Consider the following 244,911-nt stretch of genomic DNA (forward strand, 5'->3'; position numbering starts at 1 on the left):
GTTTAAACAGGAAAAAAAACTGCAAATACATGTTTTCTTAATTTGATTTACAGCACACACAACGAGAAATTGCGATAACCTCAATTGTTTAAAAAAATAAACTGACGCTGATGAGATTAACTCCTTAGGTATTGAAATTTTGGTATTTCTGGTACTTCGAGGCAATGCGGTCGGTGCCATAAAAGCGTCAATGTTCGATGCCCATGTGCAACCTTTAAAAATGTTTTGTTACAATTGACAGATTTTTGGGTGCATGTTCGATCCAAAATAATCGCACTGTGGTGCTTTAATTCTTCTGGTCATTGCAGTCATTTTCAAAAGAACGCTCGGTAGTAAAAACAGTCCAGGCACAATGTAAAACATTGTTTACAACTGAGGCCTTAAAAGTAAGAAGTCGCTCTATTGTCAAAGCAGTCGGGCAGTCCAACAGCATAATTGTCCTAAATAACTTAATTTACATTCACTAATTAATTGCAAAGTTCTAATGATCAGAAATCATCTGTTTTGACTCAGAACATTTGATCACGCCTGCAGCCTTTTTGTTTAGTTTAGAGAAAACCTGAATGATAAACTTAAGTTAAACATAACTTTTTCGTGACATCTCTGGCTGGATTAAAAAGCAGATTTTCAGCACTTGTCGTGGCCGATGATGACTCAGGGAACGTCCTCGAGTGCTGGATGTGAAATCAACCACCGTCAGTACATTCCCGTCAAAACCAGCACAGGGTTTCTCACCATTTTACTTCTTTTTGTTGTCGGGGAGTTACATAATTTTGTCTGCGATGCACTGATGTTCAAAGGTACCATGTGTAAATATTTGAACTAATAATTTATGTTGTACGAATAAGTTATTTCATTTTTATCGTCCGCTTTGTTCTGTTACAACTTCCAGACGGCGTGAGTCACACATCTGGACGTCTAGGGTTCAAATAAACACATGTGGGTAATGTTTTGGTAATGAAAGGTGACAGCCGTGTTCTGGACTGTGAAGTACTGTACTCTCATCAGTGTTTTTGTTGTGTATATAAATAGTCAAATAATTATTCACCAAAGAGAAAACATTGTTTCTGTTCGGTGAACTCTACTGTTAGCACATTTTAGCCTCTTATATTTTGTATTTTGCATTATTTACAGGAATGTGAAAATAATATATTATACTGACTTTCATGGATCACCCTCTCTCTGCTCTCCTGTATCCCATCATGTGACACATTGTTACTGCAGAAAATGAATCGATGATGTATTTTTACAGAGTGAAATAATCAGTTAAATTGTTTAACCAAATGAATCTATTCTTATAAACTGTGTGAACTGTAAGATATGTAGAGTCACAGGCAAATTAAAATGTCTTGAACTTCAAATCCTTTCTTGTTGAAGTGTGTAATTTAATAATACTTCTACTTTCATTATCATTTCACTGCAAAATACTACTGATGATACTACTTTTAGCTATGTTGCTTCTTAATTTGACCTTTTCTGGGCAAGTATTTTGTATTTTTTATAATGTCATGCTAATTATTTCACTCTTTCTCATCTTAACTGCAGTCATTTATCAATCAAATCAGGCATTAACAGCTTCTAACAGGTCCATTTAGTCAGAATATTTGGTGAACTGTGCCTTAAAATAATCTGTTAATCTGTTTGTCCATTAAATACGAAGATACAGCGAGTAGCCAGCTATCCTAGCTCAGCCCAATGACTGGAAACTGGAACAGTTTAGCAGAAATATGTCAACGTTTTGTTTTTCCACTGTTTTGGTCAAAGTGTGGATTTAATAAACAAGATACAACATGTGCATTAGTGAGCTTTACAGGTGCTGGTGGGTGGATTTTATTACCGCTGGGCCGAGCCAGGCTGTCAGATTCCCCGTGTCTTCAGTCTGTGCGCTAGGTTAAGCTAAGCTAACCAGCTGCTGGCCTCATATTTATTGTGCAGACGTGAGAGTGGTGTTGATCTTCTTGTATAATCCTCAGCAAGCACATATTTCCTAAAATATCAAAATATTCCTGCAAGTGGTGGAAAGTATCAGTGATGCCAGACATCTAAAAATGTCTGAAAGTGTGGACAGCTGCTCACTAAAGCCTCTCTCACACGTAATTCCTCTCTGGCACGAGAAGAAGTGTTCATATAAACGTCGGGAAACGCCTTTTATTATTTACATGGCGGGCGAGGAGCCGTTTTTGTCCAGTGCTAGTGTTCTTGTGATGTATTTTATATTCAACAAGTTTTCAGCCCATTCTCACCAGAAAAACAACCATACAGCTCGACTGTGAAAGCAGGTTATTACCACCCATTTCTACATTTCCTGATAGGCGGTGACCTCTAGCGGCCATAGTTACCATCACGTCAGTAAAGGAGGAGGTCAGGGATGGATGGTTGGGTCAAACAAGCACAGGACTTTCACCCAGGACACCGCAGTCATTTTTCCTGAAATGTTCCTAGGTCTTGAGGTTGGATAGTGGTGGTACAGATTTCACTAAATATCAATCCCTGGTCCCATTCACACTTGTTCCTTAACAATTTAGGGACAGACTGCATGTGTGACAGCCAGTGAACACAGTTCGAGACAACATTTCAACATTTGTGATCAGTGTGAAATGAGTGGATACTTTTAAGGAGAGCTCAGGACACTTTCTAACCATGTTTGTGACGACAAAAGCTGGTATTTTCGGCCAAAACACGATGTTTTCCTCACCCTAACCGAGTGGATTGTGTGCAACCAGACCATCAAATTGAAAACTGAGCCTAAAAAAATGTAAAGTTTGAACAGATCCATGTTTTGCTTGGGTTTTTATTGGGTTGTTACTTTTCCTCTGTGGTGTAAAAGTTGACGAGCGGGGTGAGTGACAGTTTGCAGGGTGAAAACAGGGTCAGCAGACAAGTGGAAAGAGCGCCATCTTCTCTGGGTGGGCTGTGTTTCTGTGTGTGTTGGAGGTCGTGGGGAGGCAATATGTGACAAACAAATTGGTGGGCAGATGTAGTGACTGCCCCCCCCCCTTCTCCCTTTAGTCTAGAGCCACATTGGATCCCCTGGCCCTCAGACAATGGCAGTGGAGGATCTCAACATCAGATTAAGCCTGGCTTTTCCTCAAAGGTCAAAGGTCAAGTGGGGCATTGTCTCCGGGGGCTGTGGACATTAAACAACGTACACGTCCCCTTAGAAAAGGGCGGCAATCAAGAGGGGAGGGAGGAGGGCGAGGGGAAGGAATGTGTGTGATGCTCTGTGAGGGCCTCGCTGTCGCTCCCCAAACAACAAGGTGAGATATAAAAAAGGGGCGTTTTGAAGCAGCTGCTCTGAACAGCCAGCCGGGGACAAAAGACTGGAATGTACCGTCTCTATAGTGGCGTACGGAGGCGTTTCTGCACTGTGTCTCGCTGTGGCAGATTTGCAGTGAGATGGAGAAAAAAATATTTGCCGGGGAAACAAAGCCGGGTGTAAATCGAGAGCAGGATTCAACAGTTGTTATCAGAGCTGGGGGGGGAATAACGAGGAGCTCGTGTTTTTTCTGTGTCCTTGCTGTGATGTTAAATGTTTCACACATGTCCGGAGTGCAGTCAAGAGGAAGAGAAAGCTAAGAAGGGATAAGGAATGAGCACAGAGATCTGGAACGAGATATCTGCTGAAGCACAGAAACATGTGTCCAAGAAGTCTCAGACAGTCGCAGCAAGAAGACAAATACAGTGAAGTATTCAGACGACATAATTCCAGCGCTTGCCTTCTTTGTTTGCGTTTAGTTGAGGGCAAAAGTGATGCGTTGCCATCTTGACCTCTGTGTTTGCTCTGGTAAACGCAGCCTGTCAGAGGCTTTAAAGGTGGAAATCCTCTGTGTGGAGTCAGATGGCAGCTAAAGTCCTCAGACTGACACACAGGGGAAGTGACCTGTTACTCCTTCTGTTTGTTCAGCAAACTGTAGTGACTTTGTATTTGAAGTGTTCGCTGCAGGGTTTTGCTCTTTACAGGTTTTCCCCTGATTCTCAGTAAACTTTGATTTGAGTCAAGATTTCAAAAATTTAAGTCTTTATCGTCATCAAAACAGTGGTTTTATAGTCAGATAGACAAAAATGTTATCACAAATCACTAAATCAGCGCTTGTTAAGGTGAAACTTATTAACCACGCTACCATCCTTGTTAGGATCCTTTTAAGATTTGTACTCAATAAAAGTGAATAATACACCAAGCTAAAAACCAGTGCAATCTCATACAATGTCATTTAATGAATCCTTCGTGAAGGTTTTAATCTTTTACTCCCCTATTTATCTGCATTTATTTCCCCTCTGGAGATCAAGTCAAGTTTATTTATGTAGCACATTTCATACGACAGGTGTAGACTCGATAAGCTTAGAAATAAGAATAAAAACTAGACACCATACATGACAAAATCATACACCTATATATAGTTACTGAGCTCCTCTTTAATCTGTTACTTTAATTTTTCTCAACATTTGCACTCAGACATGAATGAAGTTTAGGAGAAGCTCTGTGATCTTCCTGCAGACTCAGAGGAGAGGGATTACACAGCTGAGTGAGAAGCAGAGAGGCAGAGTGATGGAGGAGGAGGAGGAGAACGAGGAGGAGGAGGAGGTCAGCGCCGCTCTCAGTGTGTCTGTCCTCTGAGGGTCATCGCTGCTGACAAACAGCGTCCTCTCTCATGTCACTGCGAACACAGAAACCCTCTCAGGGTTTGGATTTATGACTTTGTTGTGGTGATATTATATAAACACACATCACAGGTAAGTAATGTGTTTCTTTAACCCTTCACCCCATTATATACTCACACTTTATATAAACACTGACCACTACAGGGAAATAAAAACTGTGCTGTTCCAGTGGACATGAGTTGAACTGTGATCCTGGAAAGCCCCCGGTCATTCTCCAAAAGTGTTTTGCAAGATTTCCCTGCAGCTGGATGCACCGCTGCTCATCATTTATTCTAATGTGAATCAGCTGTGAGGAGTTTCCCTCACGTCTGATTTTGCTCTGCAGCAATTTTTAGGACGATGTGGTCCATCAACACATCATCAAGCATCTTATCCATGGATTTCAGTATTCTGCACGTGTCAGTGAATTTAATTTTTGTCGTTTTTACAGAGTGAACTCGCTACGAACTGAATCCACAGTTGGAGACGCCTCAATCAGTAGAAGCTACAGCCCTCTGCTTCTTCTCCATCAGCAGGATGACTGACACCTGTGCCGGCTGCTCCTCAGTTATGTAAGCGGGTGACGTCAATCAGTCCCTTCCTTCGTGTTTGGTTGATTGTTTGATTCAGAGTTGTTGTTTCTTTTGCTTCTCATCCAGGCATTGCACGTCAATGATGTTACTGCTTCGCTTGATTTTGTAATTTTCCGTTTTGTTAAATGATTCTTCAGTTGAAAGCCACGGGTTGTCCGACCACTTGCCCTTCCCTTGAACCAAGGAACTTAAAGAAAAGAAGGAAGGGTCAGTACGTCACTGAGTCTTGCTTTGGTTCCAGACTGTGGTGTCAGCTGTATTGAAGTCAATGGGAGATGCATGGAGAAAACACACTAAAACCCAACATATCTACGCCGTATGACTTCTGACGAGCACACTTCAGAGAGCAGGTTAACAGACACATTTTTATCAACACAAAGTTCCTTTCCTCAAATTTGTGCAGGAAAGGCTCCTTGTTCTTATTTTCCAAATAAGAACAAACAAGCAAACATGAGAAATAGCAAACACAAACAAAACAATAACATAATGATGACAATAACAACCCAGAAGCAGACACTTCTGCTTTTTGTTTCTTTTATTTTTTTTATTTCTTTGTCTTGTGCAAGATCCTTATCCTTTTGTCACAGAAACATGTTGAGCAGTATTGTAATATTTTATTGGTATTTATACAGTATCGTGTTTACACTTATTGTCTTCGCACAAACAACAATACACCCTTGTTGCCTTTTACATTCTGTCATTAGATTTGTGTCTCACGTGTAAATGTATAGATAGATATATATATACGTATGCACTTTATCCCTGCTGTCCATATTTTATTTTGTATAATACTATATTATTATTATTATTTATTTTATTGTTTGTGATGTACATGTGTACTGTGTCGAAGTCTTTAAGCATAACAGTTTCAGACGAGTGTGACAGTAAACATCTTGAATCTTGTCCATCGCTGAACACCTGAATATAATCATGTAAGTCAGAAATGTCTTTATATTTTAGTAGAGCTCTCTGTATCTCTGTCCGGTGGTTTTCCCGTTGAAACACACCGCTCACTGTTGTCCAGCTTCACTATATTTGTCACTCCGGCTCATTTGCACAAATTAAAAACCCTGTTGGAGGAATATGGCAAAGTAGCTCTGATACTTTGTAGTTTAATACGTTTTACAGTGGTCCTCAGATAGTTTTTGCATTAATTGTTCTCTCGCTGTCGAGTTCATCAGAAGATTTATCAGCCTCGTCAGTGAGTTAAAGGTATTTGTGTGTTTTCAGTGTCCGGCCCGTGGTACCTGCACTTTTTCTATTCAAATTGAAAGAAAGGAATTAGATTTCACTGAAACAACATGGACTCCTTCTCCCTCACTGTAACCTCTCTCTGTCTGAGCACACGCACTCTGGATACAGATGTTATGTTTCTGCACTTTGAACAAGAGCCTCTGGTTTCTTTCCCATACTTGATCTTCCTGGTGTCTTACAGATTGTGGCCTCAGGTGAAGGTTTCATGAGAGGGCAGCGGGGAAGATCCACATTTTTTTGACATCTTAAAGACTCACATTAACCACAACACTTCATAAGGGCAAAGTTTTATAGAGATTGGAAAAGTCCTGATACCACTCCTTCTTCTTTGATGCACTTTGGGGGAAGAGGAGGGGAGTGTGTGTTTGTGTGTGTGTTCATGAAGGACAAACAAACAGAAGGAGAGGAGGAGAGAGAATGAAAGGAAGAAAAATGAGAAAAATAAGGAGGGCGTGTTGGAGAGCAAGACGGAAAGTAGGAAAGAGATAAGAGGGGAAGTGAACAGAGATAACATGAAGGATGCAGAAAGACAAGTCAGTGGAAAAAAAGGCAGAAAAATCAGAAATCTCACATGTTCATGTTTACCATAATCACCGTCTTAGTTTGGTGTGTTTGCATGCTAACGTTTGCTAATTAGCACTAAAGAGAAAGTACAGGTGTCACTAGTTTTGCAGGTATTTAGATTATAAACTACAGCAATGGAAAATCTGACCTGATGACGGCGTGAGATGAGAAAAGTTAAGAGAGAGAAGCCTGTATACGTTTGGCCTCTGTGTAGAAGATATACTCAAAAAGAGACACCATCAGGACTGCTGATATACAAAGCCTCGCTATGATAAGGCAGAGGTTTTTTTACTCAACTCTCGCTAATATAGCCACTTCTAGATGAGAATGTGTCTGATAAATTGTTGCAAATGGTGCTGGTGAAGAGGTGGAGCTGAAAAATAAGTCATGGATACCACAGTGGCAGGCTCGAGGTGCTTTAGCTTTCTTTTTCCATTACTCTTCTTGTGCACTATTTTGCTTGGCTGGACAACCATCAGAATGATTTTTCTCAACGACAGGTTCCACCACTGATTCAAGATGCCCAGTTGGCCAAAAGCAACGAGACAAGTGCTAAAAGTGCGGGACACACCAGGAAAACTAGAACCACAGACGCTCACAGGCTGCCCATCGGCCAATGTCAGGGTCCTTAAAGGTGCAGTTTGTATGAATAAGGGGGTTTTTAGGGGCAGATATGAAAATTCATATTCATAATTATGTTTTCAGCAGTCCACCATGTTTCTACAGTAGCTCAGAATGGACAAAATAAACACTGGCTCTAGAGGGGATCTTTCAAGGCCACGCCGCTAGATGTCACTAAATCTCACAAACTGGACCTTTACGTTTTCACAGTCTGGGCAAACATAAAGAATAAATATGTGTAAAAGTCAGTGTAGCACTTCTTTAACGGGGCCGATGCCAATGGTGAAAATTTGAAAATGAATTTAGGAGAGAGAGAAAGTGAGAGGAAGGCCTTCAAATGGGGAGAAAACCATGTTGTAGAGGTATGTGTGTGTGTGTGCATGTGTGTGTGCTCCTGCAGCAGAGCCCCATCAGTCAGGCCTTTTGGCAACAGAACAAACCGGGCAGAGTTACTTTTTTAGCGGGTGTTCCCCTCTCCTGCTCTCCGCAGCCTTTTACTGTCACACAGGGATCTAAATGATGAGGACACGCAGAACATGCAGATGTTTGCAATATCTCTCTAATATGAACTCTCTCATGCGGACGCACCTGGCTCTGATTTGCCGGAGATAGAGCATGTAGCGTGTGCACTTGACATCAGTTTTTATGTGTGCAGAAAGATACTTAAAGGAAAGAGAGGGGAGGAGGAGGAAGAGGAGGGAGGGGGTGTAAGTAAAAACAGAGCAACTGTCGCTCACATGCCCGACACAGAATGATAATCAGGGCCCGGGCTGCTTTTGTACATGAGCAGCTTTGGTTTTGGGTGACAGCGCTGGTAGTGTTGTTTTACAGTCAGTCTGCAGTTGGAAATAAAAACCAGACGAGGTGGGCTCGCCGGCCCAAATCAGTCCCCCCGGTAATTAAAAGTGCCTGCTGAGAGCTCTTTACTACACGCAGCCAGATCAGTGATCATCACTGGCCGATCACATCAAAAGGAAATGACACAGGACACAGGGCGGGCCATTAGTGAGTCGATTTCCCCAAAAAGATCACAGGCAGTCATTGGGCGGTTGATTACCTACAGATTGTCTGTTCTTTCTCCACCTCTCCACCCGCGGGGAGACAAACTGAAACACGCTTTTGTTTTAAAATCCTCATCTGTGGTAAAACTCCACAGAGGTGAACTATTTAATGCCACAATGATTTGATTTGATGCATCATCAAATCTCACATTCTGCTCATATTTTATATTTTTTTCATAACTTTTACCAAATAGCGCCACTGTGGCCACACGTGGTAATTACAGGTTAAAGGCACAGTGACTTATTTCCAAAGATTCTCTCGAAGAAAAAGTTTGATATTCTGGAAAGTATGATCATTCGCTTTCTGGTGGAAAGTTTGATAAGAAGTTTGACCACCCTGTGTCTGTTTAGTAAAAATGAAACTACCGCTAGTTAGCTTAGCATAGCATTAAGACAGGAAGCAAAGAGGAAAAGCAACTCAGTCACCAGAATAAATGTAATGTACGTTTCTGCAAACCCCAGATATGTTGAAACTCTACATTTCTTTGTGTTGACTTTTTAAATTTATGTTGTGGCAATGTGCTTATGGTCTGGTTTCATTTCAACCCAGATGGTTAGGGTTAGGGAAAGATCTTGTTTTGTCTTAAAATATATGTTTTTGCTGCACAAACACTGTTGGAGATTTTCTCTTAAAGTCTCTTGAACAACTGACACCACATGATAAAAATACTCAATTACAAGTAAAAATCCAGAAGTATGAGCATCGAAATTTGCTTTATACATCAAAAGTAAAAGTTCTCCTCTTGCAAAAAGATAAAACTTGGAATATGTTATTGATGCATTAGAATAAGTCACATTTTATTGTTGTCATTGTAGAAATAATTGAAACTACTTAAAGACACAGTTTACCCAAAAATGAAAATTCAGTCATTATCTCCTCACCCTCATGCTGATGGAAAGTCTCATAAACAACTGAAGCGTTGGCTCGATACAGCCCGTTCAGCGTAATCCAATGTAGCTGCTCTAAGCTTAGCAGCTACAGTGAAGCTTTTGGTTTTAAAGAGGGTTTAAATAATGTTTTCTCAAACCAATTTGGGATCTCTGGGCTTCTGGAGACTTGGATAAGAATGCTGCTACGCTGTTTTGCTGTGAAGCTCCAGAAATGTTTCGCGGACCACAAACCAATCTTGACCTGCAAACTAACAACACCATCGAATAAATGTAGAATATTTGCCTTTGAGATGTAGTAAAATATCTCAAAATTGTACTTAAGTACACTACCTTTAAATGTGAGTAAACGTACTTAGTTACTGAACTGAGAAACCTTTGTCCATTGATGAAGGCCATGAGATGTGGCTGACGGTTCTTAAAGAAACAGATAAGTGGATGTTGCTTTGCTTTTTGTTTTGTTTTGTTTTGTTTTGTTGTTTATATATTTGTTCATTTATCTGTTTTGTCAAACTCTGATTTCCAAGGTCAAGAATGAACCTTTCAGGTAACAGGAGAATGTTTCCCTCCAAAATATAGTGTAGTAGAGGAATCCTAAAGTGTAAATGTCCTCGGTTGCTTCCTAACGTTTTTAACTTACTCAATAAACTTACAAACCATGAAACCTATAATGTTTTTGATTGGTTTCACTCTCTCAGTCTCGTTCATGGATCCTCTGAGGTGCTGAAGGCTGGACATTTTTCGAACACCTTGTTAAATGAGTTGCAGGTGCAATCAGCGAGACAACACCACTTTCAAAACCTCGGCACAATCGCCCTCCTTACTGTAATTTATTCCCCTTAAAGAAATGTGGGGGCGAGCGGCGTTTGGGCAGAAAGAGAGAGAGAGAGGAGGGAGTCGAGTCTTTGGGTCAATAAAAATCAAAAAAGCAGTTATTGACTTTGAAGCCCTTTGCCGTTTGGGGGAAACCCAAAACCGGGCCGATTGTGGCGAGTCGCTCTGGTTGAGGCCGGAGAGGAAATGCAGTGTGACACTAACAGGCTGAAGGAGGAAGTGTTGATGGACTGAATTAAACAAGGGGGTGGATGGAGGGGGCCGAGGGGGTGCTGGGTGGGTTTGTGGGGGCATGACACTAATGTTTTCCATTGACGAGACGGAAAAGCCCCGCTGCTATGCCACACACACACACACAGAGTCATAAATTCATGCATTTATTCACAGGGAAGCCGGAGCAGGGGCACTTTCCCATGCATACTTTAAGGAAAACATACACAAACATTTGGTTTAAACTGAAGCTTGAAGTCTGATTGAAAGCTGAAAGATCCGTCAAATCAACATTTACCACAAAGTTTCCCAGAGCAGTTTGATTAAAGTCTAAAAATGACCATCATTCACCCGGATTGAGAGAAAATAATAAAGATTTAAACATATTTCAGGCTACTGTGACTCATAGGTACACAAGCTGTCTGTTTCCAATTATGGCTTTTAAGCAGTTTGAGGAAATGTGTGGTAACTTCAAGAGGAAATATTTTACATGTCATGGATGTAATAGAGGAGCATTGTACTTTGTATAAAACTGCAGGATCTGGGTTTTATCTGCACGCAGAAAAAAGGCAGCAGGGAAAACAAAGAAGTAGTAAACGTGGAGGGCGTGTTGACGGGAAAACAGAACAGACACACAAACATGTTGAAAACGAGGATTTTCAAATTAAAGGACCTTGTTTTGGTGCATTTTTTTACTGATTTGTTGTATTTAACAAAAAAATAAGTGATGGAGAAGATGAAATATGCAGTACAATGATCATGTTAAGCACATATTACTTAGTATGTTAAGCATGTTAAGGACTTCCCAGCATGCATTGTTAAATGAGAGTAAAAACTCTCCCGAGACCTTTCTTTTTCAAAGGTCATTTTATACTCGTACTGTACTAAGGTACAATTTTGAGGTACTTTACTTGAGTATTTCCGTTTGTTGCTGCTTTATACTTCCACTTAACTACATTTTTGAGACACATAATCTGCTTTTTACTCCACTACATTTGCTTATAAACACATACATGTTTACACAAAAAAGAAATAAATGAATGTATAACATATGCCACATTTAAAAGGAGTAAATAATTAAGAATTTGCCATAGTCAGTGTGATTGAAATTGTGTAGAGCTGGTGGACTTGTGGTTATGAAGAAGATGCACAGGAGACCCTGATGTCTTAAGCTGAGCTAAGAGACACAGAATAGGAAAAAGGTCACTAACTGAGAAGCAATCTGGGGAATTTGGTGTTAAAGTTTGACATCTGCTGTAGTGAAAAACTTCTTAAATTGTTGTAAATTGTTAATAACTATTTGCTCTAAGTAATCCTGGCCATTCAAATTAATACAGAAAAGCACCCCCAACTGTGACTGACCTCCAGCGTCCCTGGATGCATGTTGTGCAAAGATATATTCATGTAATAAAGGTACAGGTACTGAAGGAACAAAGTAAATGCGATCGCTGTCACTACACTTTAATATCCGTGTCTTAAAATGAAAGAAAGACAAAAACCCAAATCCAGGCCAAACATTGTTTTAATTAAAACAATTTGCAGTCCTTGAGCGGAGGTTAATCTTTGTAAATGTTGAGGCTTAAATGGTTTAACCGGTCTCTGCACCTCAATTAGTCAAAGTGTCCTGTCTTATAGGATTATTCAGATTCTTAGATCTACCACATTGAATTAATTTGACTTTTTCACAGAAGCCTGTGATATTCAAGACAAAACTGATTTGATCTTGTTTTACAAGTGAACAGATCACATGTTACCTCTACGTGGAGTTTTTATCGGCCATTTTTAACACGTGTTACCTACATTTGAACACTGAACATATGATATGTGATCCTGCCGATCACTGAAGGTATAGCTGCCGCTCAGCTGATCAGAGCCGACTCTCTTAAAACAGTATTCAGACTGGAAGGCAGACGAAGAATCTCAAAGGTTTTAAACTGCACATGACAATAAACGCTCTGACGTGAATGAATGAGGGTTAACTGTCGAGCCACTCTACATTAGTTATTGTCATCAGCTTGATTCTCTTGTGATATTTCTGAACAGGCGGTAGTTAACTGATTTTTTTCTTCTTTGTCTCTCTCAGTCTTTATCAGTGTGAGCGCTGCGATTAAAGCATGTTTTGATCTGTAAGCCACCTTTCATATGTGGATTTGGGAGCCACATGGCATGGGAGAGGTCAGCATTTATGGGCATTAACAACAAGTCAGACAGACCTCCCACCACGCGTGCATTCATCTAATAAAGCAGGTTTACTTGAGGTCCGTCACTCTTCAGGCCTTGATAAGGTTGTCAATCAGCTTCACTTCATTTCTGGAAGTCTGGTTGGGAGCAGCAGCAGCAACAGCAGCAGCAGCAGCAGCGTTTCTGAGGCCACATCAGACAATCAGAAACTAAAGCATTAACAGAGACCTACAAGGTCAAATTGTTAAATCTTTTTCTCCAGCCTCTCTTTTATGTTGTGGATTTGTTCACTGTTATTCTTTGCTTTAATTAACAGGATTAAAGTGAACTTTGATCAATATCATTAGACACAATGTCTTGTTGTCAAACCCCCGTTAATCCCTCCAAACTGTCAGATTGGATCACATCTGCTGTTAAAACTTGACCGAAGTGGATTTCAGAAGTGGCCCAGAGTCACACGCTGAGGCTCTGCGGCCAAAAATGCAACGTGTCGAGGTGTTCTGAGATATTCTCGTTGCGGTGCCACCGTGAAGAATGAACATTTGTCCTTTTACAAACAAGAGTTGTTGTTTCTTGCGTTTGATAATGAATTCAGATGTTGTTGTTATTTATTTATTTTCACTGGATTTTAAATGTTCCCATCTGGGGGGGCTCTCGCTTATTAACGTAACATTTGAGTCACAAAGCTAATCATCAGATTTTTACAAAAAACTGATGATCTATCCAGAACAAACCCAGAGCAACATTTAAGATCACTTAACACTGCTCTGAAAGTACGTAAGCAACACTTATCTTACCATTTAGAGGACAAAATATTCTGTTTGCGGCACAATAAAAGCCATTTTTAAGATATTTCTCAAATTGTGTCTCCATTTCCAAATCCAAACAAAACATGTACCCAGAAATTACATCTTTGTCCACGTTGAATTGGTCATCTACATTACTGTCACATGGTATTATGTTAGATTTTAAACAAAATAACTTGTTTACATGCCTCCATGTGTTGTTCTAGAGGGTATGGACAAACGTCAAATTCAATATTGAAGATTGAAGGTTCAAGTTAATTCATCATCATCATACAACTGGGATTGTAATGAAAGTTGTAGTCCCTTTTTTTAAAAAAAAAACATTTAAAAAATGTATGAATAAATAATTAAACCTGAAAATAAGAGCTATTTGGATGATTGAATGATATTTAGTGAGTCTTTTTGCGGATCATGAAAATACCATTAAAGGTAAGTTTTGTTAAGCAGGGTTGTTCATAAAAATATTGACAGGACACAAATGTAATGTTAATACAGAGGCACAAACAAAAAATGGACTTGGTGTGGGGTCGGTATAGCACTGACACAATACTGGGCTAACTTGACCCAGTACCAGAGGGGTGCAATGACCCAGTGTTGGTGTTATTTTTACATTATTGTTGGGTTACTGGATCAAAACCCTTCTGTTAGGTGTTTCCTACCCAGTAAAATGAATATTGCAATACTGGTCAATTTTTAATCCAGTGTGTAGAAGTACCTGTACCTGTATTTTGATTTTTTGATTTTGTTCTGATGTTCATCTTTACTTAAAAAAAGCCAGGAGACCAATCACAATTTAGCTGTAATGTACGGCAAGTGAACTTAAAGGTGCTATTCGTAAGAAAAGTTGATTTTTGAGTGTCATTCCCAACCTCGTCAAACAATGATGCTGTGGGATTGAAGGACGGGTCGGGAATAAGACGCAAAAATCAACTTTTCTTACAAATAGCACCTTTAACTTGTTATTTCCAAGTGTAAGTTACAAAATTAGGCACCAAATATTAGAAGAAATGACGCCCTTTTCCATATTAAAATCCTACACTCAAATCAAATATTTATGGCACTTTTAAACAGAAAATGTGCATCTTTAATCCTTGTTCACACTTTTACAGTAATTATTGTCTAGAGGATAACAACAGCTGGTAATGACTTAGATTTTTTAATATAAAAAGGGACATGGAGCACGATGGAAGGGAAGCCCGGTGTTGTTTTTGTGATAATAAAGTGTATTTGTGCGGCTCGGTGACTCTGAACAAAATGATCATCGTCACCCCCCGACTGGATCAGAGCGATCTGCTGGCAGTGACCTCGGCTCCCCTCTTTCACCTTTAGGTGTTGATTGCTTTTAGAGCCCTAAGTCTAGATTGAGGGCTTTTCCCATGGAGATTAGACGCTCTGGTTTAAAGCTGTTTCAACAGGTCGCTTGTGAGGGGTCAAAGGTCAATTACATAGTAGTGCCTAATGGTAGCAAATAACGTCAATCACCTTAAATGGACCAGCGGCGAGACTTGTGCCTGACTTTGGGCTGGAATGTGGAGAATCCAGAGGTTAAGCCGGTGGCATGGAGCGGCTGACTGGACACAGACACACACACACACACTAACACACACTAACACACGCACACACACTTACACACACTGTTCCTCGACTGCTGGCCGAGCTCACTCACCATCACCTACCATACCGGGCTATCAATCTTGTAGTGACCTCATTCAATCTGAAAAACAACACACAGCCTGTAACTGTGGAGATCATGTGATCAAGAAAAGAAGTGATCGACTCTACGGAAGCAAGGAAAGGCCAAAATTAAATGAATTTTTTTTAAAAAATACTCATAGTAACACCAGAGTGTAGAAATACACTGTTACGAGTCCTTTATTGAAACTTTTACTGTGGTAATAATCTTTGGAAAAATCTATATTGGGATAGTGAATTAAAATTGTCAATGCAGTTATATTTACAGTACTTTAATGTTGCGGCTGGTAAAAATTAGGCTATTTTTTTTCGTATACACTCAAAAAATAATTATGCCTAAAACGATGACTACGTATTTTAATTAAATGTAGATTATCCATCTATTTTTATTACGTAAAATAAAGTTTATTATGTTTCTTAAATGTTGAGTCAGTGTGAATAGATTGAATAATTAAATCAGATTAAATTAGATTAATGCAAACACATACATAAATATTTCTGTTCATCCAATTAGTATCTAAGATAAAGGGGAACGTCCACACAAAGAGTTTATTACTCAAGTATTATATACAAACATAATGTTATTCTGTCTCCTTTGTTAAATCACATTTAGTTATTCAGTTTATACACATTTACAGAGGTAGACACAAAAAATAGCTGGAAAATATACATATAAAAATACTTAAAGTCAGTGTTTGAGGCATAATTCTTTTTTATGTACTTCCAAGTACTTTGTCAATTTCACTAAGGGATCAAACAAGTTTATCCATGTATTTGTTTATTATACTTGTGTTTTTAATCTGATGGAAAGTAAAAGTACAAAATATGCCTCCAAAATGCAGCAGAGTACTAAGATAGAAGCAGAAAAAATGGTAGTACATGTAGCTCTACCTCAGAATTGCACAGTACTTGAATAAATGTACATGATTACATTCCACCTCTGGCAACTTAATATGAGAGCAGATGTGATTTATTAATTAGTCGATAGAAAATAAATCAATCAGCAGCTTTTTTGATAATCGATTCAAGCAAACTGTCAAATATCCTTGCTCCCCTTCTTTGCCTCCACACGTCCTCGCTGAGGTGAAATCTTCATCCCCCTGCAAGAAGAGCTTGTGAATGAGAACTCTGTTGGCACAAACGTCTGCGTTCACATTTACGTGCATGATTTGCTGTCCCAGATTGACTCTCTAATTAATGGCCTCGCCCGGGGCGCACAAACAAATGACGATGCTGTGTAACCGTGACAACAGAGATGACTCATACCCACAGCGAGCGCTCACCTGGCCTGATGTGCTGTCTGGGCCAAATGTAGCTTTTCCTGTGCATTCATTAATGTTACAGTGGCAGTAAGTCACACTGACACAGAGCGATGTGTTCATGAGGTTTTTGTTTTCACGTAGAACTGATGAGGAATTCTAACTGGGTTTTAATTAAGTGTTAAATAATAATATTATTTTAATCCTAGAAGATTACCCATTGATCAACACTGAACTGTAATTAAGCCTGATTATACCTAATATCAATCAAGTATAATTTTTACCATGGCCAACATCTCAGTTTAGCATGTTAGCGTGCTAACAGCTGCTAATGATGCCTTCAATTGCAATGGAACTCTGGAAAAATCGACTCCGACGTGGAAAAGTATGATGGAACGGTCATCAAAGTCAGAAATTAAGGCAAGATCCACCAAAACACAACATCACTGCAGCATGGCAGCGCACACAGTGAACAATATCCTTTTCATCCCTTTTTACTTTATGTAGTGTTTGTTTTGTGAATGTTGTAGAAGTCTCTGCGACCATCTGGTGCGAGTCTACTCCTCCCGTCTGTTTTTATGTGTGCTAATCTGTTAAATCAGCTGCTGTAGATGCTTGTGAAGTCCACATACTTTAAAACAGTGCTTGCTGCGGGTGTCCAAGCATAATCAGCAGCTGTTGTAACACAAAGTACAGCTGAGGCTGATGGGAATGCTTTAGTTTTGGAAAAAATACAGTTATGACTGGCTGGTTCACTAAGCTATTGGTGAAGTTGTTGAATTTTCTTGGGACTTTGATTATTTTTTTGCACATTTTTTTTGGGTAATCCAACTTTTAACAAATAACTGCTCTTCTTTTGTTTCCTCTTCATCACAGTTTGCTTCTAGAGAACATCTGAAAACAACAAACATTGACCAAAATGCTTCACCAGGAGATTACATAAAATAGGAATTTCCAAATAAAAACACAATAATTTTAGTAAAAGACAAGAACAGATCAAAACTTAACACAAACAGCATTATACAAAATAGCAGAAAGAGAAAGAAAGAGTAGAACAATCTACAACTAATGATGTTCAGATCTCACCAGTCACCTGACCACCTGCCAGCACACCTGCACCTCATTTACCTTAATCAGCCTCTCTCTATATACATACCTGCCCTCGAACACAAGTCCTCTGTCAGGCTTCTTGTTGTGTTAATGTAGTTGTAGTGGTCAGACCTCGGTTCGGGTTTGTCAGTCTGTTGCTGATGTTTTCTCGACCTGTTCGGCCTACATGTTCTGCTTTGGGTCCACACAACATTATCTTAAATCTCTGACCTGGAACCACAGGAGGTTAAAAACTCAAATGAAAGTCTCACTTCTTCACCGTGATCCAACCTGAAGTCTAAACTGAAGTCTGCACAGCTCGGCCAGCTGCTCTCGGTAAACTTGACTTGACAGTTTTCTGGTTCAGGTTGGACGCTGGAGGGATTTTGACTGATGTCATGATTTCACCCGGCAACAACTGACATCAGCTCTTTGTTTTTGTGCAATGTATCGAACCGCTCACTGGCATTGCTTACCGGGACACATGAATGGAACTGGGCCATCATTAATGTTATGAGTAACACCTGTGCTTTTCCTGCACGGACAGGTCAAAATGTCTGCCGGGGAAAAGATGCTTTGTCAGAGTTCATGTTCAGAGCAGTTTGTTTAGCTGTTAACTTTATTTGTTTATATTTGTTCATCTCTTTTATTTGTTTGCAGTAAACCCTTCCTCTTTTTTTTTTCTTGAATCTGTCTTTTTTATGTATATTTCTGTTTTGGTAATTATTTTTGTTGGATCTTTTTTGTGACAAACAAAATAATCTTTTCAGATTCTATTTATTCAGTTAGATGTGCAGTTTCATTGTAACTTTTTATTTCAAACAATCAAGACCAAAAGCATTAACATTTAGTTTTAAAGTCAGGAAAGGCTGAATCTTTACATTTTTAAACAATACTGGAATCTGCTCAAAGGTTTCTAAAAGACAGGAAAAAATAGAGTAGGTGACATTAGTGTCCTAAATCCAAGACTGGATTATCAAATGAGCAGCAGGTAACTAAAAAAACTCAAGGGACCTCATTTATAAAAATGCTCTCAGATCTATACTTGTTGAATCTTGTCTTAAGATCATTTCTGATTGTGTGTGCTTCATTAAAGAATAAAATTCTTCAATCACATTTGTAATTTACGCACCTGTAACCTATAAATCTTAAATCAACTTAAATTGACACACCTGCCTTGCAAAATGCAAAATCCCCTCATATAATTCCAGCACAAATGGCCGTGAATGGCCTTGGACCAAAAGAGAAAATTCAAATTTTGGGAGATGAGATCGAAGCCAGGCAACACATTAGGTGGACTCAATAGTGGGTTGACAAACACAAAGTTTAAAATTGAGTTGCTGCTGCAATTGTTCATAGAGCTAAAAGTTGACCACAGGCTTGGATACATACAGTATGCATCCCAAACTGCAATACTGGAAGTCTTATAAAGTTTTATAAATGAGGCCCCAGAATTATTGTGTGTCGCAACCGATAATTAGTTTTGTGCAGAATCAACAAAAGTGGGCCCTGCATTATGACCTGATGGCATCAAAATCGATAGATCTTAATTTTGATCAATGGTTGTATTTAATCAAATGACCATAAATACATTTAAACATAAAACTCCTGCAGGATGATTCAACAAGGGGACCTACAGCAGATATCTTGTCATCAAATGCTTCAGAAATAGCCACAGGATCACTTTGATTGACCGGGATAATAAATGAATGAATCATTCCTGTGCAACACTGCTGCAAACATGTACAGTAAACCATCCTACAGTGTGGCCCGGGTCACAGTGTCCCACACACATTGTTTGTATCTGCAGGGTTTTGTTTCCATGCCTCCCCTGAAAGCTCTGCCGCAGGGAACAGCACACTGCAATCAGGCCTGGTTTATGGCAGCCAATCTGCCATTCACCAGAGACTAAGATTGATGACGCCTGTCCTGACTGACTGGTACTGAGAGCGAGATACCGCTGTCCGACATGCACCGCACACTCATAAACCTCCTTCCATCTGGTCGCAGACAAACAAGGAAATGTGTCCATAAATTCTTACTTTACTTGAGAAATTTTAAAGTTGGACAAGCAAAGAAGAAGAAAAACACGCAGTACTCTGAACCACCTCAGACTGGTGGTGTTTATCCCAGACAGCTGGAAACTCCTGCACATCCTCGTATGCTTCAGTCATGTTGCCCTTTTGACCCGCTGACCAGACTACTTACATTAACTGGACACAATGTATTCTCCCATGAAGGCAGCGTTAACCACCCTAGGCTCCCATTGACACTCAAACGGAAGTATTTTTACGGCCTCCAAGCACCACTGAACAAGTTTAAAGCAGCTTAATTGCAGCGTTGACCTGATTGGCAGCTACATGAATGTGTCTTGGTGGGGAAGAGGCCACAGACTGTTAACTGCAGCGAGGTGCTAAGAAGAAAAAAAGGTTAATGAGCTGAACGCTGCACAGCCAGGCCAGCTTTCAAGTTGGGATTCATTTCTTTATACAGACTTGTAAATGTGACTTATGAGAAATGTACGGCGGCCCTGAGGTGCACAAAACACAACAGCAATTCAGAAAACACACAAAAATGTTATCTGATTTTCTGAGACAGTAAAAGTCGCTGGTTCAAAGTTCACTGAATTTAGGTCATTAATGTCCAGTGAAATTTTATAACTTCCTTTACAGCAGCAGCTGAGCTGAGCACAAATCCATCAAAAACTTTCAAATCAGTCGAAGTATTTTATTTAGAATGAAGTATTGTTCTTAAATAAAGTTCTCAACTAATAATCAAATGAATCTTAAAGGTCCTATTTGGACAAGTTGGCTGCTAATTGCTCAAAAATCTATTTTTCTTACAAATAGGACCTTGAACTCAACTTGTGTTTTTTAAATTTTAAAAGAAAACACAGTTTGTCTGAGGTGTGACTAATATTTGAAATAAAAAAATATGTACCTCTGACTTGATAATTTCCAACAACAGAAAAAATAATCAGGGTTTTCTTTGACATAAAAATACTAGTTTGTCATCAATTTTACTCTATACACATACAATAATATGTTATGGTTGTGAACTTCTGTAAACTACTGTAACTAGTTGTTTGTGGTTGTTAATAACATTTATCTCCTTTGGATTTTGGATGTCATATGCTTATAATTTTATACAACTAACAATGCATGTTCCAACAGTTTTAAAGGTCCAGTGTGTAGGATTTAGGAGAATCTGTTGGCAGAAATAAAATATAATATTCATAATTATGTTTTTACTCATGTATAATCAGATGAAACGGTTTCGTTTTTGTTGTCATAGAACATCAAGGTTTGGTCAGCAGTACTTTATGGAGAAAGTTTTAATTTGACTTTGGTTTTATCCTTCACAAACAACAAAGACCTTTTCTGTTGCTTGTTATTTATTTTCTTTGTATTTATTTAGTTATTTTTTATTCAGTGAATGTGTTTTCTAAAACGTTGCTGCATTTTCTGGTTTGTTTTTGTTGTTTTCCCCCCAAAAAAATTGCGTTTTCAAATGTATTAATGTGTTTTGTAAAATAATGTGTTTTCATAAATGTCACGTTTTCTAAAATGTTGGCTTTTCTAATTCATTAATGTGTTGTCAGAAATGTTTTGTCTGTTACGTGTTTCATTTGGTGTTGTGTTTTGAACCTCAGGGCCACCGTACGCTGCTAATTAAGACTGATTATCACGTTCATTCTTCTCCAAAGACGTCAATTTAACAAGTGTTTTCTTCCAGAGTTTAAATATACCATCTGTGACTAACACTGCAAACTTCACACAACCAAACCATGAGATTCAAGCTCTTGTCTGGTACAGTAGTAACAGGAAATGAGGTAATGAGGGCCTCTCTGGGAGTGCACAGCATGGAGAGCGATGCACTGACCCGTGGCAACCCAGACAGGTCCACTGAACTTTAAAGGTGAATTGGATCAGGGCCCCTGCCCGGCCGCTCAGCCAAAAAGCTCCTGATGAGGGCTTAGCGGCGGCAGTGAAAGCAACCTAATGAGTGAGGAGTAATCAACACTATTACTGGGCCTCGCAAGTGCACCCAATCTTCAGCCTGTAAGGTCGTTTACAACCAAACTACAGGCTGATTCACTGTGAGAGTGACTAATCAGGAGAGGGGAATATTAGTGAATTAGTATAAATCTTAGCCATCGCACGGCCAAAGGAAAAAAGGCTTTGATTAATAAGCTGAGGGGGATTTTTCGCCCGGGTCTTTTACCATCTGGGGCTCTACCTAAACTGATGACCTCACTGCATTTCACTGGCTGCAGTCCATCCTGCAACATGTCCCTGGTAATCAAAGAGCAGTGCCAATACAAAGGCCAAGTCAAGAGCAAAACCTACAAGGTCACAGTGAAGCGAGACACTAATTAGACATGTTAGAGCATGTGGTTTTGCTTTTTCTTCTTATTGTTGTAATAGAACTTAAAGCCTAGTTTGAAGTATTTCTAATAGTCTTGTTAATAAACTGTATTTCAGCAATAGGTTATTCAATAATGTGATGTTTTATTCCTCAAATGATACATTATACATACAAACTGTACACACATACTTCAAGAAGAGAGTTTCTGAACAGAATCACAGTTGCTTTATTGAGGTGAAAGTGCATTTCTATTCACAAAATTAACAGCAAGTTCACAAAAAGAAAATAACAAATGTGGTCTTCGCTTCATATAACAGTAAAGCCAAAAAACTACCTCTTGATATTCTCAGAAAAACTGCAGGAATCAGGGCTTTTCTGACCACTAGAGGGCAGACGCAAGAAAACTCTTTGACATTTGTTACAACGCTGATACTTAGAAGTTGCGTTGGGTTACACAAAGGGTTCTATGTTCCCAGTGTCCTAGTTCTGCAAGGTCTTATGTTCCCAGGGTCCAATGTTCCCAGTGTCCTATGTCCCCATATTCCTATGTTCCTGAGGTGCTATGTTTTCCGGTTCCTATGTTTCTAGGGCCCTATGTTACCCAGATTTATATGGTACAGAAATGGGAACATGACAAAGGGTTCTATGTTCCTCACATCCTGTGGTCCCACCGACTTAATTAAGAATATGTTATTACTGTAAAACAATAGACATAAGAACTTTAAATGAAACACGTCTAGTCAACAGATTCCCCATTTACAGGTAAAAAAAGACCTGACCACACTCCTGTTGTTGCAATATTGTTCACATAAAGTTATACAGGAGGATGACAAACCCAAGCATAGTGCAGCAGCTGTAATTTCAGGTTCTAGTATGCGCTATATAATGTTTGCAGGCACGTACTGTCATCTCCAGGCATCTTTCAACAAACAGAGTTCAAAAGTTTAAACTCTGCCCGGATCAGTTGTCGGGACACTTTAAGCAACTTAGGGACTTAAGGAGCTGTAATCCTTTGTGTGTAACTGATTTAATGAACAAAGTAAAAACAGAGGGTTGATCTTCTAATCCCTCAAATACTGCGAGCTACTTGAAATACTGGTGCACCACATTTCTCCCCCTTGATGTTAATCAGGACTGTAAATCCACAGATTTTAAGATTCCGATTTATCAATCTTTGAGAGCAGAATGAAACAAAAGCAAACTGTTCGAGGAGGATCTGCAATATATCAAACTGCATACTTTTAGATGGAATCTCTGTTAAGTGTGTGTGTGTGTGTGTGTGTGTGTGTGTGTGTGTGTGTGTGTGTGTGTGTGTGTGTGTGTGTGTGTGTGTGTGTGTGTGTGTGTGTGTGCTGGACTCTCTGGCATGTGAAAGAGATTGAGTTTCATAAGGAGATCTGGTCGTTAATTCGCCTGTTTATCTCGATGCAGAGCTCTGGACTAAATTTGACTGTAATATATGATTCCCTCGGACACGTTTTATCTTCGCCGACTTCTCCGTCCACCTCCTCCTTTTTTCTACTCCGCTTCGCCCCCCCTTCCTCTCGCCTCCACACACACTTAACCTCCTACTCTTCCTTGCCAAATACCTTCCAGTCAAAAAACACCCTATTCTGCTGGTTATCAGTCTCATGCATCATCACTCCCACTTCTCACGCTGAAGCTAATCCATGTTCATCTGTGCATTCACCACTGCTATTAAAAGTTTTACAGGTGCTTTGAGGCAGTTTGTCATATTTACCTCCACAAAACAAGACATCACTTTGATTCAAGGCATCAGGAGGAAGCGTTGATGCTCTGCAGCTGCTGCAGATGTAATGGACCGAGAAGCGCCGTGCCAGGTCTGGCTTCAAACTGCTCTTTTGGTTTATGTTGATCAGGATCCAGAGTCCCCCTCAGTGCATTGTTTTGACTTCTCCCTCACTCAGTGTGTATGGGTGTTTGTCACAAAGCTTTACAGCCTGGAAAAGATGCCTTGGCAAACATTTTATGGCACTGCGAGTTTTTTTTTCTCTGTCAGGCACATAAACCTTTAGTTAATTACAAGCCTGTAGTGCCACCCTGTGGTGCAACTCAATAGTTTGATTACACAGGATGATTTGTTGCAAATATGAGCACATTGAATGCACTATATGGTCAAAAGTATGAGGACACATATGTTCATGTGTTTATATGGTTTGAACTGTGCACATTAGTTCCAATTAAGGAGAAAAATTATATTTTGGACCAGAGGTTTTCAAAGTCTAAAACTCGGACATATAATTATCTTGCCTTAATTTATTTATCATATCAGATTTAAAAAAGAAAAAAACAACACTGAGTCCAATAATTAGAAAAATGGGTTGTCTGAATCTGATTCTGAATCAATTCTGGATGCCTGGGGGATCATAATTAAGTTATGCGATGGCCTAATACTACTATTTGACAGAATTTCAGATTACAGATTTCAGATAATACATTTTTAAAAAGGTATTTATTAACATCTGACTTTAGGAAAGTAGGAAAAACTGTAAAATTCCCCAAAACTACTGTATCTTTGAAGTATCCTTATAACCAAAACACACACAGTTATGCTGTTAAAATTCCCTTTTGATAACTAATGTTATATTTTTCTAACTGAAGACTTTTATATCTTCACTGACTACTTACTGTATGTTTTGTGTCTCTTTGCCTGTCTCGTTTGAATATTTAATTTCAGGCACATTTAGTTTACTTGTGATAAAATGTGATAAAATTGCCCTGCCTTCGCTCGCCTTACAGCAGTGTACGACCTCACCAGTGTTCTTGTGGCTGAATGGGAGCCGATCAGGTCCCGAAAATTGTGGAAAGCCTTACTTAAAGGTGCACTATGTAATTTAAATATAAACAAAGTAAAACAGTATGAAATTGTGTCGTCCTTTAAGGTCAGTTTGTTTATTCAGTCATGAAAACAAAGAGAGTTTGTTTATTTAGCTTGTTTAGGCATCAAAAAAAAAAAATCAGTCAGTGAAGATCTTTCTCTTCTGATTAAAAATGTCTTTCCCAAAACTACACAGTGCATCTTTAACGAGTGGAGGCTGTTAAAGTAGCAGATGGTTTAAGAATAACCAACAATCAGTTTATGTGTCTTCATATTTTCAGCCATGCAGTGCACATCACAGCTAACGATACATAACTCAGTAGTTTGATTGTACTTAAATCCAAACATTAGCACAATATTTACAATACATACTTGTTATTGAAAACTGCTATGAGAACATCTTAGTTAAATATAACAAAATCTAAAACGGCGCACAGTACAACTGTTACAGCTTCTACTACATTCAGAGAACGCCAACACATACCGTAACTTCTAGGTTTGATGTTGAGGCTCCCGTTAGAGCCTATAAACCACCCAACGATGCTTCTCAGGTTTCCTCAGTCTAAACACGTCTTAAAGTTTCCTTTCAGTGCAGTTTTGCAACATTCTCTTCAGTCTGATTCTCTTTGTTCGTCTCTCTGTGGTGCTGAAGTTAAATCCTCTGTTCACCGTTAGGTGCCGATGTCATCGTAGTCATCATCAGATGAAGAATGCTGGTCGGGGCTCACAGGGGAGTAGATGTCATCTTCATTCCCTGATGATCGGACAGTAACAAAGATCAGCAAATGTTGTCGATCTTACTTTTCTTCATGTGTTACATCTGTTGCTGTAACATCTGTACCTGGATTGTGCATGTTTGTTGTTTGTCCAAAGAAAAATTGATCGTTGTCCCTTACAGGATCAAAAGCATCGTTGACAGCAGATGACTGGCTCGGTCCTGGCTCTGTAGATAGTGAGAGCAGAGGTCAGGTATTAATCTATCCCGTGAGAGCTTTTTGACACGTCAGTTTTCACATCTTTCTACGTAAAAAGAAGTGAAACGCAGAGCTTTAAGTCATAAGTGTGGGACTCTGAGCTACAACCAGCAATACACATGTTAGAATTGATATTCAAAATTGCCAAATTTATGGGAAATCACATGAATGGTGTGAATATTCCTGTCACTGTCTCTTTGAAGTAAAGAGCTGCTCATTGATCTTCATACAATTCATTTAAAAATTGTTGCACAGTCCCATCATTAATTTATGGTGAAGGTGAAGCAGGTGAGTGAAGTCAACTGACCGGGGTCGACCTTGACGTAGCCGTTTGTGTTTTCGTAGCATTCCCCAGAGGAGGTGCTGGAGCTGTCGAAGGAGTCCACTGAGATCTTTGACACTCGGGCATATTGAGCTTCCCCGTTGTAACTCGTGAAGGCTCCCATCAGATCATTTTTGGGTTCATTCCCTGAAAAATAAAATCAAAATAAGACATTAAAGACAAAGTATAATTTAACAAGCACAAATAAAGTGGACCTCTTGTAAAAGGTATAATATAATTTTATGGCTCAAAAAGTTTAACGCTTGAATAACGCCATCAATTTAAACCTTAAAGTAAACCCCTGCCACCTTTCTACCTTCAAACAGTGTTCTGGGGACTTTGTGTTCCTCTGAAAACAGCTTGTTGATTCAGTTATAAAAATAAATAATTCTGAGTTTTCTATCATTACCTCATTGATATTGTAAATATTAAAATTCGGACTTTGCATTTCTTCTCCAAAACGACACAGTGCCCCTTTAAGCATTTTGTGGCTTGGTGACTCAGTGGCTAAGATGCATTGTGGGTAATCTAGGAGCCACATTTTGAAAAGCAGTCCACTGGTCTAGCATTCAACTCCTATAACACTGCTGGACTCATCAAAATCGATACAGCAGAACCAGAGATCACCTTTCTCTCTCCATGCATTCATCTTCCTCGCTCCAACATTACCCACATGCAGCTCAGCACGAGGTAATTTATGAGACTACATGCGGCTTCTACTGGAGCCACAAAAGGCTTTACACGACTATATGCAGTAGTAATCCAATGAAACTCAAAAGAAGACATTTATACACCCCCAACACTCCTACACGTTGAAGCATTCAGAAAGTCCCAGCCATGATTAAAACTCCCTCTGATGGTTCCTGGAACATCATCTTGATCTGCAGGGTGTAAACCTCTTTCTCTTTGTAACATCTCTGCAAACTAACAGTGACTCACCTTCCTCACAGAGGGTGTCGAGACCTGAGGGCTGCATCAAAGGGTTCACATCTGTTCTGTACCTCTGAGAATCTGGATACAAAATGATGCACACGAAGCCTCGATTTAATCATCCTGCAAACATTCAGTGCATTGATCTGCACAGACTGCACACGCATACACACGACGTACAGTACAGCATCCTCAACCGCAAAATGCAGCAACACATCGAGAAAAACATCTCAAGAGGCAAAGATTGAGAAACACACAGGATTAAACAAAAATGGAGAGGAAATAAAAGAAGGTAGCTCACTCCGAAAGGTTGATAAAGGGACAGACGGCTCATTGCTTGGGTCAAACTGCTCATAGTCTGTATCTACTGACGTGCTGTCAACACTACTAAGCTGGGTCCAAAGATACCTGGGGTCGGAGGGGGCTTTTTGAGACAAACACACAAAAAGGACTTGGTGAGATGACTATATATTCTGTAGATGCTGCACAAGCGTGAAACTTTCTCATCACTGAATTCAAATACATATATTTGCAGGGTATAAAGAAAGAAAAGAGTTGTGTTAGTATTAAATTCTGCTCACACATCCAGTTTTTTATCTATAATATTCTTCAGGCACTGACCGTCCGTCTGCGGTGTCGTAGTCTTGACACTGATGAGGTTGACATTGTCCGGGTGGCTGTTGTGGTGATGTTCAGAGGACTGTCGTGGGGTGGAGCGCGTCTGATGGAGCAAGAGCGCTGTGGACATAATTACCAAGATGTAGATTATTATTATGTGTCTGGAGTGTCTGCTGTCTAATAAAGACATCTGCTGAAGGATTTTTTTTTATCTTAACAAAGATTGACTATCTAGATGAAAGGAGTGAGACTGAAGTGAGGAGAAAACCAACCGTGTCTTCTTCTGTAATGGCAGCAGAGCACCGTGTTTGTGATGAGAAACACGAGGAGCAGCAGACAAACAGTGATGGTGCCGAGAAGCTCTACAGACGGTAAGGAGAAGCCTTCAGGCGGGCCGAGTGCGGGTGCATCTTCAGAAGAAAGAATACACATCGTCATCTGGTAGTTGTTTCAAGACTAGATCTAGTTACATCATATTCAAGAGAAGGCCGACATCTCTACGGCCGATATCTCCAAAACTTTTTAACTCACACCAAAGCAACCTAGGATAAATAGCAGGGTAGAGGAAAAATATGTATTTTTGATTTGGGGGTGAACTGTACGGAAGCACATTGCTGCCAAACCAGAAAAAGTAATCACTATAAGACAAAAATGTTATTGTTATAACACGACATTTTCACGTCATATGAAGGTATTATATATATTATAACAGTATAAGTTATCATGTTAAGTATTATATTGTTATATAAGAAAAGTTTCTTGTCATAACTTGTTTGTACATCGTAATAACGTAAAAATATCTTGTTATACAAATAACATTTCAATGTTTTAACATGACAGTTTGAGCCAAAGAATATTTAAAGTAATGTGTATAAATATAATGTAATATGTGTCTGTTTTTGTCAGAAAACAAAATTAAAATATTTACCAGTCGTCCAGCTGATCGGCACAGTTGCGTTAGCTGTGGTGGCTGTGGTGACTTCAGGAAACCCGAGGGAACCTGCAGGACAAAAATAACTTGATTTTTTTTTCAGTTTAACAGTTAAAGGAATTAAAGAATCAAATGTTCACCTGGTTTATCTATATGAGCAAAATGAGCTCAGAATTAACTGAATATTTCTAGAATGATATGATTTTGTAAATACTGAACAGCAACCCAGAAAATACAGAAAGATTGAGGTTGGGAATTAAATGTTGTAAGTTTTTTTCTGTGACATTATATCACTGTGATTAAAAGGCATCTGGAAATTATCAGATATTTGTGTTAAGCATGTAAAATGTGTCACTTGTATTGAAAGGATATTATTTTATAGCATTAGCTGGAAACAAGGTAATTATATCTTTTGAATTAACAAAAAAAGAGCTTCTTTTCCCTAATTTTGCACATAAAAGTATAATAGTAAAAAAGGATTTATTTAATATTTCAGTCAAACCATTTTCACATGTCCACATGTGCATAAAAACTGTGTCACTCACCATTACAGATGACACCAGATGCTTTGGATGACGCGCACAGATGTGTTTTATTGGCTCTCTCAGCGCACTGCCACAGACTCTGCTCGTTTTGATAGCACATATAGAACCACAGTGTGCCGTTGTTGTGAAGGAGAGGAGGAACAAACTGGGAATATTGTATCGGCTCGCCACACTGCAGCATGGAGCACGCTCTGGAGGCCATGTCTTTGTTCCAGCAGTTATCACACACCGTCCCCCAGCTGCCATTACGGTGGACTTCCACTTTACCAGCGCAGCGGTCCAGACCTCCAGTCAGTCTCATTGCTCTCATCTCTGCATAGAGACACAAGAGAAATACGAACTGTGAAACTAGAGGAACAACAATGCATTTTCTGTTGCAGATGCTGCGGTTTGACTGATTATCAGATTCAGTGGGGTTTTTTTTGGTTTTTTATCTGATGCTGATGAAATAAATTAATTTATAAATCTGCTTCTTTCGCTCTGATGCAGCATGTAATCTGGCTAAATAGCTCCAGAAAGCTAGTTAGTGGATTTAAGATTTATTTGTCAAACTTTTGTTTTCAAGGTCAATGAATTAACTTTCTTGCCCAGATTTTGTCATTTTATTATTTTATATATCTATTAGGGACGCATGTTATGGATTTTTTCAGCCAATACCGATAACTGATAATTACCTGCTTTAATTACACTTTTTTTGTTTTTTATAAAGTTACTAAATTGTAGTATACGCACACCTGAGGGTAACAAAGGCTAAGATGTAGTGAGCAAAGAGGATGATTTAATAATAATGAAATAATGCCAATATCGGGCCGATAATTTCATCATGCATCCCTAATGTCTACTCATGTTTCTGTTAAGTATGAATATGTTTGTTGAACTGGACTGTGACCTGAACAGACGACACCAGCATCCTCTTTGTGTCCGCAGTCGGACTCGTCCTCTGCCGCCGGACAGGCCCACAGGTTCTTCTCCTTGCCCGTACAGTTCAGCTCGTCCAGGTGGACCGGTCCTCTGCCCGGAGGGAAGGAGCCATCCTGTCCCGACACACTGAGGGCGTAACCACAGCCGAGCTGGGCGCACACCACGTCAGCATCCCGCAGGTCCCACTGGTCGTCACACACCGTGCCCCATCTCCCATTTCCCCACAGCTCCACCCGTCCGGCACAGCGGTCCGAACCTCCTGCCAGCCGCACAACCTGGTGATCTGAGGACATCATCATGGTGTCAGTTTATCTGCTTATGATGACAGGCAGGGGTAGCCTTAAAAATAGTTTTATGGGAGGTTATTCAATAATATTTACAGTAATAGCACACCAAATTTGAAAACAATATCAATATCTTCTTTCCAGTAAAAAGTCCAAAATAATGGACAAAATTACCAATTTGCAAGGTTTGATATGAATGTCTCTCTTCTGTTGACCAATGTCTAGGAACATCCAAAATCAGGCATTATCTACTTATTTCCTTCTTTTGTATGAGGAACTGAGACTGCCATGTTATAAAGTTTAAAATGTGAGGTTAACTCCAGACTAGTTTTTTTGTTGTTTATTAAAAAAGGGGGGAAAAAATGGTATGTAGGCCTAATATGTTGGCAACAGGATGGTTTTGTTTGCCCCAAAAATGATTAACTTCAAAAGGCCTGAAACACAGAAGACAGTCCCACTTTACACTTTAAATTAAAATACTAAAATTAATTGTTCAATGGATATTAAATAATTTTAACTGTAACTATAATTTTGGGAGTTAATTGTGGCACTTGGTATTTATATGAAGGGTTTATGTGTGCTGTCACATTTGCCACCATAGACATGTGAAAGCAGAAATGGTGCCAGGCTGCCAACCTGATCGGTACAGTTTTTACTGGGAAATGTTAATGTTAAAAAAAACAGCTTCTATGGAACCTGTCTCCACACTCATAGTTTCATTATGACGTAGCCATTACATTGTGAAATCAACATTTGATTCACAATGATACGTTGATAAAGCTGTAATCTAGCTCTTCTCTCTACATCCTGTAGGTTCTCCTCTTTTACCAATATTATATTGTCTTGTTATGCTCACTTAATGTGATAAATTAGGGAGAAATAAAAGCTGTTATTTAAAGATTAATGCTTGTGTTGAACAAAATAAAATACCTTACAGTTTCTTCTCAAAGCCATCTGTGCAAAGTTCTCAAGTTCAGCTTTAATACTTTAAAAAACAAACAGATTTAACAATGATTATAAGACATACGAGAGTAAAAACCTTACCACAAACTGCTTCAGCAACCACTGTGCAGCCATCTCCCGCGCTCTGTGAACAGTTCTGCAAACGACCATCTTGGTACAAGCAGTCGTGGAAGCAGGTGGTATTCGAAAGTGGGCTGGCTTTCTTCAGATTATAGACGCTGCCGCAGTCAAGATCCTGACAGATCTGTTCAACCAGCGCATCTGCAGAGTCTGCTGCTAATGGCACCACTTCACTGCTCCTGTTTCCAGGCATCCTGAGCGTGAAGCTGCATTTACCGCCTTGTCTGTGAACGTAAGGGTCACCTGAGGACGAGCAGAGGCAGAAACACAAAATGATTTATGTGATGATTACGCCAGCAAAACTCAAGGGCAGGTGTCAATTCTTGCTCCCTGGAAACCTTAAAGGGACACACAGTAGTTTTGGAGAAGAAATTTAAAATAACAGTCCGCCAAACATAAACAAAGTTAATCAACCATGAAAAGACCACATACTTTCTCACTTCCCTCTCCTGTCTGTCTGTGGCACTCAAAGTCTACTGTGTTCTACTGAAGACATAAATCTTTAAAAACAGGTCACAAATCACGGTTTTATTTTTTATTTTTTTAATAAAGCTCAGCTATTTCCCATACAGCTTCTTAAGCTATTGTTATTCAAACAAGTGAAAATAGCGCATTTGTTGGGGACTATTTTCAGCTGCGAATTAATACACATTTGGGGCTTAGTGAGTTCTTACACACAAAGACAGATGTTTGTCTTTGTGGTTAGGGTTACTAACAGTAGGGTTAGGGCTACTAATGGTAGTAACACCCTCAAGTCTATAAAAGCTAGCCAACACACTGCGTCAAACACATCTAACCATGTACTGAACAAGTTTCTCATTTAAAGAGTAACCACTGACCACACGTCTGATTTTGATGTTTAAGCACGTGAATCCGGGCAGTGTGGTGAAATGTGAAAAGAGAAAAAAACACCACATCACAAATAAATGACTCACTCACAGATACCAGACAGCTAAGTCGACCTGATTCACATCAAGATCCATGCATTATTCTGAAAATGTTCGAAAAAGGCCCGATCTCACAAGGTTAAAGAGAGTTAGGAAAACATCTTGTATTTGTCCCTTTATCTGGATCCACACCAAAAGTTATTGAGGTCTGTTCTGAGCCGAGACACATCATTTACCCAAGTTTAGTTTAGTAGTTTTTGTGTAATCCTGCTGACAAACCAACAGACAAACAGACACGGGTGAAAACATAACCTCCTTGGAGTACTAAGAGCTAAAACTGGATCAAAGGCCACTTTAAAGTAACATAAAGTTTTTCCTTTTAAATACTTTGTCAACACTACTTATTATTACTATGTACTATGCTTCTTTCAGGGTTTTGAATAGAAAATAATTCTACAGTATGCTTCAGGTAAAAATGTGTTTCTTTATCCATGTAAATTATATGACGTGAAATACTTAAAAAAAAAAAAAATACATATATATATATATATATATATATATATATATATATATATATATATAGCATTAAGTACACTGTAATTTTTAAAAGTTGACTTTACTTGTAAGAGCTAAAAAGTTTTAAAATTATTAGTCTACTTTAATTGGTAACTTTGAGATAATCGGTTTCCCTGATTTTTTTTAAGTACGATCACTTTGTCAGATTTTACAATGATTCTACCACAACGATAATTAAACATCTACATTTACAATTCAATAACTACTTATTTTTTATTTAAATAAAATACATTTAAAACATGGAGGAAGACTTGTGACCAAAAGAAAAAATGGCATTAATAATTTTATTTATTTAACGGGCTAGAAACATCAAAAAAATAAAATTACAGCAATGTGTCACCTTGCTTCGACCTGGATCATTTATTTATTTTTATTTTGTTCATTAGTCTTCCTCTTTTTTTATGACACATATACCAGTAGCGCTCCTGTTACCTCTTTCTCTCACATAATATAACTTTATTTTTTATATGTTGTTGTACTGATTATCTGCTGCAGACATTCTCGGGTATTTGGGTTGTTGTAATGAGCGACTGAACCTGATTAGTTCAGCAACATTAAGCACTTTCTGTATGTATAAATGGGGCAGCAAGTGTTTGTGGTGGTGGTGCTGCGGTTAATACGTACATCACACAATCATCTTTCTCTCTTCACCCATATTTCATGTTTAAACTATACAATAAATGTGAAACAATTTACTGTATTTTTCCTCTGTTTGTGTAAGTGTAAACTCCCAGAGAAATACAGTATATTTGATTATTACCGTTGGCATTATTATACTTAAGATTAGACTACAAGATTTCAATGATTCTGAATGTAAATGTATGTTTCTGTGATAACATTTTGCTGGTGAGGCTGCAGATGAGTACAAAGCCACACCGAACTAGCAGCACAGGGTCGCTTGCAGAGCAAACCAGAGTCTGTGTGGGAGAACGCTTCTTCACTGTCTCAATGTTTGGTTTGCACCTGCAAATTTTCACCAAGATGTGTTTCACAAGCAGGTCACCCCACATCCTGTGACAGTGAGAGGAGGAAATTTATACATCGTCTGCATAAAGTGTTTATCCTGGTTCTGGACAAGAAGTAAAGTACAAAACTCTGCTTTAACTGTGTGTTTGGGTACGTGTGTGAGAGAATAAGAGAGACAGATTATCTTCCTGAATAATTTGCACTGCAGAAAAACATTTAACTTACTGTTGAATTCCTCCTCCTCTGCTGTCACCGGGGCATCAGTTGGAGTGGATGTGTTTTGCCAGGCTGAAATGAAGATGGAAAAGACAGTGTGAACGTAAAACCTACACAGGCCAGCACAAACACAAAACACACGCCACATCAAACACAGCAGGACTTTTGAAGAGTAACCACTTGACCAAGTATTGTGTATTGTGTTGAATATTGTGTTTCAGCACGTGGATGTTGTGCAGTGTGGGTGTGACACCACCAATAAATTCATTTACTGTGTTTAATCTTCCAAATTATATCTTACACGACATTTATCTTCTCCGTATAGAACTCAGTTGTGAGTCTGTCGATACACCAACTTCATGTTTTCTACTTTTAAGCACCCAAACAATATATTGTATTGTACTTTTTTTTTTCTAAAATACACTGAATTAGGTAAATCAAACTTCACAATACTTTTGCCAGAAGTTAAAAATATTTCTGCCCCTCAAATAGCAGTGTGTTCTTTAATCATGTTAAATTTACGGTGTGGCTTAATTTTCGAGTGGCAAAAATTGGGGGCATGCCCTTATTTCTAATGATGCACAAAAAACAAAATACTGAATATATACACACAAAAAGGATTATCAAGAAAACAGTTAAAGACAGTTACATTCAGGAATGGATTATTTTCTAGTAATGGTTTTAAACTGACCTTGTGTTAAGTTTTAAATATGTTCTTTGAAATGTTGCGAGTGTGTGCAGCACAAAGACTAAAAGCAGTTTACCCAAATTAATTGTCTGCACTTGGAGCATTTGCCAAGTCAATATTGACAACGGGACTAGTTTAATAAGGACGTTATGGCTGTATGATGGCAAGTTTCCATTAAAAACAGAAGCCTGTCTTACAGGTAAAGACGCCCACACAACCTTTTCATACAAGATGAAAAGATTAAACTAGAAAGACAACACCTACAGGATAATAAATCAGAAGAAAATACCAGCTTCTATAATTTCTCTTCACTGACAACAATGACCTTCTTTCATTGTTTTATGGTTTCATTTAAAAATAATAATAACGTGTATTAGAGGCTGTCTTTAAGCTACAGTTTAGGATAAACTGGATCCAGTTTAAGTGAGAGTCACTAATTTTGTTAACAAATTTGGAAAAATTGCACTAAATATAGTTATTAATTTATATAGCAAAAAAAATCTATTATTGTCTCAGCTACAGCCTGTTTCAATAAAGATAATAATAATGAACTCACAGCAGAACAGACAGTTTCTGAATATCTTTTAAATAACTTTCATAAAGTTTATAAATGTATACATCTGTTCACCTTACCTTGACAAAGACAGCTAAGTTGGACAATCAAAATGCATTTCATCAGCTTCATGTTGTAGACGGTAAAGGGAAACAGCTTCTGTTGTCTCTGCTCAAATAGAAACTCTCACTGTGTCGTTTAGGACATCTATCTGCTGCAGAGCCCGTCTGCAGAAATGAGCTGCTTCCTCTTTTGTTCCCTCGATATGAGATTGACAGAACTTCCCATTTACGCATCATGACAGGAAGTGAAGTCCATGGCTTTGTCGCTCTGACACATTCATATGAGGACTAAAAACACACACATGATGCTGAACCCTTCCCCTGACTTAGGCCACTAAATTGCCAAAGTAGCTTAATCCATAATCAATTAGCAGGAGCACCAATCAATTATTTCATTGCATCCAGTGATGGAATGTAACTAAGTACATTTACTCAAGTACTGTACTTCAGTAAAATTTTGAGGTTCTTGTACTTTACTTTTCCATTTTCTGCCACTTTATACTTCAGCTCCACTACATTTTGGAGGCAAATACTGTACTTTCTACTCCACTACATTTATTAGGTAACTTAAGTCACATGTGTTTTTAAGGACGACTGCAACTCCCCTCCAGTTACTGAAGAAGAATGAGTGAAACGTCTTCAAGAAACTGAAACACATCCAGTTGTCTACCATAAAGCACCTATAAGAAATGCTTTCTTTAAGGGTACTTTAATTCATACATGTGTTTAACTATACTACTTAAAAACAGTGCACTTTAATGTTCGTTCATTTTAAACTGCACGTACTTTTTAAAACATACGTCTACCGTCTTTTCTATGTAAGAAATAATTTTAAAAAATGAATGATTTGACAGTAATGTGGAAGTATTCAAACAAAGTGCATTAGCCTTCCTGAGACCAGCTGGGGGCGACATTAGCCTGTTTCAAGTGTGTGGCGTTGCATCTTCTGTCCAACGCTTTCTGAGGAGGGTATCGTAAAAACACATTTAGCTGTTTCATTTGCATTTAGGGAACACGTAAAGTGTTTCACGTGAACATGAACGCACTTTATTCCCTTTAATGCCTGAGGAGAGCAGGCTGGTGCGACCCCTCCGGCGGTGACAGCTGACAGCTCCCTGCTTTGTTTACACCCTGGTCCGGGAGCACGCGCTCAACTCAACTCTCCCTCCTATTGGCTGTCCCGCTCTGTAGCTCCGCCCACCACAGGCAAACCCGGAAAATACAACTGACAGGAACAGAGAAGAAAGAGGACGAGGTGAAAATAACGTGATAACTGTGTTAATGAACGCCTGTTTTTAAACAAGAGAGGCTTTATAATACTTAAATCACGCGCGTTATTTAAGTAAACCGCGCTCGCTCTCTCAAACAACGCCAGTTAAAGAACAAACTCAAGTTAAATCGAGTTGAAGGTAAGAAATAAAATAAGTAATAACACAATAAACACATAATAAACACAATTAAGCAGAAGTCTCTTCACCTCCTTTGACCCCGGGTTGAACGGTTGCGGGTTGGGGGTGCGTGTATTTACACATGCGCAATGTGCCGCAAACTCATTTGTTGGCGCGAGCGCCAACTGCAAACCAGTTTGATTTGGGCTCAGAACCGAGGAGGGTGCGAAGCGGACATCGGTGATCCTGTAAGGTTAGCACGTCTCTTCAGCTTCGTAGCTTTACATTTACAGCTGTGGACCACTTCTAAGTAGCTCGTGTGCAGGTGTGTGATGTTGTGGGTCGATGAAAGCAGCAGTTTTGTTGTTATTTTGGTGTTTGTAAACTAGTCCGAGTACCGGTAGCTGCGTTTAGCAAGCTAGCATCATGTTAGCTAACACTAGCCTGATAAACATTGACTTTCTGACTGTGAGTGATGTTTTATAAGCGTCTGTTTGTGGTGAGGAAGCTGTGTTTGACTCATCTGAGCTTGAATTAGTCAACAAAAACTTCAGAGTCCATCTGTTCCTGGTTCGGTCATGAGTTAAGATATAAGACAATGCATCTAACTCGTGATTTAACTAACAAATCATGTCACACGACATATATAATAAATCATTATATATGGGTTGTTGATAGTGCGGTCTGATGTTAGTGTTGTGTTAAAACCATTTCATCAGTGGTGCTTGGCACAAAATGTCCTCCCCGGGCCTTTGTGTTGCTGCATTAAGGCAGCAGTTGTAGCTGCATGTCTCTTTGTCCCGTCCACGGTCGTTTTGTCTCATGAAACTTTAAGACCTTCAGCACAGAAACGTCCACAGATGTAATATAAAGCATCTCAGACTGAAGTTTTCAGCAGCAGCGTTTTGTTTCCCGGGTTGGTGGTAGTGGTCATTTACGCGCTCATGAATATTGTTGGCGCGTATGATATGGTCTAATAGTTGGCACGATGCATATTCCGGAAACAATGCGGGTTTATGTCTTTTCATCGGGCTTGGTTTTTGCATGAAAGTATGTTCAGTGCGAGCCAAGATAGTTGCAGGTGTTGTTACAGTTTCTGTCTGAGGGCCAACTTCCTGGTGTTGTTGTTAAGAAACTTTAACTTTGCTTTTAAATTGTTCCCTTTTTTTTACAGACAGAAGCAGCCAGAACCATGACTAGACGAAGGTGACGACCTCTTGTGTTGCCTTTATGAATTATTATTGTATTATGTTATTGTCTTTATTTGCTGTTGGGCTGTTATTGAATTCATTTTTGATGTCTTTGTAGTGGTCGCCTGCAGAAAAGATCTGAAAATGCTTCTGGGCAGAAAGGCAAAGTAACTAAGGTAAGAGTCCTAAAAAGCCATTAATTTAAGACTAAACTGCATAGCCATTAGATAACCAGATATTTTCTAGATGGTCTGACATCCAACTTAAAACAACTTTTCTTTCCAGCAATGCAGTAGGAAAAAGCTTCAGCCCCTGTCAAAACTGCAGTGTGAGAAGGTATGTATTTTAATTTACTATATATATTTTTGGGGGGGGGGTTAAAGGCGTGGCCATTCAGTTTAAGGGCACAAAATAGATGAATAAAAGAAAACTGCACTGTTTGTAAAGTAAGAGTTTCAGAGACTTTGCTTCCTTTCTGTCGACTGAGTCTGTTGACCTTTTAGAGAATGAAAATAACAAAATAATGAGAGCGCTGCAACAGAATATTGCTCTTCCGCTCATGTGTGAACATGAATCTGAATCTCTGGCACTAATATTCGTCACTTTTCATTCATTAATAATTTACCCCTGACCCTTAGAGAGTCTGTGCATGCCACTGCCCTGTGCTTGTCAACCTTCTGATGGTGACTGCTGTCATTGCAACCCTGTGACCCACACCAAAATCGATGTGTCACGTTTTACAAAAAGCATGTCCCATTCCTTTCTGTGACAAAGTTGAATCTTTCTACTCAGGACGTTGGAAAATTCGCTAGTATTTCTTTCTTTTCTCCATTTTTCTGCCCATCTCTCACTAACTGAGGTGGGCAAGGCGCAACAGCACAGTAGACTATACACTGTACAGTGCAAGAGATGAGTTGTGATGGCTAAAAGAGGGCTGGGGACGTGTGAAAATTTCATAAAACCGTGAGAATTACAGGAGATGTGTGACCTCAGGAGAAACTGGGCAATAAAAAATGTGAGAAACCTGGGAAAATAATCCTGGAGTGTTTGGCATGTATGCCCTACCCTCTCTACCTGCTAAAGTTTCAACTTGTTTTGTGTTAGCACCTTGAGGCCAAATGACAAAACAATAGCAGAAATATCCGGTCCGTGCAGTTTAACGCAACATGTTGCATTCAATTGTCTCCTTTCCATGTCAGAACCAGTTGGTGCTTGACGGTGTCACCAACCCTTGTATTGTCATCGAGACTTCTGAGAAAGGATTTGACTCTGAGCCCGCCTATGCAGTTCTACCTTCAGCGGATTCTTTGATTCGGCCATCACCTCTTCCTCATCTTGGGTGATTATCATTACTGAACATTATTCAGTTATGGTTCAACTCACAATTATATCTTGCTGATATCCTCTGCCAGATAGTGTAATATGTGTGTTTCTCTGTATGGCTGCAACCTCACAATTATTTCTATTAGCAATTAATTTCCCAATTATTGTCTCAAGCATATATGTCAGAAAGCTGAAAAATATGCACCACAATGTCCCTAAGGTGACATCATCAAATGTGTTATTTTGTCTGACCAACAGTCCACAACACAAAGATATTCGGTTTAGAGCAGATTAATTTTCTTTCAATAAATTCATTGACTGATTGTTGCAGCTCTGTTTTCTGCATGTTACAGATGGGGATCTTCTGATGACGTGTGGTTGAAAATGGTCATCAGGGAGCAGAATTACAGACACAGCAAGAGTTTCATACAGAAACACCCCAGCATACAACCCAAAATGAGATCAATCCTCCTCGACTGGTTAATTGAGGTGCGTCTTTCACCTGCATCTCAGATTTATATTGCAAAAGCTTACAGTACAACACATATTTAATTTAAACATTCATCCTGGCTTTTTTAAGTTGTTTTTTTAAATTGTAATTCTTTGTTTTCAGACAACAGTTTATATTACAAAGTATGGTTGCAGGATCTTTGTACATTTAGTGAGAGGTCAAGTGTGCAGTTAAAAGCAATGCAAAGGATGTCTGAGGGAGATTTGAAAGGAAATTAAATAAAAATCAATAAGGCTTGCTGGAGAGAGAAAAAAGGAACGAAAAAAACATTACAGGGTCATTCAATTATCACCTCCACAAAATCTGGCGGTAAGGGCGTTGCATATTTGATCCGCTTGGCTGAGAATTTTTCTGAAGACAGAAAGAAGAAGTATGACATAAATATAATTTACTATATCTAACCAAACTTGTATTGTGGTAGGTTCAGGAAACAACCACCATCTTGTGAGTGTTTTTTTTACTAGCAGATATCAAAATAACGTATATTCATCAGGACACCTTGCCTGAAAATCAACATTTCCTTTAAAAAAAAGTGGAAACTGTGTCAAGTATGCTTTTAAACGTTTAACATTTGTCTTTCAGATGTGTTTGTTTTTTTCATAATATAAAAACTTTAACCTGTAAAATATGTTGACTTGATTTCATCCATCATGATTAAATATTTAGAACAAGCCTTGTTTATTATCATAAGACTAAACATAAAAAAACATGACTGTGTTGTTTGCTCAGCTTTTCCGCTAATTACTCTTGACAAATTTTAAAATGAAGTTGCGATAAATGTAGATCCCTCATCAAACACTCACCAGCATTTTGTTTGTCATTGGTTTTCCCAGGTCAGTGAGGCCTACACTCTTCACCGGCAGACGTTCTACCTGGCACAGGACTACTTTGACCGGTTCATGTTGACCCAGAACGGGGTCGAAAAGAGCATGCTGCAGCTCATTGGGATTACCTGTCTGTTTATAGCGTCAAAGATGGAGGTGAGGAAGAACTGGGAAAGATTGGGCCTCACTTTTTATTTTCCTTTTTTTTTGCTGTCAACCAGAGAACCCAAATTGAAACGGAACTTAAAAGACAGAGTTTGTATGAAGTCTGGAACAAGCCAGTTCAAAAGCCTTTTTCCTACAGGGTTGTTTAACAGGCGCATTGATCCTGAGGTATTATATTTTTGTCTGTGCCTGTTTTGAGGTTTTTGATTTTATTCTCCTTCCTTGTAGGAAGCCTGTCCTCCAAAGCTCTCACAGATGGCCTACGTGACTGCTGGGACTTACTACGAAGACGAGATTCTTCAAATGGAGTTAATCATTTTAAAGGTAATACTGTTAAAAGTGTGGCCCTATTCTGACTCATTATTTGATATAAATAAACAACGAGGCTTTAATTTTTGCATTATTCTCCTTTGTGTGTGTTTTTCAGGCACTGAAATGGAACCTTTGTCCTGAAACAGCCGTGTCTTGGCTGAAGCTTTACTTCCAGATGGCATCGATGAACACCAACTCTGACCTGCTGGAGCCGCAGATTCCACAGGACGTTTATGTGCAAATGACACGAGTAAGTGTTTGGATTAAACCTTTTTAAGCATTCATACTGACACAAACCTCTGTATCAGAGTTGAGTCAAAAATCTTCGGACATGGTCTCAACAAAAATTTTACATTTAACTCAAATATGTCAACAAAATGAAACAAGACTTTAAACCTGAAGTGTCTCCCCTTGAGTCGGGCTCACGCTTAATGCTGTGGTTTCTCTTTTTGCCTTCTGCTTGACTTCTCCAGCTGTTAGACCTGTGTATCCTCCACATAAACTCTCTGGACTTCCAGTATCGAGTGTTGGCCGCCTCAGTTCTGTCACATTTCATGAAACAGGAAGCCGTTGAAAAAGTTACAGGTAAGAGTTGGGACTATCATCTTTATAGAAATGTAAATATGAATTGGAAAAGTGCGTTTAATATTTGATTTCATGGCCTGAACCACATTGAGGTTACTCGGGTTACTTCATGTAAACATGTTTGTTTGTTTTTTTTTCATCTGTGTTCAGGTCTGCCGAAAGACGCGATCCAGCTGTGCGTCAACTGGATGGCTCCTTTTGTGGAGTCGGTGGGCTGGGTCGGCAGAGTGACGCTGAAGGATTTTGTCAAAGTGAAGACGGAAGACAGACACAACATCCAGACGCACACAGACTACATGACCATGCTGGTAAGTGTTTTCTTGTTGAAACTTTACTGTACATTGATCTGACTGATGCTTCTGGTTAAGAGACTTGCACCCTAAGTGCCTTCAACCTCCTGAGGAAAACCCAAAATACCAGAGAATATCTCTCTTGCTCTGCAGAGCATGTGCAAATGTCCACCTATTTTAGGTTTCTGACTTTCAACCTCTTTTTATTTTAGGAGTACGCCAGTAAAAAGGAGGTGAACAGCCAGTTTCCAACTCCTCCCAACAGCACAGAGAAACCCTGCACACACTGAACTACAAGAGAGACTCTGAAGTGGGTGTGGACAGAGAGGACACACAGGGTTAATGTCCCGCAAAGACTTGAGTTCTGATTACTGGAGACAGTTCCTGACCAGTGGAGGAAAAAAGCTGATAACTGGAATACTGAGTGTTGATGGGAGCTTACTAGCATTAAGCATTATCCAGGATAATGTGCTTATATTTTAAAGACTCTTAATCTTTGGCCAAAGCTCTTTTTTTTTTCTTGATTTTTAGCTGTTTTAGCGACTGGGTGCTTAAATTTAGAAAAGAAAAAAGTTTTTTTTTAAAGTGTCAATGTTTGCTAAAGTTATGTCATTTCTAGGAAATGAGATTCTATTACTGAAAGTGATGTGCAATTGTTTACTTTTGTAGCATATTAAATATGTACAGTCAGATGAAATCGTTTAAAAAACTGATTCAGGGTCATTCAAAATGTTAAATAGCTTTTTAAAATTGATGTTGTTGAAACAAGCTGAGTGTACTGCCGCTGCTTCACCGGTCAGCATGTTTCTCAGTTATCTTCACCATACTGTTGTAACCAAGCCATTGTTTGTGTAACTCAGGGTAATGGATAGTCAGTGATTTATTTTTTTTAAAGAATTCATTTCAAATGATTACAAGTGTACAAAAAATGACCAACTGTATTTATTTAGAAGTTTATTTTCTACCACAAAATAAAAATGTACATTCCCACCCCCCTCCACGTCTGACAGTGGTTCACAAGTCTCTCCTAGAAATACAGTTTGGCCATCGCCTGCAGGAACCTCTTCTTTCTCTTCTGTGCAGCCAGCTGCAGCACTTCCTCTGGGTTACTGGTGTTCAGCTCAGCCTGTCCGATCGCTTTTATCTGAAGAAAAGCGAAGAGAAACTGATGTAGCCTCGAAACAAACAGACCAGATGAGATGCAGGATTTGGTTGAAAAGATTTAAAACAAACAGGATTTAAATAAAGTTTCAGACCATCAGACAACCTGATGAAGGTCTGAAACGTTAAAATTCATTTTTGAGGTGAGATGACCAAAAAAACCTCACGCACTGAGTTTTTTTTTTTGGTTCCGGTTTTTTTTTTTAAAAAAAGGAAAAAATTATCCTATGTTGTGCTGAGGACTTTTAGTCTAGTTTAAAATTCTGCTCTTGTGACAACCTTGGTGCAAAAACACTTAACTTACCGCTATTTGTCTCTTCTCAGTCTCTCCTCGTTTGTGGTGAATATCTGAACACAGTCAAGGAACAGTTTTTAAATAAAAGACACTGACGTTTGTATGTTTCTTAAAAGAGTTCTAGTATAAGTGGCCTAATAGAGACAAGGTGACAATTGTGAACAGACAGATTTAAACAAAAAGTCCTAAGCATGAAGGTCTGTTTTGGCCCTCATGAATCAATAACAAAAGGATACGTGTGAGGTACTCCAGGATGGTGACGTCCCAGATGTAGTCGTAGAACGAGTCCATGGCGTCATGACTGTAGGGTCAGAAGACGATGGTAGTAAGAAATACAGAAAAAAGGGGCTGTTTACTGCTGCAATGATTAGTCGATTAATCGCATCAGTCATTTCTTAAAGCCAAAATGTCAAACATTGGTTGGTTCCAGCTTCTTAAATGTGAGAAGGATTAATTAATAATGAAAATAATTATCAGTTGCATCCCTAGTGCTGTTAGTCAGTCCTGTTCAGTGTGTCGTTTCGTACCTGTTCTGTTCCTGAAGAGCTTTAAATGCAGTCATGTAGTCCACCTCTCGAAGAAACTGACAGAGAACAGCAACCTAGACAAACCAACAAAAAACAGATGCTAAAATTGCAATTGTACGGTGTGCAGTAGTGAACAGTATGTGAAAATAAACCTTTAACAGGTGTTTGTTCAGTCAGACCCTTACATCCATCTCATATGTTGATATTATTAGAACACTATCACAAAAAACTGCTCACTTATTTAACAATTTAACTGTCAGGACACGGAGTCAGACTTGTGATCAGCAAGTGAAATTATTTTCAGAAACGGGGGGGTTGACCTCTGACCTGTGTGTGGCAGTTCATCATTGAGCAGCACTTGATCATCCTCTTCAGGACCTGCAAACAACAGTCATTAGAGTTATTAGATGATTGATTCACTTTAGTGTCACTTAGGAGTACAAATAAATACATACATACAAAATAAATGGACTGAAACTGCGATTCACGGTGACTTAAGTGTGTTTAGCTTCCTAATTTTTTTTAATTTTTTTTGATTAGCTCATAGAATATGTCGTTTATTGTAAAAAAAGATTTTAAATTGCTTTGGATTTGATCAAAAATTATATAAAATTGTCAGCAAGAGTTTATACTACTACTACTACTTTATACTTCTTGCTGCTGAGGAGTTGTTCATTCATCCATCTTTCATCAGTGTACCTGGTCAGTGTAGACATCAGGGGGGACAGCTTTGGTGAAGAAGTCGGAGCTCACAGCTCCAGCCTGGAGGTAAAGGTTCAGTGCAGCAGAGTATTGATTGGTCACTAAAAACAAAGAGAGAGAGATGAAGAAAGGCTTTAAGCATGTAAAGTTAATACTTTTTTGTAGCCGATTTTGTTTGTTTTTTCCCCACAGAGAGACTGTTGAAACAACCAAAGAAAACTTCTATCTAACCCTAGCATTTTAGAAACTAGAACCTGAACTGAATTCACTGATGAAATACTTTCTGACCGCAATACGCAAAGCTAAAAAATCTACCCTTCTGACATTTTCTTACCAAAGTAGATATCGGCCTGCGTGATGAGCCACGACTGGTTATTAGGATTCAGGGTGAGAGCGTAGGACACCAGCTCTTTGACCGTCACTGCCACAGCTTCCACATCTACTGCCTGGATGCTGTTCCACAAACACACACATCATCATCATGATTGTCACGTTTAGTGGCTTTGTTTAAGAAATCTTTATCATTTCATTGTGAAAATAAAGTGTTCTTACTTTGCAAGAGTCGAAGGCCAGATGGTGAGGTGTTCTGCTGTCACTTCATTCACAATATCATCCTAAAGACAGAGAAAACAGCTGGTTAACCATGGGATTTTTTTCCATTTTATTTTTGTTTTGCTGTCAGATTATCCTACTACCACACAGCCTACAATATGTCAGACATGTAGAGACTTACCCTCACTATGCTGTGTAGCCTCACAAACAGTGAGATGAGGGTTGTCAGCACCAACGGCTCCTGTGGGAAATAAGAAACTTGTTAGTTTTGCATCAACAGCACCTCATCCAATAAAAATTGAATACATCCACAGTGAGTTAAAGGTTGGCTTCTGGGATACTTACTCTAAGTTTCTTGATGAAAGTGATGAATTTGCTCCTAAATGGATCAGACAATGAAAACATATCAGAACGAGCATGACTCTTTCACCTGTGTACTCTTAAATAACTGTAAATAGCATAACACCCTAAGTGTTTGCAGCTTACCGGTGCAGGATGCCCATAGAGGACTCTCTGTGTTTGATGAGGCCCACTCTGCCGTCGTTGTTCCTCTTGTGTTGGATGGACACGCTGCAGATCTGCACCACCACTTCCCACAGCTCCTTCGCTGTGCGCCGACTCTCTTTAGGACCTGGGAGCTCTTTGCATGTCGAAGCCAGGAGCTGACCGATCTATCAGGGGGAAACAGACGGGACGAGTTCAACGAGAAAACCACAGCGGACCTTTTCAATTATCCCATCATCACAAACTGTTGTGATTTTTACCTTGATGTATGGGTTGTTCATGACCAGAGACGGTGGCACCTGTAGAGTCAGGTAATCGTTCTCCCTCCAGTTCAACATGAAGGCGACACACTCCTCTCCAACCACCTGACGCAGAGGCAGATCTGGAGACAAAAACAAGGACATCCCGTAATTTAGAGCACATGAAATGGGTTGTTGAAGACCAGGTAACGACTCCACAGTTTCCATCCACTCACCATGAATCCTCATCTCCAGGTATCCTCTGACCCTGCTGACCAAGTCGGGGGGCGGTCGCTCCTTGCTGCCCTCGGCCGCCATCGTCTCGTGTGCGCGGACCTCCAGCAGCAGCATCTCGTTCAGCATCACCTGCCTCAGCTTTGGGGAGAACTCGGTAACGAGCTCCAGGCAGGCTGAGAAAAGCTGCCGTGCGTGGGCAAAGTCCTGAGAGGGAAGGAAAAAAAACTGATTCTCACTGCTTGGAACTGTTGATCTTACACTATTTAATGTACTTGTTTATTAATTTAGTTTATTCTACATTTTCTATCCTATGAAATAAAGTAGTCCACACAAAAATCAGTCTTCATTTATCATTTACTTTTTTTCATTTTTATGCATCATTATGATTATCATTTATTTTTAAGTAAGTTTAATTTCCGTGCACACCTTTATTGAAATGCAGTGGAGTCCTTTGGCCATGAGGATGTAAACCAGGTCCTTTGTGAGGTTGTCTTTAATGCCAAGGATCACGTTAATGTAGTCTGGAGGAACTTCCCACTGTGCACAAACAGAAAGTGTGTGTAGTCATTTTCAACCCATTAATGACTATATTCAGTATGTTAAGGAAAAGCCTGACTGATAGTTTTTTGTTGTTACAGGTGGAAACATAAAAAAGAAAAAGTAGTAAAGCAGTAAACTGTCAAGAAACATGGCACACATGACAAAATCTAATTTTTTCATTTCACACATGTTGTACTCTGACCTTACTGTTGACCCTCCAGAAGGGTCGTTCAGCCATGCCGTGGAGTTCGATGAGGATCTGTCTGATCCTGCGTGGCTCCAGTAGAAGGATAAGCTGCTGCTCCAGCTGCCCGATGTTCACACTCGCTGAAGCTGCGGAGAGATGAAAGTCACAAGTTTTAAGAGACTGGAACGTACCAGTGAGCAGCAACAGATCACATGCTGGAGAGAGATTTCCTGTTTGACAGACAACATTACATTACAAGAATCTTATCTAGTACCTGGAATGTCGTAGAAAGAAGGCAGAGGCTTGGCGCTGAGGTTGATGGTGGCCGATCTCTTCCTCATCTGCTCCACCAGGACCTTCCTCTCCTCCTCCTTCAGCAGCTCCATGAAGAGCTTATGAGATGACACCACAAACAGCAGAGGCAGCTCCTCCAAGCTTTCACACAGAGTCCTGCAAGATAAGAACAGTCTCATTTAAAAGATGATTCAAAGATACAGTTTTATGTCGAATCTGTGCCGTAATGGATGCAGAAGATCAGTGATGGATGCACAGTGATGTTGTGGCCAGCTATTGGTTCTGATATTTAGACGAAATAAATGTTTAAATGTTAGTTTAGCTAACACATCAGCGTGTAATAAAATATCAAGATATTTAATAACCTCCTCTACATTTGCTGTGCTGGACAAGTAAAGCGACACGAACTCACTTCATGAAAATGGCCATATTTTTTCTGGATGTCTCAGATGGACGTTCCTTTTCCAAAGAAAGTGTGCAAACCTGCAGGACAGAGAAAGCAGTAGCTTTAAATTTTACCAGCATGAGAAAAATTCAGGTCACACTGAACTCCGCAAACCTCGGCAAATTTACTGCTTGAGAAAATGAATTCCTACAAATCATGTCCATTTGTTTTGAATCTGAAAACAAATCTAATAAAATCCCCACAAACTTCTTTCCATAACCAGAAGGCTCTAAGCCTATCGAGCTTTAGTTCATAGCAGTGATCAGAGAGAGAAGGAAAAACTGAAGCATCAGTTGCAAGTCAGCATTTTGTGTGTGCCGAGGTTTGTGCTTTTATAACTAAGCCTCTGTGATGTCCCAAGCATTTACTACTCCTGCAAAAATAATGACATAAGAAGGTGAGTACCTCTAAAATGAAGTCCACCATCCTTTTACTCGGCTTTAGGAGGAGCTGCTGGAAACGCACGCTGAGGATTTCTCCTTCCAAAGCATCTCGGACGGCGTTGCAAACGCACAGCTTGTGGCAAACCTCATCCAGGCCCGACTCCCTGCAGAGTGGTAGAAATGTTTTTGTTTTTTTGATTCTTTGTGGATATGAAGATTTAAAAAAAGCCCAAATGGAACTGGTATTTTCGGGGCTGATAACGATTTCAGGAAGTAAAAAAATATCTGTTTATCAGTTGATATCCATGCAATTTTTGCAGAAATCCCTCAAATGTGGTGATCAAACATTTGTGACAGAGGCAGGATAATTTTGTGTCTCACCCTTGTTGGGCTTTGTACAGAAACTCCCTGAGAACAGATCGTCTGAAGTTGTTTGGCAAACTGCGTGACACGTTGTCTTTGATGAAGTATTCAATGACAGCCTGTCAGAGAGAGGAAGTGCAATCTATTAACAACCAATGTAAAGTACTACACATGATTTACAGTGTTCTTTACAGCTGGAGTCATACTAATTACTACATTATTTATTATTTAGTGTCGTGTATTTCTACAAAACAAATCTTAAGCTTGACTGTCACTGAAGCGTCTGCTCTGACCTGGTAGCTGTGCGCCCGGATCAGACTGTTGATCTGATCGTAGGATGTGGTCTGAGAGTCTGAGTCACAGTCTTCAGTTAAAGCTTTGCAGGCATTCCAGTAGCCAGCCAGACGTTTCTCATCCAGGTGAACATGAACGGTCGAGTCCAGCTAAAAAAACATACAGAAGATATGACCAAGATCAACAAACTTTGCTGGAGGCAAACTGTAACTTAATGTCGGCAGTAGAAGGTAGAAATACCTTCTTTAACAGTTCCTTTGTCTGTCTGAAGTGATCCCGGGCTTTCTGATAGGCTGACTGGTCTGTGCAGCCTTGCTGGAAGAAAATACCTCCCACATCATAATGCACCTGAAACACAAAATACAAATGCATTTTTTACAGCAAAATGTTATTCCCAAGCACACATTATTTGTTGGCTTCTGCATTCAGAAGCCAACAGTGTGTTTTCCCACTAACCTGACAGTGCAGCTCATCTGCACTGATGCGAAGCCCTGCAGTCGAGGACTCCGTCTCTCCGTTGGCAGCAGCATCAGCAGCCAGCAGATCCAGAGTCCTCAGGGTGTGAACGTAGAAGTCTTTCTTCAGCTGCAGAGCTCCTTCCAGGACACTGATGGAGTCGGTTGCCTGCTCCTTCAGCTGAGGGCATGATGTTATATTAGAAGAAAGTACATTTCATTTAATCTACTAGACATTTTCTTAGATGGCTGACAGACACCAAAGGGAATACAGGAAAAGGTGAAATAACAAAATCGAAACTATACTTAATAAATCTAGCATGAAGAAATGTGTCTGACATGTGGATGACATATTTATTAATTATCAGCAACAGTCTAAGAAAGTATATTTCATGACAGTGTTTTAAGGTTATCACTAAATACATCAAAAAACTTGTGAACTCACCACAGTGAGGATGTTGTCAGTCATCTCCTTCTCCTGCTGCACAATACTTAACCTGAAAGAGTCCATAAGACACAAACTCACTATCGTCTTGTTACCATTCAAAGTGAGCACTTTATTTTATGCCATACGTAATTTTCAGATAAGCAACTTAAACTTGTTGTGATTACAGGAAGGAAGGAGCAGAATTTACATGTTCATCTGGTGAGGTCCTGGTTTGGTCTGTTTCTCTGGAAAGCTGCTCAGCACGATGGTTCGGATGGCCCTGTGAAGAATTAGACAGTAAAAATCTTTAGTAGTTTCCTCCTTTCATCTACATTTATTCTTTGGAACTAAAGTGAATTAAGTCCATTTTAAAGTTGTAGTAGTTTTCTGACATTGGACGGTAATTAAACAATTTGATGCGTCTGACCCTGATGAGATTTCCTCGTGCATCTTACTCACCAGCGGTTGTATATGACGACAGCCATGGCTGTGGTAGGAGGCAGAGTGGACAGATCTAGGTCGACATGTTTCACCCCCGGTGGCACTTTGCTCACACACAGGAGCTCGTTCAGTAACATATTTAATACAGGAATGGTCAAGCTGGCAGGAAAGGAGGATAAATCATTACGTGATGAATCAGCTGTGTGATTTTACAGAATGCACAACAACTAGAAACATATAAGACATGTTTTTAACATTTTCAACTTTGCCGAGATGGGCACAAATACATCGAAAAGTATCTAGTTACAAATTACAAATACCTGCTCCAAAGTATATCAAAATAAAATGCAAAATAGTGGTTAAGTAAATGTATTTAATTAAAATACAAAAAACATTGACTTCCTCCACATTATTATGAGTCTCTTACCCTTTCTCCAGAACATCCAGATCCCACTTCAGGTGTGCAGCTACTTTCAGTGCCAGTAGCTTCAGAGTGCGGTTCCTCCGGTTGTCTGCTGGAGGCTGAACTTGATTCTGCTCATTCACTGAGGGTTTGGACGCCTGCTCCAGGAACTGGATGATCAGCTGCACTCCTGTCGGGTCTGTGGAAAACATACACAGGAACACATTAATAAACACAAAGTCCTGTCATTTGAGCTGTCCTCTAAAAACAAGTACATCCAACTCCAAATGTTTTCAGGCTTCTCTATATCACAAATGAATTATAAGACAGAATAAGCTGTATTTCACTTGATACTCTCCAGATATTTAAGAAAAATTAGAAAAATCAGCATGAGCTACAACAAGGTGTGTAATAAATCTAAGGCTCAAGTAACGTAGAGCTGACCTGGATATGGCTTCAGCAGGTGATTCTCCAGCAGGCTGCCGTCCAGGAGGAACTCAAACCAGGAGGTCTGAAGAGGTGTGCCGGGCCGACTGCTGGTCACAGCAGCCACCCGGTCAGCCGCCTCCGCACTCATCCTCCCCTGGTGAACAACAAGAATGATTATAAAGCATGTTTTATCTTTTAAGACATCTCAGTGACCCACAGTAAGGGTGATAGGGAATTATGCCCTGGAAGAAAGCTGTGTGTGAATCAAGGATGTATACAGATCATATTTACACTCTAAATGCAGGTGACAATAATGTCAATTTTTGTGGCCTTGAAGAAGCTTTGTCAGGTCTGAGAATGTAATGTTGTAGTGAAACTTATATATAAACTTTATATTTATATTTATTTAAAAGAAGGGACAAAAATCATGTTTGTTGCTCATAGTTCCTTGTTGAAAACATATGCTCAGATTTTGTTTATTATCTGTACATGTATTAGCTAATGGTCTTTTAATGACTGTTAGCTATAAAGTTATAAAGCTAAAACGACTTAGCTATAAAGAAGTTATATACAACCTCACATGCTATCTTCATAAGTAGCTGCATATTTTCACATCATGAAAGAAGCTAGCCAGTTAGCTTCTCATCTGTAACAGTTTTATTTTCTGTAGTGGTCAAGGGAGCTTTAATATCAGTAACGCGTAGTCCCGACTGGGCGGAGTTTTCAACCTCTCCACCAAGAAGAGTCGACATAAGGTTGAACCGCGGTGCCTCGGGGCTCTGCCAGTGTATAAAATCAAGCGCACCCCTTCCACCCATTCTCTGTTGTGTTCAGAGCAAATGTTGTGTTTAGCTAACATTCTAGCTAACGCGCTAACCTCTAAACCCGGATATAAAGGGACGTATTATCTTACCTTAACGGGCCAAAGTGCACAAACAGAGGATATCTCAGCTAAATATACATAAAAATATATTTAAAAAATTAAGTGCTGGAGGAGCAACACGGACTGATTCTCACATAATTCATTCTGCGCTTCGCCATCGCTCAGCGCACTTCCGGTTCCGGTTCGTCGCCAGGGAAACACACAGTTGCGCCATGTTTGCGCATATTTATGCTCCGTGCGGGAAAAACGAAGGAAGCGCGCGTTCACAAAAAGCTCGCCCCCGAGCTGTCGTGCTCGTGTTGTAGTAGTGAAATCCAAATTTCATGACTGTCTAGTTATGTTTTTAAACTGGGACAACAGCGCATATGTTTGTGTTTTTATGTGTTTATTAACACAACCAACTACTGTTACTTCTATCAATAAAAAATATTATATTTCTGAGAGACTTTTCATTTTGAATATTATGGACTTTTGGAAGAAAGTATACTCATTAATTTATAGGCTAAATATAAATCTGACAGTAATACTCCAAGCTGTCAGGATGCGTTCCCCCTGTTGTAAATGGTCAAATTTAATGATTTAATTTAAATCACAGGACTTATCTGTTGTCCTCCCATAAAGATATGGGGGGAAACATGTTATTTCAGACTGTCAACCTGTCTGCCAGAATTTGTATCCCCCCTCAAAATGGACATATGAAGCCTGACCTTTGAATGATTTATTTTATGTGTACTTCAGATACTACTCTATAACCTCTGTGATTGTGAAAAAGTTTGCACCCTGTAACTCTGGATTGGGAGGGGTTACATTCTCTGTCTTTTCAGCATTAATAGTAGAGGAAACCAGGTGCATGTACAGTGAATTTGGTCAAAGACAGAGAATGTAACCCCTCCCAATCCAGAGTTACAGGGTGCAGTCACTTTTCGGCAGGGCCTGCCGAAAAGTGACTGCACCCTGTAAGTCCTTATTGCAAGGAGTGATATTGACCAAATTCACTGTACATGCACCTGGTTTCCTCTACTATTAATGCTGAAAAGACAGAGAATGTAACCCCTCCCAATCCAGAGTTACAGGGTGCAGTCACTTTTCGGCAGGCCCTGCCGAAAAGTGACTGCACCCTGTAAGTCCTTATTGCAAGGAGCGATATTGACCAAATTCACTGTACATGCACCTGGTTTCCTCTACTATTAATGCTGAAAAGACAGAGAATGTAACCCCTCCCAATCCAGAGTTACAGGGTGCAGTCACTTTTCGGCAGGGCCTACCGAAAAGTGACTGCACCCTGTAACTCTGGATTGCAAGGAGTAATATTGACCAAATTCACTGTACATGCACTGGGTTTCCTCTACTATTAATGCTGAAAAGACAGAGAATGTAACCCCTCCCAATCCAGAGTTACAGGGTGCAGTCACTTTTCGGCAGGGCCTGCCGAAAAGTGACTGCACCCTGTAAGTCCTTATTGCAAGGAGTGATATTGACCAAATTCACTGTACATGCACCTGGTTTCCTCTACTATTAATGCTGAAAAGACAGAGAATGTAACCCCTCCCAATCCAGAGTTATAGGGTGCAGTCACTTTTCGGCAGGCCCTGCCGAAAAGTGACTGCACCCTGTAAGTCCTTATTGCAAGGAGTGATATTGACCAAATTCACTGTACATGCACCTGGTTTCCTCTACTATTAATGCTGAAAAGACAGAGAATGTAACCCCTCCCAATCCAGAGTTACAGGGTGCAGTCACTTTTCGGCAGGGCACCCTGTAAGTCCTTATTGCAAGGAGTGATATTGACCAAATTCACTGTACATGCACCTGGTTTCCTCTACTATTAACGCTGAAAACACAGAGAATGTTATGCAGAATGCAAAGGCAATCCGTTACAGTTCTATATATACTGCATTATTGTATTCATAATTATGCTCTTAAAAGTACAAGTGATCCAAAAAGTTACTTAAGTAAATGTAATGAAGTAAATGTAAATCGTTATTACCCACCTCTGATAGCACTTACTAATTTCTCAGTATGTGTTATATGATTGCTATCTAATGTGACGTGGAAACAATCCTGCATTCTTTTCTGCATTGATTTCCTAATCCTCCTTATAAAATCACTGAAACAGGGATATTGAATTATGACTTTATTTATAGATCAAAGCGGTGTAAAATCACATTGCAACAACGATAACAACAACAACAACAACAATAAAAGTGGCAAGGTAAAGCATCTACCCTCATCAATTGTTGACAACTAGCCTACATTATGGAAACATCAGGTTACTTTGTTTATCTGCGCCGTTCTTGTTCCGTAGCCTCTTCACTTGGGCTACAGGACTGCACAGTAAAAAAACATTTCTCTCGGTGCTGCGTCTGCCAGCTGACCCGTAGTAGACCTACGCCCACTTCCTCTGAACTGATGCGCGAACACAGGTGCATTTTATTGATGGCATGTTGAATGCACAGAGGTACCGTGACGAGATCCTGAGGCCCATTGTCGTGCCATTCATCCACGACCATCACCTCATGTTGCAGCGTGGTAATGCACCCCCCCCCAATAAAGCAAAACTGCACATTTCAGAGTGGCCTTTTATTGTGGCCAGCCTAAGGCACACCTGTGCAATATTCATGCTGTCTAATCAGCATTTTGATATGCCACACCTGTGAGGTGGGATGGATTATCTCGGCAAAGGAGAAGTGCTCACTAACACAGATTTAGACAGATTTGTGAACAATGTTTGAGAGGAATGGTCTTTTGTGTGTATAGAAAATGTTTTAGATCTTTGAGTTCAGCTCATGAAAAATGGGAGCAAAAAGTGTTGCGTTTATACTTTTGTTCAGTGTATAAGTAATATTGAATTTACAAGAGTGAAGTTCACTAACAATGTTGGACCCGCCTCACTTTGACTTGAGGCTCATGAGATAAGAGATTAATTCTGCGGAGGATAATTTTACCCATGAACGAGATTAAAAATTAGGTGTAAAATTAAACTGAAATCAGTAATCACCAGGTTATTAGATAGTAAAAGCAAATAGGAAACTATGTGAGGAGGGGAAGTAACAAATTTACTGATAAAAATGGAGGTGATGAAAATGCTTATAAATTGATAATGAAAGTGATAAAAATGTGTGTGAATTATTCACATAATATGAATTTTTTTTCACTTCAATTCATTTTTATCAATTAACTTTTGCTACTTCCACCCCTTATAATTATGTAGCTCCCAAAGTCCCTAAAAATGTTGTTTTTCTTGTCCTTTAAGGACTCTGAGGGCTCCAATGTCAACTGAAAGAAGAAACTGGATGTTATTTGAATATGGATAAAGAAATTGCTCCTTCAAATTCTATATTGGTAGTAAAAATTGAAAAAACAACTCTTAAATTAAAGACCCTGCACACATACATGGGCATTCACACTTAGTCTAGCTGATTAGGCTTCCGTAAAAAATTTAATTTAAAATGAGCAAAGTCCTTAAATTGTCTTTTTGTTTCCACTGTTCCCTCTCATTTTCGTTTGTCCATGAGATGTGGAGAGACGGCCAACAATCGATTAAGAAGCAGAGGCGAAAGGAAATATCTGAGCACATAATAAGAACGACACAAAATATCAACTCATACATACTTTTAATTTACGCAGTAATTCAATAAAACCTAATATTCTCTACATGGCCTTTGTCGAAGGAGTTATTGGTGAGATTTGCATAATAGCACCGGAGAGAATTCACCACCAAATACTTTAAGGTAACAACAAGGCGACAGGACGTCTAGCTAAAGGTCTGATTGATGAAGAGATGACAGTCAGTCAGTTCCCACATCTCAAACAAAGGTTTCCAGATGAAGAGGATGAAGACAATGCAACAGAAACGAGCAGCTTCAGAACAAGCCTCCACTACAGTTTACAGCTGAGAAAGACAAAGTTCTCAAGAGAGTCTCAAAATTCACAGAGGTTGTTTTCTACTGTCCAGTGTAGTTCAGTCAATATTTTGGTATAAAACCACTACATTATTATGTGCAATATACAGAACTGCTCCATAACAAAATGGTGATTAAAATGGGAAAACATTTTTAGGTCTCATTTACTTTTAATTATCAAATTTTCTTCAGATAAAATGTGTTCAAATGTTGTGGTGGAGTATCATTTAACTGCTCATAACTTGGATCATTATTCCAACATAAAACCTAATCATACTGTATGTCCAAATATCTAATTATTTTCTCCTAATCAAGACATAATTATCCAAATTTTACGAGGAAAATAAATTATACTCACTGAACCCTTTTCCCTTTAGTCAGGCAAGACTAGGGTTGCAGCGATATACAGGTTTCAATTTGCTTATCTACGATTTTGAATTCTACCATATTAGGGATATTAAAAACATATTTTACATAGTTTGCATCAAGTTTCATGTCTGTCAGGAAATATTTTGTGAATTTATCGTTTATTCAACCAAAAGAATATTTTGTTTTCGTTCCCTTGAAGGTCATTGTAACTGAGAATAACACTAATAATTGTGTAATACCATGAAGCCATGATATTTTCTGAGATGATTATTATACTGTGAAAACCTCATGCAGTTTGCAACCCAAGGCAAGACAGACTGGTCAAAATCCAAAGAAATTAATGTTTGTTTGAGATAACAGCATTAATATTCATCACAGAATAACAGGCTTGAGCATGATTGTAGAATAACAGTCTACAGTCTAGAGCTGCGACAATTAGTTGATTAGTTGATCGAAAGAACAATTAATTACAAGCTATTCTGAGCCTCGGAATAGTTTCAGTCATTTTACAAGTAAAAATGTCAAAAATGTGCTTACGTTTCGATTCATTTATGACACTAAATGACTATGCTTTTGGGTTAGGACTGTTTAGAGACGTCACTTTAGGCTCTGGAAAACTGTAATAAGCATTTTTTGAATTTTTTAAAAAACACTATTAACTAAAACAATTACTAAACGTCAGCACCTTGATATTAGCACTGTCATTATCAGATAATGTTAAGTTGCAGATGTTGACCATCTTAGTTTAGCCTGTTAGCAATGCTAACATTTACTAATTAGCACAAAAAGTACAACTGAGGCTGAATGTCATCAGTCGTTCAGATATCTGGTCATAAGCCAGAGTGGTGCACAAAATAGAAATTTGACCCAATGATGGCACTAGATGTGACGTTAAAGAATCACACCAAAGTCATTATAAATTAACCCTGAATGAGACATGAACGTGTGTCCAAGATTTAGTGGCGGTCCCTCCTAAAGCTGCAGAGACATTTCACTCTGAACCAAAAACCTCATGGTGGCGCTAGAGTAACAGTCAGGGCAGCACAAAAGTTACTGTGCTTCATCCTCTGGGAACCATGACTGTCTGTACCATATTTTTGCCAAACTGTCTGGTAGTCTGTTGAGATATTTCACCAAGTGAGTGAGAACTTTGACCTGCTGGGGGGGCAACAGTACAAGTCAGGGGAACACCAGGATCATTACGATGAAAACCTCTGGGCACCATTCATATCTGTGCAAAAGACAGCGACAATACATCCAACAGTTGTTAAGATATTTTAGTTTGGACCAAAGTAGTGGAACTACAGAGCCATCTCTGCAAGCACAACCAAAAATATGACAACTATTTGTTGTCTGAAAATAGAGCTGTAACGAGTAACTGATTTATATTAATCGCCAACTATTTCAATTATTAATTTTGAGTAATTTAAAGTCAAAACTCGCCAGCTTTATACATGTGAATATTTTGCGGTTTCTCGATTAATCAGGAAATATCAACAGACTCATCGTTAGTTGCAGCCCTATCCTAAAATAATGAAGCTAAGTAAATCTCAGCTGTTCTTGGCTTCTGTACAAAGTGACACACAGACCTCACACATCAACCTCTCCATTCATTAAATGCATCACAGTAAGGGTAACGCATGGCTTATAAAACTACAGTACAGTGATCAATATGGCATATTGCAACTCCGGCATGGTCCTTTTATGTTTATCGCCAACCTGTCGGACAAAACAAGGACAATGTGCAGCTCAGTTGATCCCAGTTGGTTTGAATTTGCATTGACACCGGGTGTGAGGAGACGTTTCTCTGAGCACTAACTGCAGAAACATACAGTAGTCCTCTGCGTTACATTTCAGATATGATGTGAAACGCTGGAGTTAAGTCTCGGCAGAAGCTGCTGTCAGTACTGAAAAGAGATGACGGAGTTCACTTTGTAGACGTGATACGAGCGGTTCCAGAAAACTCGAGTGAAGTAGTTTGTGTATGGCGAGTAGTTCAACTTAATCTCCTGGCAGAATCTTCCGTGCTTGGAGAAAGAGTAAATCTCTCCTTTGTCATAAACAACCTGAATGGGACAGAAGGAAACGGAAAAATTAAGAGAATAGTATTTTCTTCTGTAAAAATCATGTCATAATCAATAAAAGAAGGCAAAAAAGAAGAGTTTGACATATTGTAAAATACACAAACTCATATTTTTCCTGAAGTTAGATGAGAAGATTATTACTCAGCAGCAAATATAACCCAACAGCTGGTTCCCTTAGCTTAGCACAAAGACTGGAAATAGGGTGAAAACCGATTTTGACCTACATTAAATCATAATGTTCACCTCATGGCAACAACATGCGCGATTTTAAATGTACAATATCACTCATAGTGACAGACAGTATGTACGGTTGCAGACAGATGGGAATCTGCAGCTTGGCAGCTCAAGGTGAAGTAATTACTCACATGTCCATTGGCGATGTCTAGCAGGTCTTTGATCCGACAGCCTTTATTGAGAGAAAGCTCGTTACAAATTGACTCCTCGATGATCACATAGTTTGTCTTCTGAGAGGTCAGAATCTTATAGATGTCCTCCGCAGATCTCATTGCATACACCTGGTAAGTCTACAAGAAGAGAGGGAAAAACGGACATTTATTAAAAAAAAAGTTTAATTGTAAACATTAAGGAAATTCTAAATTATATGCACCACGCTAAAATTCCTCTAATTTGTCTTTTTCTTATGTTTGTTGGACATTTTTATGCCTTTATTAGAATCAGCAGAACATAAGGGGAGAAACGGCGGCCATGCAACAACATTCAGTGAGTTGTTAATGGTCATTTTTACATAAGACCTCTTTTATAACCCATGTGCTTCACTTCCTAGCAAAAATCTGTTTTATTTTTTGGAAAGAATCAATCATCTCACTCACATCTTCAGTCCTCCTCAGCAGGTTGATGTCTGAGTAAAGCGGTAAACTGGTCACTGCTGAACCTGAACACAACTTAACCATTCCTAACAGCTGAGGGCTGCCGGCAAAGACAGCTGCCACTGGAGCCTGTGACCTGGAAGACAACAAGAAAACATTACATGCAGCCATTATAAGGACTTTATAGGTATCTTTGAACATATAAAAAGATCTGATGACCCACCTGATCCAACTGATCAGCTCGACTGTATCTGGGTCGTAGAACTCCGGCAGATCCGACAACTCAGCTAAGACACGAGGGCAGTACTGCAACACAGAAGAAAGCGGCGTAGGAAGATATTATGTACTTTTAAATGTCGGACATGAGGAGCTTCAAAAGATAAAGAGCTGAAAATCTTACCTCTCTCCACAAACTGAAACCAATGATGGTAGGAACCGCAGTGCTCAGGATCAGAGACTGGAGAGTGACCAAATAACAGTTCAAATTAACAGATTGAGCCAGAACCAGGAGGGTTAGATTCTTCTTTAACTGTATGTTAACTGTTGTCAATATGTCTGTGTGAGTCACACTTCTCTATAATTGTAAGCTGTTAACAGTGAATATAAGAGGCGACTCACCAGAACTACAGGATGGATGGACTTCAGTTTAAGCCACTTAAACACAGTCATCCAGAGGTCCGGAGAACACACACCGAACGCTGTGAACATGCAGACGTATGGGGTCCATAAATACTTCATCCTGATGAGAAAAAGAACACAGTCGATGTTGAGCTGTGAGTTATGAAACATGTTAGAAATCCAAATTCTTAAACACACATGTACGCTGATGTACGTACCCATCGAACAGCAGAGCCAGGCCTCCAAACAGCAACGTGTGAAAAACATGATAGATGACCTCCGGCTGCTCTCCTATTCGTCCATCTTCAAGTCTGAGGTTGGTTGTCATTGGTTGACCACTGCAGGAAAGTAGAAAACCGTGATAAATGTTTACTACAGCCTCGAACAGACGCACATTAAACCGTAGCTCCGACCCACAGCTGGTTGATGTCCAGTATCATTTTTAAAAGACACATCTTGTGAGTGTCTAACCTGAGTCTTCTGTAAATTGTCTGCAGGGTGGACAACAGGCAGACAGAGAGCACCAGGCAATAGAAAGGAAGGACTGATGCCTGCGTCAGTCGTAGAAATAAGTCCTGACCGGGTGCCTGGAAACTCTCTTGGCACAGGAGGAAATTGGTGACAAAGTCGCTAAAAAGGAAGGAGATAAAACATTCCTATTAAATTACATTAAATTAGACTGTAAAGGACAGAAAGCCTAATTTTATAGCTGAAACTCACGTTGTTGTGTTGAGCCCGAATTTTACTTCAAGGAACTTCAATATGAAGTCACTTTCACTCACAGGTATCAGTTTCTGTAAATGAGAAACAGTGCTGATTAACCAACAACTTAATAAGGACAAATGGATCAGTGGAGGCAGCCAATGAGCCAATGTGATCTCACCTTGACCAAATAACTGAAGGTGATCCCTGTGGTAAAGACCAGGTGGAAATGTAGGAAGAGCTTCAGAACTCTGGCCACAAGAGGTCCCATCTTCATCTTTTGCTGCAATAGAAATAAAGAAAACAGCATAAGATTGTTTTCTCTGCATTTAAACCCCTTTTCATTCATTCATTCATTCATTCAAAGATAAAAAAGCAAAAATCTTGAATTTGAACAGGTGCAACTAGGAAATATTTCTTTCTTAATACATTTGTTAAATTATTATTCAGTTATCAAAATTCAGTGATCATCATCTGTCTGAGCTCTGACATGAGGGAGCAGCTAACTCTACCTGGAAGTACCTCGCGAGCACTGAGCCAATCATGAGGCTGAGCAGAGGCGAGCTGAGCAGCGTCGGGTTCTGAAACTGGAACAGGTAGGCGAGGAACAAGGAGCTGAGGTACACCTTGTGAATGTCAGCCATCTTAACATCGAAGATGGAGAGAGACAGACAGACGGACGGAAATGGGAAAAATATCTGAGTTGAGGACAATTCTTGGCAGAATCGATGTACAAACAGGTATTTTTGGGAATGCAAGGACAGTATTTTGCTTTAACATTGCTTATATTTATACATAATTGGCCAAAGCTTTGTGTTTAATTCATTTTTAGGTGTCAAAAGGTTGAATAAGAACATTTTTCAGCCTAACAGAACCTCTAAAGCTCATTTATTAACACGTTATTATTCGTCTGTTTATCCCCACAAAAAACAAAATGTAAAAATTAGTTTGGTTTTTATGTGTGAAAATATTTCTTTGTCAGGTGACTCCCTGCAGCTTGAGGTGTGCTACCAGGCAGATTTTTCCCCTCAACACTGATGGACTACATTACCTTACGTGGCGGCACCAGGTCAAAAGAGTCAAGCAGGAAAAGACAGAGGCCTTGGATGAAGAGCACATAGTGGCTGTGTTCCCACACCAGGAGGAAGGTGACGGTGGTGGCACTCATGGTAAGATAGCAAAACATCTACAGAGAACCACAGTTAAACAGCGAGTGTAAATGACTTGAGTATGGTAGAGGATTATTTAAAAAATAAATCGGAGGCTCACCTCAGTGGCAGAACTGATTTTATTACTCAGGAATCCAGTCAAAGCTGCAACCTGGCAAGAGAAGTAAGGCAGAGCCCAGTTGTCCCGCAGAGGGATAGCATGGTCCACTTTGGTTGTATCTGGTCTGAGGAGGAAATGACCCACATGAGAGTTATCGCAATATAACAGAAAGAAACACGACGGTATTATCACACATCACCATTGATTTTTATTTGTCTTAACAGCAGCAACATGTGCCCATTTTTCTGTTTTAAAGTATTTGTTTTCAGAAAGCTGAAGTGGAGCAACAGAGAGAAAGGATAAAAGAAAGGATGTATGATGAAGTTGGTAGGATGAAGGCAACTTTACCGCGCTGATCGACTTCAAAAGGAGGAAGAAACATGATGGGGAATAAGCGTGAAGATCAGGGCGGCCGAATTCCTCTCACCTGTTTATCACATACCAGGCCACCGCCAACATGCCAGCCACCCAGGTGCCGCTCATCACCCAGCTACACACAAACAGAGCAGTGACGTAGACAGCCTGCAGGCCGAAAACAGCGCCAACGTAGAAGTAGATTGGCTCCACAACATCCTGAAGGAAGAGACAGAAACATCAGGGTTTGATCAAAACTGACAAATCTAAAACTGTGTATTGTTTGTCTTCATTTTGTTTTTGTCAAACTTGATTTGCTTTAATAATCTACTGTAGGGGTAAAGCAATGCAAAAGCTTGATTTTTGGACAATCCATGATGATTTACTTCTACTGAAAAACATCTTTACAGTTTCTTGGCCCGTAAACTCCCACAGGTCCTCATGTCTGATGGTTTTTCAGCAGCAGGAGAGAATCTTAACTACATGGAGAATTTGTTTTCTGCATTTGTTGTGTTAACTCGGGGCTTTCATTGTGAGATTTGCTATCTGCTATGCTACTTGTCGTGCCATATGTGAAGTTTCTTATTTTGACACTGAACAGACAGAGAAGTACAAATTCTCTCTCCACCTACAGCTCAAGGTCTCTCTGAGTACTGAGTTGCATTTTTTTGTTGTACTGCTAAGCAACAAATCCTTCCTTTCCGGAGGAGGCTCAGACTGAAAGGCCCCCAGGTCATCTAAGACAGGAATTATGTTACTATTTCCAGTCTGTTTGCCAGAGTTTGTTTGCTCCAAGACAGGGCGCTGTCCTAGTTTGCTACCTTTGTTCTTTGGAAAATACACATGCACCCTACATCTCATATTATCACTGATCATAATATGACACAAAGGTATTGAAGGCTGGTCAAAACTAACATAATAATGAATGCATCTTGATGAAAAAACTGGGCGTATTTAGGGGCCTGTTATCTATGAGTGAGTACAATGATGTGGATAAAGGGGACTGTTGAGTCTTGGCGGAGGTACAGTGTGTGCTCAGCTGAATTTCGTTCTAATTGCACTTGATTTAACTCAAAGCAAGCTGATCACAAAGCGAAAGAGAAACCTTTACCTGGCTGCTTGTGATTCTGTATACGAAGCTTGTGATGAGCTCTGGATACAGAGACAAACGCTCCACTATGTTGATGGTCTGACCTGAAATAGTCTTGTTATCTATCGTCAGCTCATACAACCCTGGAGAGCAAACAAAAAAGCACATGAGAACATTGTCATTGTTTTTATTAGTACATATATTTTGCTACTATTAGTTAATCAGCACTTTTATGTCGTCATATTTTTTCCTGTATACTCATTTTCGGTTTGCTGGAGGCACTGGGTCTTCTGCCTCTTTCTGCACTGTGTATTATTTGTCATCCTTCTTACTTTTTTGTATATATTTTAAAGTGTACATGTATGTACCTCTTTCAAACGATGGCGCCGTCAGCATGTGCTTGTAGTAGTAATAGTAGAGTCCGCTGCCTTCTTGGAAAGTGATTTCACGCTCCAACTCCTGAAACACACACCAAAGTGTATTTAAAAAACCGATATAATATGGCAGTGCAGTGAAAATACAAAAGGAGGCAGCCAGTCACCCACCTGCCTAGTCGAAAACCAGAACTTCCTGTCATGATACGTTGACAGATAAACGGCGTAAAGCATGCCACAGGCGACCGCTGCCAAACATCCGAAGAACACCCTCACCAGGCACTGCAGAAAACCTGCTGAGGAGCGGAAATGTAAAAACAAACATCGCATATCAGAACAAGTGGTGTTGTTTTCCTGGATTTAAAAACTGCATTACAATAAGGTGATGTCATTTTCTGAACTTTACAGACTGTTCTACTCAAAGTGATTATATCCACACTACTGATGATCAGATGATCAATCAAGCTACAGGAGTGAAGTGACAGTGAACAGACTGATGCTGCTTTGTAAAGTTGATAAATAAGACATAAACTTACATGTAGACATCTTGGACCTTCTGACAGAGGACTCAGGTGTGTTTGATTCTCCCTGTTTACGTTGAGCATCCTCTTCTTTAACTTCACCCTCATCTGTCTGCTGCTTGTCCACACTCCCCTCATCCTCTGCGTTCACCGGCCCATTAGCATCTGTGTTAAAAAACAGACTGAAACTGAAACAATCACAGTCTTTGAGACAATCTTTACAAGCATCCCACTCAGTCAGTCGTGGTGGAAAAAGTTAGCTGAAGTTACCAGATGCTTTTATTGGCACAGGAAGCTAACTGGCTGTTCAGGTAGCAAACTGCTAAGTTAGCTTAACTTACGCGTAGTGTGCAGCTCGGGCTCATTCTGGTGCTGATCCTCTTCTTTACCTCCCTCTGAAGTAGTCGTCCCAGTTTTCCGGCATCTTAACTCGGTCATGACGATATCAAATTAATCCGAGAGTCGTCTGATGCGTTGAGACAGCAGCATGCTAGCTAACAAGCAGTTAGCTAACCCAAGAGACCTTAAAATCAATACCCGGCTTTGCGTTAAGCTCGGCAGGTGACAAGCTAACACCTGCAAACTTCCTTTTTCGAGATAAACTTTTCTGGCACGACGTGGTGAAGCAGCAGCAGCTGTGCAGTAGTGGTGTTGTGATGTTCAGTGTGTGTGTGGAGGACTGGGCTGAGCACTGCTGCTGGGAAGGGCAGAGCGGAAGTAGCGGATGCCGACAGAGAGCAACGAAGAAGAAGAGTGAGTGAGGACCAAACTTCACTTGGAATTTGTGTAATTTAAGAAAACAGAAAAAAGTCAAATTAAAAATTCCTTTTTGGGTATTTTACCAACATAACATCATTATTTGCTTTAACTTCGAAGGTTTTGTTTGCTCGCATCATCTCATCCTGCCCACGTCTTTAATTGTTTTAGAAATATGAGTTTTAAGCGCTCAAACAACAGTGAATTAACAGAAAATTATGATATTGAAAAGTCAAGAAATTAAACAAGTTGTTTGTGATGGGAAAACGCTGAAACATTTTATTTTTTCAACTTCTCAGTTGTAAAGATTGGCGACCTTTCTTGGTTTTATATTATCTGGAGCTAAAACAATAATCGATTAATCGGACAATGGACACATTTGAGCAATTCAAAAGTCATCTTAAAGGTGCAATATGTAAGAATTGGTCATCTGTCAAATTCGTACTCAAAACAAACATGGGGCAACATTCCACCAAAGTAACTGCTAACTGCTGTTAGCTGCTCTAAGCTAGTAAGCCCAGTTAGCCGTGCAGTTAGAGGTTCAGACTGTGAGCCCTGGGACCACGGAAGTGTTTAACACTGCTAGCATGGGAGATTTGAACCAAGATGGGCTAGCTGGTTAGCATGCTAACTTTAAGTTTTCAACAAAATTTCTTACATGTTGCCCCTTTAAAAGTTCAGCATGTAATCATTTAAGATGAAAGCATTTTTTAAAAATGAACTTAAAGTTTCAACACAATGTGAAAAAATAACAGTTTTAACATCATTACATGTATGTATGATAGCATGCTAACCAGCTAGCCCATCCAAAGCCTCTGTGCTAACTTTGCGATTTTGGGAAGCATTATTACAAACGACTTTCAATCCCACTGGAATGAAAATGACAGACGAGATAAAGAAGAAGAACGTTATGTATGTTAGGTATGTTTCAAGTGAACCTCATTGTGATTTGAATATTTAATCCAACACAATACATTTTAACTTCTGCATGCTGTGCGTACAGTTAATATATAAAAGCAGAACAGTAACTTACATCAATGAGTGTTCAATAATTCCCTTTAAAAAAATAAAACCAGAGCAGACAGCCAGTGCAAACAATAGGCACAAGTAGTAACATAACAACTGTGCATAGAATCTTTCAGGAACCTACAAAAATTTATCCCAAACTTAAAAACAAGAGTAAAAATATTAATACCTTAAATTAACATGTATGTACTGTATATAAAACACCAGTTGAACTTTACATGAACACTAACTGTAATTTTTAGGTGTCTCCCAAAGGATTAATGACACTTTATAAAGTCCTTCAAACTTGGAGCCAACTTCGCCGTCCAGAAGGTGAAAGGTAACAAAAAGCTGTTTCTTCAACCTGTTTCAGCTTTATTTAATCTTCTTATTCTTCTTCTGATGATTCCTCTGAGCCTTTTGACTCCTCACTCAAGTGCTTTTCAGCAATCGGTGTGTCTGTTTGGGAGAGTAAGAATCATGTTACGCTTTATGCCCTATGAGGTTTTTAAACAGCGTCAGTAATAACTTGATATGTAATCAGTACCTGTAGTGGTTTGGTTCGAGCTTTGTGTGGCCCCCGTCTCTTCACCATCACACCTCTCCAGTATTATCCTCAGGATTTTGGTCACTTGTGGGTGTTTTGCTGCCTTGATTAAGGGTTCATCATCTGAACTGTTGCTTTCTGACCCTAAACATTTTAATGAAACATAAATACATGACAGATTTAGAGAGCTTCTTCAGAATATTATGTTTTCTTGTGCATTTCTCTACCCAGTAAAGGGTTTGCCAGGGACTTTAGCCACATCATGTAGCCCCTAGAAACAGTCTATCACTGTTGGTGTTACATACATTTTCTGTCACCTCTACTAGCCCAAGACTGGCTGGCTCATAGTCTTTACCTGACACAAGCTTCTTTCTTGGCTTTTTGGGAGTTGTGCCCCTTTTCTTCGGCGACGAAGCCTTCCTTTTCTTTTTTGTTTGTTTGTTTGTGCAGTTCTTTTTCACAAGATTAATCAAAGGTTCATCTTCCGAGCTTTCATCAGAAGGTTCTGCCAAACAACAGTCACAGCAACAAGGAATTAAATCATAAATCATTATATAACATATAACGTTTTGTTCATGTAGTCATTACTGATACAGCACCTCGTCTCTTTCTTGACACACTGACTTGCGATCCAGCTGTCTTCTTTGTGTTTTTCTTCATTGGTTTCTTCTTGGCAGTGAGGTTCGACAACGGCACATCATCATCACTTGAGCTGCTGTCTGAGGGTGAAAGGTTTTTTAAAAATCCAAGAGATTAGCACTTGATTTACTTGTAATAAAACTGCTTTAAATTCATTCCAGTCTCATGAAAGTGATGCCTACCTTTCAGGGATTTGTCTTTCACTTTTGGTTTGGTTTTCTTGCTGTTCTTTTGCTCTTTAGGAGCCTTTGTCTGCTTCCTCTTCGTTACTGCCAGTGGTTCATCATCTGAGCTGTCACTGGAAGACTCTGCGTATGTGACTGGAACAAATATTTATTTTTAGGACAAGTGCGATGAAGTTGAAATAAAATGATGAGTTGATTTCCACATTTTAAACTGACAGTTCATCTCCAAATCAAAAATACATTTCTCCTCTTACCTGTAGAGCTGTTGATCCATCTATATCATTCTGGTGTGAGAGATACTGGCCATAGAGATGTCTGCCTTCTCTTAATGATAACGGATCTAGATGGCTATCGGCTTGTGGTGTTAAAGATGCCATAAAATACATTTGGGGTGAACTGTACCTTTACCAATTACCTGTTTTTCTTGCTGCATTCCGTTTGGATTTCGTGACTGGGGTTGCTTTTGGCGTGACAGCTCCTTTTCTCTGACGTTTGGAGTCAGTTTTCTTGGCAAATTCACTTAAAGGCTCATCATCCGAACTATCGTCCTCATCCAGTGACACTGTATAGGACAGGAAGACAATAAGTATCTGCTACACATAACAGCATCTTCCTGTTGATGCAGGGAGATACAATTATCTTACCTTTCTTCTTTGTATCAACAGATTTTCTCGGAGACAGTGAGGAAGGTTTCTTCGCAGCTTTGGCAATCTTTATGAGAGGCTCATTGTCGGAGCTTTCATCTGTATTCAAATCTGTAACCGTTACATACAGAAACATTAAGCCATCCATTCCACACAGAAATCAGAAAATACAGATGAAATATAGATTATGACATTGACACTGTAACCACCGGCTTTCTTGTTGTTTGTGCCATTAGCTCTGGATGGCGTGTCGTCTATTTTCTCTGGTTTCTTAGTCGATGCAGAGATTTTCAGGTTTATCAAAGGTTCATCATCTGAGGAGACATCCGAAGCTACAAAAGGAGAAGATATAAGCAAATACAATTTGTACCTTTTGCTCTCAAAGCTTACAATGTGTTGAGTTGAAAATAATTGACTTCAATGGACAGTATTTTTAATTTATTAGACGTTAGCAACTCATATAATAACCAATCTATAACGAAAGCTCATCTGCTATTTTGTTTTTTTATCATTATGACTGTTTAAATCAGTAGAGGAAGAAGTATTCAAATACATATATTTGGGCAAAAGTAATATTCAGCAGTAAGTCCTGCAGTCAAAGTTATACTGTAGTACAAATACAGGAGTATTACAAGCAAAAATACTCCGAATTGAGAATTGTACCTTGCAAATAATTGTACTAAATGTAATATATTATTAGATTACTACTTAATCATTAACAATGGAGAAGCTTTTTTTACTGTTGTATCTGGTTGAGCTAACTTTAATCACTATATGGATCATATTTTACAAGTTGTTTGTAATACAATATGCAAAGTCTTATGTAACTATACATGTCAGATAAATGAAGTGGAGTTAAAAAGTACAAATATTCCTTTGAGGTAGCGGAAATGGAAATACTCAAGTATAAAAAAACTCGTTAGTTACAGTAACGTTACAGTACTCGAGTAACAAGCACAGTACTTATGGTAGTGAAACTACTTTTTAATAACCAGCACACCCACTACTGTTTTTATTTATTAAGCTAATGTTGCTGCAGTATAATCTCTCCTATCTTCACCGTTTTATAAAGACGCGAGCAGCAGCAGTGATGTTTATGACGAAGTTGTAAGCTAACTTAGCTTTTAGCTAGCTACAACTCCCAATGTCTCCTCCTCAGCTGAAAATTTAAAATGCCATTATATATCTGACTACCTGGACAGTCTTGGACCACATTAGTGGGCATGTCAGCAGTGCTGCAGTCCATTTTGTTGCTTAATATTTATTGTAATCTTCATCCAAAACGCGCCAAGTTGCTCTATTTCCTCTTCATGTTAGCTTCTTCTTCTGGTGATGATATCGGGAGCAGACTAGACGCAGCGGCGGCGCGTTGCTGCCCCCGCAGGTCATTTGTAGAACTGCATACAGTTGTCCCACCTTCAGTCAAACATATGTTGAGCTCATTGTTTGAGCTTTACTCTGCAGAGTTTGACACTAGAGGGCTGTTTTCACAATCACTGCTGAAAATGTAAAGTTCCTCTGTGCTCATTTAAAATCCAACTCTCAAGATGTGGGACTACGAACGTCATTTGTGACATCACAAACAGTTTCGAATCCAATCACGGTCCATGGCGTTTTGACCCTTTAGGGCCACCGTAACAAACACTGATTGAAGGAAAAAAGGAGCTAAAATATTCATTCACAAGCCATGAGTATGGCAGTTGAAAGCTCAGTTTATTACACACACACACACACACACACAAGATAAATATTCAAACACTGTAATGTTGGACAAACAGGACATGATCATGTAGATGTACTGATCCAGACAGTGATATGAGGACCGACATGTAAAGCTTACTTAGTCAACATTAATCAACAGAGTGAGGACATTGTTGTGCTGTTCCCCAACCCCGAACATCAGGAACTTAACTGTTATACAAGAGGTTGGTTGTGTTGTTTTATTTTTTTCCAACCGTCTTCAGAATTGTTCAATCATTATTTTCTTGGATCATTTTCTGCTTGGTGATGTTGGTGATGTCTTGATCATATCCCTGAGACAGTAAGGGGAGAATTGAATTTATCATACACGTGAACTATTCATTTCTTTTTAAATCAAACAGTGATTTTAAATCAAAAGTGCTATCACAGAATTACTCTTACTATATATCTAACCTTTTATCTCTTTACCGTTTATACCAACACATGAATCACATATAATACAAAGCAAATTCATTAGGGCTGTATGAAATATTGGTGAATGACTCTCAAAGAAAATATTTATAATCCTTGGAGATTAAATCTTACGCAGTTGAATTCATGATTAGACGACTGAGAGTTTACCAATGTTTCATGCACCCTAATCTGAAAATCAAAAGTGAAATTTTCTGACCTTTTCATCGAAGAAGTGCTACATACACCATTCATTAAACTCAAATTTAAGATAACACCACCCTGCTCTCGGACCGAGGCCTTGCTAATAATTATTTTGCATCTTGTAACCAACAATTTTCCAGCTTGATTTCTGATATAAATAAAAGCACTTTAGCTTCTTTTGTGTTAAATGTGTAGAGCCAGGCACTGCAGAGCGCTACTTGACCCCATCAAAATGGTGTCATGTTGATCAGACGAATCACAGTACAACGTATTATCATTTTAACTGGAGCAGTTTGGGTCACGCAGTCCAAGTTGTTTAACGGTCTGTTGCTCAGTGCAGTCCGTGTGTCCATGCTGGTGTTTTTAAGTGCTCTGGAACCGTTAGAGTTTACATAGCAGCCATCTTGCTGGCCTCTCTGACCCCGCTCAGGTAGGCTCCTGTCACAGTTTGAGGGAAGTGTCTGTTGGTGGCCTGGTAACAAAAAACAATGACAAAAAAAATCCATGAAAAAACAGCAAGAAGCAGTTAAAAAATCTGCAACATTTCTTTCTGAGAGTGTGGAAAAAGCTAGTGGACAGCTAAGTGGACCTTGAGTTAAAGGGACAGTTCACGCCAAAAACACAGATTTTTCCTCTCAACTGTTGTGTGTTTTTGTCTGAGTTACTGATTTTTGGAGATATCGGCCGTGGAGATGTCTACCTTCTCTCTAAAATAACGGAACTAGATGCACTCGGCTTGTGGTGCTCAAATCACCAAAAAACATTACATTTGAAAAACTCAACAGCAATGTCTCTTTCAAGAAATCATGGCCTGGTTACTCAAGATGATCCACAGACTTTGTTGTGAGCAGTTTCATGTAGGAACTATTTTCTTTCTACCGATCTACACCCAGCAAATGTGTCAACACGCAGAAGGAAACATGCATCTATGGATGAGAGGACCGTGCTTGTGACAGCACGGGATGAGCTAGCTTAGTTAGCTTTGTTAGCTAGCCTCTCGTCCAAGAGTAGATGCATGCTTCCATCTTTGCAGTGATAAAACACATTTGATAAAAATGGTAAAAGCCACTGTTACCTCTCCTGCAAAGAACACTTTTCCCTGCACGTCTTCAGCGAGGATGTCATAGGCCTCTCCACTTCCTCCTGTCTTCACAAAGCTGTAGGACATCTGGGACCACATGTCTTTGCTCCAATGTGTCACAAAGAAATCCACTGGTTCTGGGACCTCCTGTAAAGGATGACCAACAGTAAATAACAACTAATGGTAATGACGAACAAAAACAAAAATTCATCTGAAATAAAATTGTATAAAAGGTTTATTTGTTGTTAATAGAAAACATACAGGGTGTATTTTACAAGTTTCTACATGCATTATCATAAATTATTAGCCCAGGCATGGTGACTTTCTGTTTAATTCACTTCTCCACTGCAAAAACCTTTTTAGGAACTCAGGGGCTTCACCTCACTGGAGGAATTTGGGTCTAATTTTAGTTCAAGGCCCACACATAGTGGCTGTTCTGGGAGAGAGTACGTTGTGCTGGTGCAGGAAGTATCAACTATCAAATGAATGTGAAAATTTACTTTTAGCTCCTCATTTAGTTTAGTTCCTGGGCTTTATTGGTCTTACTGTCCCCTGTTCATCAGTTACCCTGAGTAAATGTGTAAGTTACACTCAAAAAAATGTCAGTCCGAAGCGTCACAAAAGTGTGACAGGTTTACCTGTTCTTTGAAAAGCTCTCGCAGGACCTTCATGCACTCCTCCACCACCTCCTTGTCCTCCATGTCCCGGACAGAAGGTACAGCTTCACCAGTGATAACAGACATGAGGACAGCCTGCTTCCCCTACACACACACACACACACACACACACACACACACACACACACACACACACACACACACACACAGATGTGAGGTCAAATGTAATCTATCCTCCTCTTCTTCTTTTCACATTTATTTTATTGTATCTTCTGGTTTCTTGTTAAACTGCAGATGGCATTCAAATGTTCTTCTGTTGATCAAAACATAAAAGCATTGTTCCTGTAAACAGTCCAGCAGCGTAACACCGGTAGATGTAGGATTTAAGGAGATCTATTGGCTTAAATGGAGAATTACACTCATTATTATTAAGTGTATTATTACCTGAAACTAAGCACCGTTGTGTCTGTTTCCTTACAATCAGTAATTTTCTCTAGTAGGAATCACGTAGGAAGTTCCTTCCTTAACTGTAGTTTCTGATTTATATCATGATTTTAAGATGTGTTGAGCTGAAAGACATTGTGTTACTGCACGGATACAAATGAGAAAAATAAAAAACAAACCTGTGGCTCCATGTCATAGAAGACACCGAACATGCCTCTCTTGTCGGGACTTGGTGGTATGTGACCAAAGTAGTCTGCCCCTTGGATTTTGTTGTCCCAGAATCTGTACGGGAACTGAAGAGCGATCTGAAAGAAGTTTTGAGATCATATTAATCATATAAATATCTGATAGAGTAGTGAAACTCAGATCTTAATCTTACCAATTACTCAACATTCACTTGGTTGCCTGTAGTTATTTACAACCATGAGTTACACATTAACAGTTAACACCTTCTCTATGATACCAGCTCCCAGACTGTGGATTGCTTTCAGTTTCCGTTCAGGAAGCGGCGGGTTGAACTGGATGAAGTTCTTCTGGAGTAAAGTCAATGGGACTGTAACAAGAACCTGAAAAGAGGGAAGGATGTTAAAACTCAACCATATTAAACCATTAAAATCAGCACTGAATACATTCAACATTCTCTGAAAATTATAGTTTTGGAATAATAATAAAGTTTAACAATGTTTTTACCTTCTGTGCCGTCCACTGGGACCCATTGGAAGAGGTAACTTTGACAACATCACCTGAGTAATCAATGGACTGTGCCTAGAATAAAAGAATGTACACCTGATTTTTAAAAACATGGTTTATTTATGTAGTATACAACGTAGTGTAACAAAGGTTAAGGAAGCTAAACAATAAAAAGATTGGGTTACAAACCGAGCACTTTGTGCGGATGTCGAGGCCCTCGGCCAGTTTGTGGAGTAACACAGAGTAGCCCTTTGTGAGTAAAGTGTGGTCTCCTGAGAACTGAGCAAAAAATTCATTGTGGTCCCAGGATCTTGCCGATACCTGCAAACAAACAAAACAAACAAACCAATATACTTGAGAATAATTATTAACTACAATATCTCCAGAAACCCTTGGAAAAAAAGAAATCGCACAATTTTGTGATTTGTTGATTTAGGAGAAACTTTGTGAAACACTGTCTCTGTCTCTGTTATACATTTAATTTCTTTCTGTGTGTAAAAACATTTTGTACGTTTGTTCCAGTGATGCACGTGTGTCCAGTGTGTTTGCTTCTATGGTGAATGTTTTCCTGATTCTACAGGGACAGACAGAAATGTAGGATGCATTCACAACGATAAACCAGCCTGAATTTTCCCAAAACACCCAAAATCAAATATACAAGCGCTCAGTGAAAACTAGTCGAAATAGACACGGACCTGGTCTAACGTGCTTCCACAGGCGTACTCCAGGTTGCTGAGATGAAACTGAAGCACTTTCTCCTCCAAATCACTAAACTGGATTCCAGACTCCTGAAGAAAGTTCTTCTTCACCTCCTGGACTTTTTCTGTAGGGATAAAATGCAAAAACCTAAAAGGTCAAGTATCTCTAAAATACTAAATACTGACCAAATCCTGTTTTTTATATACTGTTTTATTGTTTATTTAGTGTCCCTGAGTAGCACACTTTTTTCTCAGCACTACTTCCATTTTACTTTTAATACTTTACCCTGTACCTATTCACACTTGTGACCTACTTGTAATAATAATGTGCAGGTATGGCTGAACATGAAAATAGCTTTTATAGCTGCAGAAGAAGGCGAAGTTGTCAGAGGGTCATGCAAGGAAAAGTGAAGATAAACTGAATGTTTCTCACCAAAAGAACTAAATGTGAACACAAAAAACAAAATCTTAGTCTAATAATGAAAGTTATCATGCTGTTGGATCCATTTGATAAAGGAGCTTCACTGAACTTCAGTGAACATCAGTGAACATCACACTTTAGATAAAAACAATAATGTTGTTCAGCACCTCTCAGCGGTGTGTCCTGGTTCTGAGACTTGTCCTTCCTCCATTCCGACACCACGTCCAGGATGGCGTTGAAGTGGAAGTCCATGCGCTTGTCGATGGCCGGGTCAGTGACCTGCCCGCCCTCCTGAAAGAGGTCACATCGCTCTCCAAGCTTGTGCATCTTGATGCCCATCTACAACAGAAGAGTGAGGAGTCAAATTAGAAGAACAAGGGTCTTTGGTCTTAAAGCTCCAGAAATGCAGTGTGGACTATAAAACTTCGCATTGAGTAAACTGAGTAAATAATGACTGAATTTTCATTTTTGGATGAACTGCTCCATTAAGACATTGCGTGTGTTTCCATTAAGCAGATGAAAAAGAAAAACACAGACTAAAGATCACTTTAATGCAGACTTTAAAAAAATTCTTACCTGTTCACACATTAGGGCGATGGGGTTGTTTACACAGCCGTTGACGATTTGAGCTCCTCGCCCTACAGTGACACCTAGAGAAGGATCATCCCACACACGACCTCCAATTCTCTCCCTCGCCTCAAGCACCACCACCTGTAAACCAATGAAAATGTAGAGTGTACAGCAGCAGCACTGTGACCGGCAAACGATATCAAACAGGAGGTGCCAAAGTTTACCTGAGTGCCAAAGTTTTGCAGCTGTCGTGCAGCAGCCAGACCTGAAGCTCCGGCACCGATGATGATGACATTCTTCTGTAAAAATGATGAAATGGAGGAGGAAGCTGTAATGCTTAGCCAAAGAAATGTGATGTGCACTGTTGTGTCACGATGAAGTAAAGATGAAGAAACTCACAGAGCAGTATCTCTCAGGGAGCAGAGGCCGTTTCACTGCCAGCACACCAGTGTTGATGAGACCCTTCCTGGTCATGAATTGGAGCACGCGGTCCATCTCCTGCACGCAGCGCACACGCACCAAACCCCGGACGATGATGTTCAGAGCACACTTCTGGGAAGTCAGCACCTCCTTTAGAAAAACAAGAAAAACTGCTCATTGTTTTGAATTTTGCTCTTTTTTGGAGTCCTATATTCCCTTTTTTTGTCATGAGGAGAAGATGTGATATTGAAAGATCTGCAGTGTACCTTGCAATTCTTGTTCCAGGAGGCCAGAATAAGGTTACGCAGAGCTAAATACATGGTGGGATCGCGGGAGAATTCTGGAAACTCGTAAAGCTCATCCAGCTCCATCATATCCGGCCGCACACACAGAGCCTTACCACACTCATTGGGCTGGTAGAAGGGCTGGAAGTACGGACACAGGCCTGGAACTGAGGGATAAAATCATGATTGAAACACCACATTACTACACAGTTTAGACGCATATCTCTACAGGGGAGGTTGAACAATAATCTCTCTGGTGCATTATTCCCACATAGTCCCATATCTCTCTGTACACAGACTTACTCTGTGGCTGGACGGCTCTGCAGTGATCGGCCCTCAGCTCAGTCAGAGACACGTTGCTGGGAGGGCCTGATGGACTCATCCCCACACAGTCAGGGTAGTATGCAGCGAGGAAGGGGCTGGCTGGACTCTCTTTGAACAATGGTGGCAAAATCAACATTGAATGCCACCAGCTGTCAGTCACCTCGGCCACTCTCTGTGAGAAATTAAACGACATGAGATTGAAGAGGATGCAAATCACTGTTGTGTCTTTCATGCACTTACTGTATACTGAAGGTTTATTTTTGAAATTGCTTATTATACAGATTTTAACAAGTTAATTAAGAATCAGTTTCCTGCTCGGATTCAAAACCAGATTACACAGACACACATCACCATCTTACCAGGTCCTCTGGTTGGGAGCACTGGTCTGGACCCTCAGTCTGTGGGAAAAATTCATTACAAAGATAAAATCAGAAATTTCACTAGTGACTGGCTGATTATGTTTGATTTTTTGCTTCCTGTTTACTTTGATGTTGTTGAACTTCATTCCGCAGCGGTACGATGCAGCGAGGGAGGCAGTGAGTTGGATCTCTTTAGTCAGCTGACGCCACTTCCTGCAGTCCGGTTTAGTACATTGAACCTGAAAGGAACCATGTCACAATCAACATGACTGTTTGTGACATGGCAAACTTATAGTAACCACATTCAGCTGTTTAACAGGAACCAGGAAGGCTGCCTGCGCTCACCCAGAACGGTAGCTGCTGATCTGCCATGAAAGCTTTTAGACTGGGCTCACTTTTCCCGTTACTAGTCCACGTCTTCTTCCACGCAGCAAAGGTCTCGTAGCCGTCTTTGTGACTGCCAGTGGAAAAAGAAGAATGTGATCTTACAGCTTTGAATATAGTGAAACAAACCGTTCTTTATTAATGTTATGCGAGTGGTTGTTCTGTCAACATTACCTTCTGTAGTAGTGATCAAAGCATTCGTTGCAAAAATGCTCACCACATGAGAGGTGGTACCAGCGAGATGTGTATCCATTTTTAGCACACCTGAGAAGGGACAATCAGGTCCATCAAAACAATCTGTATCTGACAAAAGAGTGACCGAGTTGCGATCTGGTTCCTATTACACAGAGAAGCATGCTACCTTTCAGATGCACTTGCGAAACAAACTGGGTATGTCGCAGAGCATCCAGCCTTCTCACACTTTCTGTACTTTTTCTCGGACTGGTCGTCCTCCTCCTCTGTGTCTGTGGCCTTTCTCTTGCTCTACAGGAGAAGAGTTTGGAAAATGGTGCCACTGAGTTCATCTTTATATAGAGAGCAGATTTAAAATGGGGATGCACAGATCCATTAAGCTAAATCCGTATCCACAGCCATACTGACAATATTAAGAAGAGCACATTTTGGTTAAAAGTTATGTTGTCGCTCATACTGATTCTACTTGTGTTACACTGATGGACTTCTATGTATTGTGCCATATAAAAGAATAAACAATGGGACCAAATACAGAACCATGGAGGACCCTGCAGAAGATGAGGGCTGTGGATGAAGACTGTGTCCAGCTCGCAAGCAGAGGTTGAATGGTCATGCATGCTGCAGTTTACCTGTCCAGGTGGAGGGTTGTTGGTGCGCTTCACCCGGACGTTGATCTGTCTTCCAGAGGAGCGCAGGGTCTGGCCATCCCCCGGTGACTCCCCGGAGCTCCTCTTCTTGGCTCGCCGAGCACCGGAGGCATTCCCTGAATAGTCTAAAACAGCCATAACAGCAGACAATACAACACAGCTCAGTTGAAATGGGGCCTTTGTTGAGGCTGGTGAGGCTCTTTATGACAGATAACGTGACGTTCAGGTGTATCCTATTAACAGAACCAATTCAAAATGGAGCAAAGCGAATGAAACACGGGATTAATTATGTAGAAACAGCAATGGTGGGGCAGTTGTACACATTAGCAGGCTCTTTAAACAGCCAAACCATGTCCGCCTGTCACATTTAGCATGTAGCAAGCACTAGCAGCGCGTTATGAACACTGACCTGCATCCGACAACATGACGGACTGCGATGTTTCCTCAAAACCAGAGATTTTACTGACGTTCAGTGACTTTCAGAGGCGGTTTGTCAATGTTGTGCTCGTCTCCCTCTTATTGTTGTGGGGGAAATCAATGCGATGTTGTTGCCAGAATACCACTTCCTGTTTTAAAGAGGAAATGGGCGTTTCGTTCGAGACGCGATTTGAACCCTGCCGCTCGCCGTACTACACGGTAGCCATAGCAACTGCAGTACGCTGTCAGACTCGGACGGGCAACACAAGAGAGGGAAAGAGGGAGACGATGCACGACTGACGCTAAAAAGAGGATTTTATCGGAGTTTTGTTAGTAGAAAACAACTCTGGTTCAGGTTAAGGTTCCGTCAGAGTTAACACAACGATTTTAGAAAGTAAACTCGGACCTAAAAACATCTACAAGTGACTTCTTTTGACCTTAACTAACGTAAAAAAACAACCGGAACCACAAAATATTTTTCGTGAGGCAAAAATCCAGTGAGGCGACGATGTTTGTCTTTGCGGCCAAAGTAAGAAGGTGAAGCAAGAAGTTTAATCACGTTTTGCAAATGGATTCAGGCAAAGTTGTGCACAGAAGAAAACCGGACATTCCTGTGAGCAGACCGAGAGCATCAGATGAGAACCAGCAGGTAAACAGTCACTGTCCTTACTACACTCTCTTAAAACTACAATGTCTCCTCCAGTTCTCAGTTCATAACCATTTTTTTAATTAATTAATTTATATTTTTTATGATGATAATAATCCCTGATCATTAAAAAACGGAATATAAAACAGTTATTAATGTTTATCAATGTTGTAAGTGCTCAAATGGTTTGTAATTATAATAATAACTGTACATTTATATTTCATTTTCTGAAATGTATTATTCTGGGTTTTATTAAATATGCACACATACAATTCAGTATCCATTGAATAGAGAAATAAGATTTTATTGTTTTGGTTGGTTTATCGTATGGAGGAACTTTATGTAAACATCTGATTTTGATACCTTAATTATTTCAGTTTCTTTCTTTTTTACATTAATAAAAAGCAGAACAACTTTGTTGATGGGCTTTCAACAGGCAGTAATTAGTGGCAGCAATGAGTGTACACACAGATTGTGACAATTAAAAAAACATGGTACGCTCATAGTGCATTGAGAAATGAAAGATTATTTTTGACTAATGGCCCAACAGTCCCCTTTTGTAGTCACTCACAGATACTAGCCACCTAAATATGCCGGATTTCTTTCATCACGATCCATGCATTATTCCCCGATAAATTAACAAAAATGTGGAAAAACATCTTATCTCACAGTGTTAAAGAAAGTGGGAAAAAGAATCCTCCGTCTCTTTATTACGATCCGCACCAAAAGTTAACCGGGTCTATTCTGGGCTTAGACTCATCCTCCCTCCAAGTTTTGTGAAAATGGTGATTATCTTTAATTGCCAGATGGAGCAAATACATTATCCCAGAAACTACCAACAAACTTTTAAGGATTTTAGGCAATTTTGGATATGGATTATTTATTCAGGCTCCACAATGAATAAAAAAATGTTCGGTAAAGGTAAAACATGTGACAAAACAGCATTATAGTGAAGTAATGTAGTGCTGTAGAGATGCCTCTACCTACAAATCTTGTTCTCCAGATGTAAGAAAACCCAACAAACTCAGCCATAATATTTACGTATTACAGTGCATTGACATCAACTAAATATTATTAAATAAGCTACTGCCAGAAAACCTTTGAAGCTTGAAAATGCTTCTCAAAAAGGAGTCAATGACCCAAAAAAGGCTCGGAGACATGCAACTAAATATTACATGTGATGTTTGCATACTTAATACATTCTGCCCCAAAAGAGGAGTTGTTATAATCCTGCTAATGTCCAACAGGTCAGCGCTAAAAGTCTCGAACTCGGTATGGTGATTCGTCTTCTGGAGGATCCACTGACAGTAAGTTAAACTTTAACATCATCAGACTTTTTTTCTGTTTTAAGTTCTGTTATATGTAATCGTAATGTACAATCTGTTTTTATTAAAGGCTAACTTGAAGGAGAGGCACCTTTTCGTACTGAAGAAACTCCTGAAGAGAAACCAAATTGGCTTTGTATCCTTTGTTCTACATTTAGTCTTATGACATACATGTCTGGTGACGGAGTGTCGAAGTTTTCCAAATAAATCTCTCTCAGGTGACACTGTCAAATTTTCCTCATTACCGTCCCCTGGTACAGAGATAGAAATAGATTTGCTCTCATGCAACTTGAACACAGAGCCAAATGTCATTCCCAAGGCTCTAATTTACCGCTGCGCCGCTGTGTCTGTCAGCATTTTCCCTTTTCAGAAATAACCTCCGTCATGATAACTCTTTGCCCCATCACTTCCCCACCCTCACTGGGATTTCTCTCTGCTCAAGCAAACACTCTGCCAAAATGTCAAAACTTCTTAAATTATTTCAAGCTTTTGAAGGAGCTGAAAGGCATCGCCAAGATACTGAATATCTGTGCTGAGAAAGTGAAGGATCACCCTGAATATGTGCCCATATTGTGTGAGGCACTTAACATTTGTAGGTAAGAAACTCAAATATTTCAAACCTACATGAAAAAGTTTCATGTTTTTTTTCTTGTGAACATCAACATGTTGCTTTGTTTTAATCGCAGCCTCCCCTTCCTGAAGGAGAAAGCATCTGATGAGCTGAACTACGCCCAGGACGTCGTAGAGTTCCTCTCTCACATGGGTACACAGATCAGTTATTAAAGGAGACATTTTGATAATTTTTTCTTTATACTCCTTCACCTGACTTCCTCCTTCACTGCTGTAATAATTACTATGGCCATTAGAGGTCGCCACTTAACAAAAAAAAAAACATAAATATGGGGCAATAACCTGCTTGCACTACCAATCTGTATGGTTGTTTTCCTGATGAGGACAGGCTGTATAATTAACATCATTTTACTTTATTTTTGCTTTACATTGCTCCAAACTGATTTGGTAATTTTTGGTGCGTTACTGAAGAAGGCAGTTTCTTCAGACAAGCGCGACAATGGCGAGTGACTTGACAGATGTGTTTCTGTTGACAGGATGTCTGATGAGGGTGTCAGATGCTGAAGTGAGACAGCAGATAGTTGCATCTGTGCAATCGTTCTACAGCTGTGTGGCTCCTAAACAGCTGCTCGATGGTACGGACCCTCTCTTCAAGACAAAGCCACGGACTTTCTCCTCTGACAACCGATTTTCTAGACTTTCACTAAGTGAGGCTCTCTGTCATGGCTTCTGTGGTGGCATGCTTGTGCTTTGGTTTCTTTTCTTTTTTCCTTTTCTTTCTTTCTTTCTTTTTTTCTTCTAATAACAAGGTTGATTTTATGAACTTCAATCGGCTCATCAATCTGGGCGAATATAATAATGTTAATATAATTTTTGTCAACGTTTTTGTTAAGCACCAAGGGAGATTTCTTTGTAACACTAGTCCTTTTTGGAAATTCAACGTATCAATAAAACGTTTCCAATTGTATGAGTAACACACCTACTAAAACGACATCATATGGCTTCAGTTAAGGATTAGTTTTGGGAAATATGCTCTTTCTTGATGAGAGTTTGAGGAGAAAGCAATTTAGCAATTGTTGTTACAGTATTCATGCTAAGCTAAGCTAACTGGCTCCTGGCATTAGCTGAATATTTAGCGTAAAGGCATGACAGTTGTAGGCTATGGATCTTATTATCTAACCATCAGGAAGTAAGCAGAATTAACATACTTTCTTTAATGTACTGTATATGTAATGTTTTCAAGTAGAATAAGTTTTTTTTTTTTCATAACTTATGCTACTTGAGAAGGAATCAGGGTTTAGGAGTTTAATGTTGTCTAACTTTTTGTTTTCTTTCTGTTTCTGTGTTTGTAATCTTTTTCTCTTTAGTTTGTGTCTTGCAGTTTATACCTTACATCCACAAATGTAGTTTATTTTATTATTATGGTCCTTTTTTAATATCTGTTTCTACAGGGCTCCAGCCAACCTCTCCAGGCTACAGGCTGCAGCTGCTGGAGCGCAGCGACCTGCCTCAGACGTTGCTCCTCTCCATGGCAGCTCTGGAGAACCAGCCCGCCATCAAGCTGCAGCTCCTGCAGACACTTCAGATCCTCTCTAGCTCCTCTGGTCAGTAACTCCTCTGGTGGAGGAGGGCATCTGTCAGACATGTCAATCCAACAGATGACCTCCTTCATTAAATAAAGGAGCCAGCTCTCAAGAGCATAAATCAGCTCATTGCAAAATAACAATCAGACAGTAAATCAAAACATGGATTTTAAGTGTCCTTGTGTCAATGTCAGCAGGTCAATGGGCTGTTTTTATCACTAATCACGCCTCTTTAATCACATTTCTGTTTCATTTAACCACAGATTTGAACTGTGTGTTAATACTGAATGCACGAGGAGCAGAGACGATCTGTCTCCACATGAACGAACCCGACCCGTCCGGTCAGGTCCTGTTCCGCTCCTCCGAGATCCTCTGGAACCTGCTGGAGAGAGGCAACAAGGAGGAGGTGACGGCTCAGCTCAGCAGCATGGAGTGTGTCCTGTACGTGTCTCCTGTGGGCTCACGATGTTTTCATGTGTGGCTGATGAGGAGAGTGCGTGAGGGAAAAGCAACCTGCTTGTAGAGTGCATTTCATTGATTTATCATTTAGAGACAAGCGTTTCTGAAATATATAAACTTAAAAATCTAGAAAAAGTTTTATGAGTCAAGACTATATCACCTTCCATACTCTGAAAAATGTTCCAAGTTTGAATACTTTTGTGCTCTCATTATGTACAGATAGATAATAGAGATCTTACCTTTTTGTTTATTTGTATTTTAGATCTCTAAAAGAAGCATTTTTCACCGGTTTTGGACGCTCAGACCACCAACTCACAAATGAGCTGCTTATCATCGTAGCTCTCATCGCTGAAAATCCCAACTCTCTGCTTATTGTGAGTACAGGTTCATTGATGTCATGATGGAAACACATTGCAACTGATATTTTTTCTCAGCATATTTAGAAAGCGTGTGAAACTACAACTTTCTTGACATCATGTTTTTAATTTTCAGGAGAGTTCGTTTGCCAAAGATCTAGTTGTTCTCGCCACATTTCCAGAGTGTGAGGCCACTTTTTTACTCAAAAGTTTTAGTTTCACTCTTACATTTGAATTATTTCAAATATGGCAGCACCTTCTATGATAACAAAATTGCCTTACTTATATTTTAGTGAAAACTCTGAACCCTTTGGTACGAAACCTCAAGTTCAACTTCAGTAATGAAGACTTGAAAACGAAGAAGCTGCTGTTGAATCTGTTGGTTTTACTGTCGAGGGACTTTGCTGCACTGCAGGTCAGTCACACACTCAGTTTCTCTGAAACTGTTCTGGGTCTAAACATCACATTTCTAACACCCTGAATGTTTTCCTCTCTCAGCTTTTTAAAGAGGAAAGACTTATGCCGGCTCTGCTGACGCTCATGAAGCCGTCTACAGCCTCGTCTGAGCGTCGGTCAGGTTCACGTCACTGGTCCTCCACCCAGCAGGAGGAGCTGCAGCTGCAGGCACTGACCATCCTGGCCACTATCGCTCCGCTCATGTTGGAAGAATACGTATCCTGTCAGGGAATCGCATGTCTGCTGCTCCTGCTGGACTGGTGCGTCAGGAAAGGTGAGGATGCAGTAAAACATTATGAGGGACAAATAAGAGACTGAAGAGACTCAGATACAGATACACGAAGGTCAGAGGTCAAACACCAACATTCATGTGTCCTGTCCGAGTGCCCTTGAGCAAAACACAGACTCCTGGTTCACTCACTTCACAAATGCTGGTTATATTCCCTCCTTTTGTGCAGATGCTCTCTTTGGTCACAGCTCCCATGGTACAGGAGGAAGAGGCAGTAAAACAGCTCAGATGTTTCATTGCATCAGAGTGCTGAGATCTGTGACGTCTTTATGTGAAGACTCAGTCAACCAGGACCTTTGTGATCAAGGAATCATCAACCAGCTCTTGGGTAAGTTAAAATGAAACTTGACTTCCACATCACAAGGAGCGAAATATCAGCAGAAACATTTTACCTAATGAACATGTTCATTTACAGACAGACCTGTTGTTTCTTCTCAGGGATTTTGATGCAGATGGAAGCAAGTCCTGATGAGGAGGATGTCGTCACCCTGGAGATAAAGTTAGATATTCAACTGATACTTTCACTGCTGTGTGAGAGTGACATGCACAGAAAGGTGAAGCTGAGGTCATGACCCTGATAAAAGCACTTTGTAATCTGTTTACTGTCCCCGTAAAACAGCTAAACTTTAGTTTAATTGAAAGCTATTATGTCGATTGGAGAAAATTTTAGTTTAATAATAAAAACAACAATTCCCATGATCCCACACTACTTCATGACATCATTAAACTACATCTTTTGTTGTTGTTGTGTTGTTTTGATTGAGAGACCCCTCGTAACATTGTTTTGCTTATTAATCAATACTGTTACTTTAAATACTAATTACCTTTTAAATCTCTTATGTTTGTATTTGTTTGTCAGTCAGGTTTCATCTCATCATGCTCAGATCAGAACCCGAAGTTTTCAGTTAGAGTTACAGTAACATACATAACAACACGTCTGTAGTGACAGTCCTGTTATGTTCGACCACAGGAGCTGTTTGGATCCGAGGGAGTTGAGATGGTGCTTCACTTCCTGAGGAAAGGTTCCGACAGGTTCTACAGCGGTCTGGGACACAACAAGCTCATCCTCTCCACAGTCGACTGTGTGTGGTCAGTTCAGCTCAACGTCAGCTCACTTTGAAACTCGCTTACTTAATTTATTGTTATTTATTATAATGAAACATCCCAACAATTGGTACATTTTACACATGCCATATCCAAAATCCACATGCCAGTTCCAATATGGTTTCAGAAATCAAATTTGAATCTGCTTGATATGTCTTGGCTGCATTCAGGCATTTAACTGTTGTTGAGGACACATTGAGGTCATATATTTGGTGTGTTTTTTCTTATTTTTGAGAATTTGGAGAATTTTGATTGACAAAATTAAGGACGCACTCACTGATTTCCCACAGTTGAGAGAGTTTGTCCGTGTCCCTTCAGGTCCTGTATTGTGGGCTGCTACACCACAGAGGATTACTTCCTGGCTAAAGAGGGAGTGTCTCTTCTGCTGGACTTACTCATTGTAAGTATCAGCCTGATTCTCAGAGCTTAACTGAAGTGACTGTGTCAATAAGCATCTAAACATAAAGTACTGATATGAAACTTTATCTCTCTCCAACAGTCAAGCCCTAGATGCGTACACTGCAACATCCTCGCCACCCTGCTGGAGTTATGTGACAACCCCAACGCTCTGCCTCACGTCCTGAGCTGGAGGGGCGATGGAGGTCAGACGGCTCCTGGACTCCTGCTGCAGCTGTGGAGGGAGGAGGAGGAGGAGCTGCAAGTCAGCCGAAACCAACACGGAGGGATTGCAGGTCAATGGCATTATTATTTTTTATTTTGGCACTTTCAGTCGTCCATAGACTTCCTCCATCTTATCATCACTGATTAACCCTCTTTGATAAAACCCTTTTATTGAAGCTGCAGAGCTGCTCCATTTTTTTTTCCACAAAGTGTCTCATATGAAACATCTTTCTGTCTTATTTTCTGCTGTTCCACTTTTGACTTTAAGATCCCCAGAGGCCCCTCCTCAGTCTTCACCAACAGGACGACACCAAGCTGTCGTTTCCTGCTGACGCACAGAGTCCAGCAGTGCTGGAGTTATCAGAGAACCTGCGGTCAAAGATTTACTCCATCTTCTGCAAAATTGGTAAAGCAGTTATTAAAGAATTGGACCAGTTTCTAAATTGCAGTAAATATATTGTTTATATAAACAATAACATCAACGTGTGTGAATATGTAGATAGTGCTATTTTTATTATGTAACCTAGATGCTGTAAACAGATCATGAACTGTTAAAACTATAAGCTTTAAAAAACAATCATTTGGTACTTTTGCAGGTTTTCATGACCTTCCTGGATTGTCAACAAAACATTATGTGACCTTGAGCATTGTGAGGAGATATTTGGACTTTAAGGTAAAAATTCTGTTTGTTAAGAAAAGAAAAGTACTGAATATAAAAATAGTATCTGCACCAAATTCCATCAGGATTTTTGTCATTTTTACACCATCAGAATTATTTGATAGATGTTGAAATAACGAGCAAGTTAAAATTCGAGCTCAAAATGTTTGTTGAAGGAGCTAAAAAGCCGTCTATGTGTTACTTTAAGCGTTACCAGGAATGAAGTACAGATAATGTCCCTGTAAGTGTAATTTAAGCAGCAAGCAAAGACTTTTGTTTCAGATAACACAAAGAAACAGAGACAGTATAAACACTGAGGTGTCTGTAGGTCGGTGAGGCGTGGGAAGAGATCAGCAGGGAGCTGAGTTTGGACGGCGTGAGACCGATCTCACCTGATGATGAGGCTCTGAGCACCATCTGTAAGATCACAGAGGACACAGCGAGCAGAGTTGTAGCAGAACAAAACAGCATCCTGGAACAACGGGCGAAAGAGGAACTCAGCGAGGAGGAGCTCATGTACACAGAGGTGCCGAGAGTTTCATTCACAGAGCAGAGTCAGCTGAAGATATTGTCTTTGATTTACAACACGCAAAATTAGCCTCTATAGTTCGGCTGTGGCCTACGGAAACCCTGAGAGGCAAGTGAAGAAAAAAACCTCTGGTGATCAATTTTTCTTTCTTTTTTTGTTTTGCCAATCCTGACAAAAACAAAACATTTTTCACCTGCCAAAACTTTTTTCTCCTCAGTTTTCACAGATGAAAAAATGAATAATCAAAAATGGATCACCAGGTTTTTTTCTTTTATTTATTCTTCTCTAAGGGAATCCATGGCTGGCAGTGAAAAGTGATAAATCTCCTTTCTCATTAACTACCACAGAAACTTGAAAGAAAAGGAAAATCTGGCATGTGTCCCAGAATTGTCTGTCAGTTGCATATTTTCAGGCAGATCCAGACTCAGAAACAGATCGACACTTTCAAAGCCTTTTAATGATTAAAATAAATATTGTAGAGCTTTGATGGTGTGTAAATTTAATGAGATGTAAATCTGTGACTTGGCATCTTGTTCAGCATAATGTGGACTCTTTGTATTGCAGATGAAGTCTCATTGGAAGCAGCGGGAGCTCACTGCAAAGTCATGGGACAGATACGTTTCCAAGACTTCAAACTATGAGATCCTGAAGGTTGTGTCTTTATCATCTGCAGATGTAAACGATTACAAACAAGCGGTTTGAATAATGTGTTTTTCATTTTAGTCTCAACAACTGACTTTTTTTTGTGCAGGAAGTGAGAGCACAGAGGGAATCATCCAGACCCAAACCAAAGCATGAAGGTGCTGCTGTTCATCCTACAGAGGTCTCTCACTAACACGCAACATTTATACGACTTCAGAGGTTTTTAGTATCAAATATTGTACTGCTCACTTCTAATAAACTGGCTACAGGAGGTAAAACGTGTAGTGTGTTCAGCAAGATGGTTGAAACAGCTGAATCAGGGAAATGTCTGTTTCACAAAATACCAAAATGAGGAAGCAGTTTTTATCCAGGAAGTGATTAATGCCAAGTTAATCCCCTTGAAGCTACAAGAGAAACCACTGTAAATGTGTCTGCTAAGTGCTCTGACATTAACACTGTGCAGAACAACAAGCAGACGTACTCACTGCTGACGACACCTGCTGTGTTTTCCTCTGTGTTTCAGCATTTCATCGGGCAGGTCATGGCTGTGGAGAGCACAGATGCTCAGGGCCCTGCAGGAGTGAAACTGATGCTGACCAGAGCTCCCATCAAGACTGCAGGTCAGGACGCAGTGGGAGCCACAACTCAGGACCCAGAATACTTCAGCACTGTATCTGTTAAAGACTGATGTCGGCACAGATTCTGGTTTAAGACATTATTATTTTATCTTGTAGATTTTAATGTACACGCAACACAAAACACACGTTTATCATGAACAGTTGCTCTTTCTTGAAGCCAATTCATTTGCAGCGTCTGTAGAGATTATTGTGTGTTTTATTTGACTTTGGCAGCGAATGCAGACATGATGTCACTCGATGTCCACAATCAGCATCTTGTAGTCTAGTCCACCTCCTCATATAGACAAACACGTACACTGTAGTAAACTGACCGGCCTCACATGTCTTCTTTCAGCAACTGTTAAAATTCCTACATTAAATAAACAAAACAACATATAACCATAGTTTTTATTTCTGATGGAAGGTTTTAGTTCACATAAAAAGTAATTAAAGAATTTGATTTGGTAAGTTTTTGTCCACAACATTCTCTCATAGATCATCAAAACAAGGATCCGAACACAGACACAAAGGCAGAATAACAAAATTAACAAAAAGACAAGAGAAGTGAGTTGTATGATTAGCTGATGCTCAACGTCCAAAATCCAAGAAACATAAGGCAGGCAAAGGAAAGTAAAGAGAAAAACAACCGAAATCGACAAACCACAGGCCACAGAGAAGAAAGCAAGGACAAAAACAGGAAATGGAAAGTAAAACCTGACAAACAAGGATATAATCTACAAAAAACGGGAAACAACTGACCAAAAACCCAAACCATGACATTCATCCAGATCATTAAACCCATAAATACAAGTCAAGTCAGTTTATTTATACAGCCACAAATCACAAATCGCATTGTTAACTTGCCTGGGTCTGTTTATTGGTTTGCTGGTTTGTTGGTCTGTCTGCAGGATTACATAAAAACTACTGAACACATTTCCATACTTTCTTACTTCCCACTTTCTTAAACTTTGCAATGTTTTTCTGTATTTTCATTAATTTCTCAGGAAATAATGCGCGGACTTTGATGAAAAAAAGCAGGTGTATTTAGGTGGCTGGTATCTATGAATGAAATTGAAGCAGATCCAAATAAAAATCAGAATCTTTCGGATTTAAATATGTTGCATTGATAAATTAAAGCAGACTGACCTTGGTGGAGGTACGTGCTCTACTGCGTGCAATTCTAGTTTAAGATAATCTTAAATACCCTGTTTAAATTATGTTTCTATGCATTAATACTTGATTGGTTTATGTAACCAACAGAGCCACATGAACAGTGAGACCCTGAACGATCAATGTGGCATCATGGAAACTGAGGCCTTATGTAACATCATAATGACAACCGTTAAATTACTTAAAACATTAAATGTAGTCTGGCTATGTCCAGTAAAAGTGAGTCCTCGTTTCTCATTGTGTTCTGCAGCTGCAGCCTCCAAACGGTCCATTCAGGATAGTTTTTAAAAAGTGTTTTCTCTTTTGTGTTTTCGGGTTACATAAGTCGCTGCAGCGCGTTAACACACATGTTCCCTCAAGCGTGCAACATGCTGCACAGAGCCACTTCTTCTTCTTCCCTCCCTGCTCTCACCCATTTCACTGGCTGGATGACCAAATCATCTCTGACAGGCCGAGGCTTTTCATGCAGCTCTGTGAGTGTGTGTTGAGCCCGTTGAGCCCGTCGGACGGGGATGTTCACAGTGCACAAAAGAGCAGGGACACACAGGAGCCTCTTCAGTACGACAGGCTGCCACTGTTTGTTCAGGCTTCACATGCTGTCCGTCTGTCTGAGCTGCTGCAGCCGTCGATGAAGGTGGAGGTCAGGTTGGGTGCCGCTTTTTGGATCAACTCCCCGAGGACCTGTCAACTTCAAACTGTGAGACAGACTTTGTTTTACCCAAAAACTGATATTTGATTATTTGGTACAAGAAATTGATAGTTAATTGTTGTTTTATACAATTTAAATCAAATAAATTAATATAATTGATAAATTAAAAGTTCTGGAAATGTCTGGTTTGGACACAGATATTTTTTCAACAACTTTTGCTTGAGTGAAGCTGTAACAACTTTGTCGTGTGTAAGAATAGTGTTACAAATAACTCTTTTGGCCAGATACAGAGGGATAAAAATTTATCTAATGGTTTTTTACTCTTGATAGTAGATCCAAAATGCAACATTCAGGTGTGGAAAAGTGGAAAATATTTGAGATGTACTGATTAAAATATATATATGATAAATTCTGGAAAGAAAGTTTCCTTTAATGTTGATAAATTAAATCCAAAATTATCTGCAGATAAACTAAACAAGAATATGTTCAAAATTGAGTCATTACATCCTCTGACAAACAGGCAGTGTGGTAAAAAGTACCTAAAAGTCATACTTGAGTAAAAGTAAAGTTATCATGTTAAATTATTACTTTGGTAAAAGTGAAAGTCACTCATGCAAACAGTACTTGAGTAAAAGTCTTAAAGTATCTGATATTAAATGTATTTAAGTATAAAAAGTACAAGTAAAAGTAAATTATACATATATTTACTTTTCACACTATGAGTAGATCACTTATCATCCTGTCTGATTATTAGATCCAGTATTCAGCATTTTTCTGATCATCTGCATCAGTGATTTTTCTTTTGTTTTATCCGATTCGGATATTAAAGTGCACTCATTTGGCTCTAATGCAGAATATAATCTGATTGGTAATTAGTATCTAAAGTTATTAATTTAATGTAGTGAGTTAAAGGTACAATATTTGCCTCCAAAGTGTAGTGGAGTGGCAGTATAAAGTAGCAGAAAAAGGAAATACTGAAGTAAAGTACCTCAAAATTTTACTTAAGTACAGTACTTGAATAAATGTACTTACATTCCATCACTGCAAACAGAGTCAGGTTTTTTAAAAACCAGTTCCAACATGATAAATTGTTTGACTTTACCTCAACTAAGTACTGAGCAGTTTTACCTCCCCTCAAATAAATTGAAACATCACAGAAAGTGTAGAAAAAGTGTAACTATTGGTGCATCACAAATTTCAGAATCTACATCTTCCTGCGTAGTAAACCTGAGCTGGGGTGTTGACAGTCTTTCCTCTCCTACAGGAAGTTTGTTGGCTCGTCTGAGAAGCTCCAGCAGCAGAGATGATCATCAGACTGGGAAGACTGACACCAGGATACTTCCGTCTCCTCCAGGTGGGTCTCGACCACTGAGAGTTCAGATTTATTACCTCTGTCTTTATGTTTTAACTGACTGGTCTCCACGCTTCAAACATTTTCCCCCAAATGCATAGTATCACATATTTTGTCCCTCTGCAGTTGAGACAGATGCATCATAATAACTCATTCTGATCTAGAGAGCACAGATAAATCAATCCACTGAGTGAAAGTTAATGTTTGGATCACTATTTGTCTTTTTATGTAATTGCTTTAAATTGAGGGAGGACAGCGATCGACGACAGGTTAATAAATATTTCACAGAGAGCTGATGCAGCTCGTCTCAGGAGGTCACATTATATAACCTGTTCAGACTCCACCTCACAGCTCGTGTTGCGTGCAAAAGGGTGATGATGCAGGATGTGAAATGTTCGTGGGGGAGTGAAGAGTTGACATGGACTGCTGTCTGATGCTACTATCTGGGGGTTAATTCTACTTATCATAGCGCTAAACGCCACTGAAATAACAGGATGTGATAAGTCTGTGAGTCAATGAATGTATGTATGAATGTAGGATACGTTCATACATACAGAATGGATGTGTCAATTTCATTCCGAACAATTAAAAAAAAAAAAAAAAAAAAAAAAAAGATACCAGCCACCTAAATACGCCAGATTTGTTTCATGCATGCATTATTCCCTGAGAAGTTAACAAAAACGTTACACAGGTGAAAACAAAACCTCCTTGGTGGAGGTAAAAAACAAGACCAAACCTACACATTCACAACTCCATGACCTCCATGACCACATACTGTACATCTCCACCCCCGTTACCAGGATTGTCACACTTAACAAAGAAAATCTGCCCTCAGAATACTTTGAAAGCTCCCATAATCACATAAAACGTCTACACACTGGCTTTAACTTCCCTCTCATCAGACTGTTGGCTAACTGCGTCTGTCTGTCTGTCTGTCCTGTGTGCAGAGGCAGGTCTCAGGTGAGGTCCGCATGCAGCCCCAGAGCAGTCTCATCGACCCCATCGCCATGACGATGGCCACAGTGGGGATGGGAGTGTCTCTGTACAGCGCCAGGCAGATGGCAGAGAGAGTCCATCTGAAACATCTGAACGCCTGAGACCAGCGAGGAGTACTCAAACCAGAGCAGCTCTGTGGGCTGTTGGCTTGTTTGTTTATTTGTTTGTGTACGTCGGAGAAGGTCTGTGATGGAGGAGGTGGAGAGTGTTAATGTGTTTGTGGTGTCGTTGAAGGAAAATCTAAGTGTCCCAGGAGGAAAATGTGAGTCATTGTTCAGTCCCAGCAGGATGATTTGTCATCATTCACAACAATTTACATATTTTTTTTTCCAATCACATAATTTATAAGCAAAAATAAGCCTGTGATTTGACAACTCTGTATATTTTGTGCTCGTTGCCTGTAAGAGGACTGCACATTTCATTATTTTAATGCAATAAATCTGCATATCATCTGTCAACAAGGATCTCAGGATTATAGTTCAACCTGCAACCACTATTATTTCCTGCATTTTATAGTGCAGCAAAACATAAAAAAACACAGAAAATCTAATAAAAGTTAAATAAAATGATGTGGGAATTTATCTCAGCGTAGCTCCTTGTTGTATTTCTGATATTAGTCACAAACTTGACCTTTACTTTCAAATATTCCAGTTCAGCAAATAGTTTGTTTGACTGTTGCACCTTAATGTTTTGAATTTAGATTGTAAATCCCAAAGCAGCATCACTCCCGTCAGTATTTATTATTTATGAAGCAGACTATAACCTGCTGTTTTCATCAGGGCATCCACAGTTTGTTTCATTAAAATGTCATGTTTGTACTAAAATGTTATAAACAAAACGTCTGTGAAAGATGAAAATGAATGATTTGTTTTGTATAGTCACACATTTAATAGATGTGATTCTTAAATAAAAATGTTCACAGTTCTGACGTCTATATTCTGATGTTTTTAAGTTGTTTTCTGTGACATTAAAACATCTTGTGGCTCTCAGGTTTCATCCATGTGGAAAAGTTTTGTGGGAAATTGTCGGGCGGCTGCACAATCTGTACGGAGCGACTCATGTGGATCAAACTCAGACAGAGGAAGTGATTCTGTGACATGAGCGAGATGTTGCGATGGGAGTCAACATGTTCTTTAACGTCAAGTATTTTCAGATGAGATCAAGGACCGTGTTCTTCTTTTCTAATTCAACAACCTCTCAAATGTGCACGGTAACAATTAACTACAATTTATTATGAACATTAATGATAATTATTTATGTAGCACCTTTAAAAACAGAGTTACAAAGTTCTGTACATGCTTAACACATAGTAAACAATGAAAGAGTCACAAGGAAAAGCAAGTATTACAGTGTTAATTACAAATATAAATATAAAGACAACAGGAAGAATAACTCAAGGAGGTAAAAATTAATAAAACCTGAGTAAAACAAAGATAAAGCATCGTAAATCAAGAGCTTTATATGCATGTGTTTTTAGGAGTGGTTTATATGGGGCACGCTGGATCTCTTCAGACAGGGCATTTCAAAGTCTGCACCAATCAGATTTTTTATTTTAAGAAGGGAGAAAGATCATGTATTTAATGTAAAAATCTACAGTTCATCTCATCAGAGTGTTTTAGCTTCTTTCAGCTCATTGTTTTGGTTCGAGGGTTCGCATCTTTACTGTTTTAGTTCACTCTCACCGCTCTCACAGCGTTGCTTTCGGCTGCAGCAGGCAGCTGTTTTCAGCAAAAAAGCTCTTAAACCGAGAAAGACGCAGTTAGCGACTGGCTGGTGAACAAAGTGGAGCACTTAGCAGCCAAAGAGCCAGATGTTTCCATCTGTAACGGCTGGATGTGTAGGCTAAATAAACAACTGTTTGCTAGTTCAACTTATGAACTTAAAGGGTGATGGTACAGTATGTCTCTGTGTTTGCAGCTTGTTCTGCTGCCCTCAAGTGGCCAAAAGATTCACTAATGCAAGTTTAAACAATAACCTTTGGCTAGAAAAATGCAACATTGATTGTACATAAAGTCATGGAAGGATGAAGTCACTTCATCATCGTACTTTGCTGTTTTTTATAGCATCCCCAAATCATAATGTTTAAAGCAGCTGAGAGGCTAAAACAGAATAAGTGAACAGAGAAACTTTTCCGTGCATATCCAGCGTGTCTAATCTCATAATGTCCCATATCAGCTTCCTCGTACATATTTTCAAGTTTTTACAACCTTGTCAAAAACAAACAGCCTCTAGATTTATGTTTCCATTGAGCAGACATCACCCAGAGGAGGAGGAGGTCTGACTCTGTGGGAACCAGCCACAGTTGTTGGTTTTACTAATTCCTCTCTGCTGGGGGCTGACAGAGATGAAGGGGAGCTTTGAATCATTTGTTTATTCTGAGTTCATCTAAAACTGGAAGCTATTTTAAATCATTTATTCTTCTTCACTTTACTTGAGAAGTTCAAATGTCAGGTCAACACACTGGTTGTTTAGGGGCCAGTATATCAAAAAGGAATTCCCCAATCATTAAACTGTCCACATCAGAGACACAGATTTCCAGTAAAAGCTAATAATGGTCTCTGATTCCATTCAGGAAATGTTTGAGAGGCTGCTCCCATGAAAATAATCAAATGATCTGTGACTGAAGAGCAGATTGACACGGATCCTCCCTGAATAACAGGCATTAGGCCCCTCTTGTCATGATTCATCAATGTATTTTCCCCCTGAGAAACCTTCAGTACTTCACAGTGTAAATTATAACCATTGACAGGAATACAGACATTAAACATTAAGAGAAAGAGGATAAACCATAATGATTTACCCCCTCTTCCTTTCTCTGTTTATATATAGGCCATATTGTTTCATATGTGCTGGTGTAACTGTATGTTACTGAACTGAATACTAACATTTATTTGATAACTTTAGTTACTAGTTACTTTTAATAACTAAGTGCACTGAATATCAGATACTTTAAGACTTTTAAGACTCAAGTACTCTTCGAATAGGTGACTTTCACTTTTACACAGTGTTGTAAAAAGTACCCATAAGTCATTCTTGAGTAAAAGTAAAGATATCGTGTTAAAATATTACTTTGGTAAAAAAAAAAAGAAAAAAAAGGAAAATCACCCATATGAACAGTAGTTAAAGTATCTGGCATTAATTGTCCTAAAGTATCAAAAGTAATTTTCAGGCAATAAATGTAATTAAGTATAAAGAGTAGAAGTAAAATGCCACATATATTTACATGTATATGGGTCGACTGATATGACTCCATTTATCATAATTCCTTTTTTATCCGATTCTCAATAAATTACTTTAAATAATGATGCAGCATGCAATCTGCAAAGTAACTAGTGACTAAAATTACTGAATATACGGAGTGGGGTAAAAAAATACATGTAGTGAAGAGGAAGTATAAAGTAGCGTCAAAGACTGCAAATAATCAAGTAAAGTACAAGTACCTTAGTAGCCTACTAGAGTAAAGTAGTACTTAGTTACATTCCATCACTGCTTTTACTAAGTAATATTTTAACACAATATCTTTACTTTACTCAAGTCTGACTTCAGGTCACCATTTCATGTAAAATCCTGAACTTAGCCGAGAAATGTCCTAAAACCCGGAAATCATTTAGCATTTCTGGACATCCGGTTCCCTCGTCTCAAAGTCTATTAAGTTTTTTGAATTGATTTTCGGTTAAATTCCTGAAATAAAGTCTGTGGTTACCACATGCTTAAAATATTTACACGTTTTGTTCTACGACATAAAATACATCATTAAATGTCCCAGAATTTCATCATAAAGCGTTTACGCATCTTAAAAACAGCGGTTGCTAACAAGTGGCTAAATGAAACCACAGAAGTTGTCGCAGATATTAAACGTCATCACAGCGAACACGGACGCTCATCTACTCACTAGTCCGTATTTAGTTACAAACTATTCTAACTCTGACTTTTACAACTTGTAGATTTATTAATTTACAAAAAACGTGTACAGTAATTCTGTAGTAAGACGCTTAGTGGTGGTGACGTTTAAGTCATGCGACTGCAGTGTAGTCTGTTGATAGCCTAGCATTAGCTTTTTACTTCTAACGACTTAATTTGCGCTTCGAAAATCACACAAGTGGTGTTCATCTGTGAGGATTATCTTGCTGAACAAAACGTATCATAAACTTTATTATTTTCGTTGATATTCAAAACAATCTCAGGCTTTTTGCTAACTTCCGGTACAGTAGGTGGCGGTATGCCCCTTTCAAAATCACGGTTGCGAGCCGCCATTAAACGCGCAGAAGAAGAAAAAGAAGCGTGACGGACGTGTGTCTGATGGATGAGGCTCCACTTGATGCGAGTTGTCAGGAGTTTCATCTGAGGGGAGAAACGCAACAGCCCATCGGACTTTAACTCACCTGAGCAGACGAGTGAGAGCCGCGATGTCAATGTGAAACCATCACCCACCGATGACAGCGGCGACAACTATGCGTAATTTTAAGATTCCTGTGAAGTTTGTGCGTAAAAGTGCGCGCTTCTCCGCGGCGCACCTCGCTCGCTTCCCGTCCTATCCTCATCTTCATCTTCATCGGGTCTAGAGCTGAGCAGCACCAGTACCAGCAGCACCGGCACCAGCAGCAGCAGCAGCTCAGGCGTCAAAGCGTCTGAAAATGGCTGTGCTCCGTCCCGCCCGGAGGAGCTCCGGCAGTCCACCTCCTCTGACGGGCTTGTTAGCGTGCGTTTTGTTGCTGCTCGTGTTCGTCTCCGCCGCCTCCGCCAGTCGTGATGCCGTTGCGGGAAACAACAACGAGACGCGGGGAGATCCGGCCGTGGTGACGGACGAGGACTCCCATCATCAGAGCAACTCCACCGCTCACAAGAAGGCTTTCCCCGTCCTCTCCTTCAACTACGACCACGTCAGGAAGCCCTTCGAGATCTCTCTGTGGATCCTCCTGGCCCTGCTGATGAAACTTGGTGAGTGACGCATGATGAGTCAAATTATTGGACGGTTTCCTGCAGCCGAAATGATTAATACTCCCACCTCCAACAGCAGCGAGGGGCTGGGTTATCAGAAACTGAAGGGTGTTCATTATCCAGACTGTTGACTCTATTTTTAATTGGTTCTTCTAGTGGGCTTCATGTTTTCTGGTTCTGAAATTCGTTTTTTTAAGTGGTAAAATGTCATCCAGCTCAACAGAGAACAGAAGAGGCACAAAGGTGGATGCCAAACCCAGCAGCTGTGATTGAGATATAAATATATTATGACTCGGTCTGAAGATGTTCATCTAAATATAGAAACAAACAGCTGCTGAGTTTTGAAAGCATTTAATAAAGCTGGATTTTTCTCTGCAAGCAAGAAACTCTATTAATATCGCACGCTTCATATACATACACACACATAGGCAGGCATATACAGTACGTAGTATTCTGTACGTACATAAACATACTTGAAAAAAAATAGCCAAACAGCTCCAGTAAAGTAGTAACTTTATTTCCATGTCATGCAAAACATTTGATCCGTCTCTCCAGTCGATTAGAAGATGCGCCATTTATCAAAATTCCCCCAAAATATAACATGGATCTTCCAACAATCAAAAGGTAAGGTGAATCTATATATTTGTATTAATAATTTCACACAGGTTACAAGACCACAGTTTATCTAGATAAAGGGCTTTTTTTCTGTCACCAAAATTGAAGAGAAAACGCCATCAAAATATTAAAATTGGGTCTTTAAGAAGAATTGAGTATTCTGGAAGGATAAATAAGTTGTTGTTTAATTAGCCAGGGGATGCACGACAATATCGGCACACCATTGGTAACGGCAGATAAAGGCTTGAAAGGAGATTTCCAGTATTTTTTTAAACCTAGATTCAGATTTTTGGTGTGTAAATGATTCATACTTACTGAAAGTTTTTGTATCCGTCCCCCAGATCACCTTAGCACGTGAGAAATGGCTGCAGTATAATTCCTTATAATTGCGTGCTTCTCTGCTCTCAAGAGGAGTGTCGTTGTGTCAAAGCTAAAGGTCAAATTCAAGAGATGACACATTATAAATATCCACATGTTTAACCTCTTTAATAGAGACTGCTGCTTTGCCAAGACTGGACTTAAACTCTAAGCCTTTAACATTTGCTTCGACTACAGATGGACGGACAGACGGTCACATCATCAGATCGGTTTGTGGATCATTACTGAATCTGTCTGTGGAAACACTATTAGTGTTCTGTTACAGTTGCCGAGGGAAAATCTGAAGCAGCGGTGAAGCTGGAAAACATCAACCATCTCCGTCTCCATTAATGTTCTCATTAATGATTAATGTTTACTGAACATTTAGGTGTTTCGACTCGATACCAAAACTGAATTTTTATTAAATGTTGCCATAAAAAAAGACTTGCCACCATATCAAATGTCAGAACAGCGTGCAGACATGATTCTGATTCCAGGAGTGTGTCCTACAGTTTGTCGTTGGCTGACTAAGCAGAACGAAGCAGCTCTCTGGCTTCTTATCTGTCCGTCCAGCTGTTGTCTCCGAGGGCCGGTCCAACTTCCTGTCCTAATGCACTGCTCGATAACAAAGATCCCAGTGTAACGGAGTCAGAGGGGAGAGGAGGGGGCGAGGACGACTGCACACAAGACCACTGACTGCATAAAACATCGCAGGAAAACGTTTGTTGCAGCAGCCTGAACCCCCAGTCACATGACTGAGAGGCTGAATGTCAAGGCCTCATTCAGCTGAGAGACAATCAGGACGAATGTGAAACTAAGAGTTGTTCAGCGTGGATCTACTGTGTCAGGGTTACAGACCGCAACTTTTACATCATATTGATTTATTTCACCCTGACAGACTGTTTACACTTCGCCTCAACATCTGTCCTGAGTGTTCCGATCACATATGGCCACACATCCCCAGACTCCCTTAACAAATCACATGTTTTTAAGATTTAATGATTGAGAAGAAGCTTAACAAACTTTGCAACACTTTGCTGTGAAAAATTCTAAATCAGTGGTCTCTTCTTGTGAATTCGGCATTAAATGCAATACATTAAGTTGTTTCTTTACTTATAAAAAGCGTCAGTTTGTACCCTAAATCTATGAGAGAAGACAACATTTTATTGATGGTAAACATGCCACATTTTACAAATACAGTAAACAGTAAGCAATATAGGCTACTCCTTTGTTGCCCATGGAGAAAGTCCCCAGACTCCCTTAAAAAATCACTAAATTTTGTGAGTTATTGAGCCAGGAGAAACGCTATAAATATTGTGAAATGCTGTCTACCACAAATTCTTAATTATTTGGGCCTTCTTGTAAATTCGGCAAATGTTTACATGAAGATATTTCTTTAGTTGTGAAAAAAAATCATATTTCATTTGTTTATTTGATTGTTACAGAGCAAGTTAGTAAACATCAGTATAAAAATACACAGTGTGAACATGTTGGATTTAGCAAGACCACCGATTTACATCTGTCCATCATGTCCATTAAAATAGATCACAGCTCTGGTTTTCCTTTAAGCCATTGTTTTGTTGAGTTTGATGAGTACACGCCCTGATTTAAGTTTTCATGAGCATGAAATTAAAACATTTGAACCCTCTCTCTCGCCGCAGGTTTTCACATTATCCCCAGAGTGTCAAACGTCGTCCCAGAGAGCTGTCTGCTGATCTTCGTTGGTCTGCTGGTCGGCGGCGTCATCAAAGCCATCGAAGAGGATGCCCCCATCCTCGACTCGAAGCTCTTCTTCCTCTACCTGCTGCCTCCCATCATCCTCGATGCTGGCTACTTCCTGCCCATCCGGGCCTTCACAGAGAACCTGGGCACCATCCTGATGTTCGCGGTGGTGGGGACTCTGTGGAACGCCTTCTTCGTCGGAGGGATGATGTACGGCGTGTGTCAGATTGAAGGAGCCAACTTGGGGAACGTTGACCTGCTGTCCTGTCTGCTGTTCGGCTCCATCATCTCAGCCGTCGACCCCGTGGCTGTCCTCGCTGTGTTCGAGGAGATCCACATCAACGAGCTGCTGCACATCCTCGTGTTCGGGGAGTCGCTGCTCAACGACGCCGTCACTGTGGTGAGTCAAGTGAAGGCTGAAGGTGCCGTGTACTGAATTTAAGTACAATTTTCATGTACTGTGCTTGAGCGTTTTCAACTTCTGCTACTTAACACCGTTGTACTTTTTACTCCACGACACTTAACTAACAGCTGGAGTTGCTTATCAAATGTAAAATTAAGAATTTTACAAAAAACGATAATCTTGTAAAAAACAACACTCGTTGGGACAACTTGTCAGATGGTTTTATGTAGATACGGTTATGGCCACAAGTTCAGTGTAAAATTCATCTCTGTCTTTGTTCGGATCTGTCTATTTAAAGTTCTGTTTATATTCCCGATGGGCCCATTATAAGATAAAAATGGCTTGCTGAAATCTGCTGTGCATGTGGCAGCTGTTACCACTACATCCACTACTATGATTGGTAATTATAATAATGGTGCATTTTATATTGTAATGGCGGCGGTCTAATGCAACTGTCCTGCAATAAACCCTCCATTCATAAATGTTATAATGTTTAGTTTCAGTTCAGTTGTTTTCAGTGGTGCTGTTGAACTGTATTGTGTTGAACTGACAGTTTTTTCTATTAGTTTGTTCACAAAAATCTCCAAAATAATCCTGGATTTGCATCTTGATCCAGATGTCCTGTAAATAAACAAACATAGAACATAACCTCCCTCACAAAGCCATACATTCATGACATTTTTACCTTGAATAAAACACAAGACAGGCGATAAAAGTCTCGAAATGTGTTTCTCTCTGTGCAGGTTCTGTATCACCTCTTCGAGGAGTTTTCCCACGCTGGGACTGTGACTGTGGTCGACGCCCTCCTCGGTGTGGTCTGTTTCTTTGTGGTCTCATTGGGAGGCATCCTGGTGGGAGCCATCTACGGCCTCCTTGGCGCCTTCACTTCCCGTTTCACCTCGCACACCCGAGTCATCGAGCCCCTGTTTGTTTTCCTCTACAGCTACATGGCTTACCTCTCTGCCGAGGTTTTCCATCTGTCAGGGATCATGTCGTAAGTCCAGGTCTCGATGTTTGGGATTGTTTTTCTTCTCCAGTAGGAAATATACCGGCTTGTCTCCATTTTTAGCTTGTTGTTAAACAAATCTTGAACAAATCTACACAGGACAAGAGAAAAATGCTTCAATCATGAATGATTCACTGCAGGCTAAAAAAAGACTCTGGGAAATGGTTCAGACGGCTTTTCTTTGCTTCTTCTTTGAGGAGGAAATAGAAACAGGGAGTCTTTATTTATTTCTATTGAATAAAATATCAGCATTTTATGATTGTTGAAAGTTTTTCTCTTAAAAATTGTAGTTTGATATGTTTGGGAAATATACTTATTCACCATGTGAGATGAGGAAAACAGCACCGTGTTTACATCTGTGTATTTAAGCTACAGCCACTAAAACTCACTATTCATGTCATTATATCTGCAACCTCGCAGTGCTGACAAGGCTCTGAGAAGTCACTGCACCCCGCCAAGAAATAGTCAGCGCAAAACCCTCATAAACCCAAAACTTGTCTATTTTATACTTTATTAATTGTTTAGATTTTAAAAAAACATGATTTAACATGTTAATCTGTGAACTTTAGGAGTGCTAATAGGCAGATTTTGTCACTTTCGGACTGAGCCAGGCTAGCTGTTTCCCCGTTTCCAGTCTTTATGCTAAGATAAGATAACTGCCTCCAGCTTGTCTGTGGTGTCAGTTTTCTCATCCAACTGTCAGCAAGGAAGCGGAAAAGCTTCCCAAAATGTAAAACTACTCTGTCATCTCCAAAATCTAGGGGAAAAAAATGGCTTAGTCATGCCAAACCTTTCTGATTTTCTCCTCGATTCCTTCCTGTCTCGAACAGATTAATAGCATGTGGGGTGATGATGCGGCCCTACGTGGAGGCCAACATCTCCCACAAGTCGTACACCACAATGAAATATTTCCTGAAGATGTGGAGCAGCGTGAGCGAGACGCTCATCTTCATCTTCCTGGGTGTTTCCACGGTGGCCGGTCCTCACGCCTGGAACTGGACTTTCGTCATTTTCACTGTGATCCTCTGTCTGATATCGAGAGTGCTGGGTCAGTACGCCAGAACATGGTGAAATAATGACTTTAGTATTTAGTATTTAGTCTCATCTCTTCCTTCCTCTTCTTTTAAACTCTGTTATGTTGTTTTCTGCGTGTTTCAGGCGTCGTCGGCCTCACGTTCATCATCAATAAATTCCGTATTGTGAAGTTGACCAAAAAGGACCAGTTCATCGTCGCCTACGGTGGCCTGCGAGGCGCCATCGCCTTCTCACTGGGGTTCCTGCTGACCAACAGTGAGATGAAGCACATGTTCCTCACCGCCATCATCACCGTCATCTTCTTCACTGTCTTTGTGCAGGTGAGAGATGTCGAGTTCCTCTTTTGACTAACATTTGCATTTCTGTGTTTTATGTGTGTCATAACAAACAATTCATGCAAAATCTACATGTCCTCACTTCTGTTTTCGTCTTCAGGGAATGACAATCAGGCCTCTGGTGGAGCTTCTGGCAGTGAAGAAGAAGAAGGAGAACAAGGGATCAATTAATGAGGAGATTCACACACAGGTTTGTTCTGTAATTATTTATTTCACAACTTTAGCTTGACTTGACTTGACTTTAACTTGAGCTTTATGTGGATTTTAGACCGTTGGAGTCACATATTTTGTTTATTATTCATCATTCAGATACGTTTTGCAGCAAAATCAACAAACAAAAACTCTTTCTTGTCCTCAGTTCCTGGATCATCTCCTCACAGGGATTGAATGCATCTGTGGTCATTACGGACATCATCACTGGAAAGACAAGTATGACTTTCTTGACTTCTGTCTCCTCCCTGTTACTGTCTTTTATGAGGAAAATCACAAAGAAAAAAGAAAAAAAATCGAGAAAAACCATAATAAATATAATATATGTTGTAAATAAATTATTGTAATTGAGGGGAATTCGTTACAAGGAAGAACAATCTGTATCTTCTTTAATTGTCTCTAAGCTGAAGGAGACTGAATATGATCCTGCACAAATGTTTCGATGTTCAAAGTGGCAGGAAGTCATTTTGCCAAATTAAGATTCCTGCTGTTGCTGTGGTTACAAACCCATTTTCTTGACTTACATTAAACCCCAGTAAGACTGAATCCTCCTCTGCATTCACTCATCTGATGTAAGAATTTAGTTTAATCAATCAATCAATCAACCTTTATTTATATGGGAGAAATCATTGAGGAGTGTCTCTCATTTATTCATTCATGTTTATTACAAAACAAGTTGATACATTTGATAAAAATAGGAATAAAGTAAAATACCATTCAGTTACAATAAACCCCAACATTTGGCAGTTATGCCAGATAAATAAAATGCAGACAGTCACGTAATTTTTTTTTTTGATTAAAACAAAAATGTGAATGTTTAAGATTACATTTCTGAAATGGCTCAAGGGTATAAGACTATTGATTTTAATTTGGAGCTGTACTTTGTTCCAGGAGTCGGGGCACTGAAATGAAATCGGTCTTTCAGCACTAACTTGTGGGATGTGAATCATGAGCCAGTCAGTAGAACGGGCCTGATAATGTGGTTTTGAGGGACGACCACCCAACCGTATATAAAATACAATGATGTGTTTAATGGTAGTAACAGTGAGTGCACGGCTCCAGGACCAAACGTAAAGAATTACGTAAATTCTTTACGTAAAGTAAAGAAAGTTGTGTGTACAGTATATACATAGAAGCATACACCAAAAGTCCGTATAAAGTCAGTAGGTAGCTTGTAAACTAATGAACTAATGATTGTTTTCTCTGCTGCACTCAGGCTGAACCGCTTCAACAAGGCCTACGTGAAGCGGTGGCTGATCGCAGGCGAGCGCTCCACGGAGCCTCAGCTCATCTCCTTCTACAACAAGATGGAGATGAAACAGGCCATGATGATGGTGGAGAGCGGGAGCGCCCCCAAGCTGCCCACCGTCGTGTCCTCCGTCTCCATGTCGTAAGTATCAGTCACAAGTCACGAGGACGATTCACGATGTCACGTAGTTAAATAACTCATTACATTAAATTAAATTAATTAAATGTATCTCCACAGAAACATCCAGCCAAGAGGAGCAGCCAGACGACGGGCGATCCCGAGCATCTCGAAGAGTCGCGAGGAGGAGATCAGAAAGATTCTGAGGAACAACCTGCAGATGACCAGACAGAGGGTCGGTAACACAGGGAAGATTTTCATGTTTTACTAATATGCACTTTGTTTCTGACGCCGTCCTTCATGTCTTTCCTCCTCAGCTTCGATCCTACAGCAGACACGACCTGCTGATCGACCCGTTCGAGGACACCCTGAGTGAAGTTCGCTTCAGGAAGCAGAGGGTGGAGATGGAGAGGAGGGTGAGTCTGACTGTGATTCTGATTGTCGGTGTTAAAGCTGTGGAAGTAAATAACCTCACGTAGAGATGTAGGTGTTTGTGCTGATTCATTCTTTTAATCTTATTTTTGGTTGTTTTTAATGAATGAAGTGAATCTAAAGTGCAGTTTAACTTAATAGTTGACAACTAATCGTCTTTCCTGACAAACTTTTGTGTCTCTTTCACAGATGAGTCACTACCTCACAGTTCCTGCAAACCGCCAGGAAACACCGTCAGTGAGAAAAGTCTGCTTTGAATCAGGTCAGTAAAACACACAATACCAACTATAACTACGTTTATGGTGAAATAGGCTTTCTGACATTGCTTTAGATTCAAAGTGAAGTAATATTTTTTTCAGAGCGCTTTCTGGACTCAAACTATTTGTTTGATGTGCTCTTTGGATGAGGATACATTCAGACATGAAAATAAATCATAAACAAACTCGGATTTCAGCAACAAACGTTCGTCAGGGCCTCAAAAACAAGTACATGTTTGTTGAGAAGTAACAAAACGGTGTCCATCACACAGTTTGTCCACCAGAGAGCGCTGGTTTAAAATGTTAAATGTCAGGACCTCATTGGTATCATCATCATGATTTTTACAAAAACAACTTTAAGGGATCTGGAATATTTCATATGCTCCTCTATTTTATTTGTTTATGTAAACAAACAGATTGTAACTTTCATATATCAATATCCAGTGATGGAGGAAGTTTTCAGATCTTTTACCAAAAGACCCGAAATGTTCTGAATACTACACTTGTATTAACAAAGGTTAAGAAATAAAAATAGGAAAATTAAAGCAGAAATATCAATTTTAAAAATGAATGAATGCCAATTTCTATTTTCAATGTTTATCATTAAAGTTCAGATTAATTAATGTATTGAGCCGTTTTCATATTTCTTTATTTATTTCTGTTTGTGGCAGCTTCAGGCCTCCATACGGTGATGCACAAACTGCTGTTTGTCCAAAAAACAGTTTGTTTATGATTCAGCCGCAGCTTGTAGACACTATTTAAGCACTAATTTGTCTCTCAACTGTATCTGTGTCCCAGAACACCAGGTTTACACTTACGACGACAGTGAGAGCCCCAGAGGGCCGACCGTTCAGCTGAGTCCCAGCCCTCCCGATGCTGTCAGCCTGCTGAGAGAGTCGCCCCAGAGGCCCAATCAGAGCAGCTCGCAGAGAGACAGAGGCGACGGCGAGCCGAGGGAGAGGGCGCCAGACGAGCAGGAGGAGCAACTGAAGCTAACACGCTGCCTTAGTGACCCCGGTCCCAACAAGGAGGAGGAGGGAGACGGCTCCTTCCACTCGTGATGAAGCACATTATTAAGTTCTTGAAAGCAGAGGATGATTCATGATCTCCTCGTGTCGTCTGCTGTACTCAATGAGTCGTAGCAAAGCTTGATATTTATTAATTTAAATTAAAAGTATTATTCTTTTCAATGTTTTTGTGATATGAGATTATGCAAAATGTCGTTGTTTTTTTCATTCATCAGGATTTTTATCATGTAACACATTACCAAAGCATGCACCACTGGATGTTTGCTATTTCAGGATCTTATCAGAGCCTGAAGTCTCAGCATTTTGTGTCTTAACAAGCAGACCAAAAAAAAAAAAAAAGACAGAGCACTTGTTTTAACATGCTTGAAGCCCCAGATGGTTGGAGTTTACCCCATCAAAGCACAGAAACTTATAGAGTAGAGCTCAACTGATCTCATCGTCACGGCTGATATTATTGCCGATAATCAGCCTGTCGAAGATCAGCAAAGACATCAACTGTTAAGAAATTGCAGCCGCAGGAAATACCAAAGAAATGTTTGAGGTGATTTAAAAACAGTGTAACTAATGAAAGTTAGTGTGACTTAAAATTCACTAATCGATTAGTTGTTGATCTAGAAAATGTCAGAAAATGTTGAAAAATGTCAATCAGTGCCCAAGACGACGTCCTCGAACGTCTTGTTTTGTCCACAACCCAAATATCTTCAGTTTACTGTCAGAGGAGGAAAAAAAACTAAAAAAAAATCACATTAAAGAAGCCAGAATCAGAGAATTTAAACTTCTTTTCTTGAAAATTACTCAAACTGATTAAAGGCACAGTACGTAAGAATTGGCCTCCTAACAGGGGAAGTATATCACCAGAGTAACCGCTAACTGTTCAGCTAAACATTAAAGAGCATGTTAGCAATGTCATTTTCATTGTGAGCGTATTAGCGTACTGATGTTATCATTCAGTTTGAAGCTCCTCTGCGCCTCCGAGAGCACCAACATGGTTTTGGACTCTTAAGGCTGTGTCATGCTAAAAAAGAACGACTTCGTATGTCGTAAAAACTCCTGTCCGTCGTACAAAAAGACGATCCAGTATTGTTAAATTATGGGAATAAAAGTGCACATTTTCAGACGGTATCTCCTGGAAGATACTCATAGCGTTGCACATAAGAAATTCAAACCCAGGTTACAGTCTAGCCTCAGCCTCTGCACAGCGACCATAACAGTGTGGAGTTTGTGTGAATGCGGATCAACTGTTTCAGAAACAGAAATTGTCGGACACAGCTCCTCTACACTGGTGCCTATCTTGGTCAAACTTCTTTTAAAAAACATAATGAGACGACTCCCTGATTAAAAATGTTTGTTTCTATATCATAATCAAAGTATTATCAGCCTCAAAAATGTGTGTGTGTGTGTTCCAGATGACACAGAAAGCACAAATCTGGTGATCCAAGGATGTTAAAATAACTCGACTCGCAAATATCGTTACTAGACCGAGGCCTGTGAAGAAGCTTAGCGCTGTATTTAACATCGTTGCATGACTGACATGTTTTCTCAGGGACTGCAACATGGCACAGTATTAACCGATGCCCTCTGCAGAAAGAAAATAAGTGTTTCTGTCCAGATTGTGCTCCACATGTGCTCCATTTCTAACTGTTTTGTAAGCTTAAGTGTTTCTACTTGTAAGAGCTTCAGTAACATTCCAGCAGTGATCGAGTTTGTCGACTTCTTGTGTGACGAAGCTTTACAAAAATCTGTGTTCCTGGTAGCTGAGCATGCTCTGAGACTTTTATCGGGAGGTTAAAGAGGTGAATCACTGTTTCATATCACAGCACTGAACTGCCTGAGCTTCTGCTGCCTGCACATGTTTGCCTTAAAATGTTTTGCTTTCTTTGTGTTCGCCAGTTGAAGTATTTTTATATTTTGAAAAAAGAAGTCATATTTGTGAAATGAAGGAAAGCTTTAATAAAGGTGTCACTGCCTAAATTCAGTGCTAATGTGCTGTGATTTTGCTTCACATGCTCCCTCCTGGTATCCGGTGCCACATTTCATCCACACATTACTTCACACCTGTTGTTCTGGTGTATAAAGATGTTACATGACAGCCTGATCGTGATGCTCTCACTGGAAATTCCAGTCCAAATAACAGGGAGTTTGAAGTCCCCAACCTGCCAACCAGCAGCGTGCGTGATGCGATTATGACAACAAGAACCACAAACATCCTCCAGCAGTCGACACGAGCAGCAGGCATGGACTTCAACGGCACCTGGCAAGTTTATCATGAGGAAAACCTGGAGGATTTCTTAAAAGTAGTAGGTAAGGATGTCTTCGTAAAGGATTTATTCACCTGTGCATGCATAAATAACACATTTTCCTTTAAATATGCCTTCAAGGTGCTCCTGAAATGATTGTGAAAATGAGAAAGGACGCCAAGCCGGTGATAGTGATCGAGCAGAACGGCAAAGACTTCAAATTGACAATGAAGACTGCCGTCTGCACCAAATCCAACTCCTTCAGCATCGGGAAGGAGTCAGAGATAACAGCTGTGGATGGAAGGAAGTTTAAGGTAATTCAAGCCTCAAACTATTGAAAGTTGATAGTTGTGTGTGAGCTGATCATGCGAAGATCTCAAAATTGTATATAAATGACAGGAAAGAAAGTTTACTTGGGTTTACTCATCAGTACAGTAGGAGGGATTTGTGTCTTCTGTGTCTTAAACTTCTGGCAGTTTGGGGCAGTTTAACTTGATTTTTTTTATTTGTATTAAAAATAATTTAATGTTTGCAAATAGGTGTAAACATTTTGTTTGTTTGAGAACCACTGGCCCATTCGGTGTTATTTTGTTTTGACCAGTGCACCGTCAGAGAGGAGGACGGGAAGCTGATTACTGAGACTGGAAAGTTCACCTCTGTCAGAGAGATCCAAGGGGAGGAAATGGTTGAGGTCAGTTGCTGTAATTTTTTTGAAGCGAGAGGTTCAATATTAGAGAGATTTCTATGTAAATAAGCTTTCTAACTGTCTCTGCTTCCTCACTTTTCCAGACCATCACTGCCGGCTCTGTAACTTTCATTTGCAGAAGCAAACGAGTCTGATCAACACATGGCAGCTCGTGGATCCCTCTCAGACCTTCTCAGCTTTATGCAGCAGCCGTCTGGAAATAAAACATTTATGAATACAATTAAACGATTAAATAAAAAACGTGTTTGTTTTTATTCGGTCTAGTGTTGATGACAAAAATCCCAACAGACAATTAAAATCAAACAAGATCACATATCGACACTCAATAGCCATAATTTCAATTATTGTTTTAATAACAAAAAAGGTGCAATAAGACATTTCTGATACTACATGCCCTGGTTTGTCGAGGAAGACACTCAAACTACAAAACTATGAAAAATCTGAAATATTGGCTTGAAAAACAAAATTCCTCAAATTTCCAGTTCCCGCTAAACATAACAAAATCTATCCTTTAAATCAATTCATTAGAACAAGATTTGAATAAAGATTTAAAAATGACAGAGCACTTGTTTTATACCTGTGACACAATCCAGAAGTTATGCAAATCCTTACATCGTTGGACAAACAATGATGCAAGGGAACCAAATCCATGAATACAGATTTATTCTCTGCTAAAAAAGAAGAAACAAAAATATTGAATTTCAAATCAATAATATCCTCATTGTAACAAAATACAATATACAAAAACATCACTTTGCCAAATCGTGGAATCAACTTAAGAATTAATTTTATTTACTTTGTCTAAAAAGATGAAAAACACCAATGCCAGAAAACTTTGAACACTTATTTCAAAATATAATTTACTCTAGCCCCTTGCCTGTTTTTCATATCTGTGTTATTATTTATCTTTCTCTGCTCATTAAGTTATTTTATGTTAGTCAGTCTGCAGCCTGTTGTCTTGTCGCCGGTGCTGCGGTGTCTGTGTCTGGCCGCTGGGGGCGCTGCGCGGTTTCAACTGCCTCACTTCCGTTTGCGAAGAAGAACGAAAGAGGCGCCTTGTCAGTGCGCATGCGCCGCACATATTTTTCTCTGCAGATTTTCCTTTGCTTAAAAAACAAACAAACATTTCTTCTACAGAGTGAGTGTTAGTGTATGGCCAGATACATGAGGCCCCCAAACACGTCTTTGTTTGTCAGAAACATCTCCGATGAATCCAGGTGAGTCCACTTTCAGACGCCATCAGAACCAAACATCTTCTACTAACGCTAACAGCTCACAATAACGGCAGCTAGCTGGGGCTAGCTTAGCAGCTAAGTTTAGCCTCTTCGTCGGAGTTACGTGACGTTAAAGCTCGCAGAGGCGATTTATGTGAGAAATGTGTATTTGCACAATCACATTTGACGGTCAAAATAAAACAGCAACTGTGATATTGGCATGTTTTGTTGAGACTCAATCTGCCTCGGGGGCGTTTCTTTGTTAGCATCGCGTTTCTGCTGCACGTCGAACGTGCACCGTTTCTTGTTTATAAATTAGCTCACGTTAGCTAAAGCTAACAACGCAACGTTAACTCAAACAGTGTTTCAGTGAATATCTTTGTTTATTTGCAGATGAAAGACTTCTAACCCATGTTTAAAAACCGGCTTTCATTTGGCTGGACTTTATCTTTAATAAGCCTAGATAACAGTAGCTCAGCGTTGACATGTATGACGTTTGTTCAGGTAGCTATTATATCTTTAAATTAACTTTATCTGTTGTTTATTAATGTTAGCTGTCCCTAATAGCACTAATAAACGAACATATAGTCAAAGATCACAAACTTGGTGACATAAAAGTGTATTTACTGTTTGTACAGGGGTCTAAAAGGGAACCAACTTCCCAAACAAAATATATTTTGTATTAATAACTTGGTATATACAGTAAGGTTGTCATAATAATCAGATTGCATACTATCTATCCATTTGTTTAACGCTGTGTGTTTGTTAGAAAAAGCATGTTGGTGCTGATCTAAATCTGCATTGCTCTCTTCATTGTCGTGACACATTGATCTAGATATTATTTGCTGAAAGGTTGTTTAAACTCAAAACATTTGGCATGAATCTAACCTGACTGTGGCAACAGTGCTGCATCTGCTTATGTCAATTATAGACTTGTTAACGTTAGCAGGTTTTAGGTTTAATTGCATGCTGAGCAAAATGGTGTACGTATTTTAAAGGAGCAATTTGGAAGATATGGCCAGAAATTGACTAACATTATCAACAGTGTGTAAAAAAACAAAGATGTCTAGGACTGTTTTGCATAGATGTCTACTGAAGTAAGCATGCTAACCAGCTAGCCCCTGCCCGTCCTGTCTCCTATTGCCTCTTTGTACCACAAGAGGCTAGAGTTTGTTAGCATTCATAATTTCAGCTGTTAAAATGTCAAGAAATGAAATACTTACTTTTATTTTCCTTACTGAACAGAAAAAATACAACCGTACACCATCTGAATTCAAACTCAACAGAAACTAAATAAAACTGACCAAAATAGTCCAGGTTTGTCTTTCCAAAGCACATCTAGTTAGGTCAAAATAAACACTAAATTCACGGAGTAAGAAGTGTAAATATTCTAGCTCTACACGCCATTTTCGCTGCCTGTCGTGTCCTCTCGTCCCCAAAGTCATAGTCCTGGACAGAGTGGCTGTAAATCACCTCGGTACTGTATCCCCTGACCTTAGTCAACATTGAAGGCTGTGTTCAGTCCCAGTTCGGTGTCCAGCCGTGTTTAATTTCAGATGGCCAAATCCAGTTGAACTGGGCCCCATCGCCCGTGGTGACACCCTCAGTGATCCAAGTTCCCTGTACAGCCAGACTGTAGGACCACTGGCTCCGCGGCTAACTGAGCCATGAGCTAATTTGCTAACGGTAGCTCGCTACAGCAGAGGATAGCTAGCAAAGAGCACCTTTTAAATTCTGGCCATATTTTACAAATTACTCCTGTTTAAAGGGCCAGTTTACACCCAAAACACAACAGAAACGGTGCAAAGCAAAATACAATACTGTAAAATAAATAATGTTCTTGAGAAACAGCTAAATTTAAGCAAAGAAAACACAAACTCTGTGGACAGGTGGTTGGTCAGATCGCTAGGTAAGAAGTCAGAAAATTGTGTTTTGGGGTGAAGTGTCCCTTTAGTCCTCTCACTAGCTGCTCTCCCAGCTGTTACTAGTTGATGATGAAGGTAGAGTTGGCCATGATGGTCAGTTGAGTTATACTTGTATTTACGGTGTTCAGGCCTGAGGATTTGCGACGTGAGTTTGGCCGCTATGGGCCGATAGTAGATGTCTACATCCCACTTGACTTCTATACACGTCAACCAAGAGGATTTGCATACATTCAATATCCTTTCCCAATGAGTTTTAACTGTGTTTGTTCTCCTGCTAACACATTTTAATTTCTTTTCAGCAGAGAAGATGTGCTTTTATGACTTTTTCTTTGCAAATAATTTGACTGAATATCTAACACACATATTTCTCTGTTATTGCTTCAGAAAATGTAAAAGCATCCAGTTGTGGAACCGGCCACAAAGAGTAACAAAGACCCATATAGAGTAGCTGTAAAGACAAGTCACACAGACCTTCAGGATCAGAGGGAGGGAAAAGGTTGAAAAGAGAAAAGTAAAGCATGAAGAGGAAAAGGGAACGGAGACAAAGCTTGGATATGGCGGCAAAGAATTGGGAAAAGAAAAAAGGTTTAAGAGGAAAAGGCAAGCAGGAAACCCAAGTCTCTGTGGGAGTCGATTAAAGAGTGTAAAGATCAAGATGAAGTTCAAAGTCAAGCATGGGCAAAGGTAACAAGTCTGAATTATTTTGTATCCTCCCAAGACAATTCCTCAAATTTGACATGGCAACAAAATCAGCTTTCCCTGTGATATCGATGACATTTTAATTTTAATTGAAGCAATTTAATTAATAATCAATGTATTTGATCTGTTTATATATTTGTAGTCGTGATCCCTCAGACAATTGTTTGATGTATTTGCAAAGCTTGCTTCATCTTTTATCTCTACAAAGATCTACTGAATGTGTATTTGTCTGTTGCTTCCCCCCCTTGTTATACCATATTAAGTCATTTACAATTTGTAATTTTAACTGTTTTCCTTAAAAATCAGGCCACACAAATTAAAGAAATGTTTGATGAACTAAGCACTTAAAAATGTGGATTTCATAAAAGTACATTGGCATTGATATTTCAGTATTTTACTCAAGAAGAAACTTTTCTCCTATGCTCATTTTACCTTCCTGAAAGGGAAAAAAAACCCTTTTTATTTGAATTTGTGTGGCCTTTCCAAAAATGAGAGCAAACCAAACCCTTAACCACCCAGCATATTTGAGGATGTGCGTGATGCAGAAGATGCTCTTCACAGCCTGGACAGGAAGTGGGTGTGTGGCCGGCAGATTGAAATCCAGTTCGCCCAGGGTGACCGGAAGAGTGAGTGTTGAACTTTAGTTTATTTTTTTACAAACAAATACTTGGAGTCTGTCAGCAAGTATTTTTGCTGTAGACTGAAATGTAAGAAAGCACATTGCATTTCAATATTTGTTGCACATACCAGTAATGAAGTCCAGCTCTTACAGTGGTCCTCCTTAGTACTAAAAAATGTAAACAGTAATGACTTTAATCACTGTTTGTCCCATCAGCACCAAACCAGATGAAGTCGAAGGAGAGGCGTTCTCCGGGCAGATCCTCTCGATACGACGATTACGACCGAGACGGCCGGCGCCGACGTTCACGCAGCCGCAGCTACGACCGATACAGATCGCGCAGCCCGTCTTATGATCGCCATCGCAGACGATCAGAGAGTCCCCGAGAGTGAGTTTTTCTTGTCAGTGTAGACTTACTCCTCCTCACAGTTGTTGTACTGTAATGTTTCCTTACAAGGGAAAAGGAAAATAACCTTTCATTTCTTTCTGCAGATCTCGTGGACGGATGTATGGAAGAGGAAGAAGCAGGAGCCGTGAGGACGACAGGTACAACTTGTCTTTGACACCTGTTTAGAGGAGGTGGTTTGTTACTCTCACTCTGTCTTAGTCGTGGTAATGTCTGACCTGAGTTGAATCATATTTCTGAACAAAAACATTTAATATTTGACACGTGGACAGTTATGGTCAGTGCTGAGAAGTTTAGATCATCACAGAAGCGTCCAAATGATCAACAGGTATCTACGGCTGTCTGTCTCATTGTCAGATACAGGCAGAGGCCTCGGAGAGAGTCCAGAGGAAGATCTCGATCACGCTCGAAATCTGCATCCCCACGAGAAAACGCCAACCCAGCATCAACCTCCCATTACACTGAGGAAGAGGTGCGACGGACACACTCCCCATCCCACTCCAGGTCCCGGTCCGCATCAAGATCGCGCTCCCGTTCACGTTCTCGGTCACGATCCTGGGCTGGACGCAAGTCAGGAGGACGCTAGAAAAGTATCTGCTCCCCTTCTTATCCGTCATTGCGTCAGATGGACCGGAGTTGTTCATCTGTCAAGAAAAGAGTTGTTTGTTTTGACATGAATGTAACGTCCCCTGAAGCATTTGTAGAAAGCTTGTTTCTTGCAGCTCCATTTTAAGAACAATGCTGGTCCTTTGCTTGATTTTTTATAAAAATTGTTTGGGTAAGATTTCCTGATAGGAATATGAAACAGTCAACGGTTTCTGTGTTCAGTGGTAGTAGGCCAGGAATAATCGTCTTTTTTATATACAGTTACTGACTTTTGTTCTCGAAACCCTATGCACCTGTTTTTGCAAAAAAAAAGTTCAGTATTTTGAATCAAATCTGTTGTTGAACCAAACCAGCGTTTCTGTGTGTTTTATCACATTTACAATAAATTACATACTTAATACTTTACTGACCCTTTACATTAACCGAAGTGTAGATTTTTCTTGTTTTTCTTCCCTTTTTACAGCCACATGTTCTTTTTCTTCACTTGCAGGAAGATTCATTTTCAGAAACTTGAGATAATCCGTCAAAATGAACATTATCGAGATGATAATCAACGTATATTATAAAGTTGCCGACTGAATTGAAAAGTACTCTGTGCTACCCTGCAACGATAACATGAAGAAACATTTAAGCAGACTTGATATTCAAGTTTTAAGTCAGTATATGTAAAAGATTATTTAACTAAACAAATGTGTCAGTGGCTGCCTGGAGGAAAAACATGAAAATCCCAAGTATGAGTATTGGAGATGAAATGCACAGAAACGCTGCTGTGGTCCTTACAAGTGTTAAACTTTTTGTCAGCCAGTGACTTTAATCACAAACTGCTTAAACTGTTCATTAATCTGTTTTCTGTACGATTTAACCTTCTGAAGAGGTATTTTATTTTTTAAACATGTTTTCATTCTGAGAGGAGGAACAAAAGTTTCTCGTTGATGTTTCCACGACTGTGTTGATGGTTTTTCAGAATGAATCTTGTCACTGCATGTTTTATTCTCCTGATCTTCTATCTTTAGTAGGAAGAAACTGTTATTTTGAGTAATAAATGGATAACATTCAGTATAAGGAAATGTGTGTGTGTGTGACTTCAGTATGTCAACGCTGCTTGTAAATACAACTCCAGATGTTAAGCAGACAAAATGGAGCAAACGTCAGGAGAAGTAATTCAGAGAGTGCCCCTTCTGATGGTCCAGCAGGTGTTTGATAAGTGGTGGTTCCTCTGCTGGTCTGTTTTCCATGCAGAGGACTGCAGACTGAGTCTGTCGCCCGAGCCGTGCTCATTGATTTCCTTTTAATGGATCAGTAGCTGCGAGGAATAACTTAAATTAGATTCACAGAAGCAACCATGTATGAAATCGGACGTGCCCCATTGATCACCGTACTGAAAAAATAACATCGATTCAACAAGTACAGTGGCAGCACCGAGGTGAGGTAACAGGGCTGGTTACAGAACAGGCTGAACCAAGAAAACCCTTATACACTGAAAAAAATGACTAAACTATGATCTGTAAAGTCACAGATGAAGTGAACTAAAAGGGTTGGATTCCCACTGGGGGTGCAGATGACTGACAGGAAATATATCTGGAACATTCACCTGTTCTGACCGTTCATATGCAGAGCTCCTAAAACTCTTGAAATTTAAGAAAATGCTTATATGTTTTGCAATATGCTTGAATTTGAATATAGATTACTTCTATATGTTCTCTTCTGGCGTCTCACACCAGACTAAACCTAACCGTGCATTTATTAATTATGAAGTTAATATGAACCGCTGGTAAAACACACAAAGTGATAACATACATGGACTGTTTTTGTTAGTTCTCCATGAAAGGTCCTCAGAATCCACTATGAGAACCACTGACTCCCTTAAGAATGTGAATAGTATTTCAATGTCAATTGTTTTCTCAATTTACTAATCAATTAGTCTGTCTCAGTTTCCTTAAGTCCAGTGGATGTCCTCAGTTTGTCAGATAAACAGTCTTAAATCCAAAACCGTCTACTTACTATTTTTATTTGACAAAGAAAAGCATCAAATCTTCTAAATTGAGACGCTGAAATCAATGACATGTTTAAAAAGAGTCTAATTGATTCATTGCTGAAAAATTACATATGATAACCAGATGCTGCTGAAGTTACTGTCAGATCACTGGTGCCAACCCAGTGCACCACTTCTGCCCTGCGTGAGGATCAAACAAGTTCAGGGTCCTTTAGGTTCAACCTGAACTAGGCGTCGAATGAAACGATGGAATATTTTGCAACACATCTCACCCCTAATGACTCCAGTCGGTCCATCACGCTGCTGCGAGGTACATGGCAGCAGCACAACACTGCTGCAGTATTGATTGTTTTTGCCTTTCACGGGCTATAACTTGTGAACAGCCAGAGCCGACAGGGGTCATTTGTTTTTGCTCGGTTTTCACCAACAGTGGAGACTCTGCTGAAACTTCTGCCAGTGTGACATTTAACCTTTGACAAAGAGGATACCGAGGATTCAAGATGTGCTTGTAGGGTTGTGATCAACAGCATCAGCAGCATTCTGGCAAAAGGCCTTTGTTACATTTCATACCTGGGATGAACGGTAAGTTACTCATTTTAAAATAAATATCACATTTTTTTTAGAAATTCATGTCATTTCGTCTGATTAGTGAGCCAAATATATCAGCTTCATAGAGAGGAATATTTTACTGCCCTTTGTTGTAGGAAGACACTCAGTTTTGAGTAAGTTTCTTATTAATAACATCATAGATTAGAATAATTGATCTCTATTTGATTGTTTAACTTGATTCGTGATGTCTAATGATTAACAATCGCCAATTTTTCCAATATATCTGAAGGTGTTGGGGGCTAATTTTAACTACTTTAGATGCTTTTGGGTCTTTTGATCCTTGAAAAAGGAGCTGCTGACAAAAAGATGTAGTGCAGTAAAAAGTGGCATAATTACTTTTTATTAAGTGGCATTAAATGGAAATACTCAAAGTACAAGTCGCTCGAAGCTGTCATCAAGGACATGTTTGATGCACAGATTAACAGCAGGACAAACTTTCATGTTCATACCTGACATTAAACTTGCATTATTTTATATCTCCAAGACTATGTTGTACTATTTTGTTCTTTAAAAAAATAACTGTATTCCTATTTTTAGAAATGTAATCTTAGGATCTAGGTGTAAATCATGATTTTTTTTTCACGATACGATATAATATCAATTCTTTGGACAATGATACGATGTTTGCGGATATCACAAAATCTGCTAAAATATGATTTTGATTTGATTCAATTCAGGGGCCTTCGATAAAAAAACAATCCATAAATAATTGCAAATAATTGGTAATTGGTGAAGTCCAGTAAAGTTTACTTCAAATTGACTCCAGTAACACAAAAAAAATGACTTACCAACCACAACAACTTTTAACAAAAGTATAAAATGAATAATAAAATGATCTTTAAAATGATGATATGGATCGATGTTTTCACTTTGCATCGATCACATTGGAATTATTAATCATTCAGTCCATGTATCGATCTGGATCAGGGGATCGTTTCACCCCTGCTATAAGCCAATATATAATCTTTGGATTTTTAAACTCAGTATCTGCCTCAAACATCCAGGATCAGTCTGCTATGGCGACAATCATAAGTTAGATTTCTTTCTCCTTCATTACAGCACAGCTCTAGAAAAAAATGGGAGACTGGAACTTCCTTGGAGGGATTCTGGAGGAGGTGCACATCCACTCCACCATGGTGGGCAAGATCTGGCTCACCATCCTGTTCATATTCCGGATGTTGGTGCTGGGCGTAGCGGCAGAGGACGTGTGGAACGACGAGCAGTCGGACTTCATCTGCAACACCGAGCAACCCGGCTGCCGCAATGTCTGCTACGACCAGGCCTTCCCCATCTCCCTTATCCGCTACTGGGTGCTGCAGGTGATCTTTGTGTCCTCGCCCTCCCTTGTGTACATGGGCCACGCCATCTACCAGCTGCGAGCTCTGGAGAAGGAGCGCCACTGCAAGAAGGTGGCTCTCCGTCGGGAGATTGAGGCGGTGGATGCGGAGCTGGTGGAAGTGCGGAGGAGGATTGAGAAGGAGATGAGGCAGCTGGAGCAGGGGAAGCTCAACAAAGCACCTCTAAGGGGGTCTCTGTTGTGCACTTATGTGGCCCACATTGTCACCCGCTCCGTGGTGGAGGTGAGCTTCATGATGGGCCAGTACATGATCTACGGGCACCGCCTGAGACCTCTTTACAAGTGTGAGAGGGAGCCATGTCCAAACGTGGTGGACTGCTTCGTCTCCAGGCCCACTGAGAAAACTGTTTTCATGATGTTCATGCAGCTGATCGCCTGCCTCTCCCTCTTCCTCAGCGTTCTTGAGATCATACACCTGGGATTCAAGAAGATTAAGAAGGGCATCCTGGACTTCTACCCACACCTGAAGGACGATCTTGATGATTATTACGTCAACAAGTCAAAAAAGAACTCAGTTGTTCATCAGGTTTCCATGGGCACGTCTGTGGGTCGCAAGACTACCATTCCTACAGCACCATGTGGATACACATTACTGCTGGAGAAGCAGGGTAATGGTCCTACATACCCTCTTCTTAATGCCTCCTCTGCCTTCGTCCCAATACAAGGGGACCCTGGTGCAAAGCCAGACAGCCACAAAGACAGCAAGGAGGGAGTGCCGAGCCCAACAGAGCAAAACAGCAACTCCAACAACACAAGCAGCGAGACCCGCTCTCCTCCTGCAGACAAACAGGAAGAGCCAGAGGAATCTTCACCCCATCATGAGGACATGGAGTGTGCCAACTCAGAGTATCCCACTCTCCCTGTGGCAGACACCTCCTCCTGCACGACACTGTCAGGCATTGGGAGGAAGCCACGGAGGGTCAGTCCACCGTGGAACTGCTCCACTCTGGTGGAGGGGAACGGCTCAGACAGTGGAGACTCCTACCACGGGGGCAACAGCATCAAGCTACGCAGCAGCTGTGTCGGCCCCCGAGCGAGGATGCTCTCTAAATCAGACATTAAGAGACCGAGCAGGTCCCAGAGTCCCGACTCTGCCGGGGAGCTGAGCTCTGTGTCTCGACATAGTCGTGAGAGCAACAGCCCCACCGCCTCATCTCCAAACCGACGGGTGTCAGCAGCGAGCAGTGGCAGCAGCAGACGAGCTCCGACTGATCTGCAGATTTAAACAACAGACTGTGTGCTCAAAGACAGAAACTCTGAATAAGACGTTTGGCTGCAAGTTATGTGAACACTATATTACTGCACTGTAACACATTAAAACAAGCACAAACCCACTGCTATGAAGATTATACTCTTGAAAAGCTTTTTTTTCCAATTGCATTTAAAACGAACTTATGAACATAATGACATTCTGTGGACTGTTTTGTCTTCACATCTACAGGTCTGTGGCAGAGACTCAGAGGGACATTTAATGATTTGGCTGTATGCAACAGTTCTGTCTAAATGATTAGAGGGGAATGGAAAAATGAACCACGGATCTATAATGTTGTTTGAGGTTGCATAGTGCTGTTACGCAACCGGATACTTTTAAATCAGCAGCACTGTCTGACTAAATCCAACCCGTTCCAACATGTCTGAGAGCTCTTCAGCAAAAACATAAAAGATAAAAATAGTTCAGTTCTCGATGCATCTGTCACAGTGGAAAATTAGTGCTAAAAATCTTTGCGTTGGTAAATAATTGTTCTCACCGATCACTTTAATTTGCCATCAAGCACATGAGCATCAAACTTAGAATTATTGCTTTTATATAAAAAAAATACTTTTTTACTTGATTGTCAGTCATGCTTTTGATATCAATTAAAATATCTTTGTGAAAATTGAAGAAAATTTAAAAAAAAAAGTATGTAGTAATTCTTTTTTTTTAAAAAAAAGAAGAAAAAAAACATTTAGTGTTTTCCCTGAGTTTGTGGAAAGTTATAAAAATTATGTTTTTCAATAAAATAATAGGGAATATCACAGCATTTTAGACCATTATTATTATCATATCCATGTACAAAGGTTTTCGAAAAGCTAGAGCACATTATAATAATAATAATAATAATAATAACCAACAAATAAGATTAATGATATGAGTCCTAACTACAACTACAAGATCTGTAATTTTGTAAGTTTTGATGCTCTCCACATTGATTTTGCATTCATTCGGCCTTATATTGGCGGGGAAACCCTTTATTTATTTCAGATAAGTGGCTGAGAATGTAAGCAGGAGCTTCCGGCTGAAAACAAGGATAGTGAGAGAATGACTAATGCCAAATGCTGAGAAAAACATTTTTATTTGTGACAAAGCAAAAAGTTGCTTTTTGTTATATAACAAAAATAACAGTGGTTGTTTGTGTTCACTGTACATCCACTATTATGTAATAAACATTTATATATTCTTCAAAATGCTATTGTTTCAACTTTTTCTTCTTCTTCTTTTTTCTGAACCAAGAAAGCCACCACAAAACTCCACCTTTCACTCTGCTGCTCCATTTTCAGGTGATGGTTCATACTGCATCAGCTGGAAATTGATATTAAGGCAGAGGTTAAAGGTTACAGTAGGAGGTTATGTGTAAATTCAGACACATTTTACCAGCGTCTCACCCTGTTTCTCAGCTCTTTGTTCTCCTCCATGAGCAGGTTGCATTTCTGTTGTAGATCAGCCAGCTCCATGCGAAGGGACTCAGCGTCTGTTGGCTCTGGACCAGTCACGCCGAGGTGAAGCTTAATGAAACTGAGCAGGTGGTTAAAGTCAACATGGCCTCTCAACATTCAGTCTACAGAAATGTTTAATTTTAACCATGCTGAAGATGGCCCAAGCTTGGTAAAGACAATATCAAACAACATGATTTCTTTCTGGGGCCAAGCATGTAAATATATATGATTAGTTTGTTGCTCACGGACATTTTAAGCTCCCTTTAACTATATTAATATGCTGCCTACTCTATAATGGGGTATTCAAGGTGTTGAGACAGACAGCAACGCACCAAAGTGCAATACACTCAAGCCTGGTTTGCTGGATTCAATTATCTAGCAGGAGATTCAACAGTCACACTTTAAAATCAATGTCCAATCTGTTTCCACATGGCACTTTTGTTCTCTAGATGAAGGCAACACAGACAACAGTGTACTCACACACAGGCCACCTAAATAACAGCTGGATGGCTAAACATACCAGAAATACATCCACAGGGAAAAATACTGTGCTTCACAACCACTGGCGGATATCCCCTCCGGTGGTTGTCCATGTCCCGAAGTACAATCTTATCTCCAGTGAGTGTAACACTCGAGCTAGGATTGTCTCTGGCTATTGAATAAGTCTGCAACGACACTCAACTGTTCAATGAATTATGTCATGAGAATTGCCTTAGCATTTACTGGTTAAAGTGCATAAAGAAACAAGTAATGACAATGGTTGAGTCTTTCCCATATCGGAAGCCAGGTTAGCACAGCTTTCATGTAAACAGTATCCTTGAAGAAACCTTGGACAAAAAATTCTGGCATTTCAAGGTAAATTAATAGGCTATATACTATTTTGTCAATGTATTTTATCAGATTCACCATGCACTCAGCTGACCAAACTAAAAAGCTGTTTATCCTCATAAAAAAACACATAGCATCCCCTTACTTCATAGTCCAGAATGATCACTTCAGGCACGCAACACCTTTTAATTGCCACAAAAAAGTTGCATAAATCTGCATACATAAGAAAAGGATACTCCAGTGCATTGTTGGGTTTGTCAGTCTCTTCATAAAGTGCCACTAAAACTGCAAACCAGAAATAAAATGGTGATAAAGCAGCAGAGCAGATGGGTTTCACAGCATGCAGTGGATTCATATTTACATGCTAAATAATGCCTCTGCGTTGCATGTGTACCTACCGCTTGTTATGGTGTCAAGGACCCCAGATTTCTCCAGATATCTTCTGAACTGTTCTCGCTTCGATTCTGAGGCCTGAAACAGAAGACAAACATATGGGTTAAATAAGTTAGCAACACGTTTCTGACAGGTTAATAATAATGTGGGTTTGTAATACACAAAAGTAACAAGATGACAAAGACGAAAACCCCTGAAGTGAGGTGCGTTCACTGCCTTGAGTTCATCGCTATGATGCTAGCTAGCTAGCTAGCTACCCCACGCCTCACACGAACAACTATAAACTAACTTTACCGTGTAAAACATAATATACAACGACGGCACCAAATACTTACTCTGTAATGGGCCATGGATATGACAACAGCTGTACAATTTACAGGCGACAAGAAAGGTTTATTAGGCAGCGCTAACTAACTCCCGGCAGCTGGTCTGTGTGTTTTTGGTTCAGCCCACAACACACGGGCGGTCCACTGGTTGCCATAACAACGCATTTAAACGGCAGTAGCAGTGCGGAAGTGCGTTTCATGCTAGCTCGAGGAGCTTTAAACTGTTCAAATGAACACGTTTGAGTGTTTGCAGCATTTAAAAGCAGATTTTTAGCTTTTTCGAGTATTTTTAATCATATCTACTAGAGGTTAACTTGTCGGGACTTCACAGAGTGAGCAGTGACTGAAAGCCGACATGAGAGGAGGGCGGACCGAGAAGAGACGTCACTTCCGCTTTCCAGACTTATAAAACATCAGGAGCTAGCTTAAGTTGTTGTGTAGCTTCTGCGATGATTTGTAGATCGACGTTTCCCCAAAGGCGCTGTGCTCATGTGACCATTTTCCTCCTTTAGTGAAAAACAGAAACACAACAGCAACACAACAGCGCAGCTCATTCGCTGTCTCGCCGGCAGAGATATGACACAATACCAGTTTATTGTTTAATTTTCCTTAACATTCAGTACAACGGACCAGGCTGCCCATAACCAAGTGTTTTTGACACAACACCCGTCATAAGGTAAGCTGTGTTTGACGAAACATCCATTAAAGTGCTCGTTAAGTAGTAATAGCTTGTTAACTAACTAGCTAGGCTGCACTATAACCTAGCAAGTTCAGGTCAACTAAAGTCTTGTGTGCTGACATTCATTGATCTGGTTAAGAAAGTAGCTGGTCTGTTTTTTCTTTATGTCATAGTTTTGTCTGTACATGTCTCATGCTAAAATGAAGACATCCACAGATAGTTTCTTCTTATTTTAAACCAGCTTGAAAATGTTAGCTCTGTAGACAGTAAAGGTGGCTGTTATTGGTATTTCTTGGCACTAGTCTGTCATCTATAATAACAGACACTACACTTTCCACTTGTTTTGTTAGCTGTTAAAGGGGCACTATGTAGTTTTAGAGAATACATTAATATTTACAATATTAATGATGTAATAATACAAACTCAAGGATATTTATCTTTTCCATAACTGAATGAACAAGCTGTTCTTGAGGAAAATAAGGTCTGCATAACACTGTTTGAAGCTAGACGGGTGGCAGGGTCCGCCAAATATAAAGTAAAACAGTATGAAATTGTGTCATCCTTTAAGGTCAGTTTGTTTATTCTGTTTATTCAGTCATGAAAATGAAGATAGTTTGTTTATTTAGGCACAAATTAATCAGTCAATGAAGATATTTCTCTTCTGATTACAATTCTTTCCCCCAAATTACATAGTGCACCTTTAAATTGCCATTACTTTTATATTATTTAGCCATATTTTATAATGCTGTGGTAAACCAGTGAGTTAGTTGCCAGTGAATGATGATAATCTAGGTAAAACTATCAAATTACACAGCCATTACACTGTCATCTATAATAATAGACAGATTGCTCTTTAATCACCTTAATGTACTTAAATGTAACAGAAGGTAGAGAGTTTTTATTTGTTTGTGTTTTATTTCATTATAAATGGAATACTATGTTTTTTATGGTGTTAGTTTGACAATATAATCTATTTAAAAACATTACTTTTGGCTTTGGTAACTTGTTGTGGGCACTTTTAATAATCTTGTACCTTCAATTAAAAAAAACCTGAACAGTTAATTGACAAAGATATAAAATAATTGTAATAGGAAGTAGGTTTCAGCCTGAATTTTTTAATAGATGTCAGTTTAAAACAAACACTCACTTTGGAGAAACTGCAGAAAATGTAAAAACTGACCTTTTCATCTCTAGTTCACCCCAAACTAGGAAGCAGAAAAAAGCAATGCAATGATATATAATACATGAATTGTTTCAGAAAAGAAGAGGTGAATTGGGCAATTTTTCTGAGGATCTCATGATGGTCTCACACACACATAGTTGCACAGACATTCACTTGCAGACATGGTTCACGTGGTAATGGCACATAGTAAATGCTTTGTCATGCTGACGGATACAAAGTGCTTTCAATCACTCAAATTGCGTAGAATTAAAGAAAAACTTGAGTAAGTCTGGGTGTGTCTGTGCCTCAGGCAGACAATACCACAGCCCTGACAACAAGGAGTTGATTACCAAAAGTCTCTGTGGCCATCAGAAGTTCTCTGCTTGAGGAATGCACATGCTCATGATGAGTTAAAAGGTCAGAAGTATATTGAGGTGACAGGATCAAACATGCTGTAAAAGTGTTAGCCAGTGAAATCTTAAAATCAATGAAAGCAGATACGAAAACAGTATATTCTTCAGTTATCAATCCAATACAAACATGTTTTGCAGGTAGCTTCATCTGCAACACATACCTAACAAATAAACTCCAGAGAGTTTACACGTACATGTTCAGGGAGCGCAGTCTCTAACTCATCTCACTCATCCCACACAGCCAGTTTTTCTAGTTTATTTTCCTCTTGTACACAAACTAACGCTCAAAGGTATTTGTAAGATTTGCCTGGAATTTTAACATATTTTTTAACATATTTTTTTTAAAAGTGAGATCATAGAAACAAAAGTGTTGACATTATGTCGGAGATGACTATATATTTATATTTTGTTTTGCAGAGATGTCTGCTGGAGTTAGCATGCTAACCAGCATGGTGCCTGCCAGGCATACTCCCCTCAGCTAATAGGGCCACTTACCTCCATGGCTAACTGAGGTACATTTACATTTAGCAGACGCTTGTCCAAAGTGACTGTACGGACCCTGTGACAAGCATCGGCCACTGTGTATCTAACATACAAACAAAATGAATAATCACTCGATTGATCAAAAGATCCAGTGTTAGTCTGGTATGTGCTGACAAACACATTTTTGTACAGACGCTTCAAAGCTGTGATTGCTTTTAGCCGAATCAACATTTGTGCATTAAGCATCAGAGCGTTGGGTAGTTTCCTTCAGTCAATACGTATTGACTTTAAATGTAAAACCTGCTGAGATTTACTGGAAAGATGAACGTGTGAATGCTGTACAGTGCTAATTTAAGGGTCATTCACCATAACTGTTTATTGATGTGATAACCAGAGACAAGCAGCTTCAGGAGATCGCCGACTTTCTTGTCCTGTTACGTACTGTGATGTGATAAGACTATAGCTCTGCTGTCGTAAGAAACTCTCAACTTTTTAGTGCTATAAATCTCAGCTAGGCCCCAAAAACGTTATTGGATGATGGAAAAAAAATGCATTCTCATCCAAGTTGCAAACAAAAATAGTTTTCTCAGTTCCTGATTAGCAGTCTTTAGAAAAGGGTTTCACCAGCTGCTGTCACGTTTCTGCTCTGAAACAATAAACAGCAGCGAGTTTAAGAAATGAAACTCAGAATACTTTTACAGACAAATCCACTCTGTTTCATTTAATAGCATAAATATGTAGATTAATATTGGTCAGCGCCATTCTATAAGAGCTGCAACTAATGATTATGGTCATCATCGATTAATCTGTCCATTATTCTCTGGATTGTTTTGTCTATAAAATGCCAGAAAGTAGTAAATATATCCATTATGATTTCTCATTGTCCAAAGTGAGTCGTCAAATGACTTGTTTTGTCTGATCAGTTTGAAAGTTTGAAGATGTTCCCAGACAACAGCAAAACCAGTGTTTTTTTAGTTTTTTAGTTTGACCTTTGTATTTCATGCCACAGGTTCCAGTTCAGTGAAGTACAACAAGAGATGAAGACCCTCTAAACTTCATCATCTTCATCATTTCACGTCCTGGTTCTGAAGTGGAGCCGCTCTGACAACAGTTATTCCTGTAAGCACAGCTTTGATTAAACTTTTCCAACATCCTGTCAAATCAGGAAGTATTTGTGTGTGTGTGTGTCCTCATTGTGTGTTTTGTAGAAACCTGCTGGCGAACAGGGTTTATAATCATAAGTGCTGATGTGTTGTGTCACTTGACTTCTTGTATGTACTTGCCTGTCATGGGTTTATCTCACATCCCCTTTGTGGTCGTGTGACTGTGTACCTCTGTGTTTTTCTTATTAATACCATCGTCTGTCCCGCAGGTTTCCAGCGCACCATGATTCAGTGACATCATTTAACAGACTTGATATTTCCTGGGTCAGCTGAGTACTATGACGACACCAAATGGCTACTCCATCAACGCAACCCGGTCTGACGAGAGCGAGGATGAGGAACCCCTCATCGAGAATGATGCAGGTGAGTTCATCTGTGTAGCAGGTGTTCAGAGTATTCAGTTCAGATGTAATAAGTAATATTACACTCGAGAGTGAGGTTTACCATCAGAAGCGGCATGACAGTGACGCAGTCAGGACCGAAGTGCTGTCATTAAAGCTCAACCTCAAGTGCGATTATAAAATTGTTGCTAACAAAATATAAGACATAATCAAATGCTAGTTTACGAGGTGTCATTACTGACCTTACCCTTAGTAACGACCTAGCAACGGAGACAATTTCTAATCATAATAATAGTAATAATAATGTTAAACAACTTTATTTATATAGCACAATTCATGCATAAAATGCAACACAAATTGCTTAACATAGAAGCAATTTTTTTAAATAATATAATAAACAAGTGAATTATAACAGCAGGAGAGGACAAGAAACCAAATATTGCGATTTGCAATTAAGTTATGAAGAAGCTAAGCTATCTCTGCTTATCTGTCTTAATTGAAACTATCTCGGCTTCTGTTCACAACATGGAGAAGGTGTTTACAGTAATGACTGCTGCACAATAATCTGCTTTTTACCTTCTCTTTCTGTAGTTGACAGGCCATTCTGGTTAGTCAGCAAGTTTCCAGGTCACACATCAGCACATCACTGGTTAGAGATTACCTGTTGGTACTCTGAATCACATGCTTCTGACATAAAGACAAAGAAAGGCAGTAGAGTTAGCTCTTACTCTGCTGGGATTCAGACACAATTAAGACAGAAGAAAATGTTTGCTCATATCCAGAGTCATTCGAAAGAGAACATTTGAAAGCTACTATTACTTACAAGTTGATTGACAGCTCTTAATACATGGATGAACACAAGGCAACAACATGGTATATGTTATTAAACATTTTCACACATAGAGAGAAATAACATACATTATATAGATACAATACAATACAGAAATGAGTGATAAAATGTACAAGAAGAGAAGCTTTAAAATCTAATACGCAAAGAAACCAGACTGTTAATATTGTTGTTTTCTATATAAACAGCCCATCCAAAGTGCTGCTCGGTCCGCCTCAACCTGGCCATCCTGATGAGCCTCGGCTTCTCCGTGGTCTACGCTCTCCGGGTCAACCTCAGTGTTGCCATGGTCGTCATGGTGAATACAACTGACCCTGAACCAGCCAAGAACAGCACCGTCTTCCACGCTTGTCCACTGCCACCAGGGACGGAAAACAGTAGCGATACTTTCTCACAACCTGCCGGGGTAACAAACATTTATATTATCAAGATATCATGTTGTCGGTCAGTTTGTGTCTTTAAAATTAAGGAGGTTATGTCAAAGTTAGAGACCTGAGAGGGGGAAAGTGCAGGCGCTGCATTATTGATAACTGTCAGCCTTTCTTCATATACTATGAATGTGGCCCAAAATAGATCTCAATACAATCTTCTTTGACCCTATTTGCACATTTATAATAAAGACATACTGCATACAACCTCTATGACAAGATTAGAACTGGGTCTTTGTTGAAAACTCAACTTAAATCAGATGTGAAATACTCCCTCTCTCCGTCCTCTACTCCCAGGTCCCTCAGTATCCGTGGGACTCTGAGACTCAGGGCTGGCTGCTGGGAGCCTTCTTCTTCGGCTATCTGTGCACACAGATCCCGGGCGGCTACCTGTCTGGTCACTATGGCGGGTCTATCTTTCTGGGTTTGGGTGTTCTGGGCACTGCTGCCCTCACCCTGCTCACCCCTGTGGCTGCCCAGATGGGGTCATACTGGCTGTTTACACTACGAGCTTTGGAGGGCTTTGGGGAGGTGAGAGTGTGTTGAAGCATAATATGTGACCTTTAACAAACTAAATATTGAAATATTAAACTAAATATATCTTATCGTAGAGGAAATCTTTAAAATATTACTGCTATCACCTTCCTCCTATCTGACTTCCTGCCTCCATGTTTCCTCTCTAGGGTGTGACGTTTCCGGCCATGATGGCAATGTGGGCTCGGTGGGCTCCTCCGATGGAGCGCTCTCGCCTGATGGCCTTGTCGGGATCTGGGTCCAACTTCGGAGCCTTTTTGGCTCTGCCGCTCACTGGCTACATCTGCCAGACGTTAGGCTGGCCCGCTGTCTTCTACATCTGTGGTGAGGGAGGGAAACACAAACCCAAATAGAGTCAACACACTCTCGTACATCATGACACGCTTTAGTCTCTCAGTACTAAGGCTACACAACAGTAATGTTTTGCCAATCTCATTAGCAGTAATTCTCTATGGGATTTTAATGATGTGCACCTCTTTGCACCACACATTTACAGCAGCATGATGTTCTGATAACCTCAAGCTTTTACTGAATACTAGCACCGTTCCTTTAATTATTCACCAGCTTATTGCAATAAAAGGTTTCTCTATCTCTGTGTCTCTCATTCAGGAGGTGCCGGCTGCATCTGGTCGATCTTCTGGTTCGCTTTAGTATCCGATGACCCTCGCACCCATCGTCGAATCAGCGAAGAGGAGAGAGATTACATCATAAACTCCATCGGACCTCAGGTACATATGAAACATTAACAGCCAAGCACGTTTCTTGCTCTACGTTTTCTATTGTGTAGCTGAAAACAAGGAACATACAGGATAAACCACAAAACAACACGAAACATCTAAACCATAAACCCAAACCATGAAGCTGCCAAGAGGGTTTTATCTAATCATTTGGAAGGTTTTTGTAGCTGCTAAACTGATTCAATTAATAATTGAGTCTAGCTATGAGTCAGAAAGTGAGAACGAGAGTTTTAGATCTAATGAAACTGAGTTTTTCCTCACACTTCTGCTCGACATTGACAAGTTTTACCACCCTCTGTGTTATTTTGAAGTTCCCTATCAAACTTCCTTTTTCCATTTCCCTCACTCTTCTTTCTTTTTATTACTTTCTCTCCCCGCAGCTGTTATTTTGCATTTAGCTGTGAAGTGTTAGCTGGGATTTTCCTGTCATTTATGTGTAGTGTTTTCTAAAGATGTTGTCATTAATCTGAACTGAACCTGCAGGGCACAGGTCACGGCTGGTCCGTGCCCCTGGCATCCATGATGCTGTCGGGCCCTCTGTGGGCCGTCATCATTGCCCAGATGTGTTCAAACTGGTCCTACTACACCCTGCTCACCTCCCTGCCCACCTACATGGATCTCATCTTGCACTTTGACCTACAATCTGTGAGGATTCAATTTATTTGTTTCTCTGTTTCATAAAAATAATATAAAAATAATAAAAAAAATAAACTGTAGGAATATCGACGGTGGCTCAGTTTCTTTTCAACATCTCTGTCTTTCTCTCTCTTTCCAGAATGGTTTCCTCTCCGCTCTGCCGTACCTGGGTGCCTGGATAGTCTCAAACCTGTCAGGTGTCGCAGCAGACTACCTCATTGAGAGGAGGGTGTTCAGCGTCACCGTCGTCCGTAAGCTCTTTACTTTCCTGGGTAAGGAAACCTTTCTTATACCAATATTTAAAGACACATTTATTTATTAATTACAGACTAAAAACCTTTGACCGCATTTGATGTCCCACACGTCGTTAAATGGAGTAATGCTGCCCTCTTGTGGTGTAGATCCAGTTTGTTGAAATGAACACAAACGAGTAAACAGACCACATTAAATGTCATTCAGGTCAAGTGTTACAACTAAATACTGAAAGACAAAGAGAACCAGTGGTATTAGAGATATTTACTGGTGTCTCCTCTCCTCTCTGCAGGTCTGTTGCCGGCTGCCGGTTGCCTCGTGGCTGTGAGTTACGTCGGCTGCGACCACATCCTCACCATCACCTTCCTCACACTCTCCACGACCATAGGAGGGATCACCGCCGCTGGAATCTATATGAACCAAATAGACATCGCTCCTCGGTGGGTGTTACCGTCCAAATATAGTTTATAAAAATCTAAAATATAGTTTTAGAATGATAAAACAGACAGAAGCAGCAAATTGTGACATTTATAGTACGAACCTGAAACCAGAGCATGTTCTCTATTTCTAATAGTACTATGATGATGTGGATAAGTTTCAATAAAATCATCCAGTTTTGGTCCTTCTGACTCATAAATTAAGACTGTGACACATAAAGTAAGTGTGACACACTAAATTAAATCTAGCAACAGTGATATAACTCCTTATCTGATGCAAAGTCGTACATTTCAAGCTGATAACTTACTCGCTCTCACTTTCTTCGTATTTTAAATAAATTCTGAAGAATATTATTTCCTCTTTCCTGCAGGTATGCTGGATTCCTTCTGGGACTCACCAACACATTTGGGACCATTCCTGGAGTCTTGGCACCGATTGTTACAGGATACTTTACTGAAGATGTAAGTCTCTAAAAAGTACAGACTTTAATTACCTGCAGATGTGTTAAGACATCAATAGGAGGTGACAGACTGAGAAACAGAGTTTCACACATAATTGATTTACCCGGTTTAGATATTAGGGACATTCTTTTGCTGAAGTGTTACATGGCTGATCTTTAATATTTTATATATATATATATGCAAGATAAAAGGTTAGTTTTGATATCCGGAAATTAAGTACGTGTCAGAGTCGAAAAGCCAGTGAAACAAGACTAAAGTCTAAAGATAAGTTTAGTTTATTATGAGAAGGAGCACATTAAATTGAAGGCGATATTATCTTGTCTTCTAATACAATATATACTTATATATACTATATAAGCACTCAACAAAACAATCAAGGTTCAATGTTCTGCTTGATTGTCATTAGACAGTACAGGATTGTGCAATGAAATGCAGTTGAAGCTTCACCGCTACATACACAGAAACAGATATTCAAATAAATTAGACCTTTTTTTTAATAATAAATGGTCAATAAAATAGAACAAGGTGTATAAAAGAAGCACTGAAGGAATAAACACTGTACATAACAGGTCACTGAGGTAGTGCACCACTGATGTCTCTTCTTCTTCTGTGGTTGTCAGCACACCCTGGCAGGCTGGAGGAAGGTGTTCTGGTTGGCAGGCGGGATCAACATCGGCGGTGCTCTCGTCTACACCATATTCGGCAGCGGGAAGGTCCAGCCGTGGGCCATCACAGAGGAGGAGAGAGAAGAAGCTGAGAAAAAGAGGAGCAGGTCTATCTCCACATAAAACAGGAAAACAACACAAACTGAAGTGGCAGACGTTGCACAGTTTTAAAAGACATTTTAACCCAGTGTACAGAAAAGCTGATTTAGAGGACTACCTACCGAGATATTTGCAGTATTCACACTTAAGGAATATGAAGAGCACGAGAGTCGTACCTACATTTAAATAACTGGACCAGGATCGTTTGATCGAGATTCATTTACAAGTGGTTTCGACAGTGTTTGAAGAGTTTGTATCAAAAATATGCACCTATGTTTCTACAGTAATTCCAGCAAAGACATAAAGGATTTTAAAGCAGTTTTACACATCAGAATTTTATTTACGGCACATTTTTAAAGTTAGTGTGAGACAGCAGACAGATGGAAACACTACATCAACACCTGCTGGATATTCACTGCCTTTACCAATCAGGAAGCTGTGATTGCTTTTACTCTAGTTCTGTTTCCTGTTGTTGAATGTCACATACTTTAACTATTACATTCTGATGTGATATTTGCATTATATAATACATGGACTTTACGGTACCTCAGGTTAGACCAAAACAAATCAAATCATGTGATTTCTTTTTAGTATGTTTGAAACTTTTTTACAGAGAAGGATTTTAAGGTGCTGCTCTGTTTTCTGACCACTTCTGGGCTGTCTAGTAGGACCAAGAGAAGCACTTTTCACATATCAAAATACACCAAAAGCCTTATATTTCATAACAGTGGCAACATTTCTAGGAGATGGTTTTCATTCAGTCTTCAGAAAGCCACTGTTCTTTCGTTTCTTCCGTAAACCAAAGCAACTCCTACTGCCAAGACTGGAATATTTGTAGTAAAAGTGCCACAAGTTCTGACCTACTTTTCGCGTGAATTTGCAGTGTTTTTAATTGTTTTTCCGAGTTTACTGCCTGTTTTTCATAATTCCTTCAACTACAAGAATCATTCTTTTTTATGGAAAATGTATGTTTGCAATTTCATCACACTGTGATTGTAAAAGATATGTTTTTTTAAATGGATGCAATAATTTATTTACCTTGTCAGTGCTTTGACGATGTGTGATATTGTACAAATGTGTTGAATATGTTTATGTATTACAACTTGTTTATTGAACAAACAGAACTTGATTCCTCATCAAGTTTGTTTTACAAAGCAAAACTAAAATTTGTGGAATCTAGGTTGAGTCATTTGTCACATTTTTTGTGTCCGTCGACACTATTGTGTTTGTAACAGATTGTTGTTATCTTATTGTCAACTACAGGAAGCAAAGTTAGACAAAGAGGTAAAAACCTTCATGTAATTGTTGCCAGGTACAAGACATTTCCTGTGTTACTGAACCAATCATGTTGAGGTGATGTCTATCTGCTGCAGCCTCCTGAGGTGACACAAACGTAGTTTTTTGTGTTGTGTCTTTATTCTAATGTTGCAGATTCAAGTGTCCCATCATGGCTAAAGATATGCAAAAGTGTTAAGGAGATCAGCATAATCCTGAGTTCAAATTCCTCCAGCACAACCACACATACCCTAAAATAACACATACCCCTTCAGGTTTCATATCACTGTTTAACAGTTTGTCTTCTTAATCTTATGATGAAGAAATTTGGTACGTTTTTGACCTAAAAACAACCAAATTGACCAAAACATAAGAATCTGCTTCAGACATCACTAGGAAAACACTTCTCAGCGATAATACTGAAGACAAGTGCTGAGTGTCGATGTCTGTTTTGGTTTTGCTTACAGTCACAACATTGTATTTCCTCCTGGAGGGCAGCTCTGTTTACTCTGTCTGCAGAGGTTGTGTAAATCGCTGAGGAAACACTGTCTTGTTTGAGTCGATACCACAGGACCTGGATTTTTCACTGGATTTTGAACACAGTCAGCAATAAATACCCGGTCAAAGAGCAACTTTATATACTTCATTCAATCAGGAAGTTACATTGAGATCAAGATAGGTATAAAAAGAATAAATAATACAGCCATGTTATGTAAAACAGTCACACCTGAAGTCAATAAAACCTCACACCGAAGTTTTTGAAATGCCACATTGATACCAGTGTGTCAAGTAGGGGTCGACCCTGTAAATTACTCCAGATAAATGGGCCAAAATACTGGAAAGCTGTCCTTCCACCAGGTCTTTGGCTGTTTAAAGGCACTAAATTCCTCTCTGCAGCCACTAGATGGCGCAAGAAACTAAATACGAGCAGTGACCTCAGGGCTGTCAGAATGGAAAAAGCAAAATAACAAAAAAAGTAGAAAACAAAGAAACAAAACTTTTTTAATTAACAGTTGAACATAGTCGTGCATGTTAGTAAGGGATACTTTCAGGATGTTTTTTTATTTCAGTCAAGCTTTTCAACACTTTTTAGATGATTCATCTATAATTAGTCTAAAGAATTAACAATATTAGCATGTTTAGCATTGGTATTTAAAATATATCCCTATAAGCTTTATATATAAATGAACCACAGAGAAATATATCAGACAGCAAGTTGGGTAGTCCTTAATCCACAGAAACAAAAAGTGGGTATAGACTTGTGTTTATATTTATGTGTAGCCTTAATTATTGATTAGTTTTCCCCCCATGGAAGTACCTAAGTGGAACAGAGACGTGTGTCCTGTTTGAAATGATCCATCTCAATACTGACACATGGATCATAGTTTGCTAACAGGGTGCAGCTCTTGTTGCCAGGTTGGTGTTGAAGCTTGCATCAGACTTTTTGATGAATGACCCGGAAGTCCACTATGAATTCCGAGCGGTGTAACGGGATTTATCTTCCCCCCCTTTTTGCTACTCACATGTCCTCCTACTATTTGATTCCACTCACTGGTTCTTAATCCACGGAAAATTCACTCTGTCTTCTTTAAATGACTTCTCTTAATATTGTTTAATTTGAAATTTAGCTGGCTCAATTTGACTTTTTTTCCCCTTTTTTTATCGGCGGGTTTATTAGGGTATTTACAGTCAAACCAACGGATTTGTGCAGCAGCCAGCTAGCCAACATTAGCGCTTTAATTAGCATGTGAATCTTTAGCTGCTCCACCAGCTAAATGTCACGTTTATTGTGTAAATATTGGCCTCATACTCGGCCTTTCGCGACTATAAAACAACAGACCTCAATGTGTTTTTAAAACTCAAACAAGCCTTATTTAAAAGTTAAATCAGTGTTACTGTTGAAGCTAGCTAGCATGAGGTCATGTTGGCATTGTGTGACTCACTCTTGCCAATGAATGTTTGATGACAGTGCTGTTATGTGGCTGTCCTGTAAGAGCAAATATACACTGCATTCGTGTAGAATACATTATTAAAGCCAAGAAAAGCCATTTATTCTGCACATAGAAAATTCATTCACCCCCTGCAGTATGTCACACTTCATAAAACAGCAGTTTGTCTCACTATTTTTACATTTATGTCCTTTTCAGTTTCTTTTAAATTCCATACTTGAGTCCCTTACGCACCTCTAACGTCAGAAATGTTGTTAGAAATCATTTCAAAGCTATGAGCAATATTCTCAAGAGACCACTGCTGAGCCAGGATTATTGATTATTTGGCTTCCTGTGAAGTATTTATAATAAACTGATCACGAAAAACACCCTCTAAGTATTTATTGAAAGGAAGTCCTGTTCATTTTATAGTGGCAGTACTTTATCCCTTTCCCTCAATTTCCTATTATATTTTTTGCTTTACCACAAACCTGTAAAAGTGAGAAATAGCTGAGAACAGAGCTGGTTTATAATATATCACACATTACTTGACCAGACACCTCACTACCTTTATTTGAAGCAGGATGCACATTTGTTCAAAAATAAAAGATAATTGTAGAATCTAAAAATCAATAAATACATTTTTTGATGACATTTTAAACATGCAGTCAGGACTAACCGGTGTTAATGCTCAGAGGTTCATCAAATACACTCCATATATCAGTGACCAAGCATTTGGAGCAGAAAAAACATACACTAAATCACAGGGAAAAAAGTAAAGTCACGTTTATTTGTATTTATGCTTTACAGATCCACAACAGCTACTTTATAAATCCAGCTCAAGCATATGGTTGAAAAAAAATGGAATAAGTCTTGAAAGAAGAAGAGACCTCCCCTTGTATACTAGCCAGAGGGTGCAATCAGTGCCAGATGTGTGTGAAATCTCCTGCAGCCACTAAAGTAGAAGCCAAACCTTTAACCAAGCCGCTCGGTAGCCTGGAGGCTCTGATATGCATGAGACAAACACTTCTCCTCAACACTGCAGGTGTGAAACAAATGCAGACGATAGCCCGGACACCAAAAGGCTGTTTGCAAGTGTTAGCTGGACACGGCTGTGTGTTGCAAATGCACCTTATTTGCATGAACTGTTCCCCTGGGTTGTGATTTTAATTGCATACAGTGTGCTGTGCTGACATTGCTATTTAGATTGACTTACCCTAAACTCTGCTTGCATGCACATGAATGCCAGTGCTGTGGGATTTTGTGAATGTTGGCACCGATCAGAACCAGTCAGTGCCTTTTTTTTTCTGCACCCACACAAACATCAAGTCACGTTTCTTACAGTTGGCAAATTAAGACAACTCTGAAGTACCAGGACTAAAATGATGATGCTGCCCACCACCATCTATCTATCTATCTATCTATCTATCTGTCTATCTATCTATCTATCTATCTGTCTGTCTGTCTGTCTGTCTGTCAATGAGAAGTTCACCAGTAGTTTCAGCAAAAACTGATTCAAGTAATAATTTTTAAATGCTGACGGGTTGAAATATACGTTTTTTTTGACAAAACAAGCAAGCTAGCTGTGGTTTTAAGATAACATAAAACTTTATTGATCCAGCACCTGGGAAATTCAATTGTTACAGTAGTTCAAGAAACAGATAAAGCGAGACAATGAAATAGAAGGAAAAAAAAGATAGTAAGGACAATAAATTCTCTATACACCTTTCACATATACACACGTGATGGATGATTGTACCCCACTGCACGATAGGACATTTCCCTGACCTCGACCCCATCCGACGCCCTTGGGATGAACTGGAACCTCAGGCCTCACCATCCAACATCAGTGGCCGACCTCAGTCCCCTCGTGCCTGAAGAGGAGCAAACTGTAAACAAAATGTATCGTCTGCAGGATAAGCCTCTTTAGATGCATCGTGTTCTCAAGACATTTTATCAATTATTGGGTGGTTCATACAGAAAAGGCACAAACAAAATGACAAATAATGAAACGTAACAAAATTACTGTCATTACAGTAAAGGCTACTTTGAATAATCCTAAAGATTTGACGGATTTAATGTTAAAAGGTGAATCAAAGAGTTTTAACATGCTCCTGTCTGAGAGAGCAGTGCACGAGGCGGATCCTCAGAGGAACATGGCTATTATGACTGCAATCAATAAACTGGGTGGTTAAAAATTAATTGATAATGAATCAATGAAAGTGTCTCCTGGCATTTAAAGACAGGAAATCAAAATGTCTCTGTCTGCACTAACAAACAGCAGGTTCTTCTCAGTCCATGGTTAAAATGTTCAGATCTCTCCTGTTGCTATAACCACCACACATACCAGATGACTCATCACTGACGTGCTGCCAGTCGGGCTGTTGAATCACACTCTCCCTTTCACACACATACACACACATTGGCACTGACACACACACTCATACGTCCCCCTCTCTCCTCGAATTTAGTGCCTGAAATAAGAGCACAGCTGTTGTACTTTGCTCTGTTCAGCCATCAGATCATTAGCAGATATTTCTTTATGAGTCGAGCTGTGACTGAGACACTGCATGGGCATACAGGCGTGCACAGACTTTAAATGTGCACATATAATAATATTGTGGCAATAATGCACCTTAACGTTAGGTTGCCAACCGCTGTAAAACGTGAAAATAGGAATGAAGAAAATGCAGACACTAGCTAACTAAGCGACTCCCAGTTAGTGGCTTCTACGGTCGCGCAAAATCATGTTGGAGGAGATGATGGACGAGAGCGACACTCGATCTGTAGTGCAGGTAGAGATCCAAATAAGGTTTTTTCACCACTGGCACCTATGGTGTTCGGCGCTTTACGATAAACAACTACGACAATACAAGAATGGAAAGACACTGACAGTGATGAAACATTCACCTCCCCTGACATGCTGGTAAAACAGGTCAAGTAGTCAGTGTCCGTCTCTGTCATGTTTTTAGCGCCTTATCTTAACCCTAATTAGTCATCACACTTCAGCTGCCTTTTAGTGAAAGTAATTTACTTTAAACAAGGTGTTTAGACTCAGGGGATGTTTTACAACTGCCACTTAACTCAGGCATTGAGGCTATGGTTAAGACCTCCTTTCAGGAGACGTATGGCTTTCAGGGGAAGAGGCCTGTCCACATTTTTGGCCCCTCAGGTGGAGAGAGAGCTGTCACTGTTGAAACTCGCACAACCAGCCAACTCCTGTGAGAATTTTGTTTGAGAATTTTTCTTTTCAACATTTACCATCATGTTTTTTTATATATATCTTTGTACACATGTATACAGACATGTGCCTAGACCACAAAGTAACGAGTCAAGATAAAAATCTGCTATGTTTTTGTCCAACATTACTTTACAACGGCGACAAAACAGACAACAACCTGTTTTCTTTCTTTGCTTTTTTACTCATAAATCTATTTTATATTTCTTCATATATCCTTTCTCAATCGAGATAGATTTATTGAGTGTTAAAATTAGTATTTTACAACAGAAAAAGTACAGAATTCAGGCCCAAATTGGCTTTTAGTCAAGTAATGTCATTGCATTAATAGTCTTCACTTTTATCTCCAAAGTCTTTTTATGAAACAACACACCTGAGTCACCTGAGAGCCAATTTGGGCCCTAAATGTTGCACTTCTTATGATGTAAAAACATAGAAATCTAAAAGAACATCTAAATTATGATTTATGTCACTTATTGATGGACGATACATAAAGAAACCAGACACAATGTCAGAGACGACCCGATGAAGACAAGATAGCCAAAAATGTAATTTAAATGTCAACACAGTAGTTCAGACAAAGAGCTGTTTAAAAGGGCTCTGCTGTTGCTAATCTATAACACACCATGTCGTACTTGAGCTAATTTAAACTTGCTCAGGCCACATTTTTAAGGCTGTGGTTATGAATGGATGTTGCTCAACACTGTGCCAAGCTGTGGAGTGAGAAGATATTTAAAGGTACATTATGCTTCGTGATGCACGTTCAGAACTAAAGGCGTAGTTCTTGACATACAGCCTTGACATACAGGTTATGAAGGGGAATTAAAACACCGAAAAGCCAGTTTCAAATCAAGCATGAACTTAGTGAGTTATATATGCCTGCAGAAGACGTCTGTGTGTCTGATTTTAGGAGGGATTTCTCTTCAGTAATTAAACAATAAATAAATACTTTTAACAAGATGTCTGCCTGTAAGTGCTTTTTAATAACTTAAATGTTCCCTTAAGACTCCAGCAGAGATAATCACCCTTCTGCTCATTTTACCCTCACTTTTAATGACTCTTAAAGCAAGTTGTTGCCCTCTTCCTGAGCCCCCAGTTGTCTTATCGCCTGCCTCCCTCGTTGCCCTCGTCTCGGCCAGTCGCTCCACTTCCCCCCTCGTGGTCGCTCAGCTCTCCGCTGAGTGAAGCCGGCAGCTGCCAAGTCCAAGTAGCTGTTACCTGAACTGGAGTGAAAGCAGAGCGAGTCGTTAGTGTGTGTGTGTGTGTGTGTGTGTATATATATATATAATTGTGTGTGAGGATGCCGGCTGCCTCTATACTGGGCAGCGGGCCACAGTGATGGTGGAAGAGACAGAATCTGACCTCCTGACCTGCAAGTAGCATCCCAGTGACAACACAGGCCTTTTTCTTAACTATTATATGCTGATTTTTTAGCTTTTTGATCAGTCAAATTAATGATACACTTCACCCTGACGACATCATGCTTAACTCGCCTGTTCTCATGTAAACGACCAGCTGATAAGGTGTCTCCAACACAGCATGAGTCTGAGCTCCCTGTTTGAATGCAAATCTCTCTCAGATTTAGATAATCTTGTGAAGATGATGAGTCGTCCCAGTATTACCAGCGGGTGGGAGACCGGGAGGAGGTCCGAGGGGGCTTTGTGCTGAGCTGTCTTGACTGTATGTAAATAACATGATTTAAATGGTGATTTTTTTTTAAACTAAAGGGGCACCATGTAGTTTTGGAGAAGAAATTCAAACTTTAGAAATGCAGTTTTAATATTTACAACAATAATGAGCTCATAGTACAAACTGAGGAATGTTTATCTCTTCCATAAGTGAATAAACAAGCTGTTCTCAGAGGAAAACAAAGTTTAAAGCTGGAAAGGTGGCAGGGCCCGCCACGTATAAACAAAGGAAAACAGTTTGTTTATTTCGTTTGTTTAGACATAAACTTCTCCACGACTACATAGTGCACCTTTTATGAGAAAATGTGCAGAGAATAATCATTGCCAAGCATAAATAAAGTGAATAATAAATAAACAAACCCTAAATTATAGGGAAAAAAACAATTTTAATCATATTTTTTTTCACTTAATGGTGTTTTATCATCATTTCCAGCCTGACACGGTGTATTTACAGTTGACCAGCTGAAAAAAATGTGACACCAGGAAGTCAAAACAACTCCCAAAGACAACAGTGAGTTCCTATCAAGCAGCTGATCGCCGAGGAAGTCGTGTGAGAAATATTTAATTAAACTATCCACCGCACAGCCCTGCGCCTCGCACCGCGTTGTTCTGGCTCATTCTTATTGTCTTCACTACGGTGCCTCTTTTGTCGATGAGTTTGAGCGCACAAAAATCCCAACAAATCCCCGGTGCGACAACATACATGTTTCAGGCGGTTCATCCGGTGGCGTGCTGACGTTTTTCGCAGGAATGTGTGTGATTTGCGGGTCCGCACCGGGGAGGGCGACGGGAAGTCAGGCCGCCTCCCATTCAGTATAAAACCTCCCGGTCCACCCATACTCTTCCTCTTTCTGTTACCTGGCTAGGGGCAGCAGCTTTGGCCGTGAAAAACCCAGAAACACCGGTAAGTTCCAGCTTTGATTTCATATGGTAGGAAAGGCGAGCGGGACCGCGGGCCTGGTACCTCCTTTTGTGGCGCTTAAGAAGATTTAAGTGAGAAGTTCTGGTCCGATTATTAGACTCGTTTTTCATCCTGAACTTTGCCTTTTCCCCGTTATGTAACTTCACACAAACCTGTGGCTTTTTTTTAAAAGGGGAAAAAAAACACGAATAAGCATTAAAGGTTAACATTAGCTTTCACGTGTCGTTTGCTAACTCACATTTTGATTGTGCTGCTGTGGTTGACTTGAACTTTTTAACAAAAAAAAAAGACGATAACGAGGGAGGGAAAAGGAACAAAGAGGACACGGGAGTAAGCGGAGATCCGAGGATGCTTGGAAAGGCATTTCTTCTCCCCCCTCCTCCCGTGAAACAACTGCACATATCCCCCCCCGGCGACAGGTGTGGGGGAGTCCGGACGAAATGGCTTCTGAATATTCGGCGATCTTTGTAACTTTATCCGACGTGGCCCACTGGAGTAACACGTGTCTCGCCTGGCCTGTGGCCGAGTGGAGGCCTAAAGCAGCCGCCGCCTGTCCGCGGCTCAAATCCCGTAAACCGTTATCCAGCAACGAACGGAGGCTTTATAACTAACTTCGACATTTTTGAAAATTGAAGTTTTCATCGCCATTTTAAGCACTTACAAAAACATTACCTCCGTGGCGTTGCTGCTTAGTTTGGTTTTCAAGTTGAGGCCGGCCCCGAAACAACATGGCTGAATCTAACGGTTTATTTCCTCCCTTGTAAGCACACTTGAGTACAATTATAAACAAGGCTGACACAAAATGGCGAACTGAAGAATGGAAGCTAACCGATGTGTGGGGTTTCTTTTTTTTTTTTCCTTTTATTTGAAACAGAAACTACAACAATGGGAAAGGAAAAGATCCACATCAACATCGTGGTCATTGGCCATGTCGACTCCGGCAAGTCCACCTCCACCGGTCATCTGATCTACAAATGCGGAGGAATCGACAAGAGAACCATCGAGAAGTTCGAGAAGGAGGCCGCCGAGGTGAGCCGCTATTTTATCTCCTCTTTACAACCGTTACATTCAAGAACCAAGATGGCGGCGTCAGCGTGCCAAACTCTGAGCCCCGCTGCCCGGCGCCTGTGTGCGCGCACGCGGGGTGGGGCTTAAACGTGGGCAGCGCTTATAGTGACTGTGCACTAAACTGAGCAGAGGCCTCAGGCTGTGTTGTAAAGAAATGTTACATAAACTTTTCATACTTATAAGGTGTCATAATGTTAAAAAAAAGCTACTGGCATGGCTTTTTGTTTTTGTGTTCAAAGTTATTAAAATGATGTAATGGAAGTGGGCTTTAGTGTATGTGTTGGCTCTTTACCGTGATTTGTGTAATCCAAACCATGGCTGCTAAACAAATACAACAAATGTGCTTTGAAACATATTGGTTGTATTCTCTACTGGGGAAAAATCTTTAATAACGGATGTCTAGAAGCAAATATGAATAAAAACATTTCTAATTTATCCCTCGACAGATGGGCAAGGGCTCCTTCAAGTACGCCTGGGTGCTGGACAAACTGAAGGCCGAGCGTGAGCGTGGTATCACCATTGACATCGCTCTGTGGAAGTTCGAGACCGCAAAGTACTACGTGACCATCATTGATGCCCCTGGACACAGGGACTTCATCAAGAACATGATCACTGGTACCTCTCAGGTAAATGATCTTGCCAAGAAAATGCAAGCTCGAGGTTAAACCACATTTTCATCTTGCTTCAGTCGACCTAAATATGAACTCTCGATTGTGATCTTCATTTTAGGCTGACTGCGCTGTGTTGATCGTTGCTGCTGGTGTTGGTGAGTTCGAGGCTGGTATCTCCAAGAACGGCCAGACCCGTGAGCACGCCCTGCTGGCCTTCACCCTTGGTGTGAAGCAGCTCATCGTTGGAGTCAACAAGATGGACTCCACCGAACCCCCTTACAGCCAGGCCCGTTTTGAGGAAATCACCAAGGAAGTGAGCACCTACATCAAGAAGATCGGCTACAACCCCGCCTCTGTTGCCTTTGTCCCCATCTCTGGATGGCACGGAGACAACATGCTGGAGACCAGTGAAAAGGTGAGTTATATTTACTATGAGGTGTTTGAAATTGTTAGCCTGATGACTTGGACATGGACTGATTTTTCTCCCCACTTCTTTGCAGATGGGCTGGTTCAAGGGATGGAAGGTTGAGCGTAAGGAGGGCAATGGTAGCGGAACCACACTGCTGGAGGCTCTTGATGCCATCCTGCCACCTGCCCGTCCCACCGACAAGCCCCTCCGTCTGCCCCTGCAGGATGTCTACAAAATCGGCGGTAAGAATTAAGTAACGCTTGATTACAAGACAATGGTATGAATTAAAACTTTTCAAAAGCACTCGTTTCCTTATTACTTACACCAATTATTATTCTCAGGTATTGGAACAGTACCCGTCGGTCGTGTTGAGACTGGTGTCCTGAAGCCCGGTATGGTTGTCACCTTCGCTCCCCCCCAGCTGACCACTGAGGTCAAGTCTGTTGAGATGCACCACGAGTCTCTGCCCGAGGCTGTCCCTGGTGACAACGTCGGCTTCAACATCAAGAACGTGTCCGTCAAGGAAATCCGTCGTGGATACGTCGCTGGTGACAGCAAGAACGACCCACCCAAGGGAGCTGACAACTTCAACGCTCAGGTGTGTATTGTGAATTTGACTGGCTTGAAAAAGGGTTACAAGAATTGGTTTCCAGGTTTGGGTCAAGTTGCACAAGGTCTAACTTTAAAAAAAATTGTCCACAGGTCATCATCCTGAACCACCCCGGCCAGATCAATGCCGGCTACGCCCCAGTGCTGGATTGCCACACCGCTCACATTGCCTGCAAGTTCACCGAGCTCATCGAGAAGATCGACCGTCGTTCTGGCAAGAAGCTTGAGGATGCTCCCAAGTTCGTCAAGTCTGGTGATGCCGCCATTGTCAAACTGCACCCACAGAAGCCCATGGTTGTGGAGCCCTTCTCCAGCTACCCTCCCCTTGGTATGTTTAGTCATTAAACTCCTGTATACACGCTTAAGAAATGCTTTCCATTTGTGCAATGACATGAAGTGCACTCACTAACTGCTCCCCTGTTCTATTCCCAGGTCGTTTCGCTGTGCGTGACATGAGGCAGACAGTGGCTGTCGGTGTCATCAAGGCTGTTGAGACCAAGGAAGTGTCTGGAAAGACAACCAAGGCTGCAGAGAAGGCCCAGAAGAAGAAATGAATGGTCGTGCAGGACATCCAGCAACAAGAAGTGTGCCGGCAGCAGCGGGCCACCCCTTACCCCCATCCTGGATCATCTTCTCTGAGGCAGAGTTCTGTACTCAAGGACTGGCTTATGCTGATTAAAACCCATCGCAAAAGTTTTCGCAGGAAAAAAGAACTACGTGGCATTGTCACTTACCTGAATCACATGACAGTGCTTCTTCTCAGTTAAGTTTTAAGTTGGAAATGGTTTAGAACTGTATCTTGATGTTAAAATGCCACATTAATTGGAAAGAAAGCTGCTGGTAACTAATAAAATAAATGTCTTTGAAAAAATTGAAATTGGCTTGTCTTTATCCTTTTTAGTGCTGCAGTTGCTTTAGTTCTTGGCCGTCACAGGCGAGCTTCTGCTGTGATGCAGCTGTTTTTGACCATGCTATCTGTGTGCCGTGATACACTTTTCAGCCAATCGCCTCGATAGGAGTTATGCCACCCCAGCCAATAGCACCCTTTTATTTTAGTCTGACAGCAACAAGAGCATGCACAGCCCTCCCTCTCCTCTGGTTCAGTATAAAAACTCTGGACACATCACATTCTGTCCTTTTTTCCCTTCGCTCTAATCAGGGACGTCTTGTTTATTGCTGGGCACAGGTACGTGAAATGTCATCCTTTTTTAAAATCTCTAGCTCATCTTTCCAGCTAAAAATGCACAGCTTTAAAAAAAGAGGCTGCGGTATTATTCAGGGCAGGGAATAGAAACTGCATATAATGGCTGCAGTCAGAAAAAATCACTGCCTGGATCTAGACTACAGAAAACAGATGCTGCATGGCTGTCTTTCTTAGAATAAGGTATTGTTAAATATAATTGGTAAACATGCTGGCTCACCTCAATGTCTTATCCAGATTTTTTTTGTATGGGATGTCGTGATCTGTTCTGCTGATTCACCGAGGCTTTAACATACTGATGATCTTAAAAAAAGGAAACACAAATTCAAGAGCCGGGCTGTGATCTTTAAACTACATATGAGGAGTCAGATTTGTCTTTTGCCAGTCATGGTAGTCCTTTTCTTTATCCACGTGAACGCGCATGCTTCCACCCCAGTGCTGGGGTGTACGGTGTCTGTATGTGTGCGCGCGCTTGCATCAGTAGGTAACATGGCGGCTCTGCGCACACGGCGCAACATGGAGGCCCGGCATCCAGCACATGGCGCGTGACTCACCAGCGCCAGTGTCGCCTTTCCGGTGGCGTGAACGAGCACCGAAAATGACTTTGAGGGAAAAGAGAGAGAGTCGTTTCTGTTTCGTTATTTTTTTTTTAACACGTTTGTTTTCCTAACGCGTCTAAATGTGACGCCTTTGCACCAACACGGCGACATTTTGAACGCGACGTTGTCTTGGTTACGGTTTATGCCGCAGTTGCGACAAGGTTGAGAAACGGGCAAAGATGTTCACGGTGAAACATGTCCGCCTGTTGTCCATTAAGGTTGTTCAGAGACAAACATGTCTGCTTTTATTTTAAGTGCGTATAACTCCCCCGTATTGTGTTTATAATCTGATAAAGCTACTCAACGTTAGCTATCGAGTATATACAGCTGAGTCATATGAACCCAAATGGTGGTTCCGCTGCGCTTCACCTCGCAACGGAGACATTTTTTTTATTTATTATTAACCAGAACTATTAATGTATACAGTCAACATGACTCCCCATGTTGTTTATAACCAGTAACTCGCAATGGGAAAGGAAAAGGTCCACATCAACATCGTGGTCATCGGCCATGTCGACTCCGGCAAGTCCACCACCACCGGCCACCTGATCTACAAGTGCGGAGGAATCGACAAGAGGACCATCGAGAAGTTCGAGAAGGAGGCAGCTGAGGTTGGTTCCGGAGACGCCGCAGAACTTTTCAATAAAAGAAAAACCACCCACGGGGCACAAAGTGTGGATCCAGACACAAGTGTGTCATCTTTAGACGTGTGGGGAAACGGGTGTGGTGGATGTGACTGCTCAGATATAACTTGTTTAAATCTGCCATCTGCTGTTAAAAAACGTGTACTGCCCTTCTTACTTCAACATATATCTTCAGATGCTACACATATTTAACATTTAAATTCAAGGCTAACTATAGATACTAAAAGACTGGAAAATCAGCATTACATACATATGAAAACAAATACTTTCATATGCTCTCTAATGGGTTTTTCATTTAGTAGAATAGGTAGAAATCCATATGAGAGATTAAAAAAAAATATTCAGGCATACTGAAATATGGCAAATTATTTATGAATATTGTTTTTTTTTTTAAATATGCTGCAAACAAATCATTTGGAAAGGGAATAGATCAGTAGTATTAAAAAAAGATATTCATGAATGTGCTTCTTAAAGTAACAGCTGAGTAATTAACTTGAAATGTGTTTAAACTGGCGTTAAATACTTGGTCAAATTCTTAAGTGTGTTCACCTCCTTTAATTTTAATGTTTCATGATCTAAATCAGTAAACTTCTCTTACTTTACATTATATTTTATTCCAGCAGAGGCTTTTTATTTAACACCAATGCGCTGAGCAATCCGGCATATTTTGTAAAATGACTAAAGGGGCTAAAATTTATGAGTGCTCACAATTAATTTTGGTATCTAAGATAAAAAATATTGTTATGCACTGAAAGTCAGCTTAGATGATTAACTTAAGGTTGTATTCCCACTGAGCCAGCTGATGAACTACTTCAGGAAATGTGATGTAACTGTGGCCGTGGCATTTAGAGAGAGCACCTACTTAGGAACTGCTTGAATGACGAGGTGGTGGGTGACACTTAACATTTCTGGTGTTAACATACTGAGAAGTCTCATCAGTTTCATTAAATTAGCTCCAAGTTTTCTCCAGCCTTGTTTAAGTAAGAATTTTTCGTTTTTTTCTTTATCAAGAGGCATAATTTTATCTCTAAAATCTGCAGTTAAACTGGCTGATTCATACTTTTTTCTCATTTCATTTCCTGCTTCATTTCTGTTGTCTTGACCTCCACAGATGGGCAAAGGCTCCTTCAAGTACGCCTGGGTGCTGGACAAACTGAAGGCCGAGCGTGAGCGTGGTATCACCATTGACATCGCTCTGTGGAAGTTCGAGACCGCAAAGTACTACGTGACCATCATTGATGCCCCTGGACACAGGGACTTCATCAAGAACATGATCACTGGTACTTCTCAGGTAAATGATCTTGCCAAGAAAATGCAAGCTCAAGGTTAAACCACATTTACATCTTGCTTTAATGTATTTAAATATGAACTCTCGATCGTGATCTTCATTTTAGGCTGACTGCGCTGTGCTTATCGTTGCTGCTGGTGTTGGTGAGTTCGAGGCTGGTATCTCCAAGAATGGCCAGACCCGTGAGCACGCTCTGCTGGCCTACACTCTGGGTGTGAAGCAGCTCATCGTTGGAGTCAACAAAATGGACTCCACTGAGCCCCCTTACAGTCAGAAGCGTTTCGAGGAGATCACCAAGGAAGTGAGCACCTACATCAAGAAGATCGGCTACAACCCCGCCACTGTTGCCTTTGTCCCCATCTCTGGATGGCACGGAGACAACATGCTGGAGGCCAGCGACAAGGTGAGGGACTTGTTAAAAAGTCGAAGTGTGGTCAGGTTTAATTAAATGGATTTCTTGGACGATCACATTTAATAATCCTCTCGAACCAATCATTCATCTTTTGCTAACCCCTTTAATTTTTCCTCTTTTCCTGTCCTCTCTTTGTCTGCATTCTCAATGTTAGATGGGCTGGTTCAAGGGCTGGAAGATCGAGCGCAAAGAGGGCGGTGCCACCGGCGTTACCCTGCTGGAGGCTCTGGACTCCATCATGCCACCCAGCCGCCCCACTGACAAGCCCCTGCGTCTGCCCCTGCAGGATGTCTACAAGATTGGCGGTAAGGAGTGTCAGGTCGTATCATAATACGTCACCTCAAAGAGGAGGAAGCAACATAATGACAGCAGAAACGGGCACTACTTCCTACAAACAGACATTTAACTGCCCACCAAGAAAAAATAAAAATAAACCTACCGTCCTTTCATGTTCTTTATGTAAAACTCACCATGGCAAAGTTACCAAGCTGGACCGAGAAACGCTTCCGTATCACTTCCAACACAAGTGAATTAAATCCCATCAGCTGAACGTAAAAGTCGCAGCAGCATAAAGTAAAGGACATCAGTTTGATAAACCAAGAAACTGAGAATAAGGCCATTTTGATTTTACGCACATGTCAGATCAGTCTATCAGTCTAACAGATTTCTCTCCCCTCACAGTGCAAGGAAAAAGAGCGCTCCCTTTCTAGCTTATGAATTTTCCACCCAAACTTTTTACATAGAGCATGTCATCAAACATTGAACCCAAGTGTGAGACTGTATAAAATAGGCAGCATAACTCTCAATGTAATGAATGAAATTGATGAGAAATCTTACCGTACAATGCTGGATGAGCCGCCCTCATGCTCGTCGTGATCACAAAAAAGGGAAAAGTTCTTTTTAAAACATCGTGGACACAGTCGCTGACAGAACAGATAGCACTCCTCTTCCTTCGTCTCACAAGTTTCCAGCGTACTTCAGCTCTCCACCCACGCACCGAAGTTGCCACATATCATGCAGGCAGTGAGGCCATAAGGAAAATTTATGTACAGTAAAAAAAAAATGGGTACCACTCCGCAGTAGTTCACCTGGCATATTAAGGCTGAGTCCTTACTGCAGTTGTCCGAGTTTGAATCAAGCCTACACCCTTTGATGCACGTCACTCCCCCTCTCTCCTCTATCTCTCACTATCTCAGATGAAGTCAGAATTTGCCTATCAAAACAGAACATTTGGCTGGCTACCATCCCTTTTACTTATGAGTTTATAGGCAAATAAAGCAAAAACATAGACCACAACACAGTCACAAAATGTCAAAATCAAACAAAGAGGCACAGAGTCGAATTGCCTACCTGAAATTTTGAGAGTTACACCAATACCAGTAACAGCAGCATGTAGTGAAATTGGACACTCCTTAATGATGCGTCATACTGTAAACTTGGGCTCTGACATTTGCGTAAGGACACAGACTGACAGTGGATCCAGACCGCTCTTCAGAGCGCTAATCAAAAACAGGTCAGACAGTATTTGAAAATCTCTGTACCACACCTTAACGCCCACACCTGACATGTATGAACGCATTTATGTTCTGCTCATTCGCAGCAGGACTCTCTTTAACATTTCACTGTGAGATCAGAGATGATCAAATTCAAAAAAATGGCTGCAGACAAAACCTGACAACATGTGTTTTAAGCCCTGTGAGCTTCATTAAGGCCTTTGTTTAAAAGGACAGTTCACCCCAAAAATCAAAAATACACATTTTTCCTCTTACCTGTGGTGCTATCTATCAGTGTGGATTGTTTTGATGTGAGTTGCTGAGTTTTGGAGATATCGGCTCGTAGAGATGTCTGCCTTCTCTTCAGTATAATGGATCTAGATGGGACTCGGCTTGTGGTGCTCAAAGTGGCAAAAAATACATTTTGGGCTGATATCTCCCAAACTCTGCAGCTCACACCAGACCACTCCTGTATCCATCAAACGTCTCCTAATTTACAGATTATTGTATTTTTATTACTATTGAAGGACGTACTAGAAACATTTGGCCTCCTGTTCTCTCTCAGGTATTGGAACTGTCCCCGTTGGCCGTGTTGAGACCGGTATCCTGAAGCCTGGCATGGTCGTCACCTTTGCTCCCCCCAACCTGACCACTGAGGTGAAGTCTGTTGAGATGCACCACGAGTCTCTGACTGAAGCTCTCCCTGGTGACAACGTTGGCTTCAACATCAAGAACGTGTCCGTGAAGGAGATTCGCCGTGGAAACGTGACTGGCGACAGCAAGAACGACCCTCCCATGGCAGCTGACAACTTCACCGCCCAGGTGAGTCTGAGCAAAGGAGAAAGAATAAGGAAAAACACGTTTCTTTATCCCCTCATGATTTTACATGAAGTCGATACAGAAAACACCGGACATAATGGGTTTTCTGGAGCCTCACAAGACCCTCACAGTCTTTGACCATTTATACATATTATTGCATCCATGCAATAACTCTGTACAGCTGATTTGAGTGGGTATGTTTGCTCAAAACATATTCTGTGCTTTGTCTAGTAGTGGCGGGTCAGATAGCCACTATGGTCTAAGATATGACTCATACTAATTTTGAACAATTTTGAGGGATGGCAGGTTAACAAGGGGGACCCATTTTGTTCATTTTGCTAACAAGGTGGATGGTATCCCCCCACAAATCACCTACTGCTCATAATGGAAGTTTTTCATGTTTCATATAAGCGCTGCTTGACATGACACATTCGGTGTCAGATTGATAGAAAGTCAGGTGAAGTTTCGTAGCCCACAGAACATTTGTGAAACTCTACGGCAAAACAGCATTGCATCATTCTCTTAAACAACTAAAGTAGATGGGGACTTGATTTAAGACTTTAAAATGGGGAAAATAATAAAAAATGGCTCCGTGCAGCTCGTCCGGTATAATCCCAAGTCTTTGGAAGCACTGAGATCCCAAATTGATTTGAAAAGACGTTATTTACATCCTTACTGCGCAGTCAAGCTACTGCATCCACTTCAGACCAGTGTAACTTAGTCGCAGTGAAGATTTCTGCTTGAAAAATAATTTCAAATTCTGTGTTTTCAGACAAGGGTCCCAGGAATACAAACATTTTGTAACCTCTCTTCATGTCTATCTGTCTGCAGGTCATCATCCTGAACCACCCTGGCCAGATCTCCCAGGGTTACGCCCCCGTGCTTGACTGCCACACTGCTCACATTGCCTGCAAGTTCAGCGAGCTCAAGGAGAAGATCGACCGTCGTTCCGGCAAGAAGCTTGAGGACAACCCCAAGGCTCTCAAGTCCGGAGACGCCGCCATCATCACCATGGTGCCTGGAAAACCCATGTGTGTTGAGAGCTTCTCCCAGTATCCCCCACTGGGTGAGTGAAACACTGTTACCACTCATTGTTGACACAAGAATGTGTTTGCTTTTATACACCTTGTTCTTGGAAGACATTTTGACATTTGCTTTTCCTGCTTTGAAGAGCCAAAATGTCTGCTGCGGAAAGAATCTATTTAAAAGCTGCACTAATCAATATTTTACAAAATAAATGCCCTTAATGTGCTTTTTAGCATCTTTCAGAAAATCTCTATCTGGCCCCCAGATCCACAGGCAACAATTTTCAGTAACACAGCTCTGATAAACCCACTGTGAGCTATCTGCCCAACACCAGACAAAAGGCAGACACAGTTAGTAACTATCTGGTGAACATATCTAAGCATTTAGCTGCTAAAGAGCCAGATGCCTCCAAGAGGAGTTGGTGGAGACCAAAAACTAAGCCAAAAAGGAAGCAAATATTTGACTTACATTCATCAGGTGGACAGAAACATCACTCCAGATGAATTACAGCGTTGCTCTTGGTTCACCATAACACCTTTTTAAAGAGAGCTAACGTTAGATTAAAACAAAATTGTTGTTTGTTGATTGTTCTGTAAGAATAGCTCATGTCACCTATTTGACAGCACTTTCTATATAATAGTATTCTATCAGCTTTTAATGATTATCAATATTAATCTATTGATAATATTGAATATTATCATCAATATGACAGCCAAAGATTGATTAAAACATCAGTTTTTAAAATTCATCCCTTATTGATTTAAAGTTCCTAATCTTTACTTGAACTAAAATTGTAACTAGACATGCTCCAGAATATATTTAACATTTTATTTGTTTTTTTTTTACTTCCAGTTTTAAATGCAAGTTAAAGACATACAATTATTATATAATGCTTTTCCGTCCTACTTTCTATTTACTCTTTAGTACTGTGTTAAATTATTCTAAGTCTATAAAAGAAATAGGTCGCCAGTTAAACTTCCTTTTTCCTGGTGGCAGACAAAACTGTATAGTGATAGTGAGGCGTAAAGGGAACTGATGTAAATGCAGATGGTTTCATGATTTTATATCCATTACATTGTGCAGTCAACATTAACTCCATAATGATACGTTGAAGCAGAAAAAGTGTCTATTGCCAGTTTAAGTATAATATGCACCGTACATTCAGAACCCACACAGAAAAGACTCATCTTTTAAGCTTCTCGTCAACTCCTCTGTTTCTCTTCTTTCTTGTCCGTCTCTTCCTCCCAGGTCGCTTTGCTGTGCGTGACATGAGGCAGACCGTGGCTGTCGGTGTCATCAAGTCTGTCGATAAGAAGGTCGCCTCCGGTGGAAAGGTCACCAAGTCTGCACAGAAGGCCGACAAGAAGAAATGAATTCTCATGCAGGACGTCCAACAAAGTGTCGTGTCTCAGCAGCAGCGGGCCGCCCCATCCCCTCTTCTTCCCTGCCACCCAGCGCCGTCTTCTCTGAGGCAGAGCTCTCTACTCAAGGACTGGCTTATGCTGATTAAAACCCATCGGAAAAGTTTCCGCAGGAAAGGAAGGCTTGTGCCTTTTAGGGGAAACTATGATCATAATTAAGTTGAAACCAAAACAATAAAAATCTTAAACATTGCCAAATGAATATGTTTCTTTGTTGTTTCATTACTATTTATTGATTGCAAACTAGCTGCATTCCTTCGAAAGCTTCGAACAAGCACAGCAGAGTATATTCTCATTATAATAAAGGAGTATATGAATGTGCTTTTTGATATGTATATAGTTAATAGTTACAGAGCTACAAATGTGTTTTAAAAAGAGATACCAGGTGTAAACGGTGTGGCAGAAGTTTTTAAGGAGTGCCTTATATAACAATGTACAAGAACAAACTGGCAAAACTGGTTGTCCGAGAACACTTGACGAACCACAGATATGATTATAGTGGGTGGAATTGTGCAACGCCTATCACAACTTGATGCGCAAATTCATGTAGACACAGATCAGCAGGAGGAGGAGGAAAAGGCGTTGTTCTGACTTTACCTTTCACACAAATAGCAAGCGAATGAACTGTTAGATCAGTAGACGACGGCCATCCACCACCTCCATCTGCCACATCCACACCCCTTGAACCAGGTGAGTTTAAACACTAATATCTTCAGATTTGACATATGAACACATATAACACGTGATGAAGTCTTTTGGTTTCCATTGTGGGATAAAACTAATTTCTATAGCTCAATTATGATTTGTAATGGCTTAATAAAACTCTGAAATGGTTTCAACCATGTGCAGTGGCTTCCCCACAGGTGTGATGGTTTCTTCCATTCTGTGCTACCAGTTTAAAAACTTGTGTGTGTTTAATATTAAGGAAGGATTATCCTAAATATACATTGTAGGTGGAGGATATTATACAATGGTGGAAGTAACTAAGTACATGTACTCAAGTACTGTACTTAAGTTAAATCTGTTCTGGGGTATTTCCAATGTATATATGCTAATTTAAAATTCTAGTTAGCAGTTGTACTTTTTACTTGAGTAAAATATGTTTGACTTTAAGTATCTTTATAGTGTGGTATTGCTAATTTTGCATACTAAGGCATAAAGTTCCCGGATACATCTCACCCACGTGTTCGGTTTGACGTAGCTAATCATGTGGCAGGCTAATTAGCAGCTAACGTTAGCTACCTGCTAGATAGCTACTTTAAATAACCTTTGGGAGTCTGTTTTCAACTCTCAGATGAATTCAAACCTTCAATTTTTAATGTCAAAGTCGACTTAACTCCTCTTCATGTTGGTTAAAATTAGCAACTCGCAATGGGAAAGGAAAAGATCCACATCAACATCGTGGTCATCGGCCATGTCGACTCCGGCAAGTCCACCACCACCGGCCACCTGATCTACAAGTGCGGAGGAATCGACAAGAGAACCATCGAGAAGTTCGAGAAGGAGGCAGCTGAGGTTGGTTCTGGAGACGCAACATGTCTTTATTCAAGTTTTAAATCAAATATTCAAAGTATTTAAAGCACAATGAGGCCCACAGTGTGACGTTTCAGGTGTGGGAAAGGGCGCGGCTGATGACTGCCGCCATATTGTTCTTAGCTAGGCTACTGCTGCCACCTGCTGCTGAAACACAATCCTACAAAAGTGTTTTTAAAGCAGATATTACAGGTGAATAAGTTAAACATTTTAAATTAAACTTCCCCAACTGAGTACTTTTATTAAGACAGTTATTGTTTTTTTAAAATCATAAATGCTATAAATTATATTATGAACAAGCCCCTTTCAGAAACAAACCCTCAGAATATAGAAAGTAATAAGCCTGAAAAGTGTGGTGTATTTAAGATTTTTTTATTACACTTTAAAGCTGAATAGGGTAATTTTCCACAGTTGATTATTAACATTAGGAAATTATATTTTCTTTAACATGACTTCTGATATCTAATCTTGATTAAGATGAGCAAATAATCTTTATACATATGCGCTTATTTGCCTACATGTCAAGAAAGGTCAAAAGTCAAAATATCTGCTTTGAAATTAACACCTACAAGTAATCTTCCGTATTTCTTTACACTAGTCTGAAATATGTCACTTTGGAAGCAAAATAGGCCAAAATCTAAAGATAGACCAGTCGTTTGTGAACATACAAATGAAAAAGTAATGTGAAGAAAATCAGCCTCAGATATATATATTAATTAATTGCATTCTTAAAATATTAGCAGCATGATCAATATTACATAATGGATAATTACTTTTTCTAAAAATAGTAATGATAAAATACTCACAAGGAATTTATTCTAGTCACCTACATAAAACACAATAAAGAATTTCAAATATTCAGATTTAAATTGATGGCTACATTTTTGAGTAGTTGAATATAATAGTGAATCTTACAGTAGCTACGTATGGAAGACACGAAAGGCAATCCCACTACAAGAATCACTGGACAAACGGCCTAAGCACATCGTACTACAAATTAAGCACTGCGTGTGTTTGGATCTACATGAACTTTATTCACTGACTCACCTGTCTTTTATTCTCTATGTTTTTCTCATCCATTTCTGTTGTCTTGACCTCCACAGATGGGCAAAGGCTCCTTCAAGTACGCCTGGGTGCTGGACAAACTGAAGGCCGAGCGTGAGCGTGGTATCACCATTGACATCGCTCTGTGGAAGTTCGAGACCTCAAAGTACTACGTGACCATCATTGATGCGCCTGGACACAGGGACTTCATCAAGAACATGATCACTGGTACCTCTCAGGTAAATGATAGTGTTTATACACGACAAGCTCAAAGTTAAACCACATTTTCATCTTGATTTAGTCTATTTAAATACGAACTCTTGATCGTGATCTTCATTTTAGGCTGACTGTGGTGTGCTGATCGTTGCTGCTGGTGTCGGTGAGTTCGAGGCTGGTATCTCCAAGAACGGCCAGACCCGTGAGCACGCCCTGCTGGCCTTCACCCTTGGTGTGAAGCAGCTCATCGTTGGAGTCAACAAGATGGACTCCACCGAGCCCCCTTACAGCGAGGCCCGTTACAATGAAATCACCAAGGAAGTGAGCACCTACATCAAGAAGATCGGCTACAACCCCAAAGCCGTTGCCTTTGTCCCCATCTCTGGATGGCACGGAGACAGCATGCTGGAGCCCAGCGAAAAGGTGAGGACATGTTCAACTTGTTTAAACCTGATGATTGGGAACATGGACTGATTTCTCTCTTTAAATCTCTCTGCAGATGGGCTGGTTCAAGGGATGGAACATTGAGCGAAAGGAAGGTAATGCTACCGGAAAGACACTGCTGGAGGCTCTTGACGCCATCGTGCCTCCCAGTCGCCCCACCAACAGGCCCCTCCGTCTGCCCCTGCAGGATGTCTACAAGATTGGCGGTAAGGACCGCCGACTTCACCTCACCTCACATCATATTACTTCACATGACATCACAAATGTTTCTTTTGTCATTACTGTACACGTAGACCCCTGAATCTGCATCTAACACATATTATTATTATTTTTTAGTCATATTTGGAACAATACTGTTTATTAAATTTCACACACCTTGGGTGATGCTTTCTATTACAGATGATTACAGCAAATCAAAGTCTTATTATAAAGTACATAAAGGGTGACGTTTTATTTAGAGCTGGGTTTTTTTTTTCACTAAATTGTGTTAGGATTACATCTATAGTTTAAATGATTACACAGTGATGCACGAGGTGTGAGCCTTGTTTTTACTGTCTTCTGTAAATATGTTGGTCAGTATGTATTATGATAATTGTAATGATAATGATCCTTGTAGATGTGGATAAACAAATAAATACATTACTTTATTTAAGTAAATAAAGGCCTATAGCCATGCGTAATTGATGTGCCATATGACACAATAGCTGCTTTGCCGTTGCGAGAGGAGATTGCCAATGTGCAATTTAGGCTAGAGCGAGTTTTCAAGGACTGTACTGATGTTCTGGCCCATGGTGATGATCGCACATCAAGTGGAGAGAGCACGGGGATCCCCTCTCCTCCTACGGTACTTTGCTTACTCTCATTTAGTCATATCAAACAAAAAACAAAAAAATATTCCCTTCCCACCACTTTTAAAGGTCCAAAAAGATGGCAGCCGACCCAACTTACACTGCCAAAGCATCAGTATTTTTGACGCATTTGGAACCTCCTTACAAACTGGACCTTTAAAGAGTGAAACACTGACAGCCAGACTACACAAAACTAAACTGATTGAGAGCCTCAAGTCATTTATTTTCTGTTGAGTCAAGTAGCAAGTCTCCTTAACAGTGAAATTAGTGGAGTCAAGTTGAGTCCAAGTCAACTATTCATCACTTACTAATGACATATTAGTTTTACCTATGTTTTTACCAGCTGTTTGGGAAAAACATGGATAAGTGCTTGCTGGACAAGGGCATTGAATATTGGGAGAAAGCTCCCTGATTATAGTGTAAGTCGGCTGTTGAGAAACTCAGTCCCTTGTTCATCCCTTTTCACCGTAATTACAGTGTAGTTGCACAGTATGTGAGCTGCATGTGAACACAGTCTATCGCCACAATAAATACTGTTAAAGGAAACTAAATATGCCCCTGGTTCTGTCTCAGGTATTGGAACTGTCCCTGTCGGCCGTGTTGAGACTGGTGTCCTGAAGCCTGGTACGATCGTCACCTTTGCTCCAGCCAACCTGACCACTGAGGTGAAGTCTGTGGAGATGCACCACGAGTCTCTGGCTGAAGCTGCCCCTGGTGACAACGTCGGCTTCAACATCAAGAACGTGTCCATCAAGGAGATCCGCAGAGGCAATGTGGCTGGTGACAGCAAGAACGACCCTCCACTTGGAGCTGAGAACTTCACTGCCCAGGTGAGTCTGAGCAGATGAAAAAAGAGGAAGAAGTGAATTTGAGGTAAAATAAACGTGCTGAGCATAGAGATGACATTAAAACCAAAACAAAGCTTGGCTTCAAGGTTTCAGTGAATTAAAATCACATGCCTAATGTTGCTTCTCATTCTGTTCTAGGCTATCTTGCCTACAATAGCCTAAAACAGAAAATGACAAAAGTTTACAAGACTTTTTTTTTTTTCGGGTACTCATCCTTTTCCTTGGTGTAAAAAATTGTATTTTATTTATTACTTTATGCTCACATACACACCCCAATCAACAATAACACGTATGATAAAAGAATGAAATGACTAATCTCAATGTTAACGTCCTGCTTAAATAATCATCTTATAAAGAAACATCTGCATTAAGGTGGCGAGATACTCTCCACAAGTCATTTTAGTGTGACTCTAAAAAGTGATTCCAGTTGAGGTAAGCATGAACATCTGTTGACCCCTGCTGGCCACTAGAAGGAACTGCAATGATGTTCATCTTGTGAAGGGAGGACTCAAATCACCTTTTTTTAAACGCACTCAAATGTCACTATTTCAGGTCATCATCCTGAACCACCCCGGCCAGATCTCCCAGGGTTACGCCCCCGTGCTGGACTGCCACACTGCTCACATTGCCTGCAAGTTCAGCGAGATCATAGAGAAGATCGACCGCCGTTCCGGCAAGAAGATTGAGGACAACCCGAAGTTTGTCAAGTCTGGAGACGCCTGCATCGCTTTACTGACACCTAACAAACCCCTGTGTGTTGAAAAGTTCGCTGACTATGCACCACTGGGTGAGTAAAATGCTTTCTCTTCTTTATTTACTACAATTGTTGGCTACAGCCCATTTTGTTGTGAAGACAATGGGTTAGGTCCAGATCACATTGAGATTCGTCACTACAGGCAGAGCCATGGAAAACAATGGTTTCCATTCCTGTTTTGGTTTCGGAGTTGTGATTATTAACCTGGCCATCAAATGATGAAGAATGGAGACTGAAATTTGCCTATTTTGTTAAAATTTTATCTTTGGCTTCTGCGACACACTGTGTGATAAAGACACTCTGACCAGTGGACAGACTGGGGTCGATCCATAGCCTCCCCAGTTGATTTTCATAAAATGTCCACTGTGATCCATCCATTCAGAATTATTAACCTTTATTCATCGTGGCTGATTCTCAAATATTCAGCCAGTACACACAAATAAAACATGATGCTCTTCCAACTTTTGTTTTTGTGTTTTGTATGCTCCTCGGTTATGAATGCTATCTTTTTTAGCATCTGATTAACTCTTTAGCTCTTTTTTTTGTCCAATCTTTTTCCTCACAGGGCGTTTCGCTGTGCGTGACATGAGGCAGACCGTGGCCGTCGGTGTCATCAAGGACGTCAACAAGAAGGCCCCCGGAAGTGGAAAGGTCACTAAGGCTGCACAGAAGGCTCAGAAGAAATGAATTCTCATGCAGGATGTCCAACAAAAAGTCACGTCTCAGCTACCATCCTCTCTTCATCCCAACACAGTCTTCCGGCTTATGCTGAACCATCGCAAGAGTTTCCGTCGGAAAGGAAGGCTTGTCTATTATGACAATTAGGATGAAATCAAAGTAATAAAAAACTTAATCAAACCAAGTGAAGATGTTTCTGTCCTTGTTCCACAAATTTTGTCCTTTTTTTATGAACATCATTTACCAATCTGTAAGCAGCTTTTGACAATCTTTAGACGTCTTTCACTCATTTTTGTTCTTAACTCAAGAAAAGCAATGTTTGCATTTCACAAGAGCACAAACTTTTAACGGTTCTACTCCAATCCATGCTCTAAGTGGAAATTTACTTACACTTGGTGAAGACTTCATGAAGAGGTTGTAGATCATTGAAGATCATTGTACACATTTAGCAAACAGACTGTACATAAACAATCAGAGACTCATATTTACACAAAGTCTGGTATTAAATAAATTATCAATTTTGTCTAATTGTCACATGTATTCTACAAATGTAGATTTCCCTCCATAATATGAATAGTCTTTCTTTCTAACTGTTGGATAGATTTCCATTACATTTGTACATGAAGACATTCATGGTGCCCAGAGGGTGAATCATACTGCCTTTGTTGATCGTCTAGCGCCACCAGAGGGTACACATTTTCATATGCTCTGTGAAATATCTCAACATCTAATACATTAGCACATTTCAGCCATATATTTTGTACACAGGTGATCATGACACCTACAAGCAGTCCCCTGACTTGTCCTCTAACACCGCCATGAGGCTGACGTTTGTGGTTTTGAGTGAATGTCCCTAATATCCATCAAATTTGGACACTTTCATGTCACGCTCAGAACGAATCCTGGTGGTCCCCTGACTTTGACTGATTTCCATCATCAGGTTAAAACAGGTCCAACAGAGTGCTGTGGGGATGAAGTCATTTTGTATGCCAACCCGGAAGATAGCATCGCTCTGGTTCCCTCGACAAAAAGCCTATTAGATTTTTTAATTGGATCATTACCAAAAATAAGTCCAAGTTTATGATACTTATGATACACGTTTTGTTCAGCGAGATAATCTTCACAGATGAACACCACTTTTGTGATTTTTGAAGCGTAAATTAAATCGCAAGAAGTGAAAAAGCTAATGCTGCGCAGACTACAGTGTGGCCGCATGACTTAAACGTCACCACAACTGAGCGTCTTACTAAACAATTACTGTACATGTTTTCTATGAACTGATCAATGTACAAGTTGTAAAGTTAGAGTCAGACATTTAACCAAAAACCAATTCAAACAACTCATGGACTTTGAGACGAGCGAACCATATGTGCAAAATGCTAACTGATTTTCTGGTTTTAAGACTCAAAACTACAGCACTCTATAATGACATAAACATATTAATATTACAGTATTAATTATAATAATGACATCCACATCAGCCTGACGTATCTATCTATAATTTGTGTTTAGTTCTAGCTAGAAAATGTTAGCATGCTACTATGCTAAACTAGCATTGTAAACATTACACCAGCTCAACATCAACATTTTGAGCATTTTAGCATGCTTATGTTAGCTTTTAGCTCAGTACAGTAACACAGGGGTGTGAGTGAAACTTTTAGCCTTGTTAATACGTGAATACTTTAATTAATTTGTGTTTGTGTAATCTTGTACTTAATTTTAATTGATCTAAGGTGAAATAAGTAAATAAATAAGCAAGCTTATCTAACAGTAGCACAGAGCACATTAACCCAACATTATTTATTAGCTCTGAGCCATTTCCTGTTTCTTCTTAAATATTTTAATGATTAGATGGCTTCATCAAAACAGATGTGATTTTACATGCCTGACTGTTTGTTCACTATAAGATGTTCCCTTAAATGGCAACCTTCCGGTAGTAGGTAGGTACTTATGTAACCTGGTTTTAAAGAAATCATAGGGTGTGTCTGGTTGTGAAACAGGAATACACAGGTCAAAGTAGTCCAGTGTGGTTGTGTGTACTTCATAACTGGTCAAAGTCGCCTGGCAGTATCATTTTTCAAAGGAGGGATTGTACAACTGGTGACATTTTTAACCTTTAAGTGGCTTTAACATGAATCCAGAGACAGATATCCACTGAGGAGGAGTAGGAGGAGGAAAAGGAGGAGGAGGAAGCCATCCTCAGATTACATTTCATGGAAATTGAAAGTGAAACTAAAGAGCTGATGGAGATCAACAACTATCGCACAATATACCCCGTCATCATTTGCAGCGGACGCTTCTTGAACACAGGTGAGTTAAAGATGATTAATACAAGAAATCAATTTAGTATCTATATCTATCATGTTTACCGTGACAATGCTGAAAGGTTGAGAATGTTCACCATCTGAAGGGCTTTTCATCTCACAGTTACTCAGAGCCGGTGCTTGTTTTGTGAATCAGCCGTGGCAATATTAAATAATCTATTGTTTTAAATGAATTACGATGATCAAAAGATGATCAAAAAGGAAAAACAACGAATCTTTAAATCTGTGATGCACGAGCCATGAAATGTTTTTGCATAAAAAATAACTTAAAGGTCCAGTTTGTAGGCTTTAGTGGCATCTAGCAGTGTGGATGCAGATTGGAACCAACTGAACACCCCTCATCTCACCTTCCCCTACAGTGGTTGTTAAGAATACAAAAATAATGTGTTTATCTACTGAATTATACAGCAGAAGGAATACAGTAACTAATGTGAAAAACAAACAAAAGGGAATAAAGGACAAAAAGGGGGAATATACGTATATTTAAAATAAAAACATGACATCGGTTCGGATCATTAGGACCCGCTCCCTCTGTAGATGTAAAAGCTCATTCTATAAAGTTCTGTAGTAATGAATCCTAAAACACAGAAACCAGTCAGCATTTTTGCACGTCTGGTTCCCTCGTCTCAAAGTCCATGAGTTGCTTGAATTGGTTTATGGTTAAATGTCTGTGATAAGGTCTGTGGTTACCACAGGCTTAAGATATTTACAGGTTTTGTTCTACACCATAAAACTACATCATTTAATGTCCCACAATTTAATTATAAAGTGCTTATGGACTAAAACATCTACTCACTAGTCCTTCTTTACAGGCCGATTTCAGGTACAAACTATTCTAACTAACATATATCATAACTCATAGAGCTTATTTTCAGCAAATAATCCAAAACCCAATTCAAAAAATCCCGTAAGCTTTCTGTCGAGGGGAACGAGGGCTTTGCTAACGTTGCCCTTCAACTTCAAAATACTCTGTAGCGGGAGAAAAATGTTTGTTCCCGCTCATGTTGTTCCATGAATCACACATATGATGTTTTTCTCCATTTAAAAGCTGAAAATCACAATAAATCTGACCACATTAGTGAATACACAGGACCAGCTCTACGAGGTTTAAGTCATGTGTTTCAGCTAGTGTAGAAGCAGAAATTGGCATCAAAATGTAAGTCTCAAATTGTGAGTACTTGAGTAAATATACTCAGTTGCTTTCCACCTCTGGTTGTCTGCAGTTATCTAAGGCTGAGACGAGAATGGACGGAGAAGACAGAGATGTGAACCTCAGAGAGGGCAGTCCGGCTGAAGCACGGCAGCGAATACCCGACGCCAGAAGAAGGTCGAACACTCCTCAGCTCACACCAGCAAGACAGAGACTGAAAGTTCAGCAACAACAAGCAGGTAGAAATCTGAAAACACCTGGAATCTTTTTGTTTGCACTGTTTCTGGCTGTCGATTGTTGAAATGCTTGTAATTCTTTTGGAGATCTGGAGGAGTTGTTGATCTTGTCTCCTCTGTAATGTCCACTTTATTGAATCACAGAGGAGGGACCCAGAGTGGTCGAGGAACCGGTCTCCGTCTCCCCGGAGCTGGCCAGCTGGATCAAAGTCAACGCCAAAGACCTGAAGATCCGGCAGACGGACCGCCGCTGGGCCGCAGAGGTGGTTAACGACTTCAGAGAGAACCTGCTGAAGTTCCTGAGGAGCAGCAGCGATCAGCCTTTCTTCCAATCAGCTGAATTCCTCACCACCGGCAGCTACTTCGAGAAAGTGAAGGTATATTTTCTACTGCAGATATTCTTCTTGCACACTCGTACAGTTTATAACGATTGCCTGCCTGAAACCAGTTGCATTAATTGCCTGAACACCGTGTCTGTGTGTTGAATCTCTGTTCTCCTGCCTCAGATCCACAACCCCGATGAGTTCGACATGATGCTGAAGCTTCAGGCCCCGTCGCGCCTCAACATGACGGAGCTCGACGCCGGCCTCTTCTACCGCCTCGATTTTGCTCGGCCGACCCGGAGCCCCGTGCAAGTCTTTCTGCTTGAGAATCAGCGCACGCTTTCATCCAGCAAGGTCCTGACTGAGATGTTTCGCCTCGTCCGCAAGTTCCTCAAGACCTACAAAGGTGGGATCACCGTGTGTTATCATTTTGAGCCAATCATGTGATTTCTCTCTCTTCATTCTGCTGATGTTTTATATTTTGTCTACCACACGATCGAGCTACTAAAGGCGCCTGTCTGTTTTCACTCTTCTTTGGCTCCAGTGCCTGACGACTGCTGTCGCTGGGAGGTGAACAGGAAGCGTCCGAACTCTCCGGCTGTGACTTTATCTCTGTTCAGGACTGAATCCAACAGTGACGAGCTGATCTCTGTGGACGTGGTTCCTGCTCTGGAGGTAAACATTATGTCTGTACAGTTTTAAAATGACAGACACGACTGAAAAGATAAAGGAAATATGGAGAATTTAAATCATCACAAACCAGTTTATCGCTGCAACCTTAGCAGTGGTATAAGTAGTCATATCTGTAAAAGCAGCAGCAGTAATAGTGGTAGAATGAGTATTTGTATGGATGTTGTGTACTGATGTGATGGCAGCGGAGGCATTAATATGATGTGACTTAACATTTGCCCTTGTTCCTGTATGGAGGTTCACCCCTCTCAGGGCTGGCCGCTCGCTGTCCGTAACGGCCCAGATGTGGACAACTGGCTGGGAAAGAAGGCTCGCCAAGAAATCAAAGGTTTACCCATTTACTTTGTACCGAAGAGGCTCAAAGGACGAAACCTCAGTGAGGAGGCCAAAGGTAGAGAAACTTCTGTCACCTCTGAGGTTCAGATATGTGGGACTTTAATTCACGTGCCATTCATCTTATACACAACTCCAGTGTGAGTGTTTGTGTACCTGTACGGTGAAATCAGGGTGTTGTGTCTTTCTGTAACAGAGAGCTGGAGGATTTCTTTCTCTCACGTCGAGAAGAAAATCATCACGAGCCACGGCAACAAGAAAACCTGCTGTGAGAGCAACGCCACCAAATGCTGCCGGTGAGTCACTTTATTCTCACATCGTCCCAATTTCTTTGTTTATCTAATCTTCCTGTTAGCTGTGGAGACCGTAAGCTAATGTGGTAGAAGAACGAGTTATCATTTTTGAAAAGGAAAACATATAAATGATAAATGATCCATCTTCTCTCTGGCAGTAAGCAGTGCTTGATGCTCCTCAAGTCTCTGATTGAGGGCCTGAAACAACGTTTTCCCAAACAGCTGGAGGACCTCTGCTCGTACCACGGGAAAACGGCCTTCCTCCACACCCTGTCCATCAGGTAACGTCTTTACTATCATCCAGATATCAGGATTATCAGAGCAAGACTGGAAACAGTAGCGCCGGTAATGGTTGAACAGCACAATGTTGCTCCGTCACTGCTGCATGTGTAAATAAGCTTATTATATCAACTTAAAAGGTAATGATATGTCAAATTTGTGTTCATAACGTGTTTCTGCTGCCCCCAAGTGGCCAAAAGAGTCAGTTATTGAAGGTTTATAAATGTATCTCAATGGACTAACAGATCACAATTTTCTTGCTATTTTCTGACATCTGAATCTTAAATTGATCAATAAATAACATTATAATTAATAAATTAATTAATGGCACAAATAATCAGGATTGGTTTAGTAGCACTGAATATAAAAACTACTAATAGAAATCTGTATCATAATCTGACATCTTTCCCTGCGTCTCGCCTCTCAGGTTCAACGACGCCATGTGGGCTCGTCAGCAGCTGCCTTCCTGCTTCCTGCACCTCCTCGGGGCTCTGGAGGACCACGCACGCAGAGGCGTCCTCCCTCACTTCTTCGTCCCCAGCTGCAACCTCTTCTCCACGGCCGTCTTCCCCAAGAGAGCGCTGGCTTTCCTCGTCAACGCCCTGGAGGAGCAGAGGAGGTTAGGCCTGCCCCTGCTGAAGCCTCCTGCTCCTGTCCCATCGATGATGAGACTAATGAGTCCTTCAGCAGATTTACCCACAGAGATGTCTGCAGAGAAGTCACCAACACTGACTGCAGTTTACTCTCTGGACACTGCACTCGTGAATAAACTGGTCGTAGTGGTTGCTGTAGCTTTGGTTTGTGTCCTATTTCTGTGTAAGTGATGGGAAACAGATACACAATGCAGACTATATCAAATATCATATATTCCATGGTGATAAAGATGGTTTTAACTGTTTGTAATGTAAAAGGAAAATAATTATTTCTGTGTCGTAATCTATAAACATGTTGTGACACGTTTATTTTCCCAATTCTTTCATTCCTTATTATTTATTTTTTTGTGTATTTGGTTAAAAAAAGTCAGTTTTTATTTTTGTTTTGGTGTTTAGTTGTGTTTTTGTAACTTTCAATGTACTGTCATCTTCTGTAAATTAAAAAAATGTATTAATCACATGTAAAAGTCCTGAATGAAACTCGGTACCTTGTATTGTTGATGGAATAAGAAATAAAGGGTATTAAAAAAGCCACAGTAATAGTAGGATTATATACAGTGATAGAATGTAACTAAGTACATTTACTCAAGTACTGTACTTAAGTACAATTTTCAGATACTTGTACTTTACTATATTTCCATTTTCTGCTACTTTATACTTCTACTCCACTACATTTTTGAGGCAAATACTGTACTTTTAATCGACTACATTTATTTGATAACTCAAATAAGTTACTAGTTACTAGTTATTTAGTAGTAGTAGTGCATTTTTACATGTATCTATTTTATTGGCAACCAGATTAATAAGACTGATTCCGATCGTCTGAAAAAGGCAAAATATGAGATCCGATAATCAATAAAGTTATAGTATACAATATATACATACTTGTAATTATATGTTTTATTTATTTTTACTTAAGTTAATTTTTTTGCTCGAAAATTACTTTTGATACTTAAGTAACAGAATATATTTTAACACCATATCTTTACTTATACTCAAGCACGACTTTTGGGTACTTTATACAGCATTGCTCGATTAATTGATTAGTTAATGAAATTTAGTACCTTGTTTTGTTGATGCTAATCAGCAATAATTTTATGTTTATGTTAATTATCATGTTAAACCAGTGGGAATGTTTAGTGCTTTTGCTTCAAATTATTTAATATTATTTTTATTTCATTTCATTTTATTCTATTTTATTTTTTATTGAAGCTTTTAGTGTAAAAAGAAAACGGAACCCTCACGCAGTCCCGCGATGTTCCCCCCCGAGCTCATACGCGGCGAACACACCGCTATAAATTCCTTTCGCCGGAAACGTAACGTCCTCTTCTAGTGATCCAACATGGCGGTGAGTAGCGTCTCACATTATACGATGGCGATCAGATCTGAAGTTGTAGTAGAAATCCACAATCATCGGAGCTATAGGGCCATCCCGACGGTTGTTTGGTGTTCAGACACTTCGACACCATTGTGGATGATAAAACTAGAGCCGTATTTCGTCAAAAAATGTAACCGAAGCGACTTAAAACTATAAACCCAGTGATGCTAACAGGCTAGCTGCTGGGAAATACCACCCTCCATATACATGTAGTTATTTTCTGTCATTATAGACGAGGTTACAGCTGAGTGAGTACACTTCATCTACACAGCAGCACGTCTCTACCTTTTATATGCGCTTCTTTAGTTGTGTTGAAGCCATAATTTAATTTCCGGACACGTATTATCTGTGACAATGCTAAGAGCAGTAACAGCGGGGATATGTACGGACATGTCCTCCGGCCGGCATGTGTTGGTCTGAGGCTGTTGGGAGTTTTTGGGAGCTGAGGCCGAGGAGAGCGGTGTCAGGGCTTCAGGAGTTTGAGAGAATAAGTTGTGAATATTTAAGTGTAACTCGTGTTTGCTGTGAAGTTTGAGACATACGTCTTGATTTATTGCTTATGCTAGCTTGTTAGCAGGCTAACGTCAGTAGGTAAACTCAACATGGCAGCAGGAGTTGAGAAGGTGTCAGGAGGACTTCAGAGCCAGGTGTTTTTGTGTGGTGTACGGTTTTGTTGTCACTGATTTTTATTTATTTTTTGTTTATGGGTTGTCAAATCTTGCTTGTGAGAAAATAACCCTGTACATTTTCTTTTTTTTTTTGTCCTCCAGGACCAGGGTGAGAAGAAGGAGAACCCCATGAGGGAGCTTCGCATTCGCAAGCTCTGCCTGAACATCTGCGTCGGCGAAAGCGGAGACAGACTGACCCGTGCTGCTAAGGTGCTGGAGCAGCTCACAGGGCAGACCCCTGTCTTCTCCAAGGGTGAGTGTTGGTGTGGGGAGGGAAGACTCTGACATTGGACTTTGAACTGTGGAAGTGTTGACTTAAAACACTTCTAGGTCGATGTTTAAATTCATCTGAGGCAGAGCTAGAAAGCAGAAATGTTGTTGTACTTATTTACGCTACTGTATTTAACTTCTTGTTGTTTATATTCTCCAGCCCGCTACACTGTGCGATCCTTCGGTATCCGCAGAAATGAAAAGATTGCTGTCCACTGCACCGTCCGTGGAGCCAAAGCAGAGGAGATCCTGGAGAAAGGACTCAAGGTCAGGAAATCATGATGTTTATTCCTTTCTGATTTTCTCCCCTCATTTACAGAGGCTCCAAACTGCTTGTTACTCTTTTGAAGACTCGTTGGAGATAAATTATCCAAAGAGTAATATATTTTGGTCTGTTTGTGTCCACATTCAGTGTTTAAATTGAAGAAAACATGGTATTGAACAAAGTAAATGTGCTGTGAATCATGTATATCAAAGCTTGCTAGTACAGTTGACACAGGCATTGATTTTGTCATGAGTAACTCTCGTACTAAGGTTGTGTAATAGCTAAATGCAGTATTAATAAACTTGTATCATGACTTTATGAACTTTATTATTGCCGTGTTGCTAAAGAGGCTTCTCTCTGCTGCCTCCAGGTGCGTGAGTACGAGTTGAGAAAGAACAACTTCTCCGATACCGGAAACTTCGGCTTCGGTATCCAGGAGCACATCGATCTGGGCATCAAGTACGACCCCAGCATCGGCATCTACGGACTGGACTTCTACGTGGTGAGTGGCCAAAAAATATCTTAAAATGTAGCTGGTTGGATGTGATTTGAGGTTCGGTTGAGACGAAAAGGATTTTTGTGCGTATACGTGAAGGAGTACATGCAGATATTTGTGTTTATTGCACATTGTGTGTCTTCTGTATGTACATTGATCTTATTTCTTACATTTTTGTTCATTTTGACATTTTTAACTAATTCGTGTTACAGTGTAAAACGGCTTTCGGAGTGGAATTGATATTTGACAGCTGGCTCTAAAATATCTTAGATCTGTGTTTTTATATTAAGAAAAAAGTGGCTGATTTGTCAAAGTAAAGAAATGCAGTCATTGTCTTGGAAGTTGTACTATCGAGTACTTATTAATCTATTTTTCTTGGTAATGGAAATGGTCGTCTGTGCTTTAAAATGTCAGAAAATGGTTTACTGTCAGAGGAGGAAAGAAACCAAAAAAAATCCACATTTAAAAAGCTGCAATCAACTTTTTAACTTTTTCCCCTCAAAAAAAATTACATAAACGGGAAAACACATTATCGAAGTCGTTTGATTAAATTTAATGGTTGAGAACTAATCGATTTCAGCTCTTAAAGGGGTTTTGTGTCAGGCGAGGTTTTAATGATCAGTGATATGATTTCATGTTTAGAGATAAGATGCTGCAGCTGAACTAATTTATTTGATACGCACTTCACACATCTTCCTCGGTAGTTGTTAAACCGGTAATCTGTAACATTGTTAAATGCAGTTTGTCGTAGTTGATGAGTGAGTTTTTTTGTAAATCATGTAGATGGTCGGCTGATCTGTTGTCGTTGGAGCTGGAGCTCATTAAGCACATTTTGAATGATGGCGTATCACAGGTGCAGATACCAGAAGTATACATGTGCATGTCTTGCAACCAAAGTAAAAACGCCGTTTTTGTTTTTTTTTTAAACAGGTTTCTTGTGCAAAATAACCTAAATTTCTCAGGTCCACCAGTGTTAAATTTAGTGCTGAAACAGGAAACCAATTAACTAGTAAACATTTTTTAAAATCATTTACAGCTACGTAAATGTAAGGATCCACTTCTCCTTTCTGTTTTATTTTATCACTGCACATTAAATGTTAAAATACTAGTTGTGTTGTAGAGAATCAAAACTGGACTGTCAGTCGGCCTGAATCTCTGAATTATCAATCATTAAAATTCAACCAGGCAACAAATGTTGATAAGATGATACCGATGTTTGTAGATTGTTTCTGTGTAATGGAGAAACTGTTGAATGTTTTCTGAGCAGCTCCGTCCCTTCTTTGTGTTCAGGTTCTGGGCAGACCCGGCTTCAGCATCGCCGACAAGAAGCGGAAAACAGGCCGCATCGGTTTCAGGCACCGCATCCGCAAAGAGGAGGCCATGCGCTGGTTCCAGCAGAAAGTGAGTGTCGTTGTGGTTCTGACACATCTTTACAGACCTGGAAACTTTAGATGAGCTTTCCAGGTTTTATTGAAAGAGTTAAAAGGGAAAAGATGGAGCATCTGAGATTACTTTAACACCCACCTGACCATCTGTAAAGGCTCTAGAGGCTGTTTTTCCATGAAGTAATCTGATTAACCACTATTAAACAATGCATCCATTGAGTTAAATGTCAGTGACTAATTACAAGAAAATGTAAAACATTAACTCTAGTTGCTAAGTGTGTCAGACTACGTGTCTCAGTGAACGCCTTTTTAAATCATGTAAGGGTCAAGTTGATTTTTGTTTGAATTACTGCAGAGCTCATTAACTTTTATTGCTGCAGGATCCTATCACGCTGTTTTATTTTCTGTGCTGAAATGCTGTTTATCACAAACTAATATTTGTCTTTTGTCTCTTTTCAGTATGACGGTATCATCCTCCCCGGAAAGTAAAGGACCACCATTTGATCTTGTTTGTAACAAATAAAATGGAAAAAAAGACTCCTTGTCTTGTGTTTCCTTTTTTCCCCTGTAGTTTGTAAGAGGACGTCTTATTACATTTATATTTGCTTCATATATTGTTGTGATGTGCCCACATTGCCATAATAAGTTGGGACTCTTGTGACCGGACCTCATTCAGTAGTCAGTCAGTTTTAGTGACTGCTTGTAGTGTGAGTTTCAGCCACATGTGGGCAGTAATGGTTCACATGTCAGATGAGCTCACTGCTATTTACAGACAGTCCTCTGTAACTGAATCATCTCCCTTTTTAAAGATTCAGGCTCTGCTCCAAGAGACAGTTTATTGAGCCCAACAAGAACTGATGTGAAATGACTAAAGATAACTGCAAACAAACCTGCAAAGAGTTTTTTTATTCCCTTCTCTGTGGGGTGACCTGACATCTGAGCAGGGGTGGAAAGGATATTTACTTTCACATGTAAACAAGTTCATGTGTCATGTTTTTTTCCACACGTGGAAATGATAATCCTTCTGTGATTAAAAACCCATCACACAGAGCAGACAGACATTTCCCAGCAGCTCAGTCTCCATAAAAAGGAAATAAAACTCAAGAGTCGACATGTTTTTGATCAGTTTGGCGTTTATTCAGTGAAACCCCACAGAAACCAACCAGCACAGAGCTCATCCAGTGCCAAGAAGGAGACAAATACAGAGGGATTCAGCCGATCGAATGAGTCAGATTAGCCTCATTGTATCTCTTGATAAACTATCATTAACTCTAAATGTGCTCCACAGCTGTCGGCAGTATTTTCCAATTGCTGGAGTCTCACCGGTTCTTCAGTTGGTAGTTTGTCTTCGTTTCAGTAAAAATTAGACCTCAGAAGAAGGTGAATGTTGTTTTACACAAACACAGGTGAAGGAGTAAGAAATTGTCACACATTTCTACCCATATGTTGTCTTTTTTTGTTACATTTTTCAGTTTTTTATACATTTTTTAAATATTTTATATCGTTTTTTTAATCAGTCTTCCTTGTTTTTTTGGTAAAGTTCATAGTTTCTAGTTTCACGATCCTTGAAAGCATTAGTTAATTTGTAATAAGGCCCTTTTAAGCCCGTATAAGATGCATGTTAACATAAATAACGCCATATTAGTGTTAAAAATAGCATTATAAACATTTAAAAGCAGTTTACGAGTTTTTAAACTTGTTATGATACAAATACGAACACATTTAATACATTTAATTCACTGATGTCTTTGTTAAACCTTTAAGTTTTTATGTTGCTTATTAAAGGTGCAGCATGCAAGAATCGGCCACCTGTCAAATTCATACTCCAAACAAACAAACAGGAGCGGCATATCACCACAGTACCCGCTAACTGCTGCTACATTTAGCTGCCTTTAGCTAGTTAGCTCAGTTAGCCGTGCAGCTAGCAGTTCGGACTGGGGGGGGTGTTGGCACAGGAGCTCTCGACTGGGTTGGCCTAGCTGGTTAGCATGCTAACTTCAGTAGATATCTCTGCAACACAATACACATCACATTATTTTGATATTTTTTGTTAGTTTTTTAAACGTTTTTGCAGCCACCAGATCTAAAGTGAAAAAAGTGCCTTATTAAGGTTAATAAATCCTGAATGCAGCATCTTAAAAGGGCTTCAGTAACTAATGCTTATTTCAAGGACCTTAATATAAAATCAAAGATCCTATAAACGATTACATTTTTAAAGTTATTTTCCATTTACTTCCTTTTGAATCTCACCTGTGTTGTCGAGTTCACGCTGCCTTCCTCTTGTGTTCACATCTTAATCCTCTTCCCGCTCCGTTGCACTTATAAAATCTTTATTCGTAAGTACTACATCTATATTTTCATTTAGTTAAGCTACACTGCTCCTGTCAGATATCCATCAAATAAATAAAAACAATAAACAGTTTTGTTTATTGCCGGCCTGCTTCTATCTTCTATCCTCATGAGAATATTTCAAGTGAGAAAATCGATGATTTTTTGCAGTTTTTGTGTCAGAATTGGCTCATTTCCTGTCGCGGCCACACGCTCCTGTCATTCACTCGTCACATTCACACTTTTGTTTTCACAGTTGGACATCACACACTCTGCCTAGATACATCTTTGTACACAAACTGCCAGTGGATTCACAGTGACGCTTTGTTCCAACCCAGACCCGTCTCTGTTCCCGTCTCTCCATCTTCCCTTGTCCTCCTCCTCCTCCTCTTCCTCCATCACCTCTCTACCTCCACCTGCCCCTCATCCACCTTTACTCCTGTTTCCATCAGTGTAAAACCTCCTGAGGTCACTTTGGATCATTGCAAGCTCTCTCATTTCTTGCAAAACCAGCACACTTCCATCGTTTTGTATCTGGATCGTATTTTAAATTAGCATCGAATTTCACTGATGTAACTAAGTACATTTACTCAAATACTGTACTTAAGAACAATTTTGAGGTACTTGTACTTGAGCAATTCCATTTTCTGCTACTTCAAACTACAACTCCACTACATTTATTTGATAACTTAAGTTACTAGTTACTTTGCAGATTACCTGCTGCATCAGAGCCAAAATCAAGTACATTTAATATCAAATACCTAAAACTTTTTACTCAGTATGACTTCTGGGTACTTTTTACTGAACTGTCTAATTGTAATCTTTCTCTTGTGGAGGTCAGACGTCGAGTAAATATGTTTTTTAGTAATCCTAAAATCACGTCTGGAAGGATTGAGGACCAATGCTTCAGCTAAACAAAATCTCTAATTTTCTTATTTCTAAATAAGTATTTTTATTTTTGATTTGTTTTCAATTAAATATATTTTAGTTTAGTTTAGTTCTATGAGGAAAAACTTGACGGTACCGTTTTATCTCTGTGTAAAATTCTTTGAGTAATTATTTACAGACTGTAAGTTTCAGAAACAGAAAAAAGAGCAGTTATGATCCAGATGTTCTCCAGAGGTTAAACCTCTCCTCGAGTCTGTTCTCCTCGCCTCTATGCTGTGATGATTTGTGAAGGGGCCACACTGCTCTCTCTGCTCCGGTTCTTCTGCTGCTGCTCCTCGTTGGCGGGGGTGTTGCGGTGCTGCTGCCGACGTGGCGCGTGGCGAGGCGGAAGGGTCAGGGTGCAGCAGGACACTCCCACCGTGGGCTCGGGCAGATCCTCCGCCCTGGACCAGCTGTCTTTGGCCGGGTCGTACTTCTGGACGGCTGCCTTGTAGCGCTTCTCCGCCTCGTTCCAGCCCCCCAGGAGGAACAGCTTCTCCCCCAGCGGGGACAGACCGGCGGTGCTCACGCCGAGCGGCAGAGGGGCGGCTCGGCTCCACGTGTTGCTCTCTGGAGAGAAGACCTCCACGGAGAGGACATCCACCCGCTCACCTCTAGGCCCCAGCTGGCTTCCACCAACCACATACACCTTCCCTCCGAGGGTGGCGGAGCAATGCCATCCGCGAGGTGTCTCCAGGGAGGTGGTCTCCATCCAGGTGTCGCTCTCCACCTTGTAGCACGCCACAGAGCGGGAGTAGGCGCAGTTGATGTACCCTCCGGTCACCAGGATGTCTCCAGAGGGCAGGGTGGCGCTGGAGTGGCAGCAGCGGGGCACCTCCATGGGCGCACGCATCTGCCAGGTGTTGGAGGAGGGCAGGTAGCTCTCGGTGGTGGCCAGCAGACCCTCCACGTTGCGTCCGCCAATGGCGAACAGGCGGCCGCCGCTGGCTGCCAGAGAGAAGTGGGTGCGGCGCTGACGCATGCTGGCCAGGTGGAGCCAGGTGTTGAAGCGAGGGTCGTATCTGGTGGAGGCAAAGGGCAGAGGGAGAGTCATGTTTAGAGGGGTTCATCCAGGGCCCGGTCGCCAACCAGCACCAACCTCAAGTGACTCTGGGTAACGTGGCCTCCTGAACGGTTAACTAAAGGTTCTGTAAACTTTAACTTCTCATGCAGCTCCCCGAAAACCTGACAAGTACTAGAAAACAATATATTTTTATTTATATATTCTAACAGGTAAGATCTGACCCTTCCTGTCCTCGTACCTGCTGAGGGTGCTGACGGCGTGTTTGGCCTGGTTGCGGGCATCGTTCTGGTCCTCTCCTCCGGCCACGTACAGGAAGCCGTCCATCACGGCCACACACTGGTTGAAACTCTTCGCCGGCAGCTGGGTCTGGTGACGCCATGAGGCGCCTCCTTCACGAGGGTCCCTCCACAGCACCTGTGCCCCGAGGTCAAAGGTCAGCGAGGGGTTTCCTTGAGTTTCTTGTAGTGAATAAAGATACACAGAGCACTGACCTCGCGGCTGAGAGCTCTCTCAGTGAGTGATGGTCGACCTCCGATGGTGAGCAGAGTCTGCTGACTGGCGCGAACCTGCGTGCGACGGGACTGCAGTGTGTTCTGCTGGTAGGGCAGCAGGTGGTAGTTCATCGCGTCCACCAGGAGGCGGTGACACTGCGGGTCCATCATCATGCGGGGCACCGGCTGGATCTGACTCACCAGCTCGCTGGCCGGGATCGTCTCGAAGCGGATGTGAGACAGGAGCTCTGCGGCGTGAGCCTGACGAGAGGCGTCGAAGTCGAGCCACCTCATGGCCAGCTGGAGGACAGAAACGATCCCAGTGAGGAGGACAAAATGTAACGTGATGTTTTATGATTGTCTTTGTATCACATATTTTACAGCGTATCTCAGTATATTCATGTTCTGAAGTCGGGCCCTGACAGACTCACATGTGGTCCAGTTTATAAATACAACTATCACTGCTTCCCTACAGCTGCTCGTCTATTTAGGCTCTGTAATGGAGTTGTATATTAATAAACTTTTACGTACAGTAAGTTCCACTTGGTGGTTTCTGATCACAGTCGACCTGCATGCGAATAACTTTGATACATGGAACTGTGTTTTGCTCTCGGCAGCTGGTCTGAGGTCTGTTTTTAGGCCCGGATGAAAATAGCAGGAATGTCCAGAGGGTCGACGAGTTAATCCTGGAGGCAGCGGTCGCCTCCTAGAAGACCTGGCTGGTCTCCTCAGCGAGGAGTGTTGTGTACTCAGTAACTGATCGCTAGAATCTTTTGAGTTGAATTTGGATTGACGGAAAAGTAATTCAGAAGCTGACAGCTCATCAACCTAAATTTAAACCTTGAGTTTGACCTCTGACCTGGAAGGCGGTGACCTCTGAAGGCAACAGCAGCGTGTCGTCCTGCAGGAAGGCACAGATCTGCTCCAGGGTCAGCTGGGTGAACAGCGGCGTGTCGGCGAACTGCACAAAGTTCTCCAGGACGAAGCGGCGGGCGGCGTCGCACACGGGCAGCAGGCCGTAGGCGGCAGCGATGTTCCAGATGTAGACGCAGGTCTGCACGTTGAGCTCGGCCAACAGGAAGTCCATGCACATCTTGAGGAGCTGAGGGATCTGCAGGGTGGCGGCGGCAGAGGCGGTGCATCCGATGGTGTAGAGGGACATGTGGACGCGACCCAGGTAGGCGAAGGTGATGACGTTGGCCAGGCCTGCAGACAGAGGGGACGAGAGCGAGACAGACGTTTATTCAGCGCTCAAATGTTAGCTGAACATAAATGTAATTGTTAAATATACAGTTGAACGGTGTACCTAGAGGTGAGAGCGAGGGCAGCTCCAGACGCTTCATGCCCGGGTCTTTGGCCAGAATCTCTCTGAAGTACTGACTGACTGAGGAGATGACCAGCTTGTGGACGTCAAAGGCTTTTGTCTTACAGGCCAACTCCAGGTCAGTCAGAAACCTGAGAGGAAGAGCAGGCGGACACACAAGTTGAGACAATTTTAAGTATATAGCCCGCTTTTTTTGGGGTACAATAAATTGGAAGACTACGTTTCTGTAAGTGCCAGAGTTTTGTGTGTTTTACTTATTTATTATTTATTTATTTACATATTGTAATTGTATTCTATTAAAATTGGATCATACTGTAGTTGTACTGTACCTTAACCATTGCATATAAGAATTGTAAAGTATTGATTACGACACAATGAAATTACAATCAGAACGTGACGTACTTCTCCTGCCGCATCTTGCTGAGCTCCTCCAGCAGGGCGTTTCCATGCAGGGGTCGTGTCAGCTCGCTGCCCAGGCCGAGGCCTCTCTCTCCGGGCTTGATGACCGGCGGTGGCAGCGGCAGGTTGAGGCTGTTCAGCTGAGCGATGTCCAGCGCCGCCATCTGCTCGATCTTCCTCACCCCACTCTCCATCACCACCACACCGTCACCACGGCTCTCCACCTTCATCTGGACCAGGGGGGTCTCTATGGCCTCCTGAGTGATGGTTTCCATCGCAGGCTTCTTCTGACGGGAGGCCTTCTTCTTGGGGGCCATCGTTGGACTGTTGTAAGGTTTTAGCCTTAGTTTGTTAAAAATGGTTTCCTACAGTAAGTAGGGCTCACTGAGCTGACTTCTTGACAGACAGGGACACTAGTTCACTTTCTAAAAATCCGGCTGATCAATGAAATTGAAATGAAAAGTGCAAAGTGCTGACTTCCTTTACAGACAAAAGACTAGCGTTTTGTTTTTGGCTCGATGTTGTGGCTTTGTATCGCCTTCCTCTGAAGAATACTGGGTGGGGTTTGGGATTTTTGGGGATTTTGTGGGTGGTTTCACTTCAACACAGCACACAGCACCTGAAAAAAGAAGAGGACAAGTGTGTTATTCGCAATTGAGGACACAATCTGTACAAAGGTAACCCAGTGTGTCCCCGATAAACAGCTGAAACACACCCAGGCAAGGAGTTTCCAAACTTTAAATCACAGTATTGTTTTCATGGTCACTGGAGGACACAACAAACCCTCTGACAGATGCACATTGCTCTGCTAATCTCTGAACATCAAACAAGACAACAACAAACAGACAGAGGGCTGACGCCTTCTCTTAATCCCACTGAGGATCACCTACAAACTGTCTCTATGAGCCAACAGCGGTGTGATTGACAGGTGCAAATGTCCTTTTTTGCGAGGCCGACCAGAAATGAAGCTCAGGGTCGGGTTTGTGGTTTACAGGGGCCCCCCGTCATTCACACATTATGCATTTCAAGCATAAAGCGACCGGGGAATCTTATTCACGATCGTAATGAGCCGCGCTCTGCTGACTGCAGCAGATCGGCGCAGCGAGGACTGTAACAGAGAGTGTTGGGATCACATTTTAATGCTGATATAGAGAGGAGAGAGTATCTGACATAAACAAACTATATAAATAGTGTGTGTGGAGTTAAATTAAGGGGGCATACGAGGGGTATTTCTCAATAGAGTCCTAAAACCCGGAAGTAAGATGACCAGAACAGCCAAACCATGATGGTTCCCTGACCCAAACCAAGTGGTTTTTGTACCCAAATCTAACCAGGTCATAAGCAGAGCGTTGTGACGAGAGAGGACTAAAATGTTTTGGCCTAAACAAACGTAGAGTAGCAACATGAAGAAACATACAGCTGTGGTTTTGCAGAAACACTTAGCTTTTGTTGTGGGACAGTTGCGGGATAATGCTTACTGCTAAACTACTTTTTAGCATGTATCTAAAATGGTGAGCTACAGAGATAATAGCGAAGAGTAGGGACATCTGCTAGTAAACAGCATCAGGAGACGATGACCTTTGTTCCTGGCTCACAGGTTGTTGTTGTTCACCTGAACCCATCGCAGAGACCCTCTGTGTCAGGTTGGGACTCAAAAGTAATCCCACTACCCCACACATGCATACATCTCCTCCTACCCCTCCTCTGTCGATCTGTGTCTGAACTTGGCTCTTCTTAAATAGCCTCTCTTGGCTCGCTGGTCATCAGGCTCCACACATGGACCGACCGGGGGAAGGAGATGGGATCGTACAGGACGCAGCAGCAGCTGTTGTCGGTGTCATATGAGGGGCTCACAGTTACAGACCACAGAGGCTATTTGGGATGTTGCAATCGCCCTTAAACAGTTGAAACGGCGACGTCCTGAACGCTGTAGGCTCTCATTACACCACAAATTAACTGAGGAGAGGAGATACTGCAGCATGAAGACTGTAATCTACAGTTTAGTTTGTGTTTTTTTGTAAGCAGCGAGAGTTTCTGTGAGTGTGACCCCTCAGTCTGATGATCACATTAAATTAAACATGAGGGTAGGTGATGATTTCAGACAGGAGGGGCAGGATGATGACAAAAACGCTATCGAAAATCCAAAAACAACACGGTGACAGATACTCAATATTCTTCCCACAACTTCAGCACATTTCATTTTACCAATTTATAGACAATACAGACACTTGTATTGATTTTAGTTCAGATAAATATCACTATCATGCGGGAAGCGTTAAAACATCAGGAACTATAATATCAATACAATGTGGAATATTACTTTTCACTCTTCAAAATCATTTGCAATGCTAAATTTCCAACATTATGTGCAATGCTACTTCAGTCATGTCAATATCACTGCATGTACTATCTTTGATTTAATGATTTTAATTAAGTTTGTTTGTTTTTTGTCAGCAGAGTGTCATTACTCCAGCAAATCTCCCGGTTTTGTTGAGATGATGAGAAGATGGTGATTCCACCAATTTGCAGCATGCTCGAGGTAAACACCCTTAATGAGCCTGTAAATCTGTACTTGAGGACAATCTGAGAGGATGAGAGGGGCTAATAACAAATACAATCAATCTATTGCATTTTCAATCTTTAAAGCGGCTCTTTTTTACAGTTTTTTGTCATTTACATGCATTAATCACTTTTTTACTGGCCATATGTGAGCTGGTTGTAACGTGATGTGACCTTCCCCGTCTCTTTCGTTGACTGTTCAAGCTGTACAAGTTGTTTAAAGCTGCTGGACTCTGGATTTCTTTGTGAAGGACTCAGGTCACAGGTCACACCTCTCTCCGCTCCGCTAACGTTAGTTCAGAAATGGAGTCCGCCAACATAAACTAACGAGCGGCTTCGAACACAACGCAGAAGATCCACGGGGCTCCTTTAACAATGTGTTGGACATCATAAGATTTTCATATGTTTCTGCTACAGCTGTTATAAATGTGGAGAAAAAAAGCACGATATTCGCCTGACTGTGTAGAAGTATACCGTAAAATCACAGCCTCTGCACCGCCTCTTGTTGGCTTGTAAATAATCTTTGCTCTGCAGAGTTCAGCCTACAGAAATATCTAAGACCAAGGTCGGTGCAGGGAGCAGCTGCTCTGTCACCCACCATACTGGGAACCAGACCTCACCACCACGACCTCCACCACCAAGACAACAGCACAACGCCTCATTGTCAACCAACGAAACACGGTGGTACGCTCACAATTGAATCATTTCACTTATTGATTGAATGCAAAGGATACGCCGTCGTCTTCTGCATTTTATACATTAACATAAAAAAACGCTTTTTAAAAAGCATCACTGAAAAACGGTGAATTAATTCAACTTTGGCTGATAGTTATTTCACTGTTAACATGGTTTATAAAGCATTTCATTGTTTGTTAACAGTAAAATAACAATTATCTATCTTTAATTGCCTAACAATGATTACTATAAAGTGTCACTAATAACTCCTAAAAATAATAGTAAATTAGACGTGGTAAAAAATGCCACACAATTAAGGACTAAATAACTAAATTTTAAGGAAACAGACTTGTAAATTAAAGTGTTATGCACATTATCTATGTCATGAACTACATTATATGTTATTCTCAACTGAGAAACGTTGCATATTTTAAAAAATGTAACCGGACACAGGTCAGATCTCTGTCTGTCGACCCAGATCCAAACAAACAGCTGGATGAGAATAAATACAAATATTAAAGTGATGATTATCAGAGACTCAAATGATTCGGACAGATTTCAGATCAAAATCTACAATAGCTAAAACATTTACAGGCCTCTGCGATCCTTTAGACCACAACACATGGATCCATACGGTGTAATTAATGACTCTGAAAGATGTTCATGTGACCGTCCAGCTGGACAGAAACTGAGCTGAGCTTGAATCCTCGCCAGCGTCTCGACACGGACGCGATCACAACACGTGTGCTGCAGTGAAACATCGAGCAGCTTCTTGATTACGAGCAGACGTTTATTTGCAGCTTTAACTTATTCCGACTGCAACCAAGCTAACCTTTCTTTTGTTTTTAATGGTAGATTAATGTTTAAATTCACAGTATTCATTTGTGGTCATGTGTCACTTCAAATAGGAAGATAAACTGTTTTAGTGTGACAGCAGAGGAAGATACGGTGGTAATCTAAGCACTTGGGGCCCTGCTTCAAGTCCTGGCATTTTATTTTTAGACACCGACCTCAGTGTGAATCTGCTCCAAGTGTTTCGAGCTTTGCAAAGAAGCTCACGTTTGTCAAGTAACATAAATCAAAGCTCTGGGATCAGATCCTGCACAACAACACTGTCCTTCCAACATAAATGACATAACTGGTGGCTTTCACATCGGAGAACTGAACAAACACATTCTCATGTTTCTATTTCTGAGTGTCTGAGGTTTGGCTGTAGTTTATGATGGAGATTGTTCGCTAATGTTAGCAGAGTGGGCTGCAACTGCTAGCATTTCTGTAAGTAAGTTGTAACATAGCGGACTTTAAGCGTAATTTGGAGGATGCTGATGAGTGAGTTATAGCTTTTTCCTTGTTCTACATGACGTAATAAACATAAGTACAATATTCACTCTCTTTTAACTGACTTTGACGAACTCATGAGGGACTAATCCCGCCTTTTTTAGCTGCTAAATGCATCACAGTGTTCACTAGCTAGTCGCTAACTGTGTCTGTCTGCTGTTTGTTGCTGAGCGGGTCGTGTACAGTGAATTCTTAAAAACATTTTCTTGCCTGCTGTGTCTGAAAGTGACGCTATGAGAGCAGTGAGAGTGAACCAAAACAGTAAAGTTTCCAAAACAACAGGCTAAAAGATGCTAAAACATACAGCATTCTCCTAAACAACTGAAGTAGATGGGGACTTGTGCTGCAACGCTGTTTTGCTGTGAAGCTCCAGAAATGTTTCGTGGACTACGAACCGTCACCTGACTTTCCATCAGCGTGAGGGTGCCGAGATAATGATTGATAATAATTTTCATTTTTGGGTGAACTGTTCCTTTAAATTAAAAATATGAATTATAGCTGATTTATGTGCTAATAGTGTTGATACACAGCAAACATCACCCTGTGTGCCCCTCCCATCACTCTGTAGCTACAGCCGAATTCCTCTGCGTATCTCATGAGTGTATTTATAGCTGCTGACCATCACTACATGTATGCGCTTGTGTGTATTTTGTGTGTGTGTGTGTGTGTGTTTAACAGCTAAGGATTGGATGGCGAAGGACGAACACCCCCCTGCAGTGTAACATCCCACCAGCAACTGGCTTCGCATTGTTTCCACTCAGCAGTGAAACAGAAGTATCACTAGTTAAGACGATGATGTCATCAGACGGATCGAAGTACTCACGTAAAAATACTGTGTTACAAGTAAAAGTCTCACATGCACTTAAAGTATCGTTTTCAGAGACTTATAGTATCATACACATGTTGTTGTTTAACATTTTATTATTTTAATTGCAGCCGTTTCACAAAACTGTATTTCTATTTTACGTGTAATTATTTTATCTATCATATATTCTGACATAATTGCACAGTTTTGGAGCTTTTGGACCTTTAACTACATTATTTTACATTCAATTTTTTGTCTCCCCTTTTCTTTGTTTTGTTTTGACTCCATGTCTCAGGTATAAATACATGTTGATTTGAATATTATTACTGAAACATTAACAGACAAGTGCAGTAAAAAGTACAATATTTCTGTCTGAAATGCAGCAAGGTACCATTATATGCGGAAGGTGGGAGGTAACGACGTACAAGTACTTTCTGACTGCACTTGAATAGATTTTTCTGGTATCTGTACTTGAGTATTTCTTTTCCTGACAACTTTTTACTTTTCTTCATCATATTTTAACACAATTATCTGAACTTTCTAATCCTTAGATTTGTAAAACAGGCTCGTTACTTGCTCGGTTTTAATGTGTTCGAGGGGAGTTATCGATTATTTATGACGCTTCACCAACCCAAATTTGACGTCCTGGGACTGAGACTCAGCAATCAATTATCTTTGTGGTGCGTTTAGGAGCAGCTGGGACAAATCCTGCTGACTCTACCTTTAAGTTTAATAGTCTTTGAATTATATTAATATGACGTGAGCTTCAGTTAGCTTTGCACTGTAATGTCCCTCAGAGGGAGACTTTTTACTTTGATACTTTGAGTACATTTCAGAGCCTGTACTTTATTACTTTTACTTGAGTAAAGAAGATGAATCAGTACTTCTACTTTTTTAAATATCAGTACTTCTACCTGAGTAAAGAACGGGTGTACTTTTGCCACCTCTGATTATACGGAAGCACTCAACTAAAGTACCTCAAAGTTGTACATGACAGACTGTAACAGTTTTCATTTGTATCAACTTTAAAGGTTAGTAACAGCAGATTTTAAGACACAAAGGTGCCTCAGCTCCTTTACGTCTTGACTCAACCAGCTGTAATCTGGTCAAATGAGATATTTTACCTCTTTCTCCCTCCTTGTTCCTGCTCTTCTTCCCTTCGTTTTCCTTTCAGCTTCTCTCTTACGACTCTCTTTTAACTTTCCTTGTTGTTTTCTCACAGGTTTCTTTTTGCTTTGTCCCTCTGTCCTCTGTCAGTCTGCCAGACTGCTGTGTGTGTGTGTGTGTGTGTGTCTCAGCATCAGAGGGGAATCAGGGTCCTGACCGACGCCGTGACGTACGATTCATCTCCCCCTCCATCTACAACACGACCACACCTCCTTCAGCCTAAAGCAGACTCTTCTCTCCACCTCCAACCTCCACCTCCTTTTCCAAATACAGCCACCTCTCGTCGTCCTCCCCTCCAAAAATAACCCTGAAGAGGCCGGTTCTCCTCTCGCCCGCCTCCCCCCTGATGGCCTTCAGGCTTCAGTCTTGTATATCTGTGTTCTCTGTTTGACTGTTAATCTCACAAATTCAATCAGTATTCAGATCCTGTAAAGTGTTGATACCACACTGTGAAAGTACTCCACCACAAGTAAAAATCCTGCATTCAAAACCTTATGTAAAGTTAGTATTTGAAGTATTGTGTGTACTCATTGTGCAGTAAAATGTTCCTTATCAGATGTTTTTGGATTAATATTACTGCTGTAGATGTTTAAGGTTGAGCTCATTTTAACTACTGTTGGATTTGTATGGAGGACTGAAACTGCCAAAATCAAAAATAAATAAATAAATGGCTCAATAAATGATTAAATTAAAATATGAAATTAAATGCACCAAAATTAATATCAAAAAGCCATAAATTATTTAGAAAATGTGATGTGAATTGATATTTCTGTTTTAATTTACCTCTGTATTTATTTACATTGTATGAATTACCATCTTATTTAATTTGGTGTTTTAGTTTTTAATTTGTTCATATGTAATTTATTCATTTACTTACATATCTATTTCTGTATTATTGAAGATGGGCGGTGTGAGCAAGGGGACCAAAGTTAGGGGGACGGCCCTCTCATACTTTACACCCCTGACCCACATTCACCTGGATGAAACTTCTCAGGTGTGTAGTGTTGATCAAAATGAAGGCTGAGTTTGAAGATGGGTGTTATCAGACTACTGAGTACATTGCAGCTGGTGTGATCCCATTGCAAGATTGTCTCAAGTATTTATTATTGTTGTTTTTATCTTTATCGCATGGTATTTTATTCCATTTTATTTGTTTTAATCATCGTTTAACCATATTTGAAAAGTGCCTCATAATTGAAGTTTATTAAAGTCGCAACTTTTAGGTCCCCCATGGGGATTTTTTTTTTTTTTTTACATTTTAAAGATAAACCATTAACCAACGACTCGTAAAACACAACACGTTTATTTATAATGAAAGTACGTTAATGTTTTCACTTGGATTCTGTCTGTTTTTTTGTTTTGATCTACAAAGAAATCAAATAGAAACAAATAAAAACAAAGGAAGTTCGGGTATATTTTGATTTTCAAGGGTTAACATTTGTCTGTGTAGGAAAATAAACTCCGTCAAATGAATTGACGTGTTGTGTTTCTCTTCCTGGCAGCAGGTAAGGTTACACAGTAAATGATACTAAATGCTAAATCAGCGTTTTCGCTGACGTCAGACTGACAGGTGTACCCAGCGTGCGCCGTCAGCTGTGCTGTGACGTAGTTCCGTCTGTCATGACTCTCCTCTTAATGTTCAAACTTTCCCTTTTTATGAATTAACCTGAATAAATTAATCGTGAATGTACTTCTTTACTTTGTTTAATCCTTCGGTCGTAATATTATTATTTTTAAGCGCCTCTAACCCGCCTCTGCCCGGCTGTAGCGCTCACTGGACCGGCGGAACCTTCTCCGCTTTCCCCCTTTTTCTCCGCTCGGTCAGGATGAAGTAGCTTCCGGGCGACAGGGTACCAGCAGTAAACATGGCGGAGGAACTGCTGGAAACAGTGGATAGACTTCAGGCTCGGCTCCGGGAGAATCCGGAGCCTCGAAAGGTAACGACCGAGCGGGTCGACACGGACAGATTCGGCGTTTAGCACCGATCAGCTCGTGAAATGCGACGGTTTGTCTCCGGCGGCCGAATCGGAACCGAAGTAACGGCGCCGCTCGCGAAAGTCGCAACCGTATTTTAAATGCTGCGTTTGAGGGCCGCTGTCAGGCTCGGTCTTTCTAAAAAAATTGTAAAACAGCTTATTTTTTATTTTTTATTCATGTCGTGTTTTTTTTTATTTACAGTAAATCTCTATCAAGAAAAAGATACGCAATCAAAAATGTACTTAAAACGTAAACCCCCTAACCCAGAAGCAGCATGGAAATATACTACTCAGAATTAGTTAGAGATATTGGGATATTTTTTTGTTGTTTGTTCTGTGACACATCTGAGTTTTTATTTTGTGTTTTGTGAATATTTTTGATCCCCAAAAGTATTTTGACACATTTCATTTGACCATGCACGTCCATATATGTACCCATATCCCAATAACCCTAACTAATTTTGAGACATGTAAAGCAGCGATAGTCGAAGTACTCATTATGTTTACATATTAATTTATTATAACTATCGATTAATTTTGCAGCTGGTAGACGTGGCATATTTTGATTTTTTTTCTATTTACTGCTGGGTAGCTTGTGAACTTCTAACTTGGGAAGAGAATCGTATCTGAACACATCATAATACATAACTGTATCTATATTTAGTGCCTAAGAAATTTTACATACGAACAGTACTTGATTAAATCTACTTGTCTACTTTCTACCATTGACCAACAGTAGTGTTTTTTTGTAATGGTAGTTTTACTTATAAATCAAGTGGTTTAATGGTAGAGAAGAAAATCAACCTGTGTCAAAGTAAACAAACAACACAGGGATGAAAACAAAGACAGCTTACCAATTACCTTTTATTACCAGTTTATTAACATAAAGAAAAACGTAAAAACCAAGCAATATATACACACTATATACACGTTTTGCCTTTAACTTACAGACATGACCGAGGAGGACAACTGCACATGATAATAATTCATAGTTGTAATACACACATGATGTGTAGCAATGTACTTAAGAAAAGTATAATAAATGTATTGCACCCTTTTTAAAAAAAGTAATTAATTAAGCTTTTGTAAGGATCCATGTCAACACAATGCTTTGTTGAACTTGTGTGCTTTGGATGTGAATCACTGGTGCCCATCTTTCAGTTTCAGCATTTCCGACAGCCCGTGAAGGCATCGTGTGCTACGTCACGATAATTAAGGGGTTTTTAACTTGTTATAACGTACTTCTTTAACCGCGGCTTTTAGCTAATATTAAAACCTGTCAGCTTGGTATAATAGCCGCTCGTAGATGCTCTACCTGTTGTTAAAATAATAACAATAACCACAACATAATTGATCTCAGAGCGAAACTCGGTGGCCACAGTAGCTGTTAGCACGTTTAGCTAACAAGCGTAAGTCAGTGCGGAAAGTAACGAGAGTCGCAGCGAGTCCAGGCCGCTAATGTTACACTGATTTATCTCTTTTCAGCTCACATCGCTGCTCCACATCACCGCAGGCAGGTGTGCTCCGAAAATAATGGCATTTAAAGGCGGATACGTGATAATTAACTAAATTTCCGAGCGGCCCTTTGTTTGATTTCTTTATCGAAATGCAGCCGAGCTTCTCAAAACAAAGCGGTCATGAGCTGTGTGAGAGGTTTGCTCTGCAGGAGACGTGTTCCTGTTGTCAGAAGTAATGATAATAGTGGGAATAAATAGTTAAATCACAGCTCAGTGGGTTTTTAAAAACACCCCTGTCCCGTTAGGCCACGACATCAGTCAGTCTGCATGACGCAGGGCTGGTAAAAAGCTGCTGTTTCCACTAATTAACAGAGAAAACACTGTTAATTATACATGACTTAAGTTAATATGAGTCCACATGTGAGAGTATTTGTACACTATATGATAATAATAATAATATATGAGAATAATAAAAGTAATAATAATATGCAAAAAAAAATATATTGCAGCTTTAAAACAGTGTTTACAAAGTGCTTTGACAAACAAGCAAAAGCAGGAAACTCGGGAAGATAATATTACAGGATAAACAGTCAACAGTCAAGTCAAACACAAGGACGCCACGTCTAAAGCGAGTTAAAACAAGAAGGCAGGACAGAAAATGTAAGAACACAAAGAGTCGAAATGATTAACTACAAGAAAAAATCAATAAAAGCGATACAACACGCAAAATCACATAAAAAGAAAGCAATAAAGGTATAAAATCTAAAGGGTGATAAGAAGACGACACTCGAAATTAGTTAGGGATATTGGGATATCACTGGGTTTCCCATGATTGTTCATTCTGTGACATATCTGAGTTTTTACATTGTGTTTTGTGAATATTTTTGGTCCTCGGTGACACATTTCATTTGACTTTTATTGCATCTCCATGCACATATCCCCAACATCCCTGACTAATTTAGAGTAGAGTAAATCGTCCTGAAGGGAGAACAGTGGGTGAAACTGAACCTGTAGCCAAAACAAACCCGTCCTCTATCATGCAAACAGTTATGTTAATTTGTTTTGTTTAAAGTGATTAAGTAACAGCTATCGTGAGGATTTGTTTAGAGAAATAACAGACAGTGTATCATGATGCAGATGAAGAGTTTTGACGCCTCCATCCTGTCTTTGTTATCGTAATAGTTAAATTTAATGTCATGATTATCCCGATAATCATCAAAATATTCTTCAGACTTTAAATTAGAAATTGCATTTAAATATACTGGAATCACTTAAACCTTAAATGTTGGTAACTTCGTCTCTCTGTCGTTTTGTAGTTTGGCATCAGTATCATTTACACACATCAGATTTAACTTGTTTTTGTGGGGGATACAATATGCGAGCCATTAGACAAATAAAGTGTGTATCCTGTTTGAATTGTGCACTGAACTACAGATATGACGTTCTGTCAATTTAAAAGGTAACTTTCCAGGTCAATAAAGTCGCAGTTTGTTGTAATTAAAGTAAAGTATCATCTAGTTTTGTGTTAAACGCTCAGTGAGCTACATCGTAACGCTCATCGACGTCACCAACGCCAACATTGCCGCCAACTCTGCACAGAAAAAGTATCAAGAAAGGTGAAAATCACAGTAAATCTGCTCATATTGACAACTGCAGTTATGTGAAAGGAGAGTTTGTCAGTTCTGTGAGCTGCTAATATACAGGAGAAGATGTGACGCGTTTTGGTGAGCGTTCAATGAAACGACATCACGAACACAACTGTTGGCTGTGTCTTCCTTATAATGATGTATTTCCACAGTCTTATATTTCATTAGCTTTATGACGGACTGCGACTTTGATTTGGAAAATTATCTTTTAAATGGACAAACATAATGTGTGATTCATGGCGCAATCAACCATTCACTACCATACAAAGTTTTTCTGTAATAAGGTCCCATGGGGCAAACTGGAAGGGGCGTGACATCGGCTCTCTGTAGGACTAGACATCAGCGAGCTAGACAGCTTTTTTCAAGTCATTCATGTGAGAATATTCACGATTATCTTGATTTACAATCATCCTGACAATGAAAATTCACCACAATCAACATGTTGTGTTTTTTATCGCGATCCGAAATCAATCCTTTTATTTAAGTTTGCCACAGCCCCTTTAATGCCATGATTGTCCTCTAAATGATTACATTTGTCTCTTGTCTTTCAGCTACTGAAGACTTTCAAAAGACTGGGGGAACTTCCCATGACTGTGGACATACTGGTGGTAAGTGTTGCTTCAGTGTCAACATCCACTTGATTTGATAAAGAGGAGAAAGTTGATTCTGCAGTGGTGACATTGTTCAAGCAGAGGAGGGTGGAGTAAATGCATTCGACTGTGGGTGAGAATTGGAGCTCTGCTCGGCACAAAAATGTTTTTCCTGTCAGGTGAGATTTATGCCAATAATCAGCGCAGCCTCAACATGTTTCTGACCAATCAGATCGCTCGGCTGCTACAGCTTGATGGCACTGCAGCTCACACTTCTCATGTGATATCTACCTGCAATGAGACTGAATACATTTCTTTAGCTTTGCCTCGTATTGTTGAATTAAATAAGTAAATCTGTGCTTGGTTGACAGAAGGAGTCATCAGTGTCTTTATTTTGTTTTTTCTTAGGAAACTGGAGTGGGGAAGACTGTGAATTCTTTCAGGAAACATGAAGTAGCCGGAGAGATGGCAAAGGGCCTCGTAGCCAAATGGAAGAAACTGGTTCCTCAGTCTGCAGACAGGTGTGTTCTGCTGAACTCACATGCACACAGCAGTGAGAAGTGGAGCGATCCTCTGCTTTAGCCCTCACTATACTTCATGTTTCTGTTCCTGCAATGGTCACATACGACAGAGATCTTCAACCAAGCTTTAAATCAGGAGCCGTTATCTACTCACGCTCATGTTTCGTAGTCCACAAAACGTTTCTGCAGCTTCACAACAAACAATTGAAGTAGTCAAGGACAATCTGACCCGTTTGCAAAGAAATCCACAGTCCAGCATCATTTAACAACTTCCACAGGCTTGTATAGGAAACAGAGAGAAACGGGGAAGGTCTCATTTTTCATGTCACGTTACAGTCAGCTCACATATGGCCAATAAAAAAGATTAATACAGATTAATTACTACAAACTTTAACGTCGAGCCCCTTTAATCAACTATACATTTACCATTTATTAATCATTGTTATTATAAAGTGTTCCCTTGATTTCTCTCATCAAACTTGTGTTAAAGTACTGTAGATGAGTCAAACAGTGTTTCTCTCCACCACAGACCCCCCAACAGCCACGTCAAAGAAGCTTCACGGTCACACTCTCGAGGCCTGGAGGCAGTCGGAGGAGGAGGAGGAGGCCACAGACACACCCGCGAGCCCTCTCCTGACGAAGAGCCCTCCTACATGGAAGAGGAGGATGAAGAGATGGACGTGGAGAGAGGCTATCACACGAACTACTCGCCCTCACCTCCTCAACACGAGCAGTACAGCCCTCCACGGCGAGGAGGCTACCAGTCGGACGAGTACGAGAGCCCCGAACCTGAACCTGAACCCGAACCTGAAGCTGAGCCTGAACCAGAGCCTGAACCTGAACCCAGTCCCCCTCCTCCTCGCAAAGAGGTCCGCCACATCAAACCAAACAAAGAACCCAACAAAAACCATCATCATGGTTCCCACGGTGACAGAAACAGGGACAGAGATGAGGAAAGGCGGCAACGGCATGCACAGATGAGCAGCGATCGAGGAGGAGGAGGTGAGGGGAAGAAACGCAGTGCAGACAGAGAGCGAGCGCAGAGTCCAGTACAGAAGTCTGCAAAGCACAGCAGGAAGTCCACCACACATGAGAGTAAGAGGGAGGAGAGGAAGAGAGGAGGAGATGACGGTGAGTGTTTCGCTGTTTCTCGTCGATATGAAAGCTTTAGAGCAAGAAACATTGTCCTCTTTGTCCTCTGCATGGAGCTCAGGCACATACAGTGCCGACCCTCCTTCCTGCCAGAGTTAGAATAAATATTAGATCAGACTTAAAGATTTTAAGGAATAAATAAAACTCCCTATCGTGGGTCTGACACAGTTGTAGCATCAAACAATGTACAGTTGGTTTGTTTGTCTGTTTGTTGGTAGAGTTTAGTTACAAGACCAAAAGCCTGTGATAGTTTAAACTGTGAACACTCAACAGAAACAATTGCATTTCATCAACTTCTAATTAGTACGTTCGCCAATATAATCAATATAATCAGAATGAGGTTATTCGACATTTATCTGTGCAGCTCTGTGCACCAGTTAAGATGTTCCTGTTTTATCGGTGCACAAAATGTGGTCACAACAGAGAGCAACATCCTGTTCCAGTTAACTGAGATATTGCAGATAGTAACTCTGCTGATAGGAAACAATTGGCTTATAAGCAAAATGAAAACGGTTTCCTAAAGTGCAGCAAGTGTTTCATCCATCTTTTTATTCTTTCTTCTTTTCCCCTTCCTTCAGTTTTTTATATTTGCTCTTGTGCATGTAAAAGATCTTGAAAGTTATAAAGGTCAATGTCGGCACCAACAGAAGTTCCTCTCTCCCACTGCTCCTGAACGCCTCATCAGTAGTCTCGCCTTTGAATCCATGACTTTGTGACGTCACAGAGTCGCACATTTGCATGATTTATGCCTATTGGCTGATTTGGCATGTAGGAATTGATTTGGCACAGCTGCTCTGTTGTTGTTGTTGTTAGTGGTGCTGGCTCAGGCGTGTGTGAGCTGACCAATCAGAGGGGGAATACAGAGCTGCAGCACTGGACAGTATGAGAAAACTGATGTGTTATGAGCACTAAAGCATGTAAACCTATTCTAGTAGTAACTCAAAATAAAATTATGAACCTGAAAATGAGCACAATATGTCTGCTTTAATATTAAGTACCACAAACAGTCAGTGGTGAAAGAAGTATTCAGATCTTTCTACTTAAGTAAAAGTAGCGATACCACAGTATAAAAATACTCCAGTACAAGTAAAAGTCCTGTCGTCAGTACAAAAGTATTAGCATTAAAATATACTTAAAGTTCCAACAGTGCTCATAATGCAGAACAGCCCATTTAATAATTATTTATGTTTTACTGGATAATAATTATTGATGCATGAATGTGTTCATCACTCAGTCTTACCTGCAGTTTTCGATCTTTATATAGAGAAAAGACAAGGTATCAGTACCTGTCTAATAATGACAATATTGTATTGTGCTGTATTATTATTGTTTTTGTATAACTGATATTCAGTGAAATTAATATAATCAAACAAAAAACAAATAATTTTATTGAAGCTTATTTACTTCTTAATTTATTCAATAGAAAATTCCCTCCTCATCACTTTTAAACAGTGAAATACTGACGGCCCGACTTCAAAACATCAAATGAACACAGGAAAGTCATTCAAGTCATCATGTCTCAAGTCAGTTCACATCCAAATCTCTGTTCTGCAGAGAATCAACACCTCATATAAAGCACTGTTTAATAATTAACTTAAGAAAGCGTGGTCGTGCCTCCTTCTGCACACACTCAGTATTTTCCGCAGTAGAAAGTAACTTCAAATTATTATTACTCAAGTTACTTTACTTAGTTACATTCCATCACTGCAAACGTGTTGGTTGAAGTTAAGCTGAAACGGGAACTGAAGAAAGGTAATTCAAATTTAGCATTTTAAGAATTTTAATCGAAATGTCAAACATTTGCTGCTCTTCTTTGACACATTCTACAGTAAACTGAATATCTTTGGGTTTGAATCACCTTGAGCTTTGATTTTATCAACCAAAAAATCAAAAAATATCAGGAACCGTCAGAGTAATTGTGAGCTGCAGCCCGTCCTTAAAGCTACCAGCAGGCTCAGGGTTACTTGAAAGGTTTCACCATCTCATAGGTGTCAAATGTAAAATTCCCACGATTCACTGAATCATTTGACTTTTCTTTCTGCCTCTGTGTTTCCAGGGCGACCGCGGGCGCCGAAGGACTCTCCTTCCAAGGAGGAGGAGGAAGACTACGAGACTCCCACCATGTCCTTTGAGTCTTTTCTCACATATGATGCCCCGACGTCTGTGAAGAAGAAGAAGAAGCCATCATCGTCTGACCGTCTGTCACACAGTCGACCGTCTCACTCTTCATCCTCTGTGTCGTCCACCCATCGTGCACGCACCCCTCCGCCTGCGCCCTCCTCCTCCTCCTCCTCCTCTAAAGCGAGCAAAGCTAACGGCACTCAGAGCACCAAGAGGTCTCATTCAGGCTCCAGTTCAGCTGCAGCAACACCAGAGAAACCAGAGAAACGCAAGAGGGTAAGAACAGCAGCTGAGTGGGATGATCTGTGAAAAGATAACATTACAGATTATCATTCATGATTTTCCATTTTTATTGGTATTTATCAAGACAGTTCAGAATGTAGGTTAACTATCTACCATTCCTTATGAGCATGAGGGTTAAAGGGACTATAATCGATATTTTATTCATGAAATCAAATGTAAATATGGACAATGATGATGAGTCTACAGACAGTTACCACCAGAATCTGCAGCTCCTGTTGGCTTTAAAAAGTTTTACAGTGAGTTTTACCTGATAGTTTGTAGTTTTTCTGTTCTGGTTCACTCTCACTGCTCTTATAGTGTCACTTACAGCCACAGCAGGCAGCTGTTTTCAGGGAAAAAGCTTGAAAAGTCTCCTATGCATGACCTGCTCAACACCAAACAGACACAGTTAGCAACTAACTGGTGAACATAGTGGAGCATTTATCTTACTTTGCGAGGCAGAACCAAAGAAGCTGAGTGATTCGGTCACAAGTGGACAGCTTTAAGCCCGTCAATTCACACCTGGCATTAATTCCAATTTTTTGTACACAAAGAAATATCTTCATGTACGATGTTTGCCGAATCAATAAGTAGGTCTGAATAGTTAAGAATTTGTTGTAGACAGTGTTTCACAAAGTTTATGAAGTCACACCTGACGCACCAAGTCTCTAAATTGAGAATTTTTTAAGGGAGTCTGGGGACTTTTTCCACGGACAACAAAGAAATATCATTTATTAGTTACTGTTTACTGTATTTGTGAATTTAGACATGTTTACCGTCAATATGTTAGATTTTAAAATCGGTGTTGTTCAAACAGCTGCGTGGAAGTATGACCTCAATGCATCTTGGTGATGATTTCAGGATGACTTATAAAGACTTTATTGAGCTTTGCGCTCATCAATATTTCTCTCCAGGAACCAACGCCGTGTTTTTATTAAGTAGAAATGTTAGTTTCCTAGCAACAGTAGCTTATTTCACCGTCAAGATAATTCACAGGAGTAACCTGCAGATTTCAAAGGGTGGGAAATTGAGAGCGATTTGAAAGAGCAATGAAAGCTCTTTGTTGTTTTTCTGACACAAACTCAAGCTTTGCAAAATAAATGCCACTGGAAACAGAGAAACAGGTCGCCTGGCTTTGTCCAAAGGTTAAAAAAAAAAAAACACCTTGAAAGCCAAGTTAGCTGCAGTAAGAATATTTCTCAAAATGTCAAACCTTTCCTTTAACTTACTGTGTTATTTGACCGCTTTGCAAACATCTTAATTGCCTTCATTTATCATTTATTGTACACATGCCTCTTACTTTGAAAGGTTGTTTGCAGGCGGTGTTTGTTGATGTTGATGTGATTCTGTTTGCAGGTGGTCGAGGCCGTTCCGACTCTTCCTGAAATCCCTCTGCCAGCGATTCAACCCAACTACAGACCTCTGCCCTCCATCGACGTCACACCGCTGTCCCCTCAGAGACGGAAAGGTAAAACTCTCACCTTATTTATGAAACTTCATAGTTGTTCCTTTTAAACACGATGACATCACATAACATATAACTGTAACTGTAAAGCTGTAAACCTCTGAGGGAAGAATGTAGTTCTTCCTGACGGTTTTCTTGTCAGTGTAAGCATTTCTGTGTCACCCTGCCCGACCTTCACTCCCTTCCTCACTTTCAGTTCCTGTCTGCAACGACGAGGAGGATGCCGGCTTCACGGGGAAGAGATTCAACTCTAAGATGGTGGTCTACTCGGGATCGAAGACCTCTTACCTGCCCAAGATGATGACTTTGTACGAGCAGTGCATCCGTGTGCTGCAGAACAACATCGACTGTGAGTGGAGCTGCTGTTTATTTTTTTATATTCACATGAACAAAAAAAGCTACAACAACAATCACAGAGTTCCCACTAGATGGCAGTAGAGCACCTGTAGATACTATAAAATAAGCCCCAAAATGTGTTAACACTATTATTTTTTATTCTACATTAAATGTCAATCCAATGAATTTCATGTGGAGTAGCGAAAAAGAGGGCAAGGCTCACCACAAAGGTTAAAAGATAACAAACTCTACGGGATTACCTGATTAATACTCGATCACCATTATGTACTCTTCTGTGGTCACTCTGCACTCCACCCAGCTATTATCTCAAGTTGAATAAAACAAACAAACACCACAGCACAGGTTTGACTGCTCTGTGCTCTTTTAGCCATCGCTGAGGTGGGTGGAGTGCCGTTTGAGATCCTGGAACCGGTGCTGGAACGATGTACACCAGAGCAGCTGTATCGCATCGAGCAGAGCAACCAGGTAACACACACACGTCTGTCTGTGTTTGTATTCTTATGAAGATCCTCATCGACTTAATGCATTGCCCAACCCACTGGTGTCAGACCTGGGGGTCCCGAACACCGCTAGGGGTCGCCAAAGCTTCACTGTGGGTCACAAAGACTCACAGAGGGCAGAAGTTTTGTTTGTTTTGAGTGTTTGCTGTCAGGTTGAATGAGTCAGTGATCCCTTTTAAATCCTTTCTTAAAGCATACTATTATCAGAGAGCCTTTCCTGATTCTACCTAGGTTTTAATGTTTTTTTAATCTGTTTTCTTATTCTTTTACCTTTTCTGTTTTTTTTTATCTATTTTCAGTATTTTAATCTGTTTTAAACTTGATGATATGCATATCTGTTTTATTTTGCAGTCTTTGTGAAGCACATTTTAACAAGGATTTTGATAAGTGCTCTATAATCAAAGATTATTATTATCTTGGTCCTCAGTACATGTGTGCATCATAAAGTTCACCAAACACACATCTTTGATCGAGGAAAAAACTAGAGATGAGACACGAGAAGCAAATGAGTCTGGAGCCTGGGGAGACTGATGGCCTTCCTTGTTTCTTCTTCAGTGGTTCACGGAGGAATCTGACGAGCTGTGGATGCGTCACTGTCAGCGGGACTTCAAGCGAGAGTCTCCTCAGGAGTACGAGTCGTGGAGGGAGATGTATCTTAGGCTGCACGACGAGCGCGAGGAGCGACTGAGGCTGCTCACCCAGAACATTTCCTCCGCACACGCCAACAAGCCAAAAGGTAGGAGAAGCTTGAGGATCTGAATGAACTGAATTTTGTTTTATATTAATCACAAACCATTAAATTTCTGGAGTGTTGGTCTTTTTAGTCAAAGTGCTGTGTTTGTCCTGGCAGGACGGCAGGTTAAGATGGCGTTTGTGAATTCTGTCGCCAAACCGCCACGTGACGTACGCCGCCGCCAGGAGAAGTTTGGGACCACGAGTGGATCATCCTCAGCCTCCACCGCGGCTGCAGCTCCCATCAAGTCAGTACTCTGCTGCCTCGCCTGTTCACACTGTCTTTACCTCCACAATACAATAGAGGCCTCTCAGCTTGATGAACTCAATATAGACAACATTATCATCTTCGTTGTAAAGATCCAGTTGTTGACATAGAAACATATATATATATATACCTATGATTACATAAATAGTCCACCATCATTTCTTTCCTGAATTCAGCGCAATCACCAACCTTTCGTGTCTTCCTGTCTCTTTCAGAATAAGGCCAGCCACAGACTATTCTGGTGAATCAAGCCGCTCCGCTTCCTCCCAACATACTCCTCCTTCTAGCTCGTCTCGCTCCTCAGCACCAGGAGGAGGTGGAGGAGTAGGGGGAGGAGGACATGCCGCCCGGGACAAGCCACAGGTCAAAAGTAAGTGTGTGTTAACACTCCTGAGCTATAAGTTTAGGATCTTTAAAAGGACAAGAGTTATGTTTCTTTTCAATCTTACAAACAAACAATTTGTTCTTGTCTTCTCCGTCTCGCAGAAATCGCCCCCATGATGGCCAAAACTATCAAAGCTTTCAAGAACAGATTCTCCCGCCGATAGTGTGAAAGAGACTTGATGTATTTTATGAATTCCAACTGTGTTTTTAATTTAAGTCGAGAAAAATCTTACTGGAGGACCCCTTCATCCCTACACACACACACACACACACACACACACATACAAACACACAGCATCATCATTACCCACCAGACATATCAAATTATCTTTTCAGTATTGGTGGAAAAATGTTGTTTTGTTTTGTTTTTTTTAATTTAATAATGGCATTTCTTTTGGGCACCTTTTTAAATTAAGTATTTAAATGATGAATGTCGCTCAATGGGTGCGACCTGTGTTGAGAAAATCCTGTCACCAACTTTTTACAAGATGCAAAGGACACACAAACACACACAGTCTGTTACTTTTTCTTGTTTTGTAGCGGACATTTTTAAAAGGAATTGCTTGAACTTTTGGGAAATGCGCCAATTTGCTTTCTTGCTGAGAGCTAGATAAGAACATAGATACCATTCTCATGTCTTTACACTAAACTAGTCAGTGCCCATTTAAAACATGCAGTTTGGCACAGATTATCTGGCAATGTGACGCGTTTACAGATCCAGTCTAAATCTATTTTTGATTTACAAAAAAATAAATTCTGAGCCAGAGCAGCTGACAGTGCCGCCAAGCAGCAAGTTGTTGCATGACACTAATCTCCATTTTGTTTACATCTGCTTCCCAATAAGATCACGAGAGGGTCCCTGTGCAGAGTGCAGAGTCTAAATTGGTGCAATTTGGACAAGCGACACACTTGTCCAAATTGCACCAATTTAGACTCTGCACTTCTTTGGGTCCTCAGCAACAAACCTGCCAAATGTGAACTAGATCGTATTAACAGTTCTCGAGATATGCAATAAACAGACAGACAGGGGAAACAGCTGGCCTGGCTTTGCACGAAGTAAAAAAAATTCCCACCTACCAGCACCTCTAAAGCTCACTAATTAACAGCCATATTTTGTTTGTTTAAAAGGCATTAAAGTTCATATTGATAACATTTTTATGTAGACATATCATTTCAAAAGAAATAATACATACAAGCTTGTAGAAGGTGCAGAATAAAAGTATCTCTTCTCTTTTAAAACATTATTATGATTGTGTCTGTCGGGTCCAAAATGATGGTTTTGTTTATCTCTATGTCAGAATTCTGACAGTTGGTTTCCAGCTTCTAACAAGGTTATTGAGCCAGAAGAATAACACTGTTGGTATCATGTGGTATCTGTGTTTCATCAGTGATTTAGAGTCTTGGTAGTTGTCAGTTTGTGCAATAAAGCATAACATGGTTACATTATGTGGCCAGCATGCTGTACCACCATCTGGCAACTACCAAGGCGGTTGACGTTGATGAAACACAGATACCACAAGATAACCATCTCTGTTTACCATTTTCTCACAAACCTTGTTGGTGCTGGAACCAACCGTCAGAATTCTTACACAGAGATCAACAAAACAATCATTTTGGACCTGCCAAAGTCTTTTTAATTATTAATTTACACAATCATAATGATGTTTTTAGGAAAAGAGATTTTATTCACCACCTTTCTTCAAGCTCTGTAGATGTATTATTTTTTTTTAAATGATTTGTCTACATAAAAATATCAATATGACCTTTAGACTTCAAGTAAAACTGACAAGTCTGGGATCTGTTGCCAGGCAACCTGTGAAGAAACCAGGTGGTTACTAGTTTACTACTGAAGGTTAGGGTTAATAGTTTGCCACCTAACCTCCTGTGAAATGCAGTATTGTCATTTTTATTAAACAAATGAGACACTTCCTGTTAGTGAGTGAGCCACCAGGCTATCTGTTCTCTTTTTTCCAGTCTTAATGCTAAGCTAAGCTAACCGGCCGCTGGATGTAGCATCATGGTTATGGTACAGACATGAGAGTGGTATCGATCATTTCATCTCACTCAAGAAAAGAAAGAAAAGAAAGCAAAAATGGCCTGTTTCCCAATATATCGAATTTTGCCTCCATGGGACACAAAAACAGAATCATTCTTTTGATTTAAAGAATAGTTGTTTGTTACTTTCCTTCCTGATCAGGCGATGAAACATAATGACACTACTTGAGGAAAAACCTTGACGCGCTCTTGTTTTATCTTTTAATGGCATGCATGGTGCAAGTCAGCCGACTCCACCAGAGACATCAACTGGCTGGTTAAAGACTCTGCTTTTAAAAACAAACAAACATGCATATTTAAACATGATATCAATGAACGACACACACACAAGCACATTGTAGACTTATTTGAACCCTCCTGTGGCTTGAGTCATGTTTTCCTGCTGTTGAATGTGTGTGTCCCTGTTTATATCTGCTTCACTGTGACAAATAGCTTGAGCGAGGGCTGAGGAGACTGAAGGAAGACAAGAACAAGGAAAAACAACAGTAAAGGAAGGTAGTTGATAGGACGTCTGCACAGCTTCAGTCGACAACAATGATGAGATGTATTTATTTTCAACACTGGGACCTGGTACCCCACAACATGGGCCTGAAAGGAAGTAGATTTCAAATTGTAATTTTATTAGATTTTAATAAATGTTATATGGTCATTTTTATTAAAATTGACTTTTTGCCCTTAAATCTTTCTGTGTGGTGTTTTTTTTATCAAGCATCATAAACATCCCGAGTGTCGCCTGGAGAAAGGAGTTTCTTCATTCTCTCTCTGAATGACTGAATACATTCAACACTCACTAAAGTACAATTTTGGTAGGTACTTATACTCTACTCTCTACTTCTACTCCTACATTTTGGATGCAGATATATTTATTTGAATGCTTTTGTTACTTTTCAGATTGAGATTATAAATACTAAATATAATTTAGTTAATAAATAATGATGTGAAATTAGTGAATAAGTATTGTACGTAAATACAAACTTGAGGTTCTTATACGCTGCTTGAGTATTTCATTTTTCTGCTACTTTATACTGCCACTTCACTGTATTTTGGATACAAAAAAACTTACAGTGATGGAATGTAGCTAAGTATATTTACTCAAGTACTGTACTTGAATACACACTTGAGCTACTTGTACTTTGCTTGAGTATTTCCATTTCCTGCTACCTTGTACTTCTACTCCTCTGCATTTTGGATCCAAATATATTGACAGTAATGAATGTAACTAAGTACATTTACTCAAGTACAGTTCTTACAATTTGGGGCTCTATTCTGAACCCACCAAGGTAAATACAATTAACTACATTTATATTGACTGTCATGGAAAGTAAATTTACTCAAGTAATGTACTTAAATTAAATGTACTTGAGTATTTTCGGCTACTTTATACTGCCACTTCACTGCTTTTTGGTTTAAAGTATACTGACAATGATGGAATGTAACTAAGTATATTTACTTAAGTACAATACTTTACAAATTTCTGTACTGCACTAACCTTACTTGATTATTTCCATTTTCAGCTATTTTATACTCCTCTACATTTTTACACATACTTTACTGTTACTTGTACTTTTTAAACTTAAGTACATTTAATATCTAAGTACTATTTGTATGGGTGACTTTCACTTATTTACCAAAGTAATGTTTTAACAACCTTAACCCTCTTAAAACCCTCTTCAACCACCAGCCTGTTTTATTTTGAAAACCTCGAACCGGAAGTGTTTTTCTAACGTACGCTCGCTTCCGGCCGTGAAGTGAAACTTACTGACAGCGTTTCACTTTCCCCCAAAAACACTCCGGACGAGCTGCTGCTGTGAGCCACTGGCCCCTCTGCCCGAGCTACCTTCAACATAAATAACACGATGTCCGGCCACGGTCACGGACACGGACCCGGACAGGGCTGCGGGTGTGCGGCGGAGCACGAGCCCGCGGAGAGGGGCCTGGAGTACGGACTGTATCAGCGGATCGACCTGGAGAAGCTGCAGTGCCTGAACGAGAGCAGAGACGGAGACGGAAAGCTGGTGTTCAAACCGTGGGACCGGCGGAACGAGCGGGACACGGTAACTGTCCGTCTGTGTCCCCTGTGGTGGGACAACAGAGTAAAAAGAAGTTACACGGGTGTCCGCTGCCTGTGTGGCCGCGGTGAGAGCGCAGGTCTGCGGGGCTGCTGGAGCTGAGAGCCTCGCTGTTGGGGCTGCGCACGCAGTCATTCAACACAACTTTATTAATACCACCGAGGCTGACAGATTACAGTAGTCACGACAATAGCAGCCTGACCTCAATTTGGGAACACAAGAGTAACAATACTACAGCGCTTTTACATGTAAACTATTTTTTAACTTGCAATAGTAAAAGTATTGTCATCAAAACGTCACAAGAAAAGGCACTCATTCAGCAGAAAAGACTATTTGATAATAATAATAATAATAATAATGTGCAACTCTTTGTTTTCATGACTGAATAAACAAACTGACCATAAAGGACGAATTTCCTACTGCCTTACTTACTGTTTGTATGTGGCGGACCCTGCCACCTTTCTAGCTTCAAACAGTGTTCTGGAGACCTTATTTTCCTCTGAGAACAGCTTGTTTATTCCATCATGGAAAAACAAATATTTCTGAGTTTGTATTATTACCTCATTAATATTGTAAATATCAAAATTCTGAGTTTGATTTTCTTCTCCAAACGTTCCAGTGCGTTCAGTTGTTTCATTTATTTATCAGCATCGTATCACTTTATTGATATGATGCTTTATACGACACAAAAATAAACAGATATGTTTGTGTCGTCATTGTTGTGACTCATTTATATTTTTTGTTTTAGTATGTCGAGAGCGACGCAGATGAAGAGCTGCTGTTTAACATCCCGTAAGTCCTAAAATCATCATCATAATTATCATCATGATTAGTCTTAGCTTTAAACCTTTCTCCTGTGTGAACAGATGTTTAGCTTTCTGAGTTTCTGACTTCTTCTTGTCTGTCACAGTGTCCTGTTTTTTTCTGTCTCTTTGTGGTTTTACCTTGTTGTTGTCAAAGACTGCAGCAAATGTGTCATCTCTTTCAGTTTTACCGGCAGCGTGAAGCTGAAAGGCATCATCATCTCTGGAGAAGATGACGACTCTCATCCGGCTGAGATACGACTGTGAGTGTCTGTCACTGCTTCTTTGGTTATTTATTTTTAATATTTACATGTTATTTAACCTTTATTTTCCAAGGAACATTTCCATTTAGATCCAGAATCTCTTTTACAAGGGAATCATCTTCAAGTGCTGGACTGATTAGACCACTGCCATCACAAAATCATACAATATAAATCTTTTTGATGATCTATCCATTCCTTCTCTTATTGTACTCATCTATTCTTATTTTTCATTCCAGGTACAAGAACATCCCTCAGATGTCCTTCGACGACACCGGCAGAGAACCTGAACAAGCCTTCAGGCTCAACAAAGACCCCGTCGCTGAGCTGGAATACCCAACAAAGTGAGGGCATGAAAAGTTTCTATCACAGCAGCATCTTCCTATCAGATTCCCAAATCAACACTTTCTGTCTGTCTCTGTATGAGATGGCATCTAGACAAGCTGTTTCAGGCACACAAAGTAGCTTTAAGTGACACATCTGCCTGATTTTGCCTCAATTTCTAAGGCTTTAAGATTTGCTAACAACGTATAATTCAGGCAGTTTGAAGGCTGAACAGCAAGACAAAAGATAGATAAAGTAATGTAGCGTGTTGATACAGATTTTTGGGGCTGATACTGTTATTAAGGAGTAAAATATTGAGCTTGTATATAAGATAGATAACGTGCAAATCCTGGACGCTCAATGACATGATGCAGTGCAATCCAATCTCTGTGATTTGAGCAAAGAAGCGTTCAAAACGCAAGTGCATCCAACTCTGTCATGCTTGTTTTCACTTCATAGGGATGTGTTTGCATTTCCATTATTTTTCTCACACACACACACACACACACACACACACACACACACACCCACACCCACACATACGTCATGGCTCATGATGAACATGTTTGATTTCCCCCATGGTTCATGACCAAGTGTCAAACTCCATCCTGCTTTTACAGACACAGACAATTTAGTTTTGCTTCAAGTACGCATTTCCAACATGTTGTCTCCTCCTGTGTCACGATTTCCAGGATCGCTCGTTTTTCCAACGTTCAGCACCTCTCCATCCACATCTCAAAGAACTTTGGATCAGAGAGCACCAGGGTCTACTACATCGGCCTGAGGGGAGAATACTCAGAGGTACAGCGTTTGAAAAGAGACTATTGAACCTGTTTGAGTTTATTCCACTTTTTCTGAGAATATAAAATACCTTAAAGGATAAGTTATTTTCTACTCACTCCCATGCCAATGGAAAGTCGGGTTAACTTTCATAGTCCGCCTGTCTTTGTCTCTTTGTGCTTCTCAGGCTCACAGACATGAAGTGACGATCTGTAACTACGAGGCATCAGCAAACCCTGCAGATCACAAAGTGGAGAGCATCATCCCGCAGACCAACTTCATCTCCTGAAAGTTTCAGAGAGTCGGGAAGAAGAGGAGAGAGAAGGTGGAGGTGAAGGAGAGGTTTCTGTGATGTCTGCCTGACAGGTGTCAAAAAGTCAAAGATGAGTCCAACGCTGCATACCGGCAGGTTGATTGACCTCGACCGGAGGCTGAGCACGAATATCTGAAGACCAGAGAGCTTCAGAAGTGTCTGGAAGATGTTGCTCTGTTTTCTATCGCAATTAAGGATGAGGCTTGATGTGGGCAGAAAGCTTAATAATAAACGCATGAAACATTCGACACTCAGATATATTCTGTTGTTAGCAGTTTAACCTGTATACTCTGATTCATGTCTAATGATATCCACAGCTTCAATAAAGTGACAGCTACTCTTCAAAACAATGATGAAGGCTGGAAATAAACCAAATGATGGTCCTGTTTGAGTAATTAAAGGAGACCTTTTATGCTTTTGCATTTTTTTCCTTTACTTCAGTGTGTTATGTAGGTTCTTGTAGTCCGCACCGACAGAAGCTCCTCTTCCACAGAAAACACTGCTCCTGAACGCCTTTTCAGTAGTCCTGCCTTTAATTCTGTGACTTTGTGACATGACACTACATCACCATGTACCACTTTTGCATAATTTATGCCTAGAAGCTAGTTTGGCACGTAAGAATTGATTTAGCACAGCTGCTCTGTTGTTGTTAGTGGTGCTGGTTCAGGCATGTCTGAGCTGACCAATCCGAGCAATCAATCAAAGAGACAGGAGCATTTCAGACAGGGGGAATACAGTGCTGCAGCACAGGACAGAATGAGAAAACTGGTGTGTTTGTGGAGTATTAAAGCATGTAAACCTGTTCCAGCAGTTACCTAAAATAAAGTTACTAACCTGAAAATGAACATATGTCTCGTTTAAAGACTTTGTTTGCCATGTTTACACCCTGGATTTAAAAGTACAATCCTGATTCCAAAAATGTTGGGATGCCGTTTAGAACAGAATGTAAATGTTTTACCTTTATCAACTTCATTGATTTTTGTAAATATATGCTTAATCTGAATTTAATGTCAGTAAGAAGTTTCTAACGGGTTGTGACAGGAGCGACGAAAAACAGAACGTTTTCATCCCACAGGTGAACAGGTTCCCTGGTAACAGGTGATAGTACCATGATCGGGTATGAAAGGGGCATCCTCGAAAGGCTCAGTCATTCACAAGCAAGGATGGGGCGAGGTTCAGTACTTTGTGAAACACATGATAGTATAAAGGATATTACTACATGGGCTCAGGGACACATAAAATTGCTGGCGGTAGTCAGATTTTATTGCCATTTTACAGTATCCCAACTTTTTTGGGAATTGGGGTTGTAGCTTTACACAATGATTCTTAGGTATAAAAAACCTCTGTAGAAAAAGATACACTACATAAATAGATAGATACACCTTTTAAATGCCTTTAATTTAATATATCGCCTATAAAACTAGATTATTTGCCCTTTGTAAAGCCATCACATTGTTTACTAACTAGTGCTGGATATTTTCTGCCACCTAGTGGTTTGTTTAGTGATTGATGTCTTGTTTGAGCAGGTTTCTGTAGTCCAAATTAAATTAAAATCTATTTGTCTTTCCTCAGTTTGTCTCTGAGATGAATTCTCAACAGCTGCATGGTGTGTTGACAGTAAATTAAATAAAACAGCTGCTGGAAAATGGAGAGGGATTGATGGGAAGCCTGTGTGAAGGTATTGAGACTCAGGATTGGACCAGGTCCAAGGCTTCCTGCAGTAGAGGTCTGTGCTCTTCTTTTATTCACAGCAGCAGCAGCAGCAGCAGCAGCAGCTGACATTAACAGGCTGAGCTCCTCTGCAGTAACACTTTAATACAAACATGTCACCTCCATGTTGCCATTTGACAAAGCTGTTAGACCAAAGATTATTGCTGTGTTCTTCTCTCCACACCTTCCACTTTCTCCGCAAAGGAGTTATTATGTCATTTATGATTTCATTGCGTTAGTAATGCAGTGTGTCATCATGCAGGGGCAGTCCGAGTGCATTATGGGGATGTGTAAGCTGAGTGTGGAGGTTTATATGTGAGGGGAAAACATGATGTTTGAGCTTGACAAGATTGTAAAAAATAAAAGAAAATGGAAGAGTTTGGTTCCTGAAATGGTTCAGGTAACTGTTTAACCAGTGAGGGAGGAAGTATTCAGATCCTTTACTTAAGTAATGGTACAAACGCCACATGGTAAAAATACTCTGTTACACTGCACAAGTACATTAATTCAGGTACTCTACTTAGGTACAGTTTTGTGGTACTTAATTTATTTGAAAATGTTGTTAATTTACTTGTGGTTTACTTTTGATACTTAAATAGGTATATTGCCAGAAAATATTTTTTTATATATAGGTACATTTAATATCAGATACTTTCAAGCTTTATGGGTGACTAAAGTAATATTTTAACATAATACCTTTGCTTTTAGTCAGTGATGGAATGTAATTAAGAACATTCACTCAAGTACTGCTCTTAAGTACAATGTTGAGGTACTTGTGTATTTCCACTTTCTGCTACTTTTTACTTTCACTCCACTACATTTTGGAGGCAAATATTGTACTTTTTACTCACTTAGACTTATTTGATTACTTAAGTTTACAAGTTACTTTGCAGATTACATGCTGCATCATAAGTAGCACATTTTTAAATTAGTTATTTTATCAGCAATCAGATACAAAAAAAAAGAAGCAGGCAAATTACTTATGATACTTTTAGACTTTTACTCAAGTACTGTTCATACGGGCGACTTCAGCTTTACTTCAAGTAATAGTTTAATCTGATATCTTTATTTTTACTCAGGTCTGACATTTGGGTAATTTATACAACACTGAATATATAGATATTTACAGGTGCATTATGTTGTTTTGACTTTTTTTTCTGCCTAAACAAACTAAACACTGTTATAGTATCATTACACACTATAGTCACGGGGTGTATTGACACTATTTAATCATTTTCAGTCACTTCAGTATTAATAACATGTTGTACTCTGTGAGCAATCAAGTGTCGTGATGGTGGCTGTTGTCGCCCGTCTCCACGGTCGTGATCTACGGCAGGGCGTTGCTATGCGGTGACGTCACCACGCTGTGCCCCGACCCCTGCCTGTGTGCGGCCAGTAGCGGAAGTTCCGTCACGTCGAGAATCGGGACAGCAAGCGGTGAGTGTATGAATTTGTATCAGCTAGCGGGCCGCGGGTTTAATTTTTATCACTTTATCCCGGTCCAATGTGATTCTTATCTCGGCCTTTTTGGTGCTTAGCGTGTCTTCTGAAAAAAAACAAAAAAACCGTCCCGTGTTGGAGGTCCGACTTTGAATCGCGGCGTTAGCCGGAGTCAGACGAAGCGGGACGCCGGCAGCAGACAATACAATTATCCGTTAATGTGTATGTGTGCGCGACGGGGAGCTAGCGGCTCTACCGCCACTAGCCCGGGTTATTGTGTAGGTGTATGTGCGGCCAGCTAAACCGGGATTAAACCCGAGTGCTCTGCCCCGCTGAATGCCATCACTACCGAGGGTGAGGATGGGTCGTGTAGCGGAGCTAAAGCTTCAACCATTCATTGTCTCCTTCCTCTCCGACACCCCCGCCTCCCGCTTCACCCAGCGCACCGACGCTAATTCTGTATTTTACAGCCGATTTAACGTCACTGTTTTCGGCTTGCGGTGTGCTTCAACATCAGCTAGCCGGGAGTTATTAACCTCCATCAGCAGAGTACAGCAGCGGGCGGTGATCGGGGGTAGCTGCTGGTGGATGGTGTGTATGTGTGTGTATGGGAGGAGGAGGAGGAGGAGGAGGAGGAGGAGGGGTGCCTGTCACTCAATGCCGCATATTATCCTGTTGTTTGCCAGCCATCCGTGGCCACCGAGCAAAAGGCCGTCTGAATGCAGCAGCCTGGTGTTTGTGTGTGTGTTGAGCCGTTTGACGTCCACACAGACTGCAGCACGCTTCTGGTTTTTTTTTTTTTTGGTGTTTGAGTTAAATGTAATTGGAGTCATGCAGGATGGAGACTCGTGATGTGCTTTAAGTTGGCTGCAACACAGGCTTTCTTTCTTTCTTTCTTTCTTTCTTTCTTTCTGTCACATAAAAAGAATCCTGATACATTTCTAATGACTCACATTCTCCAACATTTGGACTTTATCATCTGACAGCATTTGTGGAATCGCTGTTGTTGCTTTGGTTACGGCTCTGCCACAATAAAATGACCACTTAAAGAAAATATATCTTTTTTATATAGCCCAAAATCACAATCATGTTGCCTCAGTGGGCTTTAATGTACGTACAGTGAACAACATCCTCTGTCCTTAGACCAGGGGTGGGCGACATTATTTTCCAGAGGGCCGTACTGACTTACAAAATGTAAGTGAAGGGCCACAAATTGGGCAACTGTATCAAAACATTAAACACAGCGCTGAATTATGTATTCTCGGGACCAAATGCAGCACTAAATGAAGAAAATATCAGGCTTATATTAACTATTCATGAACAAACATGTGGGTCTCCATCTAATCAACCGCTATTGTAACTTGTCGCTTGAGGTGAGTGAGCAAGAGTCAACCTGAGGCCTATCGTCCAGTCGAAATGTAGACATCGCCCCCTGAAGTAACCTCAGGAACAGCCACAGAGGAAGGATAGACATAGAGGTGGCATGTACAGAACAGAACAAAATCACTTTTTTTTTACAAATTTCTTTGATAATATGTCTGATACAAGTAAATTATATTAAATATATGTGAAGAGTGTGGATCCAGGATCCAAATGGGGATCCAAGGGATTTGATTGAAACAACATGTCATCTTTGACGTAAACAGATGTTAAGTAAGCAGGGCATCACCACACATTTGTGGTCTCATCTCAGATTTCATTACCCAGCGCTGTCCACTCAGCCAGACCACACAAACAAGTCATATTTGGCCGAGACAATATTGTGATCTAAAATTTTGCATATTAGCCCAAGCCAATAGGCTATAATGCAACACACATTATATATATTGATATTTTTATATCTCCCGAAAATCTGACAGCTTTATAGGGATGATTATTGCTACTTTTACAAAATATTAAGCCTGAGATCTTGACTTGCAAAATTATCTTTTATTCTAACAAACATCATATGTGTAAATCATGGCACTATTCAAACGGGATCAAAAATGTATTTGTCTTCGGCCATTGTCTACTGTACAGTTGTTTTGCAAAATAAGGTCCCATGGGGCACACTGGCAGGGGCAGGACTTCACCTCTATTTAAGACCAGACCGCTACCAAATTTGATATGAATGCCAAGCACACCAAGCTGAGCCACTCTGCCCAGGCATGGCAAGTTCAGTTTAGACCACAAAAATCCCAAGCCGACGCCCAAAAGGAGGATCTAGACTAAACTTTTCCACTGCTTGCACTGGTGCGCCTAACTTTTCCATTCATTTAAGTTAGGCGCACCCAAAAATTTTGATTTAATTTCTTAGCACATTATGTAAATTATTGTAAACACGAATAAAGGTGCAAATACATGTTTTTCTTCATTTAAATCACAGCACCCGCAACAAGAAATGGCCGTAACCTCAATTGTTTAAAAATATAAACTTCTTTGTTTCAGGTGCAACAGTGTGAGCGATGAAAATGTTTTTTTGAGTCCATGTGCAAAGTAGTCACACCCTGGAGCTCTGCCTCCTATCCCTCATCACAGCCTTTGTCATCAAGAGAAGACTTAGGATATCTAAATAATAAAACTTCCCTGGAGGTAAACGTATACTTGGTGCATTACCGTCCACAGCTTAAATATTCATCATTACTGGCAAAGGGTCGTGATGAATAAATTAATAATCAGGTTGCTGCTGCATCCTTTCAGTTGTTTAAGGAGTGAACGGTCAGGAGATGGATGCAGTCATAGATTAAATAAAATTTGTTTATTGGAACAGCTCCTGTTTTCAGTTGTTTTTGGACGAGATGCTCGTACACAGCATGACACTATTTTTAACCACTGGCCTCCTCCAGAAGAGATTGAGCCATTGTTTCTCAGAGCGTGCTCTGAAAACCCACACGGTGCTGTATGCTGGCAGTCCGCGTTACGGGTCAGTGTTAATCTGCTGAATAATAACAGGTGGAAAGAACGGCTATGAAAGTGATTAATCTGCTCTTTCCATATGCTACCTATTTTAGGGTTTGTCCTACTTGTTCAAACGGATCGTCCAATGTTTCTCCACTCCTCTCTATCTTTTCTTATCATCTCTTTCTTTCACTCCTCCCCCTGTGCAGTCTGTTTTTAGTCATTATCTGTTATTCTGTTCCCAGTTGAGCCAGAGAGCAGCTGAATTACAGTACATATCTTATAAAAAGTGTTTTTACACTGAATTGTAATTAGGTGACAGTGAGTGAACGTCTTGTGATGTAAAGATTCATACTAAGGGGTCGGTGAAAACATTTAGCAGTGTACTCGCATCTTTTACTTCAAGGAAAAGTTCACCCAAAAATGAAGACTCAAGTCATTATGTAGTTTTTTTTATCACTCTAAGCAAAATGTGTGACACACCAGCATTTTAATGAAGTACTGTAGTGCTGCAGAGATGTCCTGGCCTACAAATCGTGTTCTCCAAATGTCAGAGTACATGTTTGTTTGGTCCAGACTGCAACAAATGTCACATCATGATTTTAATCTTTTTTACTGTGAAAATGACCATCTCAGAAAATATCAAGGTGTCACAGTAAACAGTATTACACAATTAATATTATTATTATCAGGTACAGTGACTCTCAAAAGGAATGAACTAATAAGTTATGTACAGTTAGTTACAAGAGTCAGGTCCAGGGTACGACTGTTTTGGTTGTACATGTGCCCAAAGATCTGTCAGGTGCGACTCACAATTTTCAGTGATTGCATCAGTCCCTATGAAATTTAGCAGGTCCGATTAAAGAGAAAATGTAACCTATAAAATTATTTTAGGTTAGCACAATTTCCTGTTGCATGTGCTGTGATTTTAGATATTATATATGAATTATACCTGTTCACAGTAATTTATACAGTATGTTAAGAAAGTATACCTAAATTATATGCTGTTGCACCGAAATGAAAAGGTGAGGCGCACCAGTGCAACCAGTGTAAAAAGTTTGTAAGGTTCCTACAATGGGTCACAAGATAAATCTGAGGGGTGGGGAGATTATCAATGGGAGTTACATCAATACAGAAATGTGTTCATATATATTGATCCTCCATTAGTGGAGTAATAAAAAAACATTTCCCCATTAATGAAGTGAAGTAGAGGCATAAAGTAGCATAAAAATGGAAAGTAAAATGCACAGACTTTAAATCAGTACTGGAGTAAATGTACTTGGTGTCTCTCACCACTGAAAACACCTACACACGTGGAAAATTTCCTTCATTTTAGAACTTTGTACAGCACTGAAAGAGACCATTTCCTGGTGCTTAACCCTGCCCAGTTATTATTCGACTATTACTCATTTATCAGAGGTCAGGATGCAGGGCAAAAACAACCTTCTTTTGTCCTCAATTTGGCCACTTCAATCGCACATTTACCCTCCACTTCCACGTATTTTAGCTGTGAATGTGACCTTCAGGAGATAAACAGAGCAAACACACAAAGCTGAGCAGCACTTAGCTGCACAGCGGTGGAATTTTTACACCCGTAGTTGAGTATAATCCAACATAAGGTTTACACATTAACCTTTGTGTTTCAGACACTTCCCCATCTCCTCATTCCCTATTTACCAATGGGACAGCATGCCGTCTGACCCGCCTTGTCTCGTCCTGTCCTACACCATCAGAAAGTGAAAGGGCATTGAGGAGGAAAGGCTTTTACTGCTCGACTTTACTGTAACACCACAACCTGATCAACCTGATCTCATGCTTGTTATCGACGGCTGACTCACGGTGCAGAGGGACGGACGTCTGCGGCCGGATTACAGAGTACAGTGCAGGGAGGGAGGGAGGGAGGGAGGGAGTGCGTTTCATTTAGTTAATGAGTCGTCACTTGCTGACTACAGAAACCTGCTCGACTCACACAAACACATACCTCATGACTGCTGTTTGAGGTTCAGCAGCAGCAGGTTCATTATGTGTTTGTGTGTATTAGTGGTATGTTGAGCTTTGTTGTCTGCAGACTGAATGGCAGCGCTGATAACCAGACACAGAGTTGTAACTGAGTGAGTGCGAGCTGTTCATTGTCACCGCTGATGTAGATGACAGATAACACTATACACCACACTACACAATACACAGTGTCTGCAGGTTCCCTGTTTTCAAAAAGCTCTGAATACAACCTGGTGATTTAAACATTTGATTTATGGCTTCTGTAAACAGGTAGTGAGGAAAAAACATGCATGCATTTCTTATCTAAGCAAAAGAAAATTTGAAAGAGACCTATTGTTTTTTGTTTTGCTCATTTCTTTCAGTGTGTTAGAGAGGTTCTTGTGCATGTAAAAGATCTTGAACGTTAAAAAGGTCAAAGTCCACACCAACAGAAGCTTTCCCACAGAAAACACTGCTCCTGAAACGCCTCGTCTGAAGTCCCGCTTTTAATGCCATGACTTTGTGAACGTCACCATGTCACACGTTTGCATAATTTATGCCTCGCGACTAGCTTGGCACGTAAGAATTAATTTAACGCAGCTGCTCTGTTGTTGTAAGCACTGCTGGGTCAGGCGTACGTTCGGTATAGCACCTGTTGAACCAGATGTGCTTTGCGTTTCCGCTGCGGACAGTACCCTTAAATGTAGGCAGGGTTGTTACTGGGGTAACCGCTTTCACTTTTCCAGCAGTCAGAAAACCTTTTTGTCCTCTCCTACGCTCTGCCGTTCTCTCTCTTTTGCTCAACCACACAATCTCTACACCCAGTTTACATGTGTGGTTGTTTATTACAACAAGTAAACAAGCCTAACTTGAGAAAATCAGATCAGTCTAATGGTTAATATTAAGGTGTTGGAAAATGTCTGAAATGTTAATAAGGCTGTTTGTTCGGTCCCAGTGTTCATGTAAACCTCTGGTGTTTCTGTCTCTCCTGTCTCTAGCACCTCCTACAGTGTATGTGTGGCAACAACATGTCTTTGCCGCTGCTCAAGGAGGCTGCGACGGTGTCTGGGTCGGAGAAGGAGACCGCGGCGGTGAGTGAAAAACATATTATAGTCTAGCGTTATTTTTCCTTAGGTTTGTGGAAACCTTGTGAAAGACTTTGTAGAAAGGCTTTTAAAAACGATGAACAACAACCTCGTCCTTTAGAAGATTGTGATCTCTACCTACCAACGCATTGTCTTTGTAACGAGAAGCCGTACCTGTAGCTGCACCTGTAGCAGGAGGTGTAACAAGTACGGTACAGATACATTGTGTAGATGCTCAGCCAGATCTGAGTGTAGAAATTAAGCAAGCTGTTTTCAGGTACAGTGCAGGGATTCGTATAACACCAGGATCAAAGCTCCAAACCTCGTCTTGAACTCTACATGGAAGCAAAGTGTTTTGATCTCTGCAAAGACAGCTGAGTCACTGATTTCCAGCCAACACACGGTGAACTGCCAGCTTTCTAAATTGTTGTTATTCCCTTTCATGGCGTCTCTGCGGGGAGTAGAGTGTTGAAACTGGCAGTGGGAGCTTATCTTGGCAAGAATGGGAAATTGGCACCTGTGTTTTTTCTGTTTTGGAAAAAGTACAAACACTTACCAGTAGTACATCGCGCTCTACAAGACTGTAGCAATGTGATAAATCATGAATTTTAAAGAGAGAGAGTTTTGTTATTTTATGTGTTTCATCTGTGCACGATGGAACTGAACATACTGCACCCTTCACAGTTATCCAAGGTGTTCAATCACTGATAGAAAAATGTATCTGAATGCTAGTTCTTCATGGTTTCTTTGGTTATAGTGTTAATATTTAAGAGTTATAAATTCTGAAAAAAGAGTCTTAACCACTGTTTTGTTTCTTCTGTGCTGCAGGTGATCTTCCTTCATGGGTTGGGAGACACAGGGTGAGTTATGTTTTAACCTCATAGCAGAATCTGATGTGACTCCGGTTGTTTATTCTTCCAGAAGGTTTGGCTCTGCACCTGACTCCTCCCAGCCCTCCCCACACAACACTCGTCAAATGTCTTTTGTTTTGATAGAGACCCCTATTGGCAGAAATTAAATATTGTGTGTTTACTTGTAAAAAGAAACAAATAAAAACTGTGATTTTATTATTATTGAACGCTAATATCAATAAATTTTACAATTTATTTTGTGTTTCGGTCAAAAATGTCTCAGGTTGTGTGAGGTTGTGTATTGGAACTCATGGCCTCAGTATCTCTTAAATCTTTTCTCCAGCTCTGGTTAAAACAACATTTTTATCAGATAGCTGTTCAAACTGCCAGAGATTCCTGAAGTAGCTGGTGATGTATAAATGTGGTAATTGATACCCACATTCATGCAGTTAAATTTAATCAGACACCACTGGGAACACGATGAGTGTCTAATTTAAAAAGCTCTCCAACAAGCACTCGATGGCGAGTGTTGAATCATACATTTCATACAGTCATACATTTGGTCATTTTGCTGAAACTGGATTAGAAACAAAGAGTTTCTTTCTCTCTGTTTTCTCTAAGACAAGGGTGGGCAGACACTATGACGGAGTTTCAGCTGCCTCACGTCAAGTACATCTTCCCCCACGCGTAAGTCTTTTTTCCTCTGATCCTTCAGTCATATCTTTATCATCAACATCTTTATACTTCTGTGAAGTGTACCATCAACCTGTAAAACAAATATACAGTTTCGCAAAAGTAGCTTCAAACCACTAGTTTAGTTTATATGTAGTGTTATAATAGTATCATATATCATGTGTCAACAACATTGGGTGACCTCCTGCACTGACTGATGTCGTGTTTTTATTTCTCCTCTGCAGACCCAGAATTCCTGTCACTCTTAACCTGAAGTCGGTGATGCCCGCGTGGTGAGTTGGCGTGATGAAAGCGACAGCTTTGTAGCTAAACACTGGGTGCTATTGTTTCCCTGGAAACCACAAAAGGCTCCCATATTGGCATTGACAATACGCCGTTTGTGTCTATTGATTTCCTTAAACGCTCGCCTCTGCATGTGTGTAGGTTTGACCTCATGGGTCTCACCCCCGATTGCCCAGAAGATGAATCTGGAATCAAGAAGGCAGCAGAAAACAGTGAGTTCAATGTTTTAAAGCTCATCCATAAGGGAATCATTTCAGCTTTGAAGGACAAGACTGCCTTTATTCTATACTAGTGCAGTGCCCTTTGAAAATGGCCTCTAGTATTTCCTTTCCTTTCTCAATATCATCGATCTGCAGAGCCAGAGAGCCGTTTTAAGATGTACCTGGCCACCAGTTTGTTTCCTTTTTAAACTTTATTAGTAACACAGTGATATTATAGCACGCCATCAGTTCAAGATCATTTTTTGAGGCATTCCAAAAAAAATGAACCTCACACCTAAATTATTAATAATAATGATCATTGTTATTTCTGCTTCTTTGTTAAATGACATTTAATTCACTGTTAGCCCAAAAACACACTGCACACATGAAAATCAAAATGTACAGTATTTTTATGTATTGAAAATGTAGAAACTTTTCATCCAGATGTTACAGTGAATGAATGAAATCTTTACAACCATCACTACTATTGATAAAAGGAATTAATGCTGACACTAGTCAGGTACCCAAAGTATTAGTTATGTCCCAGGGTGAGGACACTAGGGCTGCGCAATATATTGTTTCAACATCGCAATGAGCAATAGTCACATCGCAGGAAGTGCAATGTCTAGTTAGGCATTCTCGACCATTTTATGTGTTGCGACACAGTAAAGGCATTTTTGGCAACCTGCAAGGCTAAAAACAAGGCTTACCTCGGCTGTTGCAGGCCATATTTCAGCTGTTGTCATGGGTCAAAAACCGACATCCATCCATAAAAAGGTGTAGTGCAGAATAACTCCATACCAGATGTATTATGATCCACTAAAGTTAGATATGATTCGAGTCAAGATAAATAAAGCCCTCATTTTTTGTCTGGCTGGAGCAGAGAGGGTTATTTAGCAACATTAAAGTAAGTCCATTTTAAACAGCATCACTACACGGAGCTGCTGATTAAGAGAGTACACACACTCATAGACAAAATATGGCTATTCAAGTAACCTGTTGAAAATGTCTGTGTTTTTTTAATATCACAATGTACATTGCAGAAAAAAATCATTGACTTGTCAGTATTTTCCAATAACATACAGCCCTAGTTGACATAATTAATTGAAGGTAGCTAGCTAACGTTATAGGGTTTGCACAGGGTTATCAAAACATTAACATTTATACTTACATTACTTGACATCTCAGGTGTAACCAGCGCCATTGAGAGAGAGGAATAAAGTTATAATCCATTGCAACACCTGTAGTTACTGGTGCTAACAGCAGGTCCCAGATTTCTGGGGCTAGAGAAACAAAAAAAACATTGTAATTTTAATAAAAAGGTCAGGCAACAACAGGGCACAGTGAAAGGGGTTGGTTACCTCGCTGAGAAGTTGGAAGTGTGCGGCCGGTCGCCTGCAGAGAGAATAGTATTGGAGTGTTCTACCCTGTTTGTGTCGCACTGCTCCAAGCTTGAAAATGTTTCACAAATGAATATTGTACACTTATAAAGTGTTACATCTAGCTCCTTTCTATGGTGGATGACTTTTCACCATAACAGCTATTAACACTTGCTTTTAAATGGTATATATGCATACAAACTAATTCATTTCAGCACACCTGTAACAGTCAGAAAGGTTTTTAAAGATCTGTGGCTCCTCCCAGTGGTCAGAGAGCACAACAGCTCCGCTAAGTACAGAGTAAAAATGTGAAACCAATAAGCCCAGTTAGCAGAGGCCATCCGCCCCTTATCATAACTCACTGCTTACTCAATAACGTCTGAAGGGTTTGTTTGACAATCTGCATTATATGTTGCCTTTCCTTAACACATATTTGTTCTTGCTTCCCTCTAGTCAAGGCTATAATCGAACATGAGGCCAAAAATGGGATCCCCCCAAACCGTATAATGCTTGGTGGCTTCTCTCAGGTAGGACTTCATGTCTTAGCATTGCATTATATTTCAACACAGATGTAAATGATTGCATGTAATAAGCGTCTATCTCTTTGTCTACGACCTCCATTTGTCCTTAGGGTGGGGCATTGTCCTTATATACCGCCTTGACCTGCCAGCATCAGTTGGGCGGCGTTGTGGCCCTCAGTTGCTGGCTACCACTTCACAAGTCTTTCCCATCGGTACAGTCACAGTTATATGCTTCTTCTGCACCACTATTTCCACACTGCAGAATTAAACTTTTTCCAAACCACTTACTGTGGACATGGTCTGAGTGTACGTTGTGTCTGTCCTGCAGGCTTCGAACGGCAACAGGCACCTCCCGATCCTGCAGTGCCACGGTGAGATGGACGCCATGATCCCAGTGCAGTTTGGTGCCATGACGGCAGAAATGCTCAAATCCATAGTCGACCCTAAGATGATCACCTTCAAAACCTACCCAGGGCTCTCTCACAGCTCCTCTCATCAGGTACTCTACCATCATGTGTTGTGTGTTTGTATGTGGGGATTTATGGTATGTATTTAAGGAACAGATGTAATTTTCAGATCTTGTAAAATTAAAAGTCTGATCTGGCGATTGTGATTTTCATTTTTTCAAAGAACTGTAATTAACAGCATACCCAGACATTTTAACCCCTTTTAAATGGAAATTCAATTATATGTTTGTAATAAAACCCTGATTATTAAACAATCAATAAAAATCACACGACGTCAGCTATTTTAATGGCCTGTATGTACATTTTAGCTACCTCTTACAAGCATTTACGCAGCGTATACATTTATATCCTGGACTCTTATTGTGAAAAGGTAAAATCGGAAGGAGTCTGTCTGTAATGCACTGCAACTGACATCGTTGCGTCTCTATGTCAAATCCTATTTTAACTTTATTTTCATCATCTCTGTTCTGCTCTCTTACAGGAGATGGAGGCTGTAAAGGAATTTATCGAGAAACATTTGCCCCGAATCTGACCTCACCTCATCCCCACTGTGACCCCCTGAGACACTGACCTCTCACCCTCGATCTGCCATTCTCCCACAGGAAACAGCCATGAGCACCCCCTCTACCACACACATCAACAAAACAACAAACACACGCATGATAACACACACATTCGATAATAATGATTTGATCCACACCCCTAAACTGAACCTCTCCATGCAGTCTCACACTCACACTGAAAACAGATTTGTCAAAACACACTGATTTGATCATAACATTACCAAGTGCTCACGCTCACAAATCTTAGCCTTTTTCGGAGGGAGAAACACTGACTCACACGATACATTCCCTTTGGTTTTATTTGAACAACCTCTGTCTGACGCCTCCACACGACCTCAGTTGTTCCTCACTGTTACCTCATTTTGCTTTGACCTTTTTTTCATTTGTCACATCCTCCAATGCTTCCACTGCCATGCCTTTCTCGCTTGCATTGCTGTGACATTTAGTGGAAATCCAACAATAAGTTTGAGTCGGATTAGCAGGTAAACACCAACCTGATACTGTCAGTGATCATCATACTGAGTCGCTGTCTGACCGGATTTTGCTTCATTTTCTTTTTTATGTGGAACAGGGCGAGAACCGTTGATTGACATGCAAAATTTGAGCCAGGTTGGGCCGAGTTCTCGTTTAGATTGTTTATAATCTTGCTTTGTAAGTGCACAGTAATTGATACAAGCAGCAGAGTGCAACGACAAAATGTTAGAAAAACTGCTGTATAATTTACATCTTTATAGCCTGCTCGCCATCAATCCATCAATCAATCTTTATTTGTATAGCGCCAATTCTCAACAAAAGTTATCTCATGACACTTTCCAGTTGGAGCAGGTCTAGACCATACTCTTGAATTAATTTAGTTACAGAGACACAACATTTCCCCCATGAGCACACACTTGGCGACAGGGGCGAGAAAAACTGCCTTTTAACAGGCAGAAACCTCAAGCAGAACCAGACTCATGCTATCTCTTGCAGATTTTTCGCCAAACCATACGGTAAATTCCCCATGTGAAATTCGGTCTGACTGCGGCTTCGCTCCTGACTCATCTGGTTTCCCACCAACCCATCTATCCCACTTTCTCCCACACCATGACAGTGCACTTCTGCAGCCTGCCCGGGTCTCGCATCTGTAATCTACATCATTCAATTATGGACGCCCCTTTTCTTTTCCTTATTTTATTTTTTATTTTTTATTAAAACACCAACATCCATGGGGACCTCACATTTCTTTTCTTTTTTCTTAATGAGTGTGAAAAAATATCATGAATTATATGAAGGAAATCCAATTGAAATAAAAGAAACCTAATCAATCGATGCTTTTGCCACCCTGTGCTGTTTATTTCAAATCTTCCACACCTGCATGCAAGCAATCTCTTTCTGCTTTCTGTAAAATTACCTCAGTTGATTCCTTTTTTTAAATTAAGATTGTAGGCTTAAACGGGAATGACTGACCAGTATGACTTGCATGACGGTTGCAGGCCCGCACAGACTGCACACCATGAGTCGTTTCACTGTTCCTCCCACCGACTTTTCCTCTTTTAAACATTTCAAGTTTTCCTGTTTCAGCATCCGCTACCCATGAACAGCCTCCTCTCCATTACTCCCAGTTGATTATTTAATTTAAACTCTGAAAAACTGCTTCCTCTTAATCTTCCACAACACAAAAACTTGCCATTAATTCCCACGAAAATGTAAGAAAATATTCACTTCCCAGCTCCCTCCTTTGGCAACTTACTGTAACCCACTAATAGAACATAAAAGGTCAGATTAAAAGTTAAACCTAACTCTGTTATAGGTCACTTCTTAACAAAAAAAAAAGACTATACACTGGGAGGGCTTTGGCAAGAAGCTGTTCCAACATAACTGAAGGGTGATTTTACAAATTAATCTTTAACAACTTGTAATCCTTGGACATAAAGAGTGTAACCCTGAGGAGTCGTGTGTGTGCTTAATATATATATATATATCAGGTGTTCTGCATTTTCCTTTGTGAATGTTAATTTTTGCCCTCCTCATGATTACCTGTTCTATATTGCTGTTTTTAAACCTGAAAAGGAGGAAAGACATCTGTTTTGATTGTTGTTCACTAATCAATGAATGTCTCTTATCTCCTCGAGTCCATTTTTATTTTCCTCTAATGTCGCCTCTCTTTCTTTAGTGTCTTTCTTCTCCTTTTTTAAAACACCCCCCCTGTGTCGAGGACGATGCAGCGCCCTGTGTGTTTCTCCTGGGTTGTATGTCGTCATTAAAATTTCTACGTGTTTTTTGTTTATTGGAATTATGTTTCGTTGTGTTTTGTCACTGTTGTCATTTCATCCTTTTTTGTGTCTGTTTATAATAATGAGCATTAAGAAAACATGTTGAGGTGAGACGGGTGGTCTCTCCACTTTTTTTGTTTCCAAAACACCTGTATGCGGAATAAATGACCAAAAAAAGTCCATCTGAGTTGAGAGTCTTTCATTGTCCATAGCTAGATGCATTGTATATCAGAAGATGGGTTAACTTGGTAAGAGATAGAAGATATATATATATAGAAAAATTCAAATTCAAACATATTTATAAAGTCTATATTACTTAACACAGTTTCCTCTAATGGAAAAAGTGTAACCAGTCCTTTAATTATTATTGCCCAGCCTCGCAACTGAGCTCATTGTTTTCTAAATCACAAAAAATGTCTTCAACACATTAACACCAAAAGACCAAGAATGAAAACAATTGTGCTAAATACCTCTAAGTGTATTTTTAAATGTTGTCATGTCTAAAGTCATCAAATGTGTGAATACAGTCCAAAGTCCTGCCTTAGAATGACCATGACAGGAGGTCAAAGGTTTCATATGCTTTTGTTATTCACCACACCATTTAATCTTACCCCTGCAAGCCTATGCAGTCAATTTGCATATTTCAGGAACTACAACAATCAAAAATTTTTAAGATAAGTACTTAAGTATATAATAGGTATGCTGATATGCAAACAAATAATACTCAAATAAGGATGCACCTGGATGAATTACTGCTGTAGTATGGGCAGTGATCAACAAAAATATTCAAAACACAAGACTGCAACCCACAAAAACTCCCAATATTATTCAAAGATCTTTGAATATAAGGACTGAAACTGTTATTAACATTACATTAGAATCAGTTATGTTTTCTGGTGCTATTAAAGGGTCTTTACATCAGTAGATGTACTGAGACAGCATTGCATTTTTCTAAATAACTGGAGTGGAGACCTAAATTAGAAATTAAAGGGTAATTCCATCAATTTTTCTCATTTCCATTTACAGGTCTTGGGGGTAGTAATGTATGCATAAAAAAAATAAAAATAGTATGAAGCCTTTTGCGGTTCCAGAGGCCACTGCATGTAATCTGATACATTGCCTCCAGTGATGTCACTCAGTGACTACGTTGCATTGTGGGTAATGTAGGCACCAGGTTTTGAAAAGGAAGAAGAATGAGTAGAATAAAATTGATTGATTTTGATGTATCAATTTTGATCACTTGATTTTAAACTGTTTATAATGAGTCTGACAGTGTTGTGGCAGTACAATGCTGGACCAGTGTACTGCTTACTTGCCCAAACCACAGCAGTAGACCTGTAAACACACTGTAATGTACACATTTGGTGGACTACCCCTTTAAGCAGTGGTTTAAATGGACTTGCTCCTTCACGGGACTATCTGTGCATTCAAGTGCTGTTGGAATTATTAGGAAAATCCATGTGAATGCCCTCTAAAGTCGGACGGACACACCAATTATCACGCAAATACTGGAAACAGGTCTCAACGTGTTGTCTAAACGCTCTGAGATAAAATGTAAAATAACTTCTTTCTGGCGTCCATGTAGGTCGCGCAATCCGACATGACGCGCATGAACACACCAAAGTCGGAAGAACGACTTTTGGAAATGGGACCGTCCGAGGAGCACCTGAATGCAGCATCTGAACCGGTGACTCCTCCCCCTGAGCAGCGGACCAATGAGCGGAGCCGGGCGGCTCTCGGGTCTCTCTGTACTGGAGAAAGAAAGACACACGACGGTTAGTCGCCATTTTAAGAAGCTCGAGCTGCCGCTACACTCGTAGGAAGCGGTTGTTACGCAGCACAATTATTACGTTTTTAGTCTTTGCTGATATAAGGATCAATGTCTCGATTTAACCATAATCGCGGTGGCTTTGGGATGAATAACTTCCAGCCACGCAGAGGTGGGGTCGGTGGTCCGATGCGGGGTGGACTAATGGGAAATCCAAATTTTAGGAGCCATCCTTTCCAGAATCAGAACCAAAATCGGAGAGGGGGAAATAACTTCAACAGAGGACCCAATCAGGGACCACATGGGACCCCCCAGAAGCCACAACAGAACCAGTCTCTGCCGATCATCCCTCCGCCGAGTCCCGGCCCGGCTCTCACAATGAAAGGCCCGATGCAGCAGCAGCAGAAACCGGCACCGCAACAGCAGGATCAGCAGCAACCGAAACAGACACCACCATCGCCCACACCGAAGATTCAGACACCTCCACCTAAACCAAACGTCAGCTCTCCTCAACCTAACCAGGCAAACAAGACCCAGACTCCGAACCAGCAGCTGAAGTCGCCGGTGGGAAATACAAACGGCCAGCAGCAGAAGCAGACTCCTCTCCCCAGCCCGAAGCCAGCGCCCCAGCAGGGCCAGAGAAATAGCCCTCAACAGGGCCAGAGAACCCCTCACCAAGGCCAGAAGTCAGGCCCTCACCAAGGCCAGAAGTCAGGCCCTCAACATGGCCAGAAGACAGGCCCTCAGCAAGGCCAGAGGACAGGACCACCACCGATGAGGCCCAAACAGGAGCGGCAGGAGTCGGAGAAAATGAGCACAGACAGCGCTGCAGGCGATTCAATTGGGAGCCAGCTAAAGGTGTGTGTAATTCTTTGTAATATACATTTTGTTGAGGATGGCGTCGATAGTCTTTGTTGTTAGCTAAGCTAATGCTAGCTTATTCAATGCGACTAACGGTGCGCTTGTTTTGCGACATCTACCAGCCTGTGTGGGTGGAGTTTAACATCACTGTGTCGACTGCTATATGTTGCGTTGCAAGGCGGTGCGAGCTGTGACTGAAATCAAGCGCACTGTATTTTAGTCGGTTTAGCTGTCCGCCATCTTGTGTAAGACACGTACAGTCGCTAAAATGCAAATTTTGTTCGGTTAAAACAAAGAACATGAAGTCTGTAACTGGTTTTGTTTTTTATCGTTTGATTTTCTTTTACACCAATTTAAATTTATTTTGTCGACTTGTGTGCGTCACGTTTCCTAGACATGGTTTGAAGAAAATATAGGTCAAATTGGCTTTTCACCTACATTTTGTGTGGGGGATGGGTGGTTGGTCAGACGTGTATGGACGTGTCGTGAGCACTTAAGCGAACACATTTTGACAATGAAATGACTAAATTTGAATATATGATTATATTTTCAGTCATGTGTGAATTTTATCTACCCGCTGTTCAATATCCTTTGCTTGTTTTCTTTCGTTGTCCGAATATAATGGTGTTTGTATCAGCAGAGATTTGAGAGTTTGATTGTACGTTGTTGTCAATCTACAGGAGTTCACACTGTCCATGCTGCTTAAACCCGGTGAGAAGACGTACACACAGCGGTGTCGTCTGTTCATTGGTAACCTGCCCAACGACATCACAGAGGAGGATTTCAAAAGGCTGTTCGCAAAATATGGGGAGCCCAGCGAGGTCTTCATCAACAAAGGCAAAGGCTTTGGTTTCATCAGATTGGTAAGACATCCGATATTTGTAATTAAATACATTTTCTGTTTAAGTTTATTCAAAGTCTAAAAAATTGTGAAGAAAATTAATTTGGATTGCATAGAAGCTCAACGTCAATTTTATGTGTGATTTCTCGCAGGAGTCCCGTGCACTTGCAGAGATAGCGAAAGCAGAGTTGGATGACACACCAATGAAAGGCAGGCCCCTACGTGTCCGATTTGCCACACACTCTGCGGCCCTATCTATAAGGAATCTATCTCCATTTGTGTCCAATGAGCTCTTGGAAGAAGCTTTCTCTCAGTTTGGAATGGTTGAGAGGGCTATTGTCATTGTAGATGATCGTGGGCGCTCCACAGGCAAGGGCATTGTTGAGTTTGCCTCCAAACCTGCTGCCAGAAAGGCCCTGGATCGGTGCAACGAGGGTGTTTTCCTTCTTACCACGTAAGTACTGTTGAAGTGCATAATGTTCTTACGTCCCGCTCAATGAATCAATATGCCACAAAAAATGCATAAAGACCTTGCTTATTCCTCTTTTCATATGGTCTTTTCAGGTCACCACGTCCTGTTCTTGTTGAGCCTTTGGAGCAGTTTGATGATGAAGATGGTCTTCCAGAGAAACTGGCACAGAAGAACCCCAGATATCAAGCGTAAGCATATCCCTATCAGTCACTTTTATTATGCAGGTCATTTCTTTCAAGTCATTGTTTTGTGTCCAGCAGATGGTGTGATGTGAGTGTGGGGGGTTGCAGTGGTATGGTCTGGGGATTGTAGCTGTTACAAATCAATCTTTTGTGTGGAGTGGCAGATGTTAGCCTGTGTAAATCAATTGAAAGGGGGAGACATTTGTTCACTCATCATTTTCAAAATATAGTCTGTAGTTTTCGTCTTTCATCTGAAAAGACAAGTCTATATAGGTTGTTTCTGTCAATACAGTCATAGAGCTAACACACTGTCTATTGTGTTGCTTGTATCTATAGAGAGCGAGAGGAACCTCCCCGTTTTGCTCGTCCAGGCACTTTTGAATTTGAGTACTCCAAGCGTTGGAAGTCCCTGGATGAAATGGAGAAGCAGCAGAGGCAGCAGGTGGAGAAGAACATGCTTGAGGCCCGCGAGAAGCTGGAGAGTGAAATGGAGGATGCCTACCATGAGCACCAGGCCAACCTGCTCAGACAAGGCAAGTTCAGCGATATTATTGTCAGGTTTAATGAAGAAACAGAAGCCTGCAGCTGTTTGATTGTATTTCCTGGAGTACGTTAGAATTCATGTGCCACAACTTAAGATGTTGGTTTTATGTTTGCTATCAGATCTGCTGAGGCGACAGGAGGAACTGAGGCGCATGGAGGAGATGCACAGTCAGGAGATGCAAAAGAGGAAGGAGATGCAGCTGAGGTATTTATATTCTGTAGAGTTCTTGTTTGTTGATCTCATAACTATCATTCTCTCTCATGCTCATTATTAAATCCTCAAATAGATCATCAGACATGTTAACATTAATGCTTAAAATGTGTTTCATGTGATTGTTTTCTTCTTTGTAAATAGACAAGAAGAAGAGCGTCGCCGGCGGGAGGAAGAGATGCTTCGCAAGAGGGAGATGGAAGAACAGATGCGCCGCCAGCGTGAGGAGAACTACAGGATGGGCAACTTCATGGATGTGAGTTAACGTTAATGTTAGAATACAGGACTATTACATATATACAATGAAATGAATACTTCATCAATATTTGCTTTGTTTAATCTTTTTTTTTATTTTATTGCAGAGGGACAGAGAAATGAGAATGAATCCCAATGGAGGCATGGGCATGGGCGGTAAGTAATTCTCTTTTTAAAAAATAAATTTCATTGAGTCAGTTGTTTAGAAAAATGTCCCCGCACCATGTCTATTAGTTAATACCAATAATCAATGGCTAGATATTTTTATAAGACAATTCAACTGGACAGGACCATAACTACAGCCTCAAACATGACCATACATTTGAATCCTTAGCATTTTAATCATGTCATGTTAAATTCATCAAATCAAATGAGTGCATGTGCATCCAGCACATTGCTTACAGTGTCACACAGTGTATTTAAATGTAATATATTTGGACTCTGGACCTTTTTTTTTTTTTAACCAATGATTTATTCTTTGTACTCACTCTGCCATTAACAGGCTGTAGTAGGAGTGTGTCTCCTATGTTTATTTTAAGTAAGTATGTATTAAGTGCGGCCGTGTTCTTGACTTGTTGCGCTGCCGTTTCTGTTAGATATGCCCTTTGGATCAGCGAATCCCAAGTTCCCAATGGGTGGACTGAACTTTGAGGGTCAGCAGGGAATGGGAGCTGCAGGAGGCTTGATGGGCAACGAAATGGTAATGTATCCCACTTTTTGGAAAATCAGTAGTTAATGCAGTTTGTGTTTGGCTTTCCTTTTTGTTGGAGAGACTCTTGGCTGATTTAAAGCACAAGGGTCAACTGGCCGAACTGGATGGGAAAATATGAATGATATGTGTTCACAGCTGTCTTTGGATGGCTTGTTGGTTGTTGAAGGTGACACGATATGCTGCCTGCCTGATAGGGTTTCTCTCAATGGCAAGCCAAGCCCCCTCAGTTAGCTTCACCTGAGTCTCGCTGCTTTACAGCTACAAAACCGTCAACCTGCACTAAAATCACAAGAAACTGCTCTCTGACAGCTGTAGACAGACTTCAGTGGCTCTTCTCACTCTAATCAAATTGTTTGTGTAGTGGACTGCTATTGCAAGCCCTGTCTCGTGAGCTGGACAGGCACTTTTTCTCGACCGTAGGCAGAATGGCATTTACCAGTGTTTTTCCCTTTTAACTGTTGACAACGTAATTATTTAGCTTTTTAATTCACTTTTTCATACTGTTTTAGCAGTTTCACGTATCATCTGACATAACAGAAAATGAGCTATGTGTATTTTTGGGTGGCAGTGTGAAATCATGTGCAAAGCTTTGTGCTGCAAGCCAATTTGAGTCCTGAGGTAGGTTTGTAGTTCATCTTCTGGACAAGCGACCTTTCCCTTCTCATCAACATGTTTTTGTTTCTGAGCATTTATAATGCTTTTAGTGCAGGTTGACGGTATGAGGCATTAAATGTGAAATAAAAAAAAATGTTTTAAAAAATGTGTATTACAGCAAGATTAATTGATGGGGGCAGGCAAAGCCTTGTAACCATTTGTGTTTAGGGTGGCACTTGGGGACCACTGGACTAAGCTTGAGACCTGTGCTTTTGGCAGAATTGTGGTACCAATGTTGGGTTTGTTTCTGGATTACAGTTGAGAATAAGAACGCTTAAATGTGTGAACATTCTCAGTCCTGAATGAAACACATTTCCAGAAACCTTTTTAATGAAACCTTGAAGTTCTATATAAAATGTTTGCCGTTGATTTATAGCGTATGCTCCAAAATACTGAAAGAGCTGGGTTTAGAGATGGCAATTTTCCAATTCACATTGATCTCCGTTTGAATCATCTGTTATCAATTTATTAAATCTCAGCATCAAACCGTAATATGTGATTTCTGTGGATGCGTGATATTTATCACCTGACAAGTGCCAAAGGTAGATTTGTCTAAAGGCAATCCGCCAAACTAGTGGGTAAATGTTTGTATGGAAACAGTCAAGTAATTACAACTATGCAGACAGTTTTTTAACTTTCAGTCAAGGGTGTGCCACTTCTGTCCTCTGCTGTCTGTGTGCTGGAGTTTATCACACACAGCACAGGGACCGCATTGCTCATAACCTCAAATCTATATTGGAATGGCTGAAGAAGTAGTAAAAATGGTTGTATTTTTTTAATTCTCTCACTTAGTTGAAATACACAAATCGACATAATCACTGCTTTTTTCACTATCACTTTTAATAAGTAGATGCTAAAATCATAATGGTGTCCCATGAGTTTATCCACAAGCAGATTATAAAGACAAATCTCTGAAATCATTTCAATATCAACTATTAATGATAACATCAGACTGAGGGTTCCTTGTACAGTTTATAGCAATATTTCCCTCAGAATCTTAATTTATATAGATCCAGAGGTATAGATAGATATGCAAGTACAATTGATATTGTAACTCAAATATCCCTAACCCAATCGATATTAAATCAGGAATCGGAATGAAATCGGGACCTTGTGAATTGGAATCAACTTCAGTTATGGAAATTTGTCTATTTACTGAACGACGCTTTGTATTTTAAAAATGGAGCGTTTTCACATTTGTAGCCTTTTGTTCAATGATAACAGTAGCCTGGCCTGATAACTAAGTCCTGCATTAAATTTTTAAAGCACCATTTCCCTTTAAGTGACTTCAGAAAAGGCTTTTATAGGAAAAAAAGCCAATGGTTCAAGCTTTTTTGCAATGCTGCTGTTGGCAATGCAACAGTTCCAAAATCAGAGAAGTTGCATTAACAGTGACTCTTGACACGCTACACATGTAGTTATACTGTCACACCTGATTATAAAGCTTAACTTAGTAGGCTGAGCAGGTTGATGTTGGGTAAATCCAGTTCAAGAGAATTATATTATACATTCTTCCTACATTACAACATGTGTTCTGTCGTTACCATATTGCGCCGTCGAAGGCTTGTGTTGCAAACCAAAGCCTCTGTTTGGCACTTGGGTTTTGCGAGATTCACCATTTTTCACACCATTGTAGTTTAACTAGGACATGTCCTATTTCACATGTAAACTGCATAATGATCAACAAATTTTTTCCCTCTGTTGCAAAAAGTGGTTGTACTAAATGTGTTGTGCAATACTTACATTTTACTGTACCAAAGTGGAAATATTCTACACGTACATTTCTTGTTCAGTCCCCGTACTTAAGATTCTGGTCACAATTGGGGTACTTTAGATGTAGTTATCAATGCAGTGCCATAAGAGGGGCTGCGATAACAGACAGCCGATTAATACACACTTTATTTTCAGTGAAACTTTGGAACTGACAAAATTCTGTCAAAAAATTGTCACTGTACTGCTTTGAATTTCATATCTTGTCTCAACATTTCTAAGGAAACATCAACTCCGGCCACAACAAAAGGAATATGAAATGTTTGAGCTAGGGCTGGGCGGTATGGCTTTAAATTAATATTATTATATTTTTAGGCTGTATCGCAATTCACAATATATTGCTCAATATTTTGAAGTGTTCTCAAAAGCACTTCATTAATGCTAGGCTTGAACTACAAAATCAAATATCGCGATAATTTCAACCAAAGCTCTATCAATGTTGCAACAATGTTGTAGGAATGACTATGGGTACTTTCATTAACACAACTAGATTTATGAAATATTATCATAGTAATGTGGATATAATGACTAAGTGGGTAAAGACGAGCATTATAACAAGTATAACAAAATGACATCACTTGACTGTAATGCAGCCTTCTAAACCAGGATGTGACAACACTTATGTCATATCATAATATCCAAAATCTAAGTAATAGTCTCAAATCACAATAACAATATATATTGCATATATTGCCCAGCCCTAGTTTGGGCTTTATTTATAACCAATTATAATTAATTATGTATATATTTGATAAAACCTCCATCAAGAGGTTATTTTATCTGTTGCAATATTAAATTAATGTGCATAGGTAAATATGGTCAGCATTTACAAATGCTAGACCTAATACCTATTAAGACTATAGACTAGTCTTGGCATGCACTGGAGAGACCATATTAGGTAGGCACTGACTAACAAAAGCATTACCCTCTCTTCCTTTTCCGTATGTAACCTGTGGCACCTGTGGACCTTCATATTGGAACGAACGGTTTCTTCGGATGTGTCTCCTGCTGGTTGTGTTTTAAATCTGCTCACGATATAAAACAAATCACCTCTATTGCCATACCTTTCTATACACTTCCACATGGACATGAACTGTGTGCTTGCGCACCCCATATATTACTACCCACCTTCCTATCTGCCTCCCTGGTAAATTGATCCCCACAGCGCAATGAGCGCTTCTCCCAGGGTGGTCCCAGGGGAATGGGTCCTGGTAACGCTGGGTTCGGCAGGGTCCGCGAGGAGTTTGACGGTCCTACTAAGAAACCTCGTTTTTAGACGCTGGTCTTTGATGCTCCCAGCAGCACCATTTGTATAGATTCTTCAAAACAAACGTGCATTTCTTGTATTTAAGTTTAAGTTGTTGCTACATTTTAGCCTGACAATTTACTCCTTTTTATGAAAAAGTCTATTTCCATTTTTATTTTGTATTGTCAGTAGTATTGAAAGATAGATCACCCTTGTGTGGTCTTAGTTCTTTCTGACCATGTATAATTTTCTTTTCTAGATGTATTATGCTCTGTGAGTCGCAGTGAAGTGATAATTGTAACCCTTTTCTCAAATTTCTATGGCTGTGTTTTGTGCCATACATTTGGAGTCAAAGCATGTATTACAATAAAGAGACACTGGTTCTATCAGGACAAACCGTAAACATTCATTCCTAAAATCTGAAACGTACAGTGCATTAAGAGAGCAGCCAAATCCCAACAATTGGTTGTTTGCACTAATTAGATAATGTGGATAAATCACCCACATTAGGGCTTAAAGGGTCTATGTGTTATCTCTGCCGCAGCCTGACCTTTTGTTAAGCATTGCGTTGAACACAGTGTAAAAGACTTCTGGCCCCGTCATAAGCAAGCATTGCTAAACCAGTCTTTGCCACTTCATTTTCTGAAAATTCAGTTAAGTAGCTAACACGTGTCACGAATGGCATTCTTAGGTCAGAGTTCAACAAAGACCTAATTAGGTGGGGACATGGTCAGTGCCGAATGGCACGAAACTTTGCATCTACAAAGGCTATAAACTAGTTAACACCCAGCACTTTACAAATCAGAAGACTTATTCCAGAGATGTTTCATTCAGTTGGATTTAGTAACTCAACTATCCTTCAGGAAAGCAGAAATATAACACATAGAACCTTTAAGAAACCCTGTGTAGTAGTATGTTGGGTTGTGGGTAGCCTTACGAACACATTCTATCTTTCATATACTTAGTTTGTCGCTGACACACAGTCTACGTTGGAGTGCGTGTCTTGTGTTCATGTTTGTAGGCTGGGGTTATTGACTACGTTTACATGCAGTCCAGAATATATATTGAATTAATAATAATGATCACTGCACTCGCCCTTTTTACTGCAGCAGTTCTCATCGATAGACAGATGACGTAAAACCTGCACTTCCAGTGTTTGGTTTCTTAGAAGCTAGATTAGATGTGTTTTGAAAATGTGCTGAGATTTCATCCAAATATGAAAACATCAACCTGATGTACTAGAATTTCTAAAGTTGCGTATTATACTGTGATGACCCAGGTTGTATTTCTAATTTGTGTAACTGGACATCATTAAGCTTTTAGCCTCGGTTGTGCTTGTAGGTCTATTTGACAGCTCCGATGCAAACACCCGTCAGTTGATCGAATTGCTAAGTGAATCTGAAGCATACTTTTGACATATCGCAGTAAAAGAAAACCCCCAAAATATGCGTATTATACACATTTCCATCAAGTGTTTTGGAGAAAATAAACTAGGCTATGCACAGCGTAGTTTCATCAGAAAATTGTTATATAGGCTACATACATGGTTGTAATAAATATAGAAGTAGAGGCGGCAAACAAAACTAGTTGTTGGCTTATCGCCAATAAACCTGGAAGACGACAAGGAAACAAAATGTTTACAGTATAAACTTCGGTAATTGAGTTGCTGTCTGAGTTAAACAGGTCATCTTTTTCAAACCTGCATGTAACCGTAGTCATATCCAGAATAGGACTTATTTTTGGGTATAACAGAATGTTTAAAGAACAAAAAAGGAAGTCTTGACTGTAGTAATCAAAATTTTATCTAAAGTTCATACTGTAGTTGTACTATTTGTTGGCATAGGTGAACCTGCCTATGCATGACTGGAAAGTGGCTCAGTTTTGAAGGCATGATGACCACCAGAAACTAAAGCATATATATAGTATATATCAAACTTGGTCTATCTATGGATGAAAACTTGAACCTTTAATTTTCATGAAGCAGCAACTGTCAGTCACCAATTGTTTTCCATTCATTATATTTACAATTGTTGTTGCTGTCAATCACAAATATTTGTTTTTTATCGAGCTAAATGGCATCTGTATGATTCGGTGAGCATGGCCAACGTTGCACATAGAAAATGCATATAAGTCCTAAATGTGCACAACTTATACTCCAATGGTCAACAATTCATTGTGTGGGACCTGTAAGAAGACAAGAAATCCAGAGTTTCAATTCTCTACCCTGGCTTTCAGTTTCAAGATTGATATGGCTCGTTACTACAGTGGACGTGTCTGCTGCACCTTTTCAACTCTTTGTTACTGACAGGACATGCTGATGTTTCACTGTCTCCAGCTTGTGAATTCCCCTTTACATCTAGTTATACCACAGGAGGAAGACGGAGTACTGTTATTGGTCTGGTATGAGCTGCTCTGTTTATTCTTATTTGATACACATATATTATATGGCTGGTTTATACTTCCAGCCATCTGGCTGAGAGTTCTTCCAGCATGCCCTGTAGTTGTTTGTAACCACAGAGCATGCTGGGACAACAATAACTACAGTTAGCAACTGTTTGTAATAGACAAGCCATACTGTGTTAAGTTCAGGTGGAGACCACAGTGCTTTTTTTTCTGCATTTCACGAGATAACATGTTTAAGTTGTAGTTGCATTAATGTCATCATTGGCAACAGTGGAAGAAGTAAGAGCTCAGCGTTTTAAAAGAAAACATTTAAAAACCTTTACCCTCAAACGAAAGGGATAAAAATATAATGATTGGTATTATTTACCATGACATAATAGAACTACAACATCTGTGTTTTGAATATTGATGGGCTACCTTTTTGTTGACATCTGGAGGATCACAGATTGTAACTAAACTTTATGCCCACTATTTAGGTTACTATCAACATATTAACTTTTTATATAATATGAAAGGAAAATTCACCAAGGTCTCCTTGCAATTAATTTTTTTCTCTGCTGCCCACTCTGGCCTCTCCCCATTTATCATGCCAGTACCTGTTTTGAGGTGTTATTTTGTCATTTAGCATCAAGTGGACGCTAGCTTGCTTCAGCAAGCTTTTCTCAGTTGTGTGGTAGCAGGAGGTGGGGTATAAACTAAGTGTAAGTATTCTTGCATTATTTACAACTTTTTTTAAGTATAATTGTTTCATTTGACTGTGTTTTTGTTATGGAAATGGAGAATTTGCTGAGAGATGAAGCAGGGCACTTTGTTCATTCGTCTTGGCACTAGCCTCGACTCTCTCTTGACACTCTGGATCATTGAAGGTGAATTTACATCATATTTTAAGATGAATGAGAACAGTAAGTGACTTTCTGCCTTACCTTTAGAGTCACCTTTAGTGCTCTCTTGTAAACACTAAGTGTCTGTCCAATGGCTGACTTTGGACAACATTTGGACCTGTAACTGGGTGGCTACAATGCATCCTATGGTAGTTATTTTAATTTGCCAAATAGAAAATCTTCCCTCTTCTTTTGGCAACCGGGAACCCTGCAAAACACACCTGAAATGGCTGCAAACTGAGCTCTACAGATACTTGGATGAATTTGGTAATATAATTAGATTATCCTGGAGTGTTCATCTGCAATGTCACGTGTGTTTGTGTTATGTACATCTTTTCTTAACAGGTTTGACCAGCTTTAAAGATAATGGACTGTGGAGGAATTTGTGGCTGCGTAGCTTGTACTAAGGAATATTTCAGCTAAGAAACCTAAACACAGGACATGTGCAAAAGACCTTAGTAAGATTCACAACAGAACAACAGGATGAAAATGAGGACTACATAGGGAGTGGGGCAATCCCCTGTGGCATACCTGTTGCATTAAGCATTTTCTAAACCTGTAGATGAAACTACTACATAGGTAAAACCAAAGATTTTTTCAATGACAACAGTTATTTGAAAAGTTTAAACTATATGGATTTTGAAAAACCTTTTAAAATAATGGGGGGGGTGTCCTTTTATGTGAAAAAATGGACATCCTTAATGCTTAAGATGAGAGGACAGGAACTTTTTTTCCTGAAAGTGATTGGCATCAGGAAATTGCAGCAATCTTTGATAATTATACTGCCATAATCACGTTTATGCAGACGACCACCAACTGTAGTTATGTAACCCCGTACACTTAAATTGTGGGAATAGATGTTAATGCAAAGAAAATTGGCTCCTCTGTAGTCCACACAACAGATTGGTACTGGTTTGGTTCACATGTGTATACTTCTACACAACAAATAAGTTTAAGTGCGGAATGCAGCCAGTTTAAAAACGTTGTTTGTGGATCAATGTTGGTGTATTTGTTTTTCAGGTCACAGCCTAAATAGGAATGCAACATTAAACCAAATTTGCTTAAAATGTAACTCTCCCAAGTTCAACCTAGAGAGTTACACCAGATTTGATTTGCATAAGTTTTTTTATTGCTTATTTACTTGAAGAGCCTTTTCTTTTATCAGGATTTACAAAGAAAATGTATCAAAAACAATTAAGTCCTTTGGATTTAACTTTTTGTAGTGCTGTATTGTATATGGACTGTCCACTGTCTGACATAGTGGACAGCAATTGACAGATATTTAACTTAATTTTTTTAGTAATTTGCAACCTCTGCAGGAGATTTTGTTGTATAGCGAGTGAAAAAACCAGACGACCAACTATGAATCTTGGAAGGCTTATTTAGGGCTTTGCTTGTAGAAAACGCAAGACGTTATCCTCCACACATCATCGGAACATTCTGCAAAATAGCACTAAAAGTTCTCATTGACTTGGCTTAAGTGTAAATTTTTAAAACTTGTACTGTTATGTCTGTGTGTTGGTGTTGTGTACAATTTGTTTTTCTTTAACAGGTTTGACCATCTTTAAAGGTGTTGGACTATGAGAAGGAACTTTCCAAACCAAGAAATTCAAAGTCTGTAGCTTCTGTTGGAGTGGTTAAGTTAAGACAAAGCTATCATTCTTGAAGACCAAATGGCACCGATTTCTTGAAAATTGTAGTTATTTGTTATCATGTTAGGTAGCGGCGCTATGGTTTGGATTATGGCTTGTAAAGCTGCAAGTACACAAGATTAACTGACTTTGCCAGGAACACTTAACGCCCCTGTTGCAAAACACTCTGACTTGGATTAATTTCATTAAAATGGAAATCAAAACTTCGACATACATTTTAAGAAAAGGTTGCAGACAAAATTTGTTAAAAGATGGCACCACACGCATTTGACGGATTACACAGTAACTGTATTTGGAGTAGGGTTAGCATGACTTTCTCACTTTTTATTGTTAAAGCAGAAATTTAAATCAAATCTTTCATGCTGATATTCTTAAAGAGATGTTATTTGTAAGGACTAATGTACAGTCGAGGCCAAGCAAACTTGCACACACCTACACGAATATATTGGCAGTTGCTGATGTGGTCAGATGGAAAATGTAGAGATTTCTCAACCCTAGTTTACGGCCTGGTAAAAAAAAAAAAAAAACAGTTCTGATTTTTATAGTGAATTTTGTTGTTCATGACAGCTGTACGAGGGGTGAATTTTATACAATTTGTTTAACTTATATGGGGGCTTAAAGTTATGCATAATTAAGGCCGTGGGCACTTTGACTGACAGATTGTTGTTAGCTGTCTGCAACCAGGCTTCAATCGGCTTGCCCTAGCTTCACAAACACTACACTTTTTTGTCCATTTTTCGATTAGCCAGGAGTTAAATTGAGTCAGAAAGTGGCAAGATGGTGCTGGCCAGAGCCACCATGCTGAGCTTTACAATGGCTCCTCAGAAACCTATGGGTGTCTTCAGAGACTACATCTATATATATTACATAGTCTGAGAGTGATTAAAATGTAGACATGAGCTTTTCACACTGAAGATCTTGAAGAGGACTTTCATTTAAAGTTGTACTATGCAGGGTTTTACTGTGGCTGTTTTTAATCACCATTTAAAATTGGACCCTCTTCCCCAGCCCAACAAGCGAGACAGAGCAGTGGTGGTCAGCGAGTTAGATGGTGAATGAAGAGAGGGTGTGATGATGGTGAGAACAAAGATTGTATTCCAAAGCAAAAAAACAAATACGCCTCCACCTCTGCACAACCCTCCATATTTTGTGCGAATACAGCTGAAGTGTAAGCTTCATCCTGGTCACTGTTTGCTGCACCGATTTTGCTCTGCTCTGTGTCTGTGTGTGTGTGTGTAGCTCAGCCCCACCCTCGGTCAATCACACACAGACCTGCAGTTTTTACTATATCCATGATGAAGACAGCAATAACTACGTGTCTTTTAGAGACCAGACCTCACACCCTTTGCGCTGTCATTGGATTGGAGCTACACGCCACTGCCGAAAGGTTGGTGCCCAGAAATGTCCTTAACAGCAAAATACTAAGAAATGCATGTAGACTGCAGAGTCACTGTAGATGCAGACACCACCGCACACTTCTAGTGGGTGGCAAGTGAAGATTGGGACAGATTACTTTTGTATACACTGTTTTTTAGGAAAATCCTGCATAGTATATCTTCCCCCCCCCACAAAGCTAGCATCAAGCTCACTTCAAACTACACAGTGACTATATATCAGAGGTTCAGAACAGGGATGTCCCTAATTATCAACACTTTTTGACAGCATCGATGACCTAAAAATTGAAATCAGCTTTGACACCAATTTTTGAAGAACTTTTTCAAAGTAACTACAGAATTTTGGAACATGGACATGAACCTGTTATTTGAGTAAAAAATTGAAACCAAAGATTTGACACATGCAGTTTAAAGAGAAGTTCTGACTCAAGATTTGTTTAAAAGCCTTGTGGCTTTCAACCCTTAATCTGCCCCCCCACCCACCCATATTTGTTCTCTTCATGTGAAAATCTCTAATCCTAAAAGCTGATGGCAGAACCTGCACTAGTTGACGTGACCAACTTCATACACCGACCTACCCGAGGCAGGAAGTTCCATGCACCTTTCGGTTGAAGAGAGGATCGTGTGTGTGCCTGTTGCCTGTGTGGTTGTGTGTATGCTTCATGTCTTTGGATAAATGAGGTGTGTTAGCTGCAGTCAGCCAGCTTGTCAAAGACAGGCTGCCCCAGTCCACAGTAGAGGCTCTTCTCTGCAGTTGGGTTACATTGACGATGAGTAGTTCTGCAGAAGTCAGTGGACAGTAAAGCCTGGACTTGTTTGCACTGCAGCCAGAGGTATGCTTACACAGATCAGCTGAACAAGTAAGGTAAGTGTTCCATCCATGTTTATAATACAAGATGCACAGTTGTCCCATAACTTGACTCTTCTCTCTGTCGTCTCTTTCACCATGTCACTGCTCACAGTGACGTTTACAGGGCTTCTGGCATCACACTTACAAAGAATGGCATCACAGTGCAGATCTCTTTTCTTCAACCTTTTTATGTGTGGATGTGGCAAAGCATTATAGTCCGTGCAGTGTGTGTGTGTGGTTGTAGTACTTTGGCTTCTCTGTATGCATGAAAGGGTCTGGATTGCCGAGTCAGTAGTTCAACACTACGGTTTCTAACCACAGATGTGTGGAACAAAGTGCTGAAATTTGACACTGTCATATTTTTTGGAACACTGCAAGTCAAGAGAGGGGTATATTTTTATTTTCTGGCATTAAAGCAAAATGAAAATTAAAGCATTAGAAAGCTTAATTATTGCTTAACTGTGCACAATTTTTCTGAGTTCTTCAGTGAAAACAGAGCCCATCTCATGGGATGGCATTTTCCATTGTATTGCAGTAAGAAAGCTTTTTGAATAGTCCTCTGTGCAGCGGCTCTTTTACATATTTAACAGTTCAGGTTTGGTTCCTTTTTTTATTCATTAGTTTTTCTAACTGCACTGCCCTTTCAGATACAGAAGTACAAGTGTGCATGCAGTGCTGCCATTTTTAAGGTTCAGTAGTTTAGTGTGGATCACTGAACCATGACAATTATTAAAATCATTCAAACTATTTAAATGTAATCGTAGCACTTCTGTTTATTGTTGAGTTGTGTCACGATCTTGGTAACTGATAGAACTGCTCTACCTGTCATCACTACTCCTGACTCCATCTGTCTGACTGTGAAATGTCTCTAAAACTATAAACTAAAATGTTTGTGGTACTGGGTTGGGACATCTTTGCAGTTTTGAAGTGAGCATGTCACATACTGCTGGGGTTGCGCTGGGTGGGTTTGTATAAAATGAAATTTCTATGTCAGAAATCCTGTTCTTAATCCAACACTCAATGCAGGTTTCCTTACTTTTTTGCTCCGACCTTTTGTGTGTTTGTGTCAATGGGGTTTGGTGATTTGTTGTTTTTTTTCTGACTCTTGAAAAATGCAAATGTGCATTCAGACAACTTATGACTAATATCTGAGTTCATGTTTAGCAGTTTTGCTCCTCTTTCAGTACATCCTGTCTATTAGGTAAAGATCTCTGAACTTCAGAAATACATTTTTCAGGGGAGAAAACAATGTTCTGAAAACAGCATGAAGAAATTTAAAATAGTGCGTATTCGCCCCACGCAACCAGAATTTTTTTTTTTTTTCTACAAGCGAGCAACCGCAAGCACAGATGGTGTGTGTCTTTGTTTGGGTTCAGTCTCTAACTAAACACAGTACTCACCAGAGACTCTGGTTATTTCCATCCGTTAAATTTTCTATTCCTGCTCTTCTCTCTACACTTATGAAGTAAAGTACAATTATACCAAGAGTCAGCAGTCAACAACTTGGAGTAAATTACACCTGATGGAGGCCGGCACATCTGGCTCACTGCTGCTGACAGGTTAAGAAGTGAGAGTGAAGATAAATCCACTTTTAAATCGCAAAACATTTAAGCTCTGGTAGATGGCTCAGGACTTTGTATGTAATCCGGCCCTGTAGAACCTTACTTTTTGTTTTATGTGAACTGCGGGGAGATATTTTAAAAGACAACGTGACTGGACAGATTTAAATGTTATAATTTTTGATATTAAAAAAAACTATCTACAGGATAACCATGACCTAGGTCCAAACACACTGACATGATGTACTGCTATCACATCTTTGGCACCAATTGAAATTAAACTTCCTTTAATCAGAACTTGTCTCGTTCTAGGTTTTCTTCAGTCTCAAAGCAAACCAGTGATGGTTATCTCCACATAAGTGGATAGATTGCAAACAGAAACTACTAATAGTTTATCAGGCATACCTTTTAATGGTGTTGATTTGGTGCATGTACTTTAACTCACAGGATACATGGCAACTTTATGCCACACTTACTTACATCCCCCAAAGCATAATGGCAACTGCAGTTCCAAAACTATAAAGCACCCCAGTGTGAGACAACAGATGACAAACCAGGAAAACAAAATGGAGGAACCACAATAAAAATGCACTGCTCTAATTTTTGCCCCAGCTATTGCTTCAAAAAAGTTGACCGAAAACCATGCAGTAAACTCACAAATACCACTTAATTACTAAACATTCCCAGTTAAAATAAATGACTTCTTCACTTACAAACTTTGAAAACCCCTGATCTAAAGGAAAGTGTTTGTTTTGAGGAGGAAGTGTTTTGAGTTTTTTTAGAGATCATACAATGTAAGCTGTGCAAACCAGACAGCAAAAATACTAGTTTTCGGCTGCTGGTTATTTCACATCCAGCAGTCAGTTGTTTGTGTGGAGAAACATTGAGAGACATGTAGTTTTTCTCTAGTGCTGATCTCTTGCTTTTCTTTCCTCTCAGTTCCTCTTACTATTCATATTTTGTCAGTCTTCCTGTTAAACTTGCCCTGTCATGCCAGTGACCAGTATTTTGGAAAACTACCCGACTGCGGCATCTTCCTTTTTTTGTTTCTTGTACAGAGCAGTTGTCTTGTAGCTGTAAAGGACCGTGGTGCTACCTGGAGTTTATGGTTCTCAACCTCGATCAAGAGGAAACTCCACTGTGTTCAGCCAATGCCATGAATCAAGCCCTGGAGGCTGTCGAGATGTGTTTGTCTGCACTGTGATCCATTTTCCAACCAAACCTTAACTCCTGATTCAACAAATCCTTTCCATGTCCTGTCCTGAGTGTGATGCCAGAAAAACCCTTCAGGCCTCTTATGGCCTCTTCGAAAAAGGGCTCTGCCCAAAGTCCGCAAGACTGACACCGAAAACGACCTTGTTTACTTTTGTATAAGGTCATGGTGCGCAGCTCCCAGCTCTGTTTGGGGTTTTTTCATTAACATCCCTGATGGGTCAGTACGAAGGTCAGCTTCACATGGCTCTAACAGAAAGACCTTCCCTGAGGATCCCAACAGATTTGAATGCTGTTGTCATGAATTTTTCTCGTCCTTTCTGCAGTTTGTAAACACGAGTCTACTTCAGGGTGCTCAGATGCTTTTTTTTTTTCTTAAACTCTACCTGTATTTTAACTTTCACACAATTCATACAACATATTTCTCACATTGACAATCACATTTAGAGTCCTTTACTTGTGATGCATGTTCACATTATAACACCATTGCTCCACAGCCACTTCCAACACAAACACGACCACATAAAACACACATAGATTCACAAGCTGTCTTTTTATTCTTTTTAAGGGTGGCAACCTCAAAGTAGTAATGGTTTTATAACGCAAACAAAGAAGTGATGGTAGGAACCTGCTGACCAGTTCACTACCAGGTTCTCATTGTTTTTCTCTCGCCACAGGAGCCTCGACCAATCGAAGGAGGCTGAGGGTCCGCAACACCAAACCATGGTGAGTCACCGCAGTCAGTAAAATGTAACAGTAATATTGTAGATGCGTTATAATTTCAGTTTTTTATTTATTTTTAAAAAAAAGAACGATTCAAGGAAAGATTCATTTGGGGGATATATATAAGTATGCCATTAAAAGCGTCAAAATTTTTTAAAAATTAATGAAGGCTATTGTTAGACTTTGTGATTGTAGGAATTTTACTATTTAAAGGCTGTGCAAAGGCTGTACATATAATATGTAGGCCAACTGCTGAATACCCATATACCTTTGTCCTGTTGGTTTTTGTGTGTGTGCTACTTTATACTTTTTGAATATTAATCAGTTGGATTATATGACTCTGGTGTAGCACCACAAATTAAAACACACTGGGGCGACACCCTTTCAAAGATTAACTATATAATACAAAAGTTAATACAACATTTTTCTCATATGCCGAGTTTTAGTTCTCCCCAAGACCTGTTAACAGGCTGGAGTTCCCCCCTTTTAATAGCCCCTAATAACCCACAATATATAAACACACCTGCTTTCACTTTTTGCGCATGATTGACATGAAAATAGTGACATTATTGTAATTTCCAGCATAGCTGTCCAAATAATTTAAAACATGAGGATATTATAGAAGTAGTAAATGCTGTTGTCTCACTTTAGAAACTGTCTGTTCATTGTATAATTTACTTGATCTTTTCTTCGACTTCTTCCTGTTTTGTAGATAAAATGAAGACTGATGTCTGATTTAAATGCCAGAGCTGCAGGAGACCCAGCGACTGCACCGTGGTGATACCAGGATGACTTCCAGGTTAGTTCCCCTGCAATTTATCATCTAGACATGATGTGACTTTGGAAAACTAATACTGGAAAATCAGATGTAATGTATGTTGTATTTAAGACTAGTTTTCTGTGCTTCTCCCTCGCAGAGCTGCAGGCGGTGAAGCAGATGCAGTACCAGGAGGCGTCCAGCAGAGGACAAGCAGCCAGAGTCCAGAGGAGATTTGTTTTTGCTTTGAAAGTTTTAATAATAAATGATGTAAACCTGAGTTCTGTTGTTTTGTATTTCTTACACCTGTTTATTTATTTAAAGTTGTTCAACTTTAAACTGTCTCAGTACAACTATACTGCAGGTTTTTTGTGTGGTTGAAGTATTCAGTCAAATTTCAGTTGCAGCAGCCGAACATAGTTAATCAGAAACACGATGACAGTTTAACTTGCCAAATGCTCCAGCTGAGCCCTGATCGCCTCTACCTGCCTGCCTACTGTCTTGCATCGGTGCCTCTGAAGCTCCCTGAGGCTTGGTCCGGTCACAATTAAGGGTAAAGGTGCAGTGTTTCCGCTGCTGGATCACACTTGCATCCTGAGGGTTGGCTGTGAACCCTGGAGGAGGTCCAGACCGGAGGGAGGGAGCAAGATGATACGAAGGAGCCCTGAAGGCACGAGACGCCTGAGGGAGGGCAAATGTGGGTCATTTTGGTGTCGTCTGACCTGAGCTGAACTTAAGCACTCCGACTCTGGACACAGGCTGTTAGCAGCCAAATACACAGTCGAACAATTAAGTACAAACCTGAGTGAAGGAGCCAAATTGATGCAGATGATTCCATGAAGGGTCATTTGATGGTTTGTGGATGAAAATGACGTGACTCAAACATTATGACCTTAGTTGGTGAAGGAAATATTCAGATCCTTTATCTAAGATACTGAAATTCTCTGTAGTCTATAATTTAAAGTCCTTTAACGTTGAGTATGATCAGGAAAGCAAAGCAGTCAGGACAGTTTCCAGCTGTGTTTGTAGTGATCAATAAGGGGGTTTAACCGTAATGCTTTCTGAACCCTAACCAACTATTTTATTGTGCCTTAACCAGACTAAGTACAGCACTGTCACAACATAATGTAAACAATTTAATCTAAAGAAATAAAAGTTGCCACATAAGGAAACAAAGTTCCAACATTTCTGTGGTTTGTAGGAAAATTGATTCATTCTGAAGAACAATAAAGTTTAAAAGAAAAAGGAGAAAACACTTTGTAGAATGGTTTTAGACATGACGTGTGAAAATAAGTAAGAAACCAAACTAAACCTAAACTGAAGTTCCTTGGTACTGAAGTGGCTGCCACACCAGAAAATGAAAAAGGGATCAGTTTCACATTATAACATGAAAATTTTAGGGGTGTGACCAGATATTTTCACATTATTACAACATAGACACTTATTGTTGTAATGTAAAATGTTTTTTGTCATAATGTGAAAAGTTTGTAGGCCATATGTCGTAATAATGTAAAAATGTCTTGTTGTAACATGATAGTGATCCAGTGCTGCCACAATCCAACATTTTAAAGTCCATGACCGTTAACCATCGAGTGACGGTGCTTTCTACTTGAAGTTCACTGTGTCACTTACACAACCCTCACTCCGCCCCGTCCGTTCACCACCTGCTGCCTCCGTCTGTAAACCGACCTGGCGAAGAGGGAAAGGGAGAGAGGAGGTAAAGTAGGTGGTGTCCACCTGACCAGCTGCAGCCATGCATCATTCATGGACATGCATCATTGATGGCGTCCGCTGCCCACAGGTGGAGCGCTACATTCCCCTCTCCATTCACCCCCCACGGCCTGTAGCTGGAGACACATATACATCCAGGTCTCTGCAGGCAGCTTCAGCTTCATGTCTGTTCTTCATGTGACTGTTTTTAGGCCACACATCTAGTTTAAGCAGCAGGTGAGTTCTCCTCCAGGTGTGACTCAAACTCAGACACCCATGAGTGGCACCGCTGGAGCTGCACCCCCGACAGCCGTGCTGGGCTTGGGTTTGGACCTGAGCGGACCGTGGCATCAGAGAGTCGTCCAGAGGAGCAGAGCTCTGGTTCAGACGTACCTGCTCACCTCCTCTGTTCACCCTCCACCGACAGCAAGAGGCGGCCGTGGGGCCGGGTCCCCTCTGAGGCTACCCTCACTGGTGGCTGCAACCGAAGGGCCTCGCAGGAGAGGCAGCATGGCTCGACTCAGGTGAGATGTTCATGAGGGTGTGTACACCCAGTTTGTGTCTCTCTTTACATGACGTGAGTCACTGAGCTTAGGTTTCTGTTAAATCCCTTTTTTCTGGGTTTTTCTAAACTTCAGTCCTCAAAGCAGAGCAACAATGATTAATCAATGCATCGATTAGCCGTCAACTATTAAATTAATCACCAAATATTTTGATCCATCGATCAGTGTGAGTAATTTTTTAAGGAAGATAAAAGTCAAAATTATCTGATTCAAGCTTCTTCAACGTGAATATCTTCTTGTTTCTTTACTCCTCTGTGACAGAAACTGAATATCTGCAACATTTTCTAGTGTTGCTTCTTTAGTTAAAGTAAATATATCCTGTTAAATATTCCTTTGGTAAATGTGAAAGTCACATATGAACAGTAGTTGAGTAAAAGTCTTAAAGTATCTGATATTAAATGTATCAAAAGTTCAAGTAAAAGTAAATTATTCATATATTTACATGTATGTATATTCTGTATACTATGGGTTGATTGATTAACCACCAACATCCAGTATTCAGCATTTTTCCAATTATTATTATTTTTCCATTAAAATGTTGAATCATTTCTTGATAAATAGTAAAATGTTGATAAAACTGAATAACCCATTTTGATAATAAACAAATAAATGAAGAAAAATTAAGAACGTTTCAAAGAAAAACAATATTTTCAACTAAATAAGATGTAAGAATTACTCTTATCCATCTTTTTAACATGGTAATGCATCTGTCTGCCTATATTTCGATAGAATCTGAAGAGTATATAAACTGCTGTTTAATACAATTATTTAAGTGTAAATTATATCATTATCATAAATAAAACATACAAAATGAAGCAGAGTCTAAAATGCCAGAATAAACACTTCGACGCATAACAATGTATTTTGTTACAGAAAAAAATGCCCTCGAAAAATGTTCATAAAATTTGGATAAACGTATTTCTAACACCTTATTTAGTTAAAAATATATATATGGATTTTTTTTTTACTTTTTTTTTTTTGCCTGTCTGGTTTTTTGACAATAAGAGCATTTGAGTTATTCCAGAGGAAGGTGGTGCATCCTCTCTTGCCTATTAAAAATGACAAAAACATACAAAGTTAATAATCAAATGTAATTGTGTCGAGGGCTTTGGGGGTTTCAGATTCAGATTCAGACAACTTTATTAATCCCACTAGAGGCAATTTGTTTGAACATCTTGCACACATACTAAAACATACAGTAACATATGGACACAAAAACAGATGAGAAACTAATGAAATAAGAAAGAAATACAAATTAAATAAAGATGCCAAAGAGTTCAGTGGAATAAAGGAATCTATAATAAAGTGGAGGTGTTAATACATTTTATCATCAATTAATAAAATAATAATAATAAAAAAACATCGCGATGAGGGAATAAGAGAAGCGGTAAGTTTTACAAGCAGGTAAAACTCAACGATGGCCTGATGGTAACAGAGAAAATTGTTTGTTGACTGTTTCTGTCTTTCAGTGTGAGGCTGATTAATGAAAAACACAGGAGGCTCTCAATTAAAGATGGATAAACTGACAGAGTCCAAATATCTGTCCACGCCACGCATGATTACATGATATCTATGTGCAAAAATAAAGATTTAAACTGGCCAATTTCAAGACATCTTAGACTCATACAGCAGAACAACATATAGTTATATATATATATGTGTGTTTTCTAACTCCGACCTCAGAGGCCCTCAGTGCAGCTTCATCACTGCCTGTTTGAATGTGATTAATCTCCTGTATGTCATCTCCACTCTCCCATCTCCACTATTCATTTCAGCAAAAGTGCCCGTCAGAGCGCACGTTCAACGCTTGACTGGAATTACAGTGTAATTGTTTCCTCTGTCCCCGTTTGATAGCATAATGTAGGCCGCTTCTCCGCCCCCCCCCCCTTGGTTTGCTTTGAGTACAGAAGGCCAGAGACCGGCGTGTCATAAATCTCAGGTGTGGAAGCTGATCCGCCGCCTGATGCGGCACCCACAGCGGCTGCACTCAGAGGAGGCAGAAACCTGAGCGAGGCACCCGTCGCACACACTTCAGGCTCTTAAACACACACACAAACAGCCGCCCGTCGCTGTCTGACAGAGTATTTGATGGCCTCCTCTCACCCAAGCAGAGCAGGTTTTGAATAACCATCGATTGAATGAGGAGGAGGAGGAGGAGGGACGTTTTTATGTGACTTGTTGGCCTTGATAGCTGTGTGGCTGTCGGGATGGAAAATGTTGGTCAGTGAGTTCACCGCTTCGCTAATCAAATAACTATTGGAAGGTTTGTTATGAAGATTTGAAAAAGACGTTCATGGTTCCCAGAGGATGAACCTCTGATGTAACTTTTCTTTACCGTCATGTGAAACTTTGAACTTTTGTTTTATGGACAAATACCCACAAAACTAAAGACTTTCCTGTGTTCAGCAAACATTAACATGCATCACAGTCCTCAGGAGATGCACCTTACTGACTGTTAACAGTGAACATAGTAAATCATCAACAGCAAAGTAGTGCTGAGCCTAAGCAGCCTCACAGAGCTGCAAGCATGCAAGATCATTATTAATTTATATTCCTGAAAATATGTTTAACTAAACCCTCCATTACTGTCTCTTGTTTCCTGTCTCCTCAGCCTCAGTGAACCATCCCTCCTCACCCCGAACGAGAACGTCCTATTCAAGCGATTCTCTGGCAGCCGTCGCCCCAGTGTTTTACAAAAGCGACCGCCGCCACCTCCTCCTCCATTTTCCAACTCCTCAGTCCTTCTCCCCTGCCACCCATCCAGGACCAACCAACCCCATCAGCAGGTCCAAAGCTGCAGCAGACCGGCCTTTATCCACTTCTCCCGGGCCATCCAGCCCAGCTCAAAGCCAAGACCAGTGAGGCGTCATTCACACAACCCGGTCCTGACCACAGAGACGATACAGGCTGACCCCCGACCTTCTCTGACACGACATCCTAACTCTTTGCCTCAGGGGGAGCCTTTGTCGATCGTTGGGAAGCCCTGTCTTCCGAGCTGCAGTGAACGCCCCGCTGTGGCTGCTGCCAGCGGTCCAGCTCGCGCTCAGCTTCATGTGTTTCTGCCCACAGAGGCCGAAGGAGAGGAGGTGGACAGTGAATCTGTGGACGAGGGCTTCATGGATGAGTTGGACTGTAAGATAACTTCTCTGAAGCTCCAGCAGAGGGCGCCAAAGACAGTTACATACCACTGAAAGGCAAAAATAGGCTAAAAGTATACGAACAAATGAACTTTTTATGAACTTTTTTCATTGGTTGTAATAATATTTTTCTTTGTGATT

General features: G+C 40.2%; 23 protein-coding genes and 1 long non-coding RNA gene across 33 annotated transcripts; 16 read left to right on the forward strand and 8 right to left on the reverse strand.

Moving 5' to 3' along the window:
- Positions 1-24,800: 24,800 nt before the first annotated feature.
- LOC141010901 (T-cell differentiation antigen CD6-like) lies at positions 24,801-35,547 on the reverse strand. The gene is made up of 13 exons (XM_073484055.1): positions 35,472-35,547; positions 34,160-34,222; positions 31,467-31,748; positions 30,107-30,421; positions 29,218-29,529; positions 28,670-28,741; positions 28,014-28,151; positions 27,745-27,861; positions 27,425-27,547; positions 27,133-27,204; positions 26,179-26,340; positions 25,739-25,840; positions 24,801-25,651 (listed from the first exon to the last, which is right to left on the reverse strand). The coding sequence occupies exons 1-13, from the start codon at positions 35,521-35,523 to the stop codon at positions 25,569-25,571; spliced, it is 1,893 nt and encodes a 630-aa protein (XP_073340156.1). The 5' UTR covers positions 35,524-35,547; the 3' UTR covers positions 24,801-25,568.
- Positions 35,548-36,697: 1,150 nt separating this feature from the next.
- On the forward strand, positions 36,698-43,037 carry LOC141011067 (G1/S-specific cyclin-E2-like). 3 transcript variants are annotated; one of them, XM_073484282.1, is made up of 12 exons: positions 36,698-36,862; positions 38,016-38,047; positions 38,150-38,207; positions 38,317-38,367; positions 39,231-39,370; positions 39,708-39,843; positions 40,699-40,845; positions 41,083-41,178; positions 41,282-41,416; positions 41,640-41,751; positions 41,902-42,059; positions 42,254-43,037. In XM_073484282.1, exons 2-12 carry the CDS (start codon positions 38,034-38,036, stop codon positions 42,329-42,331), a joined length of 1,125 nt encoding a protein of 374 aa, XP_073340383.1. In that variant the 5' UTR covers positions 36,698-36,862; positions 38,016-38,033; the 3' UTR covers positions 42,332-43,037. The 3 variants fall into 3 exon arrangements, with proteins under 3 accessions (XP_073340383.1, XP_073340381.1, XP_073340382.1); XM_073484280.1 differs by lacking the exon at positions 36,698-36,862 and adding an exon at positions 37,022-37,094 and having other exon boundaries at positions 42,254-42,424; XM_073484281.1 differs by lacking the exon at positions 36,698-36,862 and adding an exon at positions 37,089-37,166 and having other exon boundaries at positions 42,254-42,424.
- On the reverse strand, positions 42,988-51,983 carry ints8 (integrator complex subunit 8). 2 transcript variants are annotated; one of them, XM_073484278.1, is made up of 28 exons: positions 51,937-51,983; positions 50,935-51,073; positions 50,515-50,689; positions 50,106-50,246; positions 49,855-49,926; positions 49,665-49,716; positions 49,221-49,400; positions 49,005-49,112; positions 48,764-48,913; positions 48,489-48,589; positions 48,130-48,271; positions 47,692-47,762; positions 47,260-47,435; positions 47,001-47,131; positions 46,685-46,795; positions 46,258-46,462; positions 46,043-46,164; positions 45,765-45,949; positions 45,624-45,657; positions 45,460-45,519; positions 45,279-45,340; positions 45,061-45,179; positions 44,724-44,827; positions 44,352-44,402; positions 44,025-44,098; positions 43,734-43,798; positions 43,507-43,550; positions 42,988-43,185 (listed from the first exon to the last, which is right to left on the reverse strand). In XM_073484278.1, the coding sequence occupies exons 1-28, from the start codon at positions 51,958-51,960 to the stop codon at positions 43,069-43,071; spliced, it is 3,015 nt and encodes a 1,004-aa protein (XP_073340379.1). In that variant the 5' UTR covers positions 51,961-51,983; the 3' UTR covers positions 42,988-43,068. The 2 variants fall into 2 exon arrangements, with proteins under 2 accessions (XP_073340379.1, XP_073340380.1); XM_073484279.1 differs by having other exon boundaries at positions 51,833-51,964.
- Positions 51,984-55,399: 3,416 nt separating this feature from the next.
- LOC141011015 (probable C-mannosyltransferase DPY19L4) lies at positions 55,400-64,627 on the reverse strand. Of its 2 annotated transcripts, none has more exons than XM_073484206.1 (19): positions 64,254-64,627; positions 63,928-64,077; positions 63,563-63,684; positions 63,386-63,476; positions 63,039-63,160; positions 62,001-62,146; positions 61,574-61,697; positions 61,356-61,490; positions 60,817-60,948; positions 60,486-60,587; positions 60,323-60,396; positions 60,074-60,232; positions 59,821-59,940; positions 59,603-59,723; positions 59,385-59,441; positions 59,208-59,290; positions 58,988-59,120; positions 58,523-58,681; positions 55,400-58,139 (listed from the first exon to the last, which is right to left on the reverse strand). In XM_073484206.1, exons 1-19 carry the CDS (start codon positions 64,348-64,350, stop codon positions 57,975-57,977), a joined length of 2,292 nt encoding a protein of 763 aa, XP_073340307.1. In that variant the 5' UTR covers positions 64,351-64,627; the 3' UTR covers positions 55,400-57,974. The 2 variants fall into 2 exon arrangements, with proteins under 2 accessions (XP_073340307.1, XP_073340306.1); XM_073484205.1 differs by having other exon boundaries at positions 63,563-63,687.
- Positions 64,628-65,610: 983 nt separating this feature from the next.
- Positions 65,611-68,997, reverse strand: LOC141011120 (uncharacterized). The gene is made up of 9 exons (XM_073484357.1): positions 68,883-68,997; positions 67,898-68,020; positions 67,689-67,799; positions 67,460-67,606; positions 67,042-67,179; positions 66,820-66,939; positions 66,576-66,725; positions 66,221-66,364; positions 65,611-66,132 (listed from the first exon to the last, which is right to left on the reverse strand). Exons 1-9 carry the CDS (start codon positions 68,932-68,934, stop codon positions 66,062-66,064), a joined length of 1,056 nt encoding a protein of 351 aa, XP_073340458.1. The 5' UTR covers positions 68,935-68,997; the 3' UTR covers positions 65,611-66,061.
- A 364-nt stretch (positions 68,998-69,361) lies between these two features.
- Positions 69,362-77,732, reverse strand: kdm1b (lysine demethylase 1B). Its single transcript, XM_073483473.1, has 21 exons — positions 77,584-77,732; positions 77,157-77,299; positions 76,697-76,818; positions 76,510-76,599; positions 76,297-76,408; positions 76,077-76,190; positions 75,952-75,990; positions 75,572-75,764; positions 75,251-75,435; positions 74,964-75,134; positions 74,789-74,863; positions 74,571-74,705; positions 74,162-74,333; positions 73,571-73,698; positions 73,065-73,196; positions 72,876-72,950; positions 72,635-72,751; positions 72,365-72,490; positions 71,763-71,885; positions 71,119-71,271; positions 69,362-70,515 (listed from the first exon to the last, which is right to left on the reverse strand). The coding sequence occupies exons 1-21, from the start codon at positions 77,597-77,599 to the stop codon at positions 70,432-70,434; spliced, it is 2,505 nt and encodes an 834-aa protein (XP_073339574.1). The 5' UTR covers positions 77,600-77,732; the 3' UTR covers positions 69,362-70,431.
- A 247-nt stretch (positions 77,733-77,979) lies between these two features.
- On the forward strand, positions 77,980-87,802 carry LOC141010485 (cilia- and flagella-associated protein 69-like). The gene is made up of 23 exons (XM_073483466.1): positions 77,980-78,240; positions 79,485-79,544; positions 79,633-79,698; positions 80,049-80,158; positions 80,249-80,325; positions 80,669-80,767; positions 81,584-81,736; positions 81,979-82,156; positions 82,437-82,548; positions 82,667-82,715; positions 82,824-82,945; positions 83,029-83,260; positions 83,445-83,603; positions 83,714-83,829; positions 84,246-84,364; positions 84,698-84,779; positions 84,879-85,071; positions 85,269-85,406; positions 85,597-85,673; positions 85,987-86,184; positions 86,752-86,838; positions 86,939-87,010; positions 87,353-87,802. The coding sequence occupies exons 1-23, from the start codon at positions 78,160-78,162 to the stop codon at positions 87,515-87,517; spliced, it is 2,745 nt and encodes a 914-aa protein (XP_073339567.1). The 5' UTR covers positions 77,980-78,159; the 3' UTR covers positions 87,518-87,802.
- Positions 87,803-87,840: 38 nt separating this feature from the next.
- Positions 87,841-96,518, reverse strand: LOC141010489 (uncharacterized). The gene is made up of 2 exons (XR_012180187.1): positions 95,995-96,518; positions 87,841-89,311 (listed from the first exon to the last, which is right to left on the reverse strand). It is a non-coding gene; the product is annotated as an uncharacterized lncRNA (long non-coding RNA).
- LOC141010487 (Na(+)/H(+) exchanger beta-like) lies at positions 95,810-107,291 on the forward strand. The gene is made up of 12 exons (XM_073483467.1): positions 95,810-96,550; positions 99,184-99,644; positions 100,391-100,641; positions 101,484-101,701; positions 101,812-102,008; positions 102,124-102,213; positions 102,382-102,452; positions 103,450-103,623; positions 103,720-103,834; positions 103,917-104,015; positions 104,221-104,293; positions 105,087-107,291. Exons 1-12 carry the CDS (start codon positions 96,247-96,249, stop codon positions 105,347-105,349), a joined length of 2,316 nt encoding a protein of 771 aa, XP_073339568.1. The 5' UTR covers positions 95,810-96,246; the 3' UTR covers positions 105,350-107,291.
- A 105-nt stretch (positions 107,292-107,396) lies between these two features.
- LOC141010488 (fatty acid-binding protein, liver-like) lies at positions 107,397-108,393 on the forward strand. Its single transcript, XM_073483468.1, has 4 exons — positions 107,397-107,617; positions 107,695-107,867; positions 108,155-108,244; positions 108,343-108,393. The coding sequence occupies exons 1-4, from the start codon at positions 107,500-107,502 to the stop codon at positions 108,391-108,393; spliced, it is 432 nt and encodes a 143-aa protein (XP_073339569.1). The 5' UTR covers positions 107,397-107,499.
- Positions 108,394-109,337: 944 nt separating this feature from the next.
- LOC141010588 (uncharacterized) lies at positions 109,338-114,795 on the forward strand. The gene is made up of 6 exons (XM_073483624.1): positions 109,338-109,476; positions 111,527-111,631; positions 112,620-112,723; positions 112,933-113,104; positions 113,209-113,262; positions 113,480-114,795. Exons 1-6 carry the CDS (start codon positions 109,412-109,414, stop codon positions 113,706-113,708), a joined length of 729 nt encoding a protein of 242 aa, XP_073339725.1. The 5' UTR covers positions 109,338-109,411; the 3' UTR covers positions 113,709-114,795.
- Positions 114,796-117,406: 2,611 nt separating this feature from the next.
- On the forward strand, positions 117,407-118,912 carry LOC141010679 (gap junction alpha-9 protein-like). Its single transcript, XM_073483739.1, has one exon. The coding sequence runs from the start codon at positions 117,407-117,409 to the stop codon at positions 118,910-118,912; it is 1,506 nt and encodes a 501-aa protein (XP_073339840.1).
- A 1,206-nt stretch (positions 118,913-120,118) lies between these two features.
- mycbp (MYC binding protein) lies at positions 120,119-122,052 on the reverse strand. The gene is made up of 5 exons (XM_073483904.1): positions 121,938-122,052; positions 121,608-121,680; positions 121,446-121,494; positions 120,331-120,460; positions 120,119-120,247 (listed from the first exon to the last, which is right to left on the reverse strand). The coding sequence occupies exons 1-5, from the start codon at positions 121,950-121,952 to the stop codon at positions 120,203-120,205; spliced, it is 312 nt and encodes a 103-aa protein (XP_073340005.1). The 5' UTR covers positions 121,953-122,052; the 3' UTR covers positions 120,119-120,202.
- Positions 122,053-122,363: 311 nt separating this feature from the next.
- LOC141011197 (sialin) lies at positions 122,364-132,445 on the forward strand. Of its 2 annotated transcripts, XM_073484451.1 has the most exons (13): positions 122,366-122,604; positions 124,600-124,694; positions 125,675-125,784; positions 126,038-126,191; positions 127,205-127,422; positions 127,742-127,975; positions 128,128-128,302; positions 128,588-128,706; positions 129,199-129,360; positions 129,491-129,623; positions 129,896-130,043; positions 130,412-130,502; positions 131,123-132,445. In XM_073484451.1, exons 4-13 carry the CDS (start codon positions 126,107-126,109, stop codon positions 131,288-131,290), a joined length of 1,533 nt encoding a protein of 510 aa, XP_073340552.1. In that variant the 5' UTR covers positions 122,366-122,604; positions 124,600-124,694; positions 125,675-125,784; positions 126,038-126,106; the 3' UTR covers positions 131,291-132,445. The 2 variants fall into 2 exon arrangements, with proteins under 2 accessions (XP_073340551.1, XP_073340552.1); XM_073484450.1 differs by lacking the exon at positions 124,600-124,694 and having other exon boundaries at positions 122,364-122,604.
- A 7,762-nt stretch (positions 132,446-140,207) lies between these two features.
- On the forward strand, positions 140,208-143,891 carry LOC141010081 (elongation factor 1-alpha). Its single transcript, XM_073482885.1, has 8 exons — positions 140,208-140,299; positions 141,192-141,346; positions 141,832-142,011; positions 142,115-142,411; positions 142,497-142,647; positions 142,747-143,003; positions 143,108-143,342; positions 143,447-143,891. The coding sequence occupies exons 2-8, from the start codon at positions 141,203-141,205 to the stop codon at positions 143,566-143,568; spliced, it is 1,386 nt and encodes a 461-aa protein (XP_073338986.1). The 5' UTR covers positions 140,208-140,299; positions 141,192-141,202; the 3' UTR covers positions 143,569-143,891.
- A 262-nt stretch (positions 143,892-144,153) lies between these two features.
- Positions 144,154-152,119, forward strand: LOC141010082 (elongation factor 1-alpha). 2 transcript variants are annotated; one of them, XM_073482887.1, is made up of 8 exons: positions 144,154-144,200; positions 145,273-145,425; positions 146,570-146,749; positions 146,853-147,149; positions 147,313-147,463; positions 149,217-149,473; positions 150,302-150,536; positions 151,745-152,119. In XM_073482887.1, the coding sequence occupies exons 2-8, from the start codon at positions 145,282-145,284 to the stop codon at positions 151,867-151,869; spliced, it is 1,389 nt and encodes a 462-aa protein (XP_073338988.1). In that variant the 5' UTR covers positions 144,154-144,200; positions 145,273-145,281; the 3' UTR covers positions 151,870-152,119. The 2 variants fall into 2 exon arrangements, with proteins under 2 accessions (XP_073338988.1, XP_073338989.1); XM_073482888.1 differs by lacking the exon at positions 144,154-144,200 and adding an exon at positions 144,728-145,032.
- A 438-nt stretch (positions 152,120-152,557) lies between these two features.
- Positions 152,558-158,463, forward strand: LOC141010606 (elongation factor 1-alpha-like). The gene is made up of 8 exons (XM_073483653.1): positions 152,558-152,607; positions 153,280-153,432; positions 154,554-154,733; positions 154,837-155,133; positions 155,210-155,360; positions 156,576-156,832; positions 157,403-157,637; positions 158,170-158,463. The coding sequence occupies exons 2-8, from the start codon at positions 153,289-153,291 to the stop codon at positions 158,289-158,291; spliced, it is 1,386 nt and encodes a 461-aa protein (XP_073339754.1). The 5' UTR covers positions 152,558-152,607; positions 153,280-153,288; the 3' UTR covers positions 158,292-158,463.
- A 3,595-nt stretch (positions 158,464-162,058) lies between these two features.
- On the forward strand, positions 162,059-164,933 carry LOC141010266 (cyclic GMP-AMP synthase). The gene is made up of 8 exons (XM_073483142.1): positions 162,059-162,089; positions 162,137-162,369; positions 162,499-162,721; positions 162,860-162,990; positions 163,243-163,396; positions 163,535-163,634; positions 163,790-163,912; positions 164,338-164,933. Exons 1-8 carry the CDS (start codon positions 162,059-162,061, stop codon positions 164,732-164,734), a joined length of 1,392 nt encoding a protein of 463 aa, XP_073339243.1. The 3' UTR covers positions 164,735-164,933.
- A 947-nt stretch (positions 164,934-165,880) lies between these two features.
- rpl11 (ribosomal protein L11) lies at positions 165,881-169,562 on the forward strand. Of its 2 annotated transcripts, none has more exons than XM_073482928.1 (6): positions 165,881-165,911; positions 166,712-166,862; positions 167,040-167,146; positions 167,515-167,646; positions 168,931-169,041; positions 169,485-169,562. In XM_073482928.1, exons 1-6 carry the CDS (start codon positions 165,906-165,908, stop codon positions 169,512-169,514), a joined length of 537 nt encoding a protein of 178 aa, XP_073339029.1. In that variant the 5' UTR covers positions 165,881-165,905; the 3' UTR covers positions 169,515-169,562. The 2 variants fall into 2 exon arrangements, with proteins under 2 accessions (XP_073339029.1, XP_073339028.1); XM_073482927.1 differs by lacking the exon at positions 165,881-165,911 and adding an exon at positions 166,529-166,603.
- A 578-nt stretch (positions 169,563-170,140) lies between these two features.
- Positions 170,141-182,178, reverse strand: klhl43 (kelch-like family member 43). Its single transcript, XM_073483826.1, has 7 exons — positions 182,020-182,178; positions 175,522-176,137; positions 175,102-175,250; positions 174,655-175,001; positions 173,796-174,095; positions 173,543-173,718; positions 170,141-173,302 (listed from the first exon to the last, which is right to left on the reverse strand). The coding sequence occupies exons 2-7, from the start codon at positions 175,833-175,835 to the stop codon at positions 172,510-172,512; spliced, it is 2,079 nt and encodes a 692-aa protein (XP_073339927.1). The 5' UTR covers positions 175,836-176,137; positions 182,020-182,178; the 3' UTR covers positions 170,141-172,509.
- A 1,744-nt stretch (positions 182,179-183,922) lies between these two features.
- eloa (elongin A) lies at positions 183,923-198,248 on the forward strand. Its single transcript, XM_073483879.1, has 12 exons — positions 183,923-183,999; positions 187,693-187,749; positions 188,140-188,252; positions 188,782-189,383; positions 191,461-191,801; positions 193,164-193,275; positions 193,469-193,621; positions 193,997-194,094; positions 194,685-194,865; positions 194,980-195,109; positions 195,345-195,499; positions 195,616-198,248. The coding sequence occupies exons 1-12, from the start codon at positions 183,928-183,930 to the stop codon at positions 195,675-195,677; spliced, it is 2,076 nt and encodes a 691-aa protein (XP_073339980.1). The 5' UTR covers positions 183,923-183,927; the 3' UTR covers positions 195,678-198,248.
- Positions 198,249-199,288: 1,040 nt separating this feature from the next.
- Positions 199,289-202,962, forward strand: pithd1 (PITH (C-terminal proteasome-interacting domain of thioredoxin-like) domain containing 1). Its single transcript, XM_073483413.1, has 6 exons — positions 199,289-199,622; positions 200,386-200,429; positions 200,626-200,703; positions 200,940-201,044; positions 201,717-201,825; positions 201,992-202,962. The coding sequence occupies exons 1-6, from the start codon at positions 199,425-199,427 to the stop codon at positions 202,091-202,093; spliced, it is 636 nt and encodes a 211-aa protein (XP_073339514.1). The 5' UTR covers positions 199,289-199,424; the 3' UTR covers positions 202,094-202,962.
- A 2,230-nt stretch (positions 202,963-205,192) lies between these two features.
- On the forward strand, positions 205,193-218,594 carry lypla2 (lysophospholipase 2). 2 transcript variants are annotated; one of them, XM_073483668.1, is made up of 10 exons: positions 205,193-205,264; positions 211,120-211,212; positions 212,035-212,066; positions 212,679-212,744; positions 212,975-213,022; positions 213,174-213,244; positions 215,065-215,138; positions 215,243-215,344; positions 215,461-215,631; positions 216,081-218,594. In XM_073483668.1, exons 2-10 carry the CDS (start codon positions 211,135-211,137, stop codon positions 216,129-216,131), a joined length of 693 nt encoding a protein of 230 aa, XP_073339769.1. In that variant the 5' UTR covers positions 205,193-205,264; positions 211,120-211,134; the 3' UTR covers positions 216,132-218,594. The 2 variants fall into 2 exon arrangements, with proteins under 2 accessions (XP_073339769.1, XP_073339770.1); XM_073483669.1 differs by lacking the exon at positions 205,193-205,264 and adding an exon at positions 209,966-210,019.
- A 1,481-nt stretch (positions 218,595-220,075) lies between these two features.
- sfpq (splicing factor proline/glutamine-rich) lies at positions 220,076-239,640 on the forward strand. 2 transcript variants are annotated; one of them, XR_012180183.1, is made up of 12 exons: positions 220,182-221,040; positions 221,724-221,906; positions 222,037-222,338; positions 222,449-222,544; positions 222,875-223,071; positions 223,202-223,286; positions 223,437-223,548; positions 223,655-223,703; positions 224,144-224,247; positions 238,558-238,606; positions 239,316-239,402; positions 239,521-239,640. XR_012180183.1 is itself a non-coding variant. In XM_073483228.1 (10 exons), exons 1-10 carry the CDS (start codon positions 220,294-220,296, stop codon positions 227,957-227,959), a joined length of 1,986 nt encoding a protein of 661 aa, XP_073339329.1. In that variant the 5' UTR covers positions 220,076-220,293; the 3' UTR covers positions 227,960-228,325. The 2 variants fall into 2 exon arrangements, 1 of the variants encoding a protein (XP_073339329.1); XM_073483228.1 differs by lacking the exons at positions 238,558-238,606; positions 239,316-239,402; positions 239,521-239,640 and adding an exon at positions 227,849-228,325 and having other exon boundaries at positions 220,076-221,040.
- The last annotated feature ends 5,271 nt before the right edge of the window (positions 239,641-244,911 follow it).

Source organism: Pagrus major, chromosome 16 (genome assembly GCF_040436345.1).
Source record: "Pagrus major chromosome 16, Pma_NU_1.0".
NCBI lineage: Eukaryota > Metazoa > Chordata > Actinopteri > Spariformes > Sparidae > Pagrus > Pagrus major.

Coding starts and splice junctions, on each gene's coding strand:
- LOC141010901 (XM_073484055.1), bottom strand. CDS start 35,523: ATGAAGCTGATGAAATGCATTTTGATTGTCCAACTTAGCTGTCTTTGT. Junction 27,862..28,013: donor CCATTACAGAAGAAGACACG/GTTGGTTTTCTC, acceptor TTATGTCCACAG/CGCTCTTGCTCCATCAGACG. Junction 25,652..25,738: donor AACAAACATGCACAATCCAG/GTACAGATGTTA, acceptor TCCGATCATCAG/GGAATGAAGATGACATCTAC.
- LOC141011067 (XM_073484282.1), top strand. Junction 38,368..39,230: donor CAAAACTGCAGTGTGAGAAG/GTATGTATTTTA, acceptor TTTCCATGTCAG/AACCAGTTGGTGCTTGACGG. Junction 41,417..41,639: donor TTTATGTGCAAATGACACGA/GTAAGTGTTTGG, acceptor TGACTTCTCCAG/CTGTTAGACCTGTGTATCCT.
- ints8 (XM_073484278.1), bottom strand. CDS start 51,960: ATGGCGAAGCGCAGAATGAATTAT. Junction 45,180..45,278: donor TGGCCTTCGACTCTTGCAAA/GTAAGAACACTT, acceptor TTTGTGGAACAG/CATCCAGGCAGTAGATGTGG. Junction 43,551..43,733: donor CATCCTGGAGTACCTCACAC/GTATCCTTTTGT, acceptor GACTGTGTTCAG/ATATTCACCACAAACGAGGA.
- LOC141011015 (XM_073484205.1), bottom strand. CDS start 64,350: ATGACCGAGTTAAGATGCCGGAAAACTGGGACGACTACTTCAGAGGGA. Junction 60,397..60,485: donor CCTTCAGTTATTTGGTCAAG/GTGAGATCACAT, acceptor TCTCATTTACAG/AAACTGATACCTGTGAGTGA. Junction 59,442..59,602: donor CCATCCATCCTGTAGTTCTG/GTGAGTCGCCTC, acceptor GTCACTCTCCAG/TCTCTGATCCTGAGCACTGC.
- LOC141011120 (XM_073484357.1), bottom strand. CDS start 68,934: ATGGACTGCAGCACTGCTGACATGCCCACTAATGTGGTCCAAGACTGT. Junction 67,800..67,897: donor CACAAACAACAAGAAAGCCG/GTGGTTACAGTG, acceptor TAACGGTTACAG/ATTTGAATACAGATGAAAGC. Junction 66,726..66,819: donor TGTGTCAAGAAAGAGACGAG/GTGCTGTATCAG, acceptor GTTGTTTGGCAG/AACCTTCTGATGAAAGCTCG.
- kdm1b (XM_073483473.1), bottom strand. Junction 76,191..76,296: donor ATCAGCAGCTACCGTTCTGG/GTGAGCGCAGGC, acceptor GGTTCCTTTCAG/GTTCAATGTACTAAACCGGA. Junction 72,752..72,875: donor CCCAGTGGACGGCACAGAAG/GTAAAAACATTG, acceptor CCCTCTTTTCAG/GTTCTTGTTACAGTCCCATT.
- LOC141010485 (XM_073483466.1), top strand. CDS start 78,160: ATGGATTCAGGCAAAGTTGTGCACAGAAGAAAACCGGACATTCCTGTG. Junction 85,407..85,596: donor CTCCATCTTCTGCAAAATTG/GTAAAGCAGTTA, acceptor GTACTTTTGCAG/GTTTTCATGACCTTCCTGGA. Junction 85,674..85,986: donor GGAGATATTTGGACTTTAAG/GTAAAAATTCTG, acceptor AGGTGTCTGTAG/GTCGGTGAGGCGTGGGAAGA.
- LOC141010487 (XM_073483467.1), top strand. CDS start 96,247: ATGGCTGTGCTCCGTCCCGCCCGGAGGAGCTCCGGCAGTCCACCTCCT. Junction 96,551..99,183: donor GGCCCTGCTGATGAAACTTG/GTGAGTGACGCA, acceptor CTCTCGCCGCAG/GTTTTCACATTATCCCCAGA. Junction 99,645..100,390: donor TCAACGACGCCGTCACTGTG/GTGAGTCAAGTG, acceptor CTCTCTGTGCAG/GTTCTGTATCACCTCTTCGA.
- LOC141010488 (XM_073483468.1), top strand. CDS start 107,500: ATGACAACAAGAACCACAAACATCCTCCAGCAGTCGACACGAGCAGCA. Junction 107,618..107,694: donor GGATTTCTTAAAAGTAGTAG/GTAAGGATGTCT, acceptor TATGCCTTCAAG/GTGCTCCTGAAATGATTGTG. Junction 108,245..108,342: donor AAGGGGAGGAAATGGTTGAG/GTCAGTTGCTGT, acceptor TCACTTTTCCAG/ACCATCACTGCCGGCTCTGT.
- LOC141010588 (XM_073483624.1), top strand. CDS start 109,412: ATGGCCAGATACATGAGGCCCCCAAACACGTCTTTGTTTGTCAGAAAC. Junction 109,477..111,526: donor AACATCTCCGATGAATCCAG/GTGAGTCCACTT, acceptor TACGGTGTTCAG/GCCTGAGGATTTGCGACGTG. Junction 113,263..113,479: donor AGGAGCCGTGAGGACGACAG/GTACAACTTGTC, acceptor TCTCATTGTCAG/ATACAGGCAGAGGCCTCGGA.
- LOC141010679 (XM_073483739.1), top strand. CDS start 117,407: ATGGGAGACTGGAACTTCCTTGGAGGGATTCTGGAGGAGGTGCACATC.
- mycbp (XM_073483904.1), bottom strand. Junction 121,495..121,607: donor CCTTGACACCATAACAAGCG/GTAGGTACACAT, acceptor TCTGGTTTGCAG/TTTTAGTGGCACTTTATGAA. Junction 120,248..120,330: donor ACAAAGAGCTGAGAAACAGG/GTGAGACGCTGG, acceptor ATCAATTTCCAG/CTGATGCAGTATGAACCATC.
- LOC141011197 (XM_073484450.1), top strand. CDS start 126,107: ATGACGACACCAAATGGCTACTCCATCAACGCAACCCGGTCTGACGAG. Junction 127,423..127,741: donor CTTTCTCACAACCTGCCGGG/GTAACAAACATT, acceptor CTCTACTCCCAG/GTCCCTCAGTATCCGTGGGA. Junction 129,361..129,490: donor TGCACTTTGACCTACAATCT/GTGAGGATTCAA, acceptor CTCTCTTTCCAG/AATGGTTTCCTCTCCGCTCT.
- LOC141010081 (XM_073482885.1), top strand. CDS start 141,203: ATGGGAAAGGAAAAGATCCACATCAACATCGTGGTCATTGGCCATGTC. Junction 143,004..143,107: donor CTGACAACTTCAACGCTCAG/GTGTGTATTGTG, acceptor AATTGTCCACAG/GTCATCATCCTGAACCACCC. Junction 143,343..143,446: donor CTCCAGCTACCCTCCCCTTG/GTATGTTTAGTC, acceptor TTCTATTCCCAG/GTCGTTTCGCTGTGCGTGAC.
- LOC141010082 (XM_073482887.1), top strand. CDS start 145,282: ATGGGAAAGGAAAAGGTCCACATCAACATCGTGGTCATCGGCCATGTC. Junction 145,426..146,569: donor TCGAGAAGGAGGCAGCTGAG/GTTGGTTCCGGA, acceptor TGACCTCCACAG/ATGGGCAAAGGCTCCTTCAA. Junction 150,537..151,744: donor CTCCCAGTATCCCCCACTGG/GTGAGTGAAACA, acceptor TCTTCCTCCCAG/GTCGCTTTGCTGTGCGTGAC.
- LOC141010606 (XM_073483653.1), top strand. CDS start 153,289: ATGGGAAAGGAAAAGATCCACATCAACATCGTGGTCATCGGCCATGTC. Junction 153,433..154,553: donor TCGAGAAGGAGGCAGCTGAG/GTTGGTTCTGGA, acceptor TGACCTCCACAG/ATGGGCAAAGGCTCCTTCAA. Junction 156,833..157,402: donor CTGAGAACTTCACTGCCCAG/GTGAGTCTGAGC, acceptor TCACTATTTCAG/GTCATCATCCTGAACCACCC.
- LOC141010266 (XM_073483142.1), top strand. CDS start 162,059: ATGCTTGTAATTCTTTTGGAGATCTGGAGGA. Junction 162,090..162,136: donor TCTTTTGGAGATCTGGAGGA/GTTGTTGATCTT, acceptor ATTGAATCACAG/AGGAGGGACCCAGAGTGGTC. Junction 163,635..163,789: donor AACGCCACCAAATGCTGCCG/GTGAGTCACTTT, acceptor TCTCTCTGGCAG/TAAGCAGTGCTTGATGCTCC.
- rpl11 (XM_073482927.1), top strand. CDS start 166,544: ATGGCAGCAGGAGTTGAGAAGGTGTCAGGAGGACTTCAGAGCCAGGTG. Junction 166,863..167,039: donor GACCCCTGTCTTCTCCAAGG/GTGAGTGTTGGT, acceptor TATATTCTCCAG/CCCGCTACACTGTGCGATCC. Junction 167,147..167,514: donor TCCTGGAGAAAGGACTCAAG/GTCAGGAAATCA, acceptor TGCTGCCTCCAG/GTGCGTGAGTACGAGTTGAG.
- klhl43 (XM_073483826.1), bottom strand. CDS start 175,835: ATGGCCCCCAAGAAGAAGGCCTCCCGTCAGAAGAAGCCTGCGATGGAA. Junction 173,719..173,795: donor AGAGAGCTCTCAGCCGCGAG/GTCAGTGCTCTG, acceptor CTCGGGGCACAG/GTGCTGTGGAGGGACCCTCG. Junction 173,303..173,542: donor GCCGTCAGCACCCTCAGCAG/GTACGAGGACAG, acceptor TGCCTCCACCAG/ATACGACCCTCGCTTCAACA.
- eloa (XM_073483879.1), top strand. CDS start 183,928: ATGGCGGAGGAACTGCTGGAAACAGTGGATAGACTTCAGGCTCGGCTC. Junction 187,750..188,139: donor TGACTGTGGACATACTGGTG/GTAAGTGTTGCT, acceptor GTTTTTTCTTAG/GAAACTGGAGTGGGGAAGAC. Junction 191,802..193,163: donor AACCAGAGAAACGCAAGAGG/GTAAGAACAGCA, acceptor TTCTGTTTGCAG/GTGGTCGAGGCCGTTCCGAC.
- pithd1 (XM_073483413.1), top strand. CDS start 199,425: ATGTCCGGCCACGGTCACGGACACGGACCCGGACAGGGCTGCGGGTGT. Junction 199,623..200,385: donor GGCGGAACGAGCGGGACACG/GTAACTGTCCGT, acceptor TTTTTGTTTTAG/TATGTCGAGAGCGACGCAGA. Junction 200,430..200,625: donor GAGCTGCTGTTTAACATCCC/GTAAGTCCTAAA, acceptor CATCTCTTTCAG/TTTTACCGGCAGCGTGAAGC.
- lypla2 (XM_073483668.1), top strand. CDS start 211,135: ATGTGTGGCAACAACATGTCTTTGCCGCTGCTCAAGGAGGCTGCGACG. Junction 213,245..215,064: donor CAAGAAGGCAGCAGAAAACA/GTGAGTTCAATG, acceptor GCTTCCCTCTAG/TCAAGGCTATAATCGAACAT. Junction 215,345..215,460: donor TTCACAAGTCTTTCCCATCG/GTACAGTCACAG, acceptor TCTGTCCTGCAG/GCTTCGAACGGCAACAGGCA.
- sfpq (XM_073483228.1), top strand. CDS start 220,294: ATGTCTCGATTTAACCATAATCGCGGTGGCTTTGGGATGAATAACTTC. Junction 221,907..222,036: donor GCTTTGGTTTCATCAGATTG/GTAAGACATCCG, acceptor GATTTCTCGCAG/GAGTCCCGTGCACTTGCAGA. Junction 223,704..224,143: donor TGGAGGCATGGGCATGGGCG/GTAAGTAATTCT, acceptor CGTTTCTGTTAG/ATATGCCCTTTGGATCAGCG.